Source organism: Coloeus monedula, assembly GCF_965178545.1.
Source record: "Coloeus monedula genome assembly, chromosome: 3".
In the NCBI taxonomy this organism is placed as follows: domain Eukaryota; kingdom Metazoa; phylum Chordata; class Aves; order Passeriformes; family Corvidae; genus Coloeus; species Coloeus monedula.
Genome location: NC_138783.1, coordinates 89,245,570 through 89,533,927, shown reverse-complemented (window position 1 = coordinate 89,533,927; position 288,358 = coordinate 89,245,570). Strand labels below are relative to the sequence as shown.

Here is a 288,358-nt window from a genome sequence, read left to right as displayed (position 1 = left end):
ACCTTATCCTGTGGTTCAACACACAACTGTCTACTGCCAAAGCAGCTAAGATAAGCAACTGGGTTGCCTGAAATCAGGCTACTAAAACAGAGGATGCTGGTTTAAAATCCAGCTGACTTATCTCACCCAGTGAAAGTGAAAAGTCTGCTTTCCCAACCCACTCGATTATCAGTAAAGATACAGTGAGTAATTGGCACTGTGCTGCACTAGCATTCAGCTGATACATTAATTAAATACGCATAAATAATTTGGTAGAATGGAAACAGAGTCTAAGCAAGAAACTGCCGTGGTACGAGCAGCGTGTCATGCTTTGAAAATTAATCCCTCTGCTCCTTTGCTTCAGCTTTGCTCTCGTATTTGTAGTGCAGCCTATTATCTTCTGACGTCAAAACCATTGGCATTATCTTATAGTTAAAGATCATTTTTTTGCTGGTGAAGGTAATATCTTAGGCTAATAAGTAACCAAGTTTACATCTTCCTCACCGTATTCACACAAGTAGTTGCATTTACTTGACTATGACCATTATGAAAAGTAGGATGAATCAGGGATTTGCTGAAAGGGTGGATATTTAAACACCTAAGCTGGTTTCAGTCCTGGCAGTTCTGTTATATAGTAACTGTAAATTAAAATTCTGTTCTCTTATTAAGCTTGTCCTAAAGTCAGTGAGGTTATATGAAAATAGAATGTGGTCCTTTATAGTTTGTGCACTCTGTCCCAAAACACCATATTGCACATTTTAGGTGAAAAAATGCTCGTATTATTATTTTTGGTATAGTGGATACCTTTCTATTTAGAAGACCAAAGTTAGATCCTTTCATATAAAAACATTTTGCATATGAGAAATTCTAATACTGTCTGTATTGGTGTTAATGTTATAATGGTATTACTAAGCTGTGTTGTTTTAATTTAAAAATTATGAGAACTAGTTAATTTCTTAGCAGAATCTCACATGAGCTCTCTTACATGTTGAAAACAAGGAAAATAGAGCTTTAAAAGTTAAAAATAAACAGAGAGTATACATATATATCTATTTATATGAAAAAGTCTATTGTTTCCCAGGATACAGGTTAACACAACGGACGTAGCTCTTTTTCATTCTATGCTTCTATAAAATCAGAGCGACTATTACAGAGTTCACTGTAAATCTGATGAACTATTAAAATCTAACAATTCTTTCTTCTAACTCTGACATAAACCAACTGATGATTTTTGTTTTAAAGGCTAGCTGATAACTTCTATTTATGTGGAGGATGCACTGTACCCTGTCGGCTACTATATGAGCTGTATATTGAAACCTGCAATCCGGATTTCAAGATTCAAGTACATCCATCCACCTTTGGAAAGGTACAGAGTAGATAGGATATACAAGGGATGCCTAAGCAGAAAACCCCATCATCAACTATACACACTGCATATCAAAAGAGATTAAATAACAGAGAAGAATGAATATGTAATGAATTATTCTTGTGCGTTTTCTAATGTATTTCTGCTAAGCCCTCATGTAGATGCATTTATATCAGAGGAAATTGCATTGTTTGGGATGGAGTTTATTTTCTTCAGGGAACTGATGTATGATACTCTTGCAAAGATTTCTTCTGCCAATATATTTTAGAAAGTTTTACCAGTCTTCTGTTTTTAACAGCAGAAAGTTAAACAACTCATTCCAAGGAGATGACTCTTCTGTCTTTAAAAGACATCTTTGGTGGTTACATAGTTTTATACTTTCCCTTTTAAGTAAACTTGGGAGATTTTGCTCCAAACACACCCTAAAAAGTTGTTACAGGATCCTCCAAGCAAAACAAATGCAGACGTAAAACTGAATCTCCTTCTAACAGTTCCACTCTTCTATTACACAGGGGTTGATAAAACCCACAGAACAGTTACCACTTAGAAATCCCAATTGCGACCAACACACAACCTTCTTTAACAAATTGAGGAAGACAGAAAGCCTTGTGATTATCTCTTGTTCAAGACTTTTTGTTCAGATCTTCCTATTTTTTACAGCTAACATTCTATTAATTCCCATAGTAAGAGCTACTAAGCATTGTTTTAACACAAGCCCAAAATAATTTAAGTACAAGTTGTACCTGAAGTCAATTTCATTTGTGTGGCTAACCCCACTCTAGGAATCATTTATCTCAATTCGGTTGAAGCTAATTTTTTTACTGGATAAGTTAAATCACTTTTGCTGAAAATTAAGATATGAGTGAGTGTTCTGATGTGATTTATTACCATAGCTTAATGGATCATCACCCATCAGCTAAGACTGAGGGTAGAATTTGCCTGGCTCAGCATAGACATTGGCCAAGAAGCTTGTCACCTTAAAACTGTCTAGGTAGCCAGTGGAGAGAAATAAGTAGTTACAGATGTTTTCTCACACTAAATGAGTCACCTCAGACAGCTCAGATGAAAGGGGCCTCAGAACTGCCATTTGTTTTTCCCCACTGACTACATAGTCTGCAGTGACTATCTTAGACTTCTCTGCCTTGTAGCCATGTAGGTGAGATTAATCCCATCCTGCCTGTACCCTTCTGGTGCTCCAGCACAACTGAGTTACCACCTGTAAGCTAAGCCTTCTTGTGGTTTACATTAATGTGTTTTCCTTTTAAGCTGGGACAGGCAAAGATGAAGCATGAGTCTGGTCACATAGAAGAGCTGACGAGCCAGAGCTGCTGTGGGCTGGTGTTTGCAACTATTTGCTCACAGTCTTAACCAACCCAGTGCATTGCAGCGCAAGCTAACACATCCCACAGGAGCAAGTTGGGGTGCAGCTCCCCTGTGCCTTGAAATGGTCTGTCCTTCTGCAGCAGGAGAATGGACTGTGTAGCAAGAAGCCGAGGAGGGCAGGAACTGCAGCAACCCTGGTTTAAACTGAGTGCACATGTAATCAGTTACCACAGCCTGTAATGGGCTGAGCTATAAATAAGTTACCAAGCTGCAGTAACCTGACTGTGCTCCATGTGTGTGGACTGCAAGGGCTTTTGCAGTCCAGCCCCATGTGGATCAAGCTATGGTGATTGAAGACACTACTAATCTCATCTGTCCCATCCCTCTGCCCAAATACATCACTGTCTCTGTAGAAATGGCAGCGGGAGGAAGGATATGTCTTGTGCCACAAAAGCCCCAGCTTCATAGGCTGCCCTTTTAGAGAAATGGAATTATGCTGAACTATCAATTTGAGGAAGGGAGCAGCTGGGGTGGGTGCATGCAGAAACATGCAAGGAACAGGACCATCATTAAAACTAGAGGAGCGTGTTAATGAGTCCTTTTTCAGGCCTTTGGACCAATGACACACACTTGGCACAGAGTCCAAGCCTTGTGCTGCTGAGTGGAGACTCTCCTCACTCCTCACTAACAGGATGTAAATCCTCTGTTCCTGCCATAGTGGGAATATTAGAGTGTCCTGGGTTAGTCCTGGACCCAGGTGTCCTGAGTTAGTCTCTGTTTTCACAGGACAGCTCATGCAGAATAATCATAGTGAAGTGAATTATTACCCTGATGGTATCTAATTACTGTGTAGAGCCCGACCTTGACAGATGCTGCATGACCTCAGTTCACACCACCATGGTGGTCAAAAGGTTGCTTTGCAGCTTGATGATTGAGGTCCTTTGAAGACAGATAAGTCAGGCCCTATCCTGTCAGTACACCTTCCAACAGTAGGTGGGTAGGTGAAGCTCCTTGTGTGAGTAAGTCCTTCTTAAATGAATAAGGATTGAAGGTCTGGCAGAGTAAGGGACCATCAGGACACCTTCAAGTTCCCCCAGCTGATTGATCCTGCCCTGGCTGCAGGGAGTCTCTTGGTGTAAGCACTGTTTTCCCCTGCAGACTATAAAAAAATTTCCTATCTGAGAGAGGTAATCCCTTAAATGACTTAGCCTTGGATCCGCAAAAGCCTGATTGAGTTTAGTTCAACAGTTACCATTTGAGAGGTATGTAAGAACAGGTATTAGCCTGGAAATGATGAAAAGGAAACAAAGTGATTAAAGACAAAAAGTGTGGCAGATACATTTTTGCATCTTAGAATGAATTTGCCAAGTATCTCCAATTTTCTGTTTATACAGCTTATTCAGTTGGTTTTCCCAGGCCTGGTGACAAGAAAGCGGACCACAGCAGGGAGTATCAGGTATTGGGTTTGTGTCCTTTCTTTGAAAATGTAACTTATAACTACTCTAATAAAATTTGAAAGTGGCTGACTTTTCAGCCCCAGCACTGCAATATGGCAGCTGAATTTTTGGTTGCAAGTCTGTAACACAACATAAGATCCAGAGTAATTCCTGGCGTAACCAAGGACATTAAAATAGAGTTAATTCCATGAAAACCACCACATCAGATCTGCTTTGGTAAGGCATGAATTCCAGATTGGACTGCTTTTTAAAAGACCTTAGTGCTCCAATTTTTACTGGCTATTAACAGCATGGTTTGCATGAAGCGTCTGCCAGACATCACAGCCTTGCTGAGAGCTCTTCAGACACTGCATTTCTAGGCCGGGAAAGACTGGCTCTGGGATGCACAGGGGTGGCAGCCATGATTAATGTCTGTATTGTGCTTTTCGTCCTTGCACACAACCTTGGAGTGACCCAGCACATACTGATGGTCAGTGGAAGTGCTGTACAGTTTTAAACCATTTAAATCAGACAACTTCAGGTCCTCCTCCTAAATGAAATTTCTTTTCCCCTCCCTCTCTTCTAGACCACAGACATTTTGATGCTTTTTCATATTCAAAGTTATACTCACACTCTGAACATCCAGACTAGGAAAAGAGGTGTTTTAAGGGCATTGAGAAAGAGTAATTTTACAAGCATTTTTTGTAGCTGTCTAGTGTGGGCTTTGAGAACAATATGCCTTTACTTGATCTGTGGCTTGTTTCCACTAGTCTGGACTTGCTACCAGCTTGAGCCAGGAAAACCTCTATTTTGGGCTATTTTGAGAGTGCCTCACCTCAGACACTCCTAGGCTCCTCCTCATAGCAGACAGGATTTGGGATGGTGTTTGGTAGCCCCCAGCCAACATGCTCTCTCTTCCCATCAGCAGAAGGTTACCCACTCCTGGCTGCAGGTGGCCCCAAACCATGGCACTGCTCCCGTGGTTCCTGGTGGCCCAGCCTGGGAGGAGCCAGCTGGTAGCACCTTGCTAGCAGAGATGGTGACTCTTGCTCATTGAACTCAGACAAATCTTAGAGAAGGTCTGGCAGTTGAGTTTTAGCTTGCCATGACACTGATGGGCCATCCAGTCACTGAGCTACTGTAAATGGCTGAGGAACAGCTGCACTAAATTCTTCAACATCTGTGGGAATATGGGGACCTCTGTCTGCTAAGAGTCTGGTTCCTGACTTCACTAACTGTCCTGTACAAATCTGAGGCACTCCATTCACTGTCTTAAGTTTTATTTCATTTAGAAGAGGGCATCATTCCAGGGCAAAAACTGTTAACAAGAGTTTGTAAAAAGTTTGTGTAATTATTTTCTGTTGGGGAAAATAAATATTCAACATAATTTAAAAAATAAATATAGCTTCTACTTGATCTTTTCTTGGTTAAATAGAATGATCATCTGCTTTCAAACAAGGATTGTGAATTATTTGCTTACTTGTCGAAAAGCATATGGTTGCCAGTTCATCTTTTTTTATTTTTCTAGATATCAATATGATGGGATAGCTATCAAGAAGGAGTCTTCTTTTTATGCCCGTTTTTGCTGTCTTCTGTATGAGCAAAATTATCTCAGGTTTGTTTTTTAAAATGTTTTAACCAAAAAATGACACATGGCAGTCTATATGTTTTGTGAAAATCTGTAAGTCATCTGTTGAACACTGCCAGTAGCATTATCTTTTTCTTCTCAATATAAACACTAAGAAAGTGCTGTGCCTTTAAGTGCTGTGCCTTGATAGACAAGCTGCATTTTGGAAACAGACCCTGCCTAATTAGACTTTCTTACATTGGACAGTTTAGCCATGTAGATCTTAAGAGCAGGAGCTCATGCTGAACCTAAAAGAAGAGCTTAATATATTGAGACTCTAAATGGGAGCTCAAAAAACCCATATTGAAATGGCTTTATGACATTCTATCACCTTCCTCATTAAAGAGTAGGCTGAAGAAATGTATTGAAGTATAAATGACTGTATTGTTTTGAAGAATCCTACACACAATCATGTTATCTGGGTTTTTTCACTACTAGAAACAGTACTTCAGAAATACTTCATTCACTTGGTATTAAAATACCAGATTTTAAAATCACCTCTTGTAAGAGAACATCAATAAGAAAATGTGTAAGACAAGTATAAATGGATTGCAAAACTTAAAAGCCTAAAAGCCAAAAACGAATGTAAGATACAATGGTAGATTAAAGTGTAGACAGGAGCATGTTGTGGGCAGGAGAGGAAGAGTTCTCATGGTTAAGCTCATGGTTCAGATAAACAAACCACAGGCTTGAATTTCTTCCCAGAACAAAGAAAAAAATGAAAGAAAAACAAAACAAAACAAAACAAAAAACAAAAAATAGAAGAAGGGAAATTCTGCCATTTTGTAAGTTTCACACTCCTTTACACTGAAGAAAAAATTTAGGTGCAGCCTATACCTTGGACTTTGAAGACCAGGCTTTTATCCTCATTCTCTTACAGTCTTGTACATTACTTTAGTGTGCATATGGGAAAATTCTCCGTTCTTTAATATGGAGATCTAGCTTTATTCTATGGCATGAATGCTAGGGGCATACAAGTCAGCCAATCAAGGACCAAGGTATCTGGTGATGCTGAAACTGTTTCAGTGTCCGTGATAGTTTATATAATATTTACTTAATTAAGTGCATGCTTTAGAAGAACATGGAAAAATTACACCCATAGGTTTGTTGCCTTCCTTCACAGGTTTTATGGCAGGCAATGTTGCAGAAGTCCATAGAGCGACAAGGGTAAATGATGAGATGGGACAGAGGATCAGGTTCTGTAGACAATCAACTGGCAGTCTTGTTGTTTTGAGACTAAACAAATTATTCATAGGAAATTTGAGGCTGCTTTCCCATGACACCCTTACTGAAGTGATATCCTTCACTTCCTCTCTACCCAGTACAATCAGAATAGGCCTAAGGTTTGACATCCACAATGAGGAAAGGTCTTGTCTGCTATTTAAGGAATATTGCAGGTCTCTGGTTAAGTCTCTGCTGGTCTTTCCTTTTCAAGAAAGGAAAGGTGTTTCCCTGCAGCATCACTTGAAAATAGCAATCTTGATGGGCATAAAAGAAAAGCTGATGGTTCTGGTCATGTGAGGGATGAGAGAGAACAGAATTATTTGAATTGTTGCTCTCTTTTCCTCCCAGTGTAGAAACATGAGGAAAAAATGTATAAAGTAGGAGGAACCAAAGAAACAATGTTAGGTGAGTTTGGGGCAGGTGCAGAAAGAAGGACTTTAGCCACTGCTGGGAGACAGATGCACCACATATGCCAGCATAGCTTCTGTCTCTGGCCCTCCTCACGGAAATGAGCCATCTCCTTGGATGGGCTGGGGAACACCCTGTAGCTCATGCTTGACCATAGGGAAGCTGCTGTGCTGGCTGCAGGCCTCCCCCTTCTTCTCTACCAGCTGCCAGAGGTGCCTGCCCAGACATCTACTCCTAAAAAACTGTATTTAATTTGACCAAGCCAAGGAATAGGATGTGCATTCCAGGGAAAGGGCTGATATCAACCATCCACCTACTGATCTTGATATTGTTTCTTGAGATAAAGCTGTCCTATTGAGAGAATTGGCATTCTTCAGTCTGGAGAAGAGAAGGCTCCACGGAGACCTTATAAGCACCTTCCAGTACCTAAAGAAGGCCAACAAGAGAGCTGGGGAAAGACTTTGTACAGGGGCATTTAGGGATAGGACAAGGGGCAATGACTTGAAACTGAAAGAGGGTAGACTTAGATTGCGTATTAGGAAGGAACTCTTTACAGTGGGAGTGGTGGAGCACTGGAACAGGTTGCCCAGAGAAGTTGTGGATCCCCATCCTTGGAAGTGTTCAAGGCCAGTTTGGATGGGGCTTTGAGCAACCTGGTCTATTGGAAGGTGTCACTGTCCACAGCAGTGAGGTTGGACTGGATAACCCTTGAAGGTCCCTTAGAAACCAAACTATTTTACAATTCTATGATTCTATAACTTTTCAGATTAAAATAAATTCAAAATATAAAGATTGTATTCAGAAAAAGATCATCTTTCTAATTGCAGTAGAAAAGTCCCATAACTACGAAATTATCTTGTCAGATGTTTCCTTCATTTAAGACAATTTTAAGAAGACACTAAGCTGCTGAGTGAAGCCAGACAGCTGAAATTAGAGCTTCCACTCTAAATACGGCTACATCTCTGTCCCAAGCCACCATGTGCGCCCACAACACCTGGGCAGATGGGTGTCAGAATTACTTCTTAGTATCTCATAAAGCACAGCAGGAGAAAACAGAGAGAAAGCAGTAAAAAAACACAAAACACGGCCAGAGAAGCATGAGTAGCAAAACTCTGAAAGAAATAATTAGGTCACATACTAGAAAAGCATCTGCTTCAACCAAGTAAGTGAGTTAGTTGCCATTTGTGTGGAGTTTTGTAAGTTCTTTGCAATTAAGTCATGAAGGAAATACCTCATCTTTACTGTCCTATCAGTAGGGTTCAGTACTTTTTGAAATCACTGTTAATTTTTCATTATCCAAGAAAACCGATAAAACCAGAAATGGAAAATTCTAGATTGTTTTTTACTTATAAAATTGAAATTTAGAAAAAGTTATTAAAACTTGAAGACTTTTTTACCTGCAAGAATAATTTTTTTCTCATACAAGTAATCATATGTATAAACACAGCAGGGTATGACCTATAACATCTCAGTTTTTGAGAGTGTATTCATGCGGAAATTTCCAAATCAGAGGGAAGATTTTTAATGTACCATTTCAGTGCAGTCCAGTGCCAGTTTGTTTTCCAGACCCCTCTAATGGGATATACTTCTCTGGCTTGTTGCCATTTCCCTCTGGCAGAGGCAGGGGGTATCTGTTTCGGTGCGAAGGCGTCCTAAATAACTACTGCGCCCTCCCATGCCCGAATAAAGTCCAACATGCAGATGCTTTTTCTATCACACCCACCAGAGGGGAAAGTGGATCCCTGAGCCCAGCTGAGAGACCACAGCATCCATCCGGCCTGTGAGTTGGTGAAGAAAGGAATGGTTTCAAAACTATGAACCACTCTTTCTAATTCCTGAAAAGGCTATTTCTTGACCATGATAGACAGCAACTGATGTGGTGCTGGTAGTGAGGAACTAGGCTTCTGAAGGATCTGGCAGCTTGGAGCTATGCTTTTTGATGTCACAGGAATGGCAGTAAGATTATTATGATTTGCCTTTGAATACAAAGAAGGCGTTAGCAGTCTAATAGTTGGTGGGACTTCGGATGTGTCAGGGTTGGAACATATTCACCCAAGGAGTGGTGAAGATGGTCTTACACAGCACCTGTGAATTGGTTCATTTAGAAATCTTCAGTTCTTTGAAGTTATGTGTACCACAGCTCTGATGATGGTGTTTATGAAAATAGTGTAAATATATGCAACTGTAGTCAATGAGGTCTCCAAATGTATTACAGACATGAGAAAATATGGTATTTACTGATTTGCATTACAATAGAATGTGTTCCCTCTCTGGGAGCTTTGAGGACAAGCTCTCCCTAAAATGGTACCCGGTCTGACTCAGAGTACAGCAGTGTTTAAAAAATGTCATTGAATTTTGGTTCTATAAGAGTTGCTTTTTTTGATTCTAGTAATAGGCAAGGTTTAGGCTCCTGACTGTCTAGTGAAGCAAACCTATTAGTTTTTAATTTTTAAAAATTTATTTTGATTCTAGCAAATTAAATTTACTAATCTCTGTGTAATGTGACAGTCAACAGCATGCACATTCACCACCTTCCCTCCTTTCACTTTTCTTTTGTCCTTCCCATTTATGTCTCTGTTATTCTTTATTTCATCCCCATTCTTGTATTTCCCATTTTAGCTTTAGTTCCCACCACATAGTATCACCCAAACTCTGCAAGAGAGATGGTGAAACTCCTTGTGATTTTGCTGTCACCCATTTTCTCTTTCTCCCACCCACCTCCTCTTTTGTGTGTTCCATCTTTACCCAGGCACTGCTCTCCAGGGGAAGTGAACATCTCTGATGTGCAGCCAAGCACCAGGTGAATGCCAGCCCCCTTTGCTAACAGTGGGAGCACATAGAACTGTCAGTGTTCTGTAGGTATTTACACTCAACCATCAGTGAGCTCCTGGCTGGCTGCTGGGGCACAGAGGAACCCATGCAGCACTCCTTGTCTCTCCTCGACGTCCCTGTGTCAGGGGAGTGGGGAGCCAGTCTGCTGAGGGAACCAACACACGGGAGGCGAGCGATGCTGATATGTGTTGCCATAGTAGCAGCAGCAGAAGATACAGCTGGCCGCCTTCTCAGGGAGAGCAGGAGCTGGAAAATATTCATTAATTTTTTTTCACAGGGTTTAGAAGTCTGCAGGAAGGATCTATTTGAAGGTGTTATGAAACATTTCTACTTACATGTGTTTGCCTTTGTCCAGTCACCACTTCTAAAATGTTTGGGGGAAAGAGTCACCACCACTACCAAACATACTCAGCACAAATGTTGTGCCCTGTCTTGGACAGCCAAATTAGTTGTTTCACTGGAGCACAGCCTTCATGGCACAGAGTAGTGCAGAAGGAAAGGTGGCAAGGGCCTGTTCTGTGGATGGCAAAGAGTGGAGAGGAAGCATTTTCAGTGCTTGGAGTTTACAGGCAGATAAGTTGCTATATTTTGTCCTCTGTCCCTTCAGGACATATGGTGGTACCCTGCTCTGTAATACATCACAGCAGTGAAACCCAGTAGCCAGGATTTGATTAGATAGCCTGCCACCCTTCAAAACAGCCAAGTCCAACAGGACCCTTGAGTTTGAAATGCCTTCCTAGACAGTGAGCAAGTGTCAGCAGCAGATGAAGGCTTTACTGGAGACATGCAATTTTTGCAGCATGTCCCTTTTACTAGCAACATTGCCTCTCCCTCTGCTAGCATTAGCCTCAACAAAACAGGCAGGGAGAGAGCTAGGAGAAAGTACAGCAAGAAAGCAGCCTGTTGTGCCTGCTTCCAGCAACAAGCCAGTGGTCAAGCCTTTGCAGGTCCAGGTAAATTCTGTCTGTGTGGAACACCATGGCCAACTTGTAAAGTAAATGGGAAATAGTCAGAAACAAAATGCCATCTAAACTGATGTACGGTGCAGAAAATATAGTAACGGTGAAGCCTAAGCACAGGGATTATTATGCTTTTGTTATTTTCATGTTTGTAATAGCTATTATCATTCCAAACAAACTGTAACTGCAAATACAAACCCATGGTTCTGGTACAAGAAGTTCCAAGACATTGCACTGTTAAATGGCCAATTGTCGTTAAAATGCATGTTTCAGTTTTATCTTAAAGTTCAGAAATTGGTCTTCAGATTTTCTAGAAAATCATGGGATTACCAAATGACAGAAAAGAGAGCGGGGTTTGTTTCCCAAATGCAATGCTCCAACCTAGTGCAGTCTATCCAATTTGAGCTGATTTTCTTACTAAATAGAAAACAAACCAGTGAGCTTTTGAATGTTTGGTTTTTTTCTGTTATATATTTTATCCCAGTAGAAGTTCCTGGAGTTCTGAAAATGCAACTGATTACAAGAAGAATAGACAAAAGAAAGGAACAGTGAGTTTCAGATACATTAGACATAACAAAATGTCTATGTGTGTGTTTAATTATAACTGCTATCTAATATGTTCTGATGAAATACAGCTAGACCATCTTCTTCAAAATAATCCTGTATAATCTCACTACATTCTTACTTCCCCCACTCCTATTTTACCCATTAGCTAAATATTTTTGTCGTCTTAACGTCAGCTCAAATAATTTTGTCTGTACTAAAAGCGGAAATTGTGGCTGACAGATCAGGTTTTGAATATTAGGGGAGTCAGTGGGGCACAACCTTCCTTGCCTGAGGCCCACGGTAACAGACTCTCATGCTGTTGAGACAGTGCCTTTTCAACATGCTCAGAGTTTATTGGCATGAGAAGTATTTAAATACTAGGATATGATTAAGAAAAAAGAGCACAGTCCCTGCCCACTGAAAAGGGCCAATGCAAAACTATCCTGTGGCAGTTCTCCCCTCAGCGAGCTGTCATGGGATGGCCTGACACCAGGCTTGTTGGATGTCAGCCAGCAGAGCATGAGCAACAAACTTATGTGGACCAAAGTGAGGAAAAAAGGAGAGGCTGGATGTCTGTCTTACATCTAGCAAGTGCTCAGGGGCAGTAGTGAGTGCTGTGACAATGACAGCATTCATTGTCACAGCTGGGACATGTGCTGTCGTCCCAACAGCACAGCCAACTATCTGCAGCCTTCTCCAAGGGGTTACAAGTGTGACACAGGTGCTATAGAAAATACATATGGAAGATATGTAGAGCATTAAATATTCATTGGTTTTGAAAAGAAATTCATGTACAGTTTAGGATTTAAATATTTAGGCAGCCCTGCTTGTTTCTTTCACCCGCCCCTATTTTCTAAAAAAAGACGAGCATTTCTCTAAAGACATATATCTTATTATAAAATCATGTCCTACAATTTCAAGAAAATACTTAATACCTTCAACCAAACTGACAAGTTAATTGCAATCTTCTCTTTTTATTGTCCAAAATATATTCTTATGCATCAAGAGTAAGAATTTGCAGTATTATCCATCTGTCATTTATCTGAAGACTGAACAAGAGGCATTTCATTACCTTTCTCCTGATTTCAACCAGTTCTTCTTTGGAGAGCAAGCTCAAAGTGAAACATACCCTTATGAACTGGTACGTTCAAAGTATGTGGCCATAAAACAAGTCAGCTCTTTTCCTGTGAGATCATTTTGTATCCTCTTTTTGGTAACAGATTGCACTGCTTGCCAATGACTACTACAACTATTGTCAAGTTATCTTAGAAATGGTGAGAGAGACCAAGTTTGACAAGGTATGCCTCTTCTTTAATAACATTTACTCTGACAACAGCAAACAACTGTAAGGGTAAAATTGTGTCTGTGTAGCCTATTTACTTGATGGTTTGAGCTAAGGTAGATGATTTATGGACAAAAGGAGCATTCAGTCAAGTTACTTTAAAATTCTGAATTAACACAATATGCTCCAAGAATCTGAGTTTGTAAGCATATCCTGAGCCCTCCTGGCACATCGATAAGTCTGAGCTGAGCACATAAAACATAGCCATGGACACATATCTTTAATTACATCCTCATTTCCAGAGCACAATTCTTTCTTTCCTCTTTTGTACACTGCCTGATGAGGTTCACCTTGCTGCCACTCCCCCCAGAACACTTCCTCTTACACTGGAGCCCAGCCAGGATGGGTCCAGGCAAAGAGTCCATCCCCATGGTCATTCCTTTGCTTCTGTGCATGTGTGTTGTCTTACTGAACTACACTTCACATTCCACAAGTGTAAAATCAGTGAAAATTCATAAAGGGCTTTGTGTGACAGGTGGAAGACTATATCATGTCATTCTGGACGTCTCTGCAGGCTGAAAGAATGGAACTGATGTGCTTGCCAGATGTGTGCCAGCTGTTAAAAAGCTATGATAGGTATCTATTCAAGGTACTGTACACACATTTGCTTGTTGTAATTATGCTATTACATGTTTGTGTCTTTTTGGTAGTTCTAAGGAGAAGGGCCCTCTCTTTCTTGTTTGCTGTACAATGGGAGTTTATTCCTCAACTCTATCTTTTGGCTTCTTCTGAGACAGTCCAGTATGGGTTTTGAAAGGAACCAGTGGAATTTCAGACAGCTTCCATTTTGCTCCTATGTATTAATTTGAAAGTTCCTAATATCAATGGAGTGTGCTGTTATAAATGTGGTCTGTGGTTCTGGCATGAGATTATGTGACTGAAATTTCAACTGATAATGGTTTTCCAGCTTATGAGAGTCACTTTTCCCTTGAGAACGCTACTGCATTTCTCAGTGACCTTCCACATAGAAATATGCAGTTTTCTGATAAAAATAATTTGCTTCTTATTTCCGGCAGGTCATTAAGTATTGTCTAGAAATTAATTCAGGAAGCAACATTTACTCTTAGGATCTTTTTCCTTCTGCAAAAAAAGGTAGCTTAGCTCTTGCTTAATTGTAAGAAAAAAATGGGCTTCTTCACACTTACATTTAAACTATCAATATAATTTCATTTCATGCTGCTGTAAATATCTGTGGTACACCAGTCACGTGCAGCAGCATGAATTTGTATTCTAGGAATTGGAGAACATCCTACTTCCTGATTTCCTGGACGAGGTGCCTGCACAACACATAGACTCAATCCGATCATTCAGTGAAAATGTTAAATGTTGGATGCTTAATCCTTTGGGAGGTTTTCCATTACTGCTTCAAACATCCAAATCTAATGGTAGGTTTGAGTAAGAGAGATATTTTCCAAAATGATCTTTGGTTAAACTGCAGAGAAGATTGTATTACAAAACTCTTAAATTATTTAAAAAAAAATTTAGCTGATGTAATGTTGATAGTAGCAACTACTAGAGTTAGTTGGGATACAGTTAAAAATAAACGGTCTTAGATAATGTGTGAGAACAAATTTAAGCCAAAAGTATTCCCAATTCATGGTAAATTGAATTGAACTTAAATCTTCTTACAGATCTGTCTCTTGCCATGATTGCTTTGACTGTGTAGATGACCAATAATATGCAGCATGCCCTCTGAAACTCAGATATTATTCTCTCTTCCTCTTACAAGTGGCTTTACACTGATAAATTAATTAATGGCTGTAGCACAGGCCAATATAGAAGGAAAAAAAGCCATAGTTCCATAGGGAAAATATGACTGACATTAGAGGACGATTGGAAAAAATCTGTACTCTACAAAGCTATGTGTGTATGTGTGTGTTTGTAAATGTACACACACACGTTTATTTATACCTTTAATGCTGAAGATTCCGACTAAAACCTCATGTTGCTCAGTTGCTCATTGAGTGAAGACCAATTCTGCAGCAGCAAAACAGAGCTCCTGTGTAGGCAAAAGATTTTATTAGGATTCATATGCTCAATACCAGAGACAGATTTAATTTTGGCTTTTCTTACATTTGAATGCTTGACAGAGCAAACGTAGTAGTGTGTTTTGAGCATGTGCATGCATAGAAGTATATGTAATTAATCAGCTGTGGCTCTATGTATATACATCCTGGTCTTTCTGGTTTGTACAAACATCACAGAAACAGAAATTTTCACTTGAAAATCGTTGTCTGTCTACAGAAGTTGCTTTATATTCAGTTTTCCTGCAACTGAGAAGCAGTTATTTATTTTATTCTGAAGAAGGGTATTCTTGGACCATGCTTTTCATAATTACATATAACACATTATAAACAGGAAAAAAGTAGAGCAAAAGAAACCAACTCCTATTAACAGTGCTGCAGAATTATAGATGCATAAAGGTGGAAATGTAAACTGTCTAAACAAAATACATCAGGTTTAGATTTAACGTTGCTTTCATTCACCTGAAACCATACAAGTAAAAGAGCATTAGTCTTAATTAGGAAGTATTAAATGTAAGAAAATATTGAAAGTCTTTTTCCTGTGCATCATGGATTAATAGACTCACAGTGAAGGAGAAGTGGTGAGCTGGGCAGCTTCTCCTTGCAAGCTTTGAATGCAAGGGTGCCCAGCCCATCCCATAATGCTGGCTCCGTGCCCCTGCTGTGCCCTCCATTGCCCTCCAAATCTCCCTGAGGGAACTACTTTCAAACTTAAAAGATCTGTCTTCATTTATGTATTTTAGACTGTAAAATATTCATGATGTGAAACACCTGCTTCTTCTTCTTTAACAGAAGCTGAAGAGTTTGTAAAAAGGCTCAGGAGACAGACAGACCTTTGCAACATGGTCAAGGTATGTTCCAGAATTCGTGGGAAAAAAAGCTGGGAATCTCATTCCTGCCAGCAGTTTGCACTGTTTTCGAAATGCTCCATTGTAGGACAAGAGCAGCAGCATGGATGTGCTTAACTGTACACTGACCATGCCCATCTCTTCCCACACTGTTAAGTATGCTGAGGGGACATTTTCCTCCCTCTGGATTCTTCTGAAAGCATCTGATATGTGGCTGATGGTCCCCCACGGAGAGGAGAACACAGTAGTTGGAAGGGTCAGATGACAGTTTCCAGTATCTTTGCCCATCCATGCCAAAGTCAGTCAAGAGCACATGCTGGAGCATTCACTCCATTGTTGTCCTTGGATGCTTCTGAATCCTTGGGGTTTGAGGTGGTCTGGGCTATAGCAGAAAAAGGAAGGTCACAAATAGGGAAGAAAGGAAAAGAGAACAGGAGGTATATTCTGTCCTTCAAACATGTACAAGATTTTCCCAACATGCCACCTGATTTCAATTGTTACTCAGATGGAAGAAGGGAAGCAGGGAGAAAACAAAGGAGGAAGAGAGGGAGGGAGGGAGGGAGGGAAGGACAGGAGGAACTGCAGCTTCTTGGACTACTAAACGTAGCTTTTCTTTATGGGAAAACTTCATCACCAGCAGCATACAAAACACACCCCCCCTATTACTTTAAAAAGAAAAAATGAGTTAAAAAAAAAAAAGCACAAACATTCATAAGGGTGTACAGGTGTCTACCCAAGAAAAAAGCTGATATCCATGAAGTGCTGAATACTCACAGTTTACATTTACTGCAGCAGCCCTTGAAGATACTAATACCTGAAAAACTCAGACTTATGTGCTTCTAAGCAGAGCTTCTCATGCGTTGAAGAGCATGATCCAGCAAGATCATGAGTGTCACCTATTCCCAGACATTTGCACTTGGTTTGCATACTCAGACTTCAAATCATCCTTCTTGTGTTCAAGCCATGATGTCAAAGGCCTGATTGTAGCTTTTTGAGTCTTTCCTTCCAGTTCTTAATGTGTGGAAAAGCTGCAGAGAGTCAAAATTGGATTTACACCCTCAAGATTTAGGGCAAGAGAATTGCAGCACTTGGGAGAAATTCTCTAGAAGAAGCCTCTGGGTGCACTACATCCCTTTTATACTGTTTAACCCACACAAATTGAACACAGCAGACCTGACAATCAGGGTTGAACTTATGCTTATAGCTCTCACAAGTAAATTATGTTCGTACCTTCTGTAGAGCCTCTTCAAAATACAAGGGAAGAGCAAAAGAGTTTCGCTGTACTTGACATTTTGGGGTAGTGAGTTCCAAGGTTTAATTATTTGTTCTATCTTTCTTTTATTATTTTAAAATTTCTATGCTTCCTGCAATTCTTCCCACAAACCTCCATCACATTCTTCCTCTGTTATTTTTCTCTGAAGCTGAAGTTTATCTCCTCTTCTCACACAGGAGCAATTTGATATTTCTAATCAATCTTCTCAGTTTTCTGTCTAAAATGCATCAGGAATTTCTACTGGAGACTGATGGTCAGAGCAGGCAAGAGTGCTCCTGATGAAAAGTGCTACAGAGGCACTGTGCAGCTGCAGCCTCTGAGCAGTGTAACCACACCATCCCTTGTAGAGTACTTCACAATAATTTAGCCATCTGGTAAGAAAGTAGGAACAATTTTGGCAGGGTCAGCATTCAAAAGAAAAAAAAGTAACTTTCCCACCATGTGTAGATAAAGCAGGCTGACAGCTGCTACTACCTGGACATGCAGAAATAATTAGAGCACAAAAAGGTGCAAATTCCCTGCGAGAAAAGAATGTGAATATGATGCTTGTCATTTCCTGTGGCTGATTCCTGCCTCTGGTAAGCTGGATTTGAGTGTTGAGAGGGCTGGCTCTCAGTCATTTTAGAGAATCATGTTTAGTATGGTGAAATCCAATGGGTAAAGGGACCAGTCTAAAGAGTTGGGGCATGGAGTCAGGTACTGGCAGCCTACTGAAGACGCTGCCCTGGTAGTTCCCAGCCTTTGGGCTGTGTGTTCTTGTTGCAGGCTCTTTTTATGTCACTGGAAACACCAAATAAGAAGAATGCCTTTGTCTTTAACTTAAACGAAGGAGATTGCTGAGTGAGAATTAGATTTGGTTTGGTATTTCAAAACAGTTAGCAGAGAGATGAAAAATAGCTATATTGGTAATTTTTGCAAAGAAATGGTCAGCTGCATTTGTTGCTGCTTGTGGGGTCATATTAAGCACCTGGTGAATGAGATTTGTTAAAACATTTATTAATCCTGAAGTTTTTCAAAATTTTAGAAAACCTACTTTTCCTCTGTAAAGCCCAACTGGACAAGGATTATTCACAGAAAAGCCCAAAGTCCAAAAAAGGCTTTAGGATCTTACTGATTTCAGTATGGAAATGAGAGACTAAATGTATTTGTTAACAAAATTTAATGGATTCAGATTTTGTTTCCTTGACTGTTTTCATCATTTCATCAAGAATCTTAAGGAATATTGTGTGATATTAGCAACTAATTTTAAAAAGTGAAGAGACGATGATAAATACTAGTCTGAAAATTGTTTGCAATAGCTATGTGAGTAATACTTTTTGGGACAAATATGAAGACATTCATTCACTAATGACTCATAAGCAGATAAATGGGATAAAATAGCAACTAATATTGTTTTAACTAATACCATATTTCTAATGTTAATTTTACTCTCTCAAAGGTTTTAGCAACTTGATAAAACTTGCCTTTGAATTAAATTGCAACATGAATTAAGGACAGATAACACTGAGGGAAAGCCATCCCTGTTACACCATTCCATGCTTTGGACAAAATACCATTATTTAGTGTAATTATAATAACTCTAGGCAAAGCCAATTGCCCAGGCAATTGCCCAGATAATTCAAGTATGTTAACCTCGTCTGCTCCATCACAGACGACATAGAGTGTCATTGAAAAGAATGTCTCCCAGAACAAAACTCTCTTGAAGACAACTTCAGATTTATCTCCTTTGATCCTATACCCCCCCCAACATCCAGTTTGGAGACTGGTCATATGAAGTCTTGTACTGAATAAGGGGAGCTTTCCTTTTTCAATTCCCTTATTTGGCTGAGTTAAGGGTTTGAGAAAATGAAAGGCATTAACTGTTTTTTTATTCTCTACAGACAGTGAGGGCACTCTTGAAGAACAACAGCACAGTCACTGTTCTGAGATCAGGCTTGCATGCCATCTTCAATGAGAAATCTCTGGATGTGACTAAAGACCTCTTTCAAGAGAAGTTTAGGAATCCAAAGAAGCGGCAGAAAAACATACAATTAAAATGTAATTAATTTCTGCTATTTATTGTCTTTTCTCTTAAGCACTTGCTTGTCATTGTTAAAGGTCCAGCATTTCCTCTTGTTTATTTATGACATCTGCCCTACTGGGAATCACTGTCTTCCTGTAACCTGAAGGGCTAGAAAAGAGCCAATAAAATTGAGCATGGGATATTATCCTCCTAACTTTAAAGGTTAAGAATTAAAGGCTTTTGGTTCTGACTCTCTTAAAGCTTTTTGTGACATCAGGAGTGGGGTCTGTGTTACTGAATTATGTATTTCCTAGAAGAAGGTTGACAAGGGATATTTTTTTATTGTTTCTTTTGACAGAAAAGATGTTTTCAATCATTGCATTTTCCTGTTTTTAGTTAAAGCACACAAAATCATTTCTTGTGGCTGGATTTTAAAACACCGTATGCTGAACTGGACAAGACCTTTTAGTGTTCGTGTCCTTTTGCTGTATTGTGACCTGTGGGATCAATGTTGTGCTGTAAACAGCAAAATACACAGTTTGTATGCAGCCGTGACATAATGCATTTGAGACCCTAATGAAAAGGAATAGAAACATAATGGCAACAAAATTTTTAGATTAATGGTCTGCCATTTAAAATATTAGCAAGAGATGGGCAAGTTGGACTAGGCTGTGCACAGAACTAACAGGGGGAGCCTCAGCTCTTTCTTCCAGGTCCATCATCAGCTCACGCACTGACAGGGGATTTGTCACACACTTTCTGTGACTGCTTTCAGTAGGAGTAATAACTTGCCTGCTTCACAGAACCATCAGGGGAACCATTTCAATAATATGTATACATACTAAAACCAAAACCACTGCATAGAACACTTTTTACATTTTTCCGTTGTATTATCAATGTTCTTAGTCTTTTCGAGGTGGATTTGTTGCATTCTCTGTTTTCATTGCTTTTCCAAACTGTCATTTATAATAAGAAAGGTTTCACAGAATTTATCCATATGCTTTCTTGAAGGAAGATGTTTCAATTAGAAGGGTATAAATTCAGGGAGGTGCAATTTACCTTTTGGCATTGGGTGGTAGTTGCCAGACTTTTGCAGGAACAATTGCACTTATATGTGGCAACATTATCCATATTTCTGTTGGTCTACAGAATATTCTGCATTTTCTGTTATTGTTTTAAATTTTTTTTTCCCTTCAACAAACAGACCAAGGTTATTTTTTTTCTCCTCAACCACATAAAATCTCAGATAAGTCAGTTAGCATTGCCTATAACCAAATTTCAACTTTTTCATTGGAACTGCTTTTTCTTGCCACCTTTGCCATCATGATTAGGTTAGCCCAGTCACACTGGAAATGGACATAAACATGAATTCTGACTGATTTCAAAGTAGGGTACTATTCCTCACTAAAGAAATGGTATATTAATCAAAATGCTAGAAGCAGATGTCTTAATCTATTTTAAGGTAAAGATAAAAGAAAAAAAAAGCTTAAAATTGCAGGAAAAAACCCAAAAGGCAAACCAATCAATTCAAGTAATGATCTCCCTTCTGTATTTCACAGGTTTGAAAAACTTCATTTCTTCACTCACATCTTCCACAGATATTCGGGATCTCCTGAGCTGTTTGTCTTCAGATCTCCAGACTTTTGTTATTAAGGTATAAAATTAATCATTTCTGAGTACAAAGACCAATCACATCACTTATCCTGATACATCCTGACTGTCACTAGTCTGCAGGAGCTACATTGCACACTAGCAACCTGACCAGACTGCAGATTTGCATAAATACAATTTATGCATGCTGTGGAAAAAGGGAGAATTAATTGGCATACAAAAATTCCATCTGTGCAAACAACTACAAGCATATTTCTGTGCATAGATCCACTCAAGTGGTTTCAGTATCTGCTCTCATTTCATAGGCACACTATCACAGCCCCTGATAAACCAAAATGCCTAAGTAATATGTTGATATAAATGAAGAGAGCACTTCATGGCTCCTTACATCCTCAATTCACCAAACTTGACTTTTAGCAAGTACCAAGAATTACTACTACGAAGTCTCTAGCTCTTGTGAAAGATTCAAGTATGACCATCCTCACACATGCACCTTTCAATAGATTACCAACTCTACCACCCCTCTACCTTCACTGATTCACAGTTTGTGTCGCCGTGTTGGTACTGCTGTGTTTGGTTGGTTGCCATAACAATTAACTTGGGTTTGGGTGGTACTTAGAGTTCGGGGTTTTTTTCTCCTTTCTGAAGAAGCAGAGTAAACTCTATCTACTTGTCTTAATTATTTACTCTTATTTTTTTCTTTTTAAATGAAGAATAGTACTTCACAATTCCGTGTTGCCTTCATCTCATATAAACCCCAGCTATCTCATGGGATGGTATAGAGGAGTCAGAGTGGGACTTTCCCTGGGAGTCAACAGTTACAGGGCATAAGGCAGTAGACACAAGTTACAGCAGAGAAAATTTCCAATAGATACAAAGAAAAAAAATTACCATTAGAGTAGTTATGCATAGGAAGAGGTTACCTAGAAAGGCTGTGGAATCTTTATCCAGGAGATATTCAGCACTTGGTTGGACAAGGCCTGAACTAAGCTGGCCATGCTTTGGACAAGAGATCGGAATAGATAATATCCAAAGATCTCTTTCAACCTAAGATATTTTAGGATTCTAATAGAAAAAAAGCTTGTTGCTTTTTTCACCTTTGTATGTGGTTTGCACAGGGAAATAGTCTGCCACACAATATGGAATTCTTTTAACCAACTTTATCATAAACCAATTTTTTTCTTTGTCTGCAGCCAAGCAAGAGTAAAGAGGCATTTAAAGAGCAGGCATCAGATTTCATGTTGAAATGGAACCTCCTACTGAGCAATGTAGGCAAGATTCTGACCATCAACAGGACAGACAGTTTTGGTAAATAGGATCTTTGTGACTCTAATTTGATATGCCCCATTTTGACCTGAGATGGCAGAGGCAACAGATCCAAAAGAACTTAAAAGGGCCAACAAGAGCTTGTGATGTAGTGACAGGACAACAGGGAATGGCTTTAAACTGAAAAAGAGCAGGTATAGATTGGATATTCTGAAGAAATTCTTTGCTATGATGGTGGTGAGGCACTGGAACAGGTCTCCCAGAGCACCTGTAGATGCCCCATCCTTGGAAATGTTTAAGGCCGGGTTGGATGGGGCCTTGAGCAACCTTTGGAAAGTGTATGGCAGGGGGTTGGCACTAGATGGTCTTTAAGGTCCCTTCCAACACAAACCGTTCTGTGTTTCTGTGATTCTATGACTTTAACTGACATAAATTCATGCAACATTTAATAGAGTAATCCCTTCTTCCTACTCCTTTCCTTCTATCACCATTCTCCTGGTGATGTGGCTAGAAATTAAATTATTAGTTTTTGACCAAACCAGTTCCCTGAGCAAAATGCTAGGATGAGCAGGAGCGAGGAGAGTAGGAGCACGCAGCTGTAGATGGCAGGAAAGCCAGGACTCCCTCTTTTGGCAGAAGTTGTAGCTTGTCTGTGGTGAAACAGGGAACAGCAGCCTGAGGTGAGAGCTTCTGCTTTCCCTCCTACAAGAGCTACACACCACAGCAGAATGGTTTGATGGAGATCTGGGACCACATATATTCCAAACCATAGACATTCCAGACCTCTCAAGTGATAGCTCCAAGGCCTCCAGATTCTTTCTGTGTAATACGGCCAGAGAAGAGCCACTGCAATAACTAGTTGCCAAAAAGGCAGTTAGTTCCTCTGTGAATATATGCTCCTTTTCCTTATGGCTTACACTGACCTAAGTGCTAGCCTAGCCAGCAGTAAACCTGTCGAAGGTATTAAACTGACTGAAAAATAAGTCGCTTCTTTAGCTGGGTTAGTTTTCTCTCCATTCTAGGGCTCTGAGCTGTCAAACATCAAATCCATCATACACCAGTGCAAGGATGGAGAAGGAAAGGAACTGTGCAGTTGTGTTCCCTCACGAGGCTTGAAGTGATACAAACACACCTTAAACCAGTCCAGTCTCTACCCTAACTGCCTTTCTCTTCACTTGTAACACCTTGCAGAAGTGCAATTTCTGCAGAAATATACCGTCTCCTGTGAGTTGCATCTAATCCCAAACTGTATGAAGTGCCTTTTAGATTTTCAAAGGAGCACCTTCATATTTTTAACTCTTCTACTGGATGCAGCTTCATACAAATAGCCAAAGAAAACCTCATTATCTTCTTTGAAATGCCCCTTCAAAACCGTACTTTCATATGTTTGCTATAAATACGTAACAAAGGGGTATATTGCCTTTTGTGTTCTTGAGTATTCTTATCCTATTAATGCCTGTGCTTGTGCATGTATGAACACACCTTTCTTCTTCATCAAGCTGCTACCTTTTGCCTTCTATTTACTTTGTAAACTGTCTGGAGTGGGATCAGAGTTTTGTTCTGTGTCTGCAGGGAATATAGCGTGGTAGGGTCCCCTTCTCCATCACCTGCTGCATCACAGTAATAGTAAAATAATCAGTCCTTTCTCTGCAGAGGAGTTCTGCACAAAACTCTCCAATGTTACATCCAATATTTTTGGCAATGAATAAATAGAGAATGGATTCCAAGAACTGTACTGGAAGCAAAATGTTTATTGAAATCCCCCATGACAATGAAATCCTCTCCCACTTTCCACCACAAGAAGAGTTTAAGGAATTGCCTTCCTGTTCTGAGGTTGTGTTGATGGATGGGATACAATGGATGGAGCATATCTCTTGGTCTGCTGAGACTTCATTAAACTAATTACAATTAAATTTTCACCCAATTTATGACATTTTTCCTACTATACTTCAATAACACTAAAACTGAATTTATTCTCAAATATGACAGTTATAAATATTTTTTAATATTTTGCTGTGATGCTTCGATAATTTGATCATTATTATCTTCTTTCTTTGCTCTTAAGATGTTGGGTTATTTGATCTATCAATGTCCCTTTTTTTGCATGTTTCTATTCCTTTAGGATACTGAATTTTAGCAGACAGGCTGAAGCATTTCTGTTAACAAGCCATCTGGTGTAAAAGTTCTGTACTCGGGATCATTGCTTTCCAGAAATTTCTTAAATCTCAGGATTTCTTCAAAATATGAACTATGTAGCATCCACACACAGGAAACACAATTATGTAGGGAAATGTGTGTCATGTTAATGCAGTGTTTCTGCCCCCAAAATAAACTAAATACCAGTAACCAAAATTAATCTGACTTGATCTCTTGCCTTCTAGCTTGCCACATCCAGCACACATAATAGACTGGTACACTTAACCTCTGAATTTAGGACTGATTTTTACTCTTTTCCATCCCAGCCTCCATCTGAGTGATGCCCAAGTGAGGTTGGAGGAACCCTGCAGTTACCCCTGCTGTAAGGCAGCAGGGAGCAAGTGTGTTACAGCAGTGAGGGCTAATGGGACCTCTACAGCTCCTTCAGCTCCGTCTCCTTTCCAGAAAATGTGCCTCTACATATCTCCCTCACAGAGTTTCATGTCAGCTCACACCTCTGTTTCCTTACTGGTCTACCTTCCAAGGCATTCAGGGGTGCATTGCCAAGCCATGGGGACCAAGCAGTGAGCTGTGCATTCCTCTTCTGCAAGCAGGTTGCTTCAACCTAGTCCTTGTTGAGAACTGTGTTTCTCTGTATTATCCCAAGGGACAACTGGAGTGGTAGCTTTGGTTTCATGCTTACTCTTAGAGCATATATTGAAAACACCTGTAAGACTGTTAGAAACACTGTTGGACTACTAGTAACAAATCTATATAGTTTCAACTCCATCTATAAAAATCCCTTTCCTTGCTCCACAGGTAAACAAGTACTTCCCCCTACTTTCCTATAGTTTAAAGATCTTCAAGAGGACGAACAGCAGAAGCAGCAGCTTCTCAGATATATATAACATCAAAAGAGAGTATTTTTCATTTTTAAAGCTCTGTAAACTGTGGTCATTCGTATAAATTGTGATATCTCCTTGTTGATGTACATATAAACTGGTTTGTGGGATGCAGAGGTTATAAATTGCTCAGTGAATTCCTATGCAGATTTATGGTGTGGAAGTAGATCTACTTTTTACTGTAAGGGCTTTCAACCAAAGTATGATTCAAAAGTCAGTGAGTCTCTCTAGGGTTTTATCAGTTATGGTCCAAGCTGCAAGGTGGGCCATTTAATGTCATAGATACAACACATACAGATGTCTGTAGGAGGTTTTGCTTGGGAAGAGGTGGAATGATTTACCTGTCTGAGGGGAGAATGGGGATAATATGTAGTTATTGATAAGCCTTGTAGTAGAAGTGAATGTGGGGGAATAACTTGAACAGGAAAGTGAATGAACACAACTTTCCTCTCTAGTTAAATAAGGGAAAAAATTTTGTTTATGTTTAAAATTTGCGTTGGTGCCTACTTTTCTGGGATATTTGGATGTACATAATTTAGTAGGTACTGTCTGATAAGTGCTGGTCCATTACTTTATCTAGCCTATTATTACAATGAAGTCCTTCCAAAAAATAACGCATTGTAAAGATAAGTAAATGAAGAGGTTGTGATAATTATCTTTGTTTTTCTTTAAACCTAGGATCCTGGCTTTTGTTGAATATGCTACTTGTTGATTTTGCGGCTCACATTTTCCAGTCCTATATAGAAGAGGAGAAGGAAGAGGGAAATTCCTTGGTTGCAAGGCAAAATGAGGTCCCTCTTCTGTGTATTTATGAGCCCAGCCATCTCTCAGCTTGTTTTGCAGAGGAAGAACCTCAAGCTAATGCTCAACAGACAGCTCTTGTGATGCAGAACCAGAATAACTTCGGATTAAGCAATGTTTTCCAGAGTTCTGAGTTGTTTGGTGAGCACCTCCACTGTCAGCAAGGTGAAATTAACATTAACTTAAAAGAAAATGGTGGGAAAAAAAGTTATAAATTAGGACCAGTTGGAAGATGTATGGCTGATTGGGGTTTTTTATGCATGTAAAGTACAACTAACGAAATCCAGGTTTGCATGGAGCTGTGTCCAATGTCACTGAAACCTCAAGCCACAAAGCATCGTCTACATCCTGCCCCCACCCCATGATCCTATCAAGGGATTGTAATCTCAACATCACCCACCTCCCCAGCACCACAGGTTCCTGATTCTTTCCTTAGGTTTCCAGCAGACCTCTGGAGTTCCTTCTGATTCCTCAAGTGTTGTCTAAGAGCAGTGCTGTTCTGGTGGGCTGCAAGCAGGCCATCTGCTAGCTGACAAACAGACTGCATGTATTCATTGATCAAAAAAGAGAGGGCATGGTGTGGTCTTTCCTCACTGTTGGAAGCGCTGAGAGGCTCTCTTCCCTCCACTTATCTGTTACTTTTATCAAAAGATATGAAATATCTTCAGAAATAGGAAATCCTCAAGACTTCTCTGCTCCACCAGATTTTCTTGCAGTCAGTCCACAGCTCCAAACTTACTAGCATAAGGTGTGACATGCAGGTAGAAAATGAGATAGACTCTAAGTCTTCTAGAACACAAGGCTAAAATACAAGAACACACAGGAACATGGATCAAGCCTCTGTGGTTAATGCAAGTGATGAATTAGACATTCAGCTGTTTTCATATTTCTCTTCCATGCAGTAAGAGCACTTGTCTTATGTCTCAGAGAACATGGTGTTTTCCATAAAACTGTGAAAGACAAATGTTAAAGGCACCAAGACTGACAGAGAAAAATTATATTTTGGGGGTGACACTACTATAGTTATTTTACTCCCAAGAGGTATTCAGTTTCCATACACTTCCACAGGTGTGGAAATTGACTGTTTTAAAAACATCTTTATTAGTTATAAAAACGTTTAGGGGACCCTAATTTTTTGTTTTTAATGTAAGATATGCTAAGACTAGTTCAGCAAAAGAAATTGGAGGGGAGAAAGCAGGCACACAGGGGGCAAACCAAGAATGATTTGTACATGCAATGACCATGTTTGACAGATTTTGTTATTTTTCAAATGTGAAATAATGACCCATCCTGCCATACCACCTTTATGTCAAAACATAAACTGCACTGGGTGCTGATAATTTGCAGGAGACCTCTAATCACTGGTGGTCAGAAACAAGGAAATAAACCTCTAGAAATTTTATTCAATATCTGCCCATTTCCTGTGCTCCTCACTGTGCTGCCTTTTGTATGGCCTATGCCCATTGCAATGGCTTCTGCAGGGGTCATCAGACAAGGACTTGGTCCTTATTATAAGTGATGCACTTATAAATGTGCCTATCAGTTTTGCATTTTTTGTACCTGATCGCAAGAACAGAGCAAGGCTGATTAGAGTGAGGGATGAGGAATCACCCCTTTCAGAATAACAGGGAAAGAGTATAAAATGTGAAAGGAGAAGTATGAGGACTTAAGGTGTGGAGGAGAGAAGGACACAGCAAATGGTTGAGAAAGTGTAGAAGTTTAGAGATTAAAGAATCCAACAGATGGTGGGTTCTACCAGTCTATGTGCAAGATTCGGATAACTGGGATGAAAAGGAGATTCTAGTAAGCACCTGTTAAGTTGTGGTTCAAGTGCTTACAGTTTGTGATGGGAGTTGAAAAACTTGAACCTGCAGCTCAAAAGGGCTTCAGGAGCTGTGAGAGAGTGAGTGAGCACTTCTGCCCACTCATCTTCTTCAGATGGGTGGTAGCTCCCACCTCAACCATTGCAGATTCTTTCTTTTGTATATCAACACTGATGACACAGGTTTCCGAAAAACACAGTTGCCAAAAGCATCTCTATCACTCACTGCTTTGTTTGTATTGTCATCTCTGTAGATCCTTTGACAAGATTCCCACTGCACAAGGATTTTTGTTCTGTGACTTTTGACCACCAAAAATCATCATCATGCTTCCAAGGAGCCATCTGTCCCTGCTCTTGACTAATCCCCTTTTGGCCACAGCCCATTCTGTTGGGTATCTAAATCCTCAGCAGCCATAGCAGCATCCACCAGCCACACTGCTGTTTCCTGGACCACATTTCTGCTGCCTGACATATTGCTCAGGTTTATTTCATAATTTTTGCTTTTAATTCCTTCACCTCAGGCAGGCTTGGCAGCTTTCTGCAACCCAGTGCCTTTCATCAGTTCCCATTCTCCACTCCATCCATTGCCAGCTCCACCCAACCTCCATAGCTTTTTAATCTTGTTCCACAAGGCATTTCTATGCCTTCTCTACAGCCTGTTATGCTGTGGAAAAAAAAAATCTGTTCATTGCACCTCCACACTCAGCTCTTTGAAATTAGTGCTAACCACTCAGTCTTGCTATGAAACCCTGGAAAAATATGAGGGAGGACTGGTAAAAGAAATCAGAAAAGAATCTCCCAACTTTACCCTGACAGCAGCAGCACCAATATGTGTGGCTTAGCAGATCCCTTCGTGATCTTTTAGTTGTCACCTTCATTCTTCCTCTTCCTTCCCCATCTGTTTCTGGTCTTCCATTCCGAGTTGATGCTGAATATAAATTAGACTTCACAGCAGAGAGACCATTTTTTTTTTCCATTTATTTTGAACAGTGCAGTACATTCATGAATGTTATCTTTAAATATATCTTAAATAGTTAATAAATAGAGTCAATAAATAGAGTTAATACTCTTGAAGACAGAATACATTCTGAATTGGCAGGATCTCCCAAAGAAAACATTAGTTTTATACAAAAAAATATAGAGGGCGAGGAGCGAGACAGTAGAAGATTTGTACACACCGGCTTAGTGGGGAAGTGTGGCAGATAAAATGCTATAGACCCAAACACACATAGTATGAACTCAGAATCAATGAGACTGGTGGCAGTAACAGAGATGCTCTGAACAAGCTGTAATCTATTAAAGTGCAGCTCAGAGAGCATTGGCCAGATCTTTATTCCCTATCATGGAGCTTGCAGTTGCTTTCTCTCAGCATGAATAGCATTTTTTCATCTAGAAAATCCCATTCTAGGCTTCTGCTTTTTGTTCATTTGTTACCAAATTAAAATCCTATTAAACTGCACACCTGCAGTGGGTTTATCTTCAGAACACTGTGCTGTAGCTTTTAATCCAATTCCACACCTTCATGACATACAATATACTGCAAATCAGGGCACGAAGAGACTGAGGATATGCTATTCCTAGCTCTGTTGGCAGAGAGCAAATCAAACACTTTGATTTGTTAAAAGGAGAGAAAAAAATAGGACACAGTTAACTACTTGACTTATAGGAATGGTAAGTGTTCATCTGAGTGGTCTGTATAAACCAGGATACAGAGATCAAGTGAAATCATTAACTAAAATGATCCAAAAATGAGAGCAAAATCATGACCCTGATTGAATTCAGTGTCAAAACTTCTGCTGATTTTAAGAAAGCCAGAATTTCAGCATGAAAAAGCAGTCCCCATCAGGAGAGAGACAGGCTGAGACTATTTGTTTTGAAAATGAAGAGAAGGGCTTACAGCTGACACACAGAGTCTGAGAAGAGTGAATGACATATTCAAAGTGGATATGCTCTTCTGTCAGACCTTTACCATCCTACGGTGATCCCCAATGTGTGCTTCCTCTTGTTGGGTTTATTTGATGTAAAATAAGGCTGGGTATCTATAAAATACCTCAGGTTCAGCAAGTAAGAATAGAAGGTTTTTTTGTTCAATGAAGGGAGAAACAAATGATTTACAATTCCTACAGTCAAAACATTTCCATATTTCTTTTCTAATTTTCAGCACATCCAGGTAATCTAGGAAGAGAAAATTATTATATCATGTACTAAGTTGGATCTTCAAGTTGGAAAGGAAACATTTCCTACTCAAAAAGATGAACTGATATTTCTTTGCCTCCAATAAACAGCAAATCTTCAGAGAAAACCATCCTGACTATAGCATTCTATATGCTACACCATTCTTACTTTTTGATAAAACTTTGAGAAATACTGTTTTCATTCTCTTTAACTTAAGATCTTTTTTTTTTGAAAATACTAAATGAAAAACTGGGCTAGCAATACAGTTATTTTAAGCTGTCATGTGATTTGATTTAGACTGCTTGAATAAATCTTCAGAAGATAAAGGTGAACTACTTGTGGTTTGGTTTTATGTATTTCTTGTATTTTCCTGTTGTCAGTAAAGCTGAAGACCTACCTGAGGTAATAATGGTAAATTTATCTGGGAGCTACAGCATAACTGAATGACTCTTTGTTAATGCTGCTTTGTGTCTACGGTGTTTAATTTAAAATTTATATTTACTGAATATAAAACCTAGCACTAATTCCTGTTTTAAGAGATTCCTGCTTTGTTTCCCAGTTCTGCAGGATACAAGAGTCAGTATCTCACATATAATTCTATTAATTGAAACAAAATAGGCTTTATATAACGTTACTATTTTATTATGTTCAAAACTAGGTTGTTTGAACTTGTTCAGTAAGTAAAGTACAAGCAAAGACATTTATGAAGAGAAACCCTGGCATAAATTCATATAAAATAGTAAATACAAACGATGAGATTTATATCTTGCATGCATCAGATTGTGTGAGGAAATTCCCTGGAACACCGGGGAAATGGGGGGTTTAACTATTTTTGAAGAGCATGCCTGCAGTGAGTTGTCTGTGCCTGGTTGCTATTTCAAGAAGGGACAACTGCTTCGATATTTTAAGAAGGGACATATCCTGAGTCAGAGAAAAGCACTTCTCAGGAGCTTGGGAAGCTTTCACTCATTTTGGGCTTGGAAATCTACATTGATTTTCTGCTTTCATCTCCATTCTTCTGCCTCAGCTCAAGCACTGAAGCGGGAATCAATTGTCAAAAGTGTGGTATTGCAGTAGACGTCACAGGGCCATGTGCTAAAGGAAAAGGTAGTCATATATTCAATTCTGCAGAGAAGAGTAAGTGTTTGGTGACAAAATTACATTTTCTTAGGAAGTATCTTCACAATCAGAAAAATTGATTTGGGTCTTTAGGCCTATTATACCCATTTCCACTATTCTTCAGGTTTTTATGGTGAAGATGAAAAAAAAAAATGGAACAGGGAGTCTAGGAAAAAATATAAGCTAAAAATACTCAGTGTTCTCCATTCCACTTTTATTTATAAAAGTTTAGATTCTACATTAGATATACCTGTTCTCATGGCACAATTAAGCAGAAGTTGTAGCAGTAGACTGATCTTGGAATATGTTCTTCACAGCTATGAAAAAGATCTGTTAAATGTACCTGAGAACTTTCTGACAGGCAAAGGCTTCTGTGAGATTCATCCCTCCCTGTCTCCTATTGAACCTGTGTTCCTTAAATAATTTGCATGAATGCAGTGGAAGTTAACAAGCATATGTTTTAAAGAATTACCACTTTGCATTGCCACAGTGAAGGGGTCTATTGCCAAGAAAGGAACTGGACGCCCACGTGCCTTTATTAAATTGGGCTACTGATATAAACTCATATACATGCAAATCTTTGCCTAATTACAATCTCGCCTGGAAAACGTTTAATAGCAGCTCCACGTATTTGCATATCAAAACACATCCTTGCGAGCACCAGACTAATGCTGCCTGCCACCTCGGACTTCGGGTCTTGCTGTGACTTGACCCCAGTGCGCAAACGAAGCTTCCCCTGCAACAGGAGAGTTCACATGGACACTCGCCCTCGTGGATTCTCTCTTTTTTAATAAACTGAGAGGTCGCACCGCCTCCGCCCGGACAGCTCCATCTGTTTGGTTTTGTGGTGCGTGTAGAGAACTTAAAACGTGAGATACCTGCTGGACCGCGCACCTGAGCCAGGGGCTCCATCAGTCTCCCGGGTCCCCCGCAAGCGACAGGCAAAGGCAGGGTTACCCCGCAGTGAGCCCCGCGCGGGCTGGGAACAGCGAGGGGCCCCAGAGCTGCGCGCCCGGCGAGCCGCCGCCGCGGGAGGCGGTCCCGGGGGTGTCCCTGGCAGGTGCGGGCGGGAGCTCCCGCACGACGCCGGGCTGGGGGGCAGGACACCGAGGCGTGACGCGACTCGCGGGCGGTGCGGGGCTCCGCGGGCACCCTGCGCCGGGGAGGGGCGGTGCGGGGCGGGCGGCGGCCGCGGGAGGGCGCGGCGGGAGCGGCGCGGGCGCTGCCGCAGAAGATGTCGGCGGGGCGGCCGTGGCCGTGGTGGCTGCTGCCGGCGCTGCTGTGGGGCGGCGCGGGGGGGTACGTGGTGGTCAGCTCGGTGTCGTGGCCGCTGCCCGAGGCGGGGGCGGCGGCGGACGAGCTGCACAGCTCCTCCACCGAGGAGGCGCTGCCCGCGCTGCTGGAGGAGGCGGGCGGCCTCTGGAAGCAGAGCTACCCGGCCTCGGCGTACCGGGAGGATGCGGCGCTGGGCTCCGGGCCGGCGGCGCGGCGGCCGGGCCAGGGGGCCGCCCCCTCCAGGATGTTCTCCTACCGGCGGGAGGGCGGCGGGGCGCCGGGACGCGCCGGGACCGCCCGCTTCCTCGCCCGGCACAACACCTGGGGCTTCGTGGCGACGCGGGCCGCCCGAGGAAAGGTACGGTGCCCACGGCGCCCACGCCGCGCGTTACCCGCCGGACGAGCGCCAGCCCCCGCGGCCGCGCCGTCCCGCCGCCCGCAGCGCCCGCGCCGCGCAGGGAGCAGCGCAAACTCTGCAAGAGAAATCGTGCTCGGAGCACAGGGAGGGAGGATGCACCCTAAAATCCGCACCAGAGAGACAGCAAAACAAAGCACAATCTCTTTTAGGCCAGAAGACAGAGCTGCATCGCAGGGTTTGCAGAGGGGCTGTTTCAGGAGGGTGAGGAAAAGAAGGAGGAGAGCCGGCTGGGCTACCACGAAATCTGCCCTTCCGTCCAGCCATACCAGCTTAAAGGACGATTTCTCTGTCAGGAGCACTAAACAAATAGCTGGGCTATACCGGAGAATTGGGGGTCATTACTTTTTCCAGTTTTAAAATATTTCCTTTTTTAAAATGAAACGTTGGGATAAGACACAGCATCCAGTACCACTCAGACAAAAGGAAAAAAAAAAAAAAAACCAGTCTTAACTTTCTGTTGAAGGCATTCACAGATTAATTAGCTTACAATTTAAAATTAAACAAATTTAGAAGCACTTAAGTCTTCAGAAAGCTTGGCTGAGTTAGTGGCAGTTTATGTTATTGTGAAATACGAAGTAAGAGATTGAAAAAAGATGCTGTTAAATGAATATGTACATAGACAGAAGAGGCCTATAATTCTACATCAGCTTTTGGAAATCCTATTAAACCATATGATCATAACTCTTTTGGTTTATGCTCTCACCAGAAACCCTCAGTGGAATTACAGCCATAATATAGTCTGCAGTTATCTGCCTCCAGACAGAACACAGAAGTAATACAGAAAAATCTGATTCATAATAAAATTTGAAAATTGGGGGGTGGTGTTTGCTGCTTTGAATCCTGAACTACGCTGCCTGTGATCACAATTATTTTTGAGAATACAGAGTAACATTAACCTTCCATGACAGACTATTTTAAGCAATGGGAACATGTCCTGTGATATTACTGAGAGCTTTTTTTTTCAAATGTAACTCTTAATAATAAACAAGTATTTTTATTTTCTAAGTTATGTAATATCATTAAAGCATTACTTTTAAGGAAAGCCAACAAAGACCATTTATAAGCACTATAAGCATTAAAATTTTAAAGGCATATAAACATTAAAAATCACAAAGCATGCTACCCAGATAACAATATCATCCAGGATTTTCTTATTAACTATTCATATTTAATTTGATTTTGTTGCAAAAGATTTAATGTACTGACAGAGAATTTCACTGTTTAACATCTAATAGACCAGGAGGAAAAAATATCTGAAAACATGAAAAAAAGGAGTAATTAATTGAATATCTGTCATTGCTATTTATAATGTGATGAAAAGCATAGTAGGAGTATACATTATTCTGAAGTATATTAATGAGTGTCACTACTGGGCAAGGACATTTTCTGCATGCATTATAACCACTGTATGCACACAGGTCAGTGTGAGAAAATCTTTTTGAAAACTTGGCTCCTTAGTGTCCCTTCTCTGCCATGGGAGGAGGTTTTATTTGGCAGTTGAGATACAACCCCTGATCTGATGTTCCTGCCCAGGAAGCTGAGCTGATATCCAGTTTGACTTAAAACACAATTCTAGCTAAAATGCTTTCTTTTTTTGTTTTTGTGAACTGATGCAATCACATTGCAAGTTAAAACCAAAAGAGGAGGCAATATTAGAGTAAAAAGCAGGCTGAATCAAGGCTAAATTAGGCTCTATATCTTTTGGGGTTTGAGGAAAGGTACCAGCAGTGGTTTAGAGTAAACATTTCCTGACATCGATGGCAGGAAAAAAGATATTCATGCACTTAAACATTTTTAATTTGGCAGTTCCTTTAAGCTTAGTGGAAGAGAAAATGTTCTCTATAGTGCCATGGACAGGACTAAAGAGAAGAAATAGAGGAGAGATCTGTTTTCATAGAAGCATGATAGATCTAATTTAGAGGAGATAGGTCTAATTTAGAAGAAATGCTGTCTCATGATGACAACAGAAAGTGGGAGCAATGGCACTGGCTGTCCTCTCTGCTAGAGCCCTTGAGGGAATCCCCCACATTGTACAACACCTATGCACAGAGATGTAACCAGTTGCTTATTTGGATTTTGCAGATCCAAGGTATGCCCTATGGGAACTGTTTACTTCTCAGCGATGGTCCCATCAATAACAGCACTGGAATCCCTTTCTTTTACGTGACACCAAAGGATAACACTGTGACAGATCTTCTGAAGAATCCCATGGCTTCTCTGACCCTGCCAGAGGCAGATGGAAATTTCTGCAGGTAACAGTTTTATCTGCCTCCTACCAACATCACTGAGAAAACAGACCTCAGAACAAAATGCTGGGTCCCCACCTTCGATGTCCTGCATTTATTTTTGACTCTCATGATCAGCTTCATGCTCCTTCCCAGGTTTTTTTTAATTTTTGCAGTATGTTGCCCTGGTAAAGCATAGTAGAGCAAAGCAGAGGTGTCACTGAAGTATACTGTAGCATCAACAGCTGGAGTGGCTTTCAGCTTGCGCATTAAATTCCTAAATTTTAATCTCTTCTTGGAGGTGCCTACATAAAATCTAGGTGTTCAAGATCCTGTAATAGTCTATAGTGATCTAGACAATAAAATCCGTAGAGTTTCAGAGGGTATCCAACTCACAGTAATGCGTCTTTGCTCTGCTGAACAACTCTGGAGGCCCTGCTGAACGCCTTGACAAGGCTGCAGCTCTCTGGATTCTGTAAGAGGATCTCAAGCTCTCAGTTCACAATTCATATGCTCAGGACTGTGACACTCAGTTTGATTTCCACCTCTTCAGAGAATATGATTGAATATTATATCTTCGCAAGTTTTTTACACCTTTTATATCACATTCAGTAAATGACCCCTCAACTAAAGAAAGCCAGGCCTGAGGTGTACCAACCTATATCCAGTCCCAGGTTCTTCTTTCCAGAGACAGCAGTGAGTTGACTTCTTCTTAATCCTATCATAGCATCTTAGAATCACAGCATAGTTTGTGTTGGAAGAAATCTTAAGGGCCATCTAAGTCCAACCCCCCTGCCACGGACAGGGACGCCTTCCACTAGACCAGGTTGCTCAAAGACTCATCCAGCCTGGCCTTGAGCACTTCGAGGGATGGGGCATCCACAGCTTCTCTGGACAACCTGTTCCAGGGTCTCACCACCCTCACAGCAAAGAATTTTTTCCTGACATCTAATCAAAACCTACTCTCTTTTAGTTCAAATCCATTATCCCATTGTCCTGTCACTAGATGCCCTTGTGAGAAGTCCCAGCTCTCTTGCAGGCTCCCTTTAGGTACTGGAAGTCTGCTTATAAGGTCTTCCTGGAGCCTTCTCCAGGCTGAACAACCCCAACTGCTCAGCCCATCTTTGTAGGACAGGTGCTCCAACCCTGTGATCATCATCACGGCCTCCTGTGGACTCGCTCCAACAGGTCCATTTCATTCTTTGTGTATAATGAATAACTTCAGGTCCCCAAAGCTTTACATGTGTAAAATGTATGTATGTAACCTCAAAGATGATTCAATTTCCCCCTCCGTTCTTGTCTCCTTGAAAAAGACATATCTCTACCATATGTTTGTTTACAGTCAATCATGTGGCAAACTTAGCTGGGTCAGCCTTGTGTGAAGCGTTATTTACAAAAGCCTCTTTACGTGACGAGGTACATGACACTGAAATTGTGTCAGACAGGACTCCGTTACCAAAGCAGGTCTTAGCTGATGTTCCAAGGAGAAAGAGACAAAGAACTGGTAAGAACAGACTCCTTCAGAAAGAAATGGCATTAACAGTTTTTATTCCAACTTAAGGTCCTCTTTGGAGAAGGAGAGGTTTTATCTTAAGAGCAGATTTCCCCAGCTGAGGATTACCTTGAGTATCATCCCACCTCTCAAGCCTGCTAGCTGAGAAGAACCCTGGGAGAAGCAGGGAATGGCAAACATAAAACATTACTGTTATTACACTTGTCTGCATTTATCTTCAGAATATATTGTTTTCTGGAGAGTTATATACTGGGAAAATGAAACATTTCTTAGTCCTAAGTAGCACAAGTAATTTCAGGTTGACATCCTATTCCCAAGGAATGGAAATCATGGCTTCTCTTACAATGTCAAACACCTAATAGGAAATTTCTATCACCAACATTTGTTAAGATAATTCAGTTTTGAATGCTTGAGGAGGTCAGTGAAGTAGTGAAGTTAACACTGGAATGGTTCTGCTTGTTGCTTAAATATTTCATTAAATATTTTGGATTAATCATTTAGAAAATAAATATATCTGTTCTTTCATTACAGGCTTAATGGTGTTTATTCCTGCTTTCTAAGCTTCTTCATTCAGTCTAATAGTAAACTTACTATCTAGACCAAGTGCTTAAAAATGTATTTTAAGTCCTATGTCCTACTACCCAATGCCCTATTTTCAGAGGCCCAAGACTCAGAGCAGCTTCCATTGATGATAAGTGGTACTGTTGAGCACTTCTGAAAACCACACACCCACTTAGGCACTTAAGTGTGGCCTTTGATCCCTGACTTTAAACAGCCACTCTTGAAAGTCTTTGCCTTTTATGGCTTACTAACATCACTGCCCGATTTACCTGTTTGGGAAGTGCCAATTCACCAACAAAAGAGAAATGCTGCATGATTTAGAGGAATATGAAATCCATATACATCACAAACCTTTGAGGATATTTATTCAATGTCTTTTTATTTCATCACTATTAATTTTCAAACCACTACCCTTTGATCAGTATGACAAATATTTGCTGCTGCTTGTTTTGCAGCCAGGGCAACCTGGATTCTGTCACCTGCCTCTCTGGTCCCTTCTGCAGACTGAGACTGTACTTTTTGGTGAGAAGAGCTCTCTGGGCACCACCAAGAAGCTAAACCTGGATTTCCAAAACAGCTCAGGCCAAACTAATTACCATTTGTCACATCCCTCCTCTCCCTCCCTACCACCAGTCATGTGCTACCCTGCCCCCAATCAGTTCTGGGCTTTGCCTCAGCCTGAGCTGAAACATAAATCTGAAGAAAATTATCCTGACAGCGAGAATAAGTTTTTCTGCCGATCCTTCTTTTCATCCTGTGGCCAGTACTGCTCCTGGCGATGCAATCCCATCTCTTCCCTCCAGCTGACCATATGGTGGGCCTATTTTAGCTCAGGAACTCAGGTTTTTTTTTTCTGGATAAGATTTCTACTGGCTTAGTAACTTGAATCAGCTCCTCAAGAGCCAGAGAAGAACAAAGGTGAGGGGAAAGGAAAAGAGAAGGTGGAGGAAAACAGGATATCTTCATTTTAGCATATAACCATACTCCAGATATTGAACTTACTACTGAATTGAGTACATAGATTCAGAGTTTGATCAGTGCTCCATGCATTATTTATTTTATTTTCACCTTCAGTTTCTTTTTCATTATTTCTGAAGTTCTCATTTGGAACAGAAGTTGGTTGGCATTGGTGCAAAGGACAAGCAATACAGACAATGAAAAGCTGCGTCTTTACTTGAGCTACAGTTTTTGATTTTGATGATATGAAAATATGAGCAAGCTTTGAAGCTATCTCATAGTAAGGAAGGGTACGGGCACTGGAGTTTACCTTTCTTCTCTTCCCTTCCCCTATAACCAGGGTCAGAAATTAATCTATGTTTTAAACTAGGAATCCATGAGTGATTTTTACATTTAAAAGTAGTAACATCTAAAACTGCAGCCCGGCACACCACCCCACTGTTAATCCACAGAAAGGCCCTCTGCAGGCAGCATGACACTCAAGAAAACAACAAGGTTTCCTGCTGCCAGTGCTTGGGGTGACCTGTCCCCAGCTTTGGGGTGCACTTGACCTGCTGAGATAGCCAAGCTGTGCCATGCAAACAGCACACAGCATCTTCAGTGAAGAGCTTTATGTGGTGGCTCAAGTTTGGTATGGCAAAAGTCTTCTTTACTAGCACTATATGAGAGGCAAGACCTTTCACTCTGTGAGACCTCAGGTCCTGTTAGTATTTAAAATGTATCTGCGAGGTTTTCTTTACAAAGGTGAGTGTCATTCTTGTCAGACATTCTCTTCAAGTGCATCATTAATTGTTTTGGTTTCAAAATAATTATGCAAAATAGCTAAATGAATAAAGTTCTACGTGAGAAAGTTCATGTCCTTGCTATGCCAACAATGCATTTGTAGCTTGTTTTCATGTGGAACTTTGTTAGAGTTCCACTATTAACCTACTCTGAGTTGCAAGAATGAAAATAAATGTGAAAGCTGATTGGTGCCTGTAGCCAATGCTCCTGGGAGTATTTGGCACTCTCCTGAAAAATGCGTCTGACCTATTGCACGCAAAAGAAATCTCTGGCCTTTAGAAAGAAAACATAGCTGACATTTCAATGTCTTCGTGTACCTAATGAGTTTCAAGTGGCTTGTGTACACCAATTTGATATTAAATTTATTTAGTAGCAAATTTCATTTGTTTTGTTTCAGAACAGACTCAAGTTCCAAACCTTGACAATAAATATTTTCCCTTTCAAGGAAGTGAGGAATACAGACTGGCCTTTATGGTGCTCCAGGCTCAATATTTCATCAGCTGGAGAGAAAATTTGAAAACCCTAAACTAATAAGAAAAATAACATTTAATATTGAAAGAAAGAGAGCTGCAACGCATCTGACTAGGCACTAATTGCAAGACATTTTAGTATTGCAGCTACAGTCTGGATTCCTTATCCTGACCTAGAGATTGCCTCCCCAGACGGAGATGGGCTGCCCCCCTCTGAGAAGGCTCTGATGGCCAGGATAGAGACAGCATTTGTTAGCAACTACACAGCATTTTATCTGAAGGCTGATAAATGGATAATGGAGGCAAGAAAAATTAAATGGTTCAGGGCTATAAATAGACTAAGCTGGTATGTCTATGCCACTGACAAGCTGAAAAGATTGAGTCCCATTCTTGCAGCTTTCAGAGGGAACAAGACCAAGCCCTACATTAAAGAATAGAGCAGCTATTGTTCTAAACACATTTCCCAACACACAGGCTGCTCAGAGGATTCCTCTTTCCAAGTAAGCTCCTGAGTCTGCCTCATTACAGCTGCAGCCTGGAAAACACGCAATTAATTTTAAACGTGTGTCGCCTCCTTGACATAAGTTTCAGCACATTCACAGGGACACACTGCAGCTTTCTTAGAGAAAGAGCGGTTACAAGGCTGCTGTGAACTGGTTTTCATACAAGGCAAAAGCAGCAAGCTTCGGTCAGTCCACCTCTGGATTTTTCCTGCTATTACTAGTTTTCCTGCTATTAGTTTGGAGAATGGTATTTCAAATCCACACTGCTGTCTGTGAGTGATTTTCATGAATTCAGATTCCACTCCCGATTTATGATCTTCATCAGGGGTGACTCTATCAGAGCCGTTTTACCCACCATGCTCATCTTGTGCTTGAGCTAGCAGATGGGCATGATCAGGCAGATGTCTTCAGTGGATATAAGCTGGCTCCATAGGTTTACTAAACTCCACATGGAAAATGTTGACAGGAAGTGCTGAGCCACCAAGCCATGGGAAGAGAAGAAGAATTTTGTGAGTCTGGGTTCCTGCTGTGTGGTGGATTGGCAGCATGCACAAACATCCAACTTCATTCCCTGGGCAATCCTGATGGACAGTAAGCCTGCCATGGGTGGAAGACACAACTTTTGAGATGTCATGTGGCCACTCAACATATAACTACTGCTGGGTTTGTAGAGTCACTGTTGTTAATACATGGGTTAATATAACAAAGAAATTTGGTACTGTACCTTTACACAAAGAGAAATTACGCATGCACAAGACAAAGGCTGAATTCAGACAGCCATCAGTTTTTGAGATCCACCTCCTGATTCTGTGGCACAGACACATTTCTAGTTCTGGTATTTATATTGGCCCTTTTTAGTCATATGCAAATAATTATGTCAGTAGTTGTTCCTGAAAAATCTTTATTGAAAAAAATCATGAAGATACTAAATTAGAAAGCCAAACATGAAACCTACTATCATCATGACCCAATGCACACAATACTAAATTACTATTTTTCCAGTATTCTTAAATAACCAACTTCCTAAAATCCCTTTATAGTGAAATAGTGTTTCTCTGACTCTGTGTACAGAAATAGTTGATGCTGTGATTCTTTTTTTTCCTCCATGAATGGTCTATGGTTAAACTATATAAAAGCTTCCTGTCTGAAACAGAGTTCAGCTGAAGAAGCGCATTGCTATTGTCAGTGGAGACAGGCAAACAGACTGACTTCACGTAACACATTGTAATTAAAACATTTTAGGAAGGATTATCTTGCAGTAAGAGTTAAATTATTTAAAACATTAAAACACATATACTATGAACACAGGCTTGCTTAGATGAACAGCCACTGCATCAATAATCTTTAGCTCCCTTACTTGACTTCAGATTCAAAACAGAAGACCTCTTCCAAAAGCAAGGATGTTCTAACTGTTTTTGCTGGCTCCCAAACACAGCTGATAAAGAAATTCTTGTCAAAATCAGAGCAGGGCAGAACTGCCTAGCCATATCCGGTTGAAGGCCAGCAACAGCTTTTCAGATTATGAAATCGCTTGCAGTGGAGATTTTGTCTGACGTTCATGCCATGCAGATTAGCAGCACCAATACATTCTTTCGGCTTCAGAGACTCTGATAGTTAGTGGTGAACAAATGAATGAGGAGAATTACTTACTTTTCAAAATTAATCACATTTATGAATCAAAATTATATGCACTTTACAGTAATTCTCTCAGAACAGAGCATTCCCTCCCTTCCTTTCTGTAGATTTTAGGGCACAAAAATCCTATGATGCATTTTGTATATTAGGAGATAACTGCCTTTTCACCTTGTGCCCAGTTTGGGGCTATGTGAAGAGGAGCCCTGTGTAGGGTGTGACAGAGTCACCTACCTTGCATCCATGGGAGGTGACAGGGATGAGCTGTGTCAACAGCCAGTCCCCACCTCCAAATTACATGGGTTTTCACGACTGCTACCATTATAGGAGAGCTTAGACTGTGTAGAGGCAGTCATTGCCCTTATGCCACTCATGAGCTGTGTGCTTTAAAGCTGAAAAAAAATGTAGGAAAACTGTTCTCTGCGGCTTTCTTCTTGGCTCTGTCTCTTCTTTTCTGCAACAGGAAAAAGCTCTCTCACAACTTCTTTTCTCTTCAACTCTGAAGAAGTAGAGGGGTAAGAGCAGTGCTTTCTCACATGGCAGTGAGAAATGTGTTCAGGGGAGATAGGAAGGATTTGTGTATCCCCTCAGGGAGGATGGAAGGTCTCGTTTCCTCAGGGGGTGGAGGAGATGGATGTAAGCTCCTTTGTGGGAAAAGGAGGCTGGGGAAGAAGAAAAAGAAAGGGATTCCTCTGCATAGACCCCTGCTTCCACACCCAGAGACTGGAGCAGTATCGAACCCTCCTGCCATTCTCCTTCCTTGGGAGTACCTGGCTTTCCTTCCCCAGTGCGTTCCAAACTCTTTAATTTGCTTTTACTATTGATCTGTGTCAGATCAGTGTCACCTCACTAATGGATTGCAGAGGCTGAGAATGAAGATATACTCAGGGATACTTTTGGTGAAAAACCAGGAGACAGAGCATCATCAGTCAAAGCAGAGATCTCAACTGTGAAAGGGAATACTAACCAAGTCCCAACATCATCATCTTATGTGCCAGTATAACCACAGCAGCCTGAAGTATAGATTCATAACACCTGGACTTGGACAGTTGCTGTATAAGAACCTTCTAATTAAACTCCAGGAGATGGCTAGTGCAGTAAAGAATTTAATGAGTAGGTGGCATTCTTTACTCTGAACCACTCTTGAACCACGACCCAGAAATTGCGGAAGTGTTACATAGTAAAATAAGTGGGACGTTCATTAGCAGTGTGCTTTGCAGCATTGCATCCCTGTTGGGAAGTATTTTTCAATTGGATGTAGGTCTCTCCTTAAGCTCAGTAAAGCTGGCACCTTTTAAGTGATGTCATCTCACACACTTGGAAGAAAACTGCCTGGATTGGGTCAAACTCTGCATACCTACTTTGCTCAGTGTAAGCAGAGGAACTGGAACAATCAATTCTTCTCTCTTCACAGATCAAATGAATAATTAAGATAATCTCTCTTAATGCACTGTTTTCTTATAAAATGCATCAACTGAATCTTCTTCCATTTTAATCCGGCCTTCCTAATTTTCTGCAACAAAGTGTATGTATTTCAAATAAGCATGAAAAAATATCATGTGTTCCCTATTGCTTGGTCTTCTTTTGCAGTCATCTGCTTTCTCTTCCCCTCAGTTCATATTTTACTGTAGCATTCATGAGTCCTCTCCATGGAGACAGAGGACTTGATTCGGGTGAAAAAAAACCACCTGAGAAACCACCTTGGGTTTCCTCAAGAGACCAACAGTGTCACGGTCTCTACCCCTGACTCTGCCTCCCCCTCACACCCAGTCAGCAGCACACAAATGTTACATAAAACTGCTCCTCTGCATCCACTTGTTCTTGTGCCAGAAAAGATGAAAGGAACTCAGGGACTGAGAGCTGAATATGTATTTATACAGAGGCAAGAAATGTCTAGTGAATGCATGACTAGATCTCTACAGATGCAAGTGAGGAATGTTTTAGTAAATATATCTATTAATCCCTGATATCCCTTAATTATCTTTAGTAAAAATATTACATAAATCCCTGACTATATCACTTTAGTCCTAGGAAGAAAATCTTGCATTTGCATTAGTTGCACTGGCAACAACACTGAAGACTCAAGACGCATTCACAACATTTAGAAATGGTAGCTGTAAGTTTAGTGGGTTTTGATGGTTTAAGAAGTATAACAGTAATCAAACACCATTAGGGAAATACTAGGGCAAAAAAAAAAAAAGAGATGCAGAAACAGATTTACTTCAGAATATGAAGGGCTCCTTTGAAAAAGAAAATACTAATGCTAATGTCAGATTAGAATACAAGGTTCCTATTCTGAAACAGAAAACCTACGATAAGAGGCAGCCCTGAAAGCAAAACCAGCAAAGTAGTAACAGTGTGCTGAACCCAAATGTATCATTGTCCTGTTTAGCTCTTCCAAAACTTCACCTAACATAATCTCAACAAATAATTTGTTTGAGTCATTTCCCAGAAAAACAAACTGACCCTCCAGAATATTATTCCAATGTGCGAAATTCAGTTTGAATAATTTTTACTGGGAAGGTAGTATAATGTGTGTCAGTCAATGTAGCACCCTGGCTCATGAGAATGTAAACAGAAGCAGGCAGGAAAAAAACCCCATAAATAAAACTATTCAAATTATGGATGCACAGTGTGTGGGCTTTGTTGTCAGCCAAATATGTGGAGAGCAGCTTTTCATGTCAATTGGGGAAGAGTCACATCAGACACTAGTCCTATTAGGCAAAACTTTCTCAGCAAAGGCAGGCAGGGTTCACTACTTAATCACAGCTACATCAGCTCTATTGCCTACTCAAAATCAAATAGTATGCTTACAGAATAAACATGTACGTGCACAAAAACACCAAATAATTGTAATCTGAGGTCAGACCAAAACTTCTCACTGTTCCTGATCACATCCAAAATCTATCACCTTGATCTGCTCTGTGAAACACAGACATCTTTTAATAACAATCCCTTTCAAAATCCACTCTGGAAGTAATTAACCACATATTACCTAGGAGCTGTGTGCAAGAAAGACACTTGCAAATATTGCTGTTTTTCCTGGCTCTTCAGTTGTTTTATTATACTGTTAGGCTGTGGAGGAAATTGTACCATATACTCAGATGCACAGTTGTTTTAAAGCAATTTTCTGAACTGAATTTCTGCTCGCAAGAAGTCCCTTTCCTTCATCAATATATATGTTAAATATATATTGAATATATAAACATATGCAGAGGGCTTTGGGTACAGTATTAAGCAAAAAAGATAACAATAAATCAGGAGATTACTTCAAATGGACTTTAACACTTCACCATCCAGGGTGGTGTTGAAAGAGTGTGAATGTGCACTGCCCTGGCTGCTGGACATGCAGACCCTCAGCTGACATCCTTTGCATGTGGGATTTGGTTCCTTTCTCTTCAGCTGTATTCACTGTATTTGCCTGTATTTATTCGTGTTTTGGTGGGTGAGTATCCCACTGGGCCATGGATGCTGGGCAGTCACACAACACCCAAAGCCTACGCAAAAGAAATGCCAGGAGCTACAGGTGTCCCTGGGGCGTGGAGCTGTGTTCCTTAGGGATGGAGCGCTTTCGGGCCACTGTAACCCAGACGTGAAATGAATCTTCAGCAGGCAGTAGGAGTCAGTGCTGAGAGGATCTATGGTGTGCCAAGATGATCTTGTAGACAAGTTTGTATTCTGCATACACACTGATAGAAATAAACCCAGTGCCTAGGCTGCAGATTTTTGGGTACTCAGAACACCACTCATGTTTTATTTTATAGCTTAAAAATTGTATTAGAGAAAATTAGACCATTATAAGTTGATGTGAACAGAAAGTTTGAGCCTGATCTTTGGCCTTGGCCCTTCCTCCCATCAGTAAGCATGGGAGAGGAAAAAGAATACAAGTGGAATTTGTCCAAAAGTTGTTAAACTGAACATACCCTTCAGATAATTGCTGCTCCAGACTGAACAGGACACTGAAAAAGTGTCCCTGAGATGATGTGACTGCAAATAGAACTTTGGAGGTCAGGCTGCAGACAGTAGCAAGTGCTTACTGGATGTAGGCAAGTATCAATCAGCCTCCTGTACTTCCTTATGTATCTCTGTTCATGACCCTGTCTAGAAAAGCAGATACTTTATCTAGTGAGCTACATAATCTCCCATAGCCATCTGTGGAGAATCTGCAGGTGTTAAATTAGCTGCAGGAGGATGCCCATATGTTTCCTGCATACACTAGACACACATTGAGATATAACCAAAAATGAAGCCATTGCAGATTGCACACGGTTAAGGCTAAAGGGCTCAAGCCAAGATCTTTAAGTAAAATTGTACACAGATGAGATGTAATTTACTGTGATTAAAACACAGTGAAGAAGAAATGGAGCTTTCATTTCCTAATGTAGTTTCTTGGGCTGACATGGGAAGACAGTTCTCTGAGATGCTAAGCAGTCTCAAACTGCTGGCAACAGGACTTGGGGCTGCTCAGCATTTGCCAGGATCAAGCCTTTGCAGTCATTTCGTACACTATTTTTTTGCAATTGGTCGATTTCCTTATGATTTATATGCTCGTATTGTGTATGTCAGAGTCAGCAATTGCCCTGCAGTTACTAATGGGAGTTATTTATTATTACTATATACAAAGAGCCAAAAAGTAACAAGTACCTTCCCTGTCTTGGTCTGAAGGCAATTGGAGAATTTTTCTATTTGGTGTAAAGCAGTGGACAAATAGGTAAAAAATGAACAAGGATTGATTTTTTAGGATAAGCACAATGAAAAGACTTTATGTTTTACATACAGATACACATATTCATACTCTTTTCTGTAGGCATAGGCACAGACTAACCATCTCACCAGTTCTTCTCAGAATCCTGAATACAGGTCTGTACATCTGTCTGGGAATACTGCCATTTTCACATTTTTTACAATCCACCATATACTAATCTAATTTTTGTGAGCATAAAGTAAGATTAAGCAACTATCCACAGCAGAGCTATGTATCAGTCAAGTATTCCTTCCAGACCTCCCCCCTCCACCAAACAGCATAGCTGGGAGTAGAGAAGAGCCACAAGGCTTGACAAAGCTTTTTATATGTGAGCAGGAGTTAATACTTCTCCAAAAGCCCTTTAGAAAGAAAGAAACCTATTACTCATGAGCATTTTTCTCTGTGCACAGAAAAAATGTAATTGATCCAGAGGATCCAAGGTGCACCAGGCTGACTCTCATGGGACAGATGGTCACGGTGCCTCCAGAGGAAGTAGAATTTGCCAAGCAAGCAATGTTTTCCAGGTCTGTATCTAACAGGAACGTAGTAGAGTGCAATCCATGGGTTTGAGACAAATACACAAATGTGGCCATTTGGTACAGAAAATCTAAGAAATAACAAGCCTGACGTTTACTTTGGGGCCACGAAGCATGTTGGCTTCTGTGTGGCTTGGAATGATAGACCTTTTAACTCTCGAGGAAATGAAATATGGAAATGAAATTAGTTAGTGTTGGACTCTGGTAAGGCACACGGTTTATAATCTGGGGATTATGAAGATAGGTCACCTGGTTCCAAGGAGAGATTCCATAATTCCATGCTGTATTTGTTATCTTTAATTATTCTACCCCACCTTACAACAGATAGTGCTCTTCACCTACAGCCTCCTCCTACTCAGAGCAGAGGTCTGCTGCCTTTGGGCTTACAAACATCTTCAGGGTGGAGCTTACAAGTTTAATTACCTCTCCTAATGTCCCAGCTGCTTCAAAGCCATAGTACTTCCTGATCAGTCTCCTTTGAACAGATGCAAGCACAACCCAGATGCATAGCACACACACAGGGTGTGCCCCCATGCCCTTCAGTGGGTCTCTAGAATTACAGGCGTGAAAAGCCTGAACCTTAGCTGGGGCGCACACCTCCCACACAGACTGACAGGGATTGTCCTCCAGGCACACCTTGCCTGGTCAATCAAATACTGCTGGGAAATTGGGATGAGCTTGAATCCAAAACAGCCCAGAGGTGATATTCTTTCTGACCTACAGGAAGGGGTCAGGGTTAGACTCTGTCAGTGTGTACCATCGATAGCAAAAATGGGACCATGAACAGATGGGGCCATATTGACACACAAGCCTTTTTTAAAAACTTCACAGGAATTCAATTTCCATGTGATCCAGAGTCCAAAAGTGCCTCAGTAGAGGATGCTCTGCTGTCAGGGTGCAACAGCCAGAACAATAAAGTGAGGGCTTCTGGGGCACATCCAGTGCTAGCAGCATCTGACACCACTTACTAATGCCAGAGTCATAGGTGCTCAAAGGGACAGCTCAGAAAATGGTAGGAAATACCATTTTCCCAATGACAGGGAAACCAAGACGTTGCCAAACCAAGCATCTCTGCTGCAGGGTCCTCTGCAGGAGTAGAGGGGCACTGAGCCAACCCTGCCCAGACTTGCACCACTTCCTGCCCATGTTCCTGTGAACACTGGGACTTGAACTGTTGTATCCACTCTGTCCATCGCTGCTGAGCTTCCCACAGATATGCTTGCTGAGCATCAGACATCTGCACCCAGTCAGGGACAATCTGTTCAACTTAGCTGTAAGGAAGGCCAAAGAAATGAGACATAAATACGGCATGAGAAGGCTGTAGGAGGCGACAGCTTGCAGAGGCTACGCTCTACCTGCTACCCAGTTTTATTAACCCTGACACACATTCATAAGAGTCTTCTCTAACTGTTTTTCACTTACTTAGAGACCAAACAACATCTGCCTTTATAGACAGGGTTCTGCAGTGGGGCAAGGTGCTGGTTGCTGGCTGCCGGTGTTGCAGTTCTCCCCAGACTGGGGTGTGGAAGATAGTAAACTTTACAGCAAGCAAGGGAGCGCCAAAAAGATGAATGGGGGCGTTCTCATATCTCAGGTTTCACTCTGGCTGAACACACTAGGCTGAAGAAAAAAGCAGAATATGCATATGCTTTGGCACATCTTCTAATTTTTTTCCTTGTCTTTGTCCTTCCAGGCACCCAGTGGTAAGAAAGTGGCCTCGTAGCTATGAGTGGTTCTTCATGAAAATGAACATTGAACACATCTGGCTTCAAAGCTGGTATGGAGAAGTTTCTCCCATTGCAGTAGAAGAGTATTTAAAAGCAGCTCCAAGCAAAGGATGATTGAATGGGCTTTGAGATAGAAATCTCCTGAGTTTTCTTTCCAAACACTTTTAAAATTTCATGGTAGATGGTTTCTTTACAGTGATATTTTTTTTCTCTTCTCCCAAGAGGCTTCAAAATAGCCCTGTCTCACATGGAGTGGAGTGAAAATAAATCAACACAGACTTTCAAATTATAAAGGAGAGGTGGATACTAGCCCTACCCTGCAATGTACAGACTTGTCATTTCAAGCAGGCAATGCGTCATCTGAAATGCTGTTTTTAAAATGCTTTGTATCTGTTTGTTTTGACTTCTATTGCTGTGCACCCACGGGGAAACTACACTATGTGCTAAATATAATGTTTTGATTTGCAGAAAAAGCAAATTGCCTACTCAGAAGCCTCCATGCATTGTGGAGGTATTACTGCTGCTTTGTCTCCCTTGATTTGTAAGTACTTTAAGAGAACCTTAATAGCTGCAAATTTAGGTATTTAAGTATAAAACCAAATTATTTGCTAAAGCTGTCCTCATTTGCTAAATTCTATTTTCTATGAGTGTTTTTCCCTAATTAGATAATTTGATATTTCACTTGGAAATTGAGTAAAACTTCTCTCTTTAGCAGAAAAAATGCAATCAGTTCAAACAACACAGCTCCAATATAACTTGTCTCTGACACAAAGCTGGTTAAACACATTAAGGGCCAAAATCAAATCAGCCCCACAAGGATTATCTCAATACAAGTATAAACATTCTCATAAGAAGAATTTAGAGTAAATGTTCTCAGCTAGCCTGTTCCTGTTGAGACAGGAAAAGTATTTTTAATAGCCTGTAGTCCCATTTTTTTTTGCCTCCCTGCTCCAGCCACTGCTATATTTTTAACTGGCTTGTGCAACTGATTTTTTGTAAGCCCTCACTAACTCCACTGGGGGTGGAGCCTGTCCCTTAATTCTGTTTCCTCACTAAGATTTAAAGGGCTTGTTCATGCATTTATTTTTTAAAGAAGCCTAAAGATGGTAGGTATTTCGGGCCACAAAAAACTGCTTTTCCCAGTGTGGGAAGTGCAACGTTGCAAACACATTATGTATAGGCTTCTCATGCAGTAATACCAAAAGAGTTCAAAGGTATTTTAACCACCGTCAGCCCTTTCTCTAGATGTCCTCCTGATAAACTTATTCTGCAGCTCTTAAGATATCACAGAAAGAAAGTTCCCATGGCTAACCAGCCAAGCCACCGCACTGTTTGAAAATGATATGGCTGCTCTCCCTGTTACATTAAGAAAGAGACACATTGAGATGGGGTTTCGGTGCCTGTGGGGAAGGTCTTCCAGCATCCCTGGGAGTGCACCTGAGCTCTGGACATCAGCCTGCTGGGCTGGGGAGGAGCCTGGGTGCCTGGGCGAGTGCCCTGAGCTTGTACAGGTTAATCCCTGGGCAGAGCTCAGAGGCAGCTGCATGAGCCATGATCAGCTGGAAGCCAATTAAGTGTAGCTGAGCTTATTTCGGCTCAGGCATGGAGAGAGGGAGTCATTCCCAGAACAGCTGGGCACCATGCTGGTTTAACTACAAGGGGCCACTTAGTCCTAGGGTGAGTCCCGGGTCCCAGGCATCACTACTATTCCTGGCATTCAGTAAGAAGCAAAGGCAATTGAGGGGGGGAAACTTTGTTATGACATTCACCAAGCTTTTTTTTATTCTCGTCTCGTTGCCAGAGATTTTGTTAGCTGTGCAGATCTTTTGCAGAGGTAATTACACAAAAGGAGGAAGTGTCCTGCCTGAATCTATTTCCTTTTTTTTTTTTCTTGGCACATGAGTTGTATTTTCACATTTGAGTTTGCCCCTGAATCTTGCATTGTGTAGTACTGAAGCAAGATGGCTCATCCTATACAGATTTATAGAATACCGTCAAGTGAAATCCTCCTTGATTCATATAATTTTGCCATGGGGATCTTCATCCAGTATGGATTTGATGACTGGGTCCTTTAGGATTAATGGGACTTTTAAATCTGAGTTCAACAGGAAGAATACTAGACCTTGTAAGACAATTTCACACATGTAACATTTCTGTGAAACTATAATTACCTATTTCCTTATCCCAGTTCACTATTATTCCCAGAGAAACCTGAAACCCCTATTTCGTCCCTCACTCCTAAACACACAGAGATTAAGCAAATCCAGAATACAATCTTAATGTTTAAACAGCTGAAGAGAGGAAGAATTTTAGAAGTGCTACTGTTACTATACTCTCAATTTCATTCACATCCCCTGGCAACAGTGACATGACCCTATGTCCTATCCATTAATTTACTAACTAGCCTTGAAGCAGTAAGGGATTGTGTCAACGAGGTTCAGAAGAGCTTTAATGGTTTAAGAAGTCAGTGTGTACTAAGGCAGGTTTTGAATTTACAACACTCTACTTGTTATAGGCTGTCTCCCTGCACACACAGATTAATTGGAGTAGTTTCTGTATTGTAAAATGACACATTCATCAAGAAGCTTTTCTATATGGACCTGCCGTGAGGCTCTTGGCAGAACCTCAAAACATGAAATGCTGGTGACATGTAAAGTGACAAAAGGGGCCTCATGAAGAAATGCTGTCTTAAATCACCTGTTCTCATTTCATGCTTCCCTCACCCAAGGAACAGCTACCATGAGAGTCCTTGGAAGTCTGTAGAAATTCATCAAAAATATGACCTGGAGATTTTGAAAGGAATTTTCCAGACAAAAAAAAAAAAAAAAAAAAAAAAAGGGAGGTGATAGTAGTTTGCTTATTTGGGCTTTATATTATTATTTATAAGCTACTTCTAATTTTTCTTTAAACAGACAAATGTCTCAAGTAATATTGGTCATCACTTGGTAAGTGATGTTTGTTGAAACTTTTAACCCAAAGAGTCTTATCTGAAATACTATAATAAAACCATAGTTCCTTAAGACTGTAGAGTCTGATCTTGCTTCAGTTCAAGTCAATAGCAAAAATCCCATTTATTTGTTAAGCTTTAATTATTGGATCAAACAGGCATTTCCATAAAAGGTGTTGATAAGCTCTTATGTATTTAATAAGTGTTTCAACTAGCTGATGTGTAATTTCCATGTGTTCTGTATTTTCGTTATTTCTGTAGCTTCCCAAAAAAAGTTTGTTGTGCAACATGTTTAAAATTTTAACTGTGGCCTTGTAATATTTAAAAGATTTATTTAGTCATTTCTGTATACTTGCTGAAAAAAGGAAAATGAAGTTGAAAGGTTGGGTTCTCACTTTTTGCTAATTTGGACAAAAGAAATGCATGTACAGAACTTAGGCACTGCTATTTTGAACTGGTGTTCTTATTTAACCAAAGAATGCTCTGTTTCTGGTGAAATTTTCATCACTTCAGTGGTTGAAATGCAACCTGTCTCATTTCTGGATGTGTATTGCAATTTGCAATGTATTTTGAGTTCTAAAAATATTGAAAGTTGTTAACAAAATGGCCTTGGAGAAGAAATGCAAATAAAACGAATTTCAAAGCAGAAACTGTATAAGGATAATCTTCAGTACAGCATTCGCCAGAGTAACCGACCTTGTGCTAACAACCATTACTATTTCTGTCTGATCTGAACGTCTGTTTTGTTTTTTTCCCCTGAGTTTTCCTGGACCAAGTTAATTTCTCTCAAAATATTTGTGGGAATTGAGACTCAGATCTGCCTTTTCTCTGAGGAGAAAAGTCTAGCCAAGCACCTTTTATCATTCCTTCATCTTCTCATTACTGTTCAAAATTTGCTTTCACTGTGGCAGTTAAATGTCACTCTTAAAGTTCGCTCTTCTTTTCTGCACGTAGGAGCTGAGCACTCACCTCTCGGGTGTGCATTAAGAGTGTTTTGGAAGTTTCCTCAGTGCTGTTTCTTCCCTTGCCAGCCTTGCTCTTACAAGTTCTTGTTACAACTTGTCCTCTGCTGTCCACTTTCCTCTGCTGCGTTTTCTTAAGCCAAGTCTGACAATTTACCTTTGTATCTTGCTTTCCCACACCATCTCCTTTCAACAAAATTCAAGCTCTCATACTAAAATTCCCACTTCATATCCAATAAAGATTAGAATAGAATAGAATAGACTAGCATAGAATAGAATAGAATAACAGCCTATGTTAGGATTGAATAACAGCCTGTGTTTCCTATTTACACTTTAAATCTTTGTCTTGCCACTGGTTGGACTGCATTTACTGTAAGAACTGTGACAGCAGTTCCCTAACCTGTACAAATCCCAGTCAACACCAGGTTCCTATTTCCAGTAATCTGTATTTTTGAAAGAACATTTCCTGCAGCTGTTCTTTTCCTTTTTGCTTGCTGTTTTTACTGTTATCCCATTTCTGGAGTGATGTCTATTCTGATTACACCAAGTGTCTTTCATTCATTAAAAAAAAACAACAACCCTAATTTGAACATTTTTGGAATCACTGAAGTACTGTCATTTTCTTTAATCTGCTTTTTGCCAAATACTGAATTCACACTTCTTCCAAATTGTCGCTTGTCATCCTTCAGTAAAGCTCTTTTTTTACCTGCCTTTTCTCTGCCACCACCTCCACATGCCCTCTCCCATCTAATATTTTGCTAGATGCTCTTCTGTTTCCTTATCCTCTTTTCTCTATTTTTTTTCATTAACTAATTTTCCTATGTTCTTCCCTCAGCTTCCAAGTTATTCTCCACAGCCTCTTCCACATTACTTTGGCTGCTCAGTCTTGTCGGTCTTCTTGATTTTGCCACCTTAATCTTGTCACTATGCTCAGTGCCTTTGGAGAGAGTCCTAAAACTGCCAAGTCTTATTTTCAGAGAATGCTAGAGAGTTCATTAAGGAATACTTTGGGTTTGAAGGTATTTGTTTGTTTGTTTGTTTGTTTGTTGAAACACTGGAACAGAAATGGGAACATATTGGCCTTGGTGCTGACACAGAGTACGGCAGTTCATCAAGCTCATGGCTTTTTCCAATTATATATTTTGCACAAACTATTCCAGGCTCTATGTGGCTGTGTCAGCAGCCACAACATATAATCACGATTAGGAAGGACATCAACAAAGTTTTACAATATTGTTTGACAACACAGGTAACAGTGCAGGAACACACAACTATCGTCTTCTGAAGGAAAACAACCATTCAAAAAAGGCTGCTAGCTGGTGAAAACAAGTGATTCATTTTAAAAGCTGGGAAAAGGTACAGATGTGTGCTACAAGAAAACAGGGAAGATTCTGTGTTTACTTAAAAAAAAGTGTATGTCAAATACTTCTATTTAATGGAAAACAAGTCTATAGAATGATCATGTCTATTCAGGACCTTAATCTTGTACTTATATACTTTTTCCTCCAGACACAGTACAGACCCTGTCACCATTTTTCATCCTTCTGGCATGAGCTCCCCTCAGCACAACAGCACAGGCACCGTGTGTATCTGAACGTGCGTAGCTCCATTCCCTTTCCTCTGCATGTCTGTGCACCGTTCTATTCCTTGCTGCCTTCTGGCCACCTCTTGTTCTCTGGTGTCCTTGCTTCTGGTGCTCCAGTCTCCCTCCACTCCTCAGGAAGCCATGCTTCACCTTCGAACGAGGGCGAGGTGTGCCCCGGAGGGTGCGGCAGTGACTCATTTAACTTGGCGCGTGTGTCGCTGCTGGGCTGGTGGACAGCACTTGGGCCGGCCCGCCGTGGCAGGGTCCAAGGCCGAGCAGCGCCCGAGGGCGCGTTGGCAGGGGAGGGCGAGTGCCAGGCAGGGGCAATGGACACTTCCTGCAGGAGGCGCTTCACGTTGATCCCCGTGGGCACCAGCTGTGTGCAGGGAACCGGAGCTGAGCTGTGCTCCTTAAAGAGCGCCGACAGACCGGGGGCAATGGCATCCTGGCCTGTATTAGATATAGAGTGGCCCGCAGGACTAGGGAAGTAATTCTCCCCTTGTGGCACTGGTGAGGCCACACCTCGAGTGCTGTGCCCAGTTCTGGGCCCCTCAATTCAAGGATATTGAGGTGCTGGAATGGGTCCAGAGAAGGGCAATGGAGCTGGTGAAAAGTGTGGAGCACAAGTCCCGTGAGAAGCAGCAAAGGGAGCTGGGGTTGTTTAGCCTGGAGAAAAGGAGGCTCGGGGGAGACCTTACCACTCTCTACAACCACCTGAAAGGAGCCTGCAGCCAGGTGGGGCTCGGCCTCTTCTCCCAGGCAACCAGCGAAAGGACAGGAAGACACAGCCTCAAGCTGCGCCAGGGTGGGTTTAGGTTGGATATTAGGAGGACTTTCTTCACAAAAAGGGTGGTAAGACATTGAAATGAGCTGCCCAGGGAGGGGGTGGAGTCACCGTGCCTAGGGGTGTTTAAGGAAAGATCAGACGTGGCACTGACTGCCATGGTCTAGCTGACATGGCGGTGTTCGATCACAGGTTGGATGTGATGATCTCAGAGGTCTTTTCCAACCTAATTCATTTGCCACCCGGTAGCTACCGCAGCGCACACGCGCCGATACCACCCCAAGCCCCGCGCCGCGAGTCGCTCGGCCCGCCCACCTCCTGTCCCGGCCCCCCCTCTCCCGGCATGCCGCGGGGCGGGGCGGCCTGGTCCTGCCCCCTGCTCGCCATCAGCCGCGGCGGCGGGCTCCGCCCCGGCGGCACCGCGGGTACCTGCGCGGCGCGGGGCGGCCGCGGGGCAGACCGCGCCGGCGACCGAGGAGGGATCTGCGCACGCTTCTCCTGTCCGCGGCGGGGGCGGCCGGGCCATGGTGCGTCGCGCCCGGCTGGCGCTGGTGGCGGCGGCGCTGGTGGCGCTGGGGGCGCCGCCGCCGCCGTGCGCGGGCGCCCGGGCGCTGGAGTGGTACACGGCGTGGGTGAGCACGGCCTACGTGGAGCCGCTCAGCAACCGCACGGTGCGCGGCAACACGGAGAGCGGCCGCTACGGGGACAGCTCGCCCAAGGAGAGCGCTCAGGGCCATGTGGGCATTCCTCGTGGCGCCTCGCCCCGCCACATGGAGGGCTGTGCCGCCGACACCGACTACGACGTGCCTCTGCCTCCCGGTGGCCGCGGGACCCCCGAGGGCGACCCACCGACCTGGATCGCCCTGGTGGCCCGCGGTGGCTGCACTTTCAAGGACAAGGTCACCAACGCGGCGCGGAAGCGGGCGGCCGCTGTGGTCATCTACAACGAGGCCCGCTTCGGCAACAGCACCGTCTCTATGTCCCACCTGGGTGAGCTCTCCGCGCTCGCCGAGGGGTCGGGGGGATGCTTTCGGGGGGATCGCTTTGTCTAACGCCGGCCCGCATCGGTGATGCGGGTGTGCGCGGTGAGGAATGGGTATGTGGGGAGGCAGAAATCCCTGTAAAAATGGTACAGAGAGCCGTGATTTTGTTTTCTCTTCCTGTAAGCCACCATAGGGAAAAGCCGGGACCGTCTTCTGTCTCCCAAGTTACGGTCCGGGCGTCAGGGAGGAAATGCGGCACAGCCATCGGGACCGGCAGCCGTGTGACAGACTGGGGTGGGAGGCTTGGATTTCCTTTAGGGATACCTTTTTGCCTGGTACCCTCCGGCAGAATGGCTACAGCGGTCACAGGTAGGCCGCTTTCTGCAGGCCGTGTGTAAACGCACCAGGTATCCCGAAGATGCCTTCAGGTGCTTTTGAAGGTACAGCCGTAGCTATTTGAAGGTAGCTTTTGGTACAGGCTTTGTTATAGCTTCATCGTCCTCTCCTGCGCAGGTCTGTTAAGAGAGAGAGAGAGGTGTAAGCATCAGGTAATCCTTAAACGCTCGCAAATGCGGCAGAAAAACTGAACCCTGGAGAAGGATGTTGGCTTGTCTCAATGTGCTGCTGCTGCTATGTAGCCTGCAGAAGGGTTCTGTGATTTTTGCCGAGATAGCAGTCCAGATGTTCTGTCACCACAGTCCCCTCTTGGGCTATGACACGAAAGACTCGCTGAATTTTTATGGTTATGACGACATTAAATGCTTAAAGAGGGGGGGAAAGCCTCAAAACTTGGCAGTAAAATCTGTTTGCTTTTGTAGATTTTTGAGAAACTGGAAGGTCTTCAAACGAGGATGTGAAGACAAGGCAAACTTAAGTAAAACATTCTGTAAATGTGCGCTTCACATGGTTTTGCTACAATGAGTTTATTAGTGCCTGGGCTCTCATTCCTGGTTGTGAGGAAGGGAAGGACCAGGGACTTGGTAGAAGTAAAACCATAATGTGTTTCTAAAGGAAACAAACTTATTTTCTTAGTATAGTGAGCTGAAAATCTCAGCTAGGGAGCTGTTGCTCTATCACACATGTGATTTATCAATTGGAAAACATGTCTCTCCTCTTGGAATACCCAGTGGCACCAGTTAGGGGATTGGAATCATGATTACTGTTCATAGCCTGCTGCTTGCTTGAGATCAGCCTGGCCCATCTTGTATTATTAATTCACTGTGAAAGTGGAGGTGAGGTGCTAGATAAAATGAACCTTTGGTTTTGATCCTGGATGGTGATTAAGGTACTTCATTGTGTAATACTGCTTTCATCTTAAACAGCTTCTTTTTCTTGTTTTTACTCTGTATTGGGCAATCAGCACAATTTTTTTCCCACATTCTTTCTTCCATTCCCCATTGTAACCTTTCATAAGTATTATTTGTTCTTTTGTTGAATCTTTTTCTCCTTTTCTCATCTTGCTTATTTTATAATTTTTAAAAAATTTTTTCTGCTATTATCTTTGTGCTACAGAAGACCTTCTTGGGCTTAATACTCAGTTTTGGACTTCACTAGTATAGTTACATCTGCCAGTGGTGTAAAGAGAAGTGCTCTCTGACTGCTCATGGGGTTTTTTTTTCTTGAGCTGGCTGAATGTTGCTGATGAAAGTTCCACCTATGTAAAGAGTGTGATTTAGTATAGTTCATATATACAATAATATATTTGTATTTATACTGACTTCATAAATGCAGGTTTGACCTTACGATTGTTTGAATGGGAATATAATAATATATTGCAATATAATTGCGATGGAGCTCTGATGTAGTCATAAATGTTTGTTTCATGGTTGACACTTTCAGACATGTAAATGTTCAAACACTTTCAGTGCACTTTGGGAATAAAGGGGAGAGTTACTGTTAGTGTTTTAAATCTTAGGCTTTTTGAAGGGAGATGATAGAAAGGTCTGTGGAAGACTGGCAGGGAAGAATGTGGAGGGTAAGGCTGCATTTTACAGGACCTACATTTTCATTTCTGTGAAGGGATTTGTGAATTGGCACATGAGGAAGCAAGCTTTGCTTCTGTGAGGAATGCTGAGGATAAATACTCTGGGAAATCTGCAGTGCAGTAACCAAGGAGTGGAGTTACATGCATAAGTAAAATCTGCTTAATGTGTTTGCAATTAGTGGCACTGAAAATGATGTGAGATGGAACAATGGTTATGACTGGTAGAGATGCAGCCCAAATTATGTGAAGGTGATAGACAGCTTTTGTGGTCTCTGTGTCATCTTTTCATTCTCTTCCTGGAAAACCTGACCTTTGAGTTTTCTGGGATTTGTGTGACACATGTATGCTCTTTTTATTGGTGGTCTTTTGGTGTTTTTAGGCATAATTCAGCTTGAGTAAAAGGAGAGGTTCTTGATTAGGTGAAGAAATTATTTGTTACAGCTGGTGTCAAAGCATTAGATAAAGGACAAGTGTTCCAAATAATCAGTATTTTTCACCTTGTAAGCTTCATGAGTGCAGTGAGTAGGGATTTTAACTAAAGTTTTGGAACAAGAGAGTCAAGAATTTGAATGTCTAGCCTTGAAATCCTGTCCTTTCTTCGAAAAGGAGGCTCTTCAGATGTGACTCTACTGATTCAAGACTTTGCTCTCTGTCCAAATTACATTGTTCAAAATGCTGGATGACTTCCCTCCTCGAGGAAAGTAATAGTGACATAACTTCACGTGTGGCTGAGATTTTTCCACTGGAAAACTAGTTTTACCCAAATGCCTCGAGGAGTTGTACTTCATTAGCTGAATCTGAATGATGTAAATTCAGACTTCAGTTTTACAGACTTCACAGGCAGTCTTAACTCTGTTCATTTTTGGTGATGGTGGTGAACTTAATACAATACAGAAGATTCAAATTGCTTTCCAGAACTGAAGTAGGTACTGCACGTAAATATTAGCTGGGAGTGGGTTGGAGAGGAATCTGGAGAGGCAAAGTGTGGAGTATTGTGGAGATCAGACTAAGGAGAGTCAAGAGGTTCAGTTCTGGTTTAGAAGTTAGGGGGAGGCAGAGGTATATTGCAATGGAAAGAAAACAGGGTCTTCTGCTTCTATAGTTTTCCTGTTACACTTCATGCTGTATGCCCCCCTCAAGCTAGGATTTGGTGCTCCTGATCAGAACATGTGTTACTTTATTGTGGACTATGGAATGAAATGCGGTTGTGCTTGACACGCAGGGATGGGAGGTGCTGGCTGTAATAGTTTGAGGTAAGTCTGGAGTAGAGCTTTAATTCATGGTTAGTTGATTTAAGGGAGGGTTGGGACTTAATTTGAGTGTATGACTTTGGCTACATAATGAAAATTATGGTCTTTGATTTGCCAAAATACATCAAACTAGTTCTTTCCTCCATTGTCATGTTTTTTTAATGCATCTGTATTGAGCAAAACAGATGCAAATTACTTTGTGCTCATGATTCTGTAAGTTCTTGCTATCTCCAAAGCAGCAGAGTTAGAGTTATTTTGGCACATAGTTCAGCTCTTTGCTGCATTGCTTGCAGCACTACTCAGGATTCTCAAATGGTGCTTAATTTCTGTATTACTGCTGGTTTCTGGTACTGTAACTGCTGAAAGGACAGTGGCTTGCTTAAATAAGACATGACTGTATGATGTTGAACTGGTAATATTGTTCTGAAGAAGTAGGAGTAACTGCTTATATCTGTTTTATAGATAAGAGTGCATGTGTTTTGGAACTCAGGTGGGAAGAGTATGTGTACCAGTGGTTATACATCCTCCTTGAGGCAGGTGAAAATACAACATGCACCAGGGATTAGGTGAGATGAGGTTGGGGTAGATGGTCGAGACAAAGCTTGTTATGGGATTGTTAGCGTACTGGTAACAGCCATTTGTTTGGACCAGGAGCTAAAAAGAATATTTGGTGTTAGTTGTGGCAATATTAGTAGGGTGCCTATGTTTAAATAAGCCAGTGGACTGACCTTAAACATTTTTACTAAGATGGTTGAACTCTGGGAGCTTTCTGAGATTTCTCAGAAGGACAAAAACTAGAGTGTGTCTGCGATCAGTTTCCAGATGACAGAAAATTATCTTCTTCATCTCTAAGCATGAATGGGAATAAATGTTGTAGTTTGGGGTGCCTGGAATCAAGATCTGTACCTGTCCTACTTTTTCCTCATCAGGAGAATGCTGGTTTCCTTTTGTAAGAAAATACTGGGAGTGGTAGCAGTAAAACTGACTGCACTGGCAGGAAACATACCTTCATCTTCAGAGTTCCAAATTTGCCCTTTTTTGCAAGTATCCTAAGCATCTGCCAGCCATGATAATGTTAAAAAATGCAGACCAAATTTTAAATGGACCAAATTTCACTGAGGCATCAATCAAACCTAGAAAAAAAAATCAAGTTTACTCTAGCAGAGTAAAAATGTGATTATTTATTGTAAAATCAGAAGGTTATAGAAAGGCAAAGCCAATAGAACATGCTTTCAGTAGATGCATATATGTGACACTTGGAGTTTTCTTTATGAATGTGATTTGAGGTGTCTGAGTTGTATGGCAGTTGAAGAAGCTGATGGAATGACTCAACATCATTTCAGTCTTTGAATAATGAGTTTCAGAACAGAAGGCTAAAATTAGCAAAGAATGAGTTAAAACCCTTAGTCTTACAGGCTGCTCAGGGCAACTGCTTCTCTGAGAGTGCTCTTGTTCCTTTTGTAATCATGGATTGCAATTATTCTTCTCTTCTCCCCCTTCTGTCTCATGACCTTCAATGAGGCCCCTGTGTTTAGTTTCGTGTATTTTTAGTGGCAAGTTCATCACCAAGGCTTTAAAACTGTTAAAATGCTTTTAATGGGTATTTATTTTAAAATGTATAGTATGCTTATGTTTATTCTAAAGTGAAAGGTGTCGCACTGTCTAGCAGCCATTGTGCAAAAGTAGCCTGACTTTCATTTCAAGGAAATAACTGTCAGATAGTTGGGCATTCTGGTGACAAAGCAGAGAAAGACAATACTTATTGTTGTGGGGGTTTTTAAATACTTCATCATTGGAAATAGTGCAGACAATCAGATAGCAGGATTAAACTGACTCAAGATTTCAGGACTGAGGTGGAAACTTACTGATTGAAGAATGCAGGCCGCGTCTAATCTTGAAACTCCATTTTCTTCCTTAAGCTTGGATGGAACTACATAAATCTTTCCTACACATTTGTACCATTCCCTGGCCATGCTTAGGCACCCCTCCTGTTATTTGTAATTCTTACAATTGATTACGGACACAGGACTTAATTTCCTGGTTTAGGTATGGGGATGGCAGTTCTTAGCAATGTAAAATAAATTCCTACATTCATATGTTTTTTTCTTGCTAACTCCTTGTGGAGTTGTGCAGGGTCAGAGAGCAGAGAGTGTTTCACACTCTTCTCTGAGATTCATGAGTCTCTCTGGTAGTGCTTTTGTGCTGGTTCAGAGAGAAGAACAATATTAATTAACCAATTCATAGTATGCTCGGACTTGAGGTGAGCAGAACTAATTAGTGGAGCCTAGTTGGTTATTGTCTGTCTTCAGCTTCACTGCTTTGTGTCTCCAAACACACCCACCAAGCAAGGCAACATAAGTGGGGTGGGTGTTGCTGGTGAGCAGAGTGGGGTGCCAGAGGGGAGGCACAAGTTGGTGTAACCCTATTAGGAAAATCTGCTCTTTCGCTGGGTCTGGATCTGGCAGACACAGGTGTGATGGTTTGTAGAGTAGGTGATCAGAGGTGGGATGGTTGTGTTAAGGTGAAGTTGAGAAGGAAGGGTTACTCAGCTAATGCCCGGACCCTTTGGTTTTCATCCAAAGCAAACTATGTGTGCCTTATGGAGGAAGGAGTTCTAAGTACACAAGTGAAACTTCTGCAAATTCCCCTTGGCTTTGTAGCAGAGTGGCCACATTGAAAAGCTGTCACAGCCAGAATTGTCTCAACTAAAGGAATTTGGTTTAAATAGTTCAGGCAAATAACTCTTTGTCTTAGTAGGCAGAGGTGGGTGAGGCCAGAATGCAGCTTTGAATTTTGAGAGTCCCCATTTGATATAATGTTACAAATAAGAAGCCATTTCTTCTGACATAGCTTCTCAGTAAGGAATCTAATACAGCCAGAAGGCTTTAAGCCTTTGGGGGAGGTCTTGTTGCAGATAGGTAGTCTTGTGAATCTAAAAAAGGTAGCTGTAACATTACAGCTTTAGATTTTCAGCTACGAAAACCCCTCTCTTTTTCTTCCTTTCTCTCTGAATCAAGACTAGTTTCACTCCTTTTCTCAGAGGTAGGACAGCAAAGTAAACTATAAAGCCGTGACTTACTGAGGGAGCAGCAGTGTTGGTACACACAAAGTAAGAACTATTAAAATAGAAATAGTATTTAACAGTGAAAATGTGACATTTTTAACAAGTACATTTGTTTGTAATTTATTTTGTAACACTTGGGTTAGATATTTCTGAGAATACTGGAGATTCTTCCAGAAAAAAAATTAGTAAAACACTAGTCACAGAGGTCTTTGGATTTTGCTAGGTGGTCTTTCTGGTTTTGGTGGCAGTATGTTGCCTAAAGGTTTCGGATTTTTTTTGTAATTAGATTTCTTTCATATGGATTGAGTACTCTAGACTTCTAATATATTAAGAAAAATCCTTTGGGTCACTGCTCCCAAAACAGTCACAAAGTATTTCTTGACAAGTCCTTGTCAGGAAGTCTCATTACATTTTGAATATTTAGTATTAAAGAATCTTTTAAGTATTTCAATGTTTAAAATAATTTATTATTAAATATCTGAATCTTTTTCTCTTTTGTGTATATAATCCAGTGTAATTTGGCTGTGGATTCAGATTCAAACTAAATTGAAGTGTCTCTTTTTGTGATATTCACGTACTATCTCCATCTGCAACTAAAATTCCCACACTGACAAATAAAAGACCAACTGTTCCTGAGTTGCAAGCTAGAACTTAAACTGCTTTGAGATGTGTATGACTTTTCTGGCTTTTTTGCATGGATCCGCATCTCACCTCACTGTAGAATGATGAGTATAGGGCCTTGAACAGTAAAGGTGCATCTGTTGAACTTTATCTTGTGTTTGAGAGTTTTTGAAAGTAGATAAGGATTCTTTGCCAGTAAACTTTCTATCAATTCTGCTATGACTGAAAAAAAGCACTGGAGGCTTTCCTATTACTTTGCTCACTGATCTTAACTGAAGAGGCCAAATTACCATCAAGCAAGAATGCCTACATTTTTACTGTGACTACTGACTTTTTTCTTTTTTTATTCCCTCCAACAGGAACAGGAAATACAGTGGTGATAATGGTTGGCTATCCAAAAGGAATAGAGATATTGGAACCAGTACGAAGAGGGATTCCAGTAAGAATGAGTATTGTTGTTGGCACACGACATGTACAGGAATACATTAGTGGTCAATCAGTTGTGTTTGTAGCCATCGCCTTCATCACCATGATGATTATATCGCTTGCTTGGCTCATATTTTACTATATACAACGTTTCCTGTATACGGGATCACAGTTTGGAAACCAGGTAAATGGAGCTAATGGCACTTAAGAGTATTTACCTCCTTCTTGTGTCAAATCAGTTGCCTAACTGATTGTTTATTGAAACATTCTTGAGGATCTGTGCCTTCTTCCTATTCTGCTAACTGCGAATGCTGTTCAGCAATAGTCAGTGAGGCTAATAAGCACTGTGCTAATTGGCATCACAAGTTTGACTAGTTATAATTATTAGATGCTCATATGAAGTAATGGAAAATACATTTAGCCACTTGTCAACAACAGAGTAAGGGCAGCTTCTTATGTGATCTCTCACCTAACTGAACTTCCTTCCTTTTGACATTAAAAGTTATTTTCATTCTTCAGTAATTTTCATTTTGAAAATATTAGCTTCCCTAACCAGACTTTTTTTAATGGAAAGGGACCATGGTGAGATTTTTTTATTTTCTTATGAAACCCACAAGTTCTTCAGGGTAGAATTTTTAGTTCTAAAGATTTATGAAAACTACTTTTGACACTTGTAATTCTACAACTCCACTGTAGAGTTACTGAACTACAGCAGACTAGAAGGCGCATGTGTGGTGCGACTCAGCTCTCTTGGGCTGCTCAAGGTACTGAGAACAGTGAGAGTACTGAGAAGGTTTGGAAAGAGTAATTTTGCTCCTTATTTGCCCTTTTCACATTTCTGTACTTAGATAGAATTTAAAGAAAGAGCCAGATTTACTTTTTTCCCCTGAGGAAAGTACTTAATCACAGAACAGTTTAGGCTGGAAGGGACCTCTGGACCCCTGCAAGAGAGCAACTAACATGGAGTTGTTGAGGATGTAAGTCCATCTGAATTTTGAAAATACCTTAGAATGGCACTTACCTCTGCTTTTCAACTTCTGCAAATAGGTTAGATTTCTTCCACGATCATCAGCAGCTCTACCATAGTTTTCTGCTAAATGAAAAATAAAGTTGCACTTGTTTATATTTGCAGGTTCTTTTTTTTATCCTCAGTTCAGAAAAAAATACTGTTTCAATCAGTGCTTAGCATGTGGACTTCTCCTGCCTTATGCTTGAAGATACAGATGCTAGCTTTGGGGGAGGAAGGAAGGGATTTTTGTTTGCTTTCAGAAGTCTGAACTCTGTTTAGAACTTACAGGACTCTTCTAGGAAAATATTTAATTTCTCTTTTCAATAACTGAGGATAACACACAGGACTTCTGTATTGGTTAAATTGGTGGTCTCCCTGAAGTTTTGGTTTCCTAGACTCTTTTTTACTAAGCTTTAAACCTTAGAATTTATTTTCAGAGAATACTTTTGGGAAAACAAATTTTTTGAGAAGTATTTATAGGAAAAGGGATGTGTTTCTATGTTGTAACAGTTGTTCGGTGAAGAAAGTTGCTTCTTCCTGCCTTTTACATAGTTCACACGGAGGAAAGTTCACATGTTTTATGAAGCATCATATCATATCATGTACTTTAGTTTTAAGGGTGTGGATGTGATGTTTCTCAGAAACATGTGCCACTAACTCTTAATAGATTTTGTCATTGTCATTCAAATACCAATAGATTTTGCCAGTGCTGATCATCCAGATGCTTCTTAAATAAATGAAACTGTCTAGCATTAGAACATTATGCATTTTCTCAATTCTTTCTCTTCTAAAATGGCCACTGAAAATAAAAATGATACAAAGTTGGACAATGTTTTGAAGATATTACTCGAGGTGTATTACTAAGAGTCTCAAAAGACTTTTGGAAACAAAAAGCCACTTTCTAACCCAAATCTCGTTTTGCTTGGCTTATAGACTCTAGTAAAATTAAAACTTGTGAGTTAAATATGTTATGCCTTAAAGCAAGCCACTGTGTAGCTGCTAAGTGAAGATGGGTATCTTAAGATTTATTCTAATATCAGTTTAGCAGTAAAACTATAGAAGATCTCCGTGCTACTGAAGATGAAAACAGGACTGTGCAGAAAACCCTGAGAAGGTGGAATAGGCTTCTGCTGCTGGTTTTGTCCATTTCTGGGAGACCTTTCAGACAACTTATCTTTAACGCCATAAAAAATTAAAAAATCACCATTTTCAGTACTATGCATTTGTAAAATTATATATGTCATCATAATTATTACAGAGAAAAGCTGCCTTTTTGGGTTTGGGGTTTTTTATTTTATTTATGGTATTTCTTCAGTGAGGGTTACTGCTAGACAGGTCAGCATCTGTCAGCTGCGAGTGTTTAGTTTCTCAGTTTCTTGCAGTAGCTAGCACTTTGTCTTGGATTACAGTACTGCTTTCTTTTCTCACTTCCCCTCTAAGCATGATTATACTGTATAGAAGTCCAGTGTGGTGCATCATGTCTGTAAAGCCTTTCTTGTCATCTCCTTTGCATAATGTGTCCTTTCAGTGCAAAGCTTTGTCCAACGTAGGAGACAGTGTTTAACTGGGGGAAATATTAATAGCTACAAGCAGCCTTTTGACCTGGTGGCCGGCTGTAGGCTGCCTGGCAGGATTCCACCTTCTCCCAGGCTGGTGCAAAACGTACAGTGTGCTTGCTCATGGGCCTGCCTAACTGGAAGGGCTGGTTGTATGGCTGTTGTTACAGCTCTGCTTGCCTCTCAAGCCTACACGGGTTTCAGCTTTCCTGTGTGGGAAGGCCCTTAATGCCGGCAGTCAGGATGCGGGACTGCGGCTGCCGGTGTGCTCTGCTCCCCTCTGCACTGCCTGGGCTCTTCGTGCGAGCGGGGTGCTTGCAGAGCACGTGTGCCGCTGGGCCCTAGGAGCCCACAACTTACTGAACATCTGCTGGCTGGAAGTATTTTATAAACTAATGCATTGCCCAGAGATCAACTTCTATTTTCAGATGCATTCAGAAGACTTAGCAATCCATGTGGAAAGTATTTAAAAACTTGGAAATGTAATTCCTGAAACTAGTGACTATACTAATACTTAAAATCTTATTCCTAGGGACATAGGAAAGAAACCAAGAGAGCCATCAGCCAGCTTCAGCTGCATACAGTGAAACGTGGAGAAAAGGTAATTCAGTGTGGCTCTGATTATTTCTCTAGGTTTTAAAAATGGTTGTAAAGTCTTCAAAGAATTGAAACTAAAATTCCCACAATTTTAGGCTTATTTTAGGCTTTGTTTAAAAGGCAGAATTTAAAATTGAAGAGCCAGATTTTAACTACTTATGAAATAAGGCTGCTTTGTTGCAAGTAATATCTGGTTGTACAGAATGTATAGGGGATTGTACAGAATGTAAAGATGAGGAAACATTGTTATCTTTTCAGCACTTGAAAACATCAACAAGTGGATTGCAAAATACTTCCGCACAGTTCTTACAGCTGATGTAATGTCCTGTTTTCTTAAAACAACATTCATCTTCTTATTGATTAGAAGACCTTAAAAATATAAAAAACTTTGAAAAATAAACCACTTGTTTCATCTTTCAACACACAATACATTAAGGAGCTGTGTAGGCTTAACCTGAAGCATCAATTTTTTTAAGTACATTTCTGACACTGTCCGTGCCATAGTTACGCCTCCCCTGATGGAGGAGAGTTTTTAAAGTCTTTGCCAGGAGTCCGAGAGACAAACGGGACTTCTGTACTTTCTTGGTCTTCAGGTTGTTTATTATATCTTATCAGTAATTCACATGCTGACAGCATAGCATGAAGCAGAGCAAAATACAAAAGGCAAAATGCAAGAAAGCTCAAGGCTTTTTAAAGGTAAATCAACCAATGGTCACTAAAAGTGTACATTATTTTTACTTTTCTACCAATTATCTAGTCACACAGTCAGGAACTCCAGAATTCTTTATCCAGTCATCCCAAACTCCTTCTACTGCAGAATGTGGAGTAGTAGAAGAAGAAGAAGGTCTGGAGAACAACAGTCCTCCATTTTGAAGTTTTTTGCTTTTATCTATTTACTATATTAACAAACCCAAATCCTCTAAATTTTTCACCCTGTGACAATCTTACATAATATTCTATCACCTAATTCACACCAGTATAGATTCTAATTCTTCCCAGAGGGTAGGCAATTTTCTCCAAGGATAAAGGTCAAAAACTGTTGTCCAGGGGGGTAGAACCCTTCAAAACAGGCAGAGCAATATTCTCTGCACTCTGGGTTCCTACACCTTTCTATGTTATGAAATAAAGCTAATCTAAAAATTAAAGCAGCTTTCAGGAAGTTGGCTTTGACAGCATACGGCCTAAACTCAGCTGTATTAGAATAACTGAAGCAGAAAAAGCCAACATTTTGAAAGAAAATATTTTAGTTGGAGTTTTCAGGAGTGGTGATCCTAGATGCAAAATTAGCTTCTGACTAGATTTCTGCTGCTACATAGGCATTTTTTTTCCCTCAACCCTTGTCTTACTTGATGAGTTTTTAGTTAAGGACTGATTTGCTCAGAGGTGGAAAACAAGATTATTTTAAAATAAATTTTTAAATCTATGGAATAAAATTAAAGTGAGAAAGGACACTGATAGGTAAAAAGTTTAAAAGCTGTGGTCCAGCAGAAGCTGTTTAGCTCAGATCATGTGCCACAGAGAATATATCCTTCATTTAGTAAATCGGTTTTGAAACTTAAAAAATCCTAAAAGTGTCTTTGAACTTACTTGCCTTTTCCTCCTATGCTTTCAGCATGCTTAAATGGTGTTTTATGAGTATTTCTTACTTTCAATTAGACTACTTTTTGATGGAGTTTCACATCTATTTCAAGCTGTGAACAGAGGGATATTCATACTTCAATTCATACAATGGTGACATCAGAGATCAAGAAAGACAGAATTGAACCCAGACTTGTGTAAAGTACTATCAGAGCATAATGTCAGCATAAAGTGATGTAGAAGGGTCCTGATGAAACCTATGTTAAAAACCACATGGAAGATGTTAATGACTTTTAAAATTGATGTTTGGTAAAATCCTCCAAATAGGATTTGTATGGTGTGATTTTTGCAGTATACCAGGGAGTTTCTTCCAATAAATAGACCTTTGACTAAAGTAAATAAAATGGGGGACTTCGTTGTTATACAGTATGCTGGTTATTCCTATGAATTCCATGTTCATTAAGAAGAGAAGAATGAGATAAGGTTAAAATCTCTCTATTAAAATAGAGTTTTTCTGTGTGGTAAATCACATCTTTTTAATGTGTTTTGAATCAACCTGCCAGCAGCAAGTTTATGTAACTTACTGATGCAGAGGTATTTTCATGAACTAATACAAATTTTTCTGGAAATTTGTCCTGTCTACTCTGTAAATGTACTTTTTTTCTTTAAATATTTCCTTTCAGCCATTTAGAAAAAGTGTATTTCTTTTGTTGTTACACAGTACAGTTTTTCATTATCCCCACTTGATGCTGAGATATTTAACTAAAAATAGGTCATATATTAAAAGTGTATTTGCTATCATGTAGATTTTTCCTGAGAAGCTTATGGGATTATTGTAGAATGGACGCTCATTTTAGGATGTGCTCCATATGATGTGCTTGGATTTTGCCTCTTGTACAGAATAAAAAATAACTTGTTATAGAATAAGCACTTGTCTTAACTTTGCTTTCATAAAAAAACAGTCTTAATTGTGAGTTACTTGGGAATTTAAGGCATTAATTGTGTAAATTGGTAGCATGCGAAGGAGGGAAATACGGGCCTTGAACTTGAAAGTTTGCTTGCAGAACTCATTAGTTTAAATGTTTGTAGTATTGAAACTGAAGTGCTTCAGTAAGTAGTAAACCAAACATACTAATTTTGTGGGGATGAAAGGAAAGGAGTTTTCCCACTGTCTGTTCTTCTAATACTTAGATTTTATACAGCCCAGTTAATGTTGGATTATTTTTCTTGTATTTGGAGCTATCCATCATATTTGCGCTGCAACTCTAAGCATGGCTTCAAGAAGACAGTAAGACTTGTTAGGAAAGATATTTAAGCCTTAGATAAAAATAGAAGTGGGGAAATGATGTTCTGTCTAGTGTGAACTTGGAGAAAAGTTGTAAACCCAGATTGCATACTTGCATTCTCTTCTGGCTATGAAGGAATATCTGCTGGGATGTGGTAGAAAACAAGAAACAGGTGAGGATGATGTTTGCAGTATTCAACACCAAAAATCTCTTCCTGCTCTTGGAAATCTTTGGGACCGTTTGTTCAGAATTAGATTGTGCGCTTTGATTTTAGCTGACCTCTTCTAAAATGTTTTCATCTTATAGCTACTTCCAGCTGAAACATTCCTGTGCTCCCATGAGCAAAGCCAATGTGTGAGACATAACAAATTACTTAGGGTGCCATGTATAGCTATTTAAATTAGAAAATCTGGGTTTGGCAGCTTTTAGTATTTGGTAACTTGATCAAATCACCTCTTGACAAAATCTTGAATTAAATGAGGTAGATATTTTTATTTACTATACCATTTAATATATTTTGCATTCTTTGAAGCTAGCTATTACACAAAGCTTGTTCTGTAATGAAATATGAATGTAATACACCTAAATATGTTGTCATATTTAGGGTTTAGATGTTGATGTGGAAAACTGTGCTGTGTGCATTGAGAACTACAAACTGAAAGACACTGTCCGAATTCTGCCATGCAAGTAAGTAGCCATAATTATTCTTTACTCTTTAGCATGTTTTTCTGAAGAAATGGGATGAATATAAATTCTTCTGAACCCCTGGTGGCAGAGCTGAAGCTGCCATTTGTATGGCCTGTTAAATGTTGATGGGCACTGTGAGATCACATAGCACTTCATATGTGTGTGGGGGCAAGGGAGCAATTGAGATAACTGTAGGAGTGAAGTAGAGCTTGCTTAAATTAGGACTGTACACTATTGAACTGGTAACTGTGTGCTGTCTTTGTGGTTAGTAGCATCTCCTACTGCAGAAAGCTGGCATGAAGCAAAGGCTTTCCAGAACCATGTCTGTACTAGTAAATTGAGCTGCAGCTAATTGTCAAGATTATAAAGGAAAGGTTTATTTTTAATGTGTTAACTTACACACTGTTTGAAGGAGGGGCATGTGGCTTTCATGGTAAGTTCTAAAGACCATTTCTTTTCTTTAGGCACATCTTCCATAGAACATGCATTGATCCTTGGCTTTTGGATCACCGGACTTGTCCAATGTGTAAACTAGATGTTATCAAAGCTCTGGGATACTGGGTATGTTGCATACTACTTTAATCTCAAAGTAGAAGTACAGTCTAGGAGGCAAGACTTCATGTAACTGTTCAGAATGAGAACAGCTGTTCTTTGACGAGACTCAAGAAGCTGGGCAAAGATGCAAAGAGTAACTGAATGAGAACCAGAAAAATAAGGGAATTTTATGGGTAAGAACTTAAATAGTGTATCAAGCAGCTTGTGAATCTTCTTTGATAACCAATTTTTTCTATCTCCAGCTGATGATATTAAGGAATTTGAAGCAGAGGTGAGACAGTTTGCCCAGGCTGCAAAAATATAACTGAATTAAATAAATCTAGAACATATATTTGATGTTGAGAACTGCGATTCAAAGGAAGAAATTACAGTATTTCTATGTAGAATGTTTTTGTACTTCCACATATGCCCCATGATTTATTCTTGTAAATGAGCTGGTACTTAAAACCTTCCTAAAGACATTCACCAGAAATTGGTTAAGTAGAGAAAATGATGTGCTCTCATTTCTTTCTGACAGCACCAGAAAAGAGAGATGAAGACACATGCGGTAGGTTACTCAGTCACTGTTGATAAAAAATGCTATAGGCAAGAATATACCTCTCTTATCTCCTACTGATCTAGAGAGATCTCTAGAAAATAGGGGTGGTTTTTTTGGTTTCAGGGACTTTCCTTTCATAGACTAGATCTGTATTTTGACTACCTTTTCTCTTACTTCATTGCAGAGACTTTCCAGATCTATGGAAGAGTGTTATGAATTACTGTTTTGTTTTGTCAAAGGGGACAATACTCTTGCTATGTAATATATATATATACCAGATTTTGGTACTTCTGTGTATTAAGTCAGACTTTGCCCAAGACTTGCAATCTTTTTGTCACGTGGAATAGCTATTGCTACTTTCATATGATTATATTAGCAGCTTGGTTTCTGCTCACATTCAATTCTTGGGGTTGATGTATCTTGTGTTATATGCAGATGGACTTATCCTTTTGATTACAGGCTAGAAACTGAAATACTGGGACCTTCAGAATAATTATATTCCCTGAATTTGTGCTGTTGCAGAGGATAATTAATACTAAGCCCAAGCAGGAGGAGTAATAACTCCTCTGCTTGTTGGCCAAAATTACTTTTGGAAAGAAGATTGAATGGGATTATATTAAACAGAGAAACCCAGTTCATTTTTATAATTAAATGAGGCAAATATGTCCTGTGTGCATCAATCATTCAAGTCCCACTGAAGCAAATAATGGGCAGTCATTCAGGAATTTTTTTGTAGCTTAGTTTTCAGTTTGATCCAGGTTGCCCAATCTAGTCTGTGGAGTGACTGCCTGAATTTTTTTACCGATGTGAAGAAAAGTGCAAAGAGCAAGACAGCTTCTCTGGGCAGTGCAGTCTGAGTGACATACCTGCCGAGAAGAATATGCAGCCTTATTACAGAAATTAACTAGACCTTCTGCAGGGAGGCTCAAGGCTCAGTTCAGTTGTGAACAACAAATACTTCAGATGCTTTTACATTTTTAAAGGCTTGAAAGTAGAAAAAAGGCACCAAGTCCTATTACGTGGCTTTTGTAAAGAGCAGACTTCAGTGGGCTAGTTCTTCATTATGCTATTTTTTATGAGAGAAAGAACTGCAGTTCAGCATGTCTGACTGATTTCATAGAGTATTACTGAACTTTGTAGTTTCAGTGCTTGTTTAACTGTTTTAAGTTTTGGAAACCAAAAGCATTCATCCCCCCCCTCCAACCCACAAACGTAAAGATAAGCATCACATGTGTCTTGTGTTCAATTTTAGCATGTCTATAGCTCATTAAAATTCAGTACATTTTAAATTATGCTGATTTGATGCTAAAGAAAAAATCAGCCTAGAATTTCTTAAATCTTAAGATGGGCTTTTGCTAGTTGTTTGAGGAAGGGAATAATACTTGCTAGGAAGCAAAAAGAATAGCTACTTAAACTGCAATATATTTGCTTATGTATAAATAACATCAGTATATTTGCTTATGTATAAATAACATCAGTATATTTATGTTAATGAAGGTAGCCTATTTAATTGTAGAAACAGAACTGTATCTATAGGACTTTGATTCACTCTGAAAGTTAATTCACAATTGTATAGCTCATGCTATACAATAGGTGAAATAAATCCCTTTGCCTGTGATGCAGATGTTGCATTCCTGCAAAGTGACAAGCCAGCATGTTTGTGTTTTTGGAACAGACTTAAAGTTAGGCTGGCGATAGAGGAGGAGAGCATTTGGTTCTGATGTAAATGTTTGCTCACTCTTGTAAAAAAAAAAAAAAGTCTCGGCCAACTACTATGACAAAAAAATGAGACTTGAAGGCTTCTTCAAACTCAAAGGATCAGTACCTTTCCTCAGTGGAGACTTTGTATGTGTGGAGCCTGCTCCTAACCTGCAATACTGTTGCTACAGTGTTGAAATAATCCCTCCAAAAAGCTGACTGGGTGGACTGCTGTTGTTGCTGCTCTTGGCTTTTGGGTGGCTTTGGACAAATGGCTTTTCTTTGGTTGTCTTTCTTTCTTTGCAGTTAGACAATAACCTTGAAAGTGAACAATATCAACACTATTCCCAGGAGTGCACATGTAATAGCTAAAAAAATGGTCTTTTTTTCCAGTAAGGTGAGGTGACAAAAGGTAACGTGGAGGAATGTTGATGTCTGATGGTAGACAAAAGTGACAGTTAAATATGTTTAATTTTGAAGGGGGACCCTGAAGACGTACTTGAAGTTCCGATACCTGAATCCATAAGTGGCAGCGTTTCAGTCGGAAGTCTGAGTATTGCTTTGCAAGATGATGACAGAAACGAAGTGAGCGAATTGTCGGCTTCCTCCACTAATGAATCAGTATTGCAGTGTACCAGCTTAAAAGAGGACGCGGGGGAAACCACAGCGTTGCTTGGTAAGTACGTCAGTGTTTCACTGGGCAAACCTTAGCACTAGACACTGCATTAGAAGAAGCCCTTCTCTAACTAGTGTGAGCAGCTAGTACTGCAGTGCAGACCAGACTGAATGGTGTCACTTACTACTGCTCTTCAAAAAATACAAGCAGATTTTCAAAGAACTCTGTCGAGCTGGAAAAAACTGGACTTGGGGGAAGAAAGATGTAAACAGTGTCTTAAGAGAATTACTCAGAGAATCTCGAGAACCTTAGGTATATATAAGCATGAAATTTTTTGCCAGAGTCTGGATTAATATAAAAGATAAAGCATATTAAAATGGTAAAACAACAAACAATTTTTCTTTTAATTCCTGATTTTTAGATGTGGATGCCAGTAATAACAGGCATGGAGAACATCTATCTAATGGAAATTCCCACTGAACTGCTTCATGGAAGATATCTTGAATAGACTGTTGAAGAACTATTATTTTTTATTTAATTAGTATGGACTTTTGTCTAGTGAACAGAAAAAATAACAGTGTAAATTATTTTACCTTTCAAACTTTTCTAGCTGGTGTTCCAAAAGGGCTAATAACTAAGAATTTTGTACACAGGAGGATTTTATAAAATCTCCTCTGGATGTCTCATCCTAAAAAAAAAAATGCAATAACCCTTTTTCTGTAAGCATTGTTGCAATGTCATTGTGTTCCAGAGGGCTGTAACAAAGATGAAGACTAGGCAGTGAAAATAATGTAGAATGTGTAATGGTTAAATATTTTGGATGCACTATTTACATTCAGTATGTCCACATGAAGAACACTTAGAAGCTACGACTATTAAAATGTTCTGAAAGTTCTGATCTGTTGTAATTGGAGATGAATATTCTTAGAAAACAGAATTAACCTTGAAGGAATCAAATATTTAATGGATATGTTGTGTATCCTTTCCTTGTGATGGAAAAATTGCTGGTTGCAATTTTCTTTACATGTAACAAATACTTATTCAATCTTGTAATGTGTTCTACTCAGAGTGGATGCTGAGAAAAGGAAACCTTCTCCATCTTGCTAGCTTTTTATACTGAATTTGGCAGTAATAGGTTGTACTCGGTGGTCTTCACGTGCTGAGCATGTAGACTTATTTAGTATATGCACACTGGTTACCTCTTTCAATCTTAAACTCAGTAGAACAGAGGTAAAGGGCTAATTATGGCTAAAATATATTTATTAGTCTATTTATAAGAATTTATGTAATTTCTTGCTCCTGTTCCCATCCTGAACCCACTTTATGTACAAATTGAAACCGTTTCTTAAGAAATACAAAGTTTGGGTTTGTTTAGCTTTTTCTTTTCCTTTGTATAGAGATGCTGGAATTCTCTTGGATATTCCACATTAGGAGTTTTGACTAGGTTTGCCATTAGCTTCTATTCCTTTCTTTTAGATTAGCAGTATTGTGCCTTATAGTAAAACACTTAAGAAATCTGAAGCATCTGAGAGTAAATGTAAACCCTGGCATCTCCCATTATGACCTCTTATTCAAGTATTTATATACTGTAAGTGGTATAAGGAATTGCTAAACTGTTTTGTAAGGAAATATGTGTATTTAAAACACTACTTTAAAAGTGTTAAGTGAATTGTTTAGGATTTTAGCATTGTCATGTTATAAATAATATGCTACATTCCTCAATTTTCTTTTGTAAAGCTGTTGCTACAGGTTGCTTAAAACAGTGTCTTTCACTAGACATTTGTTTTAGAGTGCATTTTGGTTTTAATATGTATATTTGGAATGTTTTTAAGAAAATATGCAATTCTTTTTCTAACTTATATTGAGCTTCAATAGAAGCAATAACTTTTTTTAATTTTAAAATGAATGTTCCAGAAATGACAGAGGTTTCAGCTGGGGAAATATGATCTGAACTTCTACTTTGCAGAGCAGATGTTTCACCCTAAATTTCCTTCAAAAAATTCCTGTTAATGCCTACTTAAAAAAAAAAATCTGCCTCTTCCCTGTAGGAGTATAACTTTTAGGTTTACTGGAAAACTGTCAGGTTGTAGTTCTGATGTCACCAGCAGGTGCAAGCTTTTGTGATGCCTTTATCTTACAAGAAGCACATGAGAATGGAATAGGACTGACCAACCATCTTAAAAACTGAACAAATAAAAAAACAACCCACGACGAAACCAAACAGTGTGTAGGGACACTTATGTCTCCAAAAGAAGCTTATCAACATTTCCAGAACTGCCTTTTTAACTATCTCTTCAATATTAAAAACTAAGTCTTCTCCCTCTTCTTTAACACAAAACTGAACATTGATGTAGTAAATGTTGAGAGGGTTTAAACTCTAGCTCAAGGAGGAACCAAAAGAGAAGTTATCAAGAGAAGTGTTGTCAGTCTGTGGATTGTGTCTTGCTGATACCTACAGCACAGTATTCATTCTGGAGAGGAGAATTGTGGTAAGTACTTGAGCTTTTATGTAATACCTATAAAACCAAAAGCTTTTCTTAAGAATTAAATCTGAGATCTGGCAGAAAGCTGGAAGAAAAGCTAAGGAACCTGCAAACTGAAAAGTGTGGTTATAAAATCTGGTGTGTACTGACTTAGGAAAATAGCTGAGTGTGAAGGCTCCTGAGGTCTGTTTCTCATGCTGGCACTGCACCTGTTTCGTTTCAGTCATTCACAAAAATAGTTACAGTTGTTTCAGTCAAATAGGTTTGCACATAGTTGATCTGTGATACAGTTAGGTCTTGCAAGGCCAGCTGTGCTGCTGAGGAGTGATGACAATAAAAGGCCGAATTGCAGTGCCTCCAGCAAGCAGTTTGCTCTCCTTGGAAGCACAATGACAAAAATCAGCTGAAGCGAATCACTAGTCTGACCTCAGTCAAAAAGCTGACATGCATTAGTAAAAAGAGAGGTAGGATGAAAAGTACAGGGCAGGAAAAAGACAATCTAGGGATTGTCTTTTTAGCTTAAAACAGTAACGAGAGGCTTAGAAACCAGAAGCATATGACCTGCTGTTCCAGCTCATCCATTACATTGAGTAAATGGGTGTAGGCTGCTGTAGGTAAATACAGGTGCATGGACTTTGCTGATCTGGATCCCCACTAATTTGGATCAAAACTGGTATTGCTAGTTTCTAGCACTTTACCTACCACAAGCTTGTATGAAGATCAGAACTAATGAATGTTTATTTCACCCCTTCAAGAATGCTTTTTACAGGGTAGGCGCCTCCTGACTCCTTTCCCTTCCATTTGGGGAAGCTGTAATCTGCCTCTTCTGCTTCGGCCATGTCCTGCCTGGTGTGGGAGCTGCAGCTGTGTTGTGGGTTCCTGCTGCCTCCTCCTGCCCTCAACTCTTTTCCTAGCTGTCCATTTTTCATAAAACAAAGGGACACCTCTGTCCCTTTGTTAGATTTTGCTGTAATCAGGCAGAGTGTTTCTTACTAGAGGCATTCATGTGGTGTCATTATACAAAAAGCTAAATTGCAGAGCCCACATGAAGTCTAAAGCCCCTCAATGGTGATACTGAATGCCTCACTTAGGAAAAATCCCTAAAAGGACTAGGGGATGCTGGTTTTTATGGAATAAGTTTTATTAGTGTTGTGTTAATTGGTATGGCTTTGCTACTGCTGCTGTCTCTATTAGGGAGAAATTTGAAGCTAAGTGATTTTTAATTTTTTTTTTTTTTACAAAGGAACTATGAACATGTCAAAATGAACTGCTGTCTTAAAGGAAAAACTGGAGGCCCTGTCTTTGTTCAGAAATTTTTGTTTATTAATAATAGTCTACAAATGACAAACTGGAAAAAACTTGATAGTAAATAATTGTCTAAACTGTCTTTCAGACTTGATAGCAAGCAAAAATGAACCACAGACATTTCAGATCTAAAAGCATGTTAATAGTTTAATTACTTGCAGTACCAATTTAACTAGAAAGTCTGGATTTTCTTTTACTAATGACTGCTAGACTGGATTCTTCTTTTGCTCTAAGCAATGCTAGGAGGAGATTCTTGGCATGTACTAGAGAAGTTTGATAGGATAGCAGCAACTTCTTTCCCCTGCCCCTTACCCGCCACATTGCATGTGAATGTAGTCCAAGTACCCTGTTGCCACTAATTAGAGGTAGATTTTGGAGGTCTGCTGGAGGAGTTGTAGGATAATTTACCTACAGTGAAAATCCTCTAATCCATGCTGATTTAATAAACTGCATACCAGTATATTCCTGCCAAAGCTGGCCTGTTGGAAATTTTGGTCCTGTTCATGTTGTAACTGGCACAGAGAAACACCATTGCAGCACCTTTGTCAAGTGTGCAAAGCTGTTTTTTAATTACCTATTGATTTGGGAATGGTCATTCAGGTTTTCTGCCCATCCTGCAAGGTTCCTCTTAAACCAGCCAGTTGTAGTTGTGCAGAGTCCAGCAAGACTGTCCTGTCCCCTCGTGTAAGTTGAAGACATGCAATTTTGTAATAGGGCCATGGTGAATTACAGTTCCTCAAGCGGAATGTGTATTTTTTTTTTTTTTTAACTGGAGTGCCTGCAAAAAATGTTAACATGTCTTTGAGACTGGTCTTCATTGGCTGTGTTGTTTTCTCTCGCAGGTGATATGTGAAGATTTGAGAATTGGAATTCATTAAACATGCACAAATTGAGCTGAAGGCTTTTGGTTTTGTTCAGTATGGGTCCTGATCTCTCCTCAGATATCCTGCTGTATTGCAAAACTTGATTTGAGAAAGTTTTAAAAGTAGAATGCCTTTATAATTGCATGTATTTGTATGAAGAGTGCATTGCCTGAGACTGTCCATTATACTTCCATTGGACCTGAAGCTACTTTTCACCGTCTGAAACATGGTAATGTTACTGCATTTTTAAATGAGCGCATCCTTAATTCAGAAGAGCAGAATAAGTTTCCATCATTTTGTTAGTCTGAAGCTTAAGTCCAAAACTCTGAAGCCACTTACTTCTACTATAAACATATACCTACAGAAAACTATTTGAATTTGCTAGTCTGTCAAAAACTATTCCCAACTGACTGTCTTTTATTGTAACTTTGAACTGATTTGGTTGCATTGTTTGGATTAAGCACTTGTGTCTTTTCCATTGTGTATGTACAGTTGTAAGAATGTCAAGTTATGCATTGTTGTTGTAACTTAATGGCTAAAAGCTCAAATTCCATAATAAATTATACAGACCTTTTAAAAAGCAACATCTGAGAAGCTGGAGGGTTTTGTTTTCTTTGGTACACTTAGGAATTGCATCTGAGAGACTCAGCACTCAACACAAAACAAGTTAAATTCATGCTGGGTAGCTAAGGGGGAGATTCTTTCAGCATGTGGTGCTTTCCCCATGTGACCAATACCTGGGTGGGCTGGGTTAACCTTGGCTGGCTGCTTAGTGAGGAGGAAGAAAATCAGATGGAAGAACTTGTGGGTTAAGATAAGAAACAGTTGCCAATTACCATCACAGGCAAAACAGATGTGATTCATAAAGATTGCTTTTAAATGGCAATAAATTAGTTTTAGAGTAGGATAGTGAAATAGAAGACTAAAACTGCCCTTCTGTAAGCTGACTCTTCTCCCTTCCATGGTGGCAGGATGGGGAAGGGTGGTGTGAGCCTGTAAGAGGTGGTCTCTTCTGTCCTCTCCTCACCCTTCTGCCCTGCTCCAGCCTGAGTTCCTTCCATGGAGCTGTAGTTCTTAACTGCTTCAGTGTAGATTCCATGAGGTATAGACCACTCCAACGTTATCACTGAGCTGCCACCAGCCTGGCTGCAGGGCTCTGCTGTGCCAGCTTGTCCTGGAACAGGGCAGCCTTGGCCTCTTCTCACAAAGGTCACCCTGCACTTGCCCAATACCACAACATTGCTGTGTAAACCCAATACAAATTTGGGAAAGCATGGCTTATCTTTCCTCCTAGCAAGCAAACAATACAGAAGCACACAGCAAACCAATCTGAATCAATCAATGCACAGGGCTCTGAAATTAATGTATCACAGCCATACCTATGATAGAAATCATAAAACTTCTTGGTAATTTTTATAGTTCTGTGACAAATCTAAGGATTACGGATTTATGTGTATCAGTACAACTCAAGCCAATACAGTGAAGATGCAGAACAGCTAGACTTTAGCTGTAGTATCATAGTAGCAACCTGGGGGGTGGGAGAGGCTTAAATTGTTTTTAACTAAATCTGTAAATCATAAAGTAGGTAGCAATGCCTTTAACCAGTGGTAATCACTTTTATATTGGAGCCTGTTACTTCATCATAGTCCTGCAGCTTACATTCCAAACACTAGTCTAAAATGTATGTATGCTTTTAAAGAGGGGTACTACTACACACAAGATAGTCAAGCTGGGCTCCAACTTTAGTAGATAGAAAACATTAAGATACGATTTTAGAGCACAAGCTGGGTTAACTGTTGCCACTAAAAATGCCTGATAGCAAATGTATTGGGTTTGGAAGCAGTGTCTAGAATTGGAAGCGACCTTAAATAAGTGTTACTTTAGTTGACCTGATACATTCTAACTGGAAAGCTACACAAGTCTTAACTCCTAGTGACTACAGAACACTTCTCACAGGACTTTTTACTAAAAGATTATGATTGAGGGGATTTTCAGTCCAAGCAATTTCACAGCTTAAATTACTCAGAAAGAAAAAGCCAAAAGACTGTCTTGACTTTGCATTATTGATCTAGAACTTCCTAAAAATTTGAGAGGCAGATGCAGATTTAAAACAGGTATCATTTAGCAAGCAGCATTGAATTAGAAACTTGTTAACTTTCCAAGTTACTTTCCTTTACAGTCTCAGGGCTTAAATATAACAGCAGCTACTCTATTTACCAGCTTAAAATTATAGTTTAGCAGACTCCATTCTCCAGTTTCCCCAATATCTGGCATCTAACATGAAAGCTAATCTGCCTCTGTGCTCTTATCTAAAAGGAAGAAGTTATTTAACTTTAGAATCTACATAGCAACTGCTCATGCAAATTTGGAAGTGAAAAGAGATTGGAATTTTTTGATTTTAATGGAAGAAATGTGACCCTCTTTCCTCAGTGAAACAATCTTACAAGCATGCAATAGGTGTGGTATTTCAACTGCTGCTGGCGTGATTCTGAAAATACTCAGTGATCTTGATAAGAGAGAATATTGCTCTGAGCCTACAGCACCCAACTTCATTTCCGCCATGTAAAGATAAGCTTTTAGCTGTTTCTAGACATCAAGACAGACTTTCCCTTACTCATCAAAACCAGAATTCATTGTTAGGAGTTCTAGCCAGCTCCTAGAACAGTGAACAAAAGAAAAACCAAGGAACTTATTTACCTTGATATAAGTTGACTTTAGTTATATACAAACAATTTTGGACCCAAAGAAAATGAGTGCCAGATTAATACTTAAATTTGCTGTGAATGCTAAGTATAATTCATATTCTGTCTGTAACTAGAGCCTGAATTTCAGGACATACATACAACATACAAAGTTTAACCATTGAAAAATACTGTAAGGCCTAACACATTTCACAAACTCAAGTGTGTATCAGAAAAAGCCTTATTTATTGTTCAAATGCATAAAATGCTATTTATAATGTAATTAACATAATACATAATTAATTCAGGGATTTCAGTTTAAAATGTACAATTAATTGGTATAGAACACTAGCAAGAGCGTTTTTTTGCCACTGACAGTCACTTTATTTTGATGTTTTCGTTTCTGATGGATTTTCCCCAGTGTCCAGTGTCTTCAGCAGTCTGAAAAGGCCAGCTGCTTCTCGTATCCGACTGAACTCAATGCAGAATGCTTGCACTTCTATAAACAAGTCCTGTACATTAATAATTTTGTTTCTGATTAAAGACTGAAGAAAGACACAAACAAGACGGACCAGGCGGTTCTGAAACATAAGAGAGATGGTTTAATAATCCAAATAAATGTTTGCAACCACGTCAGTTAAAGGACTGTTGGCCCTCAGGAGCAGTTTAGCTTCGGCAGTTATCTTGTTCCCAAGCTTTGTACATGCTGCCCCTTCTCTTCCATTTCCCATACTACTACTATATTTTAAAAATTGACTGCTTTATAGTTCTTGTACTTCTGGATGCAGGAGCCTTCTCAAGATTAATCCCATGCACAAATGAAGTACCAGGTCTACCTATGCACTGTACTTATGTCATCTCTGAATAAAGGCAGAGAGAAGAGATAACAGCTGAAGATGATGTCAAGATTTGGGTCTTGCTTAGGCTTATTTTCTACAATAACACCATAAAGAAAATTGAACAAGTTTCACATTTCAAAGTTTCACCATATCATCATGGAACTCGAGATAGGAAGTGACATCAACAAAACTGATTCCAAGCTTCCTTCATGGAATGTGCTCTGTTGCTGAATTAGCAGATGACCCTTCTGCTTTGTATTGGAAAGACAGTTTCACGGACACCTAACCCAGGAACTCATGGCTCATTTCCTGCCTGATCCAGTGAAAAGACAGAATCTTGGAAGTGTTCCTCTTTCTTAAGAGCTACTTCGGCAACATCTTGAAGAGCACAATGGGAATTGAAGTGAAAGCTTAGGAACTGGTGCTTAAAATTTGTCATACACAGATCCAGTCACCAACCATCTGCTTTACACAGAGCACATTCTTCCCCAAGGACAAAAACAGGTCTTTATCATTTAAGTGCTCTCATACTTCACATTGTGAGAAAGGTTTGGGTTCAACTCTTTCTCTAAAAGCAATTATGCATGTGATTGATGTTTATCAGACAGAACTGACGGATGTGACAGATTAAGTGTCCAAAGCATTTCAGATTATTTGACACTGAAAATAAGATATCAGCTATTTTTCCAGGAACTGAGCTTACTACTGCAAAATTTGCTACTTAGAGAATTTAGAAACTGAACAACTTATTTCCTTCACTGCTATCAAAAGGCATCACATGCTTTCTCTGCAACACAAATTAGTTACACGAGTAATTTTAATAATCCAAGAACATGAAATTCAGCAAAAGAACAAATGCAAGGTACTGGCTGACTCCCAGTGTCTGAGGATCATTTCCAATATTAATTTTTCAAACAAAACATCTTGTGTCTCAGCTGCTGTACAGGCACCATACTCATTAAAAAATGTTAGATCTCAAGATGTGCATGCTGCTTAGTGATCAGTATATGTTCCTTGACCCTCAGAGCTCTTTTTTGTCCCCTGTGTGCCTGAAGCACAGCTGCTACGTGCTCTCAGCAGCCCCTTTGAGTACAGTGTCCCACTCTGGGCATATTCTCAGCTGCAGCCCAGGTCTGCTGCTATTTTCCTACTCCACTACCAAATGTAATAGGCACAGCTACTCAGCAGGTCACAGAAGAAGTCACCCATGTGTCTGGCAGAATCCCAAAGCAGAGAAACATCAGCAGCCACCAAAAGATAACACATGGTCAGTCATCATCTGAAAGGGATGAGAACAAAACGGGGGGATTGCCACTATCTAAAACCACATTGCAATGCTATCCTGTGCACTGCACATGACTTTCATTTCTGTTGCTTGAGGATATTATAGAGCTGGAGAAAGCAGTAGAGGCCACCAAGAAAGCTGAAAGGGAAAGAAACAGTCATCTTGTTGCAAGAGACTAAAGAGGTTGCAGTCCTTCAGGATCAAGAGGATAAAGCTAAGGCAGGACTTGGGATTCACAAAGCCTTGGAGAAACTGAACATGGAACTGTTTTTCACCAATGATGTACATGAGAAAACAGTTCTACTGGGCACCTGGTGAAACAAACAGATCCATTTAGGAGAGAAGGAAGTACCTCACACAGCATGTAGACAACCCTGAATGCCAAAGGTGTGTAAACCTCCTCAGGTTTCCCCTGACCCTCCTCAGTCAGGGATCCTTGGAGTGGCTGCAACTTCCTCAGTACCAGTATGCAAGTATGACAGTGTGGTGTTAGGAAGACAAAAGTTTTTAGGTCTTTGAGGAGATCTGCAAGCTGTTATTGGTCATGATTGAAGAGTGAGACTTCCCTGTGAGTTTTGTAACATCACCTCAGAGGTCTGGAAGTGGCAGGCACACTTGTATAGAAGAGAAACTTGAAGCTTAAAACTAAGCAGAATGCATACTAATACTGGGGATGAAGAAAACACTCACTGAGTGACAGATAAACCTTTTGCATATAAGAACCCAGTCACCTAAAACTAGTATTGCCAGGAAGAAGTTTATGATGTCTACAGAAAAACAGGGAACAGTGATTACCTGTGAAGTCTTATAAAAAAAGTGAAGAACTGTCTATAAAACTCCATAAAGAACTGCATATTGTGTTAGGAAAAAAAAGAAGTGCCTTTGAAATAAAGAAGCAGTAAAACAGAATAACTTAATGCTATCAGCCTTATTAAAATCATAGCACATACTTCACAGAGCAATATATGGGATACTTTTTCCTAACCAATTTATTGAAGCACTCACCTGCATATATTTGTCTTTAATCTGTTCACAGGTGGAGATACAATTGGAGATATAAAGATGAATAAATTCAGGTGGGAGATCAACTGCAGTAGTAAGCCTGTTCAAATAAAACATATTCAGTGGTTCATGAAGCCATAAATCTAGTGTTTCTGTAGCAAAACAAATCACATCAGTTAGACCTGTGATATGAGTTTATTCCCAGTTCTGTCATATAGAACTGATTTTTGACAGCTTCCAGACATATTCCTAGTCATTTAAATTTCTTAACTAAGAGTAAAACTTTTTAAAACTCTGACGGCACAGAAGCTAGGTTAGATTGGTTTCTAGTACATCTGACATTTGAGTTGTCACTGTTTCTTAACTGAAAGAGCAACACAGCTCTTAAGGTAACAACATGCACTAAATGGGGAACTGCAACAAGGTTACAACAGAATCTGACCAAAGTAACTCCAATCAGTCCCATCTCCAGTAGTGAAAGGTGGACAATATGGAAAAAGATGCATGTTTTAGTTTCAAGTGCAGTTTCAATTTTTTGTCTTATTTCCCTTAAAAATCAAGTGTCTCCCTGTTGGCACTGAGTCACTCTGCAGTTTGATAAAAGTTCTTCCTGTGGCAGCTATGCAGTGGGAGAACCAGCATGCCTGACTGGTGGTGTAGCTCTCATGGACACACGTAAAAGCTCTTCTCTTGCCACTGTTCCTCCATGTTGCAGTCAGTAGCCCCACTTCAAGGCAGTAACTGCTGTCAGTCTGCACCAGTAGGGAGGGAATAATTTCAGAAATGTTTCTTTAGTCAGAAGATATTTAAGTTACAATTCAACTCTGCTTCAAAGCAACTGCTGATTGAGGCTTATTTAATAGTTCATGTTCAGTAATTGCCAAGAAATGGAAGTAAGTAAGTGGGAGAGATTATTTCTGTAAATTTGTGGGAATTAGCTGTCTGAGAAGTTTTCCCATTTAAGGGGCTAGCATTCTGTTAAGAAAACGGGTTGTACCTATCTGCAGAAATTCTTCTCAGTGAAAACAGGACATGAATGTACAGCAGGGCAGCTGTTTAACAACAGCACCTTTTGTTCACTTAAGCTGCATCAAGAATGCGAGTTGCAATTAAGCAGATTAGCCATGCAGCATTAACTGTTTGTGGAGGATTCTCACATAACTGCCCTTTGTCCCACTGCAGTCTTCTATCTCCCACACAGGCATGCCTCAAGAAGGATCAAAATGAACATTTCCAGATGTCCTTATAAAACAAAACTGCTCCCTCAGTTGAAAGAAAAGAGAGAATCTAGGGATGAGGCTTTTTAGTTATGTGAAAAGAACATGAGTTCTTCATCAACAACTGGATTGTGACCTGTTAGGGAAGGTGACAGTCACTACAGTTCAAAACCAAACACATTCAGTAACTGGTCATTTACAAGTCAGGAACTAAACTTGCAGCTTCCTGGGACATGGGACATCTACTTGGCAGTGAAAATTATATATTAATCAGGAACCTGAGGTCTGAAGAAAACATTTAGATATTTTACAGATTGCAAGGACAGACTCCGTTAAGTGGCACAATTTTAAATGCTGTTTTGAGCTGAATGTATCAAACAATTTGATAAAATAATTTTCTAGTAGTTATCAACTCCAGCTGAAATTATGCACAACAGGACATGTATTTGCCTATTCTTTTCAAAGTAGTAAAGTGTTTCTAATATTAGAGTAACACAGTGTTCTCTAAAGAAAATGAAGTTCTCCATTCTTGAAGGAGGGACCGAAAGATTAACTAGCAAAGCACCTGTGTAAGAAATGTGCTTTTTACCACACCCAAAATGGTATGCTATAGATAATAAGTATAAAATTATATTAATTTTAACAATTCTGTAAAATTATAAATAATTAATATAAAATGTAATATATTACCTCCACCATCATATCTTTTGCTTGGGAAACTGTGGGAATTTTTTCCTGTTGCTAATGTTAGCATTACAGTAATATTTGAAATAGCAAGGCTGTAAAAAGGAACTTTGCAGTGTTCTCTCAATTTAGCACTGAATATGTTTGAGAGGTTCAATTCTTTAATACCAACCCACAACTAACTCTATAAACTTAGTCTGGACTAAAACAGGCATCACCAATAAGGATCTACAGGAAAAGCAAAGCCTTTATGAAAGAAACAGACTTAGTCCAGTAGTCATAGAAACCAACAAATCCACAGCACACTCTTCCTCTGCAGGACTAACCAAAATACACTGAAAATTATTATTAAAACAGTATTTAAAAAAAACCCAAAACAACATAAACAGCATAAAGAGATTGAAAAGGGAATGATAGCTTGACACTGTTTTCTTTTACTGTAACCTGACTAGCTATTTCTTCTGTTCCTGTTATTTTTGGTAGTATTTGGAATGCGTCTAAATGCCCTATGGCCAGCCTCACAATTACTTCATAACTTACATTCACTTCTTTATTTTACATACTCAACAAAACCTTATTAGATTTGAGATCGTACTCACCGATTTACAACTTCCATTGAATGTAAGGACATGTCCATGTTGACCAAGACAGAAAAATACTCTGTTATTTGACTAGACTGCATTAGTTTCAGCAACATTTCTATAGCTACTAAAGGATTGTTTTCAACCAGGTCTGGCAATTTGGCAGGAGTGAGACCAATATGGTAAACAAGCTTGGGGTCCTTTTCCAGTTCTCCAAGGAGCTGTGAAGAAGAAAAAAAAATTCCTCAGTTGATTTTTCTTCAACTATTCATGTTACTGCTTGAAAAAACTGCTATAATACATCTAAGATCCATTTTAGATTTAGGCTTCTCTATTGAAAAGCACTGGAGGTCTGCTTTAAAATTTTTATGTACAGGCAACTGTATCCATAAAACCTTTAATAATACATTTAAGAGTCTTTCATCAGTGGGTGGCAAAGAAGGGAAGAAAAAAAATCCACATGAAAAGTTTCAGCCTCCTTTTGTTTCCTGTCCAACAGAAGGAAATCTCAATTTCAAGTTCACTTGTCAGAAAGAGTACTGCAAATAAAGGTTATTTTCATTGCTGGTATTTCTGAAATAATTATTTATCAAAAGCTTTCACAGAAGCACAAGCAACTTAGTTATACAAAGATTCTTCCATGCAGAAAAATGTCAGTGCCACTCACTGATCAACTGTAACTACATCCAGCCAATGGTTTGAACATTATCTTCCTTATTCAGACAAACCCAAGTAAAAATTCTTGAATTTTTAGAATTCAAAGTTTCCTGAATCCACAGATCAATTAAAGTGCTCAAAATTTTCTAAAATATAGGAGTTAATAGCTTCTTAGAAAATCATTTTAGACAGGAAAGTGCATCATCCTTACCTGTGTTTGCTGTGGGGAAGTCAAAGGACTTTTAAAAGCTTTTGCCATGATTCTTTTTATCTCAACTCCAGTGCTGTTCTTAACACACATTGACTTATCCCACTGAATTGTGTGATCTGGTTCAATTGGATTTAGCCATGCCAATTCATCCTCACATATATGGAGTGGAGGTGGTGGTCGAATAAATTCTGGTCGAAAGTGACCTAAAATGGCAACAACATGAAATGTTTCCTTAAGCTTTGGGTATTCAGTTCTGCATCAGTAAAAAATGAAGACCCCCCCCCCCCCAAAAGCCCCTATTTCTTTAAGCTATTGTAACACTGAGAACAGCATTACAATCCTGTTTGCCCCTCATAAAAACATTTATTACTGATTTTTAGTGATACTATTACATCTGCCTGTTTTTTCTCTTGATTCAGATCTCTGTTACTGATCCTGTGGGTATTTTTCCCTTCCACAGTAACCGCTTCCCTGGGAGGTGTTACCAGCCAATGCAGATCTCAGTGAGGGACTAGTATCTGTTATTCAACAGATGACACAGAGAAGAGCTTGATGACAGACTCCAGATTTCTAAAAGCCTGGAAATGTGAACACTATAGAATCTGATCTAGAGACAGCCTGATGCAGTTTTGCACTTTCATTCACCTTAATTTCCATTTCATGCTTTGAAAATACCTGAATTCCATTACATTTTATCTGAAGTATAATAACACAGCATGTCGTGAGTTACAGAAACAAAGATGTGAAAATGCACATACTTTCTATAGGAGGCTTTGGTCCACTCACTAATGCTTCCGTGATCTGGGAAGCAACAGAGCTGTCAAAACCAGAGTTGGAAGAATCTGGGTCAGGATCGCTGAGAATGCTGGGGAAGCTGGCCTTGCTCTGTGTTGGCAATTCAGACTGACGTTCTGAAAGAAGAATATTAAACCATAAAATTGGAACAGAGATGCCTGGAATACTAAAAGTAGTGAGAAACAAGCAGCTTTAGAAAAGAACTAGCTTAAAAAAAAAAACCCAGATAATATCAATATGAAATTTAGTACAGTCGGGCAGTCAGCAGTCTGACTGCCAGCTGACAGGCAAGGGACAGAGGGTATGCAGCAAGGATAAAGAAGAAATAGAAGTTAATCTGAAACGTAATCTTGGCCTTAGAAAAGGCATGTAACCGTTGTAATCTGCATCTAAAAGCAGTACATTGGTAGGTTCCCATGGTACTCCTGAAAGAGTTCACATGCTGTATCTAGTTTTGTAATCACTGCTCAGAGAAGGAAAGCGAAAGATCTACACGGATTCATTTACAGACAATAATGATCATATTAGACCTGAAATCAGCTATTCAAATGTACCCAACACATTTCTGTGGCATTGCCTGAGCTCCTTGTGCATTCACTGAAAAGCCAGAATCAGTGCTTTAGGGGAAAATAAGGGAGTTTTAACTGTTATATGAGTCTACAGACATCATCATTAAAACAAACCTGAAAGGAGCTAAAATTGCTCCTTTAGAGGCCATAAACAACAGAAAAATAATATTAAGATTAGTGTTTATGCAGCTGAAGACTTGAAAAAACTGGCCAAAAAGAAAAATATGGGCCTCAGTGCTTGCATTATCTGATTTTTATGTGCCCTTCTGTCAATAATCTGTCGCTCTTCTGTATCTGAAGACTTAATGGCTGATCTTCTATGTTCTCTGCACTATTTTGAGAGATCCTGTTTTCCATTGCTTTGGAAAACTCCAAAGGACAAAAAGCAGAAAAATTCCCACTACAGAACACCACTTGACATTCCTCTCCCCACCCTGTTAACAGAGGACACTAAGCAGCAGATGAAGCCTTAAGCAATCTGAAGTCCAAAATTGCTGGTACCATACAAGAAATCCCTTGAAAAAGTTCCAGATGAAACTAAACACCATTCCATTTCCTGGCTAATTGAGTGAGTGCTGTCATATTTTGTGTACCCTAACACTTCTAGGCAAAATGTGCTTGCTCCTTTTTGTGCAATCATGTTGACCCTTCCCAGCTGCCCACACACACGAACAAAGTATTTCATATGACTCCAAACAAATCTGCAAGAGACGCCAAAACTGTGAGTTACAAAATGATCATGAAAACAAAGTTGTTAATTTTTTTGGCTTTCTGTCCTGCTTTATCCAACTATTTCAGATAATGCAAACATTAGCATATATGCTTACTGAAGCAGCACAGCAGGGTATGGTTTTCTGTTGAAGGCAACAACTAGCATACTTTTCAGTTACTTTAAAAAAAACATTTTAGAATTGGAAGTCCAAAGGAGCTGGTGTATAAAAAACATATCTTCTACTTAAGCAAGTGTTTCAAACTTCATCACGTGAGTATTTTCATTTAGCCCCGAACAGAAGGGTTGGTTTAACAAATGAAGTACAGAAGTGGGGGGAGAGGCATTGGGTGTCCTTTTTCTATCTTTTCATTTATAGTCTAGAACTTAAATCCATCAGTCAGTAAGTCACGGATTTCTTTGTAACTTCATAATCTGAAATTATTAGTGATGTTAGATTAGATGATTAGTGATATGGCAGTTCACTGATTTCAGAAGCCTGTCTGAGCCCTTAGTTATATGCATTGGAGCTCAGAAGTTCAACCTCACTGCTTCAAGAATTAGGGCTGAATCAACAGCTTCAGGTAAGAAGAAGTAAGAATTAGAACATGGTGATTTAACAGAAACCAATATAGCATCTTGAACTAAGACATTTAAATTTTACAAAATTAAACTGAAAACAAATCTTTAGGTTCCTTTATGGAGCTTTTTTTTTATTTTTACAGGTAAAAGAAAACTTTGAGTCTTAAGGAAAGCTCTACAATGTATTAAAAGTTTTACTTTAATAAAAGTAAATTACTTCCACATCCAGTAAGGGTTAGCGGACAAACAGTTAGGAGCACTTTGCCAGGAGACCCATCTCTGCAACTAGGAGAAAATTACTTTTTTGATAAGGTAGCACACTAGATGAACAAAAACATATTGTAGGGCAGTACCAGAGTTTGAATTAACTCTCAGACCAAAGGAAATAAACTGTCACAGTGAGCTCAAATTCAGAGGACAAGTATTTTTATTTCCTTTACAAAAAAAGGATTGGGAGAGAGAAATTGATAGAAAAAAAATCAAATGCTTTCTAAATTATTACATTTGATTTTACAGGTATGTGCTAAAGAAGTCAAAATCATCCTGCTCTGAACAGCCCTGAATTCATCTCAAGGACCAAACTTTCAAAGAGCTACCAAGTGCTACAGCTGTTACATTCTGTACATCATGGGGAATTGGTACAAACACAACACTTCAAACATTGCATCTTAGTGTCATCATCCTGCACCAGCCTCGTCCTGCATATTGAATCACTAGGAGAAATATACTGAAGACTAGTGAAAAAATCATAGACTTCCCAAAACACAACAAACAGACAGAAGAAGCACCATGATTTTAAAACAAGTAGAAGATTTATCATCTAAGAAAGTGATTAGAAAGCAGACAGTTTTTCTGGGGACCTACAGCAAGAAGTCTGAGAAAGACAGCACGGAGCTTTTTCAGATGCAGCTGGTTTTGTTACATAACTTCTACAGCTGCTCATAAGCAATTGTGCACTTTTACTGGATTATGTAAACAGTGATATAAATCTTATAAAAGCACCATTAATGACTTTGTAGTCTACTTTCAGCCATCATTGTCTTCTATTTTAAAATAAAGTATGTAGCCTAGAATACCCATTCACCCAACCAGTTTTGAGGTTGCCCAGAGAAGCTGTGGATCCCCATCCCTGGAAGTGTCCAAGTCCAAGCTGGATGGGGCTTTGAGAAACCTGGTCTAGTAGAAGGTGTCCATGCCCATGGTGGGTGAAGGTGGAAGGAGATGATTTTTACGGTCCTTTCCAACCCAAAGCATTCTGTGATTGAATGATTTCATTTTTAATGAGAACAAACTATTCAGAAGGCAAACACAGTACCAAGGGGAAAACAAAAACAATTTAAAAAACTCTAAGCTTCTTAAGGCATGACATATGCCTTGCACCAAAAACCACAAGTTACCTGAAGCTTCACAAAACCTGAATTCACTAAGATATTCTACAAAATACAGACAGGATGAACACAACAAGAACCAGAAAGGTTTGTCTCGCCCACAGTGGTATGTTAGGGTGTTCAATTTGCATTTTCAAATGATCCCACAGTCTGGAAATAGCAGCTAAGGAGGACCCTAGAAGACATTTGTAGACTGTGAACAAGGGACAGTGTGCCACAGTTTTACCAGTCAATGTCAGAGTCCACAGAAAAAAATGACAATACCAAGATACAACTGCAGGACAGAGGAAGTCTAAATGGTGCCTGACCTCAGAGCAATAAATCACATTGTACAGATATAGAACTGGGATGGTCAGTTTTCAAGCAAGCAGGTCTACTGGCACATACCTAGGGAAAAAGGAATTTTTTTGTGTTTAAATTGGTTCCTTGTTTCCAGCAATATATAATATTTCATATTAGCTCCAGATGTGACATGAACAATCATGTTCTTCCTCCTGTTCTCCTGTCAAAGGATAAGAATCACACTGCTTTTCTTTTCAATCTAGTAAAACTGGATCATTTTCCAACTCTTGAGCTAACACTGCAAGGTCTGACTTTGCAATAAGCTGAAGATATAATTTTAACAGTCAATTTTCCAGGTACAGCTGAAGTACTGGTATGTAATAGTAGTGTGACAGTTATGCTTGTTCTCTCATAAAAGAAATACTGCAAAGGGTAAAAAGGGATGGAAATACAGAAAAAAACCCATACAAATAACTAAAACAAAGCAAACAAACAAAAAAAACCACAAAACCATTCCCCCCCCAAAAAAACCATTCCTAAAAAACCCCACAAAGCTTTAGATGAAAGTCTTTCTATCCTTGTAAAATATTCTTGTGCTTAAGGCAATGATGTATATGCTTTAAAAACTACTTGTTAAGAAGGATGAAAAATTTAGGATGCAATCTCTGCCTGAAGTTTCTCTAAGTGCTTGAACATAGGCTTGAAGACCCTAGAGCATAATTCAAGCTTTTTCATATTCAGTTGAAACGAAACACTCATTACCTCACAGTCAATGAGACAGCTCTCCAATGAGAGCTTCCATTCCTAAGAGAACCACAGGCACAAACCTTCCGTACCTGCTAATGCCAGCTGCAGCCCGCTGATATCCACTGACTGGGCCATGTTCCCCACATCCATTGCAGCGATCTGCCGAGGAGTCTTCTTGAACAGCTCTCTAGGAGGGGCCAACATCAGTTGGGAAAGGAAGAATTTTTCTGGAGGAGTTATAGGAGGTAAGAAGCCTGTGGAGACACAGTGAAAAACAATCCATGGGTTTTATGTAGGAGCATTAACAGTTTCTGTGCTCTTCATGTCTAACAAGCAAAACTAAGACACAAACTGATCTATTATTTATGGCAAGGTAGGTGGAGCTAGAGAGTCTGTGTGGCCACATACAGAACTGTTTTAATGCAAAATACAGCACTACATGATCAGTATTACACATCATGGCATGCAACAGCTGATGCTAAGTCACTCATGGTGGTTCATTCACACTTTCCACTCCAGACAACCAATCAGCTATTAAGTATAACCTGACATTGCAATTCACAGAATCAGAAAATGGTTGGAAGGGCTTAAAGGGTTGGGTTGGAAGGGATCTGAAAGACCATCCAGCTCCAAAACCCTGCCATGGGCAGGGACACCTGCACCTAACACCTGCCCCTAGACCAGGTTGCTCGGAGCTCCATCCAGCCTGGCCTTGAAACTTGCAGGGATGGAGCATCCACAGATTCTCTGGGCAGCCTGTTCCAGTGCTCCAGCCCTCTAACCAACTTGGTGGCCCTTCTCCGGGCTCTCTCCAACAGGTTATTGTTTTTTAGAAACTGATTTACTCAACACTGGTAGTGTCATATTTACTGAAGAGGAAAAAAGTGTTACACTCTCATGTATTTCTCTCTAAGAGGTTTGTTTCACAGCTTTAAGGCTGTCAGAAGCCTCCTATCATTTCCAGCTTTTTGTGACAGCTTTCTCCCAAAAAATCCTGTGTTATCACAAAATCAGTTAGATTGGAAAAGACCTCTTAGATCATCGAGTCCAACTTGTGACTGAACACCACCTTGTCAACTAGACCAGGGCACCAAATGCCACGTCCAGTCTTTCCTTAAGCACCTCCGGGGACAGTGACTGCACCACCTCCCTGGACATCCCATTCCAACGTCTAATCACCCTTTTTGTGGAGAAATCCCTCATGTCCAACCTAAACCTCTCCTGGTGCAGCTTTATACTATGTCCTCTTGTCCTGGTTGTCCGCTGCTTGCCTGGGAGAAGAGGCCGTCCCCCACCTGGCTACAACCTCCTTTCAGGTGGTAGTAGAGAGTGATGAAGTACTCCGAGCCTCCTCTTGTCCAGGCCAAACAGCCCCAGACCCCGGACGCAGCTCTAGAGAGCTCTAAGGTCCAAGCAAGCGGCCTGGCTGACACCAAGCCTAGAGACGCTGCCCGTGCAGGATTCCCACCGCTTTCTCCAGGAGGGCTCCCGTGCCGCCCGCCTGCCCCCGCTGCCCGCCGCGCTGGGACACACCTGAGAGCGGGGTGCGCTCCGCCTCGTCGCCGCCGCGCTCGGGCGCGGGGTTGAGGAGGTGGGCGAAGACGGCGGCGAAGGGGTTGGCGGCGAGGGGCTCGGTGCGGTACATCTCCCAGAGCAGGTAGAGCGCGGTGAGGCGCTGCGCGGGGCTGGGCAGCAGGTCGGGCTGCTGCAGCAGCAGGACGAGCACGGAGCCCAGCCGGAAGTGCTCGGCCTTCCCGAAGTAGTGGTGGAAGGCGCTGGAGAGCCCCTCGAAGGTGCTACCGCCCGCCTCCTCCGACACGATGCTCAGCAGGCTCGACAGCTCCTTCGGCGACAGGCTCATCCTGCCGCCCGCCGCCGCCTCGCCCGCCTCCGCTCCCCCCTGCGTGCCGGGCACCGGGCTGCCCCCGCCCCCGGGCATCCGACCGCGACCGCCGCCGCTCCGGCCCCGGCGCTCCTCGCCGGCCGCGCTTTACGGCGCTGCCGCGAAAGGCGCCCGGGGCGTTACGGCCCGGGCTGCGGGGAGGCGCGCGCGCGGCCGCGGTGGGCCGGGATTGGTCCGGGCGGCCCGGCGGGGGCGGGGCAGTGATCCGGGCAGCGGCTGCGCGCGCTCCCGCGGGGGCCGGCAGGGGGCGCCCGGCAGCGCGCGGCGCCGGCTGCAGCGTCCCGGTGGCGGGGAGAGCGGGAAAAGCGGGGAAAGCGGGGAAAGCGGGGAAAGCGGGAAAAGCGGGGAGAGCGAGGAGAGCGGGAAAAGCGGGGGAGAGCGGGGAAAGCGGGGAGAGCGGAGAAAGCGGGAAGAGCGGGGCAAGAGGGGTGAGCGGCGGGGCCGCGCCGCGAGTCAGCGCTGCCCGGGCCGCGGCTGCTCCCGGCCTGCAGCGGCGCCCAGCGCTGCCTCCCGCTCCCTGCACGGGTGTGGGTCCAGGGGTTTTCTCCTGGCCGAGGAGCACCTCGTGGCCGTGCCGTTTAACGGCGGAGCAGTTACACCATGGACTGGGTCCATTGAAGGGTCTGGAGCACAAGTCCTGTGAGGAGCAGCTGAGGGTGCTGGGTTGCTTAGCCTGGAGAAAAGGAGGCTCAGCGGGGATCTTACCACTCTCTACAACCACCTGAAAGGAGGTTGTAGCCAGGTGGGGGTCCGCCTCTTCTCCCGGGCAACCAGCGACAGGACAAGAGGATATAGTGTAAGGCTGCAACCAGGAGAGGTTTAGGTTGGACATGAGGGATTTCCTCACAAAAAGGGTGATTAGACATTGAAATGGGATGTCCAGGGAGGTGGTGCAGTCACTGTCCCTGGAGGTGTTTAAGGAAAGACTGGACATGGCACTCAGTGCCCTGGTCCAGTTGACAAGGTGGTGTTCAGTCACAAGTTGGACTCGATGATCTAAGAGGTCTTTTCCAATCTAATTGATTCTGTGTTTCTGAAGGGCTGATGTTCATCCATGTCTTCTGTGGTCCAGTTCAGTTGAGAATATCCACTTTGCTGGTAGGGCTCTCAGCAGAGCTGAAGGGTAGTGAGCAGCTGTAACGTGTCTCGGAATCAGGGATGGAAGCACATCCCTATTAAGTGTGATGATCTGTTTCACTGGCTTATCCTGTGGAAGTACATCTGATGGGACAGCAAGTCACTGGCTTAACCAGTGGAAGAAGTGCTGAGGGCATGGCCTGGAGGAAGGGCTTTCTGTGGAATGTGCAGAGAGAAGGGCTTAGGAAGTCCTGAGAGCAGGCAGGCACTGATTCTTCTGGTAGTAGTACTTCTCCCAAGTTACCCAGCCCTAAAGATCTTGGCTTTGCAGATAGCCATAGCAGTGTAAGAGATGGGATTCGGTTTCAAAAATAATATAAATTGAAGCCTTGTGTTCTGTATATAGACCAAGTAATGGAAGTGTTCCCTATTTCACATTTCTGATGGGAAAGAAACCCAGATCCCAGAGGTGTAAAGGATTCACGTACATACAGAGCTGTAATAAAAATGATGGGTTTGTGAGGAAAAGAAAGGTCTACAGCCAGGTGAGGCAAGATCTGAAAGCCTTGTTGATGGAGCAGTTACTCACCAGTAGACTGGATTACAGTGAGAAGTCTGCTTTGCAGACTTTTAGAACAGTAAAGCAGAAGGAAGAGGATGCCAGTGAGCTTCCTGACATGCCCAGCGTATTCAAGGAAACAAAGGATTATTTGGAAGTTTAGGCCAATTTAGAGTTTACTAACAGCTGGAGCAAAGACTTTAATTGTAAGATTTAGGAAGAAGATGAAAGGATTGCAAATAGCTGAGGAAGTAAACAATATATGTGTGTGGTAGAGCTAGGTGGAGGACATGGGAAAGCACAGGCCTCAGACCAACCATCAGGTTTTCTGTTTCTGGTGTGCTGACAAAAGTTGCATTTGTTCATTTTTGGGATGAAGTTTATGGTTAGAAATGATCATGTCTAAAATTGTGTGTAAAACTGAGGGATGGCTTGCTGGGTGGTTTAGCACCCAAACACACCATTGATTCTTCTGTCCAGGTGGTCTTTTTTGTACCTGCTCCTAGTAACAAACTGCTGAAGACAACAGAGTGAAAAGAAGAAACATGTTTAGAAAGAGAAAGCTGCTTTTTCTTTTCCTATAGATTTCAGAAACATAATCCACTCTTTGATTTTATGCTTACTGAAGTAATGGGTAAAGAACTGCAGAAATGGGCTTCAGAGAAATAAAAGGTTTCCCTGATGACTGAGATAGCAAAAAAATTACGTGACTCATATGTGCTCACTAATGCAGCCATATGAAAGCATTCTATCCAACTTAAAAGGTTTCTGGTCAGAACAGGAAAGCTAGCAGTTTAGAAGACAATACTTAATAAGAAGTGTGATGGACACAAGCATCAGTTGACAAAGGGAATTTTGAAATCACAGTGATTTAAAAACTGATTACCATTTCAGGGTAGGAAAAACCTTAATCTAAAAAAAAGATGGGGGTAAAATGCTCTTGGGACATGAAGTGTAGTAAGCAAAAGAGTGTTTCTGTGGATGCACAGGGCACTATATTTTGTGTACACATGAGTGTGTTGGATGTTCTTGGGCTGAAAACTTGTGTAATGTAGAAGTGAGAGTGTGTGGTACTAGTGCAGACTCAAATAAAATGAGTTCTTGGCTGGATCTGAAATGGATTGCATTACACTCGGGGAGGAAGGTCAGGACTTCAGCTACCTTGGTGGGCCAGGGGATCGGATTCTGCAGATGTCCCACTGCAGCACAGTCTCATGATATAAAAGGAGGAGTTCAGTTTTCTCCCTTTGCAGAACAACTTCTCCGGGAGCAGGCTGAGCATATTCCATTTCTTTTAGGTGGCCTATGGAATAGCTATTAAAAGGTCAATACAAGCACAAAATACACCTGTCAATTTTTAAGGAAGAAACTCAGTAAAAACCATGCTTTGAGTTCCTAAAGAGGGATGAAGAGATTTGGGCTATACTTAAATTTCTGCCTCTCAGCCCCCTTGTGTAACTCTGTCCTGTTGGCTCAAAAACACAGATACATATTAGCACAGACACAAAGACTGCAGATTAAAAGTGACACAGGCAATCTAATTTGGCAGGTTACCCTTTGCAAATACAAATAAGCCTTTACAAAATGATATGGCTGTTATAATGCAATTGGTTTAATATATAAAAAAAGTCAGCCTTTGATGAATTGTAATTGTTACTGGAAAATTAGATCCACAACCAAAGGAGAACAGTCAGATTTGATTTCCTGACCTAAGGCAAGGCTGTGCAATTTAACTGTAGGAGCTGTCTTTCCTTCTTTCCTTCTTAAAATTGATTATATTATTGTTTGCTATTGTGTTTTAGATGATGCATAAGAAACACAAACTGCACTGCAGGTACTATTTTTAAAAAATCCTAATGAAGGGTAGATAGAAAAAGGCAACTTTTGGAAGGAGCCATAGAAGTATTAAAGATCTGTCCAGCCAGTATTTTAGTTTCTTCTAGCAAAGAGGCTGAATACTCAGGAAACAACTCCCAACAGCCTATCTTTTATCCCCACAGTTCATTTAGGAAGGACACAGTAGGAAGGAATTAAATCACACCTTAAAGTCAAAGAGTGAATTAAAGTGCTTCCAGATTGTTCTGTTTATTCTCATGAGAATTCTCTCTTGTACACAAATTCCTTTCCACAGTAGTTTAAGTGACCCATCCTGTCTACAGTGCATTTTAAATAGCAGCATATCAGAAAAAGGAAGGAGAAGCATTTTGTATACATCTCTTCATGTGTATCTTTCTAGCAACATTTGAATGTTTTTCTTCCTAGTTCGTCTCTTCAATTCAAGATACAAGACAGGACCACCAATACAGAAACAGATTTTGTTATTCCTGGAGTAATCAACAATATTGGCATGCTAACAATGCCTAAAATTCTTCCTGAGTAACTGTGTGAGAACACATCTTCACTTGTTAGTCAGCTCTCAAAGCTGCCAAGGCATCTTGGATACGGCTTCAAAAGCACTTAAGAAACACCAAAAATATCATTGCGTGAATGGCTTCATAAGTGCTGAATACTGAGTGGCTTAGAAATAAACATGTTCATTGCTGAATTCTTTACTGTGAGTTTTAGTAATGTGTCTGCATTTTAAGCCACACATGATCACACTTGTAAATTAACATTAATCCACTCTTGATTCCTTGAGTGTTAGACACTCCCAGAAGAGAGAGAATTTTGGCCCTATTAAAATTAATGGTGAAACTCCAACAGGGACATACTGGCACATAAAAGCAGTATACAGTATGGCTATTTGCATATGTCTTTGGATAGACCCTTCTTCTGACAAGGAACCCCTTTCCTGATCACTCAGAAACACTTTTTCCTCCTATTTCTTCAAGACTATTTGAAGCAAAATAATATTCTCATTTGTCCTTTTTTTCTTGCTCTTTTTTCAGACAGGATTTTTTTAAAAATCCATTTGTAATTTTAAAATATCTGAGCATATGTTCTGTGTGGAAAAATTCAGTCTGTGCATTGCTTGGGAACTCTTCACTGTGAACTTTAATTTGAGCACTCAGCGTTTTTAATTTGAGCTATGCAATTGCACATCTGACTCAAATGGAACTATTTCCGTTCCCTGGCTCCATGACTTGATTTATGCTTTATGGTTCTGTTTTCATCCAAAATCAATTTCAGTAGAATCTTTACCTGCAGATAAAATTGCAGGAGGAAGTGCTTTATGTTTAAGCTACAAATTTGAAATCCACCTTCTGAAAGAATATTCAATAATTCTGAGCTGATTAGAAAGCTCTTGTCCAGGAATTGGGAGATTCAGGTTCTCTTTGTCTCCCTACAGGGTTTTAAACTCCAGCCCAGACTATGGCTATTAGGAGTAGAGGGGAGTGTTATCTCCTTTGGCTAAAGTTACTTTGCTTTGTTTACAAGCATTAAAGATTCACCACAAGAGGAAGGGAGAAAAAGCAGGATCTGATGGATTTAATGAGAGTGTGACGTTCAGGACCATGGGTGGTCTGTGTTGTAGTCCTGCTCCAGGAACAAGGCAAATGTGCACAATAGCAATCAAGTGTAAAAGCATAAAAATACATGTGTGAAGGGACTAGAAATCTGTAGTTTCTCTTGCCCACCTAAACTCCAGCCATTGGGAGAGTCACTTCTTCCCATTCTTTCCCTTTATAATCAAAGGGATATATTTTGATTATAATTAAAATTCAGAAATTTAGTAAGGAATCTCTCTTAGTCTCATATGCATAGTTTCATATGGTAGTATGCTTTCAGTGGCACAGCTTCACACATTTGTCTGTATCCTGAGTTCCATGTCATTAGTTTCCTCGTGTTCACGTATGTTTCTAACACCCAGTGAGCTCTTTGCAGGGCTTTCTATCACAGTGCCTACAAAGTTTCTCTTGTGTCTGACTTTATTTCCTTCTAAGTATCTTGCACGTCCTCTTGCACATCTTGTTATTCATCCCATCTCCTGGTTGATGCTGAAAGCTTTTAAATACTTTTTAATGATGCATAACAGCAATATAATTAGCCTAATAGCGTGCTATTGATTTTCATTTCAAACACTGACATTTGAACATTTCAATAGCCTTTTAACAGTGTGTATATTTAATGTGATTCAAAGACAAGGCAAATGCAACACAGTATCTCTCTACTAAAAAGTTCAGAGTCTCTATTTCCTGACCCTCTTTCCCCATCTCCTGCAATCTTCATTCCAATCATTCACATTGAAAGTATATAGTGTTCAGTGTTTCAAAACAAGCGAGCCATAATCCTTGGTACAAGAAGATAAAAGGGAAAATCACAAAATTGCAGTATCCAGACACAGTTTTGCCTATCTGCTCTGATCACAATGAAGATATTAATGATCCACATCCAGTGAATGCTGCCAGAGAATGAATGCATTAGCTCTGGAGTGAACTGCCCAAAGATGCCCTCTAGACAGTTCTCACGCTAACTTTGTGAGCTAAAAAGCACAAAAATGCCATCAGCAAACATACACATCAGCATAAGATGAGATAGCAGCTCTCTTTTGATGAATAAGTCAGTAGTTACATCCTATGAAGAGTTTTGTTTCTAGGAGAGGTTTCTGAGAAGTCAATGAGAAAGATGTGAAGCAGCCATACACTGTCCTGACCAGCCTGTGTGTGTGGCTACTTGGACATAAAACTAACAGCAGTATTGCCAGGCTGTACTAGGTATATATTTTCCTAGTGTTATAAGTAAATACCTTCATTTTCCCATACTGTGACATGTTTTTTTCAGAGAGTGTTTATCAAAAATGAATACAGGTCAAGTTTACATCATTACACCTTACCCTTCTGTCTTTTCACGGCATGATTCATATTCTTTGCTCATCAGTCATCTGCACAGCACCATAAATGTGCATGACACTATCAAGATATTAGGAAATACAGTTTCTGCCCTATGGTTTGATTGAACAGAAGGTAATACATAAAGAAAGAGAGAAAAGCAAAGGACCAGGGAAATAAAGAAGGCCTATGCTTTTGTGAGGTCTTCAGTTAGCTTGCTTTTCCAATGTATAGCTTTTGGTTTGTAGCCACATCAAATAAGAGGATCATTTGACAAGTCATGACTCCAACCTCACTGCAACTGCATATAATTAGGGGTTTTGCTATCGAGCTTTAAAAAAAAATCAGCTGCTTTCATTATCATTTTGTTCAGATGTTTTTTCAATCCTGTGGTTTTCTTTCAAGAAGATGATGCAAGTAAGGTCAGGAGCAAAATTTCTGAGAATATATAAGTGATTTTGAAGTCTGAGTTCCTTTTTGAATTATTAGTAGTTCCTAGCATGTTAGACTGAAATTATGATACACAATTTTCAGAAGTTACCTAGAAATTCAAAACTGTTTATCAAATAAGGTACCTATGTTGTAAAAATGTAAGTTAATTATATTTCTCCCCATAACAGAGACTCTTCTAACTAGAAACAGAAATGAGCAAGACCATCTTAGTGTACCTTGAATAGGTGATGATAGTAATAAGTAACTCGGCTGAAAGCAGTAGAGTGGGGCATAGATATTAAACCAGTTAGAGAAGAAATCTCTTATGCATACAGTTGAAAACAGAAGAAATTACTGTTACCCTTTCATTTAAGATAGGTCACACGAACAGTCTCCAGAAGAACCTAATTCTCTTGGGTGATGGTGGAGGGATTGTAGGATGATGACCACAGACATCTCATTTTTGACCTCCAAGTTAGGAGATCAATCCCATCCCGTGGAGAAGCAAGATCAAGTTTGACACCAAATTGAGGTTAACTCCTGGTCAGAGCCCCAGTCATATCTGCAGGCAAGATACTTGTTCCTTTTCTAATCTTCCAAGAGTGTGTTGCATCCCTTTTCCCCAGACTGTGCTGGTCTTTCCTATTTTAAACTTAAATTCTTCAGGATGAGGACTGCCTCTAGTGACAGTACAGCGATTTCTGGGACTGTGAACTATCCCTGTAATGGAAATTCTGGCATGTCTCAGGAAGAAGGGGCTTCTGTGCATAGGCACTTGAAGCAAAAACTAATGGGTAGTGTGAAACCAAAGGGGTTGTACAATACAACTCCTGCTTTCTGCCCACCCACTGTGGGGGAAGTCCCCTGTGGCTCCTGCTGTTGGCACTTGTGTCTTGCAACAACCAGAAGTTTCTAGAGGATGTGGAACTACTTTGTTCCCTGTCTATTAAGCATGACTGCCAGTTCAGTGAAACTGAAAGGTAGTAAATTCAAATCTCATAAACAAAAAGCATTTTATATACAGCATGCATATAAAGAACTTACTGCTACAGATTGTCACAGAGGCCATGGTGGTAAGGAGGCCTGACATTTTCAAAGATAACAAAATATCTAGAGTAAATTCAGGAAAGGAGACATTTAGAAGGCAAATAAGTGCTTCTTCATCTTAGACAATCTCTTAATGATGGATGAGACCTTTTTGGGGATTATTTTCTCTGTTGTAACTTGTCCTGGTCACCATCAGACAGGAATTTCTAGACCATAAATCAGAACAAATACAGCAATTTCCGTGTTGCTCACTTACACCTGAGAGAGTCTGCTGACCATAAAGTGCACCAAGGGTTTGATGTAAAGCACATCATCTGTCACTGATGCAGTAAAACTGCACTCATTCTGTGGGGCTGTGGAAAATTGCCCAATGGCAGCTGTTCTGCTAGGCAGTGATGTGTACTCTTGGGTAATGTGGCATTGGTGTACAAGGCCCTGTATTCATTGCTCTGTGCTCATATGCTTAAAAGAATCCTAGATTGTGCAATTCACGCACCTCCTGCTCTTCCTTTTAATTCTTTGCTCAAAATCCAGTGCAAACTTCCTCTCTCATCCTGACTATTTATAAGTATACATAGAAACAAATGTTTTGTAAAGATGTAAGAGACATTCTTCTTTATTCCCAGGGGCAAATAAAACCTTTTATTTTTAGCCCAGTTTCCTAAGGAAATAAGACTGATGCAATCACATTGTCTATTTGTCTGTCTATCAAACTGGCCCCCTTCCCCCCTTCCCTCCCCCCATCAACTTCTCACCATTAATTTCTTCCAGCCAGATCTGAAAGAAAGGCAAAATTCTTTCAAAAGTGTTGAATGCACACAAGTTTTATGAAAATCAGTGGGTGGGGCAGAGGAGAGATCTTATCAGTTTCCTCATGGGAGAAGTGAGTTCTGGCTGAATTCAGTGGGTGGGCAGCAATGGGCTGTCCCCTTGGACATAGCTGTAACACCACATGATGCCCGTTGTCCCCTGAAGGTGGAAAAACAAGTCACTGGGGTGGGAGTTCAGAGGTGCTTCTGGAGAGGTTCTCCTGGGTACTTGGCAATATTTCAGGGGTTGGGAGAGAGACATGGTGGCAAAGGGGAAGGGAAGGAATGGGGCTGTGGGACATGTGAGGGCAGAGCACACTTTAGGGTTTTCTTTATATCCAAAGGAGCTGAAGGTTAAAGTCATATTCTGGGGAGCTTCTCAAAGAACATGGTGGAAATAAATGCAAAGCCAGTGCTAGAAAAGGGGACACAAAAAGCAGTTTTGGTTTTCAGACAGCTTCTCCAACTTAGTCTGATATCTACTAATGCCTTCCTAATATCTTTACTTAATATCTTGTGATGTCTGAGGTTTTTTTTAATGGAGAAATTGGTAAGATAATTTCAGAGACCAGGCTTCCTTAAGTTCCTTCCTATTCACTAATATGCTGGTTAGCAGATAACATTTAAACACAGAGATAAGGTCTCTTGTCATAGGTCTGGGAAGCAGCTTCTTCTGTTAGGGAATTCCAACAAGTCAATACTCTAAAAATGCATTTTAAAACAGTATTGGTGACAGGCCTTTACTTCAGTTGTCCTGCTCTTCCTCACGAAGCCCCAGCTACTTGTTTGCCAAATTCTTTCAAGCTTAAACCTGAAGTACCTGAATCTGGAGACTACTGTCTTGCAAGGGATTCAGAACAGGTTAATGGATAAAGATGAGATAAAGATAAAAAAGCAGTGACCCTATTCTGATGAGCAATGTAAATAGGAAATTCTCTTCTCCACTTTCCAATTGATGAAAAAAAATTAATTACAGCCATCTTAGATCAGATGACTAAGCAAGAAATTGTTGGAGCAGGGAGGGAGGGGGGAGAGGGGATAAAGGTTCCTGTTCTCCTGCTTACTGATTTTGGACACAACTCCAAATTTTTTAAAGTGCAGTTGGACTTGGAGTGCATGGGAAAGAAAGAAGAGTCAAGAACTACCTACAGCATGATCTTCCTCTCACATTCATGAAGTGTGTGGTGCACACAAACATGCCACTTGCAGTGCAGAGATAGGGCTACTCAGCAGTATTTCAGGGGTGGGAAGAGAGAGGTGTGACATCCTCATGGTATCCTTCATTTCTCTTGCTGTCCCTGCCTATGTCCAAAGATTGACATTCTTAACTGACGCCCTCACAGAAGGTGTGAAGGTGCAGAGTGCTGTTAACACAAATGGCCCAGAGCACACAGACATTCAAACAAGTTTGAAGGCTGAGCCATTGTGCTTTCAGCAACTGAAACCATTTTGCAAATATTTAATATATAATTAAACCTTCTTTTCCCATCAGGTGACCTGACCTCAGCATGTAACTTGACATGCCAGGACAGAAGAAGATGGTGAGGTGGGTCAAATAAAGTAATAATGGGTAGAAACTTTCTATTTGTAAATATACTATCAGAAATAACCTGAGCCCCTTCTGAAAAGGGGAAACCCTAGCTTTCTTCAGGATCCTTGTTTCATGCTCTATGCAACCCATGCTTGTGTCCATAAATGTTTCCCTGTGATCAGCCACCATCTGTAGATCTATGTCCCTGACTGCCTGTCATTCCTGCCTTTCTTGCAGAGATCACACCAAGGACAGACACATGCAGTCAGTGTAGCTGGGAAAGTGCATTCTCCCTCAGCCAGCTACTATTTCACGTATATTAGCTACTGGAGCCTGTGGTTTGGCATCAGCACAAACTTCTTCCTATCACAGCATTAGAAGTTGTCTAATCAACACAAAAATGGTTACCTAAGCCTGGCACAGCCACCTCCTGGTTAGCAGTGGTGACCCATTTGTGCACCGGGCCTCCTCTCTGGTTTATGACAGCAGTTGTGGGTCAAAGCAAGGTCTTCAGAGCACTCCAAGTGGGCAGAGTTCCCTGTGCAAAAACTCTGTAGCTGCTGCTTATCACCCCAGCTCTAGATCTTGATGCAATTTCACAACCCTGCAGCACCAGAGACCTCAACTGGCATGTCTGAGGCAAACAACAGCTGTCAACATTCAGCAGTGTCAGCAGCACCATTTCTTTGCCAGGACCTATCACTGTCAGGTAAGGGTTAAAAAAGACCACTGCTGAAATGCCCTTCATGGTCAGAGTCTTCTGTGTGCATCCTTCTGAAATAACATCACAATCCAAAACAGGAACAGCTCTTTCAATGGTGCAGGATCCATGCCTGGGCAGCAGCTGGAGAGGACACAAGAGAAAAAGCTGAATCAGAAGTATTTTATTTTTAGTAGTTTAATAATGGACTAGGAACGTCTGTGAGCTGGAGTTGAGGAAAAACAAACACGTCTTTCCACAGCACACGGTGAAACAGTTCCTTAGGTACTTCATGCTGGTGGATACTTTGAAGTCCTAGCCACCCTCCCAGAACTCCTTGAGTGGACTTGCATCTAGAACTGTGAATCAAATGTGTGTTTTTGGGCAAGTTTGGTTTGTCTGGATATCCACGCCCACATATGCGAGCCAGGGTAAATGCTACAGCGAGAAATGGGCAGAAGTGTAACTTGGCAGAGCTGCAAAAGTGTGCAGAACTGAAAGCAAAGCATCAAGTTTCCCAAGTCCCAGGGCTGCTTTGCAGTGAGAAAAGGGTAAAGCAACAACACTACCTTGATTTCAGTTTCTCCATCAGCTCACTGGTTTTGCCTTGTAGGTATACAAAGTACCTGCTACCTGCATGGATGTACACATTCCTGTACTTTCGTAGGTATGGTTTTTGTCTTTAGAAGATGACATGCCCCAGCAGGCTCCTCAGTTTACATCATCCTTCATCAGGCCAGAAGGAGTTGCTGCAGCTTCCAGCCAGGTCAGAGTAAACTCTATGTCCCTTTGGCACAGGCAGAAGGGCTGAGAGCTGTAGTCTGATAGCATTGCAATACTTCAGAAAATGCTGTTTTGGTGAGGTCCTGAGTCTTGTTGCTGGACAACACAGACACTTCTGAGACAAGCCATCATGTTCTTAAGAAGACTTAATCTGTACCATGAATGGAGCAACTCTCATACACCTACCAAGGTGAGTATAACCTTGTGAAAAAGAGCATGGAGAATGTCAATAGTGTGCTTAGGTAAATGGTTTCAACTGGAAAATTTGAGTTTGCTCAGTGTGGTTTATTTACGATCTGAACATCGAGAGCATTTCAAGCATCTACTTGAACAACAAAAGAAGAAACCACTCTGTATTTACACAGCCTTGCACCTCCCCTTTCCCAGTAACTCTTAAACCTGTGGCTATTTTCAATGAAAATAGAGAGAGAGGGGTAGAGGTCTGGAAGAGATGGAGCTGTACAATCTCCATCAGCTGGAGACCTGGCAGAGGAGAAGGACTCTGCCATGGAGTCTGCCCTCATTTTTGCTGCCTGCTCTCTCAACTCTAACCAATTTTCCTGCTCTCATTTCTTGGCCATTTTGCAGCTGTGTCAGACCAGCTGTCCCCAGCAGGGAGGCTTTGGGAGGGAGTCTGAACCAGACTGGGAGGAGGGGAAACAGGAAGCATTGCAGGAAGAGGGGACTGAAGATGTAAAGGCAACATGGGGACATGGAAAGAGGGTACAGGGAGACTATTACAGTAAGGGAGGGCAGTAGAGCAGAGGCTGTTATAGGTTTTGCTGGTTTTGCTGCCTGCTACATCCTCTTCTTTGACATTTGAAAGGAATGTGAAGGTGAAAGACAACAGGAATTAATAAATAAACAGTAATAATCAGTGCTTTTCAATTCCAAGGGTTTTATAAACATTAATGAACCTTCATGAGCTGTTGGAGAGGTATTTAAGCCATATTACACTATCACAGATAAGGAGATTAAAGCTCTGGCTCAAGTCCAAAGTTTTCAAAATCAGAAACTACTTTTAAGAGCCCTCCTTGATGTTCAGCACCAAAACTGTGAAGGGATTGATTTCGCAGTTGCCATTGATGTCGATTATATGCTATTTACTTCTGCAAAGTTAGGTCTAAACATGCACACTCAAAAGCAGCAATATCTTTTGAGAATTCAGGCTCTGTAGGCCTGTTGGGTTCTCCCAAAGTATGTAAGGAAAAACTGGTTTATGGGAGAAATAAATATGTAAAAACCTTTATGTTTTTTACTATTGCACCATGACAAGAAAGGAAACAGGCTTTGCGGGCCTAGGACACTTAAAGAAAGGGCAAAGTAAAACAAAGACTTTTTTAAAAAGACTTTCAAGAAGATCCATTCCTCTGTGCAAATGGGAAAGGAAGCACAGCATGTTTTCAAATCTTTTTACATCTCCCATAAAGACTAGGCAGATGGTTTGGGTGCACTTCTGTAAGTGTGTGATGAATATTTTATTCCTGAAAGGAATAGAAAACATGAATGTGTATGTAGTCACCAGCTTCACTGAGGTGAGGAAGAAACAAAAGGACTTCATTCGAAACCATGTGATTTGGTAGTCCAGAAAAGAAAAAAAATTATTGCAGTATAATAAAAAAGGGAAGAGAGTTGTAGTTATTTTCTTTGGAATTATGCATTCCCAATTTAAATTGTTCTGTGGCCATGCAAAGACAAACATCTTGTTAGCCTACCTGCAAAAACATAGGTGGTGAAAAAGCCTCCAAATTCTGTTAGAATTTGTGCAGGTGTCACACTTAAATTAGCCAGCAGCCAAAACAGAAGGAGATCACAGAGCTTTCACACAGAACATAGCAGTCAGGTAGAAGCAGAAATGCAGTGCTGATCAAAGACAGCAGGTTCAAACCCAGTCCTAGGCGTGTGCAGCATGATTCCTACCCAGCAATATCAGACATGTACCAAGTACAGTCTCAGCATAGCTTTGAGTGTCATAGCAGATCAGTGGGAAGATGTAAGAATCACAACAGAAATGCTCCTTTGGGGATCCCCTGTGCATAAAAAAGAGGAAAAGGTTGCCAGAAAAAAATACGTTAAAGGGTGCCTCAAAGGCACTCACACATTTCAAAACATGTCTCAAGGCCCTAACACTTCTGCAACAACCAGGAATGTGCTGTGACACAGTTTTGCCACTCCTGCAGCTGAAGCACCCCACAGGTATTTTGAAATCCCCAGAAGGTGAGCAAAAGTGGTGCTTCCTCCCTACACCTTCTGCTGTGCCACCATGCCCAGCACTGGCAGCACCAACAGTCCCAGCACGCTCACCCTGATGCCACTTGTGCGGTAATGTGGTGTTGAGCCCCTTGGTGGAAGGTGCCAACTGTCTGCAGCTGCCAGACAGGTGGGCAGGATTCACAAAAAATGGAAAACAGTAGAGCTTTATGTAGCCTCAAACTGGTTGTAGGGTCCCTATGTGCACATGGTTATGACAAATCCCATGGAACACGAGTACGGTGTCAGACCTTGTCGCATACAGGCAGGATAGAGACCATCATGATTTCAAGGGACATAATATGCTTTCACGTGTTTCTGTTGTGCAACTCTTGTGAGGCATCTCTGACTGAGAAAAAGGCACAGTTAATTCATGATTTTAAAAGGCCTTACTGTCCATACAAGTTGATTTTCCAGGGGATCAAAGGAAGAACAGGGTAAGCACCTAAAGGAAAGTTTTAAAACAACAAGAACCTCTGGTTCCAAGTGCAGAAGAAAAAATGGAAATTCTTCCAGCTTCTTAGGCTGCAATTTTAGCTAAGGCAGGTTGTACCCAGATCCAGCAAAAGACAGCTATGGTAGAAAAAACGCTGCCCATCTCCATCCAAAAGCAAGATGGGGCACTAAAAACAATGCTGGCATACTTTTGGAGGTGGTCTAGGTTTGGGGTTTTTTATTCCCCAAATCACTGAAGTATTGCTGAACTCCTGAAGACTTTTGATGTTGGAAGATGAATTAGTATGGGAATTCTCGATCAGGAAACAGCCCCAGAGGAAGCTGCTCCTAACAGAAGCTTACACTGGCCATTCCACTTCAGGCTTCCTTTGGGACTACCTAGCACAAGTGAATGCCAGCAGCTACATTTTTGGTAGCAGCAAAATGTTAGGACAGCAATACCTTTTTCCTATCAAGGTCATTTGCTATTGCTGCTGAACCACCACTGCTCTACAGAATACTGCAATTAGAAAATGGGCAGGTTGCAGCCTCTGTTTCAGAAGTGTTGTCCTCTCTGCTCTGGGCTTTTCACCTTGTCAAAAGTTATGGAGCCTTTGCACCTTTACTTTTGATTCTGCCTCCTTCGTTCCTGGCTCCACTAATTTGCTCTGTTGTTCAAGATCTTGTATCTACCAAAAGGTAGAAAAAAAATCACTGGCTGTTTGATTCATTCTCCCTAAAGAGCAGAAATACATTTTAGGAAGCCAGCTCTTCCATTCCCACTACACTGCAGCGACTACACCAAGCCAGAAATAAATTGTATTCTTGGAATGCAGTTTCTTATATAGGGCTGGCCATTCTTCTTCTTTTGTACCACAATAATTTTAGTGTCTTACCTCAGTGTCAAACTGGGTAGTATATAAAAGTCCCAAGAGGATGGGGTCTACCCATAACTATGTCTTGAGAATGAAAATGCCTCTGGAGGATGAGCAGGGAGGGTATCCTGGGGAGTAACCTGAGAAATACCTTCTTCTTTCCCTCATAACAGAAGTAATCTACATCATCTCCTCCCAGCTTCCTGGGGACATTACCACGGTGATGAACAGAGGTCTTCTGCACCTACTGAAGGTGGGGAGGAAAGCCAGTGTGACTCAGCTCTGGCAGAGTACAGAAGCATTATTAAGCACTAGTGGGGAGGATGTCAAGTAATGAGCAGGGCAAGACAAGGTCACACTCCCCTGCTGTCCTTTATAGAAACAGTGGCCATGAAGCCGCTGCCTTGGTTTCCTCTCTACCACCTGTGTGCTCTGCAGGGATCTGCTATATATGAGTTAAGGGCTAAGGGATTGGTTTTTTCATCCAGTGTTTTGGAGAACTGGAAGTTTAGTGAGACAAGAAAAAAGCTGGAGTTTACTGCCTTAAGCCACATGTATTTGTTATTTCAGTCACATGTCCCGAGAGAGGCTGTTTTCTTAGGAAATGTTTGTTAAACACCTTGAAATGTGATGACCTTTCCAACGTCACAGTAACCGTGTGGTTCCCAGAAGAGCTTTGACAGTCCTAAATTGCAGAAGTGGGTTTTGCAACTGGAAGTGAGGAAGTGATGCTGGAAGTAAAATAAGAAGTGGAATCAGCCACATAATCATTTGGATATTGCTGTTCTATTGCTGGTACTTGAAATATAAAAATGCACAATATAATGTTATTGACTGGGAAAAAGCCATGAAATATTATTGCATAAAACTGTGAGTCAATGTGTTTTTATAGTATTGCCTATAACTTAATTACACTTGCTCCTGACAGTGTATTGTATCTTCTTATATCTTCTTTATTGCACAGGCATTAATTTAATCAGAGATAATAAATGAAACCTCTGGAATTAATTACAGGTTGTAACAGTTTTGTTACTTTGCTAGAACAGGCAGGAAGACAAAAACATATGGACCCATAAACATTAACTGGCTTTTGCAATCCAGCCATTACAGGAGAAAGACAATGAAGATTAAATTACTTGGTGAGGTAGCTGAGAATGCTCAGGCAGTTTTCAGTGTTTCTGAAACTCAGCAGTTCTTGGTGTGGAAGACCTTGACAACTACATTTCTGTGACCCTTTCAAACCCAAATGCATCTTGTGTTTGAATCTATTCAAAAGATCTAAGCTTAAGAACTGCTTTTACAGATTCCCAGGATCTCATCTGTCTGGCAAGAGGGGTCTTTGCAGTCCTGTTTCAATGGAGGCATGCTGCCAGGATTTGGGATCTGCGTGTGAGTTAACATTATTTCCCTTTGGGCCCTCTCATTTCTGCCAAATTTGAGTGGACTTTCTGTGAGTGAGAAGCAAACATGGCCCCATTCCAACAGCACAATATCTGGGAGGGTGTCTGACAGGAAAAAACCTTGCAGAAGAGCCTTTCAAAGCATCTGTAAAAAATCCCCTCTTGTAGGGGATCTCTTGTGGAGAAAAAAGTCATTAACTGTGCTTAGAGGGCAAAGGGTATCTTGCTTGGTTGCCTAATCGTTCTGATCACAAAGTTAACATCACAGAGTAACTCCAACATATATTAAATTGTTTATCTTATTTCTAAAACGCCTCTAGTCTGGTCCTTGGTGTGCTGACGCGTTGCGCGTGGTGGGGGTGGAAAGAGCGGCGCGTCCGTCCCAATCGTGCCCCGCCGGAGCCGCTCCGGGGGTGCTGTGCGAACGCGCTCGGACACCCCCTGACACACCGGAGCTGGGGGATACTCACAGCCACTCTCACACACAGAGCCGGACAGCTCCTGCAGCAGACAGAGAGGCAGGAGGCGTGCTTTGTATGGAGTTCCGACGGGTTTATTGGAATCCCTGCTCGAAAGGACCCAGGGACAAAGAACGCAGAACACTGAGCGGTCCGGGGTTTTATCCGGATCGGCACCGGGGGAGGGCAGAACATCAGAGCCTATCCTTCCGGGCCAGAGGCTGGAGAGCCGTGGGGTGACAGGGCAGTGACCAGTGGGAAAGGAGAGGGGTGGAACAAGGGACCCGGAACCGGTGGGGTATCAAGGAAAGGAGAACTATCTAGGACATGAATTTAAAATGAGTAAAGGGGCGTGGTCTTAGACCTCTGAGCCTGCCCACCAGCGGATCTCCACTGTTTTGGGGCTCTGTGGCTCCTTGGTCATTCCTGCAGTGGATTCAACTGCTGCAACAGGGTGCTATTCACAGTGAAACACTTTCTGATCAATCTGCTTTACTTAGTAAGCCTAGTACTTAATCTAACTTTCTCTTTTGAAAAAAAAAGTAAGCAAACAAACTTCTTGTGCTGCATTTAGTGAATCGCCTTTTTAAGGCAATAAATACATCATCTTCTTTGTATTTAACACACAGGTACTTGTAGGCAGCTATTTTGTGCTTCACTTCAGTTGTCACTTTCAGCTGAGCTACACATATATCAGACTGCTGCAATGTGAGCTCAGAAGTCAGCTTTAAACCCCTAATAATTCCTGTTGTTCTTTTCTTAATCTGCCTCCACTAGATCTACATTTTTCAAATACTGAAGTAGTCTGAAATTAGTATGATCTATCAAGAATGGTCCCATCAGAGTTTTGTAGAGGAGGACTGTTATCTACCTGGTCTGTGATGGGGATTTTTCTACACAATGCAGGAAATATAATCCTACGTTTTATGGAAAGCCTGGCAGTCTGAGCAGTGGGGAATTTTGGATCTTGAGGGTTCTTTAAAGACTAGCCAGTGCCTGGAGCAGCGTGCTGAGGGCTTAAGGCTGCTATTGGGCACTGACCAAATGTGTCACTACATTTCTCCTTAGTTTCAGTGTAGGTGGGAGATAAAGTCTTTTCAAAATCCAGCCACAAATCAATATGGTGAATCTGAAGAGTTGTGGCTTCATTTCCTCAGAAAAATCCCTTCCCTGCTCTCAGAGTGCTCAGTGGTTTTTCAGCCCAGGGGATGTGGATCTCTGCATTGGCAGATGGCTTCAAGGGGACATGCCACTAACAAAAGTAAATGTACTGATGCCTGCTGTCAGCTGGTCTACAGGAGGCTGAAGCTGCAGTGTAATACTTTGGGGGCTGCAGAAAATAAAGGGTTGAAAACAGCAGCTGTTGATTAATCTCAGTGAGGTGCTTTTTTTTTTTTTTTGTCCCCTGAAATAAGTATGTTTTAGTTATTTTCTCCTAGATGTATTAGCCAACATTAGTTTGAATTTCCAATGTTATATTCACTACTGTGTATTATTTCCCTAGCACCCTAAACATTATTTCTCTGCACTCACTGCTGCCTCCAATAAGTCCAAACTCAGGATCTTCTGCGAGTTTCAGCAACTCTGTCTTGGGAACTGAATCAGCTCACTGATCAGGGTTTTTCAGACACTAATAAAGATACAAGTTAAAGAATCAAAACTGGAAACATGGAAATTATTGGACTGTGCACCTGTAGAATGATAGCCAAATTCTAGCTCATTTTTTTTTAAGTATAAATAAATTAATCTCCATCTTTAGGCTCTCGTTTCATGATAAATCCAACTGAATCTCCCTACAGTCTGCTGAAAGATCAGCCTGTTTCTTTCCCTCAGTCCAGGATATGAATTTTCACCCTAGCTTTTCTGCAGTCACAACATGACAAAGGAATTAACCTAGCCAAAAACATTTTAATAAATAGAAGTTTTCAACTAGTTTAACTAGTTAAAGCCATTCACTACAGAACGTCTGACAGGGGTCAGGGAAGGAGCATGGACAACCTGGTTTTGTGGCAGCCCATATGTGCATCAGCTGCAACCATGCACCTGCAAGCCCTGGAGCCTATCCTAGAGCATGGCACACTCACAGTCTCCTCAGTTTGTTCAAGTGTTGCCAGCCCCTCGGAGGTAGGCTGAGAGGGTTTGGTACCCTCTGCAGAGGGACGGCCAGGCAGGAGGCTCAGAGCACCACGGCTGCCTCTTTCCTGCCATCATTTGTTTTATGCACAGGAGGAATTTGCCTTCCCTGAGCACCTCAGTGACATCCAGAACAAAAATTATATGTCTGTTTGATGGATGAAAAATATGAAGCTGTGTGAAGTTAAAGGGCATGACTAGTGCTGGGAAGGCAGTCAGTGACAAAGGCAAGAAGGAAAAGCAAAGTTTTCCCTGTGACTGTTCCTTTTGCAGTCTGTACTCTATTTCATGGATGCTCAGAATCTCTGCAGTTTATTCTGTGTATGACTGATGCTCTAACATAATCTGAATGGCAGACTCCCTGTCTTGTGCTACTAGTACTGAAATTTAAGAAAGATACGTAGCATCATAAATAACGCAAACACAGTCATTTCAGAGTGCGTGCTAAGGGTGGTATAAGGCCAGAAACCTCATTTTATTTCTGTTCTTTCCTTTCAAACACATCTTTATTTTTTAAAGCTATTTTTCTCCTGTCTAGTAACCTTAAGTACCTTCAAGCAATTGAGTAAGATAGTCCTATCTTTTCTAGACTTTATCAGAGAATAAATGAAAAGGTATATAACTTCTCACAGCACTCTGTCTTTTGTCTAATAATCTACTAGATTCCAATCCTCCCTGGTTTTATGTACCTCTCTCGACACCAGCATTTTAAAACTATTGCTTCACAGGAGACTTCAGAAGATCCTCAGATCATCCAAATCCTGTTCATATACTGGTTGTGAAAATAGTCAGTACATTACTGCAGGACTTTCTTCATGAAATAAACTTATTCTTAGCTGTTGCCAAAGACTGTCTAGTTTTCAGGTAGAAGCTGTGCCTCAGACTGTCAGGGACTGCCACGTACAATGCCATATTGGGAAAGAAGGATGCTCCTGCTTTCAGTAGATGGATTTATTACAATATGTATTACAAAGTGCTTCATTTTACTCTGTCATCCTGAATCAGTTTTCTCTCATCTCATCCATCTCCCTTTTGCTTCTCTGAAGCCATTTCTCAGAGATTCTTTCTTAATTATCTTCCACCAGTTCTATGTGTTGGAAAAGCTGCTTAAAAAGCATGAGCAACCCCATTTTGATTGAACAGTTGTTGGGCCACCTTGGATGTGGTTCCAAAGCCCATGACTCTGAAGGAGTACTGTTGGTGGAGTCCAACAGATGCCTGTCTTAAGATGTAATTAACAGAGGCAGGTGTGCATGACACTGGATCCTCAACTGCTTTACTCTTTTGCTAACTCTGAAGCTCAAAAGCACCTCAAAGGTCAGCAACTTGCTTGGTCCTCTTCTAAATTATGTTTCAAATCAGCCTGCCCAAACCCCAAGACTGAATGTAAAAAATGCCCCAAAAATAATAATAGAAATTAATATTGAAATATCTGCAAAGGGAAGAAATATTCACCATCTCACTTCACCAAGCATTTAAACTTTCAAGACTTACGTGTCTTCAGGACAGTTTTGGGGGCAGGGAAAATCTCTGAACTATTCTTATCCTGCAAGAGCATTTAAAGTAATTTATCCTTACACTCTCATTAATTTTTAATACATTATTATGTGGATGTCCATCTCCTCCTTTTGACAGCTTTTATTTTTATATCAGACAAGCAATATGCTCAAAGTGCTTGCTTGCTATTCTATGTATGGAAATTAAATCATTGCTTCACAGAGAAATTGTAAAGAACACGGATCACACAGTGTTTACCAGATTGCAGCTGAGTACAGGATTTTGACTACTAAATCATCCCACTGGAAACTGGAAAGCAGTCCACATGGACACCTTCCAATTCCCAGCTAATAATTACTGCTGGTTGTGCTAAGTAGCACACTGCAGCATTGGTACCTTTCAAAGAGTTAGTACACAACTTGTGTAACAGTAGGCAGAGGTTGGGAAAGTGAAGCTCAGGTCTTTATCCCTAATAAAAATACTTAGAGGCTCTTTGCTGAAATTTAGGTGACCACAGTGACTGAGGTCTTTAATCTAGAAAAGTGAGGTTTAGCAGCCTGCAAATTGAGTTGTTGTAAAGAAATTCTTTAATATTTGCAGTTAACTGGAAAGGGAATGTAACTGAGAGAAAGTACACTGGTCGCGTTTTAATCACAGGATAATAGAAAGGGTTGTTTTGCGAGGGACCTTAAAGATCTAGTTCCAACCCCCCTCCCATGGTCAGGGACACCTATTAGATCAAGCTCAGAGCTCCATCCAACCTGGCCTTGAACACTTGCAGGGATGAGGCATCCACAGCTTCTCTGGGCGACCTGTTCTAGTGTCTCACCACCCTCATTAATGACAATCTGTGTTAATAAAAATGTAAAAGACAGTGTCAGAGGATTAGCAACACAATGTGCTACAGCAGTAACCATTTGTGCAGGTTCAAAAACGGTCCTGCCAACAGCTCAACCGCAAGCAGTGACAGATTACTTCTTAAAATGAGAAAAAAACCCGATCCGTAAAATTAAGATTCTGACTTTTCCCTTGCGATACAAGGTTTCAAGCACCGGCCTTTAAACATCAAAGTAAGTAGCTGCGGGCTCACGCTTTAGGCTTAGATCTAGAAGGAAACAGGAAAGCAGAGACACCTCCCCCCCAAACCTCTCTTGAAGTCCAGGACACCCTTTCCTTCCCGCACTCCTGACGGCTCCGCGGCGGGGACCTGACCCAGCCACTGTAAAATCCACAGCGGGAGCCACCCGGCTGCGGTTCCGGCGGCAGGGCATCCTCCAGGACCCCGGGATACCTCGGAGCCCCAGCGTGCTCTGTGTGGGGCTCGGGGCACCATCGGACCCCCGAAAGCGAGAACCTGGGCCTCCCCCCTGCTCCCCCTCCCTCCGGCGGGAGCCCCCGGCGTCCCCTCCGTGCCGTACCCCCGACGGTGCGGGTCAGCACGGCCAACCCCGCACAAAGCCCCCGGCGCCGCGGGAAGGGCGGCCCGTGCCCGGGCTCCTCCCTCGGCCCCTCCCCGGCGGCCGGGTCCGCGCCGAGGGAGCCGAAGCCGGCGCCGCGCAGCCCGCGGGGGGCGATGTGACCCGGGCGGCCGGGGTGCGGTGCCGTGCGGGGCAGGCGGGCTCGGAGGGGGGAGAGTGCGGGACTTCGAGCCGGGGGAAGATGTGGCTGAAGCCCGAGGAGGTGCTGCTGAAGAACGCCCTCAAGCTGTGGGTCACGCAGAAGAGCAGCGGCTACTTCATCCTGCAGCGGCGTCGGGGCCACGGAGACGGCGGCGGCCGCTTCACGGGTACCTGGTGGCGCGGGGGTTCGGCGGAGCGCCGGGCCAGGCCGGGCCGGACCGGGCCGGACCGGGCCGGGTGGCGGATCCCCCCCTGCCTCTGCCCCACGGGAGCTTGGCCGCGCCGCCGGTCGGGCTGGGGGAGGCGGGAGCGGCCTCTTTGTTCGGCCCGTGTACGGGTGGCCCGGCTCGGCGACAGCGCGGGGCGCCGCGGGTCCCCGCCGCGGGCGGTGCGGAGGCGGCCGCGGGCCGGGCGGTGGGGGCCGCCCCGGCTCCCCGCGAGTTGCCTGGGGAGCAGCTTCGCGTTTCTGTAGCCTTGAGCACCGCTGAAGCCACTTTTATTGTTACTTCCCCGCGCTCCTCTCCTGATGGGTTTCTCAGCGTGACTAAGGGCGGGCGCGGAGCCCGTCAGGAGGTGCGGAGCCGGTGCCTGTGGCCGGAGGATGCAGCTGGGGAGAGCCGCCGGGGGCTGCAGCCCGCGGGTCGCGGCGGAGGTCCCTGCGGCCGGCGGTGAGAGGTGGAGGGATGCCGGGGCACACAGTGGGATATGCTACCCGTGCCCCCTCCGGAACCGGCCGCGACCTGCGGCTCGCCTCCCCTTTCTACAACGAGAGCTATATAAATACATGTAGGATTCCTGGCTTTTGGATGATACAAGACGTTACGGGGAGGGGGTTAAATCAATGCTGTGGAAAAGTGCATTCTGTCTTTTTTTTTCCATTAATTACACTGCTGGTTATGGTGGCTGTAGATCCGGCACGTTATATCCATGTGGCACTCCAGATACGAGTACTGAAGGATATATACACGGAGAAGGATCATGCTGTACCCTCGCAACAGTGTGGATCCGTGAATAACTCCAGCGAAAATGGTGTGTTAGGCTGCGCTGACGTTGTAGCGTAGGGAATTTGGGCCAAACTTTTGGTTCAAAGGCAGCAGCAATTGAATTCAAGTATACAATGCTTTGGAGAATTAATATAGTTTAACAATGTAGTTCTTACTTAAAAGCAAACGAGGCTGTTTTGAATATTATAAAGCGAGAATTTTTAATGGTAACATATATTTGAAAGGATGGTTAGGTATTTTCAAAATCAATGTATTTTCTATGGAGTTTAAGAAGCTGCATTACCACGTTTGCTATTGATTTTATTAAAACCTTTTTTTCCTGAACTATTGACCTTGCCATTTGATAATACTGCTTTCTACATTGTTGCTTTTTTTTTTTTTTTTTTTTTTTTTTTTTTTTTTTTTTTTTTGGTAAAATCAGAGCCTATCCTACCTGTCCATAAAGTGCACAAAACTGAACTGTGGCTTGGTAGATCGCATGCTATCAGTGTATCGCTAATGAAATGGAAGTTTCACTCTTTTGTGACAGTAAAGACGATGCAGATTAATTTTCAGAGTTAAAAATAGCCGTTTACAGCTGCTTGATTTAGGTCCAGGACAATCATGAGGTTCAGTTTCACAAATGTTAATGCCTCATGCCTGAGCTTTTCACTACATAAATTTGCAAGTTTAAACCAAACAAACTGCTTTTCTCTCTGGTTAAATTTCAGGTGAATCATTTTGCTGAATCTACAGTGCACAGGCTTGCTCAAATTTTTCTTGGCTGGCAAAGGAAAGCCGCTCCTGTCTCGCACATTTTCCAAGGGAACTGTAGATTCTGACAGCCTCTGAAGCCATTTGGAAACGTTTGTATTTAAAAGGGCTTAGAAATTTGAGTCCTAAAACCAGAAATACAAGAGTTAAGGAGCACTAAGCTGGGGTTAGATGGATAGTGTAATTTTTTTCAGCGTTTTTACTTGCAATGAAGGAAATGGAGATGGATACTGAGAAACAGCGAGGCTTTGCTGGTAACTGTTTGCTTTCAGTGCAAATCTTACCTTCTGATTCCTGCTTTACATGACGACAGAGACACTTAATTAGTACCTGTCTTTTCCAAACTGGTGGAAGGGCAGTAAAGCTCTGCCATATTTCAGAGTATGGTCTACCAAGTGGTAAAGCCAAAAGTTAGAAGTTTTTGTTTGTTCTACTGGGGAAGCAAAGCTTAAGTGAGAACAATATCCATATCTGTTTTCCCTTTAATACCTTGATCCCTGGCCAATTGCAGTTACTCTTTATAAAAAAGAAGTTTAAAAGATGTGAAGATCCTGTATGTGACAGCGGGTGCCACAGTGGAAGAGAATCTCACAGCTCCTCCAGGGAGGAAGAGGCTGTGTGTCCTCAGGCTGTGTTAGACCCATGTGGGATCAGCAGAACAAAACTCCCAGAAGAGGAGGTTTCACACGAGTGTAGATGGGCAGTGGACCACCCGTGAGGTAATTTGCTTTCACCAGGGTGGAAAGGGTGCGGTGGCTGAGTTGCCCTTGTGCGTGTTGCCACAACCTGGTATTTGCTCTGAACCTGTGTGAGGACATCTGTTTTATGGCCCAATTCTCATTTGCCTGTCTTTCTTTCTTTTAGGATAATTCTTTCTCCTTACCAGGGCATTTTAGCTATTAGGTAAGAGTAAGTTAGCAGAGCTGGAGGGTGTATTTTATGCGGATTTAATTCCTGAAGAATGGACTAAAGATGATTGCTTGCACAAAAGCACTTTTTTTCATATCTGTGTTTCTTTGTGTACTGTGTTTTTGTCAGATGCTGAGCAGATGTTTGTAAGTGAGAGACTATTTCCTACTGTTATTTAATTTGTGTCCTAGGGCAGTTCCCAAATGCACACTGGGCTTGGAAGCAGAGGGTACAAACAGTGATGGGGGTTGTATTTAACTCTTCATTACTTGACCAGCCTCATTCTGGTTTCTTCCTTAGGGATATGCTTTTACAAGTAAATGTTTAACTTACCACTTTACCTGGATCTCTACTTGACAGCTCTGCTGGATCAGAGGCTTAATAAGAAAACTGGAAATGTTTAGAAATACTTTAAAAATCTGGATTATAATTTTTAAATTAAAAACTAATTTTAAGTTATAGATTGAAAAAAATTGTTTAGCTTATTGATTTATGTTGATTCTTTGGTTATGTTTCCTTTGCCTAATTGGAGAGCCCTTTAGCGATCCCTACAGAAAAGGCCTGTGATATAGCCATGATTAACAGGTCAAAGTTAGTTGGATTTCATACTTGCCAGTGTCTTTGGTTCTGAGGTTACATATTAATGATAAGCTTCATCAGTAGTCAGTAGTCAGATGTCAGTAGTCAAAAATACTGTCAAATGCCTTGTGGTAAATACTGCAGGATGGTTTAGCCTTTAAGTGAATCACTACTTCAGTTTTTATTAAGGGATGTTGAAGCCTTCATGCACTTTCCTCTTTGATTAGTTTTCTGCATTTTGACAGCAAACCTGCTTGTTCTGGGATGCATTGGGAAGGATTTCATCATGAGTGCTGGACTGAGAGTAGTTTTTCACTCTTCCCAAGCAGCTAGAGTTGCAGTTTTTGTTTATACAGTACTTCACATTGCACACTCCTAGCATATAAAAACCCACTTAGCAACACTTGTGAATCTTTCCTTTTATAAATATGGTTAAGTAAGACCTTAAAATGAACTCTTGTTTCAAGCAACTTTTTGTCTGGTTGAGATACAGTGCTTTTTAACTTCTTGCTTGAAGTAGATCATTAAAAGATTATGTTTTTTTCCTGTTTTACCCATGTTTTTAATTTAGCTCTGATATTTTCCCCTACTATTCTTCCAGCCCCCATTTTCAGTTCAGGGCACTTTCCAAGCTGGATATAGTTTTGTGTTGTTTGCAACTTGCAGAGGACAAACATTTTAAAAGGAAAATAATTTCTTTTTCAGCTCTTATAAAGCTTTATGGTTCACAACTTTTACATGTAGGATAACACACTGGCAGAAAAAAACATCTTCTGTATATGAATCTAAGCCTTATTATTACTTTAATAAAAATAAATGTGGTAGGTGTGATAAATACATTTCCATGTTCGATTTTAGGGTTTTAATTTTTCCTTTTAAATAAAATTCTTGCAGGGCAATAACTTTTGAACTCATGTACAGAGTACCTCTTGGTTGTGAGCAGAGAACTGACTAGTTGTGTAATAAGACCTTTCTTCCTTATTTTTCCTTTGCTTGGATGTTAGTTTTTTTAAGCATACAGAGAAATGGTTCTTGATAAGCTCTGGAAATTTTTCCTGGAAATTAAAAATGAAAAGATCTTTTGCTGCTCTTTCAAACTCTACCATTCAAGCAGCCCTGTAATTATTGTCAATACCTCAGCTTTTAGTGGCCCTGCGCATCTCTGAAGGTCTGAAGTAAATAATTTCATAAGGGAGTCTGTTTCTGGGAAAGGCAGGAAGAGGACCACAGTGGTTGAGGATTCCTGCAACTTAGATGGGGAATTCATCTAGGTTGCCCCTCTTCATTACATTGTAGCAGAAGAGGTTCCAAAATACCTGAAGACTTGGATTTTTACTAGGGAATGCAAATGAGAATCCCCATAGTCTTCTTTACTTTCTGGAGGGGCAAAAGGCAAAATGAGTAGCACATTCATAGCACCATATTAAAAGATCTGCCCCAATACGGTCTTCAAAACAGCTTGCCTTTTCGTCATAAGATATGTTCAGGATACCAAAATAAGTTAGGCTCAATCTGAGCGCTAATGAAAAAAACCCCAAACCCAACAGAATACTTTCATTTTAAATGGAGCAGTCTGAGGAGAGGAAGATATTATATCTTTTCCAATATTGATGTTAATAAAGGATATTGGCAATGATCATTGTCAGTATTCATGGTTTTGTTTCTTTAAGGCACAGCTCTCTGAAGCCTTGCACAGGAGGAGAAATGTGCATACTTTATTGAAAGCTTGGACTCTCGTCAAAGCATTATCTAGCCTTGCCCACAACTGGAATTCAGATTGGCAGGTTTTTTCCCCTTTTTAATCTCTTTGTTTCACTGTAACATTTTTTTTTAAGAGAATGCATATTTACAAGCTCTTTCCCAAGAGGATGGCTTCTCCGTTACAGTGTTTGGCCAGGAGGCATGAGTTGGAAGGAAGGATAGGAGCAGGGTGCCAGGCTACTACCTGCAAAGTCAGGCACCCCAGTTTGTGACCTCTGAGCCCCCTGAGCTGTGTGTGCTGCTCTGGCCGCCTCTGCTTGCCTTTCTGGGGTGAGTTTCCTAAGCACCACTGTGGTGCTGAGATGGCTAAGGTGAAACGCAGGTGCTTGCGTTGAAATGTTACAGTGCTAATATTAATGGTGAGGAAGTACCCATGCTTGGAAAGGAGGGGTTGGTTGTGTCTGCATAGGGCTGACCACCACCTAGTGCAAGACTAATCCAGTAAACAGCTACAGTGGCTTTTTATTTCCATGCTGTGGAGGCCAAATGGCACAGAAAAAGGCAGGAAAATCCTAGAATGATTTGAGCTGGAGGGACCTTAAAGATCATCTAGTTCCAACCCCCCTGCCATGGGCAGGAACTGCTCCCACTAGACCAGGTTGCTTGGAGTCCCATCCAGCCTGGCCTTCAACACTTACAGTATAGGGCATCCACAATTTCTCTAGGTGACCTGTTTCAGTGTCCCACCACCCTCACAGGAAAAAATGTCTTCCCTATAAAATAAATGAGCATGTCTGTGGTGACAGAGTTAATTTAGCACTGGTTTGGTCTATTCAGCATTATTTACAGCACCCACCAAAAAAGAGAGAGACTTTTTTATACTGCCCCAAGTAGTGCTGCATGTCTGAATAATTTACAGGGCTGCAGCAGCAGCTTGTATATCCCACCTTCTTGTCCATTTTCAGGTGGAAAACACTTTCAGGTATTTGTATTTGTAACATGAGAACCAAAGCATTTGTCTCAGCGGCCTTCAGGGCTATAAAAATAGGCTTGGCTTGAACTGGACTGATGGCAGAGGACTGAGATAAGCAGCTGTGAGTGCTTTGCCATGGCAGCATGCCCACCTGGGGAGACAGCCTGTGGGGAAGCAGTGCTGGGGAGAAATAATCGGTGCTCCAGGGTGGGGACGCCATTTCCACCATTACAAGAGAGACAGCACATAATTCATCTCACTTCTTCCTCCTGTGTGGTCTTTTCCTCTGCATGTGGTGGTCTGACACAAGCACTCAGCATCACATCCAGGGATATGGAGTCATGGGGACCGTGGGAGACCCACCATCATAGTGAAATGCCTGAACTCCCCACATTTCTGATGTCCACCTTCTCCAGAGCACTGGGACCTAGGCATAACAATTAAGTAATTTGTTACAATTTGTTTCTGCATACCAGATTGAAAAAAGTCCCAATTCAACAGAAACCAATTTTCCCGATGGTAGTGTTTGATCTGGCAGGGTCTGCGCTGGAAGTAATGTAAGGGCTTGGATGTTGGGTATTTTCCTGGGTGAATAAACACTTGGAGCATTAGGTCTGTATGCTGAAATCTAATGTTGCCTGTGCTTATCTTTGAGTGTGGTGAGCCCTTATCGTTTCAAAGGAAACAGAGCCTTCCTACAGCCGTTGGAGGAGACCTCCTTCATCCTTTTTCTTATGTACTTACCCAAATAAGTTTCGAGACTCTTTTTTCTGGTGGTAGAAATGTAATAAATACTTTCTAATAGGTACTGTATTGTATCAAAACCTGTTTATGTAATTTTGCAAAATTCAACAAAGTGTGGTTGCATTTAGCCATTGTCATTAGCGGCCTTGCATAACTGATGGTGTTTATTATCCATCAAAAACATGGATTTTAGGGTGGCCTGAGTGAAAGTAACAACCTGCTAAACATCTGAATTTTGAACTTTTAGAGAAATCAAATCAGGATGATATGAAAGATATGGAGATGTCCCCAAACATTTATGCTGGGGGCCACCACTGGCCAACAGTAGCTTCATGGCCAGTGCCCTGGGCTGTATCCTACTTTGGTGCAGCTCAAAAGCTTCCACCTTAGCCTGTAATGCCCAGGGGATGGCACTCTCTAGGTGGGCTGTAAGAGGTGAGATAGAGACTGCAGTGGTCCTCATTGCATCTCAGCCCTTGGGTTTGTAGTCACAAGTTAGGGCTCCTGTGTGGTGGGGTGGTTGAGGCCTGATAGGAATCAGCTTCATAATCCCCCCATCCCTCTCTCAGCAAGGACATTGGTCCTAGGGAGAGCTTCTGAGATGCCTTGCAGAGCTAGGCAAGCAATCCATGCTATTTGGTGCTGTCCCAGGAGTGCCCTTTTGTCAGGCTGAGCTTATCCTGGCTGGTGTGAAAAGCAGCTTTTTGTTTCAGCTGGAGCACAGGGACAGATGGCAGGGGGTAGGGAAGGGGTACATCCACGTGTCTCTTCCTGTGTTCTGCCTGGTGGTGGGCTATTCCTTCAGCCAGTTTGCTTGCCTCCTCTAGCATGGCTAATTGCTGCCCACCATGGCTCTTGTGAGACTCTAATTGTTTGCAAATCACTGCAGGATGGAGGAAGCTATTTGGAGAAGTGTAATTAGGATTCACGGTATGAAGTGCTTGCTTCTCTGCCTCAAAGAGCCAAGATTAATTCTGCTTTATTGAAGCTGCTAGTTCAATTTCACTGTCCTTAAAAAGAAAAAAACCCTTTATTTTTATGATCATCTGAATTGTTTGATTTGTTCTTTTCTCCCAGTTCATGTGCCTAAACAGCTTAGAGTGATTCTTGCAGGTATCAACTTTCCTTCTAAAATTGCAGCCACTGGGAAGCAACCTGTGCTGTTAGCTCCTTCCACTTCTGAAAAGAGGTTTCTCCTTTCTGGTGAAGTACAGCTTTTTTCAGACAACTGGGCTTATTTTTCTTTCTGCCCCCAGCTTTCTCTGGTGGAGCAGATGTAGCAAGCTGCAGTGAGCTCCTAAGGATGAATTCAAAGGCATGCTTTTCAGTTCATGGTTTTGCACTGGAGCAATGCTGGTCTGTGACTGCAATTGTAAATACCTCAATTTGGTGGTTTTGTCTTACAAAAATAACCGAGTCTGATAAAAAAAAAAAAGAGGGTATGAGTACTTAAAACATGGCTTTGGTATGATATGTGTGAGTGTAGCCACCAGGTGCTCTTTTCCACGTCCCTGCAGAACAGCCTCTGCAGTCCCTAGAGACCATGTGGTGCCATCGCTTTCTTGTCTTTGAAAGTGCCAGGTGCCTGCAGCCGAGAGAAGCCTCAGCTTTGGAGTCGCTGAGCATCTTGGCAATCTGGTTTGGGTCCTTGTATGGTAGTGGGCCTCTGCCTGTTTTCTTGGAATGGCTAGATTTGGCAGATACTCTTAAGACAGGTGTTGTACATCTGTCCCGCTGAGCTGCTCCCGGGTGCAGTGGAAATCTCAAGTATTTTTTTTTTCAAAGTAGACTTAGGAAAAGTGGAAGGACAATTTTCTCTCTGCTTCAAACTTCTGCAGCAGTCAGTTTGTTTATACAGTGACTAAAGGTGTTCTCCAGGATACTGGAGATGCAGGCTGGACTCTGTCTTTGTCACCCCTTTGACTTTGGCAGAGAGGGTGTAGGTTCTTGATTTGGGAGATTCAGGGCTGTGTGGGAAGAGGTGCCTCTGTGTGTGCATCTGACCTGCTGCTCCCCAGATTTTAAGAGTGCCATCAGAATTTCTTACCGACTCATTGCTAGGTGCTACATGTAATTGCTTCTTTGAACAACATTGGCTTTCATTCCCCACTTTGTAGTGGATGTATGAGTTCATGTTAAACAAAAGATCCTGGCTGTGGTGACTAAATGTCTTACTTAAAAACCAAATAGAACTGAAAGGGTAACAAAACTGAGTGTTGTGACACTGAAGGCTTCCTTGTCACTTAGATTTAATTCTCCTTTTTTTTCCTTCCTTCTCCCCCTTCCTCTCCCCTCCCTTCCCCCCGCCAAAAAAAAAAAAAAAAAAAAAGCAGTGGCAGCTTTGGGGCCTTTTCCCTATTTGTTTTAGTTCTTTTTGGTTTTTTGGGAGGGTTTTATTAATTTACTAGTCCCAGACTCCTAAGTGATCAATCCAAGTCCCTCTGCCTTGCAGCATGGTTTAACTGCTGAAGTGACCAGCCCATTTATGGGAAGGCATTTAGTAGCTCTCAAAAATTTCCCTTTAAGACCTTTAAAATATGATGGAGGTAAATAGAAATCATCTTGCTGTATGTAGAGGGTGTCTTGCAGTGCCTCTTGAATATTGTCATAAAAGATGGAAATAACAGATAGTTTTTCAGTTTGAGTTTGAGTTCAGCTTTACTCGCCCTCTGCCCCATGTCTTGTAAGTTTAAAACAATTTTTGAAATCCTATGTGGATGATTAACAGGGATTCAGGAAAGGACCCTGCATTCTTTAGTTTGAAAGATATGGAATGTTCAGTAGAAGTTGGTGTTAGGTTAACTTAGTGTAAACATGTTCCTTTTCCTAGATTAGTTATGAACATGACACAAGGTAAGTTGTAATGGGATCCTTTATCTCTCTGAGGGGGTATGAGAAACCATATCTTCAAAGACGAAGAGTAGTACACTTTTGATAGTTCATTTGAGAACCTGATCCTTATAGAAATATCCTTGATTAATTTTTTTGATAGTATGTGTGTGAAGAAATGCTCAACAGATTCATGATGTCCTGTTTGTGTTCTATTTGGTTACAGGTTGACCTCTGTAAAGGGGAGACAGTCCTTACCAGCTGTAGAATTTGAAATTGTTTCTTGCTAATTTATATACTTCAATTTATTTCTTGTATTGTATCCATAGTATGCACATACATTTGATACAAACGGATGTGCAATTGGAAGTACAACAGGCTTATTTTGGAGGTATCCAGTTTTCTTTATTCAAGCAACAAAATGTGCACAAAACTAGATGTTTCAGTGAAATAAAATCTACCAAGTAAAGCATGGGATTCGTAGTGAGTTTTCCAGATACGTTTTATAAATTTACTTCTGAAAAATACGGATAGATGTTGCCTCTATCTGAAATCCAGTTTCCAGCTAAAATGATCAGATTTTTTGAAGAGAAGCATATAATTTCAGTAGAAAAGTGTCTTTGCACTTCTCCTATTTTCTTCTCCATATATGTCAAAAATATGCATATTACACCAGACATTTGCATGTGAATTTTAGCCTAAAAATATTCTTTCTGCATGAAGAAACTTGTACCTTTTGAGGAACTTGCAGTGTTCTGTCAGTGGTGCTTTGTGGAAGGCTTTGTAAACCCATGTCTGCAGCTTTCCATAGTACAGTTACTGTATGATTTATTTCTTTCCCTGAAATATTTCTGACCTCTTGGGAGGTCAAAAAACAGACAAGAAGTTAGCGAAGTGGCTCATTAAAGGGGAAGAGCTACTCTGAATTATAAGTTCCTCCCAAAAATCTTGTCCCATATAGGGTAAAAAAATTTAAAAAAAAAAGGAGTTTTAGGAAGAAAACCAGGGTAGCAGTTCTCTTTTCCTCCTCTGCTTCTGTTTCCTTTTCATTTTTTCCTGTCCTGTAGTAGAAAAGGTTTGACTGTTGTCTGTGATGTGGAAGAGGTCTGTATCACCCTGACTGAAGGCAAGTTGATGCATCAATATGTGAGCCCGATGCTCTTAATGTAATTTATCTTGCAAGCCAGATACCCTTTTGTTTTTTAAACAGATTCCATTTTATAAGAGACCCTTCCATGGAACCAGCTGTTTGGACATTCTGTGAGAAAGGCGTTTGCTCACAAGCTGGGTATTTTTCAAAGCATATTTCAGGATCAGTGTACTGTTGTTTGTTTCTTCATTCAGGAGTTTTTTGGTTGGTTGTTTTTCAATGTTATGATGCAAAAGTTACCCCAAATGAATTATGAGGCAACTTACACTGGAAAAATTTTGCGTCTAGTTTTTGTAATTTTCTTGCTACTACAGTGTCAACTAAATTATCATATTAGGCCAGGGTGCATATATTAGTGTTGAATCCTTTTTATGCTTCTGCAAATGCACTCTTAATCTTTTTTCCTCATTCTCTACCTCTCTCAGTCTCTCATTGGAAGAATAAAGGAGCCGCAAACATGGTGATGGCACCCACTCTTTTTGCTTGCTGAACTTGAGCAGTACTTGCTCTTATTTTCCTTTGCTGCCCTTATGTCCCCTCTACAGCAACGCCACCGCATCCCCTCCTGGCAGAGATGGGACAGGACAGGGCTCCCTGTCAGCCACAGCGGTGGCTTAAAGTGATTTATGTATGGGGTTGCTGTGCCCTTGCAAAGCTCTTGTAGGGGGGCCTGGCCACCTGGGCTTTATTCTGGCAGGTATCCTGATGGCCACACTCTTTTTTCTTCTCTTTGCATATTAGTTCTGACTCCTCCTTGTCATCCTGAGTTAATATTTTGTCTATGGGTAGTTTAGACAAGGGAGGTGATTATTTCTTCGTACAGTTGAAGGAGGAATGGGTTTCTTTTTAATTGTTTGTAAGCAAAATGGAAATTGTAAGCAGAAGTAAACAGTGAGAAGAGGAATTGGGTTTTCTGGTCTGGTATTCAGTAAGAGAAAAAGGAATTAATTTTGCATAGGCTAAGAAGTAAAGCAAAACTTTGCAGCTACTTCTGTGCTTTCATGTGTTTTTTCATGGGTTCTGAGAGAAAAAAAGGCTATTTCACAAATCAGATGTTCATTAAGCGTTCTCTAGGGATTTTGGTAGCACTTGCTTTTAGTTGACTTTTTTCCATGACTTTAGTGAAATGAAAAAGAAATCTTTCTCCTAGGTCTATCATCAGGGGAAAACATGCACAGCACAGAAATTTCTTCTTCTCTTTCTTTCCTGTGGTGTCTCAATTCTTCTGAAATTTGAAAGTTAAACCCTGTTTTTGTTCTCTGCATCATTTGATGCTCTCTTACTGGCTTTAATCCAACTGTTTTGAAGACTGCACACTAAAGTTGGTGCTCTGTTTTCTGTGAGAACAGCTAATTTGCTACATTTTATACTAGGATGAGTTTTTATGCTTTTTTCTTGTAGTTATAGGAGAACATTTAGCAATTTCAGATATTGTACGTGTCTTCAGTCTTTAAATTCAGATCTCCATTTTAAATAGATGGGTGTAATATCTGGTCACATATTTAAGTGAGAAGCAAACTGCTGTTGAAGAATATTTCACCATACAGTTTTAAGACATATTGTGTCCAGCTTCTGCTTGGCTTTGAAAGCATCATCGATGGCATGTGTGTATGCAAGGAGGAAGTACTTAAAGTAATTTTCTTTGCTCCCAGAAGATTATTGATGCTGTTCCATGTGAGCTTCTTACAGCTTCTAGACCAGAAAGTGGTTGAAATGCTGTTTGGTTGTGTTATACTCAAATTAATTAGCTGTCATTTGTTATCCAAGTGAGAAGGCAATTAGGATGAAGACTTGGTAGGTCTCCATTATTTCCATTAATCACTTAGGTGATGGACTGGAGAATGCCATATTTGAAACAGCATGTGGTGCCAAGGGCTAGCAAGCCTTTTGGAGATGGAGTTTAGTTCCTTTTTTGTTGGGTTAATGGTGAAGGAAAAAAAATACAACAGGTTGAAAAAGTTACATGTGCAAAGGGAAAAAGAAGCATTGCAGAAAACTTCCTAGATACTCTAGTGATACAAACAAACATGGTAAAGCTGTTCCTCACTCTCTGCCATCCCTCTCCTTAGGAGATTTATCTCTGCAGGATGCACAGGACAACTGAATATAAAGCTGCTCTGAATTGCTATTTGTAAGCATCATAAACCAATTCTGAGTTACTTTAATACGTCAGCTTGCAAATCATGGCATTCGGATAACTTTGTCATGGATAGCTTGGTTTTGCCTGCTCAGGGGAATGGGTAGCAAGAAACTCCAGCAGCTCCAGGTGTCCTCCAGAATGGAAAGTCTTTTTTGGGGTCAGCAATTGCTCCAGCTGTTCAAAATGACTTTTTCTGTATTGAAATCAAGTGCTGGTTTACAGTGGGATACTGCTGCAAGCTTTCTTGGATACAGGAGTCTGTATGCAAGATGCTCTGCTTGTGGCTGAGACTTCAGTAGCAGTGAGCATCAGGTCCACTTTAGAGTGTCATGCTTGAAGATAAGTTGGAGAGATTCCAATGTGAGTTCAAGAACAATGAGCTGTTTGGAAAACACAGCCCACGAGGATGAGGTGATTTGGGTTTCTTTAGAAAAAGAGAAATCATTAAATGGTGGGAAACCGTGATGTTACTTTTTCATTATGTTGAGCATTAACATAAGAAGTGCCTGTGGCCAATTACTCTCCGTGTTCCAGGGAGCAAGATTAATTTCCAGCAAGAAAGTTTAAGATTGTGGTAGTTGACCTGTTTGTTTGGGGTAGGGTTTGTTTTATTTTTTTGGGGTTTTTTTTTTTGGTAATGAAAGTAATTTCACTTAATGAAAATAGTGGAAGAGGCTACCTGGGGAAGCTGTTGCATCTTGGTTGTGGCAGGTTTTGAAAAACAGGTTAGACAAACACCACTGACAGCATAGGTGTATTTATCCAAATTCAGAGTGGGACTGGAACAGTAACTTTTTAAGATGCCCTCAGGTCTTTCCACTTCAGTTCTGTGGTTGTGTACATATATATGAGGCAAAACCAGAAACACAGAGAATTCTATATGCTTTTGATCTTCTAATCTGGTTTGCCTTTTGCATTCTGAGCACCTGTAAATCATAGCATAAAACTGGGGAAGGATCATTATCGTTACGTTCTGTGTTTTAATTTTATGGCTTTAAATGTGAAACAACTTGCAGGCTACAGAAGTGAAAACTGGCATTAATCCTCTTTTCCCCCATTTTTCTTTGCAGGTCGCTTGGTTGGTGCCTTGGATGCCGTGTTAGACTCTAACGCACGCGTTGCTCCATTTCGAATTTTACTCCAAGTTCCAGGCTCACAGGTTTACTCTGCCATTGCATGTGGTGAGTTATTGAATGGATCAGAAGTTTACTGGGCCATAGCTATTGGTGAGTCACAGATGGAAAACCCCAAACCTATTCTGAGCATGGTCAGTGTCTGCATGTCCAGGAAGCTCAAGGTAACCCCAGCTAGTTGTGTGTGTGTGTAAAGCTTATTTAATAACCAAATTAACCTCTGGTTAAAATCACAGATTAGGAAAAAGTGTTACCTAGGAACACTGAGTTTCTATGGAAAACTTGTTTAGCTGAGGGTGGTTTGCTGAGTTAATTTTCTCTGTTGCAAAGTAGTGTGGTTCTGTTCATATGCATATCTTTTCCTACAGTAGTAGTAGTCCCTTACAGCAAGAAGCTACTTAGTCTAGGCTTTCACCAGCCTAGTCTTTCACTTGCTTACTGTGAAATGTCTTTGCGCACTTTGCTATAATAAAATATAACTGGAACACTTGGAAGATTTAGGAGGTAAAGTTGTCTGAGAGCAGGGGAATGTCAAATACCTGATCTGTTATGCACTAATCCCTTTTGCAGTGTTTCTGCAACTTCTGAAGGTCAAGCTCATCTTCAGTAAAGTGTTATTGACATAAATTGCAACAACCTTGCCATGACCCAGTAAAGGCCATCTGAATGTTCCATTCATCCCATTGTTGCTTGGCCAGTGTGCAGGGCTGTTCTTACCCCTTCTGCTCCCATCTAAATAATCCTGCATTGAAATTTACAGCAGTTTTTCTTTGGGAATGGTTCAAAGCTGCGACTGGGGAGCATTAGGAAACATCTCTGTAACAAGAGGGTGGCCAAACCCTGGAACAGGATTCCTTCTGAGAGGTGGTTGATGTCCCACCAAACCTGCCAGTGTTTAAGAGGCGTTTGGACAATGTCCTTAATAACTTCAGCTTTTTGTCAGTCCTGAAGTGGTCAGGCGGTTGGACTAGACTATTCCCAGGCTTTCAAGGAAAACAAGGATGGCTTCTTGAAATGCATCAATAACGAAAGGAAAACAAAGGATAATGTGGCCCTGTTACTAGATGAATAGATTACCCAGAGAGGTTGTGGTGTCTCCCTAACTGGGGACATTCAAGAACCATCTGCACGCAGAATTTGGTTTTGTTTTTTCTATTTTTTTTTTTTTATAAAGGAACTACAAATGACAAACTTGCCTGGTTGGAATGGCTAAGGATTTTGCTGAGACAAACTTACACAGTTAATGTTTTCTAAAATTCTCTTTGGCTCTTCTGAATGGATGCTCATCCCGGAGAAAATGAGATTTATAGTAACAGAGCGGAAAGCAGAGGGGTCTGTTTTGTGTGCTGTGTGGGTAGAACATACACAGTTGCCAGAGCTGCACAGAAATAAAGAACCATGGCAGAAGAAGCTGTTTGTGAATAATATTGCTGCTGTGAAACACTGACGTGAGTGTCCAGGGGAGAGCTGGCAATAGGAGTCAGAGGAGCGTCACCCAACCCCTTCTTGGGAAGCTGGAGAAGGACATTCCTCACGAAGAACTGGCCATCACTGCTCACCCAGCTCTGCCCTGTCTGAGAGAGGCATTTCATGCAAACACAGTGTTAGGAGTCTCTTACTGGCTTTGGAAGGAGCAGTTAGTCAAATTAAAGTTCTGCTGCTGTATAGCGAGGGCAAGGAGCAGCTCCAGGAGCTCCTTCCAGTCTCCCAGTGTAACTCCATTGTGGATAGCCATCGTGTCATTAGGCAGTTAATTAAAATGATATTTTGCATTGTGTGTTGGCAGTCCTCTGTTCCAGGAGCTGTAGGCTTAAGTGATAAGTGATTCATAAGGGTCAGATCTGTGTTACAGACATTTGCAAATCTTGGAGGGCTGCTAGGAAGTCTGATCCCTGCACGGCTGTTCTGGCAGAGATATATTAATCCAGGTGGTTAATCATGTTACACCAGTACAGGAAAAAAAAAAAAAAGGCTAACCTCACCCCTTGTGCAGAGCCACTTAAAATTTTCCTTTCAGAAGGCTCATGGGCAAAACAGAAACTCAAGTCCCGGTCAAGCAAAATAGGTTTTAGGAGAGGGAGAGCAAAGGATTTGGTGAGAAGTGGTTTTAAAGAAAAGATTCTGAGGAATGAGGCAGTGGTTAGACAAAATACTTGGCATGAGCAGATGAAGAAGGTGGGTAAAAGGTGGAATAAAATGCTGTGCAGAATATCAGGACAGGAAGTAGAATAAGGAATGGATAAAAGGAAGAGATTGGCAATGCTTGGGTCAAATCACAGGATAACTTTAAACTACGAAATGGAAATTAGAAATAAAGAAGGGACTCAAAAAGTTGAGTTGGTCTGACCAAATGGAAGGGCCAAAATGATCTTTTGGTATTGGAACAGAATCCCTGGAGGCAGGCAGGATTGCAGGAGCCCCTGTGGGATACAGCTGCTGCCTGGGCTCAGAGCAGTCCTAGCAGTATGGATGCTACTATGAAAGGGATCTTGCTCACAGCTTATTTCACAACAGGCAGCCTGACAGGTTGCCCATACACTTGGTATCTTTTAGATTGCTCAGAAATAAAATTTCAACTCAGTATTTGCTTTGTGCAGCCATTTCAGTATAAAAATGACTGTATTTCTGGTGTTCTTAAACATTTATATAATTTGTTTTCTTTACCTAAAGGGCTTTTAAGTGTCTCTAATTTTAAGATTTTTTAAGTTTAATTTTAACCTTGATTAATGGTATTTAAGAAATTCCATTACAAGACTTTCCTGTCAGGGAAGTTAAAGCTTGGAAGGTTTCCCTGCCAGTTGGCATTCTGCATGGAAAACAGAGCAGGGACAAGCGGGAAATCCTTACCTAAATTTATCATTTTTTGTTGTTGTGAGACAACATGATGCATCACTAATGTACACACAAAACAAATCTTGAGATAATGGGTCTTCTGTTTGGGATAAATTTTATTATTATATTCATGTGTGATTTGTATGTCTCTTACATACAGCTATTTCTCTTCTTTCTTGCACAAGCAAGGCACTAAGAGAAGCAACTATTACTGTCTTTAATTTTTTACCTATAATGTCTGATTACTGACCAGTAAGGTCTGGAGGGCCCAGATTTTCCCTTGATAGCCCTCTGTGGTGCCCATCTTGCTATGACTTTTCTATCATCATATCATGCAGAGACAATTCAGTTTCAAGAAGAAAGAACCAAAGCAAATTGATAATGAGTGAAATATTATTTCTGGAGTTAGTGTGAACACATTACATTTAAAGAGCCAGCAAGTCCCTCAAATCTTTAGAGAAAGAAGCTTTAAAGATTTGAAAAGCTGTATTAGTAAAAGATTTCTGTTTGTTTTATTTCTTCCCCAAACTAGAAAATGTGCTCTTGTAAACCCTTTAGGTGTTGCTGAACCAAAATCTTTTTCGGGTACTTTATATAGAGAGCTTTGTATTCCTCTCCAAGGGTGTGCATGTGTGTGTGGGGGGGGTTGTGTTCATGCATGTGTTGAGGGAGGGAGAAAGGAAGATCAGGGACTTTTGGGAGCAGGGCATAAATCTAAGGTTTCCAGTGGCCGCTTGTGGAACGTCATGTCAGAATAAGCTGCAGTCTAGCAGCTCAGGATGAAGTTTTGCTGGTTTTTCTGCTTTGACTTTTAATGCAGCATTTGCTGGCTGAGAGCATTCGAGAAGATAAAACTAAAAGCACTAAAACTAATTCTCTGAAACAATGAGGTTTTTGTTTTTCTCTAACTATACTGCTATGAACAAGACCTTTTTGACCTGTTTGCTACTAAGAATTCTGAGGTTGAAAGTTCAGTTTCTCATAATGAATTTATGAAATAGTGCATTTTATTACTTTTTTCCCCTTCCTTTCGATTTTATTTTGTAGGATTAGTTTCAATATACTATTTTTTGCTTTTCTAGGTGCCACTGCAGAGGAAATAAACCAACACTGGGAATGGCTGGAACAAAACTTGCTCCATACTTTGTCTGTGTTTGACAATAAAGAAGATATTGTTAGTTTTGTCAAAGGGAAAGTGAAGGTAAGGAAACTGTCTCACTTTCACCCTCCCCTGCCTGATTACATGTGATTTATTAGAAGAATGTCATGAAGTTGTTGTCATTCATCCTTGGTTTTGACCATCTAAACATTACTGGTTTTCTATGTGGCCCTTGCACCTGATGTGGCCAGCACATCAAGCTGCTGGGTCACCACAGGGTTGGAGAAGTGAGCATCCTTTTGGAAAGTTAAAGAATTTTAAAAGTAAAGGAATTTTGTGACTATAAATCAGATTAAAAATAACAATGGCATGTGGGGAGTAACTTAGAAAGCCTGGTGTCCTGAGCTCTGCTTTTAATGAAATAGATCCTCTAAGAGGAGCTTGGTGATGGCTGGTGGGGATGTGAGTTCCCTAGTGGCTGCTGTACCTCAGGTAGTGCCACAAGCTTTTCTTTGGTAAGAGTTTTAGTGGGATGCTCTTCTCCCCACAGCCTCTTTTCCAGTTTGGAAATTTTGTGGGAACATAATGCTTTTGGTGAATTCCAGCCTTGATGCTATGAGCTTTGTGGGCTCTTAATCTGGGGAAAAAGAGGACAAAAACAAAACCCCACTGTACAAATCCTAGTTTTTATCCTGCTTTCTTTAAAAAAAGGCATTTTGTTTTAAGTACACTGAAATACCAAATACAGTTAATCTCTATTGATAACACAGTGACAGCCTGTTACCTAGCACAACACATACTTAAAATTCTTCAGGTTTCATTAGTTAATGTTAAGTCCAGGTTTTGGACCCTTGCACCTGCTGTAGACTTTTGGCATATTAGGACTGCTTGGTAATTGCAAATTATACCAGGTGCTGTAACATAAGGATTATTTGTCTGCATGGTGCAATGCATACTTAACTCCTTTGTTGTAATACCACTGTTAAAAATCTGAAATCTTAATTATATTTATGTAGATGTTCTTGAAACCATGTTTGTAATGGTTCCAAGCATGTCTCAAGTTACTGACACATCTGACTGCATTGCTTCTTCATAGGTAAATAGTACTGGTCAGTATACACAACTTTTACTCTACTTTTGCTCTGTATATACAAAATAAGAGCAATCATAAGCCATAGTGAAAGTGTAGAGATATGGTTCTGGCAGACTCATTGAAAAAACTAAATGTAAGGAAAAGAAGGGAGCTTTGGGAGCTTTCAAAATGTATGAGAGATGCAAGCACCAGAGAAATTTCCACATTTGTGAAAATTGCAAATTGACTGTAATTTCTTTGTAAGAAAGGGTTGCATTATTAAAATTTGAATGGGTAGCTTGTAGCAACTTGCCTGAGTGTGAGTGCCATAGCTTTATCCTGATATATGGTCTTGTTCCTGACTCAGGCACTGATTGCAGAGGAAACGAGCAGCAAGCTCGCTGAGCAGGAGGAAGATCCCGAGAAGTTCCGAGAAGCCCTGGTGAAATTTGAATCCAGATTTAATTTTCCTGAAGCAGAGAAGTTGATCACCTATTATTCCTGTTGCTGTTGGAAAGGAAAAGTTCCTCGGCAAGGCTGGCTTTATTTGAGCATCAATCATCTCTGTTTTTATTCCTTCTTCTTGGGCAAAGAATGTAAGTGTAAATGTGTAAGAAATCTTATGCTGGGGAGAGATATAAATATAAGTACAGTTAAAAGCAAGAATAGCCAGGATTGTTATAAAAAGCCTAGTTCACCTCTGAAGTTTAGTTTCTGAGTTTTTAGTTGTTCAGGTGAAAAATTGTTTAATTAGTTTTCACTTCAGCCTTTGTATTTTAATATGAATCCAGTAATAAAAATGACACTGCAAGAGCACACAGACATAGATGTTATCTGGTTTTTCTTTTTGGCGTAGTGAAGCAACCTTAAGATGTAGCAGACCTTCCACAAGTTCTAAAATAGAGACTTTTAGTGCTGAAAATGGTGAATAAGGATGGGTCCCTCCCACAGGCAGGGAAGCAGAGTCACCACATTGCTGTCGGGTGGTAGGGGAAGGGCTGGTGGGGTCAGGGATTCCTGAGTCAAGCTGCTTGCCTGAAGATAGACCAGGAAGCATAAAAGGAATGTGCCCTGGAGAACCAGGTGAAAATTCAGAGCTTTTAAGGAAAAACAACAGCGATCTAGGGATTTGTTTGTGTTTCTGAATAGCAGTGCAGTAAGGTCAGAAGAAGTTTGTCCTAGGGCTTGTTAGACTTTCAGATGGTTCAGCAAGTTCTAAGGATTTGGTTGTGGTGTTCCTCTGCAGAGAAAGAATTGTGTGAATGAAAAGCCTGTTGGAATAGATACTAGAAGGTAAAAACGAAAGTAACAGACATAAATGGTAAAAATGAATGTAGCCATTTAAACTCTATAGCATTTCTCTGTTTAGTAAAATTGTGCATAAACCTCTAGCCTTTTAAGGCCTGTTTATCCTGCTGAGACTTAAACGAGGTTAGCAATAGAAACCTATACTGCTGTGAATATAGCAATATTTGTCAGTTACAACAATTAGGAAAACTTTGCTATATTCTGTCTGGATTTAATATTTAGGTATAGCTGTAGGTTTAAAAATGAAGTGCATCTTAAGAAACATAGTAGCTTGTAATTTCTAAGACTGAAAACATACAAAGACATGCTTAGAGCTGGAGGTCCTTTCTTCCCTTATATTATTTCACCCCAATTATTTTGTCATATCAGCAAAAGGTGGAAGAGTTATATTTGAAATGCAGGTAAGTTTGTTTTTCACCATAAAAACAAAACGTGAGTTTTGCTGGGAAGAGTAGAATGGAATTTCTTGGTACATATCAGATATGTGAGCTCTTGTTTAATCTCCTTGTTTTCTGGTTAGTATTAAATAATATCCTTTGTCAATCATTTCTTATTATTATCATTGCAGGTTTTCTCTCATTAAATCTGAGATAGCCAATCTGCCAAAGCACACAAAGCAAAAATGATACTTATTAATGACAGATAACAGAGGAAGGAGGAGGGAGAGAGAAAAACCCTTTATATTGTTCCAAAAATTCTGTTTATGCAATATCACAGATTGTTAAATGATAATGGAAGTACAATATCATGCTGTATTGTTTAAGAAGAGATTTCTTCTCATATATTTAATAATATTTATTTATGAAAATCAAAAAAAAAAACCCAACAAACAATTACATGTTTGCAACTTTTTATTTTGATCATGGAAAATACACTGTTCATTCACCAGTGTAGTCAGTTACATTGCCTGTGTATTCCCATACATTTGCATAGAAATGTGAGAAAACCCCCTGAAATTTCTTTTGGTTAAACAAACTTCCCTAGCTCAGTGGGAAGCAGCATATATGCTGAAATTATTCCCACTTCCTTGATTGTGATGAAGCAGATTACTTCTGTTTCTAGGCTAGTGTTTTGTCATGTTTATGAAATATTTGTGTTACAGGGAGTAATCCAGATTTAATATCGTTCTGGTTGTTACTATTTGAGAAGCCAATGCTGATTACATGCAGAACAAGTGATTCATTGCCTTTGTTTTTTTCAGGTAGCAATCACAAATTAAATCTGGTTAAATCTGGTCTTGAAAATATTGCTAAGGAATCACATTTATTGTATTCTTCAATACTGCACAGAGAAAAAACCCAATATATGAGTTGCAATAAAATTAGTTCTCAGTTGTGTTTTACCTCTATAAAAATCCCCCCAAACTGTAGAATGAAATCTCTTGATAGGCAAAGTGTTAAGTCTTCTGCTTCTGGTAAGTCTTTTCCCTTTTTCTTGTTTCATTTTGTGTTGAAGTGACCTGGAATGCAATATTAGAACCTGTTTTCAACCTCTCATAAAATTAATTTACAGCTTATGTGAATATAAACTCCATGGAAAATTTTTTACAGGACAAGTCCCCTTTTAACTAAGCCTCAAAGTATTTGTAGGATTTCAGGGGCTTACATGATCAGATAGCTTGAAACAGCGTGCCAAGGTTTCTGCACAATTTTTAATTAAATTTGTGTTTTTCTTAAACTTTGAAGACTTTGTACCTTTTATCAGTGGCTTGGGTCCCGTACAGGCTGTGGTGCTTTTCCTATCACCAACACTGTAGAGCCTGTGTGTCTCTGACCTGCCTGAACAGCAGTGCTGTTGCTATGACGTTATTTAATCTTTCTTCCCTTGGCTGGGCTGGTACAGATGATTTTATGACCATTTGCAACAGTCTGTGCATGTTGATGCAGCTGTGCTTTATTTAAGTAAGAAAAAATGTAATCTGCAAATAATCTTGACAGCTGTGGTTCATGTAGTACAGAAAACTTGCTGAGGGTAGCTCCTTAGGTAATTAATGATCATGGATAAGTGTTGTATATATATGACAATGTTTGTTATTACTGCCTTTTTATTGCTTTATTGGCATCAGGAGACCAGCTAGGGATGTTAGGGGGTGTAGTCTTGATGCTATTGGCACAGAGAAGTCTGGAAAGCTTCCAACAGTTGTTAAGAAGAAATTGAATCCATTTTAAAGTCCTTTCCAGCCTTTCTTACCCAGAGATTTGTGTGAGAGGCAAGTAACATCCTGCAGTAGTTATCTAAAATAAGCTGATTCTGTTAGCCACTTGTATTTATATAATTCAACAGCTTTAAGTATAGAGAACAGTGTCCTACACTTCTTGTTCTCTACAAACAAGTCTGACTATAGTTAATGTTTAGGGCAAGATGTGCCTGTGCATCTTTCCAGTAGAAAGTAACCAAAACGGGAAGATTCCAATGCCTAGGCAGCTTTTTTAATGTCCTATTATAGTAGTAAATACACTTTATAGCAGGCTGCATGTGCAAAAGCTTCCTTTTGGATGGGAGTTAGCTTTATTTTAAAAGCTAAAATAACTGTTCATGTAATTGGTTTTCCACCTGCCTACAGTTTTGTTTCTAGGAGATTACAAAACCTTTCCCTCTTATCTTTGTACTCTGGAGATGAACTGTTTCTTCTGGTAGTAAGGAAGCAGGCTGCAGAAATGACTTGTAAAGGAGTTAGGAGCACAGCATATGGCAGGTGTTCTCCAAAGGCACCACTCTGCAGTCTAGCGTTTCTTGTGAAGATAGTTAAAATTGTAAGGGAGAGATTCTGAAAAAGACACATCTTTTGGAGTGGGTGAGATTGAATGCAGAGTCATAACAGATATTTCAGAATGTGCTTGATCTTGCTTATAAAAATGTATCTCTCTCCTCTTCGGTTTGCATTTCATTCTGAATTTGATTGTTTCCCAAATCTGAAAAATGTAAGCAGAATTTCCCACCCACTTTTGCTCTTCTCTTGGATTGCAGTGAAACTTATCATTCCTTGGGTTGAGGTCCAGAAACTGGAAAGAACCTCCAATGTCTTCATGACTGACACAGTTCGTGTCACTACAGCAAATAAAGAGCGTGACTTCTCCACGTTCCTCAATATTGCTGAGGCTTTCAGAATCATGGAGCAGCTGGCAGATGTGACACTCCGAAGGCTACTGGATAATGAAATCTTTGAACTGGATCCAGGCCTGCAGGATCCTACTCAGATTACCAAAAGGTAAAAAGCTGAACTGTTTTTATGAGCAGAGGTTTGATAGTGGGCTTCATGGTTTGGTGTGTTAGCTGGGTAAGATTTCAAACCTTTGTTTGATTTGGTGCCAGAGAGACTTCATAATGTATTATGGTGTATCCAAAAGGTGCATTTTAACTTGTATGCAAGATACATTTTTCAACTTTATATTCTTCCCATAAACAAAACAAAGTTTCAAAAGCACTGTTCCCCATAGAAGGCAAGATTGCAGCAGGGGATATTTTCCATCTTCTGAAGAGCAGTATTATTTTCCTTATAATTTTGGTAATGTGTAGGTTTTCCTAGTGCCTTCAGTTCTCTAGAAATTTGATCATATCTGAAACATGGAATTCCCACTAGTGTGATTGCCACAGCCAACTTATCAAGCAGTTACAGGACTTAAAAAATACTCAGTTGTGATATGGCTATTTTCAGCTCTACCCCTTGCTTCCCTGAAATGCATCTCTGCATTCCTCTCCCACTACAGAAATGCATTTGGCTCTTGGGGAAAGATTGATGGCTGTTTCTCTGCTGGTAGCACAACACACAACTGTGTTTTATTTGCTGCTGTGAGAAAGGGGGAGGGAAGCTGTCCTCAAGAATTTTAGGTGGGCTGGATGGAATAGCCCAAACTGGAATTTGCCTGGGGCATCAAGGTTAAGGTACTGATTTAAAATACTTCTTTTCTGAATGGGATGTGAGTGGAGTGGTTATCTCCTCTTGAATCATGCCCTTTCTTGCTCTTCCTTCCTCTCCCTCTGCCAGGGATACAAAGGGAATTGCCCAGGTGTTGCTTCCTGACTAAAACGTAAGGAATGCATGGTATCATTTCCCAGAAAAGAGAGACCAGTAGCCATTTTATTGTTTCTGAGGGACATTTTTACAGTGGTGGTGGGCATACATCTCAGCTAAACACTTTTGCAAAGTTTCATAATAGAGTTCAAAACAATAAAATGGACTTCCTCTGCAATTTCATATGTACACACAAGTAAGGAAAATCACTGACACCAGGATTTCATCCATGACGTTATCAAAGAATTCTCTTGAGGTAACACAGTGGTGAGCAACCATAAAAATCTTTGCAGGCTTTTTTTTAATAGCCAGGGTTCCTTGGAATGCAAGAGCTACCATTGTTTTTACACTATATGTGTAACTGGTTGTTTTTAACATTGTAGGCTTTTGGCTCAAGAGATGTGAGGATACATACTTTAGCTAATGTAGAATATGGCTGTGACAGGTTGTATCTCAGCCCCTTTCCATGCTTTACCATTTCACCCTCCTCCTGCATTTGGGCTGAAAAGTTAATTGCAAAAAAAGAAATCCAGAGGACATGTCAAAAAAAACCTGGGGGGAGATATTTCTCAGCATCTACCTATTTTTGTCATTGTCACTTCCCAAAATAGTCTTTGAATCAGGGGTACTAAATGAATGTAAAGAAAGTAAAATTACAGTTGTAAAGAGAAATTGTATAACCTTAGTAATATGCTATGATAAGGGGCTCGCAGGGAATCAACTTGTCAGTGCCTTGTGGCATTTTTGAAAAGTAGTGTGTCTATTAACAGTCAAGCAAGAGAAACGTTCCCACACATTTATTCGAACAGGTTTTCTCTCTCCTTCCCTCCAACTAAAGAAGGAAAAAAAACCTTAAAGCTACAGAGGAGAAGGAATGACAAAAATATATTTACTGGAGATTTCCTCATCAAGATGTTCTCTAACCTGTGCTGTGACTTGGGATGGCAGAAATGAAAACGTGGAAGATGCCAAAATCCCATTTCCTCTGCATGAATTAGGTAGTGGTTGGATAAGTTGCTGTTTCTGCTGTCCTTTGTCCCACTTCAGCAACCACTTTGAAGTAAGGTGATTAAGCAAGACTGTAGTTTGAATAGTGGATAAACTGGTTTTTAGTGTTAACATGTTTTGGGGAGGATGTTGTAGTTTTTTTTGGTGTATGAAGCTTTTGTTACTGCTTTTTTCTTGAGGCCATTGTAGTACTATAAGAACAATTACTTTCCTCTCAACACGTTCTCTCTAATAATTGTCATTGTTAATTCTTGTATATGATTTGGAAGCAAATAATAATCTGTGAAAATGAAAGCAGACACACACATCATTGGAACTATTCCAGCTCTGACAAGTTAATGAAGTTTCTGCAGATGGTTTTTGTTTGCAAGGCTTTCTTTTGTGAGAGGCTTGTTTCAATATCTTTACTTTTTTTAAATTACATTTTCAGTGCTATCATGATCTGTATATTCTGCATTCTGAAAACCATAAACCTTTGCCATTCCTGAGGCTCTTGGGGTCATCTTGCTGAGCAGTGGAGGGATGGGACTCAGAGAGTCTGGGATTAGGCCCACAGCCTGTGACACAAATTATGTCATGGCCAGAGTCAAAAAAAGTCAGTATGCAATTTTTTGTGCTGTTTAATAAAATGATAGGGCACAGAACAATGGATTACAAAGGGATTAATGGCAATTGAGATAATTGCCATAAAAAGCAAAGTAAAGCTGAGGTGTTTGGTACCTACAAATACCATTTCTTGCAGACATATGTATGTGCCATACAATTTTACTGGAATATATATGGTAACTACTTTTTCTTTTTTAAAAAGAAGGCTGCAACAGTCTCTGGTATAGGTTTCTCGTACTTCTAATTTCCATCTCTTACGGGATGCAAAAATACCCATTGCATTTCTCAAATGTAGTGAGAAATTCTCCAGAGCAGAACCCACAATTTAAAAGCTTTAGTGCTGCTGTCAGTAAGGTTTCAAAAGTGTGATGTTTTCCCAGGCTCTAACCACATCAGTTTCTTTTCTTCGTGTTTAACTGTGAATTACCGGTGAGAATGACTTTGCTTCATGTGAAGGCAAAGAAGGTTGCTAACACTGATCTAAGCTTAATGGAAACTGTTTGAAGTATCCTGAGTCATAAATGTCACTTCAATCTGAATTTATTCCTTCAGAGAGGGAATCTGAGCATGCTTTAAGCCTTGAGCAACAAGGAGAATGTGGCTAGAAAGAACCTCCTTTTATTGCATTTCTGTGGCAAAAGGTAGGGTTTGGGTTATCTCTGTGTGATTGCCTAATGTGTTTTTAAGGATTTGCAGTAATGGGCATATCAGGATCTATACCAGTACTTCACTGTTCTGTCATTTAGAAGTCTGAGGTCTAACTTGAATCTTTTGCAGTTTTTGAGTCTGTCACTTCTTGTTCTCACCAGTACTATTGAAGAGATCGGATGTGCTTTCTTTCTTTAGAGCAATCATTTGTGTATTTGGAGGTTGATGTGCGTGTTCTTTCTTTTTTTTTTAGGCTGCACTCCCAGGTTTTCTTATCAGTGACAATTTTAGCCATTCTGGTCGCTCTTCTCTGGACATTCATCACTGATGCCATGTGGGGGCAGGCATATGGTGGTGGGATATAGGATTGCCTCAGAAACATTGCCAGTGCTGACCAGGGCAGGAGCAGTGGGACTGTCTCTGCTGCAGTTCTGGGACTGCCACGCTGCATCTTGGTGGCCATGCACTTCTGCAGCCCAGCACATTGTTCCTCTTCCTCTTGTGAGCACATGGCCGTTGGCTCTTGTTCAGCTTTTGCTCCTGTGTAACCCCAAGGGATGGCTCCTGGTGGAGTTCATCTCCATGCTGCATTTGTGAAGCTTATGATGTACAGCTGAAAATATTTGTAATGCTTTTTTCCCCACAACATCCCTTAAATTTATGAATATAAATCTGAACCTGATCCTGTTCTTGCATTCATTAGCCTCTACCAGCCTTGCATCAAGTGCAAGTTTACTAACAAGCTCTTGATCCATCACACAGAGTGCTGATGAAGACATTGAACAGAAGCTAGTCTAGGACAGACTCCCAAGGAGGTCCTCTTGATACAACCTTCCAATTTACCAGGAAGCCCTGAAAGGCTGTGTTCTGAGGTACTCTTTTTCAACTGGCTTGGTACAACAGTTTGTCACTTCTAGTTCTATTAGTTCCATGAGAGGATATATCAAGATTTCGTAAATTTTGGCTAAAACGTTCATTGCAACTCCTTCATCTACAAATCTAGTGTTCTGCTGTGTAAGGGAATGATGTTCAGTTTACATGTGTCCTGACAAGTCCATGTTGGCTCTTCTCAGATAACATCTCCTGGCTTGCTTATAAGAAGCCTTTCTTCCCACATGAATTTATCAGTTCTTCCAATAAACACGACATATATTGTTGAATGTGTTATTTCTAAAGTGTCTGACTTTCTGGAGTCTGAATAGCAAGAAGAATCTAGTAATTGGTTTCTTAAAGCAGGAGGTCAACAAGTCTGTTTAGATTTTAGATAGGCAACAAGTGACTCAGCAGAGCTAAAATCTTGCCAAGTTGGCTTCTGCTGGATTTAAAGCACGGAAAAACATTTGACAGTGAGGACAGCATTTAAAGTGTCCTGATGCTTTTAGGCATTTTGTTAGTCTTGCGTGTGTTATTTCCTTTCATTTAAAACTCTTGGAAGGTAATGTCAGGGTCATGCACAAGGACTTATTGCAGTTCAGGCTTGCCGTTCACTTTGAAGTGCTGGAGTTGGAGGCAGTCCATGATCCCATAACATGCAAGTTGGGAGCTGCACTCAGAAGGAATTGCTGAGTTTTTTGAAAAGTAGGGAACAAGGCAGTTGCATTTTCTCACCTTTTATTCTTCTGATGCTTGTGTAATTACTCAAACCCCATTATTTTTACATAATGATAGCTTTCCTTTATTTAGTTAACTACCACTCATATGCTGCATTTGCTTAAAAACCAAACTGACATGGAAATTGTTAAGCGAGAGTAAAAATTTCCAAACAGGTAGGGGTGCAGCTAAAAAGGTTGCATTTCTGTTTGGCATTGGAGGTATTGTGAAAGTCTAAATGGAAGCTGTGGGACTTGGTGACATGGGCCATCTTTGTTGTATTATATTTAAACAATTGCCTGTCTCATTTTAGGAGCTAAATTTGTCTGTTGGTTTTTTAGAGTTGCAGGGTTGGGGTTTTTTTTAACCAACTCTAATTTTGTTTGGCTGTGTTTATGAAGGGAAGCCTTTAAGCCCTAGAATTTACTTGCTTAACAGGAAATATGTGTTCAATTTTGGAATAAAACCTCTTGTTTGAGCTCACAGTGGTAGGTGCTGACAGCATCTCATCCCTCTGCCACCACTTTTCATTCTGGGATCCCTCCTCCAAGCAGGCTGGCCCATTTCAGCACTTGTTTCTGGGGCAGCCCTGGCTGTGGTGTGTTTTCTGTGGTGTCCCTGTGTGAGCCTGTGTGTGAGTCATGGGGGGACAGGCACTTCCAGGGATGTTGGGGTTGGCAGCCTTCCACAGGTACAGGGTGAGTGGGGGTGGATACAGTGCTGGTGAGTTTACTTAGTTTCAGAATGTCATTTTTCTTCGGCTTAAAATCCTGTGGCTTGTTGTCACATGGAGCCCACAGCCCCAAGAAAGGCAGCAAAACCCTGAAAACTCAGAAGCTTCAGATTTTGGAGCATAGGAAACAGTCAACTCTTAAATAACAGACAATGTGTGCCTCAATAGAGGTCCCACTCTTCTGTATAAAGCCTCTTTTCACATAAAGGTCGAGAAATCTTCACAACCAAGTAGATGCAGGGAAGCTCATACCTTTCAGCACACTAGCAGGAGAGCACAGCTCTAACAGACCTGACTGCAGAGGCTATCAGCAGCATTCATCTGTGCTGTGCAGAAATGGAAAATATTTTAGTGGTGAGTTAACTAGGAGGCATATCCTGATCCAGCTTCGTCACAATAGTAGATCGCTGCAGGCACTTATCAGAGTTGCTCTCACTGTGGAATTTTAGTTCAGGAGCAACCTTTTTGTCTTTCTTCACAAAGAGGGTTTCTCTTTGTTCTCTGTGAAAAAACAGGAGACTATTTGTCTGCTTTCTTTGGATAATATTATTAAGGAAGATAATGCCTGAGAAGGAAACAGAAGCTGAACACTGGTTGAGCGCATTCTGTCTTTTCTGTTGCTTGCAGATACAGATCCTCCCTTCTCAGGTCTCAGTTAGTGCTGGATTGTCTTTCTCCTTGTTTCACATGGCTATGTCTTTTACTATGGATTAAGCTAAACTAAAAAAAGCCCCAAACCCAAACAAACAATTGATTTACTTACTGAGGCAGTGGCTTCATTTGTCTCAACTTATATTTTAACAGCAGGGCTGGGGTAGAGGGAAGGTGTCTGCAGAAGAGGAGGGTGAAGGAAGGAGTGGAGAGGGGATTTACTGCACCAAGGTACCACTCCCTGTTATGCTTCAGCCCACGCTTTAAATTCTTTCAATGGCACAAAATCAAGCTTTTTTTTTTTTCTTCTTTTTTTTTTTCCCTAACGTGAATCATGCTAGGAAAAATTTACTTGTAGTAAAGAAAATTATAGAATTTAAGCCCTAATGTTTCTGGAGCTGCTGGTGGTGAGCTAATAGCCATGTCCTGTTTATAATGTAATTGCATAGTTCTTTAAATTACTGCAGGCTTCTTCATTAAGAAAGGAGAAGAAAAATAAATCCCCAACACCAAGTCCGTATAACCATGTACTCAGTAATGAAAGTTTCATTTATTTAAACTTTTCTCTCCACATAAATGTGGATGGGTGGCTGGAAGGAGGCCAAGTTCAAACTGAATGTGGCTGGTGCTGTTATTCCCAACTGAGTCTGTAAGTGACCTGAAACTGTTTTGCATTTTGAAACTGTTCTGAGGGCTCTCTGAGGCTGATACCTCTGCAAGTCAAGGATTCCATCATGTAAATGTCACCATCATTAACACTTCTATTATTGAGCACTTTGGAAGTACTCATTGAGCAAATACCTTACTTTTGGGTGCAGGTGCAAGTCCCTGGGGTGATTGTTGGTAATGCTACTGTGAAGGGAAACAAGGAACATCTAGCTAATCTCCCTTGCTCAATATATGTTCATTAGATGAAAGATTTAGTTATCCCCTGGGCACTGAAATTTGTAACTCTTTGAGTCTGTAAAGTCATACAGCAGCCATAGAAAATGCATGGTTTAATAATAATTAAAAAAAAAACCAAACCACTGAAACAGCTGATTAAAATTAGTGTCCTTTCCATTTCTAGTTACTGTACTAGTTGCTTTTGACCTTATTGTTAAACAAGCAGTTATTGATAATGTTTTTCTTTTAATGTATTTCAAAGTTGCTTGTTTCATGCTCTCCTCACATAGGCACTGGAGATTGCTGTGCACGGTGTTTTTATTCTGTATTCCTTGCTCTTGGTGAGGTCAACACGAAAAGTGAACCTCACACTGTATGTCCTGGCTTTCAGGATCTTGTGATTCTTTCTTTCTGCTTTTTCTTAAGGGATCTTGAAGCCAGAGCACAGAATGAATTCTTTCGGGCCTTCTTCAGATTGCCCAGGAAGGAGAAGCTGCACGAAGTTGTGGACTGTTCTCTCTGGACGCCGTTTAGTCGCTGTCACACAGCGGGGAGGATGTATACTTCAGACAGTTATATCTGTTTTGCCAGCAAAGAAAATGGCTGCTGCACTGTTATCATCCCACTTAGAGAGGTAGAGTTGTTTGTTTGTTTCATTTTGGGCCCTTATCTGCATTTTTCTGCCCTAAGCCTCTGCTGCCACTTGACTTATCCGCAAAGCATCGTTTGATGAAAAAGAGTAGGATGCTTGTGTGTATCCTGCCTACAGGATTGTTGTACAGCTTGTTCTGGGACTCACTAGGGCCTGAGCTCCTGAAAATACGGGTGATTTAACACTATCCTCAAAGTGAAGTATGGACAGGTAATGCAGCAGGACAAAACACTGCAAAAACAGAGTCTACTTGGCCCAGGACTTGGACAGGGCTCCCCTCCCAGCTCCACAAACACGTACATTCAGCTTGATGTTGATGGAGACCGGCTCGGACCCATTCCAGCGATGCAAAAGCATTGTTGCCTGGGATCAATACAAGTGTCGAAGTCCTCCCTCCATAGACAACCTCTAACAAACCTGAGGATACTGTGTGAAGCTGTGGGGCAGAGAGAAAGATGGGATTTTATGGATGCAGTGATGAGCTGACAAATTTCCATGAAATCAAGAGACGAATTTAAATGGAGGGAGAGCACAAGGGAAGGTGGTGGGAGTAGAACAGGAGAAGGAAGCTGTCAGGCTAACACCTGTGAATACAAAGCTGTTATGATCTCTTAATTAAAGCTTTCCTTTCATCCTCGACTAATAATAGAGTAACATCCAAATCATATCCTAACTGTAGCAATTTACCTTCCACTGTTGCAGAAACAGAAAGCAATATGAGAACAGTGTTGCGTCCTTAATCAAAATTAACAAAACAACTGCTTTTGCCCATCTTCAAAGGTGGGAAAGTAAATTTCCTCCTCCACCCTCAGAATTTGATCAAGTTGATCCTTTTATAAATAATTTTTTAAATCATACACCCCTTTCTTATCTTTTCCCTCAGTCTGCTGTTTAGAAGTGGGATGCAAATTAATTTAGGGAAAAGAAAAGGCATCTGGGATACTTTTTGGTACCTGCTTTGAGCTTCTAAAGAGACCATGAACTTCAGGCGATAGGATGTGTTTGATCAAGGAAAGCCAATATGAATAACCACATTTAAAGCATGCATATGAAATGCTGTCTTTGTATGTTTTGGTACATGTAGAATATTTGAAGACATTTCTGTGGATGTGGTGCCTAATGTATTTTCTCTAATGTCTCTGGAAAAGGTAATCAGTATAGAGAAGATGGAGGACACAAGCCTTCTCCCTAATCCCATCATTGTTAGCATAAAGAGTAAGACAGCCTTTCAGTTCATTGAGCTGAAGGATCGGGATACTTTGGTGGAGAACCTTCTCCAGAGGCTAAAAGAGGTGAACTCCAGCAACCCACTACACTGCAACAACTTGCAGAATAACAATCAGGTACTGAACTTCTATTGTATTATTGATTCAGTGTATTTATCCATTATTCCACTGTCCTGCCTTCTTTGGGAAATTGATCTTCAGCCAATGCTTATCTGATACCACCTTTAACGACCTGCCTGGTGGGATAGAGGACACTCAGCAAAGTTGTGATTGACATGCTGGGAAGAGAACGGACTATGGTGGGCAGCTGGGCTGCCCTTCACAGGGACATCAACAGTCTGGAGGAATGGGCTGATAGAGACCTCACAAAGTTCAACAAAAACAAATGTGAAACCTGGCAAAATAAGCCTATGTGACAGAAGAGGCTGGGGACTGGCTGGCTGGAGAACAGCCACGTGGAAAAGGTGGAGGAGTCATGAACAAGTCGAGCCTGTAAGTCAGCAGTGTGCTCTTACAATGCAGAGGAACAACCCCATATCAGGTTGTACTAGCAGGATTGTAACCAGCAGGTCATGGGATGTTACTACTCCCTTTTATTCAGCACTTATGGGGCTGATCAGGAGTACTGTGTCTGGTTCTGACTCTGCTCCATTACACATGAAAAGCATTGATAATTTGGAGTAAGTCTAGTGGAGGGCTACAAGATGGTCAGGGGCTGGAGCACATGCTTTATAAGAGGAGGTGGAGGGAGCAGGGCTTCCTCAGCCAGTCTTCTGCTATATTGTAGGGAGTTGGAAGATGGAGGCAGACTCTTCTTTGATATGCCAGTTGAAAGAAAAGCAGGCACAGCCTCAAGATTTAGCAAGGAAAAATCCAAATAGATAAAAAGAGAGATTTCCCCTGATGGTTAGGCAGAACTGGACCAGGCTGCCTGGAGAGGCTGTGCTCTATGCTTTCTTGGAGCTACTCAACTTGACTGGGCACAGACCTCAGCAACCAGAGCTGAGGGCTCCTGTTTTGAACAGAGGATTGAAAAAGATAGTCCTCTCCAACCTAAATGGTTCTGTGATTTTGTTTGTCAAATCCTAACAGTAGAAGACTGTTTGGTAGCTTGTCACCTAGGATACTTAGAATTGGCTAACAACTTCTGGTTTAAAGTAACAACCCTTCTCCTGACGTGCACATGAATGACAATTTGTATGAAGTCTTGAGTAAGACCTTTTCTCCTGAAAGGTGTTAAAGGCTTTGATGCAAAAGGCAAAGGGTAACCCAGCTCTGTGTCTTGAGGACAGTCAAGGATGTAGTTCTTAGCCTTTTCAGTCATTACCACTCTGATTTCTGCATTGCAGAACAGCCTTGCCTTTGGATCCGTGTGCACGCTGGGGGATGATGAGGCTGCATGTCTGGGAACAGAGGCTTCACAAGGGAAGGAGGGAAGTGAATGTGAAAAGGAGAACAGTTACTTGCTCAATGCAGAAGCACTAAGGTCAGACTTTCATCAGTCAGGAATGTCAGGCCTTGATTTTGGAAAGGTATGTAACATTTGGGGGAAGCTGTAGGAATTTCAGGTTTTGTTTTTAAAAAAGCTGGGGTTACATTCAGACAGATAAGCATTTTTAGTAAAATGCACTCTGTATTGGTTGGAGAAGTTAGATAACAGCTTTTGGAATAACAGCTTTTCTCTTTACTTGTCTTTTTTTCTTCTCCCTCCCCCCATTTCATTCTGGTGAATATTTATAATTTTTCTCCCTGTGCGGTGAATTAGATATGCAAAGTGGGGCAAGTTGTGATCCCTAGAGCAGGCTTTCCATTTCCATTGGTAATGGAAATATCTTGTGGAATTTCTATTACGTGAAATGCTTTTGTTTACCAGTTCTCATGTGCACATGATCTGTTTTTTTAAAATATATCTTCTTGTTCCCAGTCTAGGGAGCAAATCAAAGAGAGCCTGTGGGATGACCATTTTGTAGAGTATGGCAGAACTGTGTGCATGTTTCGCACAGAGAAAATCAGAAAACTTGTTGCTATGGGAATTCCCGAATCCTTAAGAGGCAAACTCTGGCTGCTTTTCTCAGGTGGGCATGCTTAGAAATGTTGACTGTAGGCATCATCTGATTCTGGACAGGGCAAAACATTCAGGCAAGAAACCTCCCAGGGGCAATTAAATGTCCTTTACATGGAACCTGTGATACTACTTAACTAAGAGAGATGATCTGAACTGAACTAACATATGCAAGGAAGTACCCAGGTAGATCTGTAAAAGTTTTATCTCAGGATGATATCATATGATGTGCAGAAGAATCAAAATAACATCTTTGTTATCTATGTAATTTAAAATTAGTATCATGTTTTCATAAAACAATGCTCATCTTCAAGCAGCAATTAGATTGTAGCATAAATATTGAGTTAGCCGTAGACAAATCAGATTATTGCAAAATAATGGCAATCTCAAAGTTGGCAGACCTGCTCCTGTTTCTCGTTGAATGTTGGCAGGGCTTACAGAAACTGGAGATGGAAAAAACCACTCATTTCATCGACAGATATGGCAGAGCCAGAATGTGCCTACAGTATGATGTCAAGTTTAGTCCTTAATCCAATATATGGCATATTCAGACATTTGTAAGTGTGGAGCTTTTCCTCCTTGAAGGATGTGAACAGCGCTGAGTACATTTCTCCCAGTAATATGTGGGGGTGGTGAGACACTTGGAAGGGGTTGCCCAGAGAAGCTGTGGATGTCCCATCCCTGGAAGTGTTCAAGGCCAGGCTGGATGAAGCTTTGAGCAACCTGGTCTAGTGAAAAGTGTCCCTGCCCACAGCACGGGGGTTGGAATGAGGTGATTTTTAAAGTCCCTTCCAATCCAAACCAATACTTTGTGCTGGAGACATCTTTTGCTCAGTCAAGGTGTTTTGAATGATGTTGTGTCACGTAAGCTTTGCTAATACTTAGTTTTCAAGACATATTCTGCTAGGACTTTCTCTTTTAGGTCTGGAGATTCACAGACCTTGGGGAAAACCATCTTGCTTCTTATACCCTTTTGAGCAGTAATTTCTACAACACTGGGTTTAGCATCATCCTTATCTGTTCCCACCTTCCTCTTTCTCCCTTCCTGCTGCCTTCAGATGCCGAGACAGATCTTGCCTCACATCCTGGGTACTACGTACATTTGGTGGAGTCATCCATGGGCAAGTGCTGTATGGCAACAGAGGAGATCGAGCGTGACCTGCACCGCTCGCTGCCTGAGCACCCGGCCTTCCAGAGTGAGACGGGGATAGCTGCCCTGAGGAGGGTGCTCACAGCGTACGCACACAGGAACCCCAAAATAGGCTACTGCCAGGTGAGAAATTCCCAGCGAGATAATGCTCCCTGCTTCTTCTTCCCCTTCTTCCCACTCTTGGTTGTTCTCTTGAGAGTGCTTTTAATGGTGCTTTTGATAAGTATTGTCCTTTTAGTTAGGAAATGTACATAATTTTAGATATTAAATGTCATTTTTCCTTGGAAAACAAGTATGTAGGCTCACCAAAAGGTTCTGTTCTAACAACAATATTCCTTCAGCATTTTGCAAACTGCATTTATAATTACAGGAGGGGAAAAAATGTTTCTGATGCTTCTGTTTGTTCAAAAGTGCATTTCTTGGACAATACTTGGAAGCAGTGCAGGGCAAACTGGCCTGCACAGATGAGATTTATGTAGTGCACTGGAGCAGAGGCTTAATGAACCCTTTCTGCCACTTTTTTCCAAAACTGATGATAAATGGTGAAAGTACTCTGTCTAGCTGGCCAGCTCCCTGAATTTTGATTAACATCAGAGTGGTCCTGATACTGGAATAGGGGGCACTAAAAGCAGCCACAAAACATCTTGCAGTATTAGATACCTGCTTTGTATCTTGGCAAATCCAGTATTGTGCTTTTGTCCATTGTTTCCTGTTGCTCTTATGAAAAGCAGTAGACATAAGCTTGGAAAACTTATTATGCCTTTGGGTTGCAATTACGTATTTGCTGTATATTCTCTGTTTTTCTTGCTGGTTTTTTTCTTAGTTCTTTACATCGTGTTAAGCAACTTTTCTTTCTATAAAAATAGCCACAGTTGAGCTTTTGTCAGTAGGATTTGCTGTCACTAACAAATCCCATTTTCTTCTTTGCCCTTGTAAGTCTATGAATATTTTGACCTCTGTGTTGCTGCTGTATGCCAAAGAGGAGGAAGCCTTTTGGCTGCTGGTTGCTGTGTGTGAGCGAATGCTGCCGGATTACTTCAACCACCGAGTGATAGGTGAGCTGAGCTCGTGTCCATCTTCTTGCAGACTGGGAAGGGGCAGCCATATAGCACAGGGGAGGGTAAAATGCTCAGGGTCAGCTGCGGTCCAGACCCCACAGATGAAGTGCTCCATCTACTTGTGTGCTGTGTAGGGACAGCAGCAGTGGCAGCTCAGATTCCAGCCAGGGTTGGTTTTGGTTTGAAGGGTTTGAACTGCAAAATCTATAAATACATGCTCAACTTTGCAGTGAGTTTTTTTCTTTCCTGTTGGTCAGAAGGTGGTGACACTTTTGCCTGTTACCTAAATAGAAGAACGTGGCTAGGAGTGTTCCGTGTTAGAGACTCGAGCTCTTTAAGATGAACCTAGAAAAGATCTGCTAGGGTAGCTATCTGTGATCTGACCTGTCTGAATTGCATGGGTGCTGGAGCAATGCAGGCTTGCATCTACACTAGCCCTTTGTAATGAGGGCTGATACAAGTCCCTCTGCAGAACGTGCCATGCACTTCTGTGTGCTGTGTCTCCTATGTAGTGCCATTATTTTTAAGATTGTTGAGCAAACTGCCTAATGCACAGAAAGAGAGGGTCTGAGCAGTATTTGTTCTTTGCAGTCACTTCCTTCCCTTACAGAAATGTTTGATAGTTTTCCCTGTTTAATCCTAACCTTAGTCCTTAGCTACAGCATCTGCTGTTACACTGTTGCTGTGGCAAAAGAGAGGGACCAGGGTCACTTGTGAGGAAGTGAGGATAGCAGGAAATCCCTGGCAGTTGTGGTTCTGGGAGCTAGAAATGGTCTGGGCACTCTTGTGCTGCCTGTGGAGTGGAAGGAGACATCTGAGAAGATTTCCAGTCTTTTACTTGAAGGATGGGGCTGTCATACCTCCCTCCTGACACTGTGTCACTGCACAGTTTGTCTTGTCACTGATCTGGCAAGAAGGTAAGTTAAGCTGAGTTATTCCAAAGTTTAGCTGGATGCTTAGCATGTTTTGTGGTGCTTTAAATGCCACTGGTATTTTTAGCTACTGGACTAGGTGCTGTTACCTGTCCCACTTGTCAGAATTCTTCGTCTTGTCTCCAAACATGAGTTTAAACTGCTATTTTGATAACTGACTTCCATGTTTGTGTGTCTCCTTCCTTGATTAAAGGAGAAACAGCTTTATCTGTACTCAAGCATTTCTAGATACTATCAGCATGCTTTGGATTACTCATAACTTTGATGTTTGCTGGGTTATTACCCTTAGCTTTCTCCACCCAACTTAATGAATTGTCTTACTTGGCCAGCCATGTCCCTGCCTTAAGATGTATATAATTTGGGCTTTGTATCTTGCCTGTCACTTGCCATGGCTACAGCCTACATTGTTGAAGTGATGAGAGTTTTGGTTTTCCTGTCTCTGTTTTCCAGCCCTCTGTACCCCAAGGAAAGAGTGTTGTGTCTCTCTACTGCCATGGCTCACCACAGCGTGAAGAGCCAGGAGCTTCAGCTTGGAAGTTGTCCCACTCTCCCCCGCTGAGCAGCACTGATGCTGTTTTGCAGCATGGTTGCTTCACTGAGCACTTACTTCTGCAACTCAGCTTTACCCTAGAATTTAACATGCCCAAATCGGTGCTACTGATCTTCTCCACCCTGCCCCTCCTCTGGTTCCTGTTGCTTGAGTTAGTGTTCTTGGCTCCGCATTTCAGTCGACCTTCTTTTTTGATTTACAACCAGCTCTTGTCTAAACTTTGTATTGTTTCTGCCTGTGTAACACTTCCAAGACCCAACTTTTCCTCTTTGCCTGCCCTGCCAACACTGTTGTCCAAATTGTGATCTCTCAATAACTTTGGCGATCTCTGACCTTGCTACCCGTCACTGTGCTTTTCCTCTTCAGTGTCAGCCAGTAATCGCTACAGTCCAAACAGCTACTGAATTAATGACCTGGGTTATAACAGGCCTTCTTAGCTCCATTTTGTCTCAGACCTTTTCTCTATGAGTTTCAAAATCTTCTATTTATTTATGTGTGTGTTCATTTAGTTAGCTAGAATTTTTGCTTTCAAAACTTTGGCAATTCAGTCCTACTCAACTTTTTACTTTTATCACATGAGCATCTCTCTCCTCAGCCTTGCCAGCTATGACCCCTCTCTCCTTTCACAAGCTTTTTTATTATTTCACTGCTTGCAAATGGGAAAAGCCTACAGGCAGGGCTCCTCCTTCAGGAATTCCCTCTGTCCTTCTCTCTGCAATGCATAGAGGAAATTATAGGTGCAAGATAGAAACAAGTTGTATATGGGTCAAGAGTGGTTGCAAGGGTCAGGCCTATCCTATTCTCAATTACCATGACTTTTCCATCCCCTGCAAAAACCAGCAGGGCATCTTACCCCACTTTACCTGTTAGACTGTCATCATCTTGACACTGTAATTCTTGAAACACTGAAAACCTTATTTCATTTCTCTGATTGGCCTTTTAAGTCCTGAAGATGTCATTTGTCTTGCATCTAAGGTCATAATTTTTCAAATGGATGCCCTGGTATTTTCCTACCTCATCATGGTCTCATGCTGTAATACAGATTCATTTGCTCTGATTTCATGTTTTCTGGGAGCGTAATGAAAACATGGACAGAAAAGTCAATTTTAATACATCTGCTTGACTTTCATCTACAGTGTCAACACTTACAATAAAAAGATCTGTGAAAGATCTGGGCAGTGTTGCATGTTCCTTTTAAACCTTGGGTTTTGCCAGTGCTGTCTCTGAGTCTGGAATGATCTATTTATATATGTCTTGCCTGTGTCTGGCTTCCTTCAAATTCCTTCAAATACCTCTAAATCCAGCTCTGTTTTTTGGGTCTGTGTTAACTGTGGCTATTAAATTGTTTGCATTAAGCTTATTAAAAAAACCCAAACAAAAATTGCCCTCTGTTGAGTAACTCCAGTCTGTTTTTCTCCTCCGTTTTTTTCAATATTATGGAAGGCTTTTTCTTCAAAGCATCGTGCATGATGTGTTTCTCAAAAGCTTTTTGCATGTCCATGGGCTTTTATTTTTGATTTGTGGTGCTGTAATATTTGTTCAGTCACCAGCAGAAGCTCTTTGTGGCCTGATGTGAAAGGTTCTAAGAGAGAGAAATGTCATAGCTATTTTTTCTCCCTGTGATTTGGATGCAAAGCCAAAAGATGTTGGCTCTCTGCCACAAATTGTCCAGGTTATATTCTGCTTTTGAACAACAGAAGTTTTGAGTGCTAGGGATATATATGTCTCAGCAATTAAAATTGTTTCATAATACTAGCAGAATATGGACTATAAGAAAGAAATGAAATAACTTGAAAAGAAAGACAAAATAATTGAAAAGCTAACTGCATTTTGTATTCAGGAATATTTTTAACTTGCAGTGTCTCTGGTCAAAGCCCTGATGTGGCAGATTTGATTTGTAGACACAATCTACTTCATTGAGAAGAAACTATATTGATTCTTTAATAGCTGCTGATTAAGCAGAGCTAAGCTAGTAGCTAAACCAGAGCCCAGATTTGCTCCTTTTGGAAAGACTGGTTGGGACAGTTAGGAAATCTTATCTGGGCATTGCGGAAATCTTTTCTTCTTTATGTGTAGCTATGTATGCTTGTAAGTGTATATTGGTATCTGTGCATGTACTTTCGTGTAAATATTTTTCTTCCTGCTTGGTGTGTGTAGCCATATCTGGATTTCCATCCTGTGTTTTCTCACTTAGAGCAAAACCTTTGCTGCCCACTTGCTTGAGTACATACATTGGAGAAGAATGTGTACTGTCTTTTTTTTACTGCATACATCCCAAGTGGAGCAGTAAAATGCTTTAATATTGCTTTTTCTACCACTTAATTATTATGTGCTCTTGTAGCCAAAACCAACAGCTGCTGCTATTGCTATTCCATTGCACCCTAAAGGCACTTAGGAGAATTAACACAGTTGTTGCAGAAGGTTGTACAGTAAGGCTTATGGACACAGGGGTTGGGCTGAGATCACAGCAGCAGGATAATGGCACTTCTCATTGTAGATGTGTTTGTATCTTGATGGTTTAAATTTTCTTAAGAAATTCTTGCGGTTAATAGTTGACAGCAGTGATTAACTTCAAAAAATATTTTTTCTTGTGTCAGTCCTGGCTAATACTGTTCCTTTATGACTTGTAGGTGCTCAGGTAGACCAGTCAGTGTTTGAAGAGCTTATAAAAGAGCAACTTCCAGAGCTGGCTGAACATATGAAGGATCTGACAGCCCTAGCTTCCATCTCTCTTTCCTGGTTCCTTACCCTTTTCCTCAGCATCATGCCCCTGGAAAGTGCTGTGAATGTTGTGGACTGCTTCTTCTATGATGGCATCAAAGCCATTTTCCAGCTGGGCTTGGCCATACTGGAAGCAAATGCTGTGGATCTGTGTAACAGCAAGGATGATGGGCAGGCCCTGATGATCCTGAGCAGGTATGGCCACACAGGAGTGCTCCTTCCATCATGGGCCATTCTGCCCTAAAACAAAGGCATTGCTCAGTAGGCACCAGGGACACTCTGTGTCACCCTGCTGCTGCTGCTGTTGCAGTGTCTGCCTTAAACAATGGCTTTGTACATTGGACGAGATGTCCTGTGAAATTTCCTGGCAGTGCCGAGACATGCATCGTCTGCGTCAGTGTGCAATATTTACTGCTGCTCTTCGTGCCTTCCCTAGACTGATGGGCTTCCTGCTCCAGACTTCAAGGAGACAGAAGTTTTCTTCCTTGGGCAGCTTTAGTAATTTGGCTGGCTTGCTGTTCCTCAGATGAGTAATCACAAAGGCATTTTTGAAAAGTCTAGCTTGCCCAAAACCCAATTTATTTCTAAGTCTGAGCCATAAGACTTCTTCACTTATTTGAACTGAGAAGACCACAGTGCAATGTGATCTGTGTTCTTACATATTTCCTCCCTTCAGGTTTTTAGAGCGTGTCAAAAATGAGGAAAGCCCTCTGCCACCTATTGGTAATCACCACGCATTCTTCAGTGACGACCAGGAATCTTCTCCAGTGACTGAAATAGCAAACCTGATTCATGACTCTTATGAGGTAAAATAATTCTTTGTATCTACTAGTCACTTAAGTTAGAATTTTAAAGAAGAAGGTTAAATTCAGCTTGGCTGCTTTGAAAGTTAATACACGTTTACAGATTCCTTGACTAAAGTGCTCTCATGCACACGACTAGGTGTAGTATGACTACCTAGATCAGTTAGAGACTGAGTATGCTTTTTATTCAAGGTCTCACTGCACTTTAAAAGCTGTATAGCCAATTAATGAGAAATACAAGTATCATAAAATACAACACAAATAATAAACTTCTGTTCCTCTCTTACAGAAATTTGGAGACCACTCTGTGGAACAGATAGAGCACATGCGCTACAAACACCGAATCCGTGTCCTGCAGAGCCATGAAGATACAACCAAGCAAAATGTGGTGAGCAGGGTATTATTTTGACTGAGGTAGCTCAGTGTTGCCTCTCTGGAGGCACATGGGTTAGTTTTCAAAAAGGTGCCACTAGGTCTTGAAAAATCACTGCTGACTCTGCAAAAAGCTCTTTCCTGGAATGCTGATGGTTTTTCTTTTGCAGCCATTATAGTTTAGGGTGGCTTTAAATTTATGAACAAGTGCAGGACTGTCCAGCCCATCACCTTGTCTGTGACAGTGGCTGGCCCTCGGCAGCTGCCTGGGGAAGAGAGGAGAGACAGCACCATGCGATGCTTCCCTGGCCTCTGTGACCTGTAGCTTAGGGACTTCCTGTCTTTGTTTCTAATAGCCCTTGAGGGATTTCTCTTTTCATGGATCTGTCCAACTGGTGAACCTAAAGAAGGGGGAAACATTGCAAAGATATTTTAATGGTGGTTTTCAGCTGTACCCCCTAAGTACAGCTTGTGAGTCTGCCTGTGTCAGTGATGTCACTAACATGATTTTCTTTCTTTTTAAGCTCAGAGTTGTCATCCCAGATGTTTCAATTCTTCCTGAAGATTTAGAGGAATTGTATGACTTGTTCAAGGTTGGTCTCCCTGAAAAGCAGGGGATGCACCTCTTTGAGGCTTTTTTGGGCATAACTTCCAGCTGTTACTTTGCAGTGCAGCACTGACATCCCGTCCTCTGCCTTGGCCATGCTCCCTGGGTGGGATCTTGCCATTTTGTCCTTTCTGTGGTTGTGCAGTTGTTAAAGAGGAAAAGTAATGTACTCATTCTTCAGAGAAATGCTCCAGAGTTTCTTTCTAACTTTCTGCTTGGAAATGGTCCGTGACAAGTTAGGTTCTGTTAACTTTCACATGCAGAATAAATTAAATATTACGTACCTCTGCTCACTGGGAGCTTGGCAGTGTATTTCAATCCCATTCTCTTAATGCTCTTTAAAGGCAGACTCTCTTTTCCATGGGGAAAAAAACCCCTAAACCCAACAACCTTGTGTCCTTGCCATTTGTTCCCAATTTTCTAATAGTTTGGTTTGTTTTTTTTTTTTTTTTTGTTTTGTTTTTTTTAACTAGAAGCAGTTTCAGCTCCTTTCTGTCAAGCTGATGTTTGACAAAATTTACAATAAAGTTTGAGACAGGGACATCTAAGCTTATACAACTATAGTTGATTTAGAGGTCCAAGCTTTTAATTATTTCCCGTAATGGACCATTTCTTCTGTGTATTGTCCATAGCCATAAATACTGAGAATATGACTCTGTGGTATGTCGTTAGTGTTACACAGCTTTGTTGCCAAGAGCAGCTGTATCCTGCCTCCATTAGTGGTTGTAAGATGATGCTGCTGGGGCTTGTTCTTCAGTGCTTCCCTCTTGCTCCTCGCTGCTGGTTTTGACCTTTGACTAGCTCACACTCCCCTAATTTCATTTTTTGGTAGTGGTTCCTTTTTTGATTTTTCCCTTGCTCCCCCAGGGACAGCTTGCTTTGTTAGGACTCTTTGTTCTGCCTGTTCCTAGCAGAAGACTAATAGGTACAGTATCCAAATGGAGAGGTCTGAGGGAGAATAAATGAGCAGGTCAAGCCTATGCTTACTCTGTATTTTTTGTGACCCTCTGTACCTTTGGCTGGTAAGGGACATCCTGGGTCAGATGTGGTTAAACAGTTTCAGTAGTGAAATTCACAGCAAACTTTTTTCAGGAAGTGCCCGGTCTCCCTTCATATTTATTAATTGTCCATAGGAAATTGTGAGAGTGGCTGGCTGCTCTGATGAAAGATTTGCTTTTTCACACAGAATTGGTCTCGGTATCACTGTGACCCCTTGCACAGAGTGAATGTCGAGCACGTTACAGCGTAGTTTGATGTGAATGCCCTTTTCTGCTGGTTGTGCTCTCTGCTGCTGCGCCCCACAACAACCGCTGTCCTGTCTCCGATTTCTCCTAGAGGGAGCATTTAATCAGGTGCTACTGGGAAAGCACGAGTGTGGTGTCGGAGCGCCATGACCCCAGGCGGCCGTACGCCGAGCAGTACCGCATCGACGCCCAGCAGTTCGCCAGCCTCTACCGGCTGCTCTCGCCCTGGACCTGCGGGGAGCACACCGACCTCCTCGCCCACAGGACCTTCCGCCTCCTGGATGAGAACAGGGACCGGCTCATCGAGTTCAAGGGGCTCGCCAGCTGCTTGGGTATCGGCTCACTGTGGGCTGGGCAGGGGGCAGAGCAGGGGGTGGCACGGGGGGGAGACAGCAGTGTTAAAATGCCACCTGACAGGCAGAGAGCATGGTTTTTAGGGCTTGTCATTATCCATATCAGTGACCTTTACTGATGTTTTTGTGTTCCAATCACCTGAAATTTGATTTAAAAGACAGCCTAAGGACATAACTGAATATGGTGTTAGAATATTTGATTTCTCAGACAACAGTAATTTTGTTGAAAATCTTGTATGAATTAAAAATGACACTTGGGTCTGCACAGAATGCTAGGAAATCCTCTCTACCCAGTTGTTGCTCTGAGTATACCTCTGAAATCTCAGTGTACCTCTTTGAAACTGCTTCTTGAAGACTTAACCTTACACAGCTGACTGCTGCCTGCCTTACATGTTGACAGTAAGCAGAACAAAAACAATCTGGCCTGCAGTGACTGAGGGCTGTGCCAGGGTTGGTCTTGAGGCCACCAGCTGTCCTAATAGGTGAGACTGCCTGTCCAAAATCTGTCTGAAGAGAAAGTGCCATATCTCAACTGTTGCCTGACCTCAAGTGGAAAAAACTGAATCAACATTCAAAGCTTCAGTAAAAAGCCATGGTTTTGTGTTCTTGCCACTTTGGATTTTTAGACTTTTTTATGTGAACACTAAGGCACCCTGTATTCTCTTTTTATTTAGTGTTGATTCTTAGAGGGATACAACTTTAAATTCGAAGTTCTCACAGTATTTGAGTGCATTTCAAAGTTTAGAATCTCATTTTTACTGGTCATTGAAAGTGTGAATTATATTACACGTGAAATAGTTATCTCCATTGAGCTTACTCTACAGAACAGCAGTAAGGGCTGAAGGGGGAGAAATACTAAGAATATGATGTCCCCAACATTTTCTGTCTCTCCCCTCTCACATTTCTGTAAATCTCTGGCAGCAAACAGCCTTTACTAGATTGCCTGCCATCCTCCTTGATATTTTTAAATGATGCTGAAGCTCCATAGGATTAGGTGGTCACAGTCTATTTTAGAAGAACAAAGACCAAAACAGATGGCTGTCACCTGCAGTTCCTCGTTGACAGGCACAGCCTAAAGTAATACACTGGCCATATGTTGATTGTCCATGTAAAGAATTATCCTCTGTGCACAGAGAGATGCTTGATTTATTTTAAACTGTGGAAGTAAATGCTCTGGTTTACTTCCTTCTTGTTCTTTCTTTCTTTGCAGATGTTATGTATAACGGAGAAATGAATGAAAAGATAAAGTTACTATACAAGCTGCATATCCCACCGGGTAAGAAATCTGAAAGGTTATGAATACCTCACTTTCCCCAAAAAATCTCTTACTTTTGGGAAAAAGCTGCTTAATGAGGAACCCCACCTTGCTTCCTTCCAACTGCGAGCATACAGGATGTGCATTTGTAGTTGCGTTCACTGCATTCTACAAATTACTCCATTAATGACAAATGGAACCTTTTTGGATGGAATTTATAGATTACAATGTTGAAGCTCACATATCTGTTGCATTCAGAGATCTTTTGCAGCCAATTATATGGTTACTTCCAGACAAAATATGAACTGAAATAATGTTTTTGAATAGCTTGTACTCCATGTACAGTAGGGATGTCCTTGTATATCTTGATCCAGTTTGGATTAGGTGACAAAATTCTGTGGTAGTTCCTCTGCAAAGTTTTTAATTAAAATGTGCAGTTCTTGGCAAGCTTCCAATTGCAGCACCAGTCTTACAGTAACATAATTTTACAGTAAGATTTAATGAAATAATAAAAGTACCTAAAAGTGTTTACAAAACATTTTTGCACAATTACTTCACTTTCTTCAAATACAAAAATAAAAAAACATCATGCAGAATCCAAAGGATTACATTTGTCACTTTTTTTTTTTGATAGCTCTCACAGAAAATGAACGAGACAGCCAGTCATCATTAAAGAATCCTTTGCTGTCAACATCAAGACCACTGGTCATTGGGAAATCAAACGGTATGTCCAGACTGCTTCTCTAATGCGAGTGTATATGAGATAACCAGCTTTCCACTTTTGATCCGTGCCCTATTATCTCTGCTCTCTGGGGTTTATTTTGAAATACAAATTTACTCCAGTGACTTGAAAATGAATTCTCCTTTTTATGTCTGCTCCAAAAAAAGGTGATGCAGTAGATTACCAAAAGCAGTTGAAGCAGATGCTGAAGGATCTAGCCAAAGAAAAGGATACTAAAACTGAAAAGGAATTGCCAAAAATGAGCCAGGTATGTACCTTAGCGGCTGTACTGTTTTAAAGAAGTGTATTCGAAATGATTGAATACAAGTTTGGCTCTCTGTCATGAAGTATGACTTCAGCCTGAACTTAGATTCAGTCCTTCAGGTACTGAGGATTGGGGTCCTCTGGTCCAGGGAGCAGGTGTTTAAAAACTTTCACTTTTTAAAAACTACGTTCCTAGCAGTTCCCTCTGCTCAGACTGGCTGGGGAATAGAATTTCAGATTCACTCTCACCTGCAGCAGAAGATGCAAGCAAACAGGCTTATGTAGGCTGGAAAAAGCCCTCCTCCTCCCAAGCCCAAGAATTCCCAGGAATGTACATTGTTGTTTCATCTTCTCATATCTCCGCTGCACCAAACCAGGAGCTTCTTAGTACACCACACCTGGAACTTGCCCTGTCCTAGCCAAACACTTGACTAGAACTGCAGGAGAACAGCTGAAGGCTGTAACAATCTTACCATCTGTTTTCTAATGCCATTAGCTTTCTGTGTTGTTGGCATAAGGAAATCTACTGGAGAGAAAAGCGCCCCATATTAATAAAACAAATGTACAGACATGCAAAGAAAGATGTGACTGCCCCCAGAATCCCTTCTGTGCTCCTGTTGCTAAATAAAGTTTTAAACTGGTGGCATGTACCTACTCTGTCAGCTCTGCAGAGGCTCATGATCTCATAAAGGCGTCATTTCACTGAGGGCTCATGACTTTCATTACAGGATATATGGAAACATCCTCTCTAGCCTGATAATAATCTGTGATGGGTGAGCAAGGGAGAGACAGAAAGGGGCTGGGCAGGGAAGATCTCAGAATTTTTTTAGAACAGCTGGGGAAAGAGGGGAGAGAAACAGCAGAAGGGAAGTTTGCCTGCAGGCCTGTAGATGGCTACTTCAGTTGTAACTCGCTGTGTGGCAGACACCAGTAAGGGATTATCCCTTGCCTTGTATCTCACTTGCCCTTAGATCATCTGGCATGTCCTGATTTCCTTCATCAGGGCACCAAAATACTTCACTGCCCTCTTCCCTGTTTGATTTCAGCACAAGGTTTCCTAGCAGCAGTGGGGGTTGAAATCCTTTCACTAACGCTTTTAAAAGCAGGCAGAAGTCATAAAAGAGCATATAAATGTACACAGCATTCCACCTGCCTTTGCACTACCGGGCTGCACCTGACTCCTCCAGTGATCCTTAGCATGGCTGTTCAGGACTTTGATGCTGGTTTTTCATCCTTTACAGAGGGAGTTCATTCAGTTCTGCAAAACGTTGTATAGCATGTTTCATGAAGATCCAGAGGAGAATGATTTGTATCAAGCCATTGCCACTGTGACCACACTGTTACTTCAGATTGGAGAAGTAGGACAAAGGAGCATCAGCCTGGGGAGTGGATCAGACGAGTTCACCGAGGACTTACAGCCCGAGGCCTCCACTTCAGACCAGGATGCTGTTTTTACTGACACTGTGAAGACCCCTCACAAAGACTCTCAACCTTCACCTGCGACTGAGGGGGACTGGACTGTCTCTTTTGAACATATTTTAGCCTCCCTCTTGACCGAACAATCATTAGTTAACTTCTTTGAAAAACCCTTAGAACTGAAACCAAAGCTTGAGAATGCAAAGCTAAATCAATACAGTCTCAGAACAAATGGACTGAGCTGCCAGTCACGGAGTGAACATGCAAAACCAAGCACGCAGTAGCAGCAAACATCTCAAAAATGAAATGCACTGAAATTATGCCAAAGGACATACTGTAAAAGGCTTTCAGTTAGCAGTGGACTTCTGGTAAACAATTTGTTGGTCTGTGGTTTTCAGTTCAAGAGCTTTAAAAGCTAAAAGGGTGTGTAGGTTTGTTTTGTGCCATTGACTTATTATGTTCTTGTTTTGAATGTAAAAGGAAACATCTGTCTACAGTGTGAAGACACTGAAGCTCTCTTCCGCACTGGGAGAGCAGAGGCTGGCTCCAGCTGTCTTTTTTTTAAGCAGGGGAAAACACTTCTCATCTGCTGTCCACAGTTTGTTTTGGTTGCCTTTTTTTGCACTAATACTGAAAACTGTTTCAATGCTGGTAATTGAAACTATTTTAATATATTTGATTGTATTCCAATTTTTATGTCTTGCTGAAATGTTAAGTGTACATGGACTGTGCTTCTCATATAGGTCTGTGAAAACATGCACTTTTCAATAAACCCTTTTTTACAAGACTGGCATTGACAGTATTCACTGATTTGGGGAAGCTAAGTGCCTTTAGTCCCTAGTGCATTAAACAAATCCCCTGAGGTACCATGATCACAATTATTTCACTAATCAGAACCCCGTTTCCATGTAGCACACAGAGCTGCTCTGGGAGAAGCCCACCGAGTCTGCCTAACAGGCCAGTGTGGCACATCATTCACACATGAGATTACATACATGAAATATTGATCTATCAGTTTTGGATGAGTTTTTCTTGATTTGTTTTTAAACAAACTTGGCCTTAACTTAAAATACCTGTGTAAAGGGTCATTACATACCAGAACAAAATACCCAGAACAAAACAAACCTACCAGGACCCACAAAGAACATTTGAATCTCCTTATTCCATTCACATGTAACGTAAGTCTAGTGTATCTTTAATTAAGAAAATTACACCATTGTGTTCAAATTCAAAGAAAGCAAGAAACTTTAAAAGGCTGGTACCTGTTCCAACTCAATACTTCACAGTTGAGAGCCTGAACAGACTGGACAATAAAAACAGCAGCTTAAGAATATATTTTCTTTTTATCTTTTTATTGTAATGAAAATCTGTTTAATTTTCATCCACGTTGACTGTCTGTAGACCTGCAAAACAAGACATTTTATCACCACCTGTTATATATATGGAAGACTTCCCAAGGAAGTACACCTACTGTTTCAAGGCTAGTTTGCTATCTTGCTTCTGGAAGAGCAAACTATATAGGCAAGTATTTCTCCAAACGTTAAAACAAAAACTTACTTGTAGTTATGGAATTTTTTTTCTCAGATGACAACCAGAAAGGGCTCAACCTGCCTGAGCTTTTGACATCAGAGAATAGGCTTTACATGGGAAAACAAACCTTAGAACCACCCTAACAACAATGGCCAGTGTTTTTCAATCTCTCAAAATTTACATGATCATTTCACTAAATTCTGTCCTTTTTTTTTAATATGGAGCAGGCAAACCAGCAGCTCTGTTCTCTACAGTTAAGCCAGTGGTTTCACTCTTGCAGTGTGCTTTTCACCTGAATTTTGCAATGCAGGAGGAGCTGTCCTGCTTTGCTTCTTGTTCAAACACGGCATGGGAGATGCATGCAACCTTCCTTACCTTTGAATGTTGTGACTGGTACGTAGGTAACCAGAGTGTACAGCTTGTTGGGTGAATCCTCATCCTCATTGCGCTTTCTGGACAAACGCACGCGGATACGGTAAGGAACATTCCTAGAATTAAGATGGCAGATCAATTTTCAGTGAAGTCTGTATTGAAACCCGTGAATTCATAGCAAAGTTCTTGCTCAGCATCATAGCAAGAGCAAAATCTTGTACTTTAAGAGATTGTACTGTTTGCCTTAGAGGAGCTATTTTTTTTTGTTTGGTTTGGTTTTATTAAAGTTAGAAGGTAAAATTTAACTGAGCCTTGAGTAAGATGAATTCATAATCCAATAGGAGCATAAAGTCAGAAGTGCATCATCAGTCCACTACTGAGGAAATACATCATGAAGATGATCAGCAAGTGAACATGATCAGCAAGCAGCTGTTACTAACAAGCACTTCTTACTACAATGTAAGATAGTGAGGAAAAACCCCAACAATCTACCTTGAAAGCCCAAGGACTCTGTCAAAAGTCAGAGTATTGCCTAATCTTTATGCCAGAAATCGTGGAAATTATAGTGAGCATCAGGCCTGAACCTAGATCTTAGTTATGGGCACAAAACTGATCATCATTTCTTCCTAACAAAGCCCATGGAGTAACAACTAAATTGTTCAGATGATTTTGTTTGTAATAGCTTAGTGTTCTCACCCAATAATGCCCAAAATACACTGTTGAAGGATGGCACAAAATTTTTTTTCCACACTGTTTTTCACATAACCTGCCACCTCAGAGGAACTCAAGATTTTAGGAAACTCCTGCTCAGACTACTTTGCTCCACAGAAATCTGAAGGAACTTCCTCCTCCCTGCTGTACCTTTTCAAGAGCAGTGGACATAGAAATTTAAGACACAGGAACTTGCTTTCCTTTACTCCCTTCTTGTCAAAGTCAAAAGCATTTTTCACTACTTTATGTAGATCACTATCTTACCAGGCAACATAGTGATTTTAGCCTCTGTTGATCCTTCCAGAGGAAGGTATTTTACTTTGCATACATTATGTTTTTTAACTAGTAAAAACTGCACTCACACTGGAAAGACAGATATGATGACTCCTTGCTCCACAGACTTCAGATTTACCAGTTAACATGAGGAAGTCTTGGTTAGCAGCCTCCCTACGAAGCTCTGGAGTTATGCTGTCTCCTGGTTACATTGCTACTTCTTCACTCCTTACATACTGGGCAGTTTAACAGGGAGGACAGAGAACCCCTGCCTGTAAGACCCAGTAACTTGGTCTCATCCTCCCACTCTGCTTTTTGAAGGAAAGGTGGGAAACACAATGCCAGGCAAAGCATTCTATGTATGTCATAGACTAGACTTACGGACCCAGTTCCCAGAAGATATGGTTTAAATCCACGGGTATCCAGTGCATCTCTCAAAGCAGCAATCCAGATCAGTCAACCTTTTTTTAGAGTTTAAGAGGTCCCACTCCTCACAGGAGTTCTTTTGGACCATCTTTACATATGTCAAATCAGCTGCCTTTGTAGCAGTGATTTAACAGAAGCTGTAGTTTTTGGTCCCCAAACGACTTATTTATTTGTACTTACAAGAAAAGATTAATGGCCCTGTTTAAAACACACCTCCTTTTGTGCAGCATTTATCAGTTCAGCATGCTTCAAAACCTAATCCTGTTCAGATACACTAGACATATCCCAGACACAGCCTGGGACTGTAGGTATCACTAAAAGCTCAGGTTTATAAAAACTGTCTGCTACAACAGGGATCAAGGTACTACAGTATTACAATATCCCAATCCTTTCTCTTCCCTGCCCTCCACCCCCAAACTTGCATTCCTTCTTTTGCTTTATTCTTATTAGAAGTAGAAGGAAGTTCTTTTAATCCCAGAGTTTACCAAAGCTTTTTTACAAATACCCCAGGAAAGCTGACCAGAACACAGAGGTGACAGAAAGATTAGGTTGGTGCATACACCGCGAGAAGGAAGCATTTGCAAAGAAAATGCAAACACTGCAAGAAGTATATAGTTTTTCCCAATCCTTGGTGTCCTTCCTCACCCAGTAAGGGAAACTGCAAAAACCCACCTTATTCCTTTAGCCCAGACCGCTTTGTTCAGTCTGGTATCAATGCGAACATCAGGAGTACCCATCTCCTTCATCGCAAATTTACGGATTTCCTTGAGAGCGCGTGGTGCTCGCTTCTTGAAGCCCCTGGGACAAACACAAGAGTCACTTCTTTAACTTCAGGACACTGTCAGCACTAGACACTCATTCCATGTGTTCTCCATACAACCCAAAGCATTGTGTTAAAGAGCAGACTAACAGTTGTACCAGCACAACTGGACCTTTACCCTGTCAGGCAGCTGGTAACTTTTAATAGAAACCACTTATACTTAGGTAGAATATTTTCAGTAAAATTTTGCAACCACAAGATCTCCTGGATCTTAAGCCTTCATTTTAATGTCAACAAGTTTCAATATCTCAGTAACACTGAAGAGATCAGAAGTTTCACAGACACTCTGAATAAAAGCCCTATGAGAAAAGCAGTGCAATGATGATAACATAAACATGACTGAACTGTATCAGTATTGAAATAAACAGCAGAAGAACAAAATTGATGTTATTCTCAGTATCAGCTTTTGCTGAACAGTACTTGATGGTTGCTTTCTTTCATGCTATCAGGACTGCACCAATACCACCATGAGAACTGGTTTTTTCCCCCAGTCTCATGCCCACTATGGCCAGATCCTGCAGGACTGGGCATTCACAACAGAAGTAAGAGCTGCACCATGAGCATTTTGCCATATGTAATTACACCCACACTGTAACACGGGGCTGTGCCAGTAGTGCCCGAGGTCCCACAGTGGGTTATATTCAGTTATACTATGTGTATGCTGCTGTTGATACTTTGTGCTAGAAATGTGCTAAATAAAAAGCATTTCAGCTCTAGCATACCATGCCCCAAAACAAAAGTGAACATCATAATCATCAGCATTAAAACAGACTGAACTGCCAATCAATACGCAAGGCAAGAACATCTTAATGCCATTTGAAGAGTACCACTATCTCCCATTCTCAGCCACGGTTCTGCAATACTCCACTGCCTCATTTCTCTCCTATCCCATGTTAACTTTAGCCACTGCACCAATTGTTTGGATTTGGATGGTGTCTTCCATGTGACTGCAGGCATACTCAGAATTCAAGGGCAATGCAGTTTCTTCTGAAGCGCTTCTCCACAACAGTTTCATGAGGTTCAGCATTCGGTCGATTAAAAAGCTACTCTTACCTACACACAACAAATATCCTTTAACCCAAATCATATCCCAGTTTACACCTCACATAATTTCGTGTTAAACATGAAACCAACCATTTGATTACAGCAGTATTAAATTTCTGAAATGTTCTCGGTGGCCTGAAGTTTAAGCACTTGCTTGGGAAAAGAACGACAACTTGTGCACAGAAGTAAATCAACCTAACTTCAATTAAGTTCTGGAACACTCACAATCACAGAAGCAGGCTTGTTCCTGACAGCCACAAGCCAAGTCTGGCGTTGCACAGGTACAGAGCCGCTGCCTCGGGACACAACCGAGGCACAAGGGACCACAAACACCATGCTGTAAGGACAGCCCTTCTCTGCCCTTTAAAACGTACCGAACCCACTTCCAAATGCCTCTTCACAGAAGGCGAATTTCGCTGATAGAAAGAACTTACACGCCATGGATCCGCTTGTGAATGTTGATGGTGTATTCCCGAGTTACTACCTCGTTGATGGCAGAGCGCCCCTTTTTCTTCTCGCCGCCTTTCTTTGCGGGAGCCATCTCAGCGACCCTGAAAGGCACCGTGCACACATCAAACGCAGACCTCGGACCTTCCCCGTCCCCAGCCCCTTACAAACCACACAACTCCCACATTCAGAAACCTAAACCTAAGCTTAATTAACCCCCGGGGTCGCACTAGTCGCGGGCTTCACGCAGCAACCTTCCAGCATCACAGATGCTTTACTTCCATCTCCCTGAGAAGAGCAGGAAGCACATCTGAGACTCTTCGACCACCTCACATTAACACCGGCCTCCTGGCCAGCCCCAAACCCCCTCCTTCCACAAGGCGACCCAGGAGGGCAGCTCAGCCCGTCCCGGAATGAACACGACGGTGCCAAAGCGGCTCCTCCCAGGGGCAACAGCACGGGCCGTATCCCCGTCCCATGAGTCCCGCAGGCCTCTCCGGGCCTGGGGAGGGCAGGACACGGGCCCCATTCCCGCCAAACGCGGACGCGCCGGGAGATCCCAGGCGGTGCCCCCCTTGCCGGGCCGCCCCCCTTGCCGGGCCGGGCCGCGTTCCCGCCGCGCTGCGGGGTCTCCGCGGAGGATGGAGGCGGATTCTGCGGGACGAACCCGCGCCCACACTCACCCTGCCCGGGCTCCGGCCGGAAAGGAGCGCGCGCGGCACGCTGGGAAACAGGAGCTCTTCCGGGATGAGGCTGAGAGGCGACTGCGCTGGCGGCGGGCGGGGCTGCCTTGGGGGCGGTGTCAGCGTGTGCCCGCACCGGGAATGGTCTTTGGAGCGGTGTCCGTGTGCCGGGACCGGGGATGTTCCCTGGGAGCGGTGTCAGTGTGTGCCCGGACCGGGGATGTTCACTGGGAGCGGTGTCAGTGTGTGCCCAGACCGGGGATGTTCCCTGGGAGCGGTGTCAGTGTGTGCCCGGACCGGGGATGTTCCCTGGGAGCGGTGTCAGTGTGTGCCCGGACCGGGGGTGTTCTCTGGGAGCGGTGTCAGTGTGTGCCCAGACCGGGGATGTTCACTGGGAGCGGTGTCAGTGTGTGCCCGGACCGGGAATGTTCACTGGGAGCGGTGTCAGTGTGTGCCCGGACCGGGGATGTTCCCTGGGAGCGGTGTCTGGGTGTGCCCGGACCGGGAATGTTCCCTGGGAGCGGTGTCAGTGTGTGCCCGGACCGGGGGTGTTCCCTGGAAGCGGTGTCTGGGTGTGCCCGGACCGGGAATGTTCACTGGGAGCGGTGTCAGTGTGTGCCCGGACCGGGGATGTTCCCTGGGAGCGGTGTCAGTGTGTGCCCGGACCGGGGATGTTCACTGGGAGCGGTGTCAGTGTGTGCCCGGACCGGGAATGTTCACTGGGAGCGGTGTCAGTGTGTGCCCGGACCGGGAATGTTCACTGGGAGCGGTGTCAGTGTGTGCCCGGACCGGGGATGTTCCCTGGGAGCGGTGTCAGTGTGTGCCCGGACCGGGGGTGCCTTGGGGGCGGTGTCAGTGTGTGCCCGGACCGGGAATGTTCACTGGGAGCGGTGTCAGTGTGTGCCCGGACCGGGGGTGCCTTGGGGGCGGTGTCAGTGTGTGCCCGGACCGGGGGTGTTCTCTGGGAGCGGTGTCAGTGTGTGCCCGGACCGGGGGTGTTCTCTGGGAGCGGTGTCAGTGTGTGCCCGGACCGGGGATGTTCACTGGGAGCGGTGTCAGTGTGTGCCCGGACCGGGGATGGTCTTTGGGGCGGTGTCAGTGTGTGCCCGGACCGGGGATGTTCAGTGCCCGCCCGCCCGCTCCCTCTGTAGGGTCTCTCTTTTCCTTGGAGTGGTCTGTGGGGAGCTCGGCTTGGCGCACTGGTGCTTCCAAGAAGCATTTTGCCTCCCGCAGATCTGCAGCTCTTGTTCCCGAGACAGAACCGAGGCATCCCGGCGTGGGGCAGTAGCCTGATGTAACCATCTCACCTGCCCGGAAAACGGGCCCGAGCTAAGGATGTTGGAACAAGCTGGGTGTTGGCTATAATGAACTAGAACACCCCAGCTCTGTGAGGACTGGCGTTGCCTTGTGTGTGCAACAGAGAACAAGGGCAATAATCCCAAACCAGAATGTGTGTATGGGGAAAGCATGAAAAACTAGGTATTGACATAAATCTGCACTTGTGAGTTCTCTGTATCCTTCCAAACAATGTATTAAACCAGCTTAGAAGGCAACCCTACCCTATCTACAGCATCTCCCTGTTAAAAGCTTACAGTGCCACTGGTTTTAGAAAGTGTTTGTGTTTGCTCCAAGGCTGAGTTTGGTTTGGACATACCACTGGCAACTGGGAGACATGGGTTTATAATCCCTGAGAGTAGAACAAATTCTTAAAGGAATTTTCCCTTCCTGTATCTTCTGTCATAGTAGTTGAGATCCATCAACTGCTACTTCCACAAGTATTTCCTCTGAGGTGCTCTTATTCCTTCATTTCCTCTTCCTGCGTGAACTTTGGGCTTACAGATTTGTCCCCTCCTTTCCCAGGAGTGGCTGGGGTTTATGAAGTTAGCCTCTGTCTTAGCCAACTGGCCTTTGCTTAGGTTTGTCTATAGTTAATGAAAAGAGAGAGGTTCCTTCAGACATTAAGTGAAACCTTCAAGTTTAGCTTTCTAATCTTCATCTGGTGGGGTCACTCTTGCTTCACTGAACACAAGAATTTAAAGGGATGAGCAGGCTAATTCACCCTGGTACCTAAAGGTAGCAGTAAAAACACTTTCTTAGAGACCAGATACTTGATTCCCTCATCCTCTCCCAATGACGGATTGTATGGACTGAAATACACATGCACCCATCAGTGCTACCACCCAGTCTTGCAATTGAATCATCAGGGAAATTTTGTCAATGGATTTTCTTTAGGAGACTTCTAGCTTTTTCAGAACTCAGGGCAAATAAGCTTTTTTTCATTTCCATGAGAGCTTACTTTCACAACTTCCAGCTCCCAGCCCAGTTATCTCCATTGTTCCCCTATGGCATATAAACCAGAACATGTAGGCCCTGCTGATGTGATCCTTGATACTCAAGGGAGGGAAGGCCATGTGTGCACTTTGTTGAAGCTAATGCTGGCTCCAGTGGCTGCAAGCTGCCCTGAGAGCCATCCCCTTTCAGTCTTACTGAGGGGAATGAACACATTCTTGTGCTCATTACCCACCTCCATCTGTGTTGGAGGTTCTCCCTGTCTGCAGAGGGAAAGCAAACCTGTACCTTGGCTGCTCCATCCTGTAGTCAGTTTGAATTTAATGTGAAAAGGAGTCTGCACGAGGATGCTAAAGTGGAAACTCGACTGTCTACAGGGTGAGTATTTCAGAAGAGATGTGTCCCAAAACTCAGGACAGCGGTGTCTTAAAACACTGAAGTTGGACATGGGTCAAAACCCTGGTGTGTGCTGAGTCACAGATCTGTTTTGTGCTAATATAGAACTCTTTGGTTGGCAGTACAAAGCTGCCTGAGGTCTTAAAAGGTGCTCAAAGTTTTAAAGGTGCTTAAAATGAGCTGTCTTCACTTGCAGCTAATATAACTTCCTGAGCTCTCATTCTCAGTGTCTATGCCATGACAAAAATTCCAAGGGATAATACTTGGTTTGCTAACTGGGTGCCAAACACCATTCAAGTCTGTGGCTAAGATTAAAAGTCTAAAGTGAATCACATAGTTTGACAGTCACAGGAAAATGTGTGCAACTCCTGCAATAAAGCCTTTTGGCTATTTTATTTTATTCTACAAATAAAGACAACTGTCCATCATTAAATGGAAAAAATAATAGTTTGAGTTGTATATAGCATGAAACAGTAGTTCCCTTCACAAAAACATTTCTAATTCATTAGTTTATTACAAAATACCCACTCACAAAAAAGCACAAGCACAATCTTTATACTTGTGAAATGAGTTGATATTTCATATACAAAATAATTTCCACATAATTCCATATAATTTTATTTTATATAGAAATAGGTCATTATTACAACAGCTGTACAATACACTACTTTTTATTTAATAATTACATAAAATCTTTCTTAGAAACATATCAACGGAAAACATACAAAAAAAGCGAAAAGTGCATTTTCTTTTTTTTTTTCCTCCAAAGGAAAATTTAATCCTAAATGTTATAATGAAAGAGATATGTAATAGTCTGCAGCATCCCGAGTCAGTGGGCCAAAACACAGTGCATATTTCTCAGAGACTTGGAGTGGGTGAGTTTAGGCTGAAGAAGGATTCATGTTGTACTACTGGAGAGTTGCATGATTGTGCTTACAATTTGAGTTCTCCTTTGCAATCACAATTCACGTAGGAAACAGTCCAGTGTGGGTTTTCTTTTTTGGTTGGTTGGTTTTTACTAATGAAGAACAGTTAGGGTAAGCTGCATAATACTTTTCAGATTCTAAATCAAGGGTTATGAGCTGTAGACCATCTTCACCAATGGCTGGACTTTCTCCTCCATTGGATGTGCTAATTTGGCCACAAGAATAAAGAAACAAACTTCTCTTTACAGAAAGTGCCTAGGTTTTGTCCTCTGTGCAGTTGTGCAAAATAATAACAATAATCATAATAAAAATAATCTCTTGTTCTCTCCTCAATAGACCTTTGACGCAGTGCTTTTCATACACAAAAGAAGAACTGAAACAGTGAAGGCCAAGTACCTCATGAGTCTGTCGACAGTCTTTTGAATTGCCAGATGGCTTCCAGAGTGACACTCCGGGATTGAACGCCTCTTCCTATGCACCCAGTGGTGATGGAAGCTGCACAGGATAGTGCTCCTTTTTATTTTGCTCTGTCAGTACGTCCTGTGCTCACGACACAGCGCAAACGGAAGCCAGTGTGCCGTGAATGCACTGTCTGTGGCAGTCTGCACTCTGGGCATACTTCTGTCATAGAGCTTGGAAAGAAATGCTTGTGCAAAAGCCAGAACAGTAAGTACAGTCATTCTCTTCTGCCCCATGTGCCCATTGGTTAAAGCTAATCGTGCATTGATTGTGCTGGTGGGACTCTATCGCAGTGGCTGTGGTAAATTTGATGATTCTGACAAACTATTCCTTCTTCTTGATGTTAGTTGTTGTTGTTGTTGTTGTTGCTGCTGCTGTGTCTGATGATACCCAATATTTCCTTGCTGTGGTGAGTAAGATGGCAGGAGCAAAGAATCGGGTTGTTCATTGTGCAAAGAACTTGGTGTTTGCACCTACAGATAAAATAAAATTTATCACAGTGTCTGATTCTTTCATGTGTTAATGCTCTTTGTCCTCAGTGTACAGGATGCTTAAAAATACTACTGGTTTTCTGGCTTTTATTTCTGGAGCTGTTTGGGATGAGGTTAGCTTAACTAATGCTAGAAGGAATGGACATAAATTGCAACAAAGAACATTCCAATTAGGCATTGAGAAGGTTTTCTCATGGGAATGCACTGCCTGGGATTTGCAGGTTATCCTGAAAAGCCTGTTTAGGAACCGGGTGGGTGAACATGTCAGAAATGACACGGATGGATGGCAGAAATGAAATAGGATCCTAACGTGCCTCATGCTGTCCCCTCCAGCCCTTCCTTTTCGTGAGCTTACAGTAGGGTGTGACCTTGCAGTGTTGAAGTTGATGTGAATTTTGCAGATCCCTTATTGGAAACAGTATCTGCCATACTTTTTTTCATTAATTCTTGCCTATGATAAGGATTTCATTTCAATAACAAGAGTTTAATCATTTGAGGTTGGTTATACTCTTTCAGTGATGCCAATAGATATGTGACCAGGTTTTATAGACTCAGTTCAGCTCCTGTTGAACTAATACAGAGACACCTCATTTCCCCCCTTTGCTTTAGTATGTGTTGAATTAGGTCAAAAAATAAGTATTTTTACATCTTCAAATCACCTGGTTCTTCCAGGCAATGTGCTCCACTTTATCTTCTTTGCCTTGTGGGGTTGAAAAAATATGTTAGTTTCCTGAAGGGATCCAGATATCTGATCCAGATCTATTTTATATTGATGCTGGTAATTAAAAATCATCTTTCGACTTGTAAACTAAGCAAATTTTATACTGAATAAAGAGTACAGAACAAATCCTAAGGCATTGATTTTCTCCAGCTAGAAATAAACTTTAAATATATCCAAGATAATCTGATTATGCTTTCAAATGTACAGAATTAGTAATTTCCTTTTAAATATTCTGACTGTTCCCACTGCTCCCTTGCTGTACTGGTACAGGGCACTGTAGCAGTGTGTCACATGTCAGAATCTCTTAAATGGACATTTCTGCCAGGATCAGGCTCCAGCAGAAACCTGGGGCTCCATTTGCAGAGTCCACTCACCTTATTACTCTGTGTGTACACTTTATACATCATCCTCTTTGTCCTACCTGCAGGTAGCGTTGTTGCTGATGCTGTTGGTGCTGGAGTTGCATAGGTGGCAAAGAGGATGGCTGGGAAGGAGGGCTAGTGGTGAACCCTTGGTTTAACACTGCTTGTCCCATCAGTACGATTGGAGAGCTGCTGCTGGAAGTCTGCACTTCCAAACTTTGAAACATTTGTTGGGTTTGAGAATATCTATGGAAGAAAGAAGTGAAACAATCAAGAAGAAAATGTTGGAAACAAAGGTCTTCTGTTGCGGCCTGTTCCGAGCTTCCCTTCCCCCTCCCCAAGACACTTGCCTCTGCCATGTGCTCTGAACCCCTTTGGTCCAAGCGCGGGCAAAACCCAAATGTAACTCGAACTCTTTAGCAGTGTGTGATTGGCCGGTCACCCCGGGTCCGCCCCCAGTCCTCCCCTTTCCCCTTCTCCGAATAAAAGAAAGGAACAAGAGGGGGGCCCGCCCTCTTTGGTTTGCACCCTTTCTGCGAACATCTTGTCTCTGTTTCTATTTGGAAGCTTCTAATTGCAGGAATTGGTAACCAAAAGCTGTATTTCTCCCTCTTTGCTTCTACTGGTGGTATCAGCTTTGCAGCTACTATCGCCGCTTTTAGAGCTACTGAAATGCTGGACTGCCCGTGCTACCTCTCTAGGCTGCCCGAGGCTTTCTAAGGCACTGAACTGTGAGCCTAGCTGGTAAAAAGCTGTAAGTATCTCCACAGTCTTCTCTTAGAATAGGGATGGCAATCCCTAGTCTTCCTAATTCATAGAATCACAGAATGGTTTGGGTTGAAAAGGACCTTAAAGACCATCTAGTGCCAACCTCCCTCCCACGGGCAGGGACACCTTCCACTACACCAGGTTGCTCAGAGCCCCATCCAACCTGGCTTTGAACACTTCCAGGGATGGGGCATCTACCACTTCTCTGGACAACCTGTTCCAGTGCCTCACCACCCTCACAGTAAAGAATTTCTTCCTAATATCGAATCTAAACTTGCCCTCTTTTAATTTAAATTCACTGCCTTTTGTCCTATCCCTATACACCCTTGTAAAAAGTCCCTCCCCTTCTCTCCTGTACCCTCTTTTAGATACTGGAAGGCTGCTGTCCTTGGGCCTTCTCTTCTGCAGCTGAAACCTCCCAAACAACTCTCAATAAATGATTCCTGTGCATAGGACCTGCTAATATGAGCAACAGCACTATTGGCAGCACTGCTTTCCCTTACTCTGTGCATGAGCTGGACTTGGAGGAAAGAATACATCTCACCTCAAAATCCAGATCATATTTTAGATTCATTAAAGATTCTGGTTTATGCACGTCTTGTCTTCAGCCGCAGCATTCATGTCCCAGGCTCATTAAACCAAATGGCCTTTGATTCTGTTTTAATATGCTGAGCCCTGAACTGCAGCAAGAGAGAAGCAAATGCACCTCCTGTCCTGCTGCCTGTGCTCCCCTGTGACTGCCTGGGGGGTGGTGATCTCTTGCAGAAACATGGCTAGGGTTGATTACTTCTTAAGCTGCTCATACACATATTGCCAAGTACGACCAGCAGTTCCCATCACAGTGAGCCCCACTCTAGGAACAGAAGAGGCCTCTAGAAACCCTCTGGAATGAGGGATGGCACAGAAACAAAATACTCATCTCCTCTTGCCATTCTGCTTTTGCATAGCAAAGCTTAAATATGTGTTGTTTTGTGGAAGGCTGTGGGCAAAACCACAATGGAACTATTGCCAACCCAGCCTAATTCTGTTTATCCTGTAAAGGGTGATGAGATCATAGTGTGGCATGTGTTCACTCAACAGCTGTTCAACATTAGGGTTTAGTCAGAAATGCTACAGTCTGGGTACTTGTACGAGGATGTGAGCTCCTATAAAAGGGTCCCACGAGTCAGGAAGTCTACATGAACTAGGAGATGCATCTTTGCAAATAAGGCCTCTTTTATTCAGAGGCTTAAAAGCAGAGCTACAATGTTTACATTTGACAAATTAACTCAAGATAATCTTAAACACCAATAGTGTTGTTTAAAAAAAGAAGTACTGAATTCCTGAGATAACATTAGAAGAATACTGTTTTGTAAAAAGAATTATTTTTACAGAAATGATGTGCAATCAGTTGCTTACTATTTTAGCAGTTCACAATTAAGTACAGTGACCAAAAACAGCTTAAAAAAAAGACCAGTGTGGTCTGCTTCCTTCATCTAAGTTTTAAGGGGACAAAACAACTGAGCTGAGGCTTTCTTGGCACCAGTCATTTAACTGGGCCAGTGCTGACTTTCTCTCTCACATTTACCTTGGTGGATCAGAAATTCTAGTGCTGAAGCAGGCAGCATGTGAGGGACAAATATTCCCCCAGCCATGGCTTGTTAAAACGCCCCTGGCACATTGTGTTTCTCTCTGTCATCTTCTTGATGTGACCAGGCAGGGTAAGGCTGACCCTGATGCCAGAAGGCAGGCTCAGCACAGAAACACATTCCCAATATTTATAACTACTTCGTCATCTTACAAAAGAAGGCTACTTCCCCTCAAAAGCAACTTTGATGTTTTATCTTCGACAAGGCACATACTTAGCCTGGGATCCCGCCATGCTGAGGTCTGAAGGGTGTCTTGCATTACAGGAGCCAGGCATCATGGGCTGAATAGGCTGGCTAAGCAACAATCTAGCACATGAGGGAAAAAAAAAAAAGTGACATTGCTGGAAGAGAAGGACCATACAAATTCCACACTGTGCAAAGAGAAACAGGGCATTTTCGCAGGCACGGCACCAGGCTGAGTGTGGGGAGTCTGACCCAGCCCTGCTGGCTGCGGCAGGAGCATCCTGAGCACTGCAAGGTGGAGAGGCTGGGGCAGAGCCTGCCCTCTGGGGTGATCTGGGTGCCTGACATACACCTAATAAACCACATTTTTTATCATTATTATCTGCTAAGTATATGGATACTTGAATAATATTTTACAACTTTGGTTAAATTCACCTTGTGCTCTTCAAAGCCAGCAGCAAGATTTCAGTTTTCATAACGCTACGGGGTTAGACAGCTACGCTCTGGGGGTGCTAATCCACCCGTGTGACTCCAGTCACAGGAGCTGGTGTGCGCTGATCGCTGTTTCCGCTGAGCAAAGCCGGCAGCTCAGCCCTTGCCAAGCGCGGCCCCGGTGCCCCCGTACCTGAGCTGCTGGTCGTGGCTGCAGCCGGCGGGCGCGGGGGTGCCGCCGCGGGACAGGCCGCCAGGGGGCGCCGCGGGGCCGCCGCCTGAGGCGAACGGCGCGGGCGCGGTGCGAAGGGGGGCGCGGCCGCCGCCCGGCGCCAGCTCCGCGCTCCGCGCCGCCTTCGGGCCCTGCAAGAAAAGAGGAGAGGCGGGAGACAGCCTGACTTCGGCACCAGTGCCTGGCGGTGCTGCCACCGGGCTGCTGTCACCATACGCGAAACGACTGTCATGCCCGCGGCTGCCCCAGGCCCGCTCGTGCCGTCCGGCAAACCCGTGGGACCGGGGCGCTGGGAAGGCACTGCCCAAATGACCCCCCATGAAGGCGGGAGCAGAGTTAGGCGTGAGGAGCTGCCGCCAAGTCCCATGATGGGAAAAGATCAAAGAAAAAAAAATGTGGTCGGTTGTTTTTTTGTTTGTTTGTTTTTTGTTTTGTTTTGTTTTTTCTGTTTCACAGAATCACAGAACAGGAGCGGTTGGAAGAAACCACAGTGGGACATCTGGTCCGACCTCCCTCCTCAAGCAGGGTAATCCCAGAGCACAAATACACAGGATCGTGTCCAGACGGTTCTTGAATCCAGTAAGGGGGACTCCACACCCCCTCTGGGCAACCTGTTCCAGTGCATGGTCACTCGCATGTGATGAAGAAGTTCTTCCTCATGTTCTGGTGGAACTTGCTGTGCATCAGTTTCTGCCCCTTGCCCCTTGTCCTGTATTTATTATGCAGATACACTCTCTACTAATAGAGTCATTATAACACAGGTATGTAGGAAGTGAAAAGCTACAGCTGGGAGCTCTGAAGACAATCATGCAGCTATGCTTGCCTCACAATCAGGAAGCAGAAACAGGAGCTCAGTTTTCTGTGAAGGGAGGTACAACAGGTGGGTGGAAGAGCAAACACTGGAAATGCTGAGAAACCAGCAGGATGAACAAAAAATCCAGTGCCAAACCTTATAGCTTTCACAGATCTCAGTTACTGTCAGGCTGAACTTTATTGTGCTGTGCAGGAACCTGTTAATGTTCACAACCTGAGGGTCTCACACGAATCTCAATGTATTCTGTGTGCCACCACAGCAGACAGGCTTTGTTGTGTTGGTGGTGTCCGACTAGACTCAGGGAGCAAGTATTCTGAGAGATCTCACTATTTCAAATTTCCAGTGTGGTCAGTCAGGTTTCTTTCAGGACCACCTGAAGAACAGTAAGTCACCCACACCTTCTGCATGCCCCCCTGCTCCATTTTCAAGCTGTACAGCTGCTCAAGTAACTCTCCTGGCTGAGGTCTTAAAAAAAGGCTTTAAAGTAAGGTAAATGCTGTAGGGAAACCCTTTTTATAGGCTGCCCTTATACAGAAGAATAAGAAAGGGAAGGCAAAGGCACAGCTACAGGACTGACATTATTTTGCTTGCTTGATAACAGCTCAGTGTCTCCATCTAAATGCTTCTCTATTCAAAGAAATGATTACCTGGTTCGATATCACACTTGCTTCTCTCAGTGCCTGCTGGTTCGTTGTTTGTGAAGATGTGATTTGCCCTTGAAGTTGAGGACTGGGGACAAGCTGCTGCTGAGAAATGGCCCCTGACCTCTGCTGTAGCTGTTGTGGGTCCAGCTGCTGAGTATTGTTAAAGCTCAGGGACACTGTCGGCTGCTGTAAGAACATCTGGAAAAGAAGAGGGGAGGGTTTATTTACATAGCCCAGCTGTCATGAATAATAAAGGTGACAGAAGTAAATCCAAAGATACATTCTAAAATAAAGTTACCATATTTCTGGATTCATAACACATTTACTGTTAGTTGGAAATTACCTATCATTCCTACATTTAACAGCTCTGCTGTCTCTAGTTTCTTGTTCTGCAAGTACACCTATTACTTGTGAAATGTGTCTTGAAGGTACAAGTCCTCTCTCCATGGGGCAGGCACAGCCCTCATAAGAGCAGTTCCCAGTACATTCACTGTGTTCTCGGGCATCCTGACCAAAGAGAAGAGTGTAACTCCATGCCTTTTCAGTCCTTTTGTTTCTCCTTTCAACAAAATCCACCTGCCTTTCAGACAGAGCTGTCTTTGAATTTGTATCTGGAAATTCAACACTTTACACCCTGCTGAGTTGTCGAATGTTTTTAATGAGGCCACAGTCAGGCCAGAGCTCTCCAAGTTGAATGGCCATGTCCTTATAATTGAGAGGATGTGTAAACAGACAGTCACTGTCATTTATCTGATTTCCCATCAGGTAACTGTCACCTGGTGCTCTTCCTAACTGTGCCATGCATTTGACTTGTGCAAAAGAGCCACCAGCTCCTCTCTTAGTGTTTCGGTAAATGATGTCCTCTCTATTCTTGCATTTCAAGATGAGGCTTTCTTCTTTAAAAGTTACAGGACTTGGGAATTTTTGCTTTTCTAGGGGCTGTTTCTTTAATTACAGCTGTAAAGAGGAAAAAGTAATCTTTTAAAACTATGCATTATTAATGCTACAAGCTCTCTTTGCAGTATTTCAAACCTAGCCTCCTGCCACCAAGGACTGTATGGAGATACACATCCCACACAGTTGACGTAATTTTTGGATCTGATTCTGATTCCACACCACTGCTACATGTGTGGAACTCCATTAATTTAAGTGGAGCTACTTAAGTTTTAAATGAAATCAGAATCACAATTATTCTCTTCATTATTCATCCATCAGTCCCATGCCTAGTAGTACATCTGAGGTACGCCCAGTAATTAGTACACCTTTCTGCAGCTTACTGCTATATTAACAATTCCCTAAACTATCATGTCCCCTCTAATTTTTCCTGGAAAAAGCCTATACCTTTCTCCAAAAGCCCAGCATAATATACTGCTTTTCCTTGAAAAAGTATGGCTTGATCCATCATGTTTGTACTTATTTATCTAGCTTTAAAAACACAGTTTATTTAAATATGATAAATTTTTAATTAATTTCTGTGTGCCAAGATTTTACTCAGGAGAAGAGGTACAGACAAAGCTTACATTAATCAGCTGGGAGAGGGGGCAATTAAGGAAAAGCAACAGCTTGTTTCAGGTGCTGTAGGCTAACCACATCTCAGAGATGTCTGATAGGAATAAATGGGTCAAGTGACAGAGCTGGGGCTGCTGCTTGCAGCAGGTCTGAAACTAGCTCCGAGTGTTTTCTTTTAAAAACACTGCTCACTGAGTTTGGAGCCATTACATATCAGAAAGACAGATGGTCTCACAACTTCTGTCAAGTAAATAGGTCTTATTATGAATAAATCAAAGACAAAAATCATGAAAATTCATTCTCTTGTTTATTTTCTGTACATAGAAGCTAAGCTTTGGACATGTTTAGTACATGAACTCACTTGATTAGCCCTAGCAATGAAACAGGTTGCCATTGATACAAAATTTGATATAAAATTCAGAACAGGCAAAGCAAGTGGTGCATGTCAAAAAGGTGATGGGGAGTGTCAGCCCACTGGTACTGGACAGATCACTGCAAATTAAGACACCTTTAGGAGGATTACCTTAGTGTCCTCCTTGTATGTGGCGCACAACACTGGAGAAAACTCAGTTCAACCAATGCAAAGTCAACATCTATCAAGGCAAATGTCAGGCAGGGTGTGAACTTGCAGCAAACTACTTATTTAGCAGGGACCTCCCTGTGTGCTTACCTCACTTCCAGATGAAGGCCAAGGAGCTTATCCTTGAAAGAAAGCCGAGTAACCTACTTTGCAATTACCAGAGTGTGCCACTGGGTAAGAACGTGCACAGTTAATGGTTGGCAACTAGCACACTATAAATTTAGAACCAAGTTTATCCCAGTAGGCCAATTGCATTTGTTCATATGTTTGTACCCTGAGAGGGCTCTGAGTGTTTCATACCTGGGGACCCTCTGTTGCCGTTATAATGGCCAAAGCAGCATTGTTACCTTCTGGACATAAATGACCTGGAAAAAACAAGCTCAGAGTGGGAAGCAATGGTGCCCATGTCCCTGCAGAACTGAAGACTCAAAATGCCTTATCAAAACAAGAGTTAACCTGACAGAGGATCGAAGCATGGAATTTCCACCTGCTAGTTAAACCTAAAAGCTTAATTTGTACAAAACTTAATGGTGGTTTTTCATAATGTTCCTCTTTTGTGATAGTCCTGTCTGAATTCCCCCAAAACACAAAAATACAGCAGCTTTAAATAACAAGAGAAACCTTTTCATAAAAAATAAAATCTTTCCCTGTCTAAGTAGATGAATTAGCAGCCTCCTAACTGTATTGCTGCTAATGACATGTCTCGTTGGTGATTTTGTGGACTGTAAGGTCAGTGAAGCATCTTGCAAACATTTTTTAATTGGCCAGATTGTTAACATACACAGCAAAGCAGCAAGGGAGAGGAGGCACCCTCTGACACTGCTGCCCCCTCATTTCAAGACAGATGGGCCCTACAACTAATGGCTGAATCACACTGACAAGACATCCTGAGGAAAACATCTCTTTGACTCTACCTGTCCTTTGGATAATCAGGGGATTATAGCTTTTGGGGCCATCATTACAGGCACCAAGACTCTTTCTTTATGTAAGATGTGTAAAGATGAGAAGCACAGCATTGGGAAGCTGAGATTCACTGACTTCGAAGAGAGCCTGCTTTGCAAATGATGGGTGGATGTGGATGGTCTTGATTGTAGCTCTTGCAAGCTGGTCAGGCTCAGCCTCTCTGCCTTCCTCTGCATCTGTGAATCATTAGCTAGACAGTTCAAACTAGAACAGACACAGCATCCTTTAGACTTCTCAGGTTACTCTTTCTGCTCTTGTCCTTCATTGTTGGGAAAAGCAGTAACAGGGATTTAATGGGGTTTTGAGCACTTTTATTCAGGGCCTGCAACCCTCCCGATAGTTTCATCTTTCTCTTGCAAACAGTTTCTAATGCAAACTACTGTGCTCAACATCTGTCCAGGTGGGAAAGCATTTCTTGGTGGACTGCTGTAGTCAGTTTTGAAGATCTCTGAAGGAAATGGAAATTGAGCTTAATTCTCCACAGAGCTACCTGTACAATTCTGTGTGGAAGGGAGTGGACCAGTGGGGATGATATGTTAATAAATCAGCTAATAAGGGAAAAGCATGGAACACTTCCCCCTTCTCAGACAGCCTACATCACTCCCCCACGCTTACAGTTCTATTACGCAGTGTATTAAAGACACCAGAAATGTGCTTGATAGTACCCTGTTTGTTACTATGCATTTTAGCTTTGATAGTAGACACAGATCAATGTCTGCAGACATCCAGCTCCCTAAATGATGAAATCTGTGTGACAAAGAACGTGGTTGGATTTCTGATGTAACAGTTTACTCCTTGCTGCTTGTGAGTCACAAAAGAGCTGCATGCAAAAGTGTGAGGCTTTCTTTCAAATTGCCCCTAGCCAAGTAAGACAAAATTAATTCCTGGTCTTAATCTCTCCCTGCAACAGAACAGTAATTTCTTTGTGTGTTTTTTATTTTTTTACCTAGAGAAAGTGGGAGAATAAAAAGGCCCTGGCCAGGAGTCAGTGTGAACACTCGCGTCTCATCACCTTGTTTGATTGCTCTAAGGAGACCAAAAAGCACCCAAAATGCAGAGGATGTATTTTCCATCCAGCATTGCCAGATGATCCCCATCCAGCATTGCAAATATGCAGCCCCTGCATTTCCAAGCTGTCTTCCATTCTCCCTGCCTCTCAGTTCTGCATCTATAATAAGCTGAGAAATGGTAGGTACTGACACCAGAGAACTTGTAATGGTCTGAAAATACTTGGTCCAACCTGGTGCAGTCTTCATGGGAGAGGGCATCACCCAAATGGTGTAACTCAGAGCTGCAAACTGGTAAGGGGTGGGCAGTACAGAACAACCCACCATTTACCCCCTGGGCCTCTGCTTCTCTCTGTGTGAGCTCCCTCTGAGTGTATCTGAGAATCTGTCCCATGGTCTTTGGACTGTTAAATGCACCCTAGTGCATATAGGAGACAGCTTTCTAAAAATAAAATCTGTTTCCAGCATATAAGAATGTGCTCTAAAATTCTATTTTTGCCTGAATGATGAAAAAAAAAAAGAGTGTGTATGACTGTTGAAGACTTCACCAGGAGAGAGTAATGGTTGTCACCCAGTTAAAAAGAGAGGAAGTTAGAGTATCATGTCTCTAGATATTCATAATACAATAATAGGTTTCAGACATATGACATGATTCTGAACTGAACACCTGTTAATTGCAGGGAGACTTTCTCTTCCCATTAATCAAAGTCAGCAGAGAAGCTAAACCTGATCTCCCTATACGATTGTATGGCACCAGGAACAGGGAGTCCTGGGTTTGGAACCCACAACTGCTGTGTTGTCTTACAGCAGTGCACATGCAGCAACTTAGGTGGCTAAGTTTCTAATTTGGCTTCCCTGATCCCTTAATTGCCTAAACATACAATCCCAATTTCTTGATGTGTGAAACTGCATTTCACAGATGCTGATGATGGGTGAGAGTCTTATTTCTGTGTGGAAGTTGCAAGCAAAATTCCCACTGACTTCAGTAGGTCCCATGTTTTCATCCTGTTCATAAAATACTCTTAGAGATGTTTGTTTACTTGACAGAGTCTGTCTTCCAAAATCACCTTGTAAGTGTAATACTCATAAAGTCCCCAGTGCTACATTACTAGCAAGGATCATTTATATGGCATTTATATGGCATTTATAGTTAAATTATGAGGAACATAGCAGTAATCACCCCACATTCAGAAAACTTCCATAAAACTGGATGATTGGTCCATTTGTTGTTAAAGGCAACCTGTGATCTACTAAACTGCACTTGCTATTATTTCTGAGGTTTGGTAAACATAAGGGCTACAAAGCACATACTGTACTAGAGAATTCTACCTCTGTGTAGGAGGTGTCAAAGGCAGAAGAAGAGCAGGTTCAGCCTGCTCACCTAAAGCAGCTTCACCCTAAAGGCTTAAGCCTGTCCGGTGAAGAACAAATTCAGATACCTCCCAAGTGTGAACAAATGAACACTGCAGAAGTTTGGGGGTTTTAGTGTGACAAGGAAGTCTGAACTTCAAAATTTTTCTACTACAGCTGCTCAGTCTGAAGATTCGGTAGATAAAGTTAATAAAATACTATTGTAAATGACCCAAATTATTCTCCTTCTCCTAAGGCTGAGGTATTCCTTCCTTTTCTTCCAGAGAGCTCTTAAATCTTTCTTGACATAGGTTACTTAAGAGGCTTTTAGGAGGCAACATCCTCATTCAGATAAGCTGGTTTCCACTTGTCCAGATATCCTGGGCTCTGGAGCAATTTTAAGTTGCCAAGTCTATCTATAGCCACATGAGAGAGGATGCTTGACTCTGCCCCTTCCAGCAGTAATGCACCTGTACACTGGAGTCTTGGACCAGGCAGAGCTGCTCCTGTATCTTCTGGAGCTCCTCCTGCTGCCACCGGATGTTGGCCTGCAAGATCCGTGTCCGCTGCTCCAGCTGGTCCTTGATGGTCTGGAACATGCTGAATTGTGCTGAGAACTGGGGGGAGGGGGGGGGGGAAGAGGGTCAAAAAATGAAAAAAGGCAGTCATTATAATACAAACGGGCCTCAGTAGAATGTTGTTCTGTAAGGAGTTAGTGGTTTCTTGATTGTAAAACACAGCCAAAGAATAAAAATGTAATATACTAATATCTAGGCAGAGACAGATCTTGTCAATTTTCAGTGTTACGCACATATATTAAATTACCTCAGCCAGAATGATCTGCTTACAACTGACCATGTTCTGTTGTAAGGACTGTTTTTGAGAGTATGCTCTCAGAGAGTATTTAAAATATCAAGAGCATCTTAATTGGATTGCAAAGGATTGCATTATTTTCATTATCTTGTAGTTTGGAGCCCTTAGTGTGGCCTAACAGTATAATCCAGATGTGTTTTACTAATGCTTTCCTTTTTCTGCAAAGGAATAGCAGTTCTGCAATGCTTTGTTCTGCTGATGACTTACTATGGCATCACACAACAGACCACAATAAACATTTTCTAGATTTGTACAGCTGAGTAGTACTTAAGCTACAAGAAATACTCATTACGTTATTTTTATATGTGATGTAAAATGAATAGCTCAACTCAATGGAAGAAAAGCTGCTCTAAATAATAGTAAAAAATGGAGATCATTAATCAAGGTCAAGAAGCAGGTGCAACCTCCAATAGCAGCAATACTGGCACAAACTGAAATCATTCAAGAATTGTGGAGAGGACTAATAGCAATAAATCACTAGTATTTGGTGTTTTCAGGTATGATTCAAAGTTCACCAAGGTTAATTATTACCTTAATAGGCTTTGGAATAATTGCTTTGCATAAGCTCATATTCCAAAAGTGAAAAACAGTCTTTGAAAAAAAGAACAAAAACCTTCAAAAAATCTTTTAAGTTTTTATGTAATCAAGGCATCCAAGATCTTTCTGAAAACGTGTAGTGCTGTGAGTGTACAGGCAAAAAAAAAAAAATTGCTGTGACTTGAAAATGCTGCCCTGTCCCTGTAGTTGTTCCAGTGGCTCCGTGCTAGTGGATGAGCTGATGTGTGCTGCTGGAACCTTCCAGCTCCATGGTACACTGGCTTACATAGTTTCTGGCTTTTTAGTAGGGAAAATAAAGGTAATGAGACAGGAATTAAGGAGTGCTCTTGTGCTAGCAGCACTATACACTTACTTAGATGAAATTTTTGGCTACTTAGAGAAATCTAAATGTGACAGAACAAATTTGTATCAGCTAACTAGTTCACCTTAAACCAGTTAAGTATGTGAAAGTACTTTTACATTCCCTCTAGCAAAGCTGGCATCTCCAAGTAAATGGCCTTTGTCAGAGTAAGAGTGAGAACTTCAGAGGGTTTATTTCCATTTACCAGGCAGAGGGTGGCTTTCCCGCACAGCCTGGGAGGTCACTTCACAGAGTGGTGGCCTGGTGGAGGGGAGTCTCACAGCCAACCCTGCTTAGGGGCAAGGAGGGCTGCTGAGGTGGCACCTGCAGTTGCTGGTGGCAGAGGCCCTCAGTGCCCACTTTGCTGCCAGAGCACTTGCAGCTCGTGCTGTCCATCAGGATGTGACGAGGCCAGTGCTGTGACTCATGGTGCTTGTGCCTTGGAACAGCAGTGTCATCATCTGCAACCCGCTCCTCTCCCAGAGCAGGAAAATGATGTCAAACCTTCTAAAGGGAAGTTTCTGTTACTTCGAATTGGTGTTACAGAGGAGAAGCCAGAGCAGGATCTCTTTCTTTCTTGTCCACGTATAAAGAATTAACCTGAGGAATGGTCGAGCAGAAACCTCAGATGTTTGGGAATAAGAAGGAGTGACTCAAAAGGGAACCCAGTCAGTGCTGCTTGTTGTAGCCCAGCCTTTCGGTTCTGAAGAGTCCCAGGTATCCTGATTTTAGGAGTGAAATGATTCTATGAGCAATGGCTCATAGATGAGATGCAGCTAATTCCTGCTTTAACTTGGGTCTGTATAGAAGGATTTTTTAAAAAGACATGTCTTGTAATCTAATTATCTCTACAGGAACTCTTTTACTGAGGACTGCTCTTAGTTTTTAAAAAGATCCTTATTAGAAAGGAATTAAAAACAGTTTTAGCAAAAAGCTTCATTTTAACTGCCTGGCTTGGTGATGGCAGACTTTTGATTAACATGCAAATTCCTTGAAGACCTTTTGAGAAAGGAACCTGATTTTCTTCAAGTGATCAATGTAAGGAATTTTATCATGGTGATTTCAAAATCATTTTATTCTTAAAAAACCCACCAAAATCCATTTCCAGGCCTTAGTTTTAAATTTAAATTTGCTTTGTAAAGTTGCACACAAGAATATATTGCTGTTGATTTTAAATTATTATTCCTTAATTTTTTTGTGTAGGTTCTTATATTTAGAATATTAATCTTGTATTGTCTTTTTGTTCTGTTTTTCACATACTTTTTGTATTAATACACTTAACATTGACAATTAGCTGGTATACTGGAGTGAAAGCTGTTACAGATGAAGACAAGGAACTTTCTCTTTTGTTTTTTCCTTTTTCCACTCTAACCCCCAAATTGTTGATAACTCTAGCCATGACCCCTGTGCTTACAGAGCTTCTATTGTTTTTGTACAATGAGACACTAACAGCAATTGACCTGCACCACAGAGTATTTATCTCAAGATCATTAACCGCTCTACTAATTAAGGGAGAAATCTCTAATTGTATAATAAATTAAAAGAGTTTAACTCAAAATGTTCCACAGAAAACACTGCCCAGCTTTAGCTCTGCCACTGGCATCAGATGAAGTCGCTCTTCATCTCACTTAGGTATTTACAGATACCCACAGAATCCTTAGAGAAGTGCATGTAATACACAAAAAAGTGACATCTTTCTAGATACAGTCAAACATGGGAGACTAAACCTGTGAGAACTCTATAATTGCACCAGTTTAATCGAGGTTTGTAAATGCAGGCAAAAAAACCCCAAAACAAACAAGCAAAACCCACAGCAGTAATTTTAGTCTGATTTCTTAAAAAAAAAAAAGTAAAATAAAGTGATGCATTTGGGATCATGTCAGCAGATGTTCTGGAAGGGAGGGGCTTGATGCACTAGTGCTGCTGACTGTCCAAGGAGGCTGTACAGCCTAGGGAGAGGGACTGGCACTTCAATGCTGTGATTCCTCTCCTCTACGATGGGCATCTGAAAGACACCAGCTGGACCATGCCCAAGGAGAGGTGTTTTTCTCCATCAAGTGCTACCCCAGGGTGTCACAGTTACTCCCTCTCTCTAGGTGCTGAGGGGCTGCAGCCAGGGAAGGGGACCTATGGCCCTCTGTCTGTCAGGATGGTTCCTCATTTCAAATGTGATGAACATAAAGATGGATGTCTCAAGACATTCTGTTCCTACAGCTTTCATGACAATAGGTAGCGGGGTAAAGAAAAGAGACCCTATCTATTTTTTAGCTCAGTTTCCTTTAAAACTTTTATTTTCTGCCTACCTTCCAATTTTCTTTCAATCCTTCTGGCCCAGGAGATGAGCCATGTTTCTTGCTGGAGACATGCAACAGAGTTGTGAGAGTGTCAAAAATACCAGATTGCTGTAACTTCATGAAAGCTTTAGCTGAGCAAAGGAGAGAAGGATCCACTTGTCCCTTCCTCCTGTGGGAAAGGCTGGCTCCATGCACCAGCCCTGCAAGGCACAGCCCCTGGGAAACTGGGTTTCATTAGTTTTGCAGCTCACTGAACAACTTGTTCTTTCTTTCTGTCATCTGAATAACACCTGCTCAATCTCAAATGGATTATTAGTGTTAATTATTATTCAGTCATCAACATCCCCTGTGTTGTAGGGGATTTTAATTCATGACAATGAGGGAGGCAAACAAACAAATATTCTAATAGGGAGCACTTGGTTTAAAGTAAACCATTTAGATTCAGGTGACATCTAGGGTGACACTGTGCTGTCTGTTCATTCACACAAGCAAGGCAGAAGCTAAAACCGCATTTTAGTGGAGACAAAGCCATCACAGCCTTTGCTGGAAATAAAACTACTCAAAGTTCAAGCAGATGGTGCCTGAGGCAGCAGCTAGCTGCTCGCTGCAGACGCAGTTGTGGCCACTTATGATGTTTTTCCCTGCTGCTGCCACCCTGCAGCCAAATGTTAGCCACAAGGACACCCAGGGCCTTCCAGCTCCTGCCATTGGTCACCTTTAACTAAGGGGAAGTGGCAGAAAGGCAGCAGGGAGAAACCTGTGCATCTCCTCCTTGCAAGCTGGCAGTGGGACACCTGGCCACACTATTCCTACAAGTGATGAGCTTGTGTTCTGCCACTAAACTGCTGGGAAATGGTCAGCTGGGAAGCCAAGAAAATGTCCCTGGTGGGATGCACATGTACCTGGGTTTCCTCCCTCATTTACCGAGTGCTGCAGGCACCTTTGTCTTTTAAATAATTAATTATATTGCTGTAGGCTGACATGTTAATTATTTTAAAGTGGGAAGTACAGAGTAGTATCATAATAATTTGTAATAGTTTCTGAAAATCACCCAAGTGTGTGGAGATTAGGTACTCTCTGCAGGAGTTTTGCTATGGACTGTGAACACCAGCAGCCTGAGCTGCAATGTCCTGATGTTATTTCCCTGCTCCAGGTCAAGCTTCATCTTGAGCTTTGCCAGGAGCACTGCTGTGACTGCTGCCAGAGGGCTGCCTGTGTAGACAGGCTCGAGTCAGCCCTCTTCCTTTCACCAAGATTTAGATGACCCAAAGAGGCTAAACCAGTGACTGGATGGCACTCTAATTTGTAAGAAAAGAAATGGAGCTGGTGTGCCAGTAAGAGCCTTTTACTGGGAAAGGACAAGGCAGCAAGGCTCTTGGTAAACAACTGGAAAGCTTCTCTTCACAAAGAGCTTTGATGGAGAAGAAAGGGAGGTAGAAAAAAGTCAAACAAAACACAGGCAGGCTTATAATACATAAACTAATTGATGTTTGAAAGTGCATTAATGAATAACGGAGAGAAGTATCTGTAAAAGAAAATGAATGCTCAGAGCAGATAATTGATATGCTATTTCTTCGCTGTGTACTGGCATGGAGTCATGAAAAGAATATTAAACATGGAAGATAAATGAGAATTTGTTATTTTAAAGCCAGGATCCTCAGGACTTTGTATGTTTTATGTGCTACAGGAATAAACTCTGGGGTCTTGTGAGTGACTACAGGGTATCAATGATAGAAGCAGTCTAGGTCCAGCAATACTCTGTCATTGCTAAAATCAGAGGATGATGGGGTGTATCATCAGGGCAGGACCACAGGAGAAAAACAATGTGCTGGGGACACGGTACTCAAATTGCCTTCTTCAAAATCCACTGCAAATATAACCCTGAGGTGACTTTTTGGGCCATCACCCACTTTTGAGGTATGGGTTAATACACTGCAGGAATCTGAAATTTGTCTTCAGTGGCATCCTCACCATTACTGGCACACTCACAAAATGGGTGTTGTTGAATTTGCATGTCCTTTACTGGTTAGTTCTGCATCAGCACAGCCAAACGGGTGTTTTTATCAGGACTGGGGGTCTCTGTTAGTTTTTGGTTTTAATTCTCATTGTGAATTTGATCTTGATGGGACCTGGTTCTGTAAAAGCAAAGTTGAAAACTATTTTTCCATCTGTTTTTTGTCCTCCCATAGAATAGATATGTGTGCACACCTGAACCTACATGCACCTGGGCTTCTGAACACCTGCATGCAGTTATATGTTTAAACATACAAGTGTACAATTAAGATTACTTTCCCACAATATTTTAAGTGCTTGAGAGTTTGGATTTGGGGATTTTAGTTACTAGAGAGGTAACCTAAAAGCCCCAAAACGAGCAAATATCAGGAGATAAGCAAGTGACCTATTCCACTTCCAAATCCCCAACTAACCTGTGCCAGAGGTGCAGGCTGATTTTGCAGAGTTGCTTGAGGCAGCAACTGCTGTGGGAGAAGCTCACATGGAAGCTGAGAAGGCAAAGAAACCTAGGTTAAAAACAAAACAAACCAAAACTTTATAAGTTTGGCTCCTTTAAATTTTAGGTTTCTTCTAATGCCATGGCTTCTGTGTAAGTTGTTTTTAATTGCTAAGCTGCGTATGTGGCACATGCTGTTACACCCTCTGCCTGTTTCCATGATTCCTAGTCAAGTTACCTGAAGAGCAGTAGGTTGGCTGAGTCTATGCACGGATAAATCCTGTTGTGTGCTTGGTGTTCTTGGCACGGGAGTGTTAGACTCTGTAATCAGCTTTGTTGGTGTAGCTGCAAGAAAAGTACCGGTGAGATCTTACACACTGGAAATCAACCCCATCTGAAGTGGGTAATATGACAAGACCTGGGTAGAAATTGTAATGGCCTGGCTAAATTCCAGTGGGAATCAAAGCTGTTCTTGTTGACTTCAATGGCAGTAAAATTAAACTGATAAGGAGGGTCTGGGCAAAGATAAAAGTAAATGAGACAGATTATGGTTCTGTGCTCCAAAGAGCAGTGCAAAAGGACCCATGAACTGTTCTAAACCAGCTGGAACTCCCTTTTATATGGGCTGAATAACTGTAAATTTAGGTTAGCTCATTGGCTTTTTTTCCAGACCGGGAAGCAGAAAGAGTATACTCAAGTCAACACTGGAGCATCCTAAATCTTGGCCAGAGGAGAATCATCCACAGGCTGTTATTACTCATGTAAGTCTAGAGAAGTCTCATAAGGGTGCCCTCAAATCTAAAGACAAAATCCTCATTTTTGTAACAGATTGAAACAGCATATTTCACATCTAATCCCACTGCTCATCTTCCAGCATTTAGGTGGTTGTGCAAGAACCTTCCATCCTGTACATTACCATTTCAGCTTTTGCACTTCACTGTCAGTGCATATCATCAATACCTCATAATTTACTGTTGAATTAGCAGCTGTGGTATATAAGCACACATTCTTTAACTTGGCTAAATTAAAAATAATTCCATAACCCAGGAATGCCACTCACATGCTGGGTCTGACTTGGGTGTGTGGGAGGATTTTGGCGAGCTCCTGGATGACACTGAGGGTGTCCGACTAGTGCTGAGGATTGAGGCACCAATATCAAGTGCATTAAAGTGCTGTTCAGGATCCAAGCTGGTGCCACTGTCCTAAAACAAACCAGAAAAGAAGAATAGCTATTGCATCTGTCAAAGCTGAAACATTGGTTTGCACACCAGCTCTTTGGCAGACTTAAAATGACTTGAGCAGAACTAATCTCAGGTAGGCCAGCATCAGACCTGGACACAGGCATCAATGCCCCTTCCAAACAGCATCAAATGAATGCATTTTACAAACAACTATCACTGAGTTAGAAATAAATAGTAAGCTACTGCCATAGTAATTTTGTGCCTTCAAATGTTTTTCTGAATCTTTCTTTTGTGTTCAGCTGGATGTGACAGCAACTGTAGCCTCTGTGAGACACTCAGCCGTGCACTGAGGAGGAGCTTTGCTGTCTTTCCTCAGGAGATCACTGAGATGTAGCCAAGAGGGCTGATTGCCAGAATGTGTATAAATGAATCTTTAAACTAGTACCTTGGCAAGGAAAAGTGGAGATATCTCACACTGCCCCTGCCCATGTTCCACTTAATTTGTGGCTGTTACTGATCTCCAGGTTTATCCTTTCATAAAATCACCTAATTTATGTCAAAATTATTCAAGTGAGCAATGAATTCTGAAGTTGAGAGAATCCATCAACATTGGAGAAAGACAATGCTGGAGTCTTCGGTGATGTTAACATAGGAACAAGTCGTGATTACTACATGAATTCATGAAAAAAGCTTTTCTCATTGTACCTTTAGTGCTGAGGACACAACCTCTGAGGACACTTCTTCCAAGCCCATTTCCTGTCTCCTCTCCACCCGAACATCTGCATAACTGAATGGAAATCACAATTCTATGTATCAACATGGAACTGCTATATTTCTTAAGATGTTCTTTAAGAGTGTGGAGGAACAAATAACTGTACATTTTACAGGTTAAATGAACAGATGAAAAATGACTTAAGCCAAATGCTACTGAATAACATTTGAGAGTATTTTAATTTTCAGGTTTTGGTCTGTTCTTATCTTCTTGAAGTCAAGATGCATATTAAAGAAGTATATATAAAGTTCAAGTTCACATGCCACAACCACTTTATGACTTCATTGGAAAGCTTCTACATATCTCTTTTAAAGCGACACAGGGATTAGAGGAAGTGAATATTTAAGGAATCTGTCTATTCTCTGTTTTTGCACAAAATGGAAAAATGCCATAGTTCATCTGCCCCTAAACCAAAAAAAATTTAAGCTTAACATAAACTAAGGTTCAGTCTGATAATTTTTCTAAAATTACCGTATTTCCTTTAATTTTTTGTTATGTAAATGATGTTATATTTTTAAAAGAAAATGCTGGCAGACATGAGGATGCTCTTATCTTACTGTCCTTTATGTCCTGGCCGGTTGATAGGATTTTCCATACCTTACCACCATGTGTGTGCACACAATGAACTCTGGCTTGGAGTTCCACTGGTGGTAGGTGATGTAGTAATGGGTCTGGAGCCAGATCCACTGCTGTCCTTTGGTCAGAAACCGATAGCAGCACGACTTCCCCTTGCCGAACTGCATCACTGCCAGCAGAAAACACAAACAGCTTGTAGCACAATTTCCAACGTGAAAATGACATGAAATGTGAAAAAAAGTGACAAAAATATCTGTCATAGGTAGACAGGAGTATAAGCACCAATTTTGAGTAAGTGCTCCTCTCAGCCTTCTGACAGAACGAAAATCTTAATGATTAGTAGGTATCTTCTTCTGACACTTTGAATGGTTCATTCCTACACAGTACAATTAACCTTAAGTTTGGACACTAATGAATTAGTGTCTGCTACAGTTTAAACATAGATCTTACCCTGCTTTATGTGCTGATCACACACTGCTTAATTAGACACCTGGGATTATTTTCTAAGAGTGATCATCTTAAGTTCTAGAGCAGAAAAGTACAGGATAAAAATGCTTGAAAAGATGAGTATTGTGTGCAGATGGATTTAGAATGAGGTAAGAATAGGAGATAACACCGTGCAAAGACAAAAATAATTTGAAAGAAAATTCCCAGACTGACAAGAATTCAAACTACAGTAAACCAGGGTGTACTGAAAGTTTTGAAGATTCACCAACCAAATTAATCTCTGCGTTTTTTCCCCAGTGATTTCAAGGGGTTCCCAAACATCCACATATTTACCCTTTCTATATTTCAAGGTCAACATATAAAAACTAATGTTGACAGGATACTTTTAAGACAGGCAGAGGTGGTAAGCTGAAATGTTACAGCCAGTTCTGTAAGCAAATATTTGAAAAGCATTGCCTTATTTTCTTTACTTAGTGAAAGAGTTTTTCAATTAAATCCTAATAGACTGTATTTAAATAATCACAGCTAATCCCAAATACACAGTGAACAACATTAGGGGAAATAATCCACAAGAATTGCTTGAACTATTCCTGCATATTCTTTACTAATACAACAGGGGTCAAATCTGGCATATTTTATCCATTCAGTGAGCCTCACTGACTACTTTTGGGGATACAGAGGTTAAAACTGTATTTTTCAGAGCTTGATAGGTCTGCCCCAGATGCCAGTCAGCTGCAGTGCCCCCAGTCTGCTATTGGGCCAGTCTTAGCTCTGCCAAGATATACAGGCTGAGGCAAGAGTCGAACCTCCCCTTCCAAACATTTCACTGAAAAGAGGTGTCCCAGTGACTTCGCAGGAACCTGGGCCACGTGATACTTACAGTGTTCATGGCACCTTGCCAGCAGCTCGAGGTCATCTATGTGGTAATAGTCGTAGCCAGAAGTACCCAGCACTTCAAAAGGCAAGTATCCGATAATGGGCGGTGCTCTGTGGTCGGGCACAACACGAGGCCATAAAACATAGAACAAGCAGTTCTGCATGTTGATGCGGAGAAGGGAACAGCCCAGATCTACTTTCACTTATCAGAGTACAGTTGTTCACCTCAGGGGACTGGATCCTGACTTTCCCCCACCTTGAGCCTGGGATACCGAGCTTAGCACAGCAATACCGGCATGCACCATCCCACCAGGACAAGACTATGACAACATCCCTTCTTCAGGGAAAATGTGATTGTGGAAAGCAGTTCAGCTTCTCAGGGATCTTTACAAAGGAACCTGCTGTGAGGGAGCCATTCCCTGGCTGCTGCTTGGTCAGGGGCTTTACAATGGCTCCTGCAGTCCTTGCACAGGGGAAAATGTGTGGGGAAGCATTTGGAAGTGATCATCTGCTGGGTCTGGGAGGATAGGAGGGGAAATCATCTGTGCTGCTTTCCTCTGGGTGCCTGGAGAGCTCATCTGTGGCATGCTGAGGCACTTGCTTTGTACCTTTGCCAGCACAGATGCCTCAGGCCAGCATAGACTTTCCCTCCATAACTCAGTGGGAATTGCACACATGCAATCTATGACTGGATTTGGAAAGAAGGATTTCTGCAGCTGTATAATAATTAGATCATTTTGCCATGTGACATACTTTGGTCTGCTGATAATTTTAAAGGAAGCAAGAACAAGCTAATCACAAATTCAGCTGAAGAAACAGAGTCCTTTTGTTTTAAAAGCCCATTAAAAATAAAAGCAAAAGTAAATGTAAATGTAAAATAGTAAGCATCAACTTTTGTAGGAATTTTGGTGGCTAACCTCCTGTTCATGAGATTTAGAAGTGAAATGGAACACTACTTGAGAGAATTGTACTTGTGAAATAGTAGTAGAAAAGCACCAAACACAACCAGCAGGGCTTTTCTTGTCACCAACCTGTGATCCAGGAATAAAAATTTCCACTCCAGACTGTGTCTTGATGTGAATTCCTCTAGAGGTTCTTCTACAATGCACATCTCCTGTCCAATGGAGAAAACTGACTTACTGAGAGTTGGAGCTTTACCCCTCCGCTTCATCTAGCTTTTGTTAGCTATAAATACATGGTGCATAAGAGGAGAAAACAGAGGATTCACCCATTTTCTGGCAATTCCAGAGAGCAATCTATTGTATTTATCAATGCCAACATTTTTTGCAGGAGATAAGGAGAAGAACTTGTAATGCACATGTACTTAAGAGCTGAGACTGTGCCTCAGGGTGCCAAAACTTTTTTGGCTTTGAAGTAGTGCCTGGGGTGTGATGGCCGTGGGCTTTCCCAGCATCCAGCCTGTGCCTGATCCCACCAGGGCTTGCCACGTTTTGCTTCACTCCCTCTGTGTTACTAAAGATACCCACCACCCTTGCCTGGTCCTTTTGGATGTCTGCCCTCCAAGCTCTCTCAGAAAGGGGGACACTCTGCTTCTCCCTCAGTAGCTGCAGAGGAGTAAATGCCTTTTCATGCAGCCAGCCATGGGACCTGTCAGGTGGGTAAAAGTGGTCAGTTTACCTTGCACTTCACTGCCACAGCGAACAAGCTGGCCCTTAAGACTCACAGCAGCCCTCAGTGCTCACAAGTGCAATAATTAATGAGTTACGGGAGGCAGGGCTGTCTGTGAGGTGGGACTTCCTTGCCCCAGAGAGATGAGGATCAGGAGGCAGTCAGTGGTGATCACTTGCTGGGTGGAGGCGGGAAGTAGAGGGAAGGATGGCAGCACGGTGCACACCCGTGCGTGGGCTGGGGCTGGCTGCGCTCTCATGACCACCTCACTGCCCACTCCAAGCTCTCCTCTGCAAAGCTCTCCTCTCCCACTGGGTGCTTTGCAGGGGCAACTGCAGCTCCATGAGCTGCCTCCAGTCAGCCTGGAGGCTCCTGGCCTGGGACTTGCCAGCATCAGCACTCTGGATTTGTGGCATCCAGGGTTCCTGTGTCCTTCATGTCCCTCCTGCAGGAGGGTCTCCATCACCACTGGCAAGGACAGCCTGCCCACTGGCCCCCAATGCTCCTGTTACCCTGCTCCCTGATGCCACATCCCCCTGTCCTGAGGGCACAGGTGATGACACCTTCCCATCATTTCCATTGCTGCTTGTCTCTCTGCTGTCCCTCAGGCAGAAGAGACCACTGATGTTTTAAACCCTGTTGGGATCAGAGAACAAGCTGAAGTGTGCTGCCATCAAGCAATTCTTTGATACATATCAATGCTGACAAAGTTGTTTGAAGTCTCTGGCTGTGCAGAGGCAAAAGGCTTCACAAACACCTTAAATTCCTCTCTCCCCCTCTCTCCAGTTTAGGCCAAAATCCATGCTGATGCCAAGAACATACACTAAAATTCAAGGTGCAAACACTGCTGTGTGCAACCAAATTGCTAATTCAGTCTTCCTTAGCTGATCAGATAAACATTTTACCTTCATTTTACAGTAGGAAGTAAAGAGTCGGGGTTGAGTCACGCAGGTGAACTGAAGATGGGTGATCAGGAGTTTGTGGGAGTTAAAACCTTCTCTGGGCTGTTCAGCAGCTGCTCCCTCCCTAGCACTGGGCAGCTCATTGCCATGAGTAGCCCATTTTGTTTCCCTGTTTATTTTGAGATATTAGCTACCCAAGGACAAGGGAATTTGTGTTTAAGGTTCTCAGAGAACCCTAACTCCATCCCTTCTGCTAATACAATTATTGTGGTTAAGATTCATGGGAAGTGTCCTCACTTACCCAGAAGGGACTCTACTTGCCTGCAGGGTAAGGAATCAGTCTAGAATGCCCTGCAAGTTCCAGAGCAGTAATGGAACCAGGCCAAGGGAGCAGTGATTTCATATTCATCACATTTCAATGACATTAAAAAATCTCTTACACGCTGGGGACAGGACACCTGATGCAGTAGTTCACATTTGTTAGTTATGGAACAGCAGTGTTAGGCACAAGCTTGGTTTGTCTATCCTTATAACCACAAGCAGCTATCTTACTTCCAGGACTTGGGAGAAGGGAAACTAGCAGTAGTCCACCAAAGATGCCGAGGAGCACAAATGAAAGTGTTGGTGGTCATCTGTATCACAAAGTCACAGAATCACAGAATTAAGTAGGTTGGAAAAGATCCTTGAGACCTTTGTACATTGTCCCATCACAGGAACAGAAAGCAGCAATGAGGAACCAAATTTCAAGGTGACTTTGCAATTCCTAATGCAAGGAGGGTTTCCATTTCCCATGCAATGGGGGCAGCAGTGACACTGCTTCCACAGGTCCTGGCTCGCACTGATAATCCTCTTCACTGGATTTTTATGCATGAAATGTGGTATCTGTAATCTGTTCAATTAGCAAAACTAAGAACCTTCTGTGTCACCCCGTCTGAAAGTGTTTTGAGAAGTTCTGAAACGCATGGGACCCAGGGTGCGCACTTACCTTTAAAAACTGAGGCGTTGCCAAACGAACAGTGGCAACAAAGCAGATTTGCTTTCCTGGGGATGTTCTGTAAGCCCTTGGGACAGCCTCATCAAAGCCATTGCAAGTGGAGTTAGGCACTAGGTAGGGAAAAAAATGGGACCTGGAGTCATGCCTCATGAAAGATTTACTCTCCCTGAATATTTTGCACACTCCAAGTGTACTAATATTATTTTTATTCAGACAAGTGCTCTAAAAGCTTTTAAAGCTGATATGCATATATTTAAATCCAAGTCAGTCATGTTAGGCAGAAAGGCATCAGAGCTTAACTTCAAGTATGAATTTTACAGGTTAATTCTGATAAAAATAAGGCGAAACCTTACTACAGAGCATAAACCAGTTTTCTGGAAAAAACCCCACGCATCCAATTGCTCTTTTTCACCACTCACAAGAAAAAAAATATATGCTGCAGCATGCCTAGCACCATAACTTCCATGATGTAGTGAAAAAAAGTGTTGGCAAAGGAGACAGCTGAAGAGAGTTCGTCAAGTCATCAGTGGCAAAACACCGGGGCCCACAGCCAGCGAGGCTTCATCAAACTAGCAAGAGGATGCTTGTGATTCCTGGCTGCTGAAGAATGCCTTCCCCTTCTGCATCGAAAGAACTGTCCCCACTATACTCAAGTTATCGTTGTTTTAAAGAAGTGAAAAAGGGACCCCATGTATGGCACTGGCTTCCAGAGATGGGCACATCCAGTGAGTCTGCAGATAGCCTGCTGTCTCCTCCAACACTGGGCGGAAGGAGAAACTGGATGTGATGTGGCTACACATTTTGTGTATATTTTTTTATCTGTGTCTTTCATGATTGCACAGCTCCAGCTGCTTTGAGAGCCTACCTGCACCTCCTGCCACAGACATGCTGCATTGCCAAAAGAATGTATTGCTGTAAAGTAGCCCACAGTCCTGTGTTAGAATGACATAATGCAAATTATTCCTCCAAGTTCAAGCTGTTTAGAGATGGTAATCCCACTCCCACAGCTATGAAAGAAAACTGTGTGCCAAGCTGCAGTGGGAGCTGGGCTGGATTCTTGCCCTGCCTAGCCGAATTTCTCCCATGAGGGCAGAGAAGGTACTATCTAGCAGCCAGAGTTCTCCAATATGAGCTAATTTAATGCTAATAGGGATTAATACTAATATGAAATTATCTTTCCTTACTATTAGGCTCCTATATCCATCTTTATGAAGTTTCTGACAGTTTTTCTTCTTCTGCACAGGGCAAAACAATTGAAGAGCTTTGCATCTATGTGGGGAGTAGATAACTAGCCATTTTTATCCTGGGGTGCTTCTGCACTGGGATTTTGTTCCCTAACACAAATTGCAGAGATGGAAGAAGTCTCAACTTATCACATGTGCTTTTGGAACCCAGTTAAACCTATTAAAAGCCTTAAAATACTGACACATTACTGGTAACAAGGCTAACAGGGTGTGAGACAGAAAAGGAAGTATGCTGAGTGGAATTCACACCTGTGTTAGTAAGTGGTTTAGGCCACTGTGTGCACAATATATATTACACCAAAAAGGAAAAGAAAGGTTCTTTATCTAAGACGACAGCAGAGATGTGAACATCTGCAGAGATCAAGTCCTCTCTTGTAGTTGAGTCTGGAGGGCATGGCTGACTGGATATTGAGATAAAAAATATGGGCAAAATTCTCCTTTAACCAACAGACCACACATGCTCTGGGGACTTCCTAGGAGTATGTGTTCCCATTCTGATCCTGGGGTTATGTGCATATATGTGGGCTTCTATAGGATTATTAACACAAAAGGTTGAAAAAAAGAAGAGTTAAGATCTACAGGACACATAAGTAGCCTAAGTAAAGAGTTATTGGTCCATCTCTGATATTATTGTTTAGTGCAAGTCTGTTGATTTATGTAGCCAGTCCCGTTTAAAAATTAATGGAAATGCTATAAACCCACATTATGGGCATTGTGAAAAGTTACTTCCAAGGTTGCTATGTAGTATGTTGTGACATTTGAAGCCAATGGGGCTGTTTCTCTCTGTAATAGCCAAGTTCAGTAGCAAATTCTTGCAGTCTGGGCTCTAAGACATGAAAGTAAGGTAAGTACATTTAGCCTCGGAAGCACAGGTATGATAAGTTAACCTAGTTAGCAAACCATGGGCTTGCAAATGACACCAGTTGTAGAAGGAAGTGGAGATTGAGTCACACCAAAGAGAGCAGATGGGTTTTTTGTGTCAGCTGTTGGATGTAAACAACCATGGGCCTGAGACATATTCCCAGAAGACAGCAGAATATATCCCTGAATGTGGCATTTACTTAGAAGAGAGCAGAATACATCCCCAAATGGAGCATTTACAAAATAGGATTCTATTTCCAACAGGTAAATGCTGTAATTATTGTGTAGGACAGCTAGGCAGTAATTTGGGATTTCCTCACAACACATGGAAATGATGAACTTAAGCAGCAGTGAATGAATAAGCCCAAAGAGATGAGACGGAGTTGGCCTGGCTGGAAGTTATCCTGTCTTTGAACAGCTACTGTGCCATCTCATACTCAGCTGCCTTTGACGAAGTCCAGAGCATTAAAAGCCTCAATGATGCAGGCAGGTAGCCACCACATTGTAAAATACATCTCCATCTGAAAATGACAACTACAATAACTGAAAGAAAAAAAACCACTCACATTTGCTTCTGAATTATTTTGCTGCTTGACTTAGGTTGTTGGTATCTGCTCTTTCCACAGCTCTATCTGCACAGCCTGCTTTGCTCTGCTTTTGCAGCTGGTCAGTGAATTTCAACCTTTTTTGATTGATGAATTTTGAAGTGTAGTTAAAAAAAGAGATCATTACATGAAATTTTTAAGAAATACAATCCTGGTATAACCTTTTTAAACATGCCTTCTGAAAAATCATACTTTATGACTCTCCAAGTCTCTTTAAAAGAAACACATCATCTTGAGGTAGCAAAGTTCAGTAGCAAACTTTCTGAGAGCACCACAGAAAATATAGCACCAAACCTGAGGATATGGTGATATTAACATTTTTAAGTCAAATATAGGGCTTGGAGTGCTTTTGTCAGAAGATGCCTAATGAAAACGTTAGGTTGGCCATAGACAGGTGGGCTTGGGTAAATGAGGGCCTGTGTGTTTCACAATTAAATGATCAAGACAAAATACCTTGAGTAAGGAATCAGAAGGTCATGTGACAAAGCTAAATACATAATCAGAAAGGTGAAACAGTTGTCTCATACATATCAGCTACCTAATGCTCCTTAGCATGAACTTTAATAGTTCTTGTGGTTACCTATCACACCTGCTGCTCCTAGAGCTACCACAAAATTCTTTCATAGAAGGATTAAATACCTGCAAATATCTCATAAGATAGAAAGATACTGATTTACCTATATGGAGATTTTTGTTTGTTTGTTTGTTTGTTTGTTTGTTTTTTAAGACCAGGACACTAGGAACAGAATGTTGAAAATAAATAATATATACAAGGAACCAAGCCCTTAACTATCACAGACAAAAGGATTTTTATCCTTAGGGGTAGAAATCATGCCACATGAAATGAATGAAAACATGTTTTAAAAAAACCCAGATGCCACTTCATTCAGTTAATAATAGTACAGCAGTCAGTTGCTCGGTCATCTTACTTCAACTTGGAATGTGTAAAACATAATCTTCCTAAGATAGCAAACCTCCCATGTGAAAGAAGAAATCCCTCCTTCCTATTTTGTCAGGAGATGTTAATGTTTAAAGAACCAGTCTTAGTGGCTGTCAAACAAACTGAACAGTGATTTCAAAAAATACAAGCCAAACAGACCAGAATAAAATCAAAATTGTTTCATATAAATTAATTCAGGCCATAGATAAACAGAATATTTGGCAATTAATAGATATAATGAAGAAATCTAAAGTGCTGGTGGCAAGCCAGACTGATCTCAGTAGCTATGTAGATGAGTAACAGTGACAGTGTCCATACATCACCTATCCACTCTGATCTACTCTCTCCTCTTTCCTCTTCCTGTTTCTCCCCTGGCCATCCTGTGTTGATATGAATCCCAAGTAGATTCCTTAGGACAGGAATGGTGTCTTCTCCTCGCATAGAGAGCCTAGCATGAGTGCTGCATATTGTTAGCTGCAGCTTCTATGATATTGTTAATAGAAAATAATAACGTGCGGTTCTTGGTTCTGATCAAAACATTCATTTTGGATTGAGTTATTCTTGTTTCAGATGTTTCAGCATATACTTATGGAGGCTCAAGATCAATGTATCTTCTGTATAAACTGTTTATATCTTTTAAAAACAAATTCAGATTCAATATTTTTTCTGAGAGTTAAGATTTTTTTTCTCTTCAGCATAGTAATTTTCTTGATGTTTATTATAATATCTGAGAGATGTATCAGCTAACAGTAGAGTATCTGCTATTATTAGCATTCAGTAACCAGATACTTCCTGAATTTCCATGTAATTGGAAACAAAAATGCACAATTTTAAATTCCACTATAATATTATATTACTTGATTAGGAAACCTTTCACATAATGGTTATCTTCTTCTTCAAGAGAAAAGCTTCAGGCATTTTGGATGAAAGGACAGATCTATCACCTAAAAGATGCTGGTGGTCCTTTTTTATATTGGTGAAGTCTTTGAAAGTGTGGACTCTGGTTTTGTCCCTTTCAGGAGTCTTTAAGTAAGTGTGTCACTTCAGAAAGAGGATACCAGCGCCAATATTTGGATATATAATTATGAGAGATCTTTGTCTGTTTACAAACGTACAAACAATTTTCACAGGAGGGATAAATCCAGTCCCCCTTATCATTTCTTATCAGAGTGAGCTATTAAGCGGCTTTGTAAAATAATTTATTCTCACTCAATTTGACATTTTATATCAGGAGCTGAGCATTTCCTTGGACTTTTGGGGAGGGTTACCTTTATTACTTGCCTTTCCCCTCAGCCCTCAGGCAAGACAGGATGTGAGCCACTGCGTTATTCATTGGTGATGCTGATATGACTCTCTCTCTTATCAAGCACTACTGGGCAATAGGTACAGTGATGCACTTGGCTCCCTCAGATGTTTGCAGACATTCATGTCTCTCGTTAAAATCTGGGCTACAGACCCAGAACCTGAAATATATAAAAATACTGGACAGAGTTCCTATTTGCAAAAAAGCCCAAAAACAACCCTGATGATCTGACAGCAAGTAGGCATCTCTCGCAGAAACAGAAAGAAACTCTACCTTCCTTGTCTGAGTGGCCCATGGGCCGCCTCCTCTCCTCTCGCGGGATTACTGAATCTTCAGGTTACAGTCCTGCTTTTCTCATTGAAGCTTAATTAATGATGATTATATAATCCTCCCAAATGGAAAATCAAATCTCTTGTATATGATTTAGCACAGCCAGTGACTCATGCAGGCGCTCTGCACAGCTTGCATTGCTGTTTCGCTGGTCGGCTGCTCTCGCTTGGGCACAGCCGATGCAATGGGGATTCACTCGTGCAGGCAGCTCGTGTCATGTCCCTGGTGTAGATACAACTGCAGAAATGTTCTGCAGCAGGGGTTGCAGAGTACTGACTCCCCAGGACCAGTCCAAGTGTGCATGCTGTTGTTAACCCTGGCACTGGGCTGTGCAGCTCCTCTAGCCTGCAGCTATACCTGAGCCCAGGAGCTCCAGGGACAGTGATCTCCTGAAAGACTGAATACATGCTGTGAACTACGAGAGCTTTCCTGAGCAATTTCTGGGCCCTGTACATGCATGTTCTTTCCTCTTCTGAGATCAGTGAAGATGCCTGTGATTGCTCCTCTGCAGGAGTAGCATGGGTTCAGTGTAGATTGTGTGTGATCTAGCTTCCTGACGGCAATTCTGGTGATAAGTCCCCTTGACAGATATCAGGTGTTTGTTCTACTTTAGCATCAAAAAAAAAATCTTTGGCATCTCAGTACAACACCATTTAAAGCCCCAGAGCTCCCATTAAAGTTAGGGAGAGCAGCTAAGGCCCTAACTGGCTTTCTAAGCCACAGTCCTTCAAATTAATCCATTCAAACCCATCCCTGTATGATGTTCTCAGCCATAAGTCACAATGCAGTCAATGGAGAAGGTACAAAGGAGGAGGGGGGCAAGGTGACTGCGAATCCACGTGCATGACCCCCTTGCCCCAAGCACCACCACTGTATGAGCAATGAACAATAATAAAATAAGCCTAAGAAGATGATAATTCAAAGGAGGTTACATTAAAGGTTATGTGGAAGTAGAATAAAGATAGTGACATTTCTGTTAAAGGGGGTGAAGGAGGACCTACCAGTTCTTAAAAACATTAGCAAAGGTTAAATGAGAAGGAATGGTGACAGATTTACTAGGGCTGTTGCTGTTATGACCCTACATAAATGACAATGGAATAGCTAAGTATCCTGATAGGATACAGCCTGCCCAGGGATAAAAGAACTTCCCTGGCCACAGAGGCTCTGGCATCGCTCTGGCAGGAACACGCAGGCAGAGTGGGCTCAGAGTATGCTCAGCAAACCATTGGAAACAAAGGTAGGAGTTGGCATTGGGTAGCTAAAAAGGAATGGCAAGATTTGTATTTAAAGAACATCCTGTATCAGTCTCCCATGTGTAAAAACATGCTCGCACTTCCACTGCTGTGAAAAGCTACAGGGAAAAACATTCTTCAATACATTCATAAGGAATGTCTCCTGCTAATTAAGCCTAATTTGCAATTTCTGTCTTTCTCCCCCAGCTAACTCTTTTCTTATCTTTAGCTTAGAATCTTTCCTTCACAAACACCTCCAAAAAGCAGGATTTGGGCCAGCTGATCCTATGCATATAGGACAAATGCTCCTCTGAGTGATACGTGTCTCTCCCACTGCCCTTCCCACCACTTTCTTTCTTGCCCACTTGGCCTCACACCTGGAAGACAGGTGACTGGAGAAGGGGTATTTATTTAACAGGAGGAAAAGGGGGTAATTACTATCAGGTCCAACAGGTGACAGCCCTGAGGTGCATGGGCTGGGGGGATGGTGCCTGATAACTGTGGGCCAAGCAGAGGCAAGAACCCAGCCCACTACCGCACCCACCAGATGCTCAAAGTTGTCTGTGCCACAAGTCCCTGTGCCAAAGCACCCCAGCCCTTGGGTGGCTTGCCCAAAGGGTGGCTGTGTTCATATGGTGCTCACTTGAGCTGGTTCTCCCATGCGTTGCTCAGGGTGCAGCTGGCTGGTGCAAGGACCCTGGCTGATCCAACAACAGCCTCTCTGGAGTTCTGTGCCCTCCTCTGGCTGCTCACCCTGTGAGCCAAGGGTATCAGCCCCAAGCAAAGAGTTTGCTGCTGCTACTTGTGAGTCTGGTGTGCTTCCTTCCACCTTTGCTGGGAGGCAGCCATGGGGGTGACTCCCAGCCAAAGGGGAGCAGTTCTGGACAAGCACAGGTGAAGCATTTCCGTCAGGCTCTGCACTGAACTGGCGAACCTGAAGTCACATGGCAAGAGGGCCAGGAGGCACGATCTCACAAAGCCAGGCTAAGGCTGTCCCCTTCCTGTCTCAGAGGGTCAGACTGCAGCAGAGATGAGAAGAAAGTGGAAGAGACAAAATAAAGTGGAAGATTTAGAAAAAAGTGGCACAAAGGGGAAAAAAATGTGAAGCAGAAAGCACATGACTTGTTTGAAAGCTATTAAGATGGGATCTTTGGAAAATGATTTGGTGTCTTCTGAAATCAATATGTTCCCATTTAGTTTCTATGCATTAAGCTAGGGAAGATATCTGTAATGTAAGTTTTATCATTCTTCTGAGAAATAGCCACTAATAAAATTGCTGGGATGTGAAATTCTAATGGGTAAGGGGGCAATATTAAGGTTGTGCCAAAATAAAAGGCTGAAAATCCTTGAAGAAAATGGATCAGAAATTCCCCTGGTAGAAATGTATCCTTATGAGTCAGCACCTGAAATCCGGTTTCTGCTCTAGAAAACAGAACAGCTTGGTGTGCGCGTCTGTCAGGCAGGCGCATTTCACTTCATTCAAACTAGAAAGCATACAGGCAGCTACATTTTTTTATACAAATAGAGCCTCAAATCAGATGGCACCAAACAAGAAATACATATCTCCATCCTGCACGCAGGTTTCTATTCTAGTCATGTGGAGCAAAAGCAGAAAGTTAAATGGGGACAGGGACTTTTTTTCACAGTGTGGCGTGCAGTTTTTGGAAAGCACGGTGGGGAATTTTTTTGCAGAGGATGACCTATTTGGAACAATACCAGCAACTTTGGAAATGCCACTCTGGAGTTCAGTCAGGCAAGTAACTAAAGCAAACTTGGGCAGGCAGGAGAAGGAAAGTAATAAAAGAGTATGTCATTTCTGACACTAATGGCCGTGCAGCAATCTGTTTGTTAGAGAACGGGTGAGGTGGAAATCTGCTCTTCATCCCTTGAAAGATGCTTTTCCTGGACTGACTGTGGTGCATTAGTGACTATGCTGACTGCATTTCTTCCCTTTTTTTGGAGAGTATTGGATTCTGCAGTGCTGGTGAGGAATGCAAAATGGCAGCTGGAGAGGGAGGTGGGTGGCAGTGTCCTCAGCCGTTCTGATGCCACGTGGCATGGCTGCCTTTCCCCAAGATTTTGCAGAGAAGGTGAGAAGGCAGATTTGGCAGGTTATCAGTTCTGGCACAGACTTTGTGTTTAATGTAAACCAGCAGATAAAGTAGCAAGATTATAATTTTGCTGATAAGTGGGGTCTTAGCACACAGTATTAGTGAGCACAAATAAACCCTCTGCTAAAGCCATCATTATTTGCAAACTTACCCAGAGTCCAGGACCACTGCAAGTGAAGGGCAGTAATAAAAGCAACTAACACAATTTCACTCATCACATGTATTCATCCAGCTATTGCAACTCAGCCACGAGATCCGTGTGAAGCAAAATTTATCCCGTAATGTTAAAAATAGTTCTGTCAGTTAAGAGCCTGTCTTGTTCAATGGAGCAATATTTATATTTTATTTTACACAGCTAAAGTAACATTTATACAACAATTAAAGCTTACCATTGCTGTAAGACCGAAAATTTCCTACAAATTTTATGTATTCATATGTTGGAAATTCCTTTGGGTTCAAACTTCCTCTCAGAAGATGACAATAAAACTCTAGTTCATTGTCAGCTGGATTGTTAAAAGAAGAAGAAGAAGAAATAAATATACTATTTAAGCTAAACACAACCAATGGTGTCTTCCAACCCCAATCTTGCACCTGGCAGCACAAGAGCAGCTTGTTACCACTCAGGAGTCCTCAACACCGATGTGCTATACATTGCAGGATCAGAGCCCCCGCAAGGGAGCGCCTTGCAGGGATGCAGGTTGCTCAGCGCTGCGCACAGGCCTGCCTGCAGCTCAGGGACAGCCTCGGAGAATGACTCGCCCTTCTCTGACACCACCTCATCACAGGAGTTACACAGCCACAGCCTCGGCGTAGCAACAGAGAGAACTGGGTCCTTCACTTACTGCTTTTTTCTGTTTAGGCTTCTCACAAGTCACAGCTGTTCTACATCTTGTGTTGGAAAACTATGCTTAATTACCTCAAAATATCTATTAAATTAACTTTGGCGTATTAGCTATCAGCTGCAGGTTTTGTATGATACAGTAGATTGAGCAGCTGGACATCTTACAGTATTGCGTGTTTTCTGGTTTTCTACAGCTTACCTCCTAGACTGAGTAAGGCCAAAGAAGTAAAAACATTTCTAAGAAAAACAAAATTCAATTTGAAAAAGAATGACAATGGTTTTAGAGGTATTTTTCAACTATAAGGTAAACCAAAGGTATGCCACATTAGCTTATCTCTGAACAACATCTTACTTGAACAGGCTGAAATATCAATTAAGATGTGATTTGTCTCAGGTGAACTCTCAGTTTCCATCGGCTAACCTATTTTCCTTAGGTGTCTCAAATGATATGATATTTAATAATTAACATAATTGCAAGTAGTCTTAGCCTGGTAAAATAAAGGCAAAGAGTTTCATTTAAAAATAGAACCAAAGGTGGCAAGATATTTTTGAAAGGCTATAAACCTAATTTTTTTATTGCACATGACATAAAAAACTCTTTCTGTGAGAAAATTTTTTATCCTCCTCATTTACTAGAGAAGATAAAATGAAACTTACTTTTTAGGTAATCCGATGAGGCAGAATCTGTCATAAGCATACAAGAAGATAACATCTTATAAATTTCTGAGTGTTCTTGTTCTGGGAGGAAGTTTAACAGATTCTGATCCAACACATCACACTGCAAAGAGAAGTAACTTTTGAGACAAACAGAAATATCACAACAAGCAACGCTTGCAGAGATGTGCAACAAGGTTGATACAAAGCCTGTGGCATTTGACAGGAGTTTCCTCACAGGTTTCCAGGGACTCCTGACAAAGTCTAAAACAGGGGGGAAGCTGTTGGACAAACTGAGTAGCCATTTATCTGTGGGCTGGTCATCAGATTAAGTCTCAGCACTCAGCAAGATTTAATATTTCTCAGAGACCATCAGATGCAGCAGGTATGTCCACACGATTAAATGATGAGATCTGAAAGTGGGCTGGAAAATGGGTGTCTGTCTCCCCATACTGCTGCAAAGCTCCATGCACCGGCCTGCTGTGGATCACTGGAATTTGTTCTCTCCCTGACAGAGCCTGACTTGCAGGAGCAGTGAGGCTGAGAGTCACCCTGAGCCAGCCAGGTCAGTCCCAAATCCCGTCCCTTCCTGGGGAGATCCCCTCAGGTCCTGGGAAGTGCCCTTGGGGTGGCAGGCTTTGTTCCCCACTCCCTGCCTCCTGGCAGGTGGGAGCAGGGAGAAAGGAGGGAGAAACTTCCAAGTCTGGACATGACTTTACAGCAGTTAGTCCCCAGGGAGGGGAACTTCACAGTACCACCAACACAAGTCCTCCCTCTGGCCAGCCATGAGCTGAATGTCCATGTGCCTCCAGCTCCATGATCAGCTGGCATGAACCTGAAATCCATCCAAAATCTAGGAACTGAGATTTGGGAACGGAAAGAGGAGATGAATTTGTGCAAAAGGCCATGGCCGGCCCAGGCAGAAGACAAAGAGTCTGTCACGGGCTGCCAAGAGGAAGGTCTCCCTATGCTCAGCATGGTGACTAACCCTACACTAGCAGAGTGTATCTGAAAGGAAGCCTGAGGTAAAGTGACTCTCCAATGGCATCGACTTACATTCGTCCCACTTGAGACTACCTCAGGCTGAGCTGGCACACTGACACAGCTTTGTGTGTCCTCAGAGCAGCTGCTATCAGACTGTACAGTCATGTTGAAAACATGTAAGCTCTGTATGAGACTGGCAAGTCATTAACCATCATTTATTTATGTAAGATTGTGCTTTGGTTTCCATCTGCTTTCTATCCATGCTGGCTTTTCTGTGTGGAATTCCCGTTTAGAGTGAAAGTCGTAGAGTAACTTTAAAAATCAGAGTGCTATGCTTTATGCAGACACCTTGATGAGAATATATCACTTTAGATGCTTCAGTTATAAGTATTATATATGCTCATTACTTGAATATTCCTGTTGTGAAAAACACTTGAAAATAATTTTTGTGACTTTAGTTTATATCTTATTAATACGAATCCTACTGATATATATGCATATAAAGAAAGAGCCTTTGACAGGAAACTACAGTGGTGAGTTCTGTTCAAGGCTTAGCTGCAATCTCAGAAATGAATTTTTTCCTTCTCATTCCCTTTCTACTTGTAAACAATAATGATACCACCAGGTTAATTAATCTCCCATCTACTCTGCAATAACTGCAGGAAGACTAGATGTGAGCCATCACCATTCCTCTAACTGAAACCATTTGTCTCCATACTGAGACCAAGCTCCAATTCCAAACCTCTGATTAGTTCTGCACTGCTGTTTCTGTTTGAGGTGATAGCTGCAGAGGCCTGTGACTACACCTGTGGTTGGAGTTGCAAGAGACCACACACCCCCTCAGAGCAACCTCTCACCCTGAGCACCAGGTATTCATTGATTTGCAAGTCCTGGTATTCACAGTTTTTGCTGCCATCATGTACCATATCCACAATTTAATATTTGGGTTGCATCTTTGCTCTTAGGAAGTACCAACTTTTTTTAAATGAGTTTGAAAAAAAATGCTAAGGTTTCTACTTCTTACTGTGTTTCACAACTCTTGCCTCTTGCAGAGGTTTGGCACACCTGCAAAATAGCAAAATAGCAAAATAGCGCAGAACAGAATTTCTGGATCTTGTACAGATCAAGACTCCAACAATGCTCTTGAATCAATATGTCAATCCAGAATACATTGCTAAGTCAAATAGAGAGATGGAAGCAAATATTTCATGGTCTCACTGGAACTGTAGAAAATGCCAAGCAAGCTATTCAGAGCTAATTCTGCACCAGACCCAAAGAGCAGACATCTGGTGTCATGGCAAAAAGGTGAGTGGTGAGACAGATAGGCTCTGCAAAGGGATCGGGATAGACTGGATCAAAGAGCCAAGACCAATTGCATGAGGGTCCAACACGGCAAAGTGCCACATCCTGCCCTTGGGTCACAACAACCCCAGGCAGCACTACAGGCTGGGGACAGAGTGGCTGGGAAGCTGCCCAGTGGAAAGAGACATGGGGGTGCTGGTCAGCAGCTGCCAAACATGAGCCAGTGTGTGACCAGGTGGCCAAGAAGGCCAATGGCATCCTGGCCTGTATCAGCAATAGTGTGGCCAGTGGGACCAGGGCAGGGATTTTCCCCCTGTACTCGGTACTGGTGAGGCCTCACCTTGAGTGCTGTGTCCAGTTCTGAGCCCCTCAATTCAACTCACACTGAGGTGCTGGAGCGTGTCCAGAGAAGGGTAACGGAGCTGGTGAAGGGTCTGGAGCACAGGTCTTACAAGGAGCAGCTAAGGGAGTTAGAATTGTTTAGCCTGGAGAAAAGGAGGCTCAGGGGACACCTCATCACACTCGTACAACTATCTGAAAGGAGGTTGTGGTGAGGTGGAGATTGGTCTCTTCTCTGCAGCAAGCAGTGACAAGACAAGGGAAAATGGCTTCAAGCTGCACCAGGGGAGGTTCAGGCTGGACATCAGGAAAAATTTCTTCACGCATGAGTGATTAAGCATGGGAAGACACTGCCCAGGAAAGTGGTGGACTCACCATCCCTGGAAGGGTTCAAAAAATGAGTGGACATTGCAGTTTGGTTTAGTGGGCATGGTAGTATTAGGTCAAAGGTTGGAGTTGATGATTTTGCAGGTCTTTTCTGACCTGATTCTATTGACAAAATTTGACCATCAGTGATGAAAATCGATCAGTTAGAGGGGAATGGTTTGTAGCTCTGTCTAATTATTCTGCAGTGGGCAGTTCTGTGCCACTGGCTGAGACAGCCACAGAGCATTGCTGAATGCGACAGGCACAGCAGATAAAAGATAAACTACAGTGACTGTGGGTAGACTTGTTAGATGAACTAGGTTAATGTAGAGCTTTGCTGCTAAGCCTGGAATCTACTCTGCATCTTCAAATCTACGGATTCTGCTAAGAGAAACTTTGGAGTATTTGCTCCTGAAAGCTAAGGCAGGCAAAGAACACCTTTGTCTACATGGATGCTGGTCTGTTGCAAATACAATACATCAAGTTCTGCAATAATGGGATGCATAGTTAAAATATTTGTGCAGTTTCAACTAAACAGCTGTACTTCAAAATGGAACTCCTTCCTCATGATTTCATTGCTTTTACTGGGGGTTGGGGGATAGTGGTTAGGAGGAAAAACTCCTGCTGTAGGGAGAAAAAGAAGAGGAACTAAGCAAACATGGTCACTAGGAAAGGGATGGTGGAGGGCTGCAAATGGGACAGATTTCTTTCCCATCAACACAAAAAATAAAGATGGCTATGCACTTGTGTACTGCTGTTTGGCCCCTGTATCAACCTGTAAGTCCTGCACTGAGTCCCACTGTTACCCTGTAACAGCAACACAACATGCATAACTTTTGTACACTGTAAGGTGCTATGTCCTGGATTTTTCCACCCTGACGTTTACCTTAAGCACCCAACACAGCAGAGTAGCTCCTTGAGTTTTACTGGGTAGCCCCTGAGGAGACAGACCTTCCCCTGGCAGAATCTCAACCCTGTCAGGGAGCTTCTGGCAAAGCAGGCCAGAAGGGACAGGAAGGACCCTTCTCAAGACACTGCATATTCTTGGAGTCATAGTGTACCATCTGACTGGCAAATGCTAAGAGTTGTGATCAGATTTCCATGAGTTCACTTCAGCTGGAGTCAACCTTACCATGTGAGCTAGAGCTCTCCACCTCAACTGACCCTAGCAGTAGCTTCCAGATCTTGTTAAAAAAAAAATTTTGGAATTACAACAGGGGAAGTTTGTGTTTGAAAATACTCCATGGAAGTAAGGGAAGCTGTATTAAAGAGAACTGGACATATTTATTCTCAGTATTGGAGACTTTTATGATTTTAATGAGAGAAAATATATCAGTTTTCTTAACAGGGGCCCTCAGAGAGCCCTGCTCTGCATTCTGCCCAGTTTTGCTTTCCTTTCATTGCTCAAGGCAGATTTGCAGAGTATTTTTTTCCCTGTTGTCACAGAGGGAAAAGAATTGGTGTTTTGTCCCTCAAACAGTGACTGAATTCAGCTTACAAATAGATCCTCAAGGTAAACTAAATAAGCCACATAGATTTTTCAGATAGCACTCTGATCAGTTTTAAAACTTAAAAAAGTCCATATGGCAAGGGCAACAGAGGGCTAAAATAGCCAGTGTGCACCTAGATGCACCCTCAGCTGGGCCCCTGCCCACAGCCATAGCGCTTTGCCGACCTGGGGCAGGCAGAGTCCTCTATTGCTTGTTCAGTTGTGGCCTCTGGGATGCTCCTTCTGCATGTGTGGGCTGGTGGGGCAGTTGTTAACCATTACCACCCCAACAGCTCCAGGAAGGTCTTCTCCACCTCCAGCCCAGTCAGGCTGGTCCCTGACTTGGACTGCCACATGCTGCTTCTATACAAATAAAAAGTAATGTCCAGCCTTATTTTGGGCTGGATGCCATGTAAGATTATCACACAAGGCATGTCTTTGGGAGAGAAAAACAGTTTAGTTTCTGATGGTCCAACTCAGGAATTATGAACCTGAATCTATCCATGTTCAGTAGGGCTTCGGATTTTAGGCACAGGGTCTGAAATGTGTCTTCCTGAGGAGGAATACTTTCCTGAAGCAAATCTACCATCTCCACTCAGAATCAGGATTTGGAAGGGATACCAATGAAACCTCCAAATAATGAAAGACAAGGAAATTTCATGGAAAACAGTAAGTGTATGAAAACCCCACAGTCTGTGTGCAGGACAGAGCTCTCCCCACCCTTGAAGTGAAGGCCCATGCCAGAAAATAGTCAAATACTAGTCTTCTTAACTGTTGAGGATGAAAGAAAATTGAAATAGATAGACTCATTCAATTTGTTGTTGCATAGCAATATTTTTGCATTTACCAGGAGCTGCTGCCTTTTCATCAAGTTCCTTTTGTCTCAGAAGAAAATAATTTTTGTTCATATTCCAGCAAGGTAGTGGTGTGAAATACATTTGTCTGGGTGGAAAACATAACACATATTTGGTGAAAAACTAAATGAGAGAAAAAGAATTGTAATTTTCTTAAGAACATGGCAGGGGGTAGTACAATAATGATTTGGCAGCTAATTTTTTCTCCTGGGCATGTATTTATTTGAGACCAGGATACTAAAAATGAGCATGAGGATTAATCCGTAATTATTGTGCCATTTTTCCTAGAGCAGCCTTAGCAACAGGAGCAGGGTTTGGAGCAGTCCCTCTCCCCCGCTCCTCCAGCCCAAGCCAACGCACATGGGAGTGTCTCCCACAGCAGCACACAGATAAAGAAGCTGAATGTGCCAGACTGAGCATCAGCTGGGCCGGTGTAGGGATGCACCCAGCATCGGCTCCAGCAGCGCCTCCTGGTGCGCTCCCCTTGGGAAAGCACAGCTGAGCTGCAGCGAGAGCTCGTCAGAGGCCTCTGGCTAACTCCAAATTCAATGGGGTTTTTGTCCTTTACCTCTGCGGGAGCAGAATAAGGCCCTTAACGAGCTCCTCACTGGGCTGCCAGCATCACTGGTGCTATTCTCTGCTAGCTTAGAAATCAGAGATGGAAAAGATCAGCCAGGTCACCCTGTCCCTCCCCTGGCCAGACTATTCCTGCAGAGCTTTTTCCATTCAAGAAGTGCCTCATAGCAACAAAAACCTGAAGGGTATGAATCAAAAAGAGAGAATGCAGAGCTGAGCAACAGCAGCAGCCAGCATAACTCCTTCAGTACATTTTCAGGAAAACACCACCCCCAGCACCTTTTTACATCTGTTTCTAAAAATGCAGTGCCCATTTCTACCATGTGTGGTGGAAAAGCCAATGCCAGAATTACTCACCGGTAAATGCCCTAGAAGAGGTGTGATGCTGTCAGACACATAGATGATGCTTCCACCTGTTGTTACTGCTATAATGAAGCCATCCAATGCCTAAGGAAAACAGACAAGTCGAGAGTGCTTTAATAGGAATGAGTGGTGTAAACAGGACATCTCATCATGTGTTGATCAAAACAGACTTTGGCACCATATTGTTATCGAGTTACAGGAATGTTATCTCAAGTTGCAGAACAGTAATTCTCTGATTTTACAGTCTGATTTAACTTTTACAAGACTCTTTGTAGTCTAGTAAAACCTACTATTGAAGCAACAAAGGGCTCACAGGAACATTTCATGTCTCAGTTTTTAAATTAATCACACATTTTAATAATGCAAAATGACTAAGACTGGATCCCTTGGAAGTTATTAAAATGAACATTTGAGCTCTGTGTAAATATCAAAGCACGATGAAAGGATGCAGTCCTATCTCAAAATGGTACTTCTCCACAAACCCCATAAATCTCAGTTTGTATTAATGTAACGTTGTATATTACTGGGCTTTCATGTAAGTAAAAGCAATGCAAATGATCAAATAATCCTTAGCCTAAGTTTTAATTGAGTGATTTATTTTAAAGGGCATGGTATTAGATTACTCATTCCAAGAGAAATTCATTCTGCAGAGTTTCTTCCTCACTTTGGTCCCATCTTGTGGTAAGCCCCTTCACTCCTAAGGATTGAAGGGAAATGTCAGCCTTATCCCCACCCTCTGCACAGGAGCAATTTCACCTATGAAATGACTCTCTTCTTTAGTCTGAGCTGCCAAGTTTTGAGCTAAGTTTTGTTCAAAATTAAACCTAGGTAGATTTTGAGATCTAAGGCAAGACTAACTTAATTTTTTGGGGCATTCTCCTCAGAGTGAACTAAAGTTACATGATCTTTAGATCACTCTCAGGAGAACACTCCAAAAAATTAAGACACAACAGTAGGTGCTCAGACAATATATTAAAACCTTCCCATTGTCATTAGGGAGTCACCAGTGAGGCCCCCAAGCCTTCAAGTGGAGCAAGTCTGGGTCCTTCCTATCAGTTCCCTGTTGTTCTGGAGTCAGCATTGCCAGCAGTATTTGAGCAGCAAAGGCACTGCAAGCACGGCTGAATCAGAGCAGGGTTTGATTATACTCCAGTGGCCACACCTGCTCAGGAGACAGGTGTACTGCAAACAGCCTGATCAGAGTGCCACAGTGTTACAGAACCATACTGCAAATCCAGGCCTGCCTCCAAGCCAGACTTGCAGCTGATCTCGTAAGCCACAGCACATCCTTCCCCTCCACTGACTTCAATAAGGGAAAGAATTCTGAGAACACTGGGAAATGCTAATTGTTTAAAAAAAAAAAAAAAGGAAAAGACAAAGCCTTGAATAAAGACACAAACATATGTTCCTTTTTCCAGAGAATGCTGAGCACCCACAACTATTTAAGTCAATGGGAATCTGCTAGTGCTTCAGTCCTTTGAAAAGCAAGTCAATAACTTATACTCCAGTAGAAGAGTGTGTGCTTAGCATCTCTGAAAACCCTCCAGCTGCTATAGCTAGTTTGATTTTGTTAATCTAGGTGCAGAGAATATGTTTTTCTTTAGTGCAGTACATTCAAGCTGTTCTCTAAAAAAGCATGATAGCTGTTAACCCATAGAAGAGAGCAGTGGTTTTACAAGGCAGTTGGATCGTGCACGTTACTATGGTGAAGGTTGTTAGTTTTCAAAAAATCAGGTCTTTATTTCATATCCAATGCAAATTATACACAGTGATTCATATCAGAATTTTGTGGTAAAATCAAGTTAATGTGTGCATACGTAATTCTATTTTTATTTACTTGCGACTGGACATTCCAACATTAAGAGAGCATTTTCCTCTTCAAAGGTTTTACTATTGCATCAGTCCTAGATGGACAAATGGAGCCTAATGCTCACTATAATTTGGTGACAGCCTTTTCAATGGGGTAAGAAAAGGCCATTTTCAAGAAAGCTGATATATTACTGCAGCCAATTATGCCTTGAGTCTTTTGAATTAGTGCTTGGAAAAAACCCTTCCCATCTTTTAATAACAGGATGGGAAAAACTTCAAGCAGTCTTGTCCAAATGCTAATAAAAGAAGATTAGTAGAAAGGCAAAATAGCAGGGAATGATGAACATCTGGCACAACAGGACATCCCAATACCCAATGTTATCTTGAAGGGCATGGAAAATCACAGTAGCAAGATGGTGATTTATAAGCTGGGAAACCAAAAGCGATTGTTTTAATCTAAAATTTGTGTAGCATACAAGTAGAATCAACAAAGGCCCAGCCTGTCAAAACAGCCAATTTATTGCAGTCTGAGGGACATATTTCAGTGCAGACTGAAGGAGTTATGTGGGTTAAGTTCCTGCGCACTGAGATGGAAATGGGCGGTTGTCAGAGCAATGGGAGCAAAGTGTTTCATAAAATTGGTCCAGGGGAGCCTCATCACAACAAATTGCAATGGCCAAGGGACTGCCAGCCCCTGGGAGCCAGAAACACGCCCTGGCTTTATGCCACTCCTTGGTGGGTGAAATTGTTCCCCAACATCCTTCCCTGACCACCACCAGAGCCTGGATCATGTGCCATGTTCACATGATTTGTGAGAGAACAAGCTTGTTCTCAAAGGACACTGTGGGGCCATGCAACATCCATGTGTTTAGTACAGGAGAAGACCCTTCCTAAAGGCAGTTTGAGCTATTACTGAGAGAAAAAATGCATTCTAGCAACTCATTTGCTTTTCATTTTGAACCTACATAAACACTATTGAGTCGCCTCCCTTCAGATCCCAGTTAGCATTAAAAAACCTATGCTATAATTTAAAAACTATGATTGCAAAATGCTAGAATAAAAAGTGTTTGATAAGGGCCTTGCAAATCAGAGTGGAAGTACCAACTGTATCAAGCCAAGAGGAGCTGTCAGGCTTTATCTGCTTGTACAGCACCTAGCACTAGAGGGACACGACACCATCACGTTTCAGGTGCTAGTTTTCATAAATATTAGATGATAATAACGCCTTCCAAGAACAGGAGAAAAATGGCCATGTGCCCTTTACCTCACCTCTGTTTGTAAAAATAAAATATAACTTGTGATTTGAATCTTTGCCCTGAACTGCTCTTGTTGGGAGTCGCTGCACAGCTTTGGAGGCTGGGGCAGCACAGAGCAATGGTACCGCTGAGAGGGAAGAGCAACAAGTGGGGACTTTAATCCCTTGTCTCAGTGACAGCTCTGCTTGATGGTCAAATACAGCAGTTCCCGAAACTTTCTTTTTTGGAACTGCAGATGACAGTTTATTCTAAATGCATGGGTGTTTCCATGAGTGCTAGACAAAATTAGGAAAGGTATATATGCATGTTTACCTCCAACATCAGCTGGGTGAATTCTTCATTGCTGAGAAATGAAGGCTTCCAGTCCTGCTGAATTTCAGAAATCTCTGTCTGTGCTGAGACTTCTAGACAAATGAAACATTTACATCTGTAAAATTCAAATTAACTTCCATCTGCAATACTACATATGAGTTGCTATGAAAAGAGAGAAATAACCTTTGTATTCAAAAATTGCAGTTTTCAAGACTGAAATGTTTTCCTCATTTTTTACTCAAGTCAACTTGTACTGACTTCAGTGGGAGCCTGTATTCACAAGGCCACTGGCCTCAAGCAGCATTACTGGGGTATTGATCAAAAGATAAAGCTACTTTGCATGAAATTAAAATCAGGGCAAGGATTAGCACATGTCAAATTGCTATTTGCAATCTACAGCTTCAATAAGGATGCTAGAGAGAGTTCAGCTTATAGCTTCTGTGCCAAACAGGGAACAGCAAGAAAGCTCCTTCAGAGGAGCCCCTAAGGCCTGTGACCCCAAACTGCAGAGCTATTGCTTTGTTTTCCAAAAGGAGAGAGAATCACGAGCATTTGCAGCAGCTTTACACTGGTGCTACTGCCACCAGTCTCTCCCACGCCTACCTTCAGCCACGTGGTGTAGGGCAGCCCAGGAGAAGGAACAGAGCACCAGCATCTCATCCCAAATTCTGTCTGGAGAGCAGGGTACCCTCTGCTGTCAGCCCATTAGGCACCAAGAGGAGATCTGCCCCACTGTTGTCCAATCCTGACCCCACAGCAGCCTGCAGAGGGCTTGCTCCCCAAAGACTTTCCATGGAGGGGTGCAGGCACACTGGGATAACAACTCACAGCTTTGCACTGAAACTGGGGACCATACTGGATAGCTGGTTGCACTGTTTTCCTTTGGAAAACAGTCACTATGTTAGCTCTGCCTGAGTCAGACAGGATTCTGGGGGACAGCTCTAATTTAGAGAAAATTGAGCTGGTTTAGTTTGAAGCTCACTCTGCTTCTCTAGGAGTGCTCCCTCACTCAGCTCTAGCAGTGAGGGGACATTGAGCACAGACTGTCTTCTCTTTTCAGCACCTCCTGCTAATTAATCCTATTGATTAACACTTCCAGAGCATGTAACACCCAACGCTCCCTATTCAGAGCACATAGGCAAACTGGCCAGAGAAATGCAAATAGATAAATGATACTAAAGACAGTAAATTTATACGAGTGCCTGTGCATTTTGTCAGCGAGAAAGAAATCAAAGCCTCCGTTCAGGCTGTATTAGTGGAGGTGCAGCCCTTTGCTCCTATCAGCTTGTTCCACTTGCTTTCTGCACTGCTGGGGGCTGTCACTGGCAGCACGGCAACTCTCCACAGCCCCCGTGGTTTTACACACAGGACTGAAAACCAGACTAAGGAAAAAGAGTCCATCAGATTTTTTTAGGTAGTTTCAGAACGTAGGATACTTTCAGCAGACCTGTAGCTTGGGAAAGCGAAAGTACATGGAATGGTGACTGTTGGGAGAATTACCTGAGATTTGGGAGATTCTGTGGATTATAATGAAGGAGGCTGTTTAGGAAGGAAAAAATCTGAAAATTTACCTCCTCCTCTGTTATGACTAAAATCTTGGTTTAGCCTACCAAACGAAAGGGAAATATCATTCAATAAACCAGATCCAAAGTACGCTGAAGATAATCAACAATTTAAAATGCTGATGTTTTGTATTATATTGTGTGACTAATAATCTGGTTAAAAAATAGATAACATTTTCTTTTTTTAGCAAGTGCACTCCAGTCACATTTTGACCCAATTGCTGTGGAAGGATTTGTGACTGTTAGCTTTTCTTTACCTAGTTGTTCTTCAAGAAAAAGCACCTTTTGGAGTAAATTATTTGGGCCTTCAGCTACACTTATACAATTATTTTAAATCTTGGGTGATTGTTTTTTGCTTAGCTTTATAATTGAGCATATTCACATCTTCCTTTGCCTTAGGCAGCTTAAAAAATAAAGGTAAGTTATTACTATAATTTTTTAAAAAGTCTATAAAACAATGAAACCTTGAGATGTCCTAGTCATCCCCTCCTGTACAAAACCATAGGTTAATGGTTGGACCCACTGGTCTTAAATGTCTTTTTCAACCTAAACAATTCTATGATTCTATCTTGTCTGTGGCCAAAATTCATTTAAGGAGAAACGGCACTCTAACGACAGAGCCATTACAATTATTACCTCAGTAAGATTGACATTTGTGACTCCATTCTGTTGGGAATCATGATGTAAGAATTTTCATGGTCTTTCCTGTTACACCCAGAGTTCTCCAGAGACTGCAGGAGGGAGGCGCTGGGTGAGCAAAGGTAAGCCAGGTGACCTAGTGCATCATCTTATGAGACCCCTTTCTGCTTTCTGGGACCAGGGGCATTCCCCACGGTCACCCACTGAAACCTCCTCCTCACAGGGGCAGAGCAGGAGTTTTAAACCAGTGCCCTGAATCGTAAGGGAGAAGCATTCCGACTGACAGCTGCTGGTGGGTGTCAAAGCATTAGGAAGGCCACAGTGCACATTCCTCCCATGGAGTAGAAACTAGACCAAAGAGGGTAGATCAGCAGGGTCAGAAATCTCCTCTGCCCTCTGTGAAGGTACATTTCTGTCACTGCTGCAAGCATTTAAAAAAATAAACTCCTGGCTTCACTACTGCAACTGGATGCTGTGCACATGTGATTTAGCTTCTGCTTGTGCAAACTGGGTGAAGCATGTCAGCTATCTGCGGATGCAATTTGCTGATGCCAGCTTCAAAAACTGAGGCGCTTTCTGGTCTGAGTTTTGTGCTCAGTGTGGAAAATTGAGTCCTACACAGTCCACTGAGGAGCTGGGGTGCCGAACAGATTGCTTCCCTGCATTTTTTCTGCAGAGATGCTGGGGCGAATGCTTTGTTCTTCTGCTCAGAATATTGCAAATTTCAAGGAAGGGAATGTTCCCTCTGCTCCCAAATCTCTCTTGTTCAAAGCATCTGTCCTCTTCATGAGTGCTGCAGGGCACTGTTGCCCTCTTTCCCTTGGTTCCTGCCATTTGCCCCCTTCTCTAGCAGGCTGAGAGTCATCTTCAACTGAAGAGCAAACAAGGAGATGGATTTGGACAGCACAGTGTCTGCAAATGATCTTTTTTGATGAGATAGAAAAAACCTTTAATACCTTATGTTGGCACTTTTAGGTCGCTCGAGCCATTCTGAAAATCACTGAAGGAAATGGGATATTATAGTAACTGTCTGGCAAGTGCATGAAGAGCTGCACTAAATCTTACCATTGTGTTTCTGCAGAAAGCCGATGACTTTTTCCAGCACAGTAGTTTTGTCCATTTTGCGAGTGTTGCCTGGAAGCATGGAGCTGAGCTCTTTGATGAGAACATTGAACTGATCGCGCCTCTTCTTCTCAGACTTGTTACGCGAAGCCCTGTAGACAGGGGAAAAGAAAAAAAGGATGAGCAGACCAAGAAGGAAAATGATCATGTACCTGCTCTTTGCAATGTATATACATAAAATTAGCTTGCTGCATGCATCAGTGTGTGAAGATGGACACTGGACTCCAGCAAAGCTGCAGAGACAAGTAGGAGGCAACAGTTCCCACCTCCTGGTCTTTTCTTTGAGCCACCTTTAGTGCCCAGACAGGAGATGGAGGCCCTGCTCACTCCTCTGTGTTGCCTCTGGACACTCTGGTTGAGCTTATCAGGTCAGCATTGAGCCTGCAGTTGAAGGAGCTCTGTACATCTCCTTAGACATATGTAGGATCTTAAAAATTCATGCAGTCTCTGGGGAGGCACTCAGAATGAGAAGAAATAGGAATACTGTGACGACACTAAAATTGTTCATAAAGAAGAAGAATGGAGACTGGATCACACCCATCTGCACAGTCTTAACAGAAGAGAGGGACCCCAGTCCTGCAGCTGTTGCACTGGAGCTGGGTTGCTCTAGAGGGACCTGCTCACTTTAGTCACAGGTGCTCTGCCTACCTCCAGGCTGGCAGAGAAGAATCAGGATGCTGTCTTCCAGTCATTAAGAACAGAGACCTGAGTAGAAGTTGCTGCAGCTTCCATCTGGTTCATATGCCACTTTGTTCAGTCTCCTTTCCAAGGTTACAAGGACAAGCAGGAGAGAGAGCATCAGTATGGATTCGGTCTGAGGCTGGGATGCGTTGCCAGATCTGGGGTCTTGGAAGTGCCAGCAGTGCTTGCCTTTAATCTCTGTGTGTCACTGGGAAAACCCCTTAATGTCAGTGCCCTGAGTCTCTAGCTGTAAAATGAAGATTCTACAGCTTTCTTCACCAACCTTGTCTGTTTAGCTTGCAGATTCCTCAGACAGAGCTTGCTTCTGCTGCTGTCTTTGAAGAGCTCACAGGAAGAAAGGATCGGATTTCATTTGGGGTGTTTTGGCACCATCATTACACTGTCATTAAGGCTATTGATAATCTTTTCAGCATGTGCACTTTGTTTTTTTTAACTCTATGACAATCTGTACACACGCATTTTCTGACTTGTTCTTGTGAATACGACAATTGTTCAACTCAGAGGTTATCATCTGGACTTCTGTATCCATGTGGAAATAGAAATAAGTATAGCCCAGGAGGTTTGTTTGTTCTTCTGAAAGGTCCTCAAGCGGACGAGATTTGCCTTGTCAATTACGTAAAGATCTAAAAATCTGGTTACATGTAGAAGGGAAAGAAAAGACAAGAGGCCGGTTCTCACTCTGAGTTTCTCAGTCCCAGCTAACTCTGGCTGTGCCTCAAAGCAGCTCTGGATGCACACTGCTGAAAATCAGAGCAGAATTTAGCCCAGCATCTACATCCCCTGCAAGGACCAGGACGGCAATAAACGTTTTCAGCAGAGAAATCACTACAGAGGCTTCTGGATGTTACTGGTGACAGAGGGGCAATTTTTGTTTGTCTTGCTCTCAACCCTGATCACACTTGGAGATACACTGGATAGAAGCCAATGCTTGATTATTTTACAGCTTTGAACACAAGAGATTGGGTGGATACTGCCTGACTGATTTCAGCTTGCTCTTATTACACTGCAAAAGGCTGTCAGAACAAGATGTGCAAAGCTCCAGCCTTATCCTATTTCTCCACAGTACAGGGCAACATTAAGAATATCAACATTTTACTTCCTCATAATTCAATCCTCAGTTCATTTTAAGCTTAAAGAGCCCAGATTTCCATAAAAATCAAATAAACCACCTACTGTCATAGGGAATGCATTGCTTTAAAAAAAAAAAAACAACCAAAAAAGCCTTGACAGAAATATAAAGTATCTATTTTTAACACTTGACATTTTATTCACAAAGGAAGTATAAAAACTCCTCTAGCGGAAATAACTCTACCAAGATATGAATCGTTGATCACAGTAAAATTTTGTAAAGAAAAAAAAAGAGAAAAAAATGGGAAAAATGATAAAAACTATCCCTGCATAGTTGAAAATACTTTGTTTAGTACAGTTATAGATGTATGAAATAAGACAGTTTTCATCACTTCCCTTTGAAGATTATTTCCTAGCCTTGCTTACTTCACTGCTAGGGCATACAATTACAGTAAGCCCAAACAACCTCTGTCTTAATTCCATACTACTTGTCCCAGTTCTCCTCCCTCCTTGCTACTCCACAAAGATGACAGCATATTCAAGGGGAGGAGGAGACACAGTATGAACAAAATCAGGACTATCAGTGAATACAGCTAAAGGCAATACAGAACAGCCTGAATTCAGAATGATCAAAATCAACAATTTAACAGCCATTTTTATTTGCTCACATATATGCTGGTTGTTGTCTTAGACAGACAGACTTACTGACTAGTAGATGCTACATTTTGCTAATTTACAATGAAATGTGACTTTACACTAAATTTCAGATTTCTTTTGGCTGTCCAGTGGAGTGTACTATATATGCATCAATGCAAGTAACTGTACTACATACCTTCATTCAGATTCTTAAATTTACTTTTTATTTCAGTGGAAAATGGCAGGTAGTAGTCTTCATGATTAAGCCCTTTCTCATGGTTCACTTCAAGCTGGTTTTGGTTGGAATTTGGAATTCAACTGAATTGCAAAAAAAGTATTTTAAAATTATATACTATTAAAGCAAACTGAAAGAAGAGCACATAGACAAAAAAGTGCACAAAGCACACCTTTTGTTTCGAATGAATAAATCTATAAAACAAAATAAACCTCATCTAGTATCACAGAACTGAAAATGAAACTATGGCTTCTGATCTTGGAAGATCAGAAAACCTCACATAGGTTTTCATTGCTCCCGAGTGTGGTGCCATCACATCCACATTTTAGTCCTCAGGTCTTCAGAGTGAAGCTGTGCCTTAGGGAGTCAGATGATGCAGAACAGGGCTCAATTTAACCAGTGTTCTTCCTGGAGGAAGAGTTATATATCTTGGCCAAATACTACAGACCTGATACAGGGATGAGAGTGCAACTGCCTCTTTTTCACGTCTGTGTAATGCAACCTGTACATGCCTAATACATTGCAGATACACACAGTGTGTATGTGTACCTCTACACATACCTAACCTGAGAAACTCAGCTCCTGGCTTGAGTCCATCCCCAAAGACTTAGGTCCAGAAATTTCCAGTTTCACCTACTTTTAATGGAGAAAATAAAAGGAGAGAACAATTTCCTGGGCTTTTTAATCCCCTCTGGTGTTTCTCAGCCCTGAGGGACACAATCCTTATACCAAATAGAGGAAAAACAAAAAGTGTTTCCCTTGTGGTATGGGACAAGTGAGAGTCTTCAGTCTACAAGACACAGCAGCAGAATATTCATCAAATAGCTTCTCCTAAGTTTGATTTTCTCTGGAAGAAAACCTAAATTAATCAGAGTGGTTTCAATATAATGTATTAACTTTAGATCTTCATGAAGCATCTCATGATTTCAAACTCAATTTCAACTTTAGCTTTATTTCTAAAAAGCAAAATGAACTTAAATTACAATTTGAAGAAGCAGTTTCCTTTTTTAATTTTGAAGTTACAATTCTTTTTATGCACCCTGATAGAGGCCTGCCCCAGGGTATGACAAAAATTCCTTCCGGGAACAAACGGCATGAAAACCATACCAGATGGTGATGACAATCGCCGATAGCGAGGATACATGTTATCCTATTTTTTTCATATATGTATTCATTTAATGAAATTTTTTTTACTATACAATTAGCACACAAATATCTTGAAGATGATCAGGCCTTTAGAAGGCGAAGCAGTGCTGCAAGGTGTGCTCCTTTCTGCACCCTCCAAAAGGAAGCAAAGGGGAACAGCTGAGCCTGGCTGCAGCCTGTGCTGACCTATATCAGTGAGAAAAAGCTGCGGGGAGGGAAAGAAGCGGAGAAGGAATCAAAAGAGATGAAACTGGATCAACTGCTTGTGCCCAGACTGGAAATACTCTCATTAGAGGGAACCAAGGGGAAAAATGTGGGCAACCCCCGGCTCTCTCTAAAGTAATTAAACTGCGGGCTGAGGCATTGATAACCTTGAATGCTTCCAAACTGCTTTACTGCAGATGCCGGTCAGCTCTGATAGTTATTAAGGGTTTCATTGCCACAGGTCTTCTGCCTTGAAACACACCTTTTCTCTCCCAACAAAGGGTTCACAATGAATTCCCATCAACCGGGACTCAATGGAGTACAGACTGTATGTGAATATAGGTTTGTGCCAGTTTAAGGCTGACTTTTCGTGGTCTTTCTCTGCTCTGAAGGTAACTTCTGGGTTTTCTCATTGCTGTGAGGTAGGCATTGGTGAATAAATGACCATTCTAATAGGGAAAACCCTCCACTTTTTCTGTTCTTTTTCTTTTGCAAAATGTATTTAAAGAAAAAAAAAACACAACATTTTTGTGTACTCTGGAAGCTCAGATGATGTACTGTAGTGGCAGAAGTATGTTGTTGGTGCTTCAGTTCTGACGTTCTGCAGTAATGTGAAGAAAACGATCAATGCCTTGGCTTTTTTTTAACATTTTCCACAGGAAACATTGCTAGGTTATTTTCTTCTTACAGTGCAGCCAAGAGTAGGAGTCTGTGAGATGGCAGTATTTCAAGTTGTGTTTGACTGTATTTTACTCTCTTGCTCTTTGATTAATTGATTATGGATAAAACAGCTTCTGCAGCAACAAACAGTATCAAGCTCATCACAGAGAGTTATAAAAGAAAAGATGCTCACCTCTTTGCCCTGTCTTTCTCATCTTCATCCATTAGATTGTCTAAGCAGTATTTTCTGTTGAAGGAATGCAAGAATCATTATGAACTGTCATTTTGTTAGCTCTATTTGCAGGTTAATCTCACAGTCACTCTAATTCATTTTAAAAACACAGTGATGATATCCCGGTCAGATAAATGTGTCAGCAGTGCTTTATGCCACAGTCCTTGATTTTAGGAAATATCCATTGTGGGTAATGTTATTCCTGAGCATTATGCTAGCCTTAGGGTCTCTAGTCAGGGATCAAGGCTCCCAGGCACCACATGGTGCATCAGCACAGTACAAAACCAGCCACTTCTTGGGGATTTTTTTGCATGGAGGTTACTCTCTGCAAACTTGTAGGCTGGATGAGCCTGGGGTCTGCTCAAGCTGAAAAGCGTTTTCATTGCCCCCATGTTCCCTCCAAAATAATCTCCAGTGCAAGAAACAGTATCACTGATGCCTTTGGCTTCTCAGGCTGATCTTCCTACTGGAAGGCTCCTGGTCCTCCTCTGTGGACCTTGACCCAAAGCCAAAAGAGATAGTAGTAACTCCACTGAATTACACCTTAAATTCAAAGTGTCCTTATAAATCCCACTGCCTAAGCCATGCTGAAAAAACCCTCTTGCAGCCCAGTCAGACCATCTGCCCAGCCATGCTGGTACCAAGCATGGGGACTGTGCCATCCCCATCACTCTTTTTGCTAATCTTCACCAAAACAATTGTGACCTCAGCTTTGCAGTTCAATTGCTCCAGCAGTTTGAGCTGTAAGAAGAAAAGGGTAAATTGGGTAAATTAAGTAAATTTGTGTGGGCAAAGCAAAGGGAAAAATACAAAAGCAGCCCATCTGAAGGCTGAGTGCCTCAGAAATGCTTGTCACCAGCTCTCTGCCCACCCTCCTTTGCTCCGTGACCTTATGAGAAAGTGATGCCTGATCTGTAACCACTTCAGCCCAAGAGGAAGTCCTGTGCTGCTGCACCTCTCAGGGCACCTGGCACCCCTGTTGAGTACAAAATCCGTGTGCTTCTTCATCCCACACAAATATTTTCTTAAACAGCAGCACAATGCCACTGGATATTGTCAAAGCCTCATTTTCAAAGCAGTGGTGTAATGACAGGCAATGATAACACTCTTTGTCAGCAATCAATGTTTCTCATTTAACGAGTCCTCAACATGTAAGACATGAATAAAATTGGAGGGGAGGAGGAAGGAAGTTAATTGCTAGGCTTTATTTAAGCCCATGTTATTTTCCACATATGAGTCACACATAAATTTGCCTGTTGAAAGAACATTTTATGAAAAAACGAAAGTGAAAACTAGTTCTCTTACAGCAATATTCTACCTGGTTGTTACTCAACAGTTAGCTAAGGAGACAAAACTACCCCATAACCTTTTACCAAATGAGTTATGAGGAATTAAAGCCACTGGTCACTGACTGGAGGGTAAAGCTACTACTTAATGGCACTAAGCTTCTGGATGAAGCATAAATAGGAAATATGAAGGCCAAGGAATTAGTTTTTTTAGTCATAACTGGTGAATTTAAATTGCTGAATTCTGTTATGCAGAACAAAATAACAAATAATACCATGTCATTTTTAGATGTTTTTTTCAGATATTTGTTTGGACTTGTAAAACAGCCATAGTCAGCCATGACTTTTGACTTGCAAGTCAGCCAAATCATAATCCATATTTTGGACTAGGAAAATGTACAGGCCCAGCAAAATTTTATTAACCAGTGTTTTACATATATTTTAGGTGTTTATTTGCTTAGTCCCATAATGAAACTGTTATCCCAATCAGTGTGTTTTCAAATAATCCAGGCTAAAATGTAGTGACAATATTTAGTGGGTTTTGTTTTTATTTGGTCACTTATTGCAACCTATGCTATTCAGAAGACTACAGAAGGCATTAACATGGCAGGGTTAGCATTTGGGATTTTGCAGTGTTTGTTTGCTAAACCTTTGCTCAAAATCATAGAATCATAGGATGTTAGGGGGTAGGAAGGGACCATAAAGGTCATCTAGTCCCAATGGTGGGAGGACACCTTGCACTAGATCAGGTTGCTCAAAGACTTATCCACCCTGGCCTTGAACACTATCAGAGTTGGGACATCACAACCTCCCTGGGCAACCTGTTCCAGTGTCTCACCACCCGCACAGCACAGCACAGCACAAAATGTTCTGTTGCATGCATCCTTGTTGAATCTAGGGTATGACAATCAAATGGGGCAGTATCAGCAGCAGAAGTCACTCTCCCTGAATCCCTAAAGGTCTTCCTCTGCTGCAGTGAGGCTTCCTCTAGTTGTAACAGGTTCCCCATAGAAAGCAGGAATATGAGGACAAGTGTGCTGAGCAGCTGTGAGGAAGGGTGGGGGTGGATGAGACAGTCAGCATCGGTGCTGCTCAGCCCTGGCTGTTTAGGAGAAGCACAATGTACCTAATGGAAAGGGGCTTCCTACAGCTGTACCCTGTACACCATCAAGAAATTACACTGCCAGGAAGCCTCTACTCTTGAGAGAGAGCAACAGATCTAACCGGTCTGTTCTGCCAAGGATTTGGCTGAATCTGTAAAGCAATTCATGGGCAGCTTCCAGTAAACAAGGTTTCTCACTGACTGACATGAAATTCTGGACCTGCTGTGCTGTTGCTAGCATGAGACAATATCTAATTGTCATTTTGCTTCTGTTTGCTCACACGGCAAAATCTCTAGAGCATCATAAGCATTGCTAACAGGGTTTGCTAGTACATATGTAGCATATGAAATTAAAACTGTTCTCAATAAAATAGATACATCAGAGTATGCAATTGCTGCGACCTGGTATTGCCATCCCTCTCCAGAGCCCCACCAGATGCTGCCTTACACCTTGATGGAGAAACCCACGGCATGGAGCTTAGGTATGTGCTTAGTGCAACCTGCTTGCTTTATGTTATCCTCCCAGTCCCTCAGCTGTTAAAGTCCCAAATTGCAAACTGGAAATCTACTGTCTTGCCCCCGTCAGTGACTGGTTTAGGAGAAAATTCAGACTCATGACAACGATGGAGGCAGGCAGTAAACACCAAGGCTCTGTGCCACAGCTCCCCTGCAAAGAAGTGACATAAAAAACCAAGCGGCACAAGTATTTCTCAAAATGTGAAGAATCCTTTCTAACAAAGGGATAACATAGGGAATTTGGAAACCTATAGGTAAGAACACCACATGATTTAACTCCTGCTGGCAGAGTATTTAACAGTGACAGTTACATTCGGAGCTTCATTAGTATCATCATTATCCTCAAGGAGTGAAGACTATCACTCAAAAAGATTGGAACTACTTGGAACAGGGAGGCGAAAGCTCATGTACTCCCATCAGGGTGGTACTCAGGCAAACACACAGAAAGATGCATATCCACAAGTAGGGAAGAATGGCATTTTGGAAACAAAAGAGTGGCTAAAACTGTTAACCATGTACCCCCGGCTTAGTTATCAGATGGAGAATTATAGCACAAACATCCCCCCCACATTCATTCATACAATGAATAGCTGCTTGGGAAAGAAGTAATTCAGGCAGAGTGCCACCTCCCTCCAGGGACTCTCCAGAAGAAAGGTTGCACATGTTTATTTTGATACAGTCTATTCCCAGTGGACACAGAGCTTGCACTATAAAAAAATCATCTGGCACTGATCACCTTATCCTGTGCTAGAAACATGTTTTTTATTGACCTAAGCTACTACTTTTCTGGGCTGGCGAGGTTGGTTTCACTCCTTCCTGCCCTACTGCTCATAAGGATATGCTGTAGACACTCAAATGTAGGCGATCAGTTGTTGATTTCCCACTGAGCTGCCACAAGGCCAGCTAATAGCTCCTACAAATCATCCTGATATTTAACAAGAAATTTTATTCATATTCATTTAACTCAGCTGAATTAAATCAGAGATGTAAATTTCTTTCAGAGGCCCTGATATGTGCCTGGGGGACCTTCATGAGAAATCACAGTGTTTGTGCTTCCCTGGCCCTTACGATTGGCAGCTCAAGGAAAAGACTGGGCTTTTCCTTCTCTTCCTTCTCTGGCATGGTGGGGTGTCTGCCTCCATCACCCCACAGGTCTGCCTGAGTATTCTACCACTTATCCTGTACAGGTACGGTCAGCCCTGTGGAGAGGGGTGCTCCACCCAATACAGACATACCTGAGCCTTGCACCTCAGACCTCAACCTTAGACCACTTGGGATGCTGGTACAATACAACCATCCTAACTAAAGATGCACTTGGAGAACAATCCTCTCAAAGACAGAGGATGGGCAAGGGTTGTGTGGAAGACTGGGATGCTGGGATGAAACCCCCTGAACTACCTTCTGACCTCTGGGCAGACCCTTCCCAACAACTGCAATCTTTGTGAAGGAGGAAAGAAAAGAGCAATAGGGTGTAGGGCAGACATGCTCCCATGCCTTCCAAACACATTGCTCGGCCTCCAGTGCCCATCTCTGCTCAGCATTGCTTCTGTTCTGCCTCAACAGGGAGTTACTCTCCCATCCCCTCTTCAAAGGGGAGGAAAAGGCTCTTAGCAAAGAGGTCAGTGTTACACAGGAGGCACATGGGTATCTTTGGTGGGGTTCAGGATTTAAAGGCCAGATCCAGCCATGGATCCAGCATGGCATCCTGTGCTTAGTGAGTAGGATCCAATACATAGGACGAAGGCACCAAAAGAGAATAAAGGCTCTGGGCATGATGCAGGGGCACAGTTTCTGGACACCCACTAGCACAGGGGACAGTGTAGCTTGGTCACTGTACTGGCATCGCTGCCAGGTGCCCTGCCCAGGGACGATGAACAAGGTCTGAAGGGCATTGTGGTTGGTCAATGGCATCATCCCATGGGTGTTCCACAGCGTGGGTTAGATGGGGACTTGCCCACCCTGGGGAGCACCACTGTGGCAAGGATCTCTACCTGCTTCCTCTCAACTAAGCAAAACCCTGAAATGAATCACACTAACAAGTGAAGTATTTCTCTTCCAAGCCTTGCTGGAAGGCAAAGAGAAAGATCAGCAAATGGGAAGCAGTAGGAAAGGTCACAGAGTGACAAGCAAGAAGTGACCATCTAACCACTTTAAACACCTTGTTCCAAGTTTCTGTAACATGGATGAAGCACCCGGATATCCCACCAGGAAGGCTACAGTGTGAGCACACAGCAGAAGGATTTGTACAAACACAAAGCAGAACAAATCAACAGATTCACAGACACATCAAATTGAACTGTACCACTCTATTCTCTTTTTTTCAGATATAAAGCTATGAACTGTTAAAAGAACATACTGGAGTCCATAATTAAATATGACACATTCCCAACCACAGCAATAAAAATTGATTTATCAAAATGTAAACAGACTAGCCTTTAGAAAACTTAACACAGTAAAAATTCACTTCCCTGATGATATACATGGTTATTTGAGAAAGATAGTGTCTTTTCAGTGGGAGAAGGGCAGTCTGGAGTTACCACGGGTCATGTAATGCTGAGATTGTTATGGGAATTACTGTTTTTAGGAGTAAAGGAAAAATCCAGAAGCACTGTTAAGTGTCCAGCTTTAGAGTTTTTGCCTGGCAGTGTATAGCGAGGTCTTCCTGCATTCAGTAGGTTACTACATTTTGTTTACAATAGAGATGTTGTTTAGAGGCTTCAAAAAAAGAAAAGAAGAAAACTTTTTGAGAAAATACCGTACTTCATGAACCTTGTGGGCTGTTTCATGTTTCATACACATGTGCAATGAATCTTTAGATGGTAACAGACTTAAAGCAAAACAGACATTAAAAATAATCCACACGTGGACAATAAAAAAATAGTGGAATTTGACAGAAATTAATGCTCCACTCTTCTGAACTGGGGATGATAGGAAGATGCTCACAGGTAATAGACCTGAGTATTAAGAGATTATGATGAATAGAAATAAAGGCTCAGAGCATGTTCTGGTTTTATTCTTTACAGTATTTCCATTTAGTGGGAAGGGGTATTATTTTCCACACGTCAGAGTCCTTGCATCTATTGCCATGTGTTAGACAGCTTGCCCCCTCTGCCCTGGTGTCAGCTGAATTTTGGGGTGTGCAGCCTGGGATCCTTCTGTAGGTGCGGTGTGATTCACATCGGTTTAAGTCAGGAGTGAGACAGCTGATGTCCGCAGCGCCGTGCTGGAGCGGGGCCAGGGTGAGAGGCATCTTTTATCTCTAGCTTGTGAGCAATGTGTAAAGTTTTGTGCAGTGTTTGGATCTCTGGTGAAGATCAGTACACACACACTCGTTATCTTCCTCACTGCTATTATTACTGCTGAATGACTAAAACCATTCAGACTTCAGTGAACAGGCTGTGAATCCCCATGTTCAACCGCTGCTCTGCTCTCCCCTCGCACGGCTGGAAACAGAAAGGCAAACAAATTAAACTAACATTAATCAGCAAAGACTGCCATCTGTATAACTCAGAGCACTTCTTCGTGTGCCCGTCCCCTTCCAGCAATGCTAAACAGGATTAGCTTCCGTGGGCGGATGGGGAAAGTAGGTCAGTTCGGTAACATCGCTGCGTGTGATGAACGGAGGAGGATGTGACTGCAGTGGTCTGCTGGCAGCCCTCTCGCCTTCTGTATGAGCCAGGAGATGAAGCACCTGGGCTTGTCATGGGGCGCACGAGGTGGCTCAGACCCTATGTCCCTGCATGGTGACACCTGACATTTGTAGGATCAGGGTTTTGGCAAAGCCTGGCTGATGCATTGGAGTTAGTGGGTGCATTTCAACAAGAAAACTGAGGCACAGGGCAGCTAAATGCTTAGTTATTATTAGTTTGTGTACAGCCAAATATTCGTCAAAGCTTACACATAAGCCAAAGTGTCAAAGCTTACACATAAGCCAAGTACCTGGCGGAGGTACTGTCATTCTGTATTGACTCCATTGGGTATGTAGAGATGGCGGCAGGAAAGCCAAAGCTCACCTAGAGTGACACCTGCAGGGCATGACAAGGGCAACAAGAAGAGCTTCTGCTGCTACATCAGTAATAAAAGGTTGAACAATGAAAGTGCGGGACTACTGCAGTACTGGAGGTGTGTGAGGGGGTGAATTAGTGACAGCAAAACAGGTAAGGCTGATGCCTGCTTTGAGGCAGTCTTCACCAGCAAGGTCTCTCAGCCTCCATGTTGGAGGCAGGGGCAGGAAAGGGCAGAAGCACCGGCAACAGGTGAGGATCAACTCAGGGAATTTGAGGAAGCTTGGGAGAAGTTGACCATACAAGCTGATGGGGACTGACTACTTGCCTCGTTGGGTGCCGGAAGACTTGCTGGTGTCCTCTGCTAGGCTGATCTCTCATTTTGAGAAGTTGTGGAGGTGGGGGGGGGGGTGTCTCTGATGCTTGGAAACAGGCAAATACTGGCCTTCAAGAAAGGGCAAAAGGGTGATCCAGGGAGCAACAGGCCAGTCAGTCTCACTTTAGTCCCTGGCAAATCATGGAGCAAGTCCTGTTGGAGCACAGGGCTGGGCACATGGAGAAGAAGGTGATCAGAAACAGCCAGCATGGATTTACCAAGAATAGCCTGACTGCCAGTTATGATAAAATGACAGTCTCTGTGGATGGGGAGAGAGCAGTGGATGTCACTTATGTTGGCTTCATGCTCAAAGGCAGTGCTGTTGTCATGGGCGAGACTGAGAGGCTGAAGGAAAGGACGGATGTGAAACCTTATGAAATACAATGGGGACAACTGTCAAGTCCTGCACCTGGGAATGAAGAGCCTTGAACTCTGATACAGGCTGGGGATGGACTGATCAGTGAGCAGCTCTGCAGGAAAGGCCCTGGGAGTTCTGGAAGGCAGCAGGCAGCATGCTGTACATGAACCAGTGGTGTGCCTTGGTGACAAGGACGGCCAATAGGACCCTGGGCTGCATGGACAGGAACACAGCCCGACCAAGGGAAGGGTTTATGTCCCCTCACTCGGCACCTGTTATACCACATTTAGGGTAATGTGACCAGTTTGGGGCTTTCTACGACAGAAAAGATAGGTCAACTGGAGGAAGGTCAGTAGCGTCCCCAGTGGTGGAGCCTGGAACCCTTGACTCATGAGAAGGGGGCTGGGATAGCCAGGCTGGCTTAGCCTGGACAAGAGATGGCTTTGGGGACACCTAAGAGTCCTCTTATTGCCTACAAGGGGTCAACAAAGAATGAGTGCTGGACTCCTCATGGTGGTGCAGGATGGGACAATGAGAAATAACAGATGTAAGTTTAAAGAAGAGAGGAGGAGCTTTTCTCCATGAGGACAGCCAGGCAATGGAGCAGACTGCCTGGAGAGGCTGTGCCATCCCCATCCCTGCAGGCTTTCAAGACCTGACTGGTCAAAACCCTGAGCAGCCTGGTCTCACCTCAGATCTGGCCCTGCTTTGAGCAGGAAGTTAGACTGGAAACTTCCCGAGGTTTCAACCTGAATTCAGTTTCAACCTGAATTGTCCAGAGATTCTGGATCTACTGAGCTGGCTACATATCCTAAGCAAATCAGTCCCCTTGAATTATATATTCCTATATTATATACGTCTTGAAATATATTTTATTATGCTTTTGGTTTCTGTACTAGAAATAGCTTGTGCACTGTGTCCCTACATTGTCATCCCTCCTGCTTCATAAACAGGTACACATATTAACATTGTATGTCTGTATGTCAGGTGGTTGTTATGCCACTTCTAGCTGTTAATTAAAAAAAATTCACTTTATGATAGAATTAGCAAAAAAAAAAAAAAAAAAGGAAGAAAAAGGCCTCTCAGGAGAATGGCCCTTGACTGTAAAACCCGTTTTTCTTCTCTCTCCACTTCTCATGTTCTTAATCTGTTTTAGGTATTTATAAAACTTTAATCCTCATAGTATCAGAAGTCCCGAATGTACAAAGACTTTAAAATGTGCTTAACTCTATACTGCTATAAGAAGGCCATCATGTATGTGTATCTTTGCAAAATCCAGGTCAAAATGTGGAGGTAGAACTGCACAGATTATTTTGCAATTATTAGCTCCGAAACCTTCCCTTGAAAAGGGTCTCAGTTATAAAGTATTCTTAGTTGTAAGAATCTGTTTATGTTCTTCTGCAAATATTTAAATAAGTAGAATAAAATAACATTTGACCTATGATCTCCTGAGGGTCAAATGCCTAGCTGACACAGGCAAAATATGCAAATATTATACTGTAAAGATTTATTTGTCAAAAATGCAAGGATTTTTATTTTGTTTGGCATGAACCACCTGGGAAGCACCAACACAAGCAGAAAATTAGTCTTTTTCAATGGGACTGTTATCAGTCATTCTCTTTGTTTTCTGGCAGCAACAGTCTTGACAAGATCATTTTAATCCTTTCCATACGATTAAACAGGCTATGGTGGCCCTGGAATGTAAAGCAAGATGTCCAGGAGCTGACAGTTTGGTCTCACTACCCCCACTTCTTTGTTTGTTAAGTGTTTATGATGGCTCTCAAATAACCAAGTTACTCTTCTTTTAAAAGGCTCTGGACCTAGAAGTAATTTTGCTAACAACAGAAAACATTGTTCTAGAAAGAAATTCTGAATTTTTGACAGTGCTATTCAATTAATTGTCACAATTTACACCAGCTGTGATCATCCCCTCCATACTAAGATGCTGAAATAACAGACTACATGTTTCTGTGGAGATTTCAGCAGGAAAGCAGAAACTAAACATGAAACCAAATTTCCTTTGAGTTTTAGGCACCTATCCTGATGTGGCATCTCCCTCTTCATTAAACAGGACCAAGGGTGAAGGGCTGTCCTCTCTCAGTGTCCTTGCCCTCTCCCTGCTCATGTGGGATTTGTTTGCTTCTTCAACTAGCAAGAATTGGAGGGCCAAGCTCCAAGGAGCAGACTGGGACTTGAGCCAGGCAGTGAGTGCTCTCCTTGGCCTTCCCCATCCTCTGGGCATTGCAGCATGGTGACACCCATGGGTGCTCAGCTGCTCTGCCATTGATGGGGCTGGAGGTGGGAGGCACAAGGGGACAATGTGACTGTCCCTGCAGAGACCCTGCAAGACAACTTCCCTGCCCCATGCAAGAGGCAAAGCTGTGGCCTAAATCTGCTGGTGTACTGGAAAAAAAATCCCTATACAATCTTACAGAAATAAATACAGATATCAACACCAATAATCCTATCACTTTTGTGTTAACAGCTTGATAACACACCTGCTTATAACTCACACACTGCACTAAATTTTCTGCTCTATAGTAGCTATCATATCCCTGTCAGTAGAACTAAATACTTAATCATCTGGGGACATGAATCATGAAAAGCTGTTTAGGGGAGATATTTTTAAATGGACAATTTGTTGTCATTTAATTTTGAGAACTTGCTGTCTCTTTCTTTTCAGAAGGGACCCTGCAAGCCTGGGACCATACAGATTATTGCTCTGTACAGATTATTGCTTGCAGGTAACGTAACCTACAAAGTTTTAAGGTCATTTCTGACCAGAGCAAGGCAGGAGGCTTCAGGGTTTGCCTGGGCATCACTGAGCCTAAAGACGGCAAGGATAGAGACAGACAGCCTGCCTGATTGCACAACACTTTGGGGAGGAATGTTCTCCAGTTGCAGTCTCCCAGTTTTGTGTCTGAGTCCATAAACCTGCCAAGAGTTCAGCTACAGCATCAGACCAAGGCTGCACCTGTATTTTGTGCCATCTTGAACATTTGTGCCCTTGAGTCCCTCCTGTCTCAGACCAAGCCACACTCCAGCTATGTGCAAAGTACCACTCTTCTCAGATTCTTCCTGTGACCAGTGGCTCTCATTTCTACAAAGATAAAGTTTCTCCAGCGTGATGTAAAATTCAAATCAGGTTTTACAAAATGAACCTCTAAGGAAAAAGGATAATTATTAAAGAGCTTCGTTAGTGCTTTGCAATCTTAATTATGATAATTATATTTTTGTAGCTAATATAACTGAACTCCTGCTTTTAAATCCCATTAATGAGCATTTTTAATCCCTCTCCTACTGGGCCAACAAAACCATAAGGTTGAACTTTATATTTACACAGGGCACTATTTTTAATAAAAATGACGCAGTTTACTGAGGGTTTCCATTCCCTTTTATCTGCACCTCGAAGGTGCACCTTCTCCCAAGACACGAGAAATTAAGAAAAGCAAAGATGGATTCAGCAGCTTGGACTCGATTTCCCTTCTTGGCAACAAGAGGGCACAGTCCCTAAGCCAGGAGGGCAGCAGACTGTGGATATTGGCTGCCATCAGGAAAGTCAGTGACACCACTGCTCCACTGAAAGCACAGATTTAAAGTTCTCTCCCTGAACAGCCCAAGGGCTGAACTTCATCTGCTCTGGGTCCTCACGTGGACTTCAACAGGAGCATGTGCACCACCCAAGCAGGCAGAGGATGCGACCCACTGCCTGAAACAGAGACCTGTCAGGTGGAGGACACCAGGAAGTTGCACAGGATGACTTTGCCATACTGAACAGTCCCACGGGTAAGCGGGATACTGAGGGGTGACAGGAACCATGCCACAGTGGCCAACAGTAATTGATGACCAGGGGAAAAGGTGGCAACTGGGGGAAAAGGTCAGAAGAAATCTCAATTAAAAAATAAATGCCTGAATACACAAACTATTAGTGCTGTGTATGAGCAGGAAAAGGTACCTCCCCAACTTACTGGAAATACTGAAAAGTTCCAGCAAGTGACACTTTTCAGTGGCTCAGTATTTTCTGAGTAAAGTTTATAATCCCTGATAGAGCAGAATTTGCTGCTGTGTCCTATGTTATGACCCAGCCACCACCACCCAGGTGTAATGGCCTAGTGGAATTTTTTTATGAGTCTGTTTGCAGACAAATATTTTACAGTTATCTAACAGAGAGAAAGAAGTAAAGGATCAAAGAGGGAAGAGCATACAAATTCAGATGTCTCAATAAATAAATTAAAACAATAAAGCATATATTGAATATCATCTGCCCATTAATCTCTGGAGTAAATTCAGAAAACTAATTAAAAGCTTCTACACAGATAAATGATAAGCTTCTTTATTCAATGAACTCAACATATGAACAAACAGAGGTTTGTGTTGATATCATCATTATTAGCAATTGCATTAAAGCAAATGATTTTTGCTGTGCTACTGGGAATACAGTGATTTGAAAAACAAAATGTTATGAGATGAAAATTCAAACCTTTACTGTACCAAGCATATAGCATTTCCTGGTTTTTATTTTTAGTTAATGGTAACTTGTATGGGTCAGGATGATAAAAAAATAAGATGGGGAGAAACAACCCCAAAGCCAGTACAGAAACAGGAAAAATCTCTGCATAATCGTTCTCCAGTGGAAGGCCAGCTTTAAGGGCCGGTATCGCCTTCCCACATGGGGAATTCTCTAACTCGTCAGTTCCTCTGCACCTTGTGTCCCTTTTTCTGCTATTGGCTTCAACATTCTCAGGGGATTTTGTCTTGAATTTTAGAGGGAGGTTTTTGCCTCTTCAACCGTAATTGATAGATGTTCTATTTTTGTGGTGCAACTCTGCTCTGTTACATGATGTGTGCGGCGGTGCTGCATGGGGAGCTTGCAAGGCAGCTAGAATTGCTCTCTCTTGGTCCTCTGGGAATAAACCCCATCCCAACCATCCCTTTAGATAGCTACGACTTGAAAAAGGGGATTCTGAAGAACACAAGTTTACAGCTTAAGCTGTGTGTTCAATTTAAGTGCAGACCCTGAAATAATTGGTATCAATATACAGTCAGTTTGGAATCTGATTATTTAGAATCAATTAAAACTGATCTGGCTCCAGAATTCAGATATCCTCTTAAGGATCCTAAACAAGGAAATAACTTGAAAAACTCTATATTTTATCCATAGTGCATTCCAGCAATTCAGCGCTGATTAGCATAAAAACAGCTTTAAACAGATGAAATGAAGGAACAGGAGAGAACAGTAACTGCTTTTGTTTATATTTTTTATTCATACACCAACATCTTCATACTTCATATTGTACATTAAACTCTCCCAATTGACCAAATGGAAGGAGAGATTTTAAGAAGTCTCAGGCTAATGTCCTCTTGAACACAGGCTAAATGAAGGATACAGTCCATAGAGTGTAAAGTGCACTTAGGTTTTAGCATATTCACTCAACTGCAGCAGTTCAGAAACAGAGAAGTCATTAAAAGCCCCACAGCAAAAGATCAAATTATGCCTCTGCTAGATATTAACTTTGAAAAGGAATAGAGACAGTCTGAAAACCACAGTGAAATACTGATGTGCTGATTCACCTCGCACTTATGTTCTGCATGACTTAGAACTGCAAAATAATCTCTCTTCTGTGCCAAATGATACTGGGAGGAAAGCATCTTTTGGCTCTGATGGGTGCTGCTTTCCACTCATAATGTGCATTTTCCCTTTCCCCTTGCAAGAAAATTTGCTGTAAGAATCTCAAGCTGACTTGCTATTTTATTTGCCATCTGTGTCAAATATTCATATAGGCACACTAAGTGTGTTTCCATGTCCCAAAGGGCATCAATTGTTTCACACTGTTTCCTATCTTTCATAATTACCAGGGAAAAAACTAGGAGGGGGAAAAACCTGACATAATTCTAGATTTCAACTCATGCTGTATCACATTTTATTTGTATAGAGTGTCATAGCCATTATTGGAAAACTACATATGAAAAAATGGGGCTTGAACCATGAATTTTGCAGACAACCTAAAAAATTTGAATTAAATATCCTGCAGAAAATAAGGTTCTTTACATCCCATCTATTCTGTAGCCAGTACTATGACTGCAGCTCTCCAGCATTATCTGATCTGGCTGTAGAGATGTAGTTAAGCATCAGTGCAGCTCACCACAGGCCTGCTAGTTTACATATTTACCAGTGTCACCAAAAAGAGCTGGTGTAGGGCAGCTCAGTTTGGGGGAGGGCAGGGAGAGGGAAAAGAGGAAAGAAAGAGAAGCAGTTGGCAGGCAGCTGAGATTGGGGCCGGGCTGGGTCCTCTGGCTCATAATCTTGTGAAGCAGCTGGGAGAGGTAAATCATAGGGCTATGGGTTGAGATGAGGAGAAAAGGGAACGTCCCATCTCCTGTTTCTAAAATCCACACAAAAAGAGAGATCCCAAAGGCAGTTTTGGGGACCCTAGGAAAAATGCTGTTGTCACTGGATGGATTGAGAAGTTTATTTGCAGAAATGCTATTGCTTCTCCTTGCTGAGTAGGTTTAAAGCAGTCTCAAGGATAGCCATTGAAACTGTAGCAACTTTAGTATCTGTGAGAAGATATTAATTTATAGAAACTGTGCCAAAGATAGTATAAAATTCGATGTCACAGCACTTCACTTGGAAAAATTTATACTTCATCCTACTGCCACACTATTTTGGGGGTATTCAGGTCTGGGGATCTTTTGCTTTTAAACAAAAAAAATTCCTAGGTTCTCTGTGGATGTTTTTTTCCCTCCTCAACCTCCTTTCTTTAGATACTTCAAAAGCCAAGATCCTGAGAAAACTTTTCTGCTGGTTCCTATTGTTTCCTACTTCAAGTGAAAAAAGTACATAATGTTAAATCTGAACACCAAGACTCTGTGAATGTGTAAACTTCAGAACTCTTAAACCTTTCAGCCTGTGCCAATGTAAACCACCTAAAGAGCAGAGAATTAAGTACACTTTATCCTCTCTGACCATGATTGAACATGTTCCAGTCCTAAAATCTGCTGCAGGGAGTCGCTCAAATCCCCCAAAGCAAAGTAGGGCTTGTTCAAATAAGCATGAAAAAAAGAGGGACATCCTCACCCACATCTCAGCCCCAGCCCTTTTGCTCTCTTCTTTGAAAATTATCACCCTGCTGTTTCAAACCACCTCCCTCTCAAAGACATGGGGCAGAAAAAAATAAAACTTACCTTTCCTAAGCAAAATGCTCCATATTACCTAAGTTCATGGGAAAATTGCACAGAAAACTCAATAAGCACGTTTGCAGTGCAAACTGACGTCTGTCTGCGTCACCCACCCTTTCCAACCTTGCTCCATTAATGTCTAACTGCTCTGTTTTTTTAGAAAAACAGCTATCTTGGTCCAGCTTCTGGCAGCTGATAGGGCTAAGATGTAAATTCTGGGAACCCAGTTATGGGCTTTCTGTCCAGCAGCAACAGCTTCTCCCTGTCCTGCTTCCCCAGCTGCCTGTGGCACTTGGCCAGGACCCTCTCCTCTCAAGAGTAATGACTGTGGGGACCATGGCACTGGGCTGCCTTCCTCCTGCACAAGCCCACACCATCCCCACTCCCCTGTGCTGTACTGGATCCAGTGCCTGAGTCAGAGGCTCTGCTTGTGTGTTGGCGCTGGATATCTGGGAGCACATGAGTGCTGCTACCACAGCCAAAGCCTGATGCACGCACTGGCCACGAGAAACAGGCATCCAACTGCCACTGCTTGGGTATCCAAAAGGGTTTAAGCTATTGTTACTCATGGGAAGCTGGAAGAGAAGGGCATTAAAAGGCTGTCACTCTTAGATTTGCTCTTCTCTCTTTATCACTCGGAAATATTTTACAGGAGAGAACCACAACGCAGTTGCAGCTGTGCCTCAGTTAGTCCACTGTCTTGTTCTAAGCTACTTTAAAACTGACATTATCCTGAGAAGTAATGAGAAGTCTTAAACTATGCTTCACTGTATACTGTGTGAACATACACAGTAAACTTCTAGGCAGCTAAAGAGCAAGGAGTGAAATGTGAGAGAATAGTTTTCCTGATATATTTTCTCTCTCTTCATGGAAATGTTGATGTGAAGGATAGTAATATTGCTACTGAATTCTGACCCACATGGCTATAAAGATGCATTACTTGCATCAGTCCAGGAGACAGTTCTCTCAATCTTGCTTCCTCTGCAAATGCAGTTATCTTGTTCTGGCACTTTACAAAATCCTCTAAATTACTATTAAATTAAATACTTTTAATTTATGAAGGATTTCAGCTGAACTCATATTTCTGTGCCATTAATTATCAAGTATCTTACTGACTCTGGAAAAAACATTAATAAATCAATCTAAATGAACTTCCACCTTCCCCCCTGAACTGGAGATGGGTGTCATCAGTCACACTCGAACCTGAGAAAGTTATATTTCCCTTGGATTAACCACTCATCTAATTCCAAATCATGTGCTGAGTGGGCTCAGGGCAACATTTTCAAACACAGGGTTTTAAGCTAGTGATGGCAGCATATTTAGCCATCTTAATATGTGGATGGATTTTCAGAGGTCTGTGATTTGAAACAATTCCCCTTTTGCAATGTTAATGCTAATTTGTTTCTTTGTTTATTTGCTTTCAGAAACAGTAATTACACAGGTTATCTTTTATACAAAATATGATCTTCAGGGTATCCTTAGACACAGTGGAGCTCTGGGAAAGTACATGTGACAACAGAGGTAGTGATAAATCTGGAACTGAAGGACGTGTGGATGCTTGGGAGGGTAGTTAGTCCAATGGGTAAATATAGATTTAAGTGCTGATCTCTTGACATCCACAATGGAAAATACGGACCTTGATATGCAGTGCTGGTCTTTAGTATGCCTTCACAGGGCAAAAAGGTCTGCAGGGGTTCAATACAGGTAACTCACTGCCCAAAACAGTCTAAGGACTGTAGTAGTAGAGCGGGCAGGTGAGATATTTCAGAGGCTGACAGCACTACCAGGGGCACCCTTATTATCCCCTCAAAACAGTGTTAAAGAGTGAAAAAGCAAATGTGTTATTTCACAGACTAGTGAACAAAAGTAGATGTTCCTGTTTCATCAGTGTTTCATCCTTCATTTGCCAAGCCCAACACAAATCTTGGCAAAGGAAGGTATTTCATGAAGTTGTGTGGACTGACTTAATGTATTAATCTTCACAGTGACACAGATTATTAGAAACTCAATGATATGTGGAATGTTTTATGATGTGCTTTCACGCTGATAAATAGCTAATCACCATATATTTGTGACAACAGAGCATTACAGAGAGCAGTGATATGTGTTCTGAAAAACACCACTGGTCCTTTTACGCCCTCTGCATAATGCCCTATCATCTACAGCACTTAACTTTGCAGTCTTGCTTTCAAAACCACACAAAAAACATCATTATGAGAATCCTAACATTTGTCAAAGCCTCCTTTCTCGTCTTTTGTGCCATCGTTTTTTTCAGTAAAAGTGCATTACATGCCATTTGACAGCTGGTAATTGTATGTGTATTGAATTAAAGCATTGATTTTAATTTTCAAAGTCAACCTCACTCTCTTTTAGCAGAATGAATTACTTTGTTCTTGAGAGAAAACATTGGTACTGGACTTCAGATACAGGATCAGAGCTTAGGCAGCCTGTCCTCCAGGGTATTTTCTGCTGCTCTTTTGCTGAAATATCGAAAGGTTCTAACTTGCCCATTACACAAAAAAAAAAAAGATAATAAATCTCTAAACAGCTAGTACAGCTCCTAAATTCATAGCTAGCTTTCAACTATTTTGTGTTGGCAGCTAGGATGATTTTCAATTGTACAGATAAGCAATAGCAGACTGGGCAAAGCTGGGTAAGAAACCTTGAAAGAAAATCCAGGTGCTGCTAGGCATTGACTGTCATGGATTGCAATGTATCTTTGGGTCAGTGGTGAAGTACATTAAGAAGGCTCCCTGGGAAACAGACGTTCTCTGACCCCTTCTCCTGTATTATCCCTTTCACAGATGCAAACACTTTTCCTTCTCTAGTCTACTCCTGAAGAACTAAACTGCAGACCGAAGCAACTACTGTCATGTGGAAAGCATAGGAAGGAAAAAAACAACACTACACATCAGAAAGAAGGATCACAGGTTGTCATTCCAAAGAGGTGTTCAAATAATGACTGAAGCTTTGTGCTATGTGTCAGAAGACAGGCTGCTGCTTCCTTTCTCTCTCAAAACCTAAACACCACAAACCAAGTCTTTGACCTGGTGGCTCTTAACATGCATTCAAAGACATCTGCTGTTTCCTTATTCTTCAACTATCAAACCAATTACCTTGGGCTCAGTCTGGATTTTGGCCCTCTCTGTAGTGCATGAACCCGCCCTCCTGACTGCTTGCATTCCCAATGAGAACAGCCTCTTTCCACAGCCATCCCCATCCAGGTGTGCTGCCGGGGAAATTTGCCTACTGGCATCCTCCAGCACATCAGCTGGGACAGAGAAATGAGGCCAGCCTCTGTTCTTACTCACATCGGTGAGAAACAACAGTAAGACCTTTGAAATGTGTGGAGCTAAAGCTCTGTAAAGCTGACCTGGAATTGTGATCTAGCCCTACACACAGAGACACTGAAATGGAGCTAGTTTGACCAAGCACAGCAGCTGCTTCTTTTATGAAGAGGTTTCCCGCTAAGTGGAGTCGTGGTTTGGGTGAGGATTTGTCTGCTCAGCACAACTCCAGTCATGCTGCATGCTCTACGTGTGATAGAGATGGAATTTGGCTGAAGATTTCTTTTTTGTCATACTAACTGTCATATTTGTTGCGTAGTAGGCTGAACAAAGAAGACCTCTGCTGTTTAAGAATTTATTTTAATATTGTGCCTTGATTCCTCCACACCTTAAGATTCTGCAGACATGCTATAGCTTTCCCTTGCTTCTTTGTCTAGCATTTCAGTGCTTCCAAACAGGCATTATAACAAAATGCAGCATTAGGACTTCATTAATTCAAATTTACCACTAAAAAGCCCCCCCTAACACTCAGAAAGATGCGGCTTATGTCCCATCTCAGGCATTTTTGCAGTTCTGCCAGTTTACGTGACAGAAAATGCTAGTCCATTCTGGTAAGTGTGTGTCTTTTTTGCTCTAAGACCTGTGGGGTTTTTTGCAGCTGTGCATTAAAGTGGATTTTCTCTGAGGCATAATAAAAATATCACAGTAAAGACATACATCATCTTTTCGACGCCATGTTACGTGATGACATTTTTCATGGTACACTTAGTTTGCTTTTGTCCAAAGCAATTGAAAGTGTGAATGTGCACTGACCTGCTCCAAAGCAATCCTATTAGCCACCAAAAACATAGAAGATCGCACACATCAATTTGAGTCTGTGCAGCACAGCATTTACTGCTTCTGCAATAAACTGTAGAAGAAAATAAAGTGCTATTTCATTCATGTCTGTCTGCCCTATTGCCACGGTATTACTTAACAGAGGTAAAAATAGGGATATATATGCAAAGGGCTTTTCTTTATCTGGCCCTGATGTCTGTATTACTACCCACTTTCTGGTTTTTCATCTTGATTCAAACACTCTACAGCCTTTACAAATGGAGTATGCTGACTTCTTCCTACTGCTCCCAGGCTTAGACTAGCTCCTGTTTCACTGCTTCCATTTCAGTGTGGTAAAGAGACATACTGCTTCAGGAGCTTGATGCATGTTTGCAGACATTGGCTATCTGCTCTTCTACAAAGAAAGGGACCAACTGATGCCATATCTTCATTGTATACCAGAATTTGGGAACTAATTAGAGCCACGGCTGTAATAAAGGATTTTCTGAGAAGTGCGTGCTCCTTGTAGTGCAAAGGTGAACCTTAGAGCAAAGCTTAGGATTGTTATTACACTAGAAATAATAGGGTGACAGCAGCTCTTCATACAGCATGGAAACAATCACGATAATTACTGGCCTCTATCCAAGGACAATCATGAAGAATTTGGGAAATTAGCACCCTCTTCAAGGAAAAAGTCACTGGCTGCCCTGGGATGATGTGGATTTTGCACACGGTTTTTTTTTTTTGTTACTGAGATTGCACAAGCTCCCCAGCCTTGCCTTTGCAAAAATATTAAAAGATTTTAAATGGCCTTTATTCTACAGAGACAGAGTCCCAAATGCTGTTACACAAATAAAGTGATGAATGGGATGCCTATATATCATTTATTGGATATCACCTCTTGGAATTGGCGACCTTCCATCAGTCAGTAGTCTCCTTCACAGTCCCTCACTTGTGAATTATAAGTTAATCAAGAGTACAATGGAAACAATGCATCCATGGCCTGCTCGCTGCATTCATTTCTCTCCTCAGGGTGGATTACAGATGTTAAAGTTGTAATGAGCTTTCTTTTAGTCCAGTTTTGACCTCAATTCTGACTTTGCCAGCAAAAAATTCTCATGTGAGTTCATGCAAGATGTATTTGGAAAATACACTGGGATCTGGAAATGGGGGTTGTGAAGCTGGAGTAGTCTAAAAAAGAATAGCTCCTTAACTGCTCTATTTTAGGGTAGTGGGTTACATGGAAAATAATTTAAACAGAAAATGCTATTTCACATTTATCAGTACAGAGGAATGAGTACTTTAGAATATTGCTCCATTTTACAGAGCCTGAGCTGAGTCTGGGGAACTTCCCCTTAAAGGGGATGCAATACCTCCACTGGAAGTATTTATTTTCAAAACATAGAGATGCACAATAGCAGTGAATGGAATACCAGGAAAAAATTATTCTCTTACAGTTGATAATACTAGTGGTAACAATGAAGGAATTATTCTCATTATAAAGAAGAGTTGATCTGAAAGGTAAAGAGAGGTGGTAATTAATTTCCTTTAATAGTCACACTGGGATCTCCTGCAGTGTGCAGCCTGATGTTAATAATATATTTTCCCCCCTATAATTAATGTTCATGTTCTGTTCCTGGGGGACTCTTCTCCACTACCCTCAGCATTGTCATTACTTAAGCATGCACAAGCAACTTTAGCACTTTGGTGTCTGCAATAGCTAATCCAAGCACCGCATCCCTTGCCTGTATCTTCTCTCCTGTCATGGGGGTGGCAAATGCCATCACTGAACATGCAACCCCAGGAGAGCTGGGAAATTGTGAGGTATTTTGTCCCATTGTGGAGGAATGTGCAGTTTTAAAGAAAACAGTAAGTCAACAGAGGGAAAGTGTGAGCCCTCTTTGCCTGCTGTGCTTTTGGAGGCTTGTGATTCACAGGTGCAGATGTTGCACCTACTTGCCAGCACAAGGGTGTGGCAGAGCAGGGTGAGCAAGGAAGCCTTTGGATTTCAGAGCAGCCTATGGCTCTCATGCCAGCCACAGAGGGCATGGGAAGAGAATGAACCCAGGGCAGAAGCAGCATGGACCGGGTTTCTTCTGAATGTCAGTCTCTAGTGTAAATGAAAGCTGTGCTGTGCACCAGAGACCAAGCAACAATTGAATTACTCTAAGATCCTGTGATTAAGCCAAGTTTGATGCTCATTAGCTACAAATGCAGACATGACTCTTCTCAGAAAGCAACATAACTGAGAGATACTTGTGCTTAACAGAAAGAGCAGGAGAGTAAAAAGCTCAAGAAGGAATAGGAGACTAAGTGCTTTAACACTCTACCACTTCCTTCCACCTCTCCTAGATCTTATACTTGTTTAACTTAGGGTTCCTGCAGGAAAAAGGTGCCACAGAAAGAATTATTTGCCCTTTACCACTAAATTTCCATTAGCCTGCTACACAGTGCTGATGTGCATTCATCACACTTTAGAATATTAGGGAGAATGACTCTCAACAGACAAGTCAGAAAAGAGGGAGCACAACAAAAAGCTCAAACACAGAAACATTCTGTTTCTGGAGGACAGCAGAGATACACACCTAGGAGAACACAGTATTGCTAACTCAAGTCACGCAAATGCAAATATCTTCTGTTTGGTTTTGGTTTGTTGTTTTTAGAAATACGTCATCTTGAGCAATTGTTTCACCAAAATGTTTCCAGAAGTGCTTTATTTCCCTCTTCTCTATCCACCATGGCTGCCACCACTGCCCAGTACAGATGAGCACTCCCACACCAGCATGTCCAGCCTTACTGGCACCATCCAGCTCTTCTCATGCACACAAGCAGGTTGGCCTTTGCTCCAATACAGGAACTTCCACTTTGGCATTTACTTGTTTCCTAAAATGAGGACAGCTACATCACACACCCATGACAGCACCTTTTAGGGCTGAGAAATGAGCTTGGGTGACTGGTGGTCTGCCTCTGTTTAAATGTGTACTCTTTGAACTGCAAAAGCTTTTCCTGGAGCACCAGAGAAAGCTAAAGAAACCCTGAGACTCACTTTCTCATTTCCTCCCTCTGACCTCTCCTACCCTCATTCTTTTGGTTCTCAGCACAAGTAGGAGTAAACAAGTGAAAGACAGAAGCAACACCATGTTCACAAACTTTCCTCCCTAATTTCACACTTGCTTTACACCTGCATCCTGAGTCAAGGATATCTCACTGAATTCTGCTAAAAGTGTAGTCTACCCAGAAATTTAAATATTCTGGAAATGACTGTAAATATAAAATGTAACAGATTTTGCCTTTTTTTCCCTTTAGGGGAAAACTGAAATATCAGCAGTTGCACTTTAGAACTAATTTCTATTTACTTCTTTAAGAATAAAAACTCTATTATGCCAAATTTTGTTAGCACATATAGACTACTGCCAGATGTAGATCTAAGAAAAAGGAAAAAATCCTGGCTTGTGAATGCCACCAGAAATGTCCAATACTAAAGACAGCAATGTAATGCACTCAATTTACTAACTAACATTTCTTGCTAGCTGATAAATCTGTAAAGCAGTAAAATGACTAAGTAAATAAAAAGAAAGATGGAAATCGAGGGCACTACTATCGCTGAGCCATTAACAAGAAGGTTCCATAAGATTCAGAGATGGGAAGTAAGCAGACTTAAGGCTATAATGCACAAAGCCATACAGCACAAACCCATATTCCTAGAAGAAATGTTTGGAAAATAAACATCCATATGCATAACATAGCTAACACAGTATAGTGACTTCATAGTAGCTTAACTGGAAATATTTCACTGTATGAAAAGTACTTTGAAGGGTGACATTTCAGCACATAAACACTGCATTTTCCTGCTTATTCTGACAAAAGGTATTTTTCAAATGCATTCAATTCAAGCTTTTTCCAAGTTTTCCAACCTTGCATTTCCTACTTTGCACTGGGGGGGATGGTGGGGGAGGGAAGAGAAGGAGGGAATGGAGAGTAGAGATGACTTTTTTTATTGAATATGTAAGTAATTGTTTCTAGATCCTTACATATCTAGGCCTTGCACACTTAAACAAAGATGAGTGCAAAGTGTTATTTATGAAATACTAATTAAGCAGAAGACTGCCAAACAGGTGATATAGCATTCTCTGTCTGAAAAATGGCACATTTTCATGGAAAAAACCAATATCAGAGACACTTTGTGTATCTTTCAAAGAAACCTTTGGGACACTGTTTTTATGGAAAACTGGAATACACCTTCTCTTTAATGAAATAATTCAGATTTTACTTTTTCTTTTCAGTAAAAAGTAAAAATGTTTGGGAAGATACTTAAATATTCCAGAATTTCTTATTAGAAGTGTCTCATTTGCACGTAACTCATAAGCTACTAGCAGGCAGTGTCCACTGCTGTTGGTGTTTACCAGAGTAAAAACTCTGAAATTACCTGTTGCTTCTTCCCCCACACTGGATCATCAGTACCTTGAGACTCTGATCCAGGAAGTGACATGGGTAAAACATGAGCTGCCCACGCAGGTTTCCCATTCTGTCAGACCAGTGAGGGATAGTAGTTCATGCCTTTCAATCAGAAAGCTTTCGTGGGCCTTCTCCCCCAAGTGGGCAGGAGACACCGAGGTGCCACAGATCCACAATTTCCAGTAAGAGAGCCAAGTAAAGCCATATAGTGGTGGTGCTTCACATCTGACCTCCCTGGCGTGACTGGAGACCTGTGGGTGCTTGGTCCCAGGCTTCAGGCAAGAATATGGTCCTGCTGAGTGAAAGCAGCACTGCTGCTCTGAAACTGCTCTTAAACAAACCGAGGAAAATAATATGTTTACATTACCCCTTACACTGAGAATGCAACCTTCTCCAGAAGAAGGGATATCACGGTGCTATTTAAAATACATCGTGGCAGCTCAGTGTGCAGCTGCATAGTGATGCTGTTCTCCCATCCATAAGGAAACTCAGTCTAGAGATGCACACACTGCTCGTATCAAATGTTTGTTACTAATTAGGGAGTAACTGAAGCCCTTTTTAACACCTGCATTATATGGATTTAATATACTAATGTGTAAACCTGTCCCAAATATCTAATCCTAAAAATGTTTTACTTTCTTTTCAGTACTCTTAAGTAGTTAGTCCTGCCAATTTAACTCCATCAGGCTGAAAGGCATTAAATTAAATGTCTAAGAGGAATTAATTTAAGTACTTATCAAAGACCAGTCATATCAATTTCCACTGGTAAGTAAAATGAATGTATGTGAACTGGAATCAGATACATTGATTCTGCTCTATTGTGAAAACATAGCTTGGAGATAAATAGTACTAGGATTATCTGCCCAGGAAGATGTGCATCATCCTAATGGAACTGCTCTCATGACCTTGACTAAACTAACTGCACTCCAGCTTTCTCAAAAGCAGTGCCAAAATACCAACAACAGCATGACGTACACGTCTGTTTTTTTGAGGTGTCCATTTTACAATGAGGCTTTGAGAAAAGCAGTCTTTATCCACAAGCATTTCTTGACTTGTATGGGCAGTTACTGCTGTACATCTGTATAAAGAAAACTAGAAGATAACACAGGATACTGTTCAGGGCCTGTGCTTGGGCTATAGTTAAAAGGCAAACTAAAATGCACCTTGCACTGGCATTTTCAAAGGACAAGTTTGATACCATAAACAAAGCTCATTTCTGCTGTTGAGTGCTTCCCAAAGCATCATTCTGCCTTAGGGGTCCATGGCTCAAAGACAGTACAGGCTGTTCCACATGGCCACTAATACAAGTTTAGGAATGGCATCAGCTGGTGTCTGGCTTTGGAAAAGCTGGAGCTGAATATTTCTGGCTGGCTCCTCCAGACTGAAAGGATGTGATTCGATTTAGGTTGGTATTGATGAATTCTGGAGACTTGAGTTTGCTCAAGTCTCTTAATACTCTGGCTGGAGCTGAGACTGGGGCTAAGGATTGATGGGGATGAAAAGCAGGTGCTATTGCTGGGAAGACTAAAGCTTATAAAGCTCAGAAGAGCGTAAGCACAGTAAAGCACGACCAGCCGTAGGGCTGGGTGGGAACAATGTGCTTTAGGTTATGTTAGTCTGGGGTTTAACAGCTTGGTGTAGAACTAGAATTTGGACCCAAAGAACTGAGTTAGTTACTGGATCTCAAAGGGCTTAACTGATGATCCAGCTAAAGACAACAGCAAAACGTTGCCACAGGCTCCCCAAGCAAACACAAGACTATACCTTAGCCTGAGCCAACACGTCGGCTTCCTCATTGCTCACCCTTGTGCAGCAAAAACTTCCAAATTCGATTTTTAGCCATGGGAAGCCTTTATGCTGATACATCAAATTTTTCCAGGGCTATTATTAGCTTACTGAAATGAAACTGCTGTTGATAAGAAAAAGCTTAAATAAAAAACCAGGACAAAGTGACCCAAACACAAGTATGGCTTCACAGTCTTGCCAAATATCCACATTGTGCCAAGGCTTATCACGCACTGGCTGTGTCTGTGTAGAAGCTAACAACGATTGGCAGGCAGGCAGCTTGGGAATAATATCATTTAAGGTGGCAGCCCCTAAGAAACCCCCTTAAGAAACCTTAAAGAGGACCATCTCTTGAGAGCCTGTCTCTGCTACTGAAAAGAAGTGTCTGGTCAGTGACTTGTTCCTTCTGAGTACATGAGAAAGTGGGATCATCAATCACTGATTTGAGGAGTAAAGCAGTTTACAGCTTTCTATGCTTTGTTATATGTGCATGTGATGTGCTCATCAGCAAAGATTTTTAGGGTTCTTGCCTGTCTTCTGGCATTGTCTCAATTTCACTACTAAAAAAACCCCTCTGGCTGGAACATCACAGATGCTGAGGCAAACCCCTTCTTTGTCTTGGGTCCAGCACAAGTGTCCATGTTGTGGTGGGAATGAGGATGAGCAATGTTAGCAAGCCTCAAGAGACACACTGAGCTGGACTGAGCACAAATGCCAGCAGAGCAAATGGCTTGTGCATAACTCTGCAGTAGATACAGGCTGCTAAAATACACCATGGATGAGGATTAGTGTTAGAGCTAGGTTTAAGGGATGGGGTAGTGGAAGCACTGGCTTCAGGAGTGTTAACAGCACTGACCTTGCAGGTTCACTGAACTGGTATTGGGGCTGGGTAGTTATCTCTACTGTGAGGAAGGGCATGTGAACTTCTTTTGATCTGCAAGTTAGGTTTAGAGATGAGACTGATCGAACTCTCATATCTGACTGGATCTGTAGGGCTGGGAGAAGAATGAGCCAATGACTACGGATTAATTTTAGCTCTAAATCTGGGGTGCTTCAGTTTCTGCAGTACCTCCAAACCCCAAATGGAAACTAATCTTCTCTAAGCTCCTTGGGGCAACCTGCTGCCATCCTTCCACACTGGGCCTTAGACAATCCAAAAATTGATTAAACTCTTCAGATCCCATTTCCCTTAATCCCAGCCACAATGACGGCAGTAAAACTCAGCAAAGCATCTGCCTCTCAGCAGATGTCCCAAACCCTGTCTGCAACCCAACAATTCCTGCTGATTGTCCCAGCAGACTGAGCAGCTCACTTCTGCCTGATTTTAATGGTAATCACTACCCTAAGCCTTGTTAAAACTTTAATTATGATCTGAGATTTCTAACAGTTAAAAAGGTAAATTTAACCTGTTTGATTCTTGCCTTGTCTGCCTCTCCCTCTATAGGTATAGGATCCAGCAACAAACTGAACTGCCCATCCCCAAAGCCCCACTTCATGTGTACCCCTAGGCTTGCTTACCTGTCCTACATCAACCCTCATGGGGCCAAAATTCAGCTTAGAGCTTTTGGTCCTATCAGTGCTCACTTCACACTGGTCAGTCTTGGGCAACCCATGAATATTTCGCCTTGTTCAGTATTTCCACAGCTGAAACTTAACAGTATCTCTTTCACAAACACTGAATAAAAGTTGCCCAGCGTCTCCTCCTTTCCTCCACAGCTGAGCTTCAAATTCAGGTTTTCCTCTCATCATCCAGTATTGAAGTGATCCCAGTGAACTCTTATAGCAATAAATTGAATTATCCTGCCCTTGTGATTGCTAGCAATAACCCAAATGTTAATCTCAATTTAAATTTTCTCTACCCCAAAGCCAGGCAGAATAAGCTGGTCTACGTGGAGTAAAAGCCTGAGAGTAGCTTTGAGAATGGTATTCCTTACTGACTTGGACCCATTTGGGTCCCAGGGGTTATGATCTTTGATGGGTGCGGTAAGATAAGCATGATGAGGGTATTTCAGTCTCTGCTGGGTGGGGGCCATTGAGCGCACCAATCAGGTGTCCCATGTCAGGATTGGGAAGAGCAGAGATGGAAGAGCTACCATTTACTGCTATGTCCTGAAAGTTCCTCTGCTCCAGGATGATACACTGTTGTCTGGTTATGGCTATGCTTATTAGAATATTAAAGAGTTTTTCAACATTTTTACAGAAAACCTTTCTCTTACTTCTCTACAAAAATATCAAGCAAATGTTTTTTGACAGTTTTTGACTCATCGAAGAATTCCTTTGAAAAGGCCTGGCTCATATCCTTTTTGGTGAGGTGGCTGCATGACTGCACTGATATAAAGCAGTACTGCTCTGCTTCAGGAGGCTCCTGCGAAGGGAGGTTCACTGTCTCTCCTATGCTTACATTCCCCCACTCCTCCCCAGCCTCCCTAATGATAAATTAGGCATTCCAACCAAAGTCTGAGGGTCTGAATAGCCACCTTGGTAACTTTCTTGAGCCTTGTCTCCACATTAACAAGTTTTCTATAAGTGGGCTGAGTACTTTCAGAAGAGGGGGAATTGGAACACACAAAGGGAATCTTCCTGTCTTAGGGCCATGCAGGAATTCCCAGGCCACAGCGTTGGACACGGAGAGCATCCTGTCCACAGGCCAGTGAAACATTCTCTGTTTAATTGTTGCATTGCACACTTGACTGAAACTTTTGGTTCTGAACAAGCTGTATTCTTCTGGCACGTTCCTAGGAAAGTAGATTCTCAGTTTGCTGCCAGGTAGAAATGAATAGTTGAGTTTTTTAAGAGCACCGAGTGGCCTATTAGCAAGTGTAAATGCATCCAAAAAAATGAAAGAAGACTATATTTCTGCTTCTGATTCACTGTTCTGTGCCAAATAACACTTTCTCAGTCACCTTTTCTTCCTCAAAGAGAACAGGTTGTGACAGATTGACGTCTTCTCCCCTGCTATGTCAGGAGCCTTTATGTGACAATTACAACATCATTTTTGTTTTACGATCAGCTGAAGTCAGTTCAAAACAGCACGTCACCTCACACATGAAATAGCATTACTTTATGTGATGGGTACTGGAATTTGGCAGGAGCATTTCCTCATTTGCAGTCTGCTTTTTTCTGTCTCAACTTGATGCAGAGTAACTTCAGTTTTGAAGTCAGTCAGGCTTATCTGGAGGAGTGACTCATCTAGGGCAATCGGAGTAGCCAGCTCCTGCTTGCTCTGAAATGTTAAGGAGTGGAGGAGGAGAAAAATCACAGATTCATTATGGGGAAGACCTCAGACCTTCCAGATAAAACCTGTGATATTTATCAGCAGCTCTGTGAGCAGCAAGCTCAGTGCTCAGCGGGCAGTTTCTTTATCCCCTTGCTTTTCATGGTGTTAGCCTTTCTCTCTTGTTGCACCCAGCTCACATGCCACAGGCAAGGCTGGCCTCAGAAAGTTCAAAGAGGAGCCAGCTGGCTGCATATGAGTACTCAGATCAGTGGATCCTACTGATGTAATCAACACCACCATGTCTTCTAGCTTTTATATTCTGTACGTCTCTAGAATAGACGTCTCTAGAATTAGCCAAGAGCAGGTCTGCAGTGTTCAGAGTGATTCTGGCTTTCCCTGACAATTGCTTTTTCACATCATCTATCAGACCTATGAAAGTAATACAGCATTTCTCCTCTCACTTGTGAATTCTCTTTTTGTGGCCAGAGGAGACAAAGTGTGAGGTCATGGCACAAAAATCTCTCCAGAACAACCACTACTATAATACTTCATCTACCAAAACTATCACCATGAATTCAAGACACTCAGTCCTAAGACCATCCACATTTCCCAATTTCTGACCAGTTCCTACTTCTCTTCTATTCTGGTTGCCAACTTTTCCTTTTTAAAATGTTTATTTTTTGAAACCAAAATCAATTCACTTCAGATGTGAGACACTTAATCCTCCACTGCATTCAGATTCAAAAGGAAGTGTTTGCAGAAAATAAAAGAAGTTTTTTGAGTGGTGAAAATGTCAGAAAGCTCTTGAGTAGGTTCTCTGGTGTCTGCAGGGACAGATATCTATTGTCATAAAAGTTGAAGAAATTCAGCAATTTCAAGATCTTTATCTTTCTCTCAAACTCGACAAATCGGCCAGCAGGTTCAAAAGACAAACAAACATATCTGCACACACACACACACCTATGCAGACAACATGACCAAATAATCCTTATTTTCCCCAAAAAATCATTGTTATATCAAACCATGCAGGCTGCAAGGACTGAATCCTGTGAAGAGTAACAAAGCAGTAAGGGAGAAGTAGCAAAACGTACACGGACAACCACCTCTAAACAGCAGGTTGAGGGAGGTGATCCTCTCCTTCTACTCCCCTCTGGTGATGCCTCACCAAAGGGGAGTACTCCATCCTGGCCTAGGGCCCCCAACATAAGAAGGATGTGGACCTGTTGAAGTGAATCCAGATGATCATAGGGCTGGATCATTCCAAACCTCTCCTATGAAGACAGGCTGACTGAGTCGGGATTGTTCAGCTTGGAAAAAAGAAGGTTCCAGGGGGACCTTATAGCAGCTTTCTTGTACCTGAAGGGGACTGACAAGAGAGCTGCATGGGATGTTTCACACAGGCATGGAGTGATGGGATGAGCAGGAATGGCTTTAAACTGAAAGAGGGTAGGTTTGGACTAGATGGTCAAAAGAAATTCTTTGCTGTGAGGATGGTGAGGCACTGGAACAGGTTGCCTAGAGAAGCTGTGGATGCCCCATCCCTTGGCAATGTTCAAGGCCAGGAGAATGGGGCTTTGAGCAACCTGGTCTAGAGGAAGGTGTCCCTGCTTATGGCACACAGTTGGAACTAGGCAATCTTGAAGGTCCCTTCCAACTGAAACTATCCTATGATTCTATGATCTGAAGGAAAAGAAAGAAATCTTTGTCTTCTTTTAAAAAACCCACAACTTTAATTTGTTTATACAATAGCCCTTTATTTTGTTATGCTATCAGACGTGTGGCCTGGCATTGTCCTCTATCAGACATAGGGAGAAAGACAGTGTATTAAACACCCAGGAGCAGAAGTGCAAAAGCACAGGGTGGAGATTCAGGGGTTAGGAGTCTCTGAAATACCTCTGAGTTCATTCTTAAAAAAATATCAGACTGTCAGACTGAGCATGTCCCTTTGACTTCAGTATTTCTTATGTTTTAAAAACCTAACCAAAGAGCACTAGCATTCTACTACTGTATATTTACAGTATACAGTACAAATGAGAACAGTGAGTGCCTCTCAGATGTGGTCTTTCCTTTAGATGCCTGATACTCTATACTGCTAAGTGCCGCCTGAAGACTGATGGGAACTATATAGGTTGATTTACAGTCTATTTGGAGGTTAAAAAAGTGCATGCAATACTTTAATTTCCTTGTCCTATTTTAATTCTTTTTTCATATCCAGGCTGGAGTCCAGGAAAAATGCAAGTTTTGCAGATATGTTTATCGATCTTTGCGTTGTGATTTAGTAATGTGCATCATTGGGTTCTTACTTGCACATCTTAAAAACCCAGTGGAGGAAGATGTTGAGCCCATGTTCTAAAATAAGTATATGTTTTAAACATGCTATTAAATTGTAGTTTCCACATTTTCTAGATTTTTCCATTTCCTTTCCCGGAGTTTTAATTCCTCTGGGGCATATCATAAAGTCCTTACACAGACAAAACTACTTTTCTATTTACACTGTTTAGGTTGAAAACTGCATGAGGCAGTTAATATCTGCAATACAAGTACTTTCTTATCATTTAAGTCAGCAAAGTTAAATTGTTTTTTGACATACTAACTATTGAATAAAATAATATTAAGGTCACCAGTCCTTTTCTGGCAAGGATTTTCTTAAAAATCCAGCAACAGCTCCAGATTAGTAGTCACAGTATTTACATGGATTTTATGAATGATGGCTCACATGCACTCAATTTTTTGTACTGCTTATATTAAAAAAAAAACCAGTAAAAGCTGCGTCAGTCCTGCATGGAGGTTTCCACATTCTCATCAATTCTGTTCAGACAATCAACCTCTTTGGAAGTGAAATTTTAATTTATTATTTTCATTTTTGCACTTTTTCCTTTGAATTTTTCCTTGTGTTTGCCTTTCCCTCCATATTTATGCCTTTATCTCAGGGTTTTGGGCAATGGGCTGTGGGCCTACTCCAGTGTCCAGGAAGTAAGCTAGGAGAGTGCTCAGCATTTGATCCTCACCATGCCGTGTGACATTTCACATCTTTTATTGTAATTGTAATTTCAATGGTCTCGTCAATACTGATGAAATTTATAACATGCCAGGAGGGTGCTCTCAGATTAAGCTGTTTTCTTGTGTATTAAAGGGCTGTCACGGAACATTAACCGTGAGACACCAACGAAATGGACTGAGACTTTAACACAAGTTTAATGACTTGGAGCTGGAATTCAGTGCCCTTTCTTCTAGGAGAGCTACTTTATTACTCTACAAGTAGATTCAGTTCGTTTGTGGGACTACTTGTAAGATGCACTCACTGTGATTAAGGAGGTCAGAATCTGTGCCTGTTGACAAAAGACTACTTTAACACCTCAGATTTCCTTTGTGCTGCTTTTGCTTTGACTAGTGAGCACTTCATCTGGTGAGTCATCCCCTTTCACTGGGACTAAAGCTTGCACAGCTTGATCTATTTGGATTTATGGGCATACCTCATTAGGCTACACCACTGAAGTGAAGGACACTGCTTTGGAATAATGAGGTATTCACTGTGAGCAAGTAATATTAGACTGGGGCTAGAAACACACTGAGCGTGTTGGCAAAGGAGATGATTCCTCTGAAGTGATCTGAGCTGGGTAATATTCTGTAGGACTAATAACCCAGAGGGGACGATTTGTTGCATAAATGCATAAGGGACTGTGGCTTTAAATTCTTGTCTTACAGATGGCCCTAAGCACAGCCCTCAGTAAGGCGCTGAAACAACAGAAGAAGGTAGGGTTCCAAGCCTCCCTTCCATCCTGCACTTCCTTAGGGACGTGCATTTTGTCTGCCTGGTGAGCAAGCAGTTCAGGCTCTGCATCTTGAATGCTCAAAGCCATGAAGAGTGTGCCAGCCAAGTGGCTTATGGCAACCAAACAGATGTGGTTGATTTTCCTGCTTCTCCTGCACTGCTTATCTTTACTGCTGGTTCATGCTCCTTCTGTGAGCGAGCTAAATTCTGTAATTTTGCAAAAAACCACAGCCAACCTTTCCTTTTTTTCTTTTATTTTCTGATAGAGAAAGCTCACAGGAGTTCTGCAGAAGTTTCACTAGGTAGGACAGCAAAGGCAACTGGCAGAAGTGCACATCTAGGAGCAGGGAACAGGGGCTGGAAATCTGGCATTTGTAAATGGAACTGGTCCTCCACCACTCAAGTGCACTTGGCTGCAGCATGGACTTAATTTAAGTTGTAGTCTGTTGTGACACCTCATCTTTCAGACGTCAGTAGACTTCACTGTGAATCCTCTCAGTTGATCATAGCAACTCCCCTGCATGGCCTCACACGGAGGCCCAGTTTGGGGTTGTTTAGGCTCAAGAAGAGGAAGCTCAGGGGGAATCTCATTGCTCTCTACAACTGCCTGAGAGGAGGCTGTGGTGAGGTGGGGGCTGATCTCTTCTGCTGTGCCTTCAGTGAGAGGACCAGAGGAAATGGCCTTGAACTGAGGCAGGGGAGATTCAGATTAGACATTTAAAAAAATTCACTGTTCAGGTGGTCAGGCATTGGAATTGGTTGCCCAGGGAGGTGGTGGAGTCACCATCCCTGGAGGTGTGCAAGAGGTGTGTGGATCTGGCGCTGGGTGATGTGATTCAGTGGTTTAGGGGTTACAGTGATAGTGCCAGGTGGGCAGTTAGACTGGATCACCTTGTAGGTCTCTTCCAACCTTGATGGTTTGATGATTCTATGATTCAGTTGGGCCAATTTGTGTCAATTTTGCCACGAAAAATAGAAACTGAACTGCAGAAGAAGACTATCACCTTTCCCAGGCAACAATGACAGCATTATTCTGAGTACTAACAATATTAGAAAAACTATGCAAGATTACACTATTAAATTGAAATAGTGTAATTTTAAATTAAAAATCAGAATCTCTTTCTGGGAATGTTCCCATTTTTTAAAAAGAAAGGAAAACTCAGGAAACTACAGGCCAGTTAGTCTCACTATGTTAAGGCACATGGAAAATAAGGAAGTGACTGGTGACAGCCAACATGGTTTCACTAAAGGCAAATAGTGCCTGATAAATTTTGTGGCCTTCTACAAGGGTGTTACAGCAATGGTGGATGAGGGAAAAGCAACTGACATCTCCCCGGGCTTGTGTAAAGCATTTGACACTGTCCCACACAATGTCTTTGTCCCTACACTGGATAGACATGGATTTGATGGATCACTCAGTGGGCAGGGAAGTGGCTCAGTGGTTGCACTCAAAGAGTCGTGGTCAACAGCTTGATGCCCAAGTGGACAAGTAGCATTCCTTGGGTTCAGTACTGGGACCAGTGCTGTTCAACATCTTTGCTGGTGACATGGGCAGTGGCACTCAGTGCACCCTCAGTAAGTCTGCCAACAGCACCAAGCTGTGTGGTGCATTTGACACACTGGAGGGAAGGGATGCCATCCATAGGGACCTGAACAGGCTTGAGAGGTGCGTCCGTGCGAACCTCATGAAGTTCAACAAGGCCATGTGCAAGGTCCTGCACCAGGGTTGGGGCAATCCCAAACACAAACACAGGCTGGGCAGAGAATGGATTAAGAGCAGCCCTGAGGAGAAGGACTTGTGTGCTTACTGCCCTAAAAGCCAACCATATCCTAGGCTGCACTGAAAGAAGTGTGACTAGCAGGTCAAAGGAGATAAAATTAAGTCCCTCTACTCTGCTCTGGAATATTGAGCTCAGCTCTGGAACCACCAACATAACAAGGACATGGACCTGCTGAAGTGAGTCCAGAGGAAAAAAACCAAAACAATAAAATAATCTTATTTCTTGTCAAGTCTTCCTTTCATCTCACACTATGAACCATAGAAATCCTGGAGTTTTTCCCTGACTTTAATCACTGCATTACCATGACAACAATGTATTTATTGTAGTCATTATAGATGGACTTCAGATGGTAACTGGATCCCTCAAAAGTCCATCAGTGAGCTTTTACTTGCCAAATACCAAGATAAATTAAAGAAATACTGTCTCCTGAAGAGCTAACAGGTAACTTATTTGCTTTCAATTCTTTCAGCCAAGTCCACAGCCTTCCATCAGTTGAAATCTACTGACTATTTTAATTATATGGAAAACAAGATCAAACTTTTATTCACCACTTTGCTTTGCTTTTTGCTGACTGAAACCTGTAATCCGGCAAGTTAATGCATCAATCTGACAGGATGTGACATATGGACATCACTAAGGTTTTTATTCTTACTGTTTACATTATTCTACTTTTCAGAGTTTTCCAGCCTTTCACAGCAGAAGGAAAATGCATAAAGCTTTGTTCTTAAAGAACTCACAACTAAAGGATGCTATTTTGCATACATATATGCTTGGAATGTAAAAATATGTGATAGAAACAAGACCCATTACTCTCCTGAAGACATTGATGCATGAGGGTAATCAAGTCACTTCAACAATAAAAATAACTTCAAACTTAAGCACAAGTTTTAATACCTTGTTGAATTAAAGGTATAATACAAACAACAAGCTCAACAAGCAAGACTATGCAAGATTCTTAAAGTTTGTGTTTCCTTAGCATAAGGAATATCCAAGCAGACTATGAAAGTCCTTTTACACAAGATTTTGTAGATAAATTATAAATATACAGTAGAAGTTTCATTAATGCCTGTCAATCTGCTTCTAAAAGATGTAATTAGAAGATCAAAAAACTAATTAGAAAGTCTGTTTGATCTAAAGAGTTTGGTTACATACTGACAATCTTGAAATAATTTATATCAGAAAGAAAGCTTTATATAATTCTGAACTTGAACAACTGTTATTTTCTAAGATACAAAAATGGCTCACAGTTCTTTAAAACAAAAATTATACCACTAAGGTAGCCATAAAAATCAGTTGTTATTAGTAAGAGAGAATCTTTATTAATCTGTTTAAACCAGATAAAATGTGTAATTTAAAATCTCAAGAAGATGATTTAACCATACCAAAACCAATGTCTTCTAGCAGCAGAAACACCTGAAAACAAACAAGAACGTTTGCAGAAAATATGGATTTTATATAGGGCTACCCTCATTGGAGCTCTCTCAGCTCTTGCCTTTTCTAGGGAGTGGTCTGGGGACAGCGCCTGCCAGGAAGCCTTGCCTGGTTCTTCCATTTTCAAGAATCTTTCTTGGTTATACAGAACATTTACATGATTAAACCATTTGGGCTGAAATTCTGCAGTCTGGTGTCTGCCTGGGAATTTTAATTACTCCTATTTTCAGCCAGAAGAGTTAAGAAGTAGAGGTGGTATATTCATGAGAAAAGTTAGTCTTTGCTTTGCAGGTGTGTGTGCTCTTTGCAACAAGGATATCCTCATTTAAAAATCTGCCCAGATTTGCCAACGTTTAATAAAACTGAAGCTTTTACCCTACTACATGGAGAGTAAAGTTGTTATTTCAGTACTGATTTGGGCCAGGCTAAGCTTGCATGCTGGAACAAAAGTGGTCACATCCTTCCCCTGCCCATCCCAGCTTATGCCAGTAGTTGTGAAGTGACTTAGTGAACTGATTGTGAACTGCCAGCGAATCAAGCTGAGTTAAAGTGACCAGCAACAACAAATCAAAAGAATTATTTGATTATAGGATGATTACTAAACCATTAAGTACTGCATAATAATGAATATACAGGACGGGAGTAGATCAAAATCACACAGGCAGACTTAATTATACTATTTCCTAATTTTTGAGTGCTCAACTTTGTATCTGTAGCAGTTAGCATGCAAGGCAGTTTCTGTGAGTGTGTGACTTTGCTAGGTCTTTCAAAAAACGGAAATCTCACTATATGGCATTGTTGTGACATTTCCAAAATATCAGCAGCTTTCCACTCACTTCAGCTAACAAGCTGTGTCAGCCAGAGTGGTCACAGGGTCCTGCTGTAGGTAGGCACTATGGGCTGCAGTAAGAGGTAGGGGTAAGATGCCCTCCTGCTGGGCTTTGAGGCAGCAGAGGAGCACCAAGTTTTCCAGCACTGGGATGCCCACCCAGATGTCCACATGGGCTAGCTTTTCCTGCCTGTCCTCCCTGACCGTCAGCTTGATGCCTCCTTCTGTACCTCAGACTCCTCCTCACACCAATTACACACTGCAGGATGAGCATGTGCTCATCTCTATTTCTGGCTGTCCAAGTCCCAGGTACTTCCTAAGAAATTTTGAGCATCACCCTCCACTTTCCAACCCCACTTTCAGATTTTTCTCAGCCCAAAGACCCTTCTCCTCCAACCTCTTTCTCCCATGTTGCCTCCTGATCTCCCTCTTCCAGGCTCAGCTCCATGCTTGTTCCCTTCATGACACCCTCTTCTTCCAGCTGTTCACACTACTCCCTCCTTACCCAAGCTTGTACTAAGGGCTTCTTTTTTCTCACTGCCATGGATTACAGCTGAAAATTCCTTGTGTCCCTTGCTCCTTATCCATGTTCCTTCTCCTACTGGTCATCATTTTCAACTCCATCCATGCTCACTGTTCCCACTCCTGCTGGTCCACTTTTCCTCCCAGTGCACTATGTCTTTGCCTTACCTGTGCAAGTTCCTTGAGTCAGTCTCAGCCTTGCCTCCATTTCTTCACCCAGCAGTGCCCCTCAAGCCCCACTCCTCCTCTCATCCAGAAATGGAAAAAGTTCAGCAGTCACTCTAAAGTGGCTTAAACTCACACTGGTTCCAAAGGAGATCCCTTGTCTTCCTCCCACCCCTGCAACTTGTGGGGTTGCACAGTGACCAAGCTTAGGAAAATGCAACAGCTGACAATTAACCCATCCACATAAAGAAAAGGTTAAATTTTAGCAAGATCAGCTTTCTGCTCTGACACACTGGTGTCCAGAGTTGGGAGTAAGGCAGGATCATCCTTTACAGTAGCAGCAGAGATGTACATGGATATGTTGGTTTGACCTTGGCTGGATGCTACGTGCCCACCAAAGTTGCTCTGTCTCTCCCCTCCTCAGCTGGATAACAGACAGAAACTACAACAAAGGTTCATGAGTTAAAGAAGGGGAAAGAGACTGGAGATCACCTGCACGTTACTGTCAAGGGCAAAACAGACTCGGCTTGGGGAAATTAATTGAATTTATTACTAATCAAATCAGAGTAGGATCATGAGAAGTAAAACAAATCTTAACACCACCTCCCTGCCACCCCTCCCTCCTCCCTGGGCTTAACTTTATTTCTGATTCTCTACTTCCTACCCACCAGTGGCATGGGGAGACAGGGAATGGGGGCTGCAGTCAGTTCATCACATACTATTTCTGACACTGCTTCCTCCTTGGGGAGAGGAGTCCCTCCCTCGCTCCAGTGTGGGGTCCCTCCCACCGGAGACAGTTCGTGGAGGACTCCAACAGGAGTTCACTAACCACCCCAGCGTGGGTCCCTTTTCCACAGGGTGCAGTCCTTCAGGAACAGACTGCTCTAGTGTGGGTCCCCTGCAGGGTCACAGGTCCTGCCAGCAAACCTGCTCCACTGTGGGCTCCTCTCTCCATGGTCCTGCCAGGAACCTGCTCCTGTGTGGGCTTCCCATGAGGTCACAGCCTTCTTTTGGGCATCCACCTGCTGTGACATGAGGTCCTCCAGAGGCTGCAGGTGGATCTCTGTACCCCTGTGGTCCTCCCTGTGCTGCAGCGGCACAGCTGCCTCACCATGGTCTTCAGCATAGCCTGCAGGGACATCTCAGCTCCTGGAGCACCTTCTCCCCCTCCTTCTTCACTGCCCTTGGTGTCTGCAGAGCTGTTTCTCTCATTTATTTTCACTCCTCTCTTCTCTGGCCACAATTACTCCTGCCCATAACTGTTTTTTACCTTCCTACATATGTTATCCCAAAATCTTTGCTGTACCTTTGCTGACTGGCTTGGCCCTGGCCAGCAGGGGTTCTGTCTTGGAGCCACTTGGCATTGGCTCTGTCAGACATCAGGGAAGCTTCAAGCAGTTCCTCAGAAAATACATACCCATAGCCCTCCCATCACCACAACCTTTCCATGCAAATTCAATACAATGGATTAAAGCAGTCTTGTAACTATGGCTTTAGCCAAAATCGATAAGATTTGAGGAAGCAATGGGAAATCAGTCTTAAATGGAAAAATACACTATACAGGCAGTGCTGCCTAAGTTCATGCCAGAAACATCTTATGACTCCCAGTCACTGCTTTGTTCTTCAAGACAATTGTTTGCAAGAGGTGTCATGCTTTGGCAGAGTGAGAGGAAATTCACATCAAATAAATTTCTCCAAAAGATACCTGCAGACTAGCTAAACTAGGAAACAGGACTAGGAAAAAGCATCAAAAACGTTATTAACTCCAGAATAACATGCAAAAAAAAAGCCTGGCCTGAAGTGAGACATTTCCTACATTATAATCCCCGAAAAACATGCGACTTCCACTCTAGTCACGCTCCTGGTCAAAGTACAAGAAGAAATGCAACAATCAAGGCTATTCATCACTTAAGGTTTTGGAACCCATTATCCATATTCTATTTAGGTGTAGTCTGTGTCAAATTTTGGGGGACACTGTCAGTGAGGAATGTGGAAGAATTTTCAATGAACCCTATTTTGGAAACACCTTTCTGCCAACTCTAGTATATTCCCCTGAAACATATTGTTGCTGGGATAGCTCATTCTACTCATGGAAAGAGTTTAGTTTTGCTAGCAAAGTACCTGCACACAACATGCATCTGTTAGAGAAAGTTACCACTGTGCCCTTACACGGGCTACTGTCAGCAAAGACCTTTAAGAGCAGACAAGATCTGGCCTCACCAAAACAACCTTCCCACAGAACCATTTCTGAGCTCCCTCTGCAGTGCCTTTCTGTTTCCTTCTCTGCGTTGCAAAACATTAATCTAGATTCATAATTCAGATCCTCAAAAGAAGTGAAAAGGGTTACATCAGTGCCTGAGTCAGTTTAAGTTTTGCATGCAAAACTGTGAACAAACATTTTTCATGAATGAAGTAGCTAGAAAGAGCCAAAAGGTTTGGGTATGTGTTCACTGCTGACAAATACTTATATTTCAAAAACCTTCTGTGGCTGATGCAATGTGAGAAATCCTCAGAGGACTTAGCATACAGCACCGTCTCCACATGCAGATAGACAAAAGTATTCTGCAAAAGAACACTGTCCTCTTCTTAGGGTGCCAGATGGGTGAATCTTAAAACTGACAAACATGAAGTTGCAGAGCAACCAAAAAAATTCTAATTATAAACCTACTTTACATCATCCAAGCCGCATGCAGAGCAATTCAAAATAAGGAGAAACAGAAGAACAAATGGGTAGATGAAAGCAGAAAGTTGAGGTCTGCTCCTCTTCTTGAGACCATATACAGACAAAAAGCTGCCTCCCAGAAGAACAAGGCCCCTTTGTAGCATGCTGGTTTTCAGACAGTACATCTTACTTCACAGCTGCCATGCTACCGCGATGACTGCTCCCTTTCCATCCAACCCATCCTCGCTGCTCTACACATGAGTCAGACTGGAGACCTATTCAACCCCTAAATATGTGCTTAAGTCTTTCCATATTCAGGAAAGAAACGCAGATGAAACTGTGAGTAATGAAAAGCATGTGCTTAAGTGTTTACCTGAATAAAGCTACTCTGCTGAATTTGTGCTAAAATGTTAAGCACATGTCAGGCAAACTCAGGATCTTCTGCAGCGCTCCTGCTTGCAGAGCCTCTGCCATGAAAAGCACTGTGTCCCAAAGGGGGAAAAAGTTTTTTCTGGAGACCAGCCCAGAAAGAAAGGAGCCATCAGATCAAAGATAAGTCTTACCTCCCCCGCTACACCCCTCACTTCCCCAAACAGCAGATCAAGGCAGAGGAGGACTACAAAAAGGGAAAAAAATAGATTCTTTTTCCAGCAGAAAAATGAGACGTTCCCCCAGCTCCCTTGGTTCCTCCAAGCAATGCAGCTAGGAGCAGGCTGTTGCTTGCCTGAAAGCTCATAGACCACAAGATGTGAAGTCATTGGAGTGCCAGTGTCAAGTTATTTATTGGCATCTTCCGCCTCCAAGCCACTTCACAGCTTGGCAGTATGCAGGAGGGTGTTCAAACTGACCACAGCAGGCTGACCTTTCTGCTTCCACAGACAGAATGGTCTCCAGCCCCCATGATTCAAGAAGCCATGGATACTTTTGTTTGTTCGTCATTATTCATTAGATTTGGGAGACTGAGCTGTTTAAGCTCAAACTTCTTGGAGCGAAGAAAAAAATGTTGCACATTTTACATTATCTCTTGCAAATATGAAAGCTTGCTGCAATCTTCAAACACAATATTTATGATTCGGTCTTTCAGCCAAATCCACTTTTGCATAAGGATACACAGCTGCTGGTACCCAAAAGTACGATACTTCCCAAATATATCTTTGCCTTTTTAAAAATCATTCTAGAGGCTTGAAAATAATATTTTCTTTCATTGTAAGTGAAATCTCTAGTTCTGATGTTTCAAAGACAGTGTGAAATTAGCTGGGTTTTGTGTGTGTTTGTTTGTTTGTTTGTGCACAAGAATAATTGATTAAATCAGCACAAGCGTAACTGATTATACACTCTAACAAAACTACTGAAGAATTCAGCAGCAAAACCAGCAGTATCATGAAGAGCCATACCCAATTTTTATGCTTACATCTCCTATATGGAATCCCCTCTTAATTACACAGTAGCAAATTTGAAATGTGTCATCACCTCCCACCACCAGATATCATAGATTTTGAATGAATGTAACCTGAGTTTTTCAACACTGTTAAAGACATTTTTTAAGATGTCTCTTTAAACTTTTTCATTAAAGGGGAAAATTTGCATAGAGGAATATTTAAACACTCGCAACTTACAAAGAATGTCAGCCCTCTTTCATTAACCAGAGCAATGACCCTCTAATAGTTTCACACTGAGAAAAAATATGGCAAGAAAAAATATGCAGAGAAATATGCCAAGTCTAATGCCAATTAGGACTTTGAAAATACATATATTATAGACTGGTCAAATGAAATGTGAAATTCAAAGTTAAAAATTGAACTTAAATCCTTCAGACCTCTGAAAAATAATCTATTTTGAATGGAAATAGAAAAGCTATCTTTATCAAATTTCTCATTCAGTTGCCAACAATAAATCTATTGTTCAGATGCAGTTGAAATGGGTCTTTGGAAGAGAAGGGTTTTAAGAAAATCAAATAGAAATTGCATCAAAGAAGAAATGCTTCTTTAACTGTCATTACTCTCTATATATAGCCTGCAGTTTTTGATTCATTTTAGGTTTTCCAGAATAACAGGCAATTGGACACCGTGAAAAATTATTTTTTATCATTCCACTAAGAGAAAATGTGTTTGCTTGTTTAAGGGAGAATAAGCGAGTTTAGTGTTGTCTTTTACTTTAAGTATGTCTGCAGGGATCCAGATGCTGAAAAACAGTAAGCTGATAACTTTAGTTTGAAATGCTATACATTAAGACGCCATACACCTACTATTTATTTTACAAGCATGAATTAGGTCTTCTGAGAAAGAACAAAAATTTCAGTCAGACTTGCAAGAAAATAACAATACTTGGAACTCTCAAAATGCTTTCCATCTGAAAAATGCAAACAGTTAAGAGGTAGCAGGGTGGGGGAGAGAACTGAGCCACTGTGCAGGACACCAATGGAGCCAGGACATCCAGGGAGAGTTCCAAAGCCATCAGGTGCTGCACAGCTGGAAGCAAAGTGACAAGGCACTGCCTGATGTATCCTAACCACAGAGCTGAATCAATGTCCAAAACACCCTTACTGTAGCTCCTCTTCCTGTCAATGGTATATTTAGCATCCCAGGGCCCCCTGTTTCGTGCACCCCTCTGACACCTGGTCATGACTGGCACCCAGAATTGATCATACCCTACAATACTCTGTAAAGCTGCCCCAGTTTATGGATCAGAGACGTGATGCACAGAAAGCATTATGTATGCGGTCTAAGCTCATAACATTGCACAGTAAAGAATTATGAATAAAACCCATTTCTCTGGAGATTTCCAGTTTTGTCACCCTCAACAAAACCCCTTTTACACAGACTTCAAAATCCGTGACTATTTTTTTCTGACTGCAATACTATGCCAAATATTTATTTTATCAGCCCAAAACTCAATTTACTGCTGAAACCCTTCATCAATACTTCAGAGGAAATCCTAAGATTCTACCCAGAAGAAGAGGAAGGATTACTGAGATGAGTATTGTGCAAATAAATCTCTGCCTGGATCACCAATCTTACAAACTGCTGCTTTGCCCTAGGCAAGCACCTTAAAATGAGCACCTGTACATAGAAGGGGTCTAAACAAGCTAAATGAAATTCCTGGAAACATGCATGATGTGTATCAACTTTTTACAGTGCTGTAGTCCGAGAAGGTGAGAATAGCAGACTGAAACAGAGTGTGAGACAGTAAGAGCAGAGAAGAAAGGAGGAGAGGGCAAGGTGGGAAGTAGAAGGTCCTAAGACCTGACAGAATTAAAAAGAAAAAAGATCCTAGTAAAGGAAGCTAAAGATTCAAAACCAGAAAAATAAAAGGAGAGGGAAGGGTTAGAATACAAGGTGAGATAAAAATCTAAAATTAAATTACAAAAAAAAAAAAATCAAACCCAGAAAGTGAGAAAGTTTAGACATTTCAGAAACTCGAGTCAGTAGTTCTCTGTCAGCCAAACTCTCCTTGATTTCAGTGGGAGTTTTGCCTTAATGAGGACAGCAGGATAGGCACCAAATGCAGCTTCATTTCTTATACTTGAATTACAGCAAGGTATAGCAAGATATTCTGTTGTTGAAAAAGATGATGCATTTTTGAAGAAATATGGATGTTAGAGGCAAGGCAGTATAAATGTAATTGCTACAACGCGCTGAGTTACATCAGTGTGCATCAGCTGACAATAAGGTCCTTTGTGCTGGAAAGAAAGAAAAAAGATGAAAAAAAAGACTGGTGCCACTCTACAAACAATCAAATTAAAGGCCCAGAATTATTCCAGCAAAGTTTCCACTGACTTCAGTGACAGCCTGGTGAAGATTCTTTAGTCCTTCTTATAAAAAATATAAATACAGGAGTGACTACGAGTGACCTATTTATTTTTTATCTGTTTTAATCTTGCTGAAATTGTTGGAAATGCACTCAGCTGCTTTACAGAACTATTGTTTGATTAGGCTGTTTATGTGAAACTATCTTTCCCAAATATTGTATTACTACATGGAAAAGAAAGCATAAAAAAAGTAGATTGGAGAATGAAATACTCTTCTCATCTTGGTAGCCAAAAATAAAGCAAATTATAACAACTGATTGTTTATCTGATGAACAGGATGAAGATTTTGCTTAAGCAAATAGTGGCCTTAATGGTCCATGTAGAAATCACATAGCTGTCTTCCCCTCTACAAATGATAAACTAAAGGAACCCTCACTGGAAATGTAACTGGAATGTGGGTATGCCTCTAATTTAAAACCTTTTCCTGTTTTATATGTCAAAACCACGAACAGACAAAATACCACAAGTAAAATCCATAGAATTACCAATGAAAACACCAAGGCAGATATTTTGTATGAGAATTAGAAATAACAGAGAAATATCCTATCTCTAGTTGATCATGCTGCACACAGTATTTATTATTGACTAGATTTTGCAAGCATACCATTCTTATGCATAATATGGGAAATATGTCAATTCTCCCATAAACTATTAATGAGAGGTGTCCCACCCAAACCAATAAGTCTAGGACATGCTCAAAGTCAGATTTATTCAGCCTCTGACTCAATCAGATAACCAGTAATGCTCAGATTTTGCAGTTACATCCACCTGTTGATTTAGAGATTACAGGTGGAAGCTGCCTTATTAAAATTGTTTTCCAGCTTAAAAATTTGACACACCTAACAGAGGGAATCAAGAAAGAAACAGTCTGAGCTGCTCATCAATGATAAAAGGATAATAAATAATCAAACTCAATTATTATTGTTTGCAGGGCTAACATTATGCTTAAAGAAATTAATTGCCATCTGCAAGCCTGTTAAAATTGATTACAATTTTCTCGTGCTAGTTTTCTTCCCAGTGGTTGAATAGTATTGTCTATTTTTAAAAGAAAAAACCAAAGCTGCTTGAATAATAAATTGTTTATCCATTGATAGAACAAACCATAGTGATGAACTTTAAGAATGGTTACCAGATTAGAAATGAGAGTGAAAAACAAGTACTTTCCTGTTCAAGGCTTTGTTTTTAACGTCTTTTTATTTTTAACTAGATTGAGTGCTGATTACAGAAAATTCAAGGCTACCCAGACATCAGGCTGCTCAATTGACTGGAAAGTTTGAGGACTTCTCTAAAAAGTGAGGTCTGTGCATGAAATTAAATTAGTATCACTGGTCCCAGATAACTTCGGGGAAAGAGAGGAAAAGGTTAATATTGCTTATTAAATAATGTTAAATGAGATCAAACAAGATGCACAGGATTCAGGAGGGCTCTTGGAGCTCCGGTTGTTTCCCCAGGCTGCTTATGCAACCTTGTTTGTGCAGGCAGTGCAAGGCCCTGCCATTTTATTACATAAGGTAGCCCAAAAATATACAGCTAGGCAGTTGTGAGCTCCATTAAGTGCTGCATTGGAGTTTCTGTATCAGTTAGCATCTGGAAATTTTAAGAAACGATGAGAAGGACTTAGGACATTGCTGAGTTTGGGATTGGTGCTTGTTGTTTTAATAGCAATAGACTTCATCCAAAAGCCAGCAAAATACCATCAGCGTGAGCTGCGTTTGAATACATCGTGCTTTGACCATTCCTTAAGTGAACAGCAATACAGCCTTTGGTTTAGCACAGCTGTGGTAAATGCAATCCACGGCTTTAAAATCTGCCTTTGAGATGATTAAGCAAATTGTCTGGTTTAGTAAACAGCAGTCAACATGACGTTTTTGTTTTAACCAGTGCTTAAACGCAGTGGATAGCTGAAGAAATTTAATTCCCAGCCCACTCATTTTCAGTTCAGAATGTCAAAGCCTGGTCTTGTAGAGACAGATAAAACCTCTAACTGCAGCAACACCTCCTCAGGGAAGATGACCACCTTGGCCCAAATCTTCTCCCTGACACAGGGCAGCAGGGAAGGCTGGGGAAGCCTGTGTCAGTGGGGCAGGCATGTAGCAACAGTACAATCTCCCAGCAGGGACTTCTTCAGCTAGGCATTGTATCTCGGTATTCACTGCCTTCTGGTGGGATTGCTTCCCTGAATGAACTGCTTTCTGAATCTACCTGAAACCAAGAAGATAATCCTCAGCATGACTGCACAGCTCCACAACAGGACACCAGGGGGTGCGCTCAAGCATCCTACCCTGCTTTTTGCAGTACAGTTCTGCATCATGCCTTGGCTCTTCTTTCCCAACCAGCCCATTCCATGGTAGATGTGTTGTAATGGGGCCAGCCCTAAGCAGTGAAGGTACAAGCCACCAGTAGCATCTTGGTCTTGGGAACTGAGGGGGGCCAGATGCTGGCCCACTTCAATTTGCAGAGTGGACACAGGGAGACCACCTGGCTCAGCAGCCCCTCTCAGCCATGGCCAGACACAGGTGCTGAGGAGAGAGTACAAGAACAAGGCAAACCAATGGTGGCATTTCTTCAGGATACTCACCAAGCTTCCAAAATATGCAGCTCAAAACTTCCTAAGCCAGAGGCAGTGGTTTTAAATTTAATAGCCCTTGATGGATTTCTCTTCCATGAACTCATCCAGTCACCTCATTAGCTGATGTAACCTCTCAGCATCCACATCCTGTGGTGAGGAGCTCAGCAGTCTGACCACGCCATGTGAAGAGCCATCTCCTTTTGTTTCCATTCCTGCAACTGCCTGCTTCACCCAGGGCCCTCTGCTACAGTTGCTGTGATCAGTCATTCCTGGTTTGCCTTCTCCATGCTTTGCTTAATTTTACAGATGTTTGTTGCATCACTTTATCAGCATTGTCAGAGTCCTCAGACAGGAGTCACTCTGTTTCTCTGATCACCTTTGCTATGTCCCTCCGAACCTTCTCCCTCACCATTATACATCTCTGAGGTGGGGGAATCAACAGCACAGGATACTGAAGATATGGCACACCATAGCTGCTACAGTGAAATAATGAGGAAGTTTTTATTATTTTCCATCCTTTTAGAAATAATCTTAATGTTCTATTTCCCTTTGGTTTTTAACTCACATCTGCACATTGCATTTATTGTTTTTTTCTGAGCTGTCCATGGAAGGTTTTGTCCAAGCTTCGGCATCTTCAGTAACCTGTAGCAATTAATTTTGATGATTATAGATACATTTTTTCTATTTATTTTCAACCTGACATGCATATTACATTTATCTCACATGAAGATACTCAAAGAGAAAGGGTGATGGAAATGTCCCAGTAGATGACACTCTGTCATGCCAGCACTTCCTGTACATTTTGAAATGAGAGGTTTCATACCTGAACTTCCAAATTTCAATTCTGATCTCAAATGTACATACATCCTTTAGGGTTTTTTTCCCATATCACATTTCACTTGGCTATAAATCTTCTATTTTATGCAGATCCCTAAGAACAGCAGTAAAACAGCTGAAAAACACCTTCTGTCATAATCAGGCCAGCAGAAGCCCAACTGTTTTACACAGACTTGTGCCCAAACAGGAGGCCAGATAACCACCCTGTTCCCACCATTTACATAGTCATTTTTGGAGTATCCTGGCACTCGAGGCATGCTACCTGCCACACAGACACAGGAGAAAGAGATGGCATTGCCTCAAAGTGCTTGCAGGTAAAGGAGAGGACAAGAAACAGTGGGCAGATAAAGTACTATAATACTGGCATTATAATATGGCAATACTATTTCCTAGGGACAAAGGTCCAAGCTCACCACTGACCTAAGTTTTGTGAGAGCTTTATTTTTCTAAAGTCACAAGTGGATTTTCAGACTGCAGTAGGATTAAAACTAGCACTGGGGATGCACAGACTATTCCTCTCAAATGTGGCAGGCAGCCTGCAATAAACACTGACTTCTGCCTGGTCCTTGGATAAGGGAATAGAAGTGTCTTTACCAAAGTGTAATTAAAAACAATGTTTTGGTTGGACTGAGCTGTGCTTCATGGTTTGCCTTCAGGGGGAAGAGACATAGGAAGAGAAGCATAAACCCCAGTGTATAACCCTCTATCCCCCAAATGTACATTGAATTTATGTGGACGAGGCCAAGAGAGCCATTCCTCTAAATCCCTCAGTCTAATCTGCCAACATCCCCAAGCCACCATGAGATAAATGCAAGGAGCAGAGAATGAACCACATCTGCAGCTTCTCAGCTCCTTATTCAGAGCATGAGCCTACATGACCCACATCCCTTGTCACCCCCTTGCCTTTCCTGCCCTGCAGCTCTTGTATTTCCGAATTCAGCTGGCAATATACTGTTATATATATGTATGTATGTATGTATGTATGTATTCTGTGGCCCATAGCATGTCACAATGGCTTTAGTCCCTCCCGAAAAAATGCAATGCCAAAAGCAGCACTGCACAAATAAACCCACCTCCATCTATGCTTTCTGCTTAAAAGCTATTACATGGTGTTTCCTTTTCAAACTTCAGTAGTCAGACTCATAAAATCAGCCTATCAGCTGATGTTGATTACTGACTGAATGAAATTAGCTAAAATACAAATATTTGCATGGCCTCAGCCTAAGTTTTCAAGAAGTTTTATTAAGATCAAGGATCGACAGACTAACAGTTAAGCCAAATCTAGGAAAATTATTTTTTTATACAGATAATGATTCCGCTACAAAATCTGCGACTCAAGTGCATCTGCCCTAAGAGCCTAGACACAGAACTATAAACACAAATGGGAGTTACTTAAGTTCATCTAAGACAGAAAAAAAAGCAATTAAATGCACATAGAATGTATATTTGACTGTTATTTTTAACTGTATGACATTTACCAATCCAGGGCAGAGGCAAAGAAGCGAAGGCAGGGGCTGAAAAACACAGCAGACAGTGTGGGGAGGAAAAGGAGAAGGATGAAAAAGTAGTAGTACCATGCCCTGGTTATTGAAAGACTGGAAACCACTGGTTTTGCACTCTCAGATCTCCTGTCTCTGTACACTACAAGTCTCAACTTCCTTCTTCCCACCATTCCTTCTCTTGGTCTGGGTTTACCACCCCTATCTACAGTTCTCTGCACCTTGTTCCCAAGCTTTGTCATATATGACCCCACAAATCCTTTGCCTCAATTCTCGGCTCTTCAATTTCTCCATGTCTCCATCACCAGTACTTCTCAGTTCTAGTCCCACCATTTCTTATCACCATGCAAGTGAATTAAGCAGTTTCTTCCTCCACCCTTCCATGGCATCACCAGGCACACTCTGCCACCGAAGACACAGTTGAGAAAGTCTTCAATTCTCCGTCCTTATATGCTCACTGTAGAAGCTACACCTTGAAAGAACTGCAGGTAAAGTCCACTCAGCCCATCAGCCACCAGCCGCAGTGCTCTCATCCTTCCCAGGAAAGGGAGCACTTGCTCAGCTCCTAACAGTGCAGGGATGTTCAGCATGCCTTGTGCCGAGAGCATCTTCAGCGAGGGCAGTGGTCAAGTGCTCAACAATTCCTCTCCCAAGAGCACACACCCTGAGTATTGTGACAAAATTATAATGGAGATAAGTTCCGGAAGATTGTCAGAGGCTTAACATAAGGCACACCCCCATCACAAGACTGATCCCAAGCCAAATATCTTTTCCCTGCTCCAAAACACGATGCCACAAGAATTCAAGTCTCAAAGAAAGTGCTTTTTAACATAGCCAAAAATTTCAGATTCCCAGAAAGATCAAGATCTCCTAATATGGGATGTATACCTAAACCATCTTCACCAAATGTGTGGTCAAAAAACCACCAAAGTTTTCTTCTTACCATGTTCTCAGAAATAACCGAACCATCTAATCTGGAACTTCCCAAAGACAGTCTGTCTTCAGCAGACACTCAACCTGGAAAATAATCAGCCTAGGCTTAAGCTTAGCAAATGCATAAGCACCTGACAGCAGAGCACTGTACTAGAAAGCACTAGGTAATTTTAACTGTAGACAACATTGCTGCCTATGATAAAATAACAACTTCTTCAAGGGCTCTGGCATGCTTCAGGGTGGACACTTGGGCAAAAAATCCTAATTCTGCAAAGTATAGTCTGTGGATTCCACCCTGCAAACATGCAGGGAGACACCTTTATTTGTGAGGGAAAACAAATTTAGGCAAGCGCACCGTCTCCAGGCTTTGGTGCAGGGCACAGAAGTGCTGCCAGCTTGGGGAATCACCCTGATGTCACATACCTGGTTCTAGAAAACCTTCATTTTCACATCTTCAGTGAAATAATGTACAGTTTGGCAATCACATTCACCAAATACTCCTGGCCATCTCTGCAGAACACCCTTGTGTCCATATTTATCCACTGAAATGTATGCAGGATTGGGCCCTCCACCAGCTGACAGCTCTCAGAATCAGACGTGGATCCGTGGATGGATGAGCTGGCTATGTCTGGACACTGTGAACTCCAATTATTTAGTACCACCAAACAAACTAAACCCACAGGTTAGTGCATTAACATCTCACACTAGCGTAAATGAGATAATTTTCCAATTCAAGAGGCAACCACTTGTTGAACTGAATGCTCAGGTTAGCTGTGCCCATCCAAGACATCCCTAGAGCCCTTCTGGAGGTTTAGCGTCATGAAAAGATCCAAGTTCCTCTGCTGATTGTAATGCTTATAACCGCTAATTATTTCTGAGTCACTTGAGTGAAAGTAAGCTGCCATCCTGCAGACAGCTAAGAAGTACGGAGCAAAGTTTCTGGATGAGCGTGCTTGTTAATTGACAAATCAGGCTAGTGACCATAGAGGAAAACACCACGGCACAAGTCCGTGTGAACCCGGTGCTGCCGTTCAGCCGTGGATTTAACATTTACCCCATTCCATACACGGAAGGAAACACGCGGGAGTCCTACGCAGGGCTGCTGCAGCAGCAGGGCTCTCCCAGCACACGACACAACCTCTGCTCCTCACAGGAGCTTTCGCCCATTCAAAAACCCCACTGGTCCTACTGGAAGTTTTCCTTGACAAACACCGTCCGGTCGCATCGCAGATCCTGTTCCAGTGTAGCCTACATGAACCCCCAAAATCAGGAAAAGTCCAACCACACCAAAACAAGATGGGGAGGAGGACTGCTTAGGGGGCAACTTATTTTCGCGAACGGAGGGGCCCGCCCGGCCGGAACCCGCCAGCCCGGCCGGGACAGACACGCCGCACATATCGTGTTCCCCACGGAAACTTTCCCGCGGCAAGGCCGATGCCACCCCGCACCACCGGGCGCGTCCGTCACCCCCGCGGAGCGTGGGGCGGCGCGGAGCTGTCCCCGGCCGCGGCCGCGGGGGTCACGCGTGGCCGAGCATCGCGCGTGGGTGCCCCGGACGGGCGCCCCCCGGGCGGGTGTCGCGGGTGGGCGCCCCACGGGACGGAGGCAGGGTCGGGGCCGCACGGCCGCGCGTTACCTGGGGTGCCGGTGCTGCGGGAGCGCGGCGGGGAAGCCCCAGCCACCGCCGCCGCCGCCGCCGCCGCCGCCGCTGCTGCTGCTGCTGCTGTCCGCGGTGGCCACCTGGGCGCGGGAACCGGTGCTGGTGCCGGTGCCGCCGAGCTGGATGCCGCCGCTTTTCCGGTGCCTGCCGGTGCCGCTGCGGCAGCGGCCGCCGCTGCTCCAGCCGCGCAGGAGGCCGGCCTCGGGAGCCGGCAAACTCTTCCTTGCCGACGAGGAGCCGGGGACACTGCCCGCCTCCTGCCTGCCGCCGGTGCCGGTGCCCTGTCTCATGGTGCGCGGGGCCGCCGCATGCCGCGCTGCCGCCGCCCCGGGCGCCGCGGGACCCACGCGCGCCGGGGCCAGGGGCTCCGCCGGCACCGGGAGGCCGCCGGGAGCCCGGGCTGCTGCGGGGGGGTGCGGAGGCCAGGGGCCGGGGGGGCTGCTGGCTGGGGCTCCCGCTGGGGCATTAAGTTGGACGCGCGGCCGGGAGAGGCAGGGCGGGCGCGGGGGCTGCGGGGCCGATAGTTCTCCGCGAAGTTGGAGCCCGGCGGGCGAGGCGGGGGCATCCTCTCCGCCGGCCCTTCATCGCCGCCCGCTGCCGCCTCCCCTCGCCTGCCCCCGCCGCCGGGCCACCGCCCCGCGCCCTCAGCCGGCGGCGCTGCGGGGGCGCGCTCCGCGCCCCGCGCCCATGGGCGCAGCCGCGGCCCCGGCGGCAGAGGATCTCCCGCGCCGGCTTCCTCCGCTGCTCGCTCGCCTTCTCCGGCAGGGAGCGGGGGGAGCTGGGGGGGGGGGGGGGGATAGGGGGAGGGGGGATTGAGGGCCGGGGGGAGCCCAAACGCGTGGCTGTTGCTCGAAATGGGTCAGGGAGGGGGAAAGAGACCCTGGCGCTAGGCGCTCCCCTACCCGCGGTGGGCGCCGGGAGGGCCGGGCTGGGGCGATGGGTAGCGAGAGGGCTGCGGAGGAGCTCTCCCGCCCCGGCTCCTGTGCACAAGTGCAGGGAATGTTCCACTGACCTACATATTTTTCCAAACATACGTGACCTTTTTTTTTTTCTCCCTCTCTCTCGTTCTGTGGGAGGAGACAGGCGAGGATCCAAGAAAAGGAGAAGCTGGAAAGAGAACGAAAGGGGAAGCAGGGGGAAAAAAAACCCTCAACCAAAGAGCCAGCCCCGCATCAAGGATGGTTTCACACCGCCGCCGCGAGCGAACCCCGGCGTGCCCACGTTTACATATGTCTGTAGCGACATCCCTGCTCTCACCGGCGGCCGCCCCGGTAACCTGACCCCGGGAGCCTCCGCCGGTGCCGCCGGCCCCGCCGGGCAGAAGTGCGCCCGGGGCCCGGCCCCGGCTCCCGGGGCGATCCGGCGGGACCCCTGCGCGGCTCCGCTCGGCGGGTTGGGGACGCCTTCCCCGCTCGGCCCCCGGCTCGGGGGTGATCCCGCGCCCTGTCCGTGCCCGCTGTCCTGGCGGTGGTGGCGGCCGGAGCCGGGCCGGAGCGAGGCACGGCACCGCGCTGCCCCGGGGCAGGCTCACGGCCTCGCCGGGCATAGGCAGGAGCTCCCGGTCTGGTTATGCAACGGCGCGCAGGCAATTGGAGCAAAACCTTGACAGAGAGCAGTTTTTTTTTTTTCCTTGTTTCAAAGTAGGTCATTCTTTTTATTCCCTGTTTTGCCTTTTTTTTTTTTTTTTTTTCCCTTATTTTGCCTATGTTTTTTCCCTAATACTCGTCCTGCAAAGTGGCCAGTAAGAGAGAAGGCGGTGTGCTCGAGCCGGGTAGGAGCTGGCGATCGAAGCCTTGCTCTTACCTCGACTGACACTCCTGCCGGCTTCTGGCGGCGGCTCCAGCGGGGTCCGGCGTTGCCCTTCTTCCCCAAGGAAGGTAGAAGTGGCCGGGGAGCGGGGGCACGGCTCGGGCAGCTCCCGCCGCTCCCCCCGCCGCTCCCGGTCCCGCTCCCCGCCCCTCCCGCCGGAGCAGCCCCGGGAGCCGCGTTCCCCGGGCCCCCCGGCTATTGCCCCCTGCCCGCTGTCGCCCTCGCACCGCCAATGGACCCGGGGCTTGTTGGCACTGCTGGCAGACACCTCTTCCACCGGCAGCAGGGGTTTCTCCCCGAGATACAGTATTTGCTTTCAGGAGAGTTGTATATTTTTCTGTTCAGAGGAGGGATTTGTTGGGGAGGGGAAGCCCCCGTATCGTGGTGCGAGCTCTGTCCCCACCAAAAGGCCTGACTGCACAGCCATGCCTCTTCCAGCAGAGTTTGTGTGGCGGGCCATGTTTCCCCATCTCCCCTGATGCCTCCCTTTGTAAAGACACGCTAATCCTCGCAAAATACCCACCAGCAGAGAACACTCTGCCCACTCCGGGTGTGCGTGTGTGGGCGCAGCATGTGGACTGATGGTTGCTCCAGCTACCTGGCTCCTGTGAGGAGCTGTGCTGCTTCTCCCGCTACCCCCACCACCCAGCTCACCCAGTTACCCCGCTGTGATGTCCGCCTCCCGCCATACACCTTATCCAGCCAGTTATTTGATCCAATTCAATCCCCAGTGCAAATGTGAGTAGCTACAAAGTATGGAAAAATGTTGCGCTCCTTTGCTGAGCGCTTTTACGCCATACTTTACACAACAGGCATGACTAATGTTGAAAGGGTAAAGTTGTTTACTTTTAACCAAGATTAAATACAAAACTTTAAAAAGCTCCTCCCTTCCTTTGGATGAAACCCAGCATTTTTTCCCATTTGGAAATTGTCAAACAGTGGTTAAACAATCCTTTGGCAAACAAGTAGTGCCTGAGGGAATAAAGCATCAGATACATGGGGAGTGGAATAAAAGACATTTCTGTTCCTGAGGTACTTTTCTTGTGTTGCACAATGAAGTATAACATAAAATCTTCAAGCCTTGTAAGGTTAGAGAAAAGGAACTTCCCATGATTATATACACTACATGATTTGATATTCCAGTCCTTTTGAAAACCTACCAAAATTCTTTCCCCAAACCAACCCTGTGCTTTCAGAAGCTGGGAAACCAAGCACCTTAAGGAAAATACCAGGCTGAGAAATGCAATCAGAGAGACACAGGGGTGCATATACAAAATTACATCTCTACCGTGCTGTGTTTCAGCGTTTCCCCTGTGAATTTCTAAGGACTCCATTGCACAAGTGAAGAAGTGAGACTGGTTGAGGTTTGTTTCTTAATTCATTCCCTAGGTTACCGGTGTAAACTTTAATTAGGGCAACAAAAAGCAGAGTGGCTGAGGGTGAGGCAGGCTTTTCCCAGCTCATACCTGAACCTCGTTGTGAAATACCAGCCATTCAAAACACACAGCCTTTCTCTCTGTCCAGTGACACATGGAAAATAACCAAATGCTGTGAATACCAAGTTTGGGTTGGAAATTAACCAAAGGGTTATGCTAGATGCTACATGTAAGAACTTAAGGCAAGGAGCCCAGCGTTCAATTTTAAAGAATGAAATCTTTTAATAATAATGAAATACTAATAAGCAACATTTCAGACACCAGGAGCCTGTGATCCAAAGACACAATCCCTTTTGTTTCGACTAGAATAGGCTGGCCAACCTTCATGGCCCAGAAACAAGGCAACAGGGTTTTCAATAGGCCATGAACCATGGGCTAGGTGTCTCCCAGGCTGGAGGGTCAAGGGGAAGAGCCTGAGATGACAGCGGTGCCCCAGGGATCCTGCTGCTCCATTGTGGCAAGACCATGGGAGGGATTTGGGGTTGGGTGTGAGTTCAACCCAGATGCACTGAGTTTAACTGTGCTGGTTTGCTTTCTCTTGCTGCCAAGAGTTAAGATTATGAGGTGCTGCTGCTGCAAGGTGTAACCCTTGGCACAGGGGCTATCTAGACTCCCTTGGCTCCAGAAGTGGAGCCTGGCTGCCACAATCTGGAAGCAGAGGTCTTCCAAGTACCTAAAGGGGGCCTACAAGAGAGCAGTAGAGTCACTTTTTGCAAGAGCATGTAGTGCTAGGACAAGGTGTAATGGCTTTAAAATGAGAGAGGACAGGTTTAGATGAGATATTAGGTGAAATTTTTTTACTATGAAGATGGTGAGGTGCTAAAACATTGCCCAGAGAAGGTGTGGATGCCACATCCCTTGCAGTGTTCAAGGCCAGGTAGGATGGGGCTTTGAGCAACCTTGTCTAATGGAAGATGTCCCTGCCCATGGCAGGATGATCTTTAAGGTACTTTCAACCCAAAAGGTTCTGTGATGATTCTATGATTCTCTGTGCTATATAAAGGCTTTTAATTTTCAGCAGACACCAGTAGAGGTTGGGGGGAAATAGGATGCCATTTGCAGCCCATAATTGAAATATGAAGCCTACTTTGGATTAGTGTTTGCATAGAAGTGAGTAGGTTTCTCCCAAATAATCATCCTCTGATCAAAATACATGGCAACAGTGGTGCAAAAATCAGGGATGGCACCGTAGGGGAGAGGACCATTATGGAAAAAAATAAAGGACCCTCAAAGACCTGACCAAATTCCACTGAATATGAAACTGTTCTCTTTAGTTTTCAAGAAAGTTAGAAGAGGGAGAAGGATTAATTTGATTAATATTAATTAAGGGGCAAGACAGACTTTGGGCCACTTGTTTTCCTACCTTCCATGTTGAAAGCGAGAGCACCAGGAACAAATAAATGGCAAATAAATCTAATGTCTCCTGTTAGTCAGAGGAGTCACACCATCTGTGTCTGCTGGGAGCTCTGCGCTTCTTCCCAGACAGGCTGCCTGGGGGAGGCAAGCATGGGAGCACAAGGACAGATGTGAGGAGCTCCTTCTTTGGGTGATATACTTCTGTAACCAATTCTGTTAGAAATTTCTGCAGGGAGGAATAGTCTTCTGGGGATCAGCATTATTTTTCATTCTGTGGCTTGCAGCTTCCTGAGGGAGGGAGAGGTAGCGCATACCTATCAGTCAGCAGCACAGTCTCCGAATGAGGGAAAAGCAGAGGGATTCCACAGTGAAATGGACTTCAGATGCATCCTACTGGAGATGCCCCAAGCTCTGGAGTAGGATGTCTGACGGGTCTTCAGGATCTCTTCCCCTAGAAGACCAAACTCCTTGTTTTTCTGCATGATTATTACAAGAGAAGAGCCAATTTGCTGATTTGAACTTCCTTCAGTCAGATCTGGTTTGAAAAAAACTCCTTTGCTATGGTTTTCATGGAAGAACTTAACCAGGTGTACAAACTACCTGAGCATTTGACTTAGCTCATCCAAAAAAGGGGTTGTAAGTTCCCTTTAAGTGGTAAATGCAAGGAGTGGGGAGGAAGAAGGTGTGGGTTGAAAAATTAGTTGCTGAACATTGAATAGACTTGCTGCCTGGAAGGGCTGGAATTGCTGCTGGGTGACTGGAAAGCCCTAAAGCTTGCTGTCTGGCAATCTTGTGGCTGAGCATTTGCATCTTTTCTGGGAAGAGCTTCTAGACAGCACAAACTGTATGTGTGCACTCAATTGCCACGGAGCATACTGTATGTGTGCGTGTGTCAGCCTGGTGAGCCAAAGCTCAAGGCTGTGGAAATAATTCCTCCTCGTGTGGGAAAGAGATGAGCCACTTCTGGCTGACAGTGGTCTATGTACCATGTACCTCTTGGCCCGTACAAGACCTTTGGTTCCCTCACAGCAAAATGGGAATACATCTCATGGGAATACATCCAGTTCCAATGTGACTGTGCTGGTTAATAGGAATAAGAAACTATGCCATGTCTGTGCCTGGGAAAAAGGCTTTGGTCTCAAATCAGGCTGGTGGAGCTTGTTCAGATTTGAGAGCTGTTCAAGTAAAGGAAGTTCGAACTCAAACCCAGGAGTAAGGGATCTGCTATTTTTGCTCTGGAAGTCCCAGTGAAATGGAAGATAATAAGGGGTTGTAGTGCCACAACTGAATTAAGAACATCTGGGAGAAGTCTGAATGCAAACGCAGCATCTTTGTCTTTACCTTGACTGAGAATAAAAGACTATTGCTAATAGTTATTACATTTTACATCTTAAGTTATTATTGCACTGTGTTAGTACTTTTTTGGTAGGCACATATCCCTGTGGACCTGTATAAATATTTTAATTCCTAGCCAGTTTTACAGAGACCTTCTACCTCATCCAGAAGCTCTTGATAAGCAGAAGGAAGGTGTAGAGAACTGTTGCCTCTCTCCTTACAAGAAACAGCCCGATCCCGATCTCCAGTGATTTCAGCAGAGGCTGGATTAGGCCTGGATTTCATCATCACAGTCATGATTCCACAGTTTTTCAAATCATTTTGATAATTGCTCTCCCTCCTCTTTTTTCCTGATACCATTTTTGCTCACACATTTGGAGTTATACTACTCACCACCACACACTCACCCTTTTAAATTCTTCTCAGCTTGCTTTGATTCCGTGTACCACTCTACTCTTGCACCTACCTTAAGCTCATGATGCTGTTGTTAGTCACAACACTTGCTACTAGAAACATGGAGAATTTAAATGTGAAAGTTTAGTTAATAACAAAAGAAATATAAAGAAATGTTCAAACTCAGGGGTGTATGAATCTGCCCACGTATATACAGCTCTGTCATCTATGATTCTCAAAGCAGTAAACAACTATCAATATCAAGACAGTGTGGAAGTCTGAATTTATCTGCTGTTATCAGATTCATCTCTTAATTGTGTCTTTCAATCTTTTTTAAACTACTGCAGTCCATAGGCACTAGATGTCAATGAGGCCCTGGGAGTGTTCTGCCATGTGCTCATCCATGTTCAAACAGCTACTAAATTCCTGGTAACAATTTTAAAAAAACCTCCTAAATTAAACCATGCATTTAAAAACTATTTACTTTGCTGTTTTAAACTCTTAGTTTGAGCATAGTGATACAGTTAAAGAAAACCTTCAGAAAACTTTTTTCCTTTAAACTAGATTATTTCCTTTCTCTATTGTCAATGAAAATGGGTGAGTTCATGGACTGCTCTTCCTTTTTTGTTGCTGTCAGCTCCTCATACTCATATTGATGCAAATGTGGTTCTGATTTCATTGTGACTGCCCCAGGAGAGTGTCAAAATACAAAAAAATCCAATTTCAGTCATGCAAAATCAGGTGAGGTGTTTGCTTGATTTTGCAAAGTCAGAGATGTGGCTGTAAGGATTTGGAAGGTGCATTTGGCCTCCATGTCTAGGACAGGCAGTGCCCAGATGCAGCTTCTAGCAGAGGCTATGATATTCCCCTTCCACAGAGCATTGCAGGAGAGAAGGAAGCAGAGGAAAAGAAGGTGTTAAAAAGGTAAATATTGACTCAAAGAAAGGAGACATAAAGGAGAATGTGGGAGAACTGTAAATGAGCCAGAGAGGATGGAGAAAAATTCTTCAGCAACTGTAATTAGGTTAGATTTCAGAAGTAATTGCAGTGTTCCGGCATCAGCAGATACTGTAGGCAATGTTTACCCTCAGCTCTGTTTGCTGAGAAGGCGGTGAGTTGTTTCAGCCTGCAGGGCCTGATCCTGATGTGGTGGCACCGACTGCACACAGACACGAGTCCAGTGAGGCAGCCAGTGTCCTCCCTCTACATGCCACTGGGAGCAGCCAGAAGGTTTGCAGAGAATGGAAGTGGTGAGTGCAGAGACAAAACCACAGTGGTATGTGTGGATGCAAACACACAGCCTAAGTGAGGAGTACGTATCTAATTGAGCTGCTGGTGCAAAAGTGTGTTAGCAATTTAATACTGAATAAAAGGTGTTTAGATTGTCACCAGTGTCTGGCTGATGCTGCCACCTCTGCAGAGGTCATGGTGAGGCTGGGCTAGTGCCTACCTCCTCATCACAGGCTGGAGCGGTAAGTGGGATGCAGAAACTGCATTGCCCTCCGGTTCTTTTCAGATAAAATTCTCCTGTGTAAAACCAGATTATATAGGCTTTCTGCAGGGAGAATAGATTTCACCTTTAAGTCTTCTGCAGACATTTTACATTAGCAGTTCATGCGCCATCAGAAAATCAATTACCATTGGTATTACATGCAGATGAACAGTGCAGAGTAACGGAGAATTCATTTTACACAATGCTTTTAATAAAATGCTAAATAGAGCAAAATATTTTCCAAAGGGCTATTTATAGGATCTGTGTAGGAAGTATGTCTCCAAGGGGAAGTTTGCACCTTTGTGATTTGGATGAGGAGTGAGTGTCAGCATTCTTAATGCTAACATTGGTCAAGAACATATTTCTGTCAGGCTGGTCTGTAGATGAGAGCAGTCCATCATCTATAGTACAATGGCTGTCACTTCACATGGAAAAACACTTTTTCTTTTAAAAACAAGGGTTTCACACGCTGTGTTGTTGTAGTGCCAGTTGTTGCAAGACCCTAAAATAACTGAATTACTGTTTCATTCTTGACACTCTTATCATCTTTTCCTGTTCTTGATGCCAGAACAGTTTGCCGATTAGGTTTGCTGCATGTATTTCAGTAAATCATTTACTTCAGCACCTCTTTACAAACAGACATTTCTGCAATAGCAGCCCTACACCTACCTGAGTTTGGGTATGTATCTGGGGCAAAGCAAGGGACTCAGGTGGTTTTATCAGGAAGCAATTATGAAAATAAGAACAGAAATTCAGGGCCAGACCAAAGTATGCTGCCTCTAACTGTGGCCAGAAAGAGAAGTCTGAGGAAGTGAATAAGAGTAGCACAAGCATGCACTTCCCTGGAGTGCTTTCTCAGCCATCAGTAGTTTATGCTCAGAAGTTTCCCATATGCCCATGTAACCATTATAGGCAACATCTTCCTGCAGGGAACCCCACAGCTTAACTATGCACTTTATGAAGAGCCATCTGGTTTTGCTCAATTTGAACCTGCTGGTGTTATTTGGTACCTTTTTGTTCTTGGATTAGAAGAGAAGGAGAACAATCAGTCTCTCTTCACCCTCTTTATGCTATTTGTGGTTTTATAGACATATGCCATATTCTCTCTCAGTCATCACTCTTCCAGTATGGAAATTGCTCCATATTTTTGATCATACTTGTGATTCTTCTCTGAATGTTTTCCACTACATTTCCTTTAAGGTGAGGACCAGGACTGTGTGTAGTGTTCAACAGGCAATCTAAGTGCACACACACTAAATCTGTACAGGTGCACGATGGTGTTCTTGCTTTTCCTTCCCTAATATTTGATAGCACAGGGCTGTGGCTCTTGTTTCTTTAAGGCCTTCTGAGATGCATGGTACAGTTCAGTTACATGAGCTCAAGAACAGTTCTTTCTGCTTACCTTTTATTTTTTAAATAGCCCAGATGAATACAAAATAATAGAAATTTGTCTTAATTTATCTATGTATTTCACTCTATTAAAAGAAAAGAATGGCTAGAATGTTGCTAAAGAGAAAATGTATTCTTATTCATTGTAACTTCCAAGATTTCTGAAGGGGCTATATTTAAGTATGTATGCAAAAAACAGCCATGCTGGGAGGGGAAGGGGGATCAATCACAGAAAGCTTGAACAGCAAAAGGAAATGTTTCAAAATGTTCTAAACTTGTGAAAATAAAGTATGACAGGATAGAATAGAATAATAAAAAGAAATCCTTTGACAATTTCCTTGCAATAGAATATACTCCCTTCTTTTAAATGTTTTTGTT

General features: G+C 42.0%; 6 protein-coding genes across 11 annotated transcripts; 3 read left to right on the top strand and 3 right to left on the bottom strand.

Annotated features, from left to right (window-relative positions):
- Positions 1-32,255: 32,255 nt before the first annotated feature.
- On the top strand, positions 32,256-48,479 carry CREG2 (cellular repressor of E1A stimulated genes 2; the record flags this gene model as incomplete). The annotated part of the gene is made up of 4 exons (XM_082279506.1): positions 32,256-32,654; positions 34,797-34,966; positions 46,513-46,626; positions 48,332-48,479. 4 exons carry the CDS (start codon positions 32,256-32,258, stop codon positions 48,477-48,479), a joined length of 831 nt encoding a protein of 276 aa, XP_082135632.1.
- A 6,613-nt stretch (positions 48,480-55,092) lies between these two features.
- RNF149 (ring finger protein 149) lies at positions 55,093-78,298 on the top strand. Of its 3 annotated transcripts, XM_082279303.1 has the most exons (9): positions 55,093-55,633; positions 62,905-63,155; positions 66,069-66,137; positions 69,602-69,684; positions 70,149-70,245; positions 70,757-70,786; positions 72,956-73,151; positions 73,513-75,580; positions 77,722-78,298. In XM_082279303.1, the coding sequence occupies exons 1-8, from the start codon at positions 55,168-55,170 to the stop codon at positions 73,569-73,571; spliced, it is 1,251 nt and encodes a 416-aa protein (XP_082135429.1). In that variant the 5' UTR covers positions 55,093-55,167; the 3' UTR covers positions 73,572-75,580; positions 77,722-78,298. The 3 variants fall into 3 exon arrangements, with proteins under 3 accessions (XP_082135429.1, XP_082135430.1, XP_082135431.1); XM_082279304.1 differs by lacking the exon at positions 70,757-70,786; XM_082279305.1 differs by lacking the exon at positions 73,513-75,580.
- Positions 78,299-80,650: 2,352 nt separating this feature from the next.
- CNOT11 (CCR4-NOT transcription complex subunit 11) lies at positions 80,651-93,941 on the bottom strand. 3 transcript variants are annotated; one of them, XM_082277670.1, is made up of 7 exons: positions 93,505-93,941; positions 92,061-92,225; positions 87,658-87,810; positions 86,900-87,102; positions 86,050-86,252; positions 83,553-83,649; positions 80,651-81,004 (listed from the first exon to the last, which is right to left on the bottom strand). In XM_082277670.1, exons 1-7 carry the CDS (start codon positions 93,908-93,910, stop codon positions 80,807-80,809), a joined length of 1,425 nt encoding a protein of 474 aa, XP_082133796.1. In that variant the 5' UTR covers positions 93,911-93,941; the 3' UTR covers positions 80,651-80,806. The 3 variants fall into 3 exon arrangements, with proteins under 3 accessions (XP_082133796.1, XP_082133797.1, XP_082133798.1); XM_082277671.1 differs by having other exon boundaries at positions 80,651-80,935; XM_082277672.1 differs by lacking the exon at positions 80,651-81,004 and adding an exon at positions 81,065-82,685.
- Positions 93,942-116,213: 22,272 nt separating this feature from the next.
- On the top strand, positions 116,214-164,761 carry TBC1D8 (TBC1 domain family member 8). 2 transcript variants are annotated; one of them, XM_082278279.1, is made up of 20 exons: positions 116,214-116,415; positions 130,101-130,211; positions 134,078-134,196; positions 135,534-135,762; positions 139,442-139,682; positions 147,034-147,241; positions 148,408-148,602; positions 149,835-150,017; positions 150,410-150,560; positions 151,606-151,820; positions 152,635-152,752; positions 156,868-157,153; positions 157,635-157,764; positions 158,051-158,149; positions 158,658-158,726; positions 160,076-160,316; positions 161,548-161,613; positions 162,227-162,316; positions 162,481-162,581; positions 163,819-164,761. In XM_082278279.1, exons 1-20 carry the CDS (start codon positions 116,289-116,291, stop codon positions 164,275-164,277), a joined length of 3,438 nt encoding a protein of 1,145 aa, XP_082134405.1. In that variant the 5' UTR covers positions 116,214-116,288; the 3' UTR covers positions 164,278-164,761. The 2 variants fall into 2 exon arrangements, with proteins under 2 accessions (XP_082134405.1, XP_082134404.1); XM_082278278.1 differs by having other exon boundaries at positions 130,101-130,256.
- A 466-nt stretch (positions 164,762-165,227) lies between these two features.
- RPL31 (ribosomal protein L31) lies at positions 165,228-170,375 on the bottom strand. Its single transcript, XM_082277751.1, has 5 exons — positions 170,300-170,375; positions 169,604-169,720; positions 167,978-168,103; positions 165,899-166,011; positions 165,228-165,396 (listed from the first exon to the last, which is right to left on the bottom strand). The coding sequence occupies exons 2-5, from the start codon at positions 169,708-169,710 to the stop codon at positions 165,365-165,367; spliced, it is 378 nt and encodes a 125-aa protein (XP_082133877.1). The 5' UTR covers positions 169,711-169,720; positions 170,300-170,375; the 3' UTR covers positions 165,228-165,364.
- Positions 170,376-174,653: 4,278 nt separating this feature from the next.
- NPAS2 (neuronal PAS domain protein 2) lies at positions 174,654-279,060 on the bottom strand (the record flags this gene model as incomplete). The annotated part of the gene is made up of 21 exons (XM_082279479.1): positions 174,654-174,842; positions 176,003-176,189; positions 178,553-178,645; positions 179,148-179,317; positions 180,648-180,842; positions 186,524-186,670; positions 192,545-192,637; positions 192,806-192,912; positions 193,628-193,769; positions 194,454-194,535; positions 195,118-195,265; positions 196,424-196,530; positions 197,451-197,533; positions 199,936-200,054; positions 208,960-209,073; positions 210,069-210,189; positions 216,333-216,422; positions 219,716-219,807; positions 222,982-223,130; positions 227,883-227,936; positions 278,747-279,060. The coding sequence occupies 21 exons, from the start codon at positions 279,058-279,060 to the stop codon at positions 174,654-174,656; spliced, it is 2,796 nt and encodes a 931-aa protein (XP_082135605.1).
- Positions 279,061-288,358: the final 9,298 nt, after the last annotated feature.

Excerpts from the sequence above, each read along its gene's own strand:
- RNF149 (XM_082279303.1), top strand. The coding sequence starts at position 55,168 with ATGGTGCGTCGCGCCCGGCTGGCGCTGGTGGCGGCGGCGCTGGTGGCG. Across the intron at positions 55,634-62,904 it reads CGTCTCTATGTCCCACCTGG|GAACAGGAAATACAGTGGTG; the intron begins GTGAGCTCTCCG and ends TCCCTCCAACAG. Across the intron at positions 69,685-70,148 it reads GTCCGAATTCTGCCATGCAA|GCACATCTTCCATAGAACAT; the intron begins GTAAGTAGCCAT and ends TCTTTTCTTTAG.
- CNOT11 (XM_082277670.1), bottom strand. The coding sequence starts at position 93,910 with ATGCCCGGGGGCGGGGGCAGCCCGGTGCCCGGCACGCAGGGGGGAGCG. Across the intron at positions 87,103-87,657 it reads ACCAAAGCCTCCTATAGAAA|GTCACTTTCGACCAGAATTT; the intron begins GTATGTGCATTT and ends TTGCCATTTTAG. Across the intron at positions 83,650-86,049 it reads TCAATGGAAGTTGTAAATCG|GCTTACTACTGCAGTTGATC; the intron begins GTGAGTACGATC and ends TTATTTGAACAG.
- TBC1D8 (XM_082278278.1), top strand. The coding sequence starts at position 116,289 with ATGTGGCTGAAGCCCGAGGAGGTGCTGCTGAAGAACGCCCTCAAGCTG. Across the intron at positions 116,416-130,100 it reads CGGCGGCGGCCGCTTCACGG|GTCGCTTGGTTGGTGCCTTG; the intron begins GTACCTGGTGGC and ends TTTTCTTTGCAG. Across the intron at positions 162,582-163,818 it reads AATTGCCAAAAATGAGCCAG|AGGGAGTTCATTCAGTTCTG; the intron begins GTATGTACCTTA and ends CATCCTTTACAG.
- RPL31 (XM_082277751.1), bottom strand. The coding sequence starts at position 169,710 with ATGGCTCCCGCAAAGAAAGGCGGCGAGAAGAAAAAGGGGCGCTCTGCC. Across the intron at positions 166,012-167,977 it reads GTCTGGGCTAAAGGAATAAG|GAATGTTCCTTACCGTATCC; the intron begins GTGGGTTTTTGC and ends TCTTAATTCTAG. Across the intron at positions 165,397-165,898 it reads ACCAGTCACAACATTCAAAG|GTCTACAGACAGTCAACGTG; the intron begins GTAAGGAAGGTT and ends CTTGTTTTGCAG.